General features: G+C 42.9%; 3 protein-coding genes and 4 pseudogenes across 6 annotated transcripts in view; 4 read left to right on the top strand and 3 right to left on the bottom strand.

The window, feature by feature from the left end:
* DNASE1 (deoxyribonuclease 1) overlaps positions 1-24,732 on the top strand; it is a 43,207-nt gene extending 18,475 nt beyond the window's left edge. The window contains exons 3-15 of one of the 2 annotated variants that reach the window (XM_087815685.1): positions 8,038-8,562; positions 10,284-10,449; positions 11,672-11,910; positions 19,532-20,830; positions 20,985-21,070; positions 21,508-21,655; positions 21,951-22,039; positions 22,215-22,298; positions 22,635-22,750; positions 23,050-23,162; positions 23,238-23,392; positions 23,948-24,044; positions 24,290-24,732. In XM_087815685.1, coding sequence (XP_087671811.1) covers positions 20,768-20,830; positions 20,985-21,070; positions 21,508-21,655; positions 21,951-22,039; positions 22,215-22,298; positions 22,635-22,750; positions 23,050-23,162; positions 23,238-23,392; positions 23,948-24,044; positions 24,290-24,343 — 1,005 coding nt within the window. In that variant the 5' untranslated portion in view covers positions 8,038-8,562; positions 10,284-10,449; positions 11,672-11,910; positions 19,532-20,767 and the 3' untranslated portion in view covers positions 24,344-24,732. Of the gene's footprint in view, positions 1-8,037; positions 8,563-10,283; positions 10,450-11,671; positions 11,911-19,531; positions 20,831-20,984; positions 21,071-21,507; positions 21,656-21,950; positions 22,040-22,214; positions 22,299-22,634; positions 22,751-23,049; positions 23,163-23,237; positions 23,393-23,947; positions 24,045-24,289 lie in introns of those variants that run through there. The other variant, XM_087815686.1, reaches the window with a different exon arrangement.
* On the bottom strand, positions 24,680-83,119 carry TRAP1 (TNF receptor associated protein 1). Its single transcript, XM_087815684.1, has 18 exons — positions 83,030-83,119; positions 51,992-52,156; positions 51,042-51,124; positions 49,248-49,388; positions 45,700-45,771; positions 44,147-44,307; positions 42,819-42,928; positions 42,043-42,116; positions 40,970-41,125; positions 39,442-39,562; positions 38,327-38,396; positions 34,713-34,860; positions 31,659-31,844; positions 31,069-31,207; positions 30,503-30,588; positions 28,852-28,997; positions 25,186-25,258; positions 24,680-24,971 (listed from the first exon to the last, which is right to left on the bottom strand). The coding sequence occupies exons 1-18, from the start codon at positions 83,103-83,105 to the stop codon at positions 24,870-24,872; spliced, it is 2,109 nt and encodes a 702-aa protein (XP_087671810.1). The 5' UTR covers positions 83,106-83,119; the 3' UTR covers positions 24,680-24,869.
* On the top strand, positions 72,891-73,427 carry LOC107535818 (ferritin heavy chain pseudogene; annotated as a pseudogene).
* Positions 83,120-93,804: 10,685 nt separating the features above from the next.
* Positions 93,805-227,218, bottom strand: CREBBP (CREB binding lysine acetyltransferase). 3 transcript variants are annotated; one of them, XM_087815683.1, is made up of 31 exons: positions 226,892-227,218; positions 202,275-202,984; positions 167,052-167,228; positions 151,021-151,261; positions 149,598-149,711; positions 141,328-141,570; positions 139,882-139,984; positions 139,419-139,565; positions 138,959-139,076; positions 138,247-138,418; positions 137,875-137,919; positions 136,166-136,290; positions 135,371-135,559; positions 133,346-133,747; positions 131,668-131,847; positions 127,607-127,796; positions 122,873-122,991; positions 121,118-121,357; positions 120,634-120,722; positions 115,167-115,277; positions 113,610-113,666; positions 110,640-110,717; positions 110,255-110,322; positions 106,721-106,871; positions 106,193-106,339; positions 105,385-105,498; positions 103,888-104,053; positions 103,346-103,513; positions 99,306-99,467; positions 98,639-98,920; positions 93,805-97,016 (listed from the first exon to the last, which is right to left on the bottom strand). In XM_087815683.1, exons 1-31 carry the CDS (start codon positions 226,974-226,976, stop codon positions 94,872-94,874), a joined length of 7,338 nt encoding a protein of 2,445 aa, XP_087671809.1. In that variant the 5' UTR covers positions 226,977-227,218; the 3' UTR covers positions 93,805-94,871. The 3 variants fall into 3 exon arrangements, with proteins under 3 accessions (XP_087671809.1, XP_087671808.1, XP_016066836.1); XM_087815682.1 differs by having other exon boundaries at positions 115,167-115,247; positions 226,892-227,046; XM_016211350.2 differs by lacking the exons at positions 149,598-149,711; positions 151,021-151,261; positions 167,052-167,228; positions 202,275-202,984; positions 226,892-227,218 and adding an exon at positions 141,677-141,990.
* Positions 192,323-193,572, top strand: LOC107535782 (tubulin alpha-1C chain pseudogene; annotated as a pseudogene).
* On the bottom strand, positions 204,867-206,033 carry LOC107535824 (large ribosomal subunit protein eL18 pseudogene; annotated as a pseudogene).
* Positions 227,219-269,728: 42,510 nt separating the features above from the next.
* LOC107535823 (tubulin beta chain pseudogene) lies at positions 269,729-271,019 on the top strand (annotated as a pseudogene).
* The last annotated feature ends 17,339 nt before the right edge of the window (positions 271,020-288,358 follow it).

Here is a 288,358-nt window from a genome sequence, read left to right as displayed (position 1 = left end):
CTAATTAACTCAATTTTTCTTTAATTTTTATTAAAGTATAGTTAGCATACAATATAATATCAGTTTCAGATGTACAGTATAGTGGTTCAGCATTTATATATCTTATGATGTATCGCCACAGTAAGTCTAGTAATCATGTGTCATCACACAAAGTTATCACCCCATTTTTTTACTGTATTTATATGTCTGTCTTTATGCTAGTATCACACTGTTTTGATTATTGTAGCTTTGTGTTACATTTTGAAATCAAGAAGTGTGAGACCTCCAACTTTTTCCTTCTTTTTCAAGATTGTTTTTGATGCTTGGGGTTCCCTTGAGATTTCATAAGAGTTAATGACATTCTGATTCCTTTCTCAGTTCCTTTTGTGTATATTCTCTATATTTTCTTTGTGGTTACCATGAAGATTACAGATAACATCCCAAAGCTTAACAATCTAAATTGTGTTGATATCAACTCAACTTCAATAACCCACAAAAACTCTACTTCTATATAGCTCTGTCTCCCTCCCCACTTTGTTATTTACATCACAAATTACATACTTACACATTATGTATCCACTAACATGGATTTATAATTATTTTTATGCATTTGTCTCTTAAATCTTGTAGGATATAAGAAGTGGAGTTATAAACCAAAATTATAATAATATTGGTGTTTACATTTGTCCATGTATTTACCTTTACCTTTAGCTATGTCTTTATAGTGTTTGTTATGTGCGATTGAGATGGCTCAGACTCCTAGTGACCCTAGGAATGAGTGATGTCCACAATGTCCTCTCCTCAGTAGCCCTGCTCAGCTTCTGTAGACTTATGCCTATGGCTTCTTTTATGGAGTAAATCCATCTCATATTTGTTCTTCCTCTCTTCCTGCTGCCTTCTATCTTCTGTCTTCATATAGCTGCAAGTTATTGTCTGGCGTACTTTCCTTTCAACCTGAAGGACTTCCTTTGGCATTTCTTTCAAGGTAGGTCTAGTGTAACAGACTCCATCAGCTTTTGCTTATTTGGGGATGCCTTATTTTCTTCCTCATTTTTGAAGGACAATTTTGCCAGATAAAGAATTCTAAGTTATCAGGTTTTTTTTTCTTTTCTTTCAGCACTTTAAATCTGTCAACGCAGTGCTCTGGCTTCAAACATTTCTATTGAGAAATCAGCTGATTATCTTACTGAGGATCCCTGGTACATGATTAGTCACTTCTCTCTTGTTGCTTCAAGATTCTCTGTCTTTGTCTTTTGACAATTTGACTACACTGAGTCGTAGTGTGGGTCTCTTTGAGTTTATCCTCCTACTGGTTCATTGAGCATCTTGGATTTGCAGATTCATATCTTTCATATTTGGGAAGATTTCAGCAATTATTTCTTCAAATAACCTCTCTTCTCTTCAAATAATCTCTCTTCTCTATTGTTCTCTCTCTTTTTGTGACTATCAGAAGCTGTACATTGGTCTACTTAATGGTGTCCCACAGATCTCTTAGGCTTTGTTCATTTTTCTTTGTTCCTTTTTCTTTCTGATCCTTAGACTTGATGATTTCAGGTGTCTTCAAGTTATCTGATTTTTTCTTCTGCCTGCTCAAATCTGCTAATGAACCTCTCTAGTGAATTTTCTAATTTGGTTATTGTAGTTTTTAGCGCTAGAGTTCTGTTTGTTTCCTTTTTATAATTTCTCTCTTTGTTGATATTCTCATTTTGTTCATATGTCATTGTCCTGATTTGCTTTCATTCTTTGTCCATGTTTTCCTTTAGGTCTTTGAGCATATTTAAAACAGCTGTTTTAAAGTCTTGTCTTGTAATCAGTCTTTGTCAGTGTTTGTGCTTCCTCAGGAATGCTTTTTGCCAACTTATATTGTTCCTTTGAATAGGTCATGTTTTCTTGTTTCTTTGTATGTCTTTTGTTGTTGAAAATTAGGTATTTGAAAAAACAGCTACCTCTCCATGCCCTTGCAGACTGATGTTTTGCCTGGGAAGTCCTTTACTGATTTGCTCTACTTTCTCTGAGCCTATAAATTAGCTCCAGGTGAAAGGTTAAGGTCTTCTCTGTTCTTTTGATTTGATTTGATTTGATTAGTATTAACATGCTATGTATTTATCCAGCCCGTTACTTTTAATCTATCTGTATCTCTATATTTAAAGTGGGTGTTTTGGAGACATTATATAGTTGGATCTTGTTTTTTGATCCACTCTGAAAGTCTCTCTTTTAAATGGTGTACTTAGACCGTTAACATTTAAAGGGATTATTGATACTATTGGATTAATAGCTACCATATTTGTTACTTTTTCTATCCATTGCCCTTTTTCTTTGTTTTTGCTTTGTCCTCCACTCTTTTTCTGGCTTTAATTGAACATTTTCTATGATTACATTTTTCTACTCCCTTAGCATATCATTTTACTTTTAAAAAATCTTTAAATAAGTGTTTGTCCTTGAATTTACAATATACATTTACTTCATAAGCTGTACATTGGTTTACTTGTGTCCCACAAATATCTTAGGCTCTGTTCACATTTCTTTGTTCCTTTGTGTGTGTGTGTGTGTACTTTTAATCCTCACCTGAAGATATTTTTTCTATTGCTTTTCAGAGAGAGTTGAAGAGAGAGAGAGAAACATCGATGTGAAAGAGACACATCGACCGTTTGCCCCCCGCATGACCAGGGTGGGGGCTGAAGCCTGCAACCAAGTGCCCTTGGCCGGAATCAAACCCAGGACCCTTCAGTCCACAGGCTGACGCTGTAACCACTGAGCCAAACAGGCTAGGGCTTCTTTGTTCCTTTTTCTCTCTGATTTTTATCCAAAATTCATTCCCAAGTCCACTTTCACCTAACACTAAACCACTTTATGGGCGGTGCACGTACCTTATAACAGTCTTCACAGTTCTTCCTTCTCATCCCTTATGACATTATGGCCACTCATTTCACTTTTACAGAAGCTATAGTCACCACATATATTGTTGCCATTTTTGTTTTGTTTGTTTGTTTTGCTTAATCCTTTCACCTTTTTCACCCAGCCCCACATTACCACTATTGTTTTGAACACATTTATTAGGTCAATTAATAATAATAAAAAATTTACCTTCATTTATTCCTTCTCTAACACTTCTTTGTATAGATCTATGCTTCTGACCTGTAATATTTTCCTTTTTTCTGAGGAACTTCTAACATTCTTTGCAAGGCAAGTCTACTGGTGACAAATTCAACAAATTTTGTTGGTCTTAGAAAGCCTTTATATGCCCTGGTCAGTGTGCTCTGTTGGTTGACTGTCATCCCATGCACAAAAAGGTTGCTGGTTCAATTCCTGGTCAGGGCACATGCCCGGGTTGCTGGCTTGACCCCCAGTAGGGGGTATGCAGGAGGCTGCTGATCGATGTTGGTCTTTCACATCGATGTTCTTCTCTCTCCTCTCCCTTCCTCTCTCTTTAAAATCAATAAAAAGATTTTTTTAAAGAAAGTCTTTCTCTTTTTATAATTCTAGATTGGTGGAGGGGTTTTTCTTTCAACACTGTAAATATTTCCTCTAGTCCCTTCTTGCTTGAATGGTTTCTGATGAAAAGTCTAATGTATTTCTTATTCTTGCCCCTTTGGTAAGGTGGTTTTTTTTTTAATCCCTCCTCTGGCTTATTTCAGAATTTTCTGTCTTTGATTTTTTGCAGTTTGAATATGATATACCTTAGTGTAGCCTTTTTAGTATTTATCCTGCTTGGTGTACTATGGCTTCCTGTATCTGTGGTTTGGTGTCTACCATTAATTTTAGAAAAGCCTCAGTTATTATTGATTCAAGTATTTCTTCTGTTCTTTTCTCTCTTCTCCTTCTGATATTCCCGTTATCCATATATTATACCATTCTTAATTGTCCCACAGTTCTTAAATACTCTGTTTCAAGAATATCTTCAGACATTTCTTCAAGCTCATTGATTCTTTCCTTGGCTGTGTCTATAGTCTATGAATTTTTTGATTGCTAGACTATAGTCAAAAGTGTTGTCCAGCCCAGCCAGCGTGGCTCAGTGGTTGAACATCAACTTATGATCCAGGAGACTGAGGTTTGATTCCTGGTCAGGGTGCATGCCCAGGTTTCAGGCTCAGTCCCCAACAGGGGTCCTGCAGGAGGCAGCCGATCAAGACTCTCATCATTGATGTTTCTATCTCTCTTTCTCTCCCTCTCCCTTCCTCCCTCTGAAATCAATAAAGATTTTTTTTAAGTGTTCTTCATTTCTATTACAATTTTTGTTTTGTTGCTAGCATTTCCTTTTGGTTCTTAAAGTTTCATCTCTCTGCCCTGGCTGGGTGGCTCAATTGCTTGGAGTGTTGTCCTGTACACCAAAAGGTTGTGGGTTCAGTTCCCAGTTAGGGCACTTGCCTGGGTTGCAGGCTTGATCCCTGGCAGGGGGTGTGCAGGAGGCAGCCTATCAATGACTCTCATTGATGCTTCTCTCACTCTCCCTTCTTCTCTCTGAAATCAATAAAATACATATTTTTTAAAAAGTTTCAACTCTTTTCTTGTATTACTCATCTGATCTTGCATGTTGTCCACTTTTTGCATTAGAGCCCTTGACATAATTATACTTGCTTTAAGTTCCTGGCTTGATAATTATAACATATCTGCTATCTCTGAGTCTGGCTTGATCTGATGTTTACTCTATATATTCAAAGTCTGTGTTTTTTCTTTTAGTATGCTTTGGAATTTTTTGAGTGCTAGACATGATGCACTGGGTAACAGTAACTGAGGAAAGTAGGCCTTTAGTGTGAGGTTTTACGTTTACCTAGCTAGGAGTTAGGCTATATTTGCTGTACTAAAGCTATAGGTGTCAGAGCTAAAATTTCTTCTGGTGTCCTTGTTTTCATCTCCTCAGTTGTCTTTGGGGTTTCCTAGAGATTTTTTTTTTTTTACAGGGATTTTTTTTAAAAGTGTTTTTATTGACTTTAGAGGAAGGGAGAGGGGGAGAGAGAGAGAAACATCAATGAGAGAGAAATACTGATCAGTTGCCTCCACACACCCCAAACCCAGGGATCAAGCCCACACCTGGGCATGTGCCCTGACTGGGAATCGAACTGGTGATCTTTTGGTGTACAGGAAAACACTCAGCCAACTACCACACTGGCCAGGGCAGTAATAATGTTAATTAAATAAAGTATGGCACAGCCCTAGTATGAAATGTAAAAACAAATAATAAGGGTGACATTCCACTGTCCTCTGGTTTAAAGCAGAACTCTCTTTCTTGTCATTCTTATCGTTATTTATCTGTACATAATGTGCTTTTTTATCCTGGCTGCTTTTTTTTCTTCTTCTTAATCCTCACCCAAGGATATTTTTTCTATTGCTTTTTCAGAGAGAATGGAAGTGGAAGGGGGAGAGAGAGAGAGAAACATCAATGTGAGAGAGACACATCAACTGGTTGCCTCCTCACATGCCCTGACCGGGGCAGGGGATGGAGCCTGCAACCGAGATACGTGTGTGCCCTTGGCTGGAATCGAATCCAGGACCCTTTAGTCTGCAGGTTCACACTCTAACCACTGAGCCAAATCGGCTAGGGCCAATTTGCTTTTAAGATTTCTTTTTTAACACTGGTTTTCAACAACTTGATTATGATGTGCCTTTGTGTTTTCTTGAGGCTTATTCTGCTTGAGTTTTATAAATCCTCTTGGGTCTGTGAATGTATAGTTTCCATCATATTTAGCAGCTTTTTCTTATTGTTGTTTCAGATATTGTTTCTGTCTCTTTCTTGCTTTTCTTTTTCTGGGACTGTAGTTCTTTGCACATTGGGTTCCTTGATAATGTCTGGTACCTTTTCTCTCTCTCTCTGTGTGCTTTGTTTGAATAGTTTCATTTTCTATGTCTTTGAGCTCTGATATTTTCCATTGTTTATCTGGTGTTAATCCAATACTGTGTATTTATTCATTTCAGATGCTGTTTATACCATCTCCAGACGTTCCATTTGGGCCTTTTTATATCTTCCATGATCTCCTCATCAAGCTTATGTTTCCCTCTACCTTCCTAAATATATGAAGCATGTTTATAATATCTGTTTTATTGTCCTTGTCTGCTGGTTCCTTTATCTCTGTCATTTTCAGGTCAGTTCCTATTCATCGATTTTTCTTATGGTCATAGGTCATATTTTCTCTTTTTTGCATGTCTGATATAGTACCTATCAATCCACCCTTTATTGCCTGCTTGTAATACTGGAACATTTCTCCCTTGCTAGCTAGCCTGGTGCTAATCTTTGTCAGTGGAGGGTGCTAGAAGAGAAAAGGCCTCTTTTCCTGTGTGCTTTACTTATTCCTGTTCTGTGATGTGTGGGACACATAGGGGTGCCCACGTGAGTTTCCATGGCACCTTCTCTGGTAGCTTCCTAGCTACAAATTCAGCAGCACTCTCACAGATGCCAGCAGTGAGGTTCTCTATATGTTTGAAGAGGGCAGGCACTGCCAGGCAAGTTCCACAGGAATCCTAGCTGGCCTCCTGGTAGCTTTCTGGTAAGGTCTTCAGCACCTCCACCCTGGTGGCATCCTAGCATTCTCTGCAGACAGCTTCCCAGCTAATTTTGTTGGCATCCTCACAGGTGGTTATTAGCTCCCAGCCTTGGTCTGGAGAGCCCCTTGAGCTTCCATCCAGTGGACTGTGACCATCCATCTCCCAGGTCAGAATCGTTTCCTTGGGTACCTCTCACCGTAGGGGATTTGTAGAGTTCGCTTTTGTTCCCTTTAGTTAATTCCGTATAAATAGTTAATAATTCTTTTTTCCCCCCAAAATTTGTATTGATTTCAGAGAGAGGAAGGGAAGGGGAGAGATAGAAACATCAATGATGAGAGAGAATCGTTGATCAGCTGCCTCCTGCATGTCCCCTACCAGGGGTTGAGCCCCCAACCCGGGCATGTGCCCTGACCAGAAATCGAACTGTGACCTCCAGGTTCTTGGGTCATTGTTCAACCACTGAGTCACACTAGCCAAGCTGTTAATAATCCTTTATATTAAACTTCCATTGTTTAAAATACCATGTGGTGCCCGGCCGGGCATGGCCTAGCGGTTGAGTGTTGACCTAGGATCCAGGCGATCAGGGTTCGATTCCTGGTCAGGGCACATGCCCAGGTTGCAGGCTCGATCAATGACTCTCTCATCATTGATGTTTCTCTCTCTCCTTCTCCTTTCCGCTCTTTGAAATCAATAAAGATATATTAAAAAAAAAAAAATACCATGTGGTTTCTGTGGCCTGGCTGGACCCTAACAGGCCATTTTCTTACATGATACTGGACATTGTGAATTTATGTTGTTGGTTGCTGGGTTTTCAAATAGTGTTAATCTTGGTCTGGCATATAGTTAAGTTCCTTGTCATCAGTTGATCTTTACAGGCTTCCTTCTGAGCTTTGTTAGGATAGGCTTAGAGCTGCCTTTGGTCTACAGCTAATTTAGCCCTGTTAAAAAGAATGATGCTCTTCTGAGGATTCTACCCAATATCCTGTGAATTAGGTCTTTCCACATGGCTTATGGGGACACAAAATATTCCCATCCCTGTATGAGCCCTGGGAATTACTCTGTGTGCTCATTTCCAGGGATTCTTGCCCCAGCATCCTTGCATAGTTTCTTTCACACAGGCACAGACCTGTCCTTAGCTGAAGACTCAAGGAACTCTCTATAGATCCTGGATCTCTGCTGTCTTGCAGCCCCGTCCCCAACACTCTGCCTCATACATTCTAGGTGCCTGGGCCTCCATGACCTCCTAACTCTGTCTTCTTCCAGGAGATGGCTGGATCTGTCTGAGTTTCTCCTCCTTGCACTGTAGCCTGGAAACTACCTTGTCCATAGCTGGTACGGTTTCTCAGTTTCCCTTCTCTTGGGGAATTACTGTTCTACACTGGTGTCCAAGGACTAAGAACCATCACATAACTTCTTGTCCAGTTTTGTCATTGTTCAGGGGCCCCTTGTACTCTAAAATGAGTTCATGAACAAATAACCAAAAAATGGAACAGCCTGTCAGGAGTTTGATGTTTCAAAACAGGTGGTACCTTCTGGCTAAGATGAATGACATTAGTAACACTCTCTTTTTTCTTTTATTAGCCAGTCATGGTAGGAATGGGAACAGCAAGATGGCACAGGCTGTTGTGGCAGCCTGGTGTTGGCCCCCACTGCAAACTCATGTTTTACCAGCTTTGATGGCTATCAAGGTGGACTGAGGCACCTGTGAGGATCAGTGCCCCCTCACAGGAGCCCAGCTGAGAAAAGGAGCAGATCACCCATGAACTGGCATAGGCAGAACCCCCCACCCCTGCCACCATGGCCCACCATGACTCCAGCAGTCTTTGGACGATGGGGAGCCAGATCAACAAGGCCACCTACCTCTAGCCATTCTGGCATTGGCCAGAGGACCAGGTTGGAGAGCACTAGGCTGGACTCATTCCTGGACTCCTGTGGCCATCTCTGCTCTGTCTGAGCCTTAGTCCATGGCTGCATCGGGATTGAAGTGGCTGGTGGTGGCCAGTGCTGCCCTGCTACACCTCCACGCTCGGAGAGGGGCACTGACCTCTGACTGGCAGCTGTGCTTCTATGTGGGCTTCCCAGTGTCTGGAAGGTCAGCCTCACAAGGTGAGTGGAGTGTAGAGGTGGGGTGAGAACCAAAGCTATTCCCCAGAGCCCAAAACCTGCAGTTCCCGAGGAGGCCAAAGTCTGCAGCTGCCTTTCCTGATCTTCTCCTGGGGTCACCTTCTTGTTTCCACACCTGGGACTCTGTGCATCTCAGGCCCCTCCCTGGGACAGTGCCAAGACCTTTGGGTGGAAAATGGAGGCAGGGCCCCGTGTCTGCCCACCGTCAGGGGCCCAGCATAGGCAGCCCCTCTAGGAAGCCCCCTCAGCTAGGGCAGGACAAGTGCAGCATCCTTCACTGACAGCAGGCCTGACAAGCCGACTGTTCTGGAGGGCAGTTTGGGGGAAGGCTGAGGCACTGGGGGAGGATGATTCAGTAGGAGCCTTTCTCCTCACACCCCTGAGCCTCCCACAGGCTCTCACTGCGCATGCCCCCTCCCCCAAGAGAAGAATTTAGCTATAGGAATATTATAGCGCATGGCTTCCCATGGTGGTGCAGGGAGAAGTGCCCTGGGGAGCTTGGGTATTGTAGTGTCCTTCCCACTGGTAGGGTCACATCACCTCTGTCCTGCACTCTGAGGTGCAAGAATACTCAGAGCATGGAAGGTGAACAGAGAGAGAGGAATAGTGGACATGGTGACCAAGGGATATGGAGAAGACAGTAGGATCAGCCTTCCTCAGCTGGCCCATCCAGAAAGGAGTGGGCAGAGTTGGAAAAGATGCCCACCTTTGGGTCTCAGGCCTGAGGCTTTGTGATGAGAGGTGTGGTGGCCACTGTGTTGTGGGGTGACACCATCACACAAGTATCAGCCCCTGAGGCCATTTGCCCACATGACAATCCTACTGTGCTTGGGCACGGGCAATTCCCTTCTCTCCATGGAGATAAGCCCATGCCAGCCTGCTTTCGGGTCTGCTCTCCAGCAATCTTCAGCCTTTCTCCAGGGACCTCCATGACAGAGCAAAGTGGTTTTGAGCTCTGCTTTCTGGCCAGACCTTACCTATTGCTCTAAAGGCTCCTCAGTTCATGGAGAGCCTCCCTCCTCTCCCATTAGGAGCTGTAACTTTGGTGCTCTCTTATCTCCCTTGATTACATGCCTCTATCCCGCCACGATTTGGGACATGAAGGCTAAGGAGACTGGCCCAGTAACAGAACCCTGTCCCTTCACTCATTCATCAGAGAGGACCAAGTCAGTTCCCCTTGTGCGAGATGCTCACACTTAAATGGGACAGCCAGTGCAGCTGAAGAGGGTGCAGCTCTTCTCAGAAACCAGCATTACCCATCTGAAACCATCGTTGCCCATTTACCCAAGGGGGCAGGGTCCCCAGAAAGGAAGCAGCCCTGGTGCTGGCAGTCCACAGGCCCCAAGGCTACTTCTCCAGGAGTGAGGTAATAGACCTAAGCTGAGGACAGATGCTCCAGTTCTCTGAGGAGCTATAGAATGAGTTTCTAACATGTAGAATTGCTATGTCTTGGCACTGTGCCAACTTCATTTTTAGGACTGGGCTGATGACAAATACCATAGGGTTCAGATGAGCATACAAAGGTTTTCAGTCCTGGAGACTCTTGGTTGGACAGAGAAGAATGGGCTGTGTCCCTTCTGGCTTTCTCATTGGCTACATACCTCTGCACGGGACCTTTGTAGCTCAGAGATGTCCACACGGCCTATGCTAGTTAGACCAGCTTGCCTAGTTATCAACCTATATCCTTTCCAACTCCATTTCAGTGCTTCATTCCAAGTAATGAAAAGAGACTGCTTCTGGCCATGAAGTAGCTTGCAGTAGACCACTGCCTGCTGAGGACTCAAAGAACTGGCCATAATTCAGAAGGCATCAGCTTGAAGATCTGCAGAATCGCTCCAGCAGCCACGACTCAGAGGGGAGCTCAAGAAGGTAAGCCCTACTCCCTGCACTGGCTTTTCCCCTCAGGGCTGGGCACAGGTGGCTGCTAAGAGGCCGAGAAGCTAGAGGAGCTCCACACAATTTTGCAGGGCTGGGAAGACCAAGCTGGGGTTTGGGCCTGCTGAGGAATCGGGACCTGAGGGCTGAGATTCCTGTAAGGAAGGAGGCCAAAGAGGTGAAGTTGACGGCAGCAGTTTTCTCTTCAGGCATTTGCTAATGACTCTGCTTAGGCAAGAGAAGCAGAAAGTGGCTGAAAAGCAGAATAGGATTTTTGGCAGTTTCATGGTGCTAGGGAATTGTTTAGGGCCTGTCAAGTAGGAATGACCCTAAGAAATATGCCAGACTCTCAGCTGGGACCTTTGGGGGTGGTACTATGGGAGTGAGGGCAAGCCATTGTGGACTTCATAAGGACTGCAGATGAGCTCAGTTTCAGCTGAGTCCCCGACTGGCCTGTGGCAGCCTGTCTCTCTGCTGTTCACCCTGGAGGGAGACATTATCCTGATTCTCCACCATTCTAACACAATGCCTGACAGTCAAGTCACTAGGCATACTAAGAAACAGGACGGGGGGTGGGGGGAGGTAATAGATCCACCGGAGATTAAGATATTGGAGCTATCACACATAGACTTCAGAATATCTGATTAGCATAATAAAGTAAATAAATAAGATGGAGTGTTTCACAGAGAATTGGAATTCATAAAAAATTAAAATTCTAAAATGAAAGTACCATAACTGACACCTTGTTGAGCTCAAAGCTGAGTGAGCTCCAGAGGGGTAAGGAGCAATTCCAGTGTTTGCTGCAGTAACCTCATCAGCCTGCCGCAATGGCAATGCAAGCACCCAAGAGGGCAAACATTCAGCTTCTACCTGAAGTAAATCAGGTTTTATATATAAAACATTTGTCTTATAAAATCACAGCTGAATGAATGTATGATATATTTGGGAAATACAGACCTATTCGTCAAATCAGAATGGGGAACACACCTGAAACTAGGGAAACAGCTCATAGGGTCTATGAAGATGTCCTTTTTTTTTTTTTTAACTCCTCACCCAAGGATATGTTTTTATTGATTTTAGAGAGAAAGGGAGGGAGAAGGTAGAAGGGGGAGGGAGAGAGAGAGGAACATCAATATAAGAGAAACATTAATTGGTTGACTCCTGTCCCTCCCTACTGGTGATCGAACCCACAACCTGAGTATGTGCCCTGACCTAGGATTGAACCCACAATTCTTTGGTGCAGGGAACAATGCTCCAACCAACTGAGCCACACTGGCCAGACCTGAGAAGATGTCTTTGATGCCAAGAATGCTTGTGATCACCTGTCGGGATTCAGTTTGTAAGAACCTCGTGGTTTTGTACTGTCATGCCAAAAGAGCATTTCAGAAGATGGACACAGGAGAAACAGATGAAGCTTCTCAAGGAGAAATATGGCATCAACATAGATCCATCAAAGTAAGTATTTTCTGCATTTTCATTTTGAACTGAAACCCCATAAATCACCACCACTACCCTTTTTAAACTTTCAATTAATAGGAATATTGTGATTTCTTATTTGAGGTTCAAAATGACTTGCTTGAAACTGTGATACATGTTAGAATATATTATTAGTAAACTTGTAGCTTTTTGTAAAACATGTCAGTGTTTTCTCTTGAACTTTCCCATCCTGTTTGATACCAGGAGGGGAAAAACAGAAGTTGAACCATATCAAGAATTCTTTGGTGGTAGGTAGTCCTGGAGCCTGAGCTTCTTGAGAGCAGTGACCTATTTGTATTCTTTTTTTGTTTTTTAAAGTTTATATCTTTCTTTCTTTTTTTATATATATATCTTTATTGATTTCAGAGAGAGGAAAGGAGAGACAGACAGAGAGAAACATCAATGATGAGAGAGTCATTGGAGATCGAGCCCGCAACCCGGGCATGTGCCCTGACCAGGAATCGAACCCCGATTGCCTGGATCCTAGGTCCACGTTCAACCGCTGAGCCACGCCCGGCCGGGCCCTATTTGTATTCTTAATGCATCCAGTGTTGATCCCGTGCTCAGCCTTCAGAGAACTTGTGAGAGGGTTGTCATTTATTGAATATCTATTAATATTGAAATCTTCATAATAATTCAGTGAAGGTAGATATCTCCATTTTGTAGATAAGGAAACCAAAGTGCATTGTGTTGGTTGAATGAATACAATGCTTACATTAAAAAAAAAATAGGTGTGGCATCTTGGCCTCTTTGCACCGTCCAGACACTGCACAGGCTGCCAGCACCATGAAGATCTGGACTTTGAAGCATGTCTTTGACTACCTGTGGGGAACTGTTATAACAGCTGCAATGCAGAAATTCCCAAACCCTATGAATCCAGGCATGGTTGAAGTTGATGTATTGGACAGAAATAGAGATCTTTCTGGAAAGTTACACAGCCATAGACTTCTCAGCACAGAGTGGGGACTGCCTTCCATTGTGAAATCTTTTATTGGTGCAGCAAAACCAAAACATATGTGGAATAATATTCTGTAGTTCATCCTGTAGAGAAAACAATGGAACTTAAATCCACTAATATTCCATTTATAAATATGATTTCAGTAGATGAGAGACTTAAATATAAACCACATCCTCAGGACCCGGAAAAAACTGTTTTGACCCAAGACGCCATAATCACGGTGAAAGTAGTTTTTTCAAAGGGCTGATGGCAAGTACGCTATCTTCAAATGCTAATAACTGCATAGAGTGCCAGGAGAGAGTGGCCGAAGAATTCAGGACCAGATATGACCCAGGAGATTACTGTTTGATTCCTGGTTGGGGCACATGCCTGGGTTGCAGGCTCAATCCTCAGCAGAGGCATGCAGAAGGCAGCCGATCAATGACTCTCTCATCATTGATGTTTCTATCTCTCTCTCCCTGTCCTTCCTTCTCTCTGAAATCAATAAAGATAGATTTTTTTAAAAATAAAATGTAATATGGACATAAAAGGAAAAAAAGGATTTGACCTCACCCTCAAAAGGAGATTACTGTAATCATGAAATAAGTGAAACATCACTGCCATTTAATTGTAGATTCTTTTGAGAACACTTTTTGTATACCAAATCAAAGTCAGTTGATAGATCAAAAAAATAAACTAAAATTCAGTAGGTGGATTTACCAGCAGTGAGAGACAGCTGAAAAGGGGCTCAGTGAACTAGAAGACAGATGAATAGTAAATGTTCCTGCAAGCACCTGTGTGACCAGCTGGCAGTCTGGCCCCTCAGAATCCTGCTCACCCCTTCTGTAGAACCTCAGCCTTCGGTGGAGAGTGGGTGCTGATGAGAAGTCTTTTTATGCTTGGGAGAGACAAAAAGGGTGTTGGAAATTTGGAGAACTTTTTCTATCACAACCTTGTTGGAAACATTACTAGCACATTGGGAGTTCAGTCTAATTTCTGTGATGAATGAAATCTTTAAGGGCCTTGGGTTTATTATAAGGAACACAAGTGTGTTTGTACTCATGGTCTAAAGCTAAAAGTGTGCTAACTTCTGAATGTAGAGTGCAGAAAAGTAGCATTGAGGGGCAGGGTGGTTGGGGAACCAGTAGAGGCTTGTCTGTGATTTGCAGAAGGGGCACATACGTTGTTGTTCAGGCCTCATGTTCTGTGGAACTCGAGTGCTGCCTGTTCCATTGACATGCTGGGCACAGGCATGGCTGGAGGTGAGGAAGCCGGCTGCTGCTGAGCGTGACTGTGAAGCTGTTTTGGATTGTAGCAATTCAGACCTCTCTCCTGAGAAGTTTTCCATCCTGGGTTAATGGTTTCTTTATAATGAACAGAAATAAATTCATGAGGGCTGGTGATTTGTGGCTGGACCAAGGCCAGTGTGCTGAGTTGAGAGATGACTACTGACCCAAACAGGTTGACAGGGATTAAAGCAATGTCACAGCAAAGACATCTGTTTCTCTGTAGTAAAAGATAGAAGTCCCTTTGCCCTCTAAAATGCTATCTGTAGGGTTAATGAACACTACTCCTGAGGGGACAGGAGGAATCATGGGTGGAGCCTGGCTGAAGGGGGGCATGCTTATGGGGCCACAACAGCCATCAGCTCCTGGGAGCTTCTGGTGAGCTTAAGCCAGGTGCCCAGAGGCCACTTGGATGCCCTATAGTGTCCCTTGTGCTTCAGGACAGGAGGCTGTGCTGTGTTCCCTCAGGAGGGTCCATGAGGAAGGGAAGTTCTCTCTATGAGGCCAGGAAGGCTGCCCAAAATGGTGGGGAGCAGGTGGTAAGCACATACATCACTGCATTCAGCTTTTGTCTATGGAGTGCCTCCTGTGTTCCAGGCAATGTTTTAGGCATGAGGCAGTTTCATGGACAAGATGGATAAGGTCCCTGCTCCGTGGGGCTTGTGTTCTATAAGAGGCAGGCCTTAAATGAGTATAAACAAGTAAGAACAAATACATTAAAGAAAAGAAGTGATAAGGGTCATGATAAATGACACTGGGAGCATGTGGATGGGGAGAGAAGAACCTCCCTGAAGAAGTCACATTTGAGCTGAAATGGGAATGACAAGGTGGCTCTGGCCCTCCAGGCCAAGTGGAAGCCCTGAGCTAGAATTGCTTGTGTCTTGGTAGGCACCATCTTTCATCCTAAGGACAATGAGAAACCGATGACAGATTTTAAGCAGGGGAATGACATGATCTAATTACACATTCACAAGATGTGCTAGGTGACCACTGGGAGGCTTTGTGTATATTCAGGGAAGAACCAGTGTGGTGGCTGCAGAACCTGGAGGAGTGCAGACTCAGGGTGCATTTGGGGGCAGGCCTGAGGGAAAGTGGGGACCCAGACAACTATTGGGTATCTAATCATCTGGTTGGAAGCCAGGCCATAGTGGGAGTGCAACCAGAGACTCAGTCTGAAGTCTGGTTTTGCTGCGAGAAGTTTAAAAAGCCTATTGGAGTCGAGTGGAGATATCCCAGCTGTGGCTAGAATCAGGGACGAGGTTCCACCTCAGAAGAGAGTCAGGACTATTTCCTTAGCAGGTAGAAAACCACTGACCCTCAGGATTTGACAGCTTATCATTGTCTATCAACCCACAATTTATGACAATTTGAAATCTTTTCTTACTCTCCACATCCATTTTGCCACCAGTTCTGCAGCTCTCCCCACCTTGCCATCCCTTCTGTTCTTAACTGCCCTTGTCCCTCACCCCAAGCCAACCTGCTCACCTTCCCTCTTCCTAAGCCCAGCCCTGATCCTCACAGTGACCAAAGGCTCTTTCTAATGTGCAGAATTGGGCATTTAAAACATTTTGAGTGATTTCATTTTTAATATTAACTTTTTGTTACCCCATTTTTAAATGATGCACTGTATTCAGTTGCATGGCTTGTAAAATTTTGATTTAATTAAAAATGTCAACATATTCAAAAATAGGGACTAGTATAATGAACCTTCATATACTCACTACCCAGTTTCAGGGCCAATGTTTTGAAGCAAATCCCAGACATTGTATTATTTCATCCTTAAATATTTCAGTGTGACATTGAAATAACCATAATGCTATTACCACATTACCAAACCTAAAAATCTAATAACTTCATTATTTACCAGATCAGTGTTTGAATTTCCCTAATTGCATCTTAAATGATTTGTTTGTTAAGCAATGATTTTTTAAATGGTCAAAGAATTTATTGTTTTACAGGATCCTGATGAGGATCACATTGCATTTAGTGATATATCTCAAGGTTCTTTTCTTTTTTTAAAAAAATATATCTTTATTGATTTCAGAGAGAGGAAAGGGGAGGGAGAGAGAAAGATAGAAACATCAATGATGAGAGAGTCATTGATCGAGCCCACAGCCCGGGCATGTGCCCTGACCAGGAATCGATCCCCGATCGCCTGGATCCTAGGTCGATGCTCAACCGCTGAGCTACGCCTGGCCGGGCAAGGTTCTTTTTAATCTGTTAATTTCTCCTCTTTTCTCTTTTTTTTTTTTTCTTGAAATTTGATGGTGAGATCATCCTTGGTCCTGTAGTTTCCCACAGTCTGGATTGTGCTGTGTCCCCATAATGCTGGTGACCATGAGCCTCTGCCCCTAGAGGCTTGCTCAGATTTATGATGGCCTTGGCAAGCTTCTTCCTAAGTGTTGTTGTGTTCTCTGATCTGGAGGCTGGTTGTAGTCATTGGTAATCCTTGTCTAGGTGAAGGGTTGCAAATTGTTGAGCCTCAAATTCTAGCAGTCCTTCCTTATTGTTTAGCTGGAATACTCCTCCATACAGAGAAATTTGTCTCAGTGGTGCCAGGTACATAGGAAAGGCAGGGCAGGTTCTTAATTCTTTGACTTAGTTTGCCAGTTTGCAGAATAACAAGTTGGCTCCCTTGTATCTATCTCCCAAAGGTGACCGATGAATTTTTTACATCAGTATGAACTCTCATGCATTTAAACATGATTGAGATGTTTAATCTATTCAAGTTTGTAGTTTTGAAATTATTCATCTCATTAGCAGTGTATAGACTTGAAATTTTCTTTGTGGCAGGTATTTAATATGTTGTAAACGATGAAGTCCAGAAGAGAAGGTCTATCAGTATAATAAGATATATGACATAGTAATGCAGGCATACATACCCCTTACGTATGTTAAATTCCAAACAGTCTCAGTTCAGACGCCTCTACTTAACGTTCAGTATTTTAAGGGACCACAGGCCAAAAGAAATATCTAACAGTTTCACTTTTTAGATAAGTCCAAACAACTTAGTAAGTATTTATGTCCTAGCTACTTACAGTGGACATTTGGAAAAGTAATACATATAAATTTAAAGAAAAAATTTTTTCATTTCATTTTTAGGTAGCCACAATTACTTACAAATGGAATGTGTATACCTGTTGGGTTTTTCTTAAATCTTGGAATCAGATTGGACACTGCCACCCTTGTTTCCTGTTCCACAATAATTTTGCACTGTATTTGCTTTTTCGATAACTACCAGAAACCTAGCTTTGCAGAGACATGAAATCAAAGAAAGTGATGTAGCAAAATACGTTGAAACCGTGAGGTGTCAAAAAATGTTGAGAATCACTGTCCCCTCAAAAGTAAAAGTATCCTATGGTGCCAGAGTTCATTGTGGGGTCAAGGGTGCCTCAGCACACTTTTGGGAACCAGAGTTCTGTGCCCCACCCTTTTCTCTCTGCATCTGTAGATGTCCCTCTCCCCTGGGGCATACATTGGTGTGCAGCTCGTCAGTCTCTCTCCCCACAGCTCTCAGGGATGGGTCACAAGGTCTCATGCCCTCTTATTGCTTAAAGCCTGACAACCTGTCCGTCAGGTTTCCCTTGAAGCCATTTGTTCCCAGCCTCAGTGCTTAGAGGATTTTTTCTTTATCCTTTGGTTTCAGCCACATCAGAGATCGAGACTGGCTCCAACTTCATTATGATGTGCTGTTTCCCCTACCTGTATCTGGACCATGTTTAACCAAAGAGGGTGGCAGACTCTTGGGGTTAATGTAAAAATAGCTCACTGTGATCAGAGAAAGTAGTCTGCTGTCAGTGTCCATTTTCCTACTGATGTGACTTTGAAAAATGCCAGAAGCACCCTTTTCTTCCCTGGCACCCCTCTGCATCTCCAGTGTCGGACCCGGTACAGGTGGAGTATACCCCCGACTCCCACCATTGGTATTGGGCTTGGCCCTCTTGCTGGCTAAGACCAAGAAAATATGGGAAAAAATGGCAATGTGCAAATTCCAGGCTGAAGCATTGTGTATTTGTTTACCCCTATGGAAATTTTCCATTCGATGAGCATGCCCTGGGTAGCTGTAGCCCCTTTAGCCTGGCCCTAGAAGTGGTCCAGGGAACAGAGCCCTCCCAGCTGGTCTGTGGCCTATGAGTGAGAAAAAAATGCATATTGTTGTACACATTGAATTTTGGGGTTGCTTGTTACAAAGCAACAGCTGACTGATAGAAAAGAGATCCATGAGAGAAAGAAGAGTAATGGAAAGACACCACGGGAGAGGGTTATTGTTCTTAGGGATGGATGGATTTTTAAGGAGATGTGGAATGATTCTTCTGTGGAGTAATGTTATATCCATTGATCCTTAAGAGGAAAGCAGTGATGGTTTTATCCCCTTTTTATAGATGAAGATATTGAGGCACAAAATGGTTGAAGATTCAGTGGATGAACCTGTTCTGGGCCTCAAATCCCTAACTCCTGGGCTCTTCCCTGGGCTGCGCTGCCTCTCATGCAGGCCCAACTCTGAGGGCAGCCAACATGGCAACAGAGCTTGGCACTTTGTACCAGTGGGGCCAAGGTTGGGACCTTTCTTCTGGCATGTTGGGAAGAGGGCAGGGACAGTGGCTGGGAGCTCCCTCAGAGCAGAAGGGCAGCATTTGGTTCAGAGGAAGGCCCAAGTGCCTACAGACAGGTACCTGAGTCCCATGTACTGAGAACTGGAAGGGCAGGGTACTCGCAGTATGAGCCACGACTGTACTACCTGTGGTCAGTGTTCCATGTCTGGCCAAATACTGGACCAGGCCCCCCTTCTGTGTTTGCTCACATGCTCCCCTCAAAATGTCAGGCAAGTGTGTCCAGGAAAGAAACACATGAAAGAAAGGGATCTAGGCCAGTGTCTTGCTTGGTGGTTGGCATCTGGATTTTGACATGCTTAAAGGTATCCCTGGCCAGTGTGGTTCAATAGATTGGGGCATCATCCTGTACATCAAAAGGTTGTGGGTTCGATTCCTGGTCTGGGCACTTATAGAAGGCACCCAATCGGTTCTCTCTAAGATTGATGTTTCCCTCTCTGTCTCCCCTCTGTCTAAAGTCAATAAGCATATCCTTCAGTGAGGATTTAAAAAAATGAAAGCTATCCCAGTCTTGGGGATTGAAAATGGGAGAATCAGCTGTCAAACCTTTGCAAAAGGCTGCAATGGGGCTCCTGGAAACTTGAGGACCAGGCCACCTGATTTCATCTTACGGATACCTTATGAAGGGACACATGAGCTCATTAGAATTCATGCTGACAGCCAGAGCTGTCTGTCACCATGTTTTCATTTCTTCAGTTGGTTCTAGTCTTGTGAGGTTGATTTACCTAATGAACTGCTTTTAATCCCCTCCGCGTCCCCTGCTGCAGGACCAGCTGGCCTGATCTGTGGCACTTTTGTGACTTAGACCTTGGTCCCTACTGACTGCTGCCCTCAAGCTACCCTTGCTCCTAGACCTGTAGCCCCCTTGCAGCCCTGCACCCACCTTCGTACAGCAAGACCCTTCCAACCCAGGGAGGAACCCGGCTCTCCCCACATGGGGCAGAGCCCCCTTGGATGGGGCGGTGGGCTGCATCATGGCACCCCATGTCCTAATTCCTGGAACCTGTGAACCTGAAACCTGGAATCTGAAACTTAATAGCAAAAAAAGGACTTTGCAGATGTGATTAAGGATCTTGAGATGGGGAGACGGTCCTGGATTATCTGGGAGAACCTTAAATCCAATCACCTATATCTTTATGAGAGGGGGCAGAGGGAGAATTGACACACAGAGGGCAGCATGAAGATGGAGGCAGAGACTGAAGCGATGTAGCCACAAGCCAGAAACCCCAGGAGTCCCAGGAGCTGAAGAGGCAGGAAGGACCCTCCATAGAGCCTCTGGAGAGAGTGTGGCCTCGCACCACCTTGATTTCAGCTCAGTGAAATGGATTTTGGACTCTGCCCTCTAAAACTGTTAGAGAATAAATTTATTGTTTCAAGCCACCAAGTTTGTGGTGACTTATTACAGCAGCCACAAGAAATGAATACAAATGGGAAAGTCAAGGATTCCAGAAAGAAATGACAGGACCCAAGGCCTATCATGAAACCTCATAGTTGCTGCCTGACAGTGTCCTTGTGACTCGGGTCACCTGTGCCTGGAACCCACAGGCTGTCTTCCTGCCTCAGAATGTTCTCTACTGCCTTGCTGGCCTGGCACCCAAGACCTACAGCTCCCAGTGCTGCATCGCACATGTACCCCATAGAGCCCCAGCTTCTAGCCAAGGTACCTGCAGCCTTCACAGCTAATAGATTAAGAAGCAGTGGTTGGGATTGCTAAGAGATCTGGTATGCTCCTGGGCCACAGAGTAGTCACTATGGACTCCATTTGCAACATTCAGTGTGGAACCTTGACCACTGGCTCCAAGGTCATCTCAAGTCCTGCAAACCGGAGTAGAGCCAGGACCCCGCCTCTCCAGAGCACACCTGCTCCCCGTCCCTGGGAGAGCAGCATGTGTGAAGGACACACGAGCTTTTGGCCCAATTATTAGACTTTTTAAAACGAAGTGCAAATATCATCAGGTGCTCTTTTTACAGCACCAGGAATCTGTGCCTGTTAAAACAAACACATGCCAACCACTCACCTGTGTGGGAAAGCCACACAGGCAGCACCACTGTTCTGCGTCCTTCAGGTGATGCCCCTGGAAAGGTCACAGCCACCTAAACCTTTAAAATCCCAGGGGAGACGAGCATTCTATTTGGGGATTCAGTGCTGTAGCAGTTCTGCATGGGCCTCTCAGCTCTGTTTCTTAATAGACTTCCCTTTGCAAATTATTTTTCTTAAAGCAACAAAAGGAGAAAATTGGTATCAGAGTATCAATTCCTGGTTCTTGGCAGAATTCCCATCATCTTTGGTGGAAGTCACGTTTCAGGTGAGTGTGTGTAGTGTTCCAAGAGTTGTGTGACTTGTGGCCAGTGGAGGGTAGGCACCAAGCCTGGGGCCTAGCAGGGTCCCTCTGGGTGACTGGCCAAGCTGGAAAGAGCTCTGGCTAGGTGGGTGCCTCTAGCAGGGAGGGCAGTGAGCCAGGGTCCCACTAGCCCAAGCACCTCCCTAGGCTGGTGACCCTCACAAGGGGCTTGTCTTCTGGTGGGTAGAGAGGTGAGAAGACCCCGGAGTCCTTTCCTTGGTCCTGGTGTCTGGCGCTCTGGGTGCTGGTGAGAGGGCTGAGGCTCACCTGGCTGCTCAGCACTTCACATGAAGAGTTACTCAGCCTTGGGCTCCACCAGCTTCATGTGGCTGGGCCCTGAGGGAAGATGGGGCACTGTCTCTGCTAATTCAGACCCACATGGAATGTCCTTCCTCCTCCAGAATGAAGGGTGCCAGGCTGATGGGGGTGCTGCTCACCCTGGTGGGTGTGCTGCACGTGGCCCTGCCCCTGAGAATAGCAGCCTTCAACATCCAGACTTTTGGGGAGACCAAGATGTCCAATGCCACCCTCTCCAACTACATTGTGCAGGTAGGTCCAGGCCAGCCTATCCCCAAGGAACCCAGGCCCTGGGAACATTGGGCCAATGGTCAGTCCTGAGGTGATCAAATTCTCAGACCTCTGCTCTCAGCCCCCAGTCAGCTGTGGGGACCAGGGCCTTTGTCACTATTGTGGCTGACATCATCAGGCTGCAGGCCAAACTGATGTGAAAGCACCCTGGGAATAGCAGCTTGGCTCCTGCGGGGATTTGGAGTAGGCAGGGCCCAGAAACCCCCATCTCCGCCCAGCCTGTCCCTGCTCAGCACCACTGTGGTCCTGTCCCTAGATCCTGAGTCGCTATGACATTGCCCTGGTCCAAGAAGTCAGAGACAGCCACCTGACAGCCGTGGGGAAGCTGCTGGACAAACTCAATCAGTGCGTGAAGGTGGCAGGGTCCTGGGGAAGCACATGGGGATGGTGACCATCCCTTCATGGCATAGTGCCACTTTGGCTATGCCCCAGGGACACTGATGTGATCAGGAGCCCTGTTGTAGGTTGCAGGATGTCTCCTGTGAGTCCCCTGACTGGTACATTTGTTTTCTCAATTTAGGGATGACCCCAACACCTATCAGTACATAGTCAGTGAGCCACTGGGCCGCAGCAGCTATAAGGAGCGCTACCTCTTCGTGTTCAGGTAAAACCCAGGTGCTGAGACGTGGTTGCCTTCTTCAAGGTCGCTGACAAAAGTGGTGGGGGGATGTCTCATGAGCCTCTCCTCCGGGTGTGGGGGCAAGACCTGGAGGCCAGAGAGCAGAGTCCGAGTTGGGCTACCCACCTCCCCAGGTGCTTGCTATGCCCCAAGGCTTCACCACCTGGGCAGGAGGACATGGATGAGGAGCTCTGGGCTGATGGGTCTGTGTGATTCCCAAACTTAGACTGGGCCCCCCACCCACCGCAACAGGTGTGTTTAGCAAGATGAGGCAGTGCCCCCAGCCCCAGGTTAAGCACCCTCTGGCCTGGCCTTCCACAGGCCTGACCAGGTGTCAGTGTTGGACAGCTACCAGTATGACGATGGCTGCGAGCCTTGTGGGAACGATACCTTCAGCCGAGAGCCAGCTGTTGTCAAGTTCTCTTCCCCATTCACCCGTGAGTGCTGCTGCCACAGAGGCTCCTCTGCCCTCTGCCCTGCCTGGCCAAGAGGGCCCTATGTGACCCTTCCCAGAACACCTTGAAGACCCACATCATATTATGCCCCTGCCATGCACCCTTTTGGGGAGCTTGGTGCCCTCCCCATCCTTAGTGCTTTGGTCTTATTTAAGTTACTTAGGGAAACGTCCACCCTCTACCCTTTGCCCCAGTACTGTCTCGTGTGTCCATCCTCGGACCAGGATTGCCCCCCAACTCTGCCCCCACCTCCTTGCTTAGCATGACCACCTTCTCCACAGAGGTCAAGGAGTTTGCCATCATCCCCCTGCATGCGGCCCCATTGGATGCAGTGTCTGAGATTGACTCTCTCTATGATGTCTACTTGGATGTCCGGCAGAAGTGGGATATAGAGGTGAGGCCCCACACATTGGATTGAGCTCCTAAGGGCCCTGTGTCCCTGGGCCAATCAGCTAGTGTCTCCTGGTAGGACATCATGTTGATGGGTGATTTCAACGCTGGCTGCAGCTATGTGACCCCCTCCCACTGGTCATCCATCCGCCTGCGCACAACCCCCACCTTCCAGTGGCTGATTCCTGACACTAGTGACACCACGGTTACATCCACACACTGTGCCTATGACAGGTGAGCAGGGTCCACGCCCCCAATGGGTTCTGTAGGCCCAGGGTAGGGATGGGGATACCTCCACAAGCAGCCATGATTTCCATCTCAGCCCAGCTTCAGAAATGGTTCCCAAGACCTTTGAGACATTCACCCTCCTGAGCTTTGGACCCCTTATGAAATACAATAAAGCAGCATTCCTTAATTTTAGGAAAAGCACATGTAGGGATAACACGATGCTAGTGTGCTCCTCTGAGCAGCCTCAGGTATATGGATCAGCCAGTGGTGCCCAGTTTGGGCACACCTAGACCTGAGTCTGGCCAGGTACAAGGCTGGTCGGGGGAGGGGGGGCTTTCCTGAGCAGGGACACCCCAGGGCCATGTATAGGAGCTGGCTCCTGCAGGTTCCTCATTTGGAGCTGCAACAGCAAAGGCCTGGGCTGGGTGAGGTGCTCAGGTCCCTCAGCTTGTTGGGGGAAGGCTTGTTGGGATAAGCTGGGGGGACCTGCTGGGATCTGAAGTTTAAGTGCATGGATCCAGACAGTGGGCTGAAGGACTTCTTTCATGTCTGGCGCTGCAGGATTGTGGTTGCCGGAGCTCTGCTCCAACATGCCATCGTTCCCGACTCAGCTGGTCCCTTTGACTTCCAGGCCGCATATGGACTGAGCAACCAGACTGTACGTGATTGTTCTTTACAGGCTATAGCTCTAACGGGCCTAGGACGCAGGGGTGGAGCGAGATCCCGACCCATGGGACTTTTAGCAATCGCTGCTTTTTTCATTGACTTGAAAGAACCACTTGTCCTCACCCCTGGGAGCCTCTTCCCAGCAGATGTGACAGTGCAGTATCTGGGTGCAAGTCCTGGCCCTCGGGGAGTACTGCCACATGGGCAACCCTGTGCTCAATGCATGTTTCTCCACAGGCCCAAGCCATCAGTGACCATTACCCGGTGGAGGTGACGCTGAAGAGAGCCTGACAAGAGCAGGTCCCAAGGCCCTGGCTGGAGACCTCTAGCTTCTGTAGTTTGCCTGTGGCTGTTCCTGGGGACCTGCACAAAGAACTGAAGATGGCGGCTGGTCCTGTTGTCACATTCAGGTTCTGGGGATGGGGTTTAGGAAACCAGTGTGAGTCCCCTGAGCACAGGGCCAGCACCCCCGCTCTGCGCCCCCACCCTCCCCTTCCTACAGTCCCTCTGACCAGCTTGAGGAAGGGGATGGAAAGTAGGCTTTTTCTCACTGTACCTGTGTCCATCGTAAGCATGGAGTTGTTACCAGAGTAACTTACCCTGTCAGTATGCACACAAAGTCCAACATTTAGATTAAGAAATACCTTTTAATTTAAGTAAATAAAGCTCAAAAGGGGGTGTTCTCATTGGTGGCATCCAGTCATTCCTTCTCGGCTCCTCTTCCCACGGCAGAAGCACACAGTTCCATTGTGACCTCCCCTTGAGCCCTAACACTGCAGGGAAGATGTGGGGCTCTCACAGCTGCTGTGCTTCACCATCAGTGTCGCTCCAGGGCCTTGACAAGCAGGCTGTTCAGGCGGCTCACCATGGGTCGGGGGTCATCGACAAGCCCTGCTGCGATCATGGCGTTCTCATAGATCTGAAAAGCAGAGTGGAACCTCGTTAATGGGAGGGGGACCCTGTCCTAGCTCCAACTTGGGGATATTATAATGCAGAGAGAAGAAAGGAAGAGAGCTGCTCTTTCTTAAAAACTGGGTTTTAGAGGAAACTGAGCTGTCCAACCACAAAGGCAGAATGCAGGCTGGCAGAGGTGGCAGCCCTTTGTTCTTTCAGCCAGTCTCCAGGAGACTCACCTGCTCGACAAGCAGCTGGGCCAGGTCAGGCTCGCTCTCTCTCAGCTGGCTGAGCTTCTTGATCAGCGTGTGCCTGCACAACAGAAACCCCCAGAAGTGAGCTCAGCCAGGCTGTGCACCCAGCACAAGGGCCTCTACCTTCTGAGATGTTGGAGTTATCAAAACATTCAAAAAAGTGTAATAGGACAGTCCAGTATAAAAAAATAAAACACATAAAAAGATGTAAATGATCTTTGACAGATAATATGATTAATTATATACCCAGAGAAACAGGAGTTTTGATATTAGAAAATGCAGTAAGTACCAAAATTAATATAAACTAAACACTGAAGGGGAAAAAAATACTTAGAAAGGCATATATGTCAGTGCTTAAAGAGACTGTAAATTAATCCGTACGTATACAATATATATGTGTGTATATTCTTTTATACTTAAAGTTTAATTTTATACCTAAATAATCTAATATAAAATTCATAAATAAAAGTAAATATGGAAGGAAAGAGCCAGAAGCTGGAGGAGAAAGTCCCAGATAACAGTAATTAAACCGTTTAGTTCTGGAAAATGAAAAGGCAACAACTAAGTGCAAAAAAGTCAACAATCTATAGAGTCATACACACATGGGAATTTCATTTGTACCTGATTAAAGATAGCATTTCACAAGAGGGAAAAGACAGGGTAACTGGCCAAAAAACCAATAAGGTTGGATTCCCACCCGATTCTTTAGACCAAAGCAAATTCCAGCAAGATCAAATGTTAAATGTAAAAATTTAGAAGAAAACGGAAGACATGTTTTATAATCTCAGAAGGAAAAGCCTTCCCAAGCAAAGCACAAACCCAGAAGTCAAAAAGAAATTATATAACTGGCAACATAAAAATTGGAAATTTTTTTTCTGCACAGGAAAAAATACCATAAATATAGTGTCTGACCTTACTCATAAGAAATGTACATCAAAATTATAATTTTTCACTTATGAGAATGGCAAAAATTGAGAAGATTGCTAAAACTGAAGGCATTGGGGAAACAAATTTGTCTAACTGCTACAGAGGACAGCTGGAGTCTATAAAAATTAAACATGGATGGTGCTCTGAGACTTAGTACTTCCCTTTCCTCATAGCACTATTTATGAACACTTTTTAAAAAGCAAGTGGCTCAGTTGGTTGAGCATCATGCCATGCACTGAAAGGTCACCAGTCCCATTCCCAGTCAGAGTGCATGCCTAGTTTGGGTTTGGTCCCTGGTCGGGGTGCATATAGGAGACAACTGATCTGTCTCCCTCCCTCCCCCTCTCCCTTCCTCTCTCAAATATCAATAAAAACTTTTTTTTAAAAAAAAGAAAAAGCAAGGTGAGGGCCCCTGTATAGCAAGTTACTGCTTGTGTAACAGAGGAAGCCACAGATGAATCTGCACACACACAGTATCTTTGTATTGGGTACAAAGGTAGGAGGGAAATTTCACTATAAACTTTGATTCTTTTGAATTCTCAGCCATGTGAACTTACTACCAGTGTTAAAAGCAAATAGCCATAAAAAAAAGTCTTGGCAACAGAAACAAGCACTTCTGCACCATTCTTATGGAACTACTTTTGTGCCAGAACTGGTTAAATTGAGTGGGTGTCCAGTTGGCATCAGCATCCATCTTCATCAGGGACTCAGCTGGAAGCCGCATTCCTTCCTGGGGAGGGAGGCACACACATCACGCAAACTGGAACAGCTCTATGGAAAGGTGTTTGACATGCTGCATGACCAGCCACAAGCCAGTTTAACATCTTTCACCCAGTACCATGTCTAGTCATTTGGTTCAGAAAATGTAAAAGGCACTTCCCCCTACTCCCCAGTAGTTTATGAAAAAATTTATGGTTATAAAACAACATGGAAAAATACTTATGATAAAATGATAAATGAAAAAATTTGACATGTACTATAAAAGAACCCACAAAATATGAGATAAAAGTCCAAAAGAAAATATAACAAATCGGCTATAGTGGATTGTGAGGGATAATATTATGGATTTTGTTTAAATTTCTTTAACATTTTTGGTGAATTGTTTAATTTCATTTAAAAATTATTGCTGTATACAAAGTCAATTTAAAAAACAAACAAACCTGTCTTCAATAGTTAGAAAATGAAATTTCCAAATATCCAAGAAATACGACACATCAAAGAGTAACTATAAGAAAATGTATAGGAACTCTACAGAAAACATGTTACCAAAGGACATTAAATAAGACCTAGTAAATATATACTGTGTACATGGGTGGAAAAAACTGATCATAAAGATACTAACTCTTGAAATTATATACAAGTGAGGACCTAGAGTAGCCAAGACATCCTTGAAGGAAAACAAAGGGAGCAATCGCTTACTGAAAGCAGAGGAGTGGGGGAAACGGAGCGCAGTACTGCTCAAGACAGACCAACAGACCGGACGGACCTGTACCCGAGGGACGGAGAAGCCATGTGGGTTGCTGGGGAGGTGGACAAAATACATTCATGGTTCTGGTGAGAGGTTTCTTTTTTTTAATCCTCACCCGGGGATATTTTTTCCATTGCTCTTCAGAGAGAGTGGAAGGGAGGGAGAGAGAGACAGGAACATCCATGTGAAAGAGACATATCGATTGGCTGCCTTCCACATGTGCCCCGACCAGGGCCAGGGATCGAGCCTGCAACTGAGGCACATGCCCTTGGCCAAAATCGAACCCAGGACCCTTTAGTCCACAGGCCTCGCTCTAACCACTGAGAAAACTGGATAGGGCTGGTGATAGGTACTCTAACAAAAGTTTATGAATTTGATTATATTAAAATTGAGAACTTCTCATCAAAAGACACCTTAATACAGGTTAAAAAGAGTGGGAAGAGAGATCTGCAACTGATAAAGTGTATAATAAAACTATAAATCAATTTTTAAAAAAGAACCCAACAGGAAAAAAAATAGTCTTATAAGATGTGTCATGAGAAAGCCAAGGCCAAGGCCTTAAGTAAAAGTAGGGACCTGTGGGTTCTCATGCTCTGCTGAGGGGAGCTGGCACCAGCATGCTGGAAGCAACTGGGCATGACGTAGCCCAGCTAAGCATATGGTAGTTTCACACCTGGGCACACATCTGGTAGAAACTCATATACGCACATGTCAGAGAGAGACAAGAATGTTCAGAGCAACCTGTTCCCCAACAGCTCCAAACAGAAACTACCCGAATGTCGGTCAAAACAGAACAACTAATTGTGCTGAGGCAGATTGAATCCATGAATATTACTCAGCTACAAAAACAAACCACAGCCACCCTCCACAGGGACAGAGGTCTCTCACACTGAGAGAAGAAAGTAAGACTTCACATAAACAGGCAAAACTAAGCTTGTTAAGGGTGCACAGACCATAAAGCAAAGCAATGATTATCACAAAAGTCAGGACTACAGTTACCTGAGAGGGACAAAATTCTAAGGGTAAGAAAATGGAGAGCATCCGAGGGCCATCAAGGTTCCATTTTTTATTTACCTTACATGGGTATAGTTTAAAGTTAAATTGAATAGTTTAATTACATGGGTACTATATTTATAAGCTTTATAAACTTTTCTTGTATGTTATGAATAAAAACACAATTTTAAAGGAGTACCTGGCAGTCAGAAGCAAGCATGCTGTTCCTGGGCATCGAGGGCCCAAGGGGCCGGCAGCCTTACCTGGGGTTGATCTCCAGGGTGGGCTGTAAGAGCTGAGCGCGCTCCTCCTGGGTCTTGGCCAGCTGCTGCATGCGCAGGAAGTGCCGGGCAGCCCCCATCTCCAGCACGGTGACCATGGCAGGGTGGGTGTCCAGTCGAAGAGTCACCTGTAAGCAAGGCCAGAGATCAGGCATGAGCGGGACCCTGGGCTGAGGAATCCTGCAGTGAGGGACCCTGGCTGGCAGTCTTGACCTCCCTCCTAATCATCCACTAATGAGGAGGGAGCCTGAACTGCTGCCCGCACCAAGTTCCTGGAACTGCATCCTGCTTGGGGCACCCTTCTTCTACCCCCGCAAAGCCACCAGTTTCTAATGTGTCAATTACTGTCCAAGGTCCATCTCACCTGGTTAGTTATCTGGACCTCTCTCCTCCACAGGGGCCACTTCCAAGACCTACAGCAACTAAGACCACCTACGCCTGGCTGTTCCATTTCCTCAGGTCCAGCCTCTCCCCACGTCTGTCTGCAGTCCCTTCCCTCAATCCTGTCCCTCTAGATGACTGGAGCCTTCTTCCTGCAGACATCCCTCTCATCTACCCCCTTTCTGTGGCTCCCTATGGCCTGACTTCATAATGAATACATTTTTCCCAGCAAATGGTCACAACCCCCTCTCCCTGACCAGGCCTTCCCCTTAGCCCACCCCACAGGCTTCTGGCCTCCTGACTCACACCAGAGACTCTAAGCCTGCTGGGCCCATGGCGCACCCTTCCTGGCAGCATGGTACTGAGAGGAGCCTGAGCTCCAACTCAAATCCAGCTCCATGACATCCCAGCTGGGGATGTACTCCTGTTCTTCACAGGATGAGCATAATTCTACCTCCCTCATAGTCACCTGAGACTTAAATGAGTCTATTGTAAAGAGTGGACACGTGAGTTGCACAGAGAAATCCCAGCTACATGCCTTGGTTCTCAACGCTTCCTACCAGAAGCTCTCTCAATCTGTGCCCATCCTTTCCCCTCAGAGTCATGCTGTTAACTCCTACAGAGCCACCCAAGCCCATCCTCTTCTGCTCTTGGCCATCCACACCCTGCGCACCCGCCCGTCCCTTGGGTCGACTCCTGGACTGTTCCCGAGCCAGTGAGCCTGCACTGGATACCTGTTCTCTGGTGGCTGGCTTTCTCTGTAGTTCTGAGCTGGACCTGTCTGTTTCTAGCTCTCTGAAGCCCTTCCCCCAGTAAGAACTCCAGCTGGACTGAGCTCCCAAGGGCTGGGGTGGAACCCCTTGTGTCCTATGCCACCACAGCTCCTCTGGAGCCTAGACCAGGATGGCTTTGGGGTGGCCAGCTGGGGACCCCTCTTCTCTGCTTCTGCTTGCCCACCAGGCCACTGGCTGCTCACCTTTCACGCTCTCAGTTCCCACCTGCTCCATAAAGTGGAGGAAACAAGCCAGCCAAGCTTGCCTGTCCTGCCCCATCAACACCTCTGGGCACACGTGGCTATACATGTAAGCTCATACGCAGAAGCAGTAGTGACACGCCTGGTCTCTTGTGTCACGGCTTCAACTGCCACTGGGAGAAGTCCCACCAGGCCAGCAACTCAGAGCCAGCAGGCTAGCCAGCTGTGTGGTCACGAGCCATGGGAGCCGAGCAGTGGCCTGTCTCCAGAAGACCTCACCTTCACATTGGTGACACGCGGCCCCAGTGCATTTCTCATCCAGGCCATCAGGTCCTCCATCTCCTTTTCTGACAGGCGGTCATCAGCTTGAGGAGAGAAGGAAGTGAGTTCAGAGGCCATCTCCACAATTCCCACCTCATTCCCACTAGGGGCCTGAAATGTTGACAAACCAATGCCAAGTTTCCAACAGCCCCACCCCCACCCGTCCCTGGGCGCAGGCGCAAAGAAGCCACCAGAGATGCTTTCCATCTAAAATCCAGCCAATAAAATTGAACTGCAGAAGGACTTTTTTGATTGCCCTGAGCCACATATGGTTTTGTTACAGCTTTAAAAAGATACTTTTGGATTCTCTTAGGAAGCCAACGTGGAAGGGGCACTGGAAACATTTTCTGTTAATCATTAAGGTGTTCCTAGCAGCTGCTTTTGTGCAGGCTGGTAACGCCAGACAGAAGAGAGACAGAAAATCCCTCTAAACCCATGTTGCAGGACAGAAAAGGACTTGCAGCAGAGTGTCAGCCCCTGGACTGTCCCATCCTCACCTGTGCCCAGAAAGGGATAGAACCAACCTGGGGACCTGTCCTCAAACTTCTCCTCCTTGTAGTGATCGACAACAATGTCCGTTTCCACAGATATGAGCTTCTTCTTGTCAAACTCACGAAGGTGAAGCAAGGTCAGCTCATCAAACTGCTCATAGCAGAAGAGAACCTGTGAGGGCCCAAGAACATCTCCATCAGGCTTGGAGAAGACTCCACCCATGACAGAGAGAGGGTCATGGGAGTGAGGGCTGCAGGCTGGGCCCCGAGTCCTTGGAAGAGCCACATCGGATGCTGCTGGGACTTCCTGGGATTACCAGAGGGTGGGAAGGGAGACTCTGGCTGTGTCTTAGTAGTAGAAACAGTGACTACCTATAGAGAGAGCCCCATGTCACCTTCTATAGAGACACACAAACTAGATGGCAGACTTCAGCCTGGACTTCTGTGCCCCTGGATGTTAAATCACACGGCTTGGCTTTCCCAAGTCCTGGGCACATTCAGCCATTTTCCACTAAGCATAGAGACACCCCCCCACCCCCAGCTTGGGTGCTCAGACCCCAACTTCTCCTCTGACCTGGCCCCAGCAGCCTGTAGGGTCGCAGCCTACCCCATTGCTCACCCACCTCTGTGTTTTTCTGCTTCATGGCCTCATAGTAGGGTGAGTGCTCAGCCAGGTGCCGGTTGGGGGCGCACAGGTAGTAGATGTTGCGGGTGCCGGCCTGCATGCGGCTGGCATAGTCCATGAGACTGGTCAGCTGCCCAGAGGGCAGTGCCGAGGACTCATATCGCAACAGCTTCGCAATATCCTCCTGAAAACAAAGGGCAGGTCACTGCTCATTCCAGGTCCTCGCTCCGAAAGCCTCCAGAGCAGCTGGGCAGACTTGGGAAGCCTATAGCTAAAGGGAGGAGAGGCTCTGCTCGCTTCACCCCCTGCTGGTGGGCCTACCAGGTTCTGCAGCTGGGGCAGCTCCCACAGAGGCCTGGCCCAGGGATGGCCTCTGAGCGGCTCAACCCCTAGTGGCCATGGTGGACTCTAGTTAGAGTAAGCTCCACATCAAAAGTTCACAGAACCTCAGAGAACACCTTCCACCCCAGGTTGCCCCGGGCATCATGAAGAGGGGCTTTCTGGGCAAGCTGTGTGCACCCTAGGAGTGGGCAGACCCCCCCATGGCAGAGACTGCTCCTGGACCCAGAATCCTCCTTCCCCTCCTAGTCACACTGGGCATGTGGACATGGGTATAAAGTCCACATTTCCCAGCCTTCCTCCAACCAGGTGACTAGTCCTGGCCAATAGGGGGCAAGTGAAAGTGGGATGTGCAACTTGGAGAATGGGCCCTTAAAGGAGGGGCTTGTGCTTCTCCTTCCTGTTGGCCGAAATGCAATGTAACTACTGGACATGTGTTTTTTTGTTGGTTTTTTTTTTAAATCCTCACCCGAGGATATTTTTCCATTGCTTTTCAGATTGAAGGTGGAGGGAGAGAAAGAGAGACACCAATGTGAGAGAGACACATCGACTGGTTGCCTCTTGTACTTGCCCCAACCAGGGCCACAAATTGAGCCTGCAGCTGAGGTATATGCCCTTGGCTGAAACTGAACCCGGGACCCTTCAGTTCACAGGCCGATACTCTAACCACTGAAAAAACTGGCCAGGGTTGTTGCTTATATTTTTTGGTTGGTTAATCCTCACCTGAGAATATTTTTCCCATTGACTTTTTTTTTTTCAGAGAGTGAAAGAAAAGGAGGGAGAGGAAAAGACAGAAACATCAATGTGAGAGAAAGACATCGACTGATTGTCCCCCCCAACACACGCCCCAATTGGGGCCGGGAACTGACCCTGCAACCCAAGTACGTGTCCCTTGACCAGGCATTGTACCTGGGAGCCTCTGGTGCACAGGCTGATGCTCCATCTACTGCGCCACACCAGCCAGGAAGTCTTGATTCCTGGTGGAGCTGCCTGGTAAGGACAGAGAAGCTACAAGCTGGGGGCCTGGATCCCTGACACCAACAGCCTGGATGTGATACAAACTCTGCCCTCTCTATACCACTGATGCATTGATAAGCACAGCACAACAAGTGTTGGGGACACTGGGAAGAGCTGGGGGGCAGGCATAGGGCTGGGCCCAAATGAAAGAGTGACGTGATAGAGATGAAAGGTGGACAGAAGTTGAAAAACAGGTCAGAACAAGGATGTGGAAACCCGCCTGGCGAGTCATGCTCAAATTCAGATGCTGAGCTTGTGCTTATGTACAAGTTATGGGTCTCCATTAACACAAATATACTGAGTTAGTATTTATGAAGCCTCTGTAGTGACCACTCAGCTGCTGTTAACCAACAAAAACGCTGAGAATGAGGGGAGAGTTTAAACAGGCCCATGCCTGGAGCGGTATGAGTTTGCTGAGCACCAGAAATGAGGAGGGTCCAGGGAGGAAGCAGAGTGGGAACCTCAGACTGCCTGGCGGCACTCCAGTCCCACCCTCCCCTACATCCTGAACAACCCCTTGGGAACCTTCCTTCCATGCTGCTGTTCTGGAGCAAAAGATGAAACCCCAACACTGGAACTGACTACTTAATGGGGATGGGTGTCTTTCTGGGGTGATGAAAATGTTCTGGAACGATGTATCAGTGATGTTTACAACCTTGTGAATGTACCAAGTGTCACTGAATTATTCACTTTAACAGGGTGAATTTTACTATGCAAATTATATCGCAGTTGAAAAATGGTCAGCCCTCACTGTGGCTGGTGTTGCTCAGTGGTTCATGTCCACCTGAATACCAAAGGGTTGCAGGTTCAATCCTTGGCCTTGGTTGGGAAGCATGTGGGAGCCAACCAATCGATGTGTCTCTCTCCATCAATGTTTCTCTCTCCTCTCTCTCTCTCCCTCCACCCTCCCTTCCACTCTGAAAATCAATGGAAAAAAATATCCTCAGATGAGGATTAAGAAATAAATAAAATAGCCCTGGCCAGTGTGGCTCAATTGGTTGGAGTGAGATCCTGTGCACCAAAAGGTGGCAGGTTCAATTCCCGGTCAGGGAACATACCTAGGTTCCAGGTTCAATCCCTGGTCAGGAAGTGCGCGGGAGGCAACCAATCCATGTTTCTCTCTCCCTCCCTCTCTCTCTTTCTCTCTCTCTCAAATCAATAAAAACATATTGAGGATTAAAAAAAAGACCAAAAAATGTTTATCGAATGATCGTATCATTTTTAAGTAATGCTGCCTGATGAACTGAACTGTGGCCCAGTGGCACCATGTTGAAGGAGTTACACCAATCACACAATGAGCATGACCTCACTACACACTGTCTCCGCCCTTCCTCATCCTGGTGGACAGTACCTGGCCCTGGCCCTGTTTTTGTGATCTCCTGAGCCAGCTGAACACTAGTGAGAGGAGACAGAGTACACGCCTACTTCCTTCCCACTTCAGGTGAGGGAACTGAGGGAGGTGAGTCTCATTCCACAGGATGAAGGGTAAGGATACTCCCGCACAATGCTGGGCCTACTGCAACCACTAGCAGAAGTCCTGAGGCCACGTTTTGCGCTTACTGGCCCCTAGGCAGCAGTAGCTGGGATGCTCAGATATGTCACTGTCATATCCTGGGAAGCTCAGGTTTCTGACCTCCACCGGCTTCCTCCACAGCCCAAGGCAGCACAGAGAAAAGTCCGGAAACCTAGACCCTACCTTGACCTCCTGTTCAGCAGTGGTCACAATGCCCTCTCTCATGAACAGGCCATAATCTTCAAAGAACTTGGCATATGTCTCAGCATCTTTTTTACTCTGGTCAACGAAGAATTTTATTAGCCTCTGTTGTAGAACGTCCCGGAGTTTCCTACAGCACAGAAATGCATTTATTATGAACAAGCAATTTTTATGAAATACTAGCAGCCAGAGGCTATGAAAAAAGTGTTCTGTTCCACTAATAAATCAAAGAAGTGTAAACAACATACCATTCTGGCCAAATTTTAAAAAACACAAAAAGAAAGGGTACCCTTTGCAAACACCAGGTAGGAAGACATGCGCCTCCTAGAGGTAGGAATGTGGACTGACAGCCCTTTGTGGAGGGCAACAAACAGCCCAGCCTTGATGGTTCCAACGGTAGAGATTATACCCTGGAAATTATAATGAGTCACCAAGACTGATGGAGCAGAAGTCTCACTACAGCACATCAAAGGGAAAACAATTATGAACAATCTCAGTGTTCAACAGGAGAGAGTAGACTAAAATGAAAGATGGAAAAGTGCAGTCATTAAAAATCACAAACTTGCCCTGGCTGGTGTGGCTCAGTTGGCTGGGTGTCATCCCTACACGAAAGGCTGTTGGCTTGGTCCCCAGTAGGGGGCATGTAGGAGGCAGCCAACTGATGTTCTGCTCTTATATAGATGTTCCCCTCTCTCTAAAAAAAATCAATGAAAACATTTTTTTTAAAAAAAGCACATCCTCTAATGACCCTTAATGACATGAAAAAGGACCTGTGTTAAAAGAAAACCAGAAAAATCTCAATATGGACAAGTCACAGTGTATGTATATGCACACATCTGCAAAACTATGCTACTCTCTATACATCATAGTTTTGCATAATTAGGGTCAATACCACAAATACAATATAGACACTATAGCTACAAACTACAATTTTATAAAATTGGGACTTTGTGGGTCAGGGTGTTAACTGCAGCATTATTTAATGGCATAAAATTATAAGCAACTTGGAATCCTTTCACAATGTATACATACATCAAATCACCATGATGTACACTTTAAATATCTTATAATTTTATGTCAATTATACCTCTAATAAAATTGAAATTTAAAAATGTTAGTAAACAATTATGTTCAATGTAAAAAGTAAAAATAAAGAACCACTTAAAAATTTTTAAAATTATGAGCTACTTTATTAGTGGAATTAATGTATTTTTATTTTCTTCTTAATATTTTGCCTTTCCTTAAAAAAAAACAAACTGAAATTACCATGTATTTCTTTAATAATCCAGGGTAGGGGAGCAGTAATGTTTAACATTCATTTAAGCTTTTCCTCTTTTACTCACATCCTGAATGACTCAGTTCTTCAGCCACAGGGCAGCACCCAAAATTGTGGCAGGGGAGCCACAGCAGCTAGGACAGGACAGGACAGAGGTCCAGGAGAATGTCCCTACAGGGTGGAGGTAGGGGGAGCCTGGCATGGAGTGTCCAGGCCCAAGGACCCCAGAGGAGGGTGTCCAGGCTGGGGGGTAGTGGGCAGTCCCCTGTGTAGAGTTGGAGCCCAAGCAGGTGAAGGGGGTGCCCATGTCAGGGGAGCGCCATGGTGATGGCAGACCTATTACATGGAGAGGGACTGGCCAAAGGTACCACAGGAATGAGAGGCAGACTTCTCATCATCAAAGGGAGCAAACAGGGAAGCAGCAGCCTAGGAAGTCCAGTGGTGCCAGGTGAACTCAGCAGATACAGAAACCAGTAGAGATGCGGACGTACACATACATAAATACACACAAACTCACATTCCTCAGCTCTGTCTACTAGGAAGGCCTGAGAGAAGTGATAGCCCAACAGCAATGGCATCCCCAGGGCCCAGACCTCTTAATACCACTCTCCATTCAAATGAATCCAGGCTCCTTGGAGGAATGAGCAATTCCAGGGCTAGGAAATGATGTGGGCAAAACACAGGTGAGCTTGAAACACCTTGTGCCAGAAGCTAGGAAGTGCTCCAAACGGGGCGGAGACATGAGGAAGAGCTCAGCAGTCGGCCCGAGTGGGCTCCCACTGCCAAATCGGAGACTGTGTGGGCATCAAAATACATGACACTAACAGATTATAACCCAATAAATAAAGCAGGAAATCAGTCCATACAAGCAAATTATGGATATTAGAAAACAGATATAATAAATATACTGAAAATTTGATAAAGCAACATGCTCTTCACAAAGCTGCAAAATACTACCCCGAAATGTGATGTATTGATTACAAAGGCGACAAAGACCCTCACACAGAGGAGACCGGTACCCCCTCATCAGTGTCCACACGTAAATCACCAGTACGGGGCACGTCAAAGTCAGGCTCCACCCGACAGGATGCAGTCATTTCATGCTGTTCCTGCATCGACAACCCACAACAAGGGGCAGTCCACAAAGTCACTGGCCTAAAACCTTCAGAAGCACCCGGGTCACAAAAGTCAGGGAAAGACTGCGGAACTCGGCCAGCCTGAAGGAAGCTAGAGAAACTAAAGGCAGGGTGACTCTGGACTACACCCTCTTGTTCCAAAGAACAACAGGACGACACAAATGGCGGGAAGTGAATGGGTCCGAAGGTCAGAGGGCGGTGCTGCCACACCAGCCAACTCCCTCACTGGAGGCTGTACTGCGGCCAGGGGAGAACGTCCCTGTTCACTGGAAATACACCCTAAGATATTTGGGGAAGATGGGGTATAGGGCAGGCACCTTACTCTCAAAGGGTACAGGGGGGATAATGTCCTTTGTATCATGTTTCCACCTTTTTTGTAAGTTTATGATTCTTTCAAACATTTTATTTATGGCTGATTCTTTTCTTATCAAGGTGAGTCTCAGACTGACAATCTAGCCCTTGAGAACCACAGGCAGCAAAAAGGGGCTGGACACGCCCTGTCTGCAGCCTTGGGTCAGTCCAGCTCCACTGTTGGGGAAAGAGCAATGCCTGTGGACAGAAAACGTGAGTTCAAATACAGGTTCCCTCAGGGACTGGTGTGACCTCTCCGTGACTCAGTTTCCAGTTCTGGGTGAGAATGAACTCTCAGTAACAGTAGCTATTGCTACAATCAGGATGGGGACATGACAACTGCAGCCATCTCAGCCCCCGGGGATTCCAAGAGCAACAACTCCAAAGAAGGGTCTGGTCTGAGGCCCGGCCCTTGCCTTCTTCACAACATCAGTGACCTTCTGGGACCAAGGTCAGATGTATTCCTGGCTCGGTGGTTGTCTTTTGCCTCATCCACACCAGAGACAGACTGCCTGGAATCTCTCCAGCGGTGGCCACCCTGGGTTTGGGTAATGGGAGCTGGTTAAGGGAGGGAACATACCCCAACCCCAGCACAGCCATTATTTTCCTCAGTGGGTCAGGCCCCCAACCCTTTTTATGAAAACATGAAACAAAACATCAGGCAAAGCACCTGTGATCTACATGCATTCTCCAGGCACATGGCCCCTTACCCATGGCCTCAACACAGTAGCTCCTCACTCTGCTCTCACTCCCTCAGCCACTCTGGCCCTCTGGTGGCAAAGGAGAGCCAGTGAGGGCCTCGTCTCAGCAGGTGCCGGCTCCCAGAGTCTTACCTGATTAGAGCGCTTTCCTGGAGGAGCTCCCGGCTGAGGTTCAGGGGGATGTCCTCACTGTCCACCACACCTCAGAGAGAAACAGGCACATCAGGACCCTGACAGTGCCCAAAGCTCTGCCCCCCCCACTGGCCTCCCATTCGGCCCCAAAATTCTCCCTTGAAGCTCACATGACCACGTGAGGGTAAGGTGGAGGCAGGAAGGACAAAGGGAGGAGGCTCAGTAGGGCACCACCACCCCAGTCCCTGAAAGTCCTGACGTCCTGGAATTTATGCAGACAGCCTAGGTCAGGAAGATGTGATCGGAGGAAAAGCAGGCAAGGTTGCGAGCCTTTGCCAGTGAAGTTTCTAACATTTCAGCATCACTTTGACACTCTGAAAACCACTTCCTGGATTTTATGTTTAAAGTCATAAATGCTGTGGGTATTTTGTACCTTTTTATGCTATGATGAACACAAAGGTTTACATGCTGAGTTTATTATTAATCTCACTCAAATGCAAGGCTGCCCTGGCCAGCGTTGCTCAGTGGTTAGAGTGCTGGCCCGCACAAAGAAGGGTCTCGGGTTTGGTACCCAGGCAAGGGCACGTAACTGGGTTGTAGGTTCCCGGTCTCTGTCGGGGTGTGTGAGGAGGCAACCAATCGATGTGTCTCTCCCGCACTGATGTCTCTCTCTCCCTCCTTCCCTTCTACTCTCTCTCTAAAAAAAAAAAAAAAATCAATGGGAACAATATCCTAGAGTGAGGATTAACAAAAATAAATTAAAAAAAATAAAATCAATGGGAAAAAATATCCTCCAGTGCAGATTAACCAAAAACAAAAAAAATCAAGGCAGTTCATGTCTAAATCTAAAGCTCATGTGATATCTTTAAACACTATAACAACTCAATTTAAACATGTCCATCTGTCCCATTCCCCCAAATCAAGACTAGTATCTGGAGGCAGTTAGCTTCCTGGGAGGCACTGTGAGCACGCCCATCTGGCTCACCCAGCCAGCATCTGAGGCTGCCTCCCTGACCCCACACTCATTACAGATGAGCTCCTTCTAACGCAGTCAGCGCCCCAGGCCACAGGCAGGGAGCCACTCCCATTCCCATTCTAGGGCGTGGACCCCATACCTCGAATGAAACGCAGCCACTTTGGCAGGATATCAGTGGCCTTGGTCTGGATGAGGACTTTGCGGCTGTACAAAGAGACGCTGCAGCCCAGCTCCCGGCTCACATCAAACATTGATGGTTTCTGTGGGCAAGGAAAGGGCAGTGTCAGCTGCACACACGGGGGCAGAACCTACAAGGTCATGGGGGAGCCCTGATAACTCTGTGAACCATCCTGCCCAATGCTGGCCCTGGAATGGAAGTCGTGGGGTGGATATGCAGTGATCTAGAAGCAGATAGGCCAGGAGACTACCCACAACTGTCTGTTCAGAATTCCAGCGCCCAGAGAGGATCCCCACACAGCAGCTCTCAGGGGGCCTTCTGTGGGCAGCTGCTGCCTTCCCCAACCCACTCCCGCTGGAGGAATCACATGTCCCCGTGAGCAGAACCAAACCTGCTAGGGGTTAGGGGTCAGCAAACTACAGCCCACAGACCAAATCTGGCTCATCACCTGGTGTAGCCTAGAATGGCTTTTTCATTTTTAAACAGTTGAAAAAAAAGCAAAATAATATTTCACGGTATGTGAAAAATATGTGAGGTATAAATTCCAGTGTCTATAGTTTCCTGGACCATGTCTCTGCTTGTTCCCTTAGGTGCAGTCATGGTGCTTTCTGGCCAGTGGCAGAGCTCTGCGGCTGTGAGTAACCTGCAAAGCCCAAACCAGCCACTGTCTGGCCCTCCACAGAAATGCCTGCCAAGCCCTGCTCTAACCTAGTGCTTCGAAACCTGCAGTCTGTACACCCTTCACACTGCGATCTTATTAAAATAAAGACTGAATCTGGAGGTCCTGGAAGGGCCCAAGATTCTGCATTAATTGTTGCAGGAAGCAGTATAGCTGGTCTACAAAGGACACTCAGTAATGAGGGTCAAGAATAGCTGTTTCCTAAGTGGATAATTGGTGTGGGGCGTTAAGAGGGCTCCAGTCAAATGAAGCCAGGGAGCCCTGAGCAGGCTTCTCTGCTGCAGGCTTTGTCATAGATTTCACCATGCTACTATGAGCCAGAAGTCTTAGGAGTGAAACGGAAGTATGGAGAACGCACAAATTATCTGGGTAGCCCAGAATCCATCCCACTGTGGCGCTCGGGAAGAGCACCCCAGAATCCATCTCACCGCAGAGGTCGGGAACATGCTGCCTGGAGACAGAGGAAGCCCACAGGCTGCTCCACGGGGCATCCCTGCAGGCACCCTGAGCCAGCTCCGTTTACAAAAGCCCAGGCCCTCATGGCCCAACATCTCTGCTCCACCCAAAACCGCCACGTAAAACACTCCCTCCCTTTACAACTCTGTGCTCACCCACCCAGAGGCATAGGTTTTTCTTTTCTCTGATGCTGCCAAGTTAATTTTTGTGCTATGTTTGTGATGGGCTGTAACCATTCAGGAAGTGCTACTGGTGATGGGAAACGCTGTCGCCATGGGTGATGCCCCACTCAGGGAGCTGCAGACAAGCCACATGCAGCCCCAGCATGCTGAGGGCAGCAAGTCAAATGCTCACTGTTTCCGGCACATAGAAGATGCTGCGGATATTGAGAGGGGCGTCTGTCTTGTAGTGCAGAGTGTAGCGGGGCTTGTCATAGGCCTGAGCGATGTAGCGGTAGAATTCCTCGTGCTGCCACTGGCCCACGTCCTTGGGGTCCATCATCCAGATGGCCTGGGAATGGACATTAATGGGGAATATTATGTTTAAGACACTTCCTCACAACAACCACATGGAGCTGAGCTGGTGGAGCTCATGGCACCTGGGTGCTAGTGAGTGCTCCCTCAGGATGAGCAGAGAACCAGCCTCCCGGGACAGACCAGGGTGGTGGCCTCAGGTGCAAGCCCCTCCGTCTGCCTCCAGCCCCACCCACTCCGGCACTGGGGGAAGGGGTGTCCCTGAATGGATTGTGGGTGAGTACAAAAACACACAAAAGGCTCTGAGAACAAGTACCCCCTCCCCCAGTACAGTGTGTCCAGAAGGGCGAACCAGGTGGTAGGATTTAGATGTGCCCACATATCATGAATAGTCGCCATGAGTGGGCAAATGGATAAAGCAGCAGTCTAACCATACAATGGAATATCCAGCCCCAAGAGGACAACACAGATGAACCTATGATAAGAGACCAGACACAAAAACAAAAGGCCCCATCAGGCTTGATTCCATTTATATGAAATGTCCAGAATAGGTGAATCCAGAAACAGAAAGTAGCCTAGTAGTTGCCAGAGATGGGGGGTAGGGGGTGTGGGGACTGACTGCTAATGGGTACAGGGGTGGTTATTTTTGAGTGATGAAAATGTTCTAGAATTGACTGTGGTGACTGTTGTACAACACTGAATACATTAAGAACCACTGACCTGTACACTATAACAGGGTGAAATGTACGGTGTGGGCATTTACAGTTGGTGCACAGGAATGGGGTGTGGAGGGGTAGGACCTCATCTGCATCACAGATCTCGCCTCTCCACAAAGACCACCTTGTCCTGGGATTTTGACAGGATCACCCAGTCCCATCTCTGCCCATTCAGCCCCAAAATGTACCAACTGGCCTCCATAGCTGCCTGAGCCCTTCACACAGCTGAGTGTCTCACCTGCAAGGTATTGATACGTTTTCCATTAAGGTACAAGGGGAAGCTGACGAAATTACTATATTTTGTCACCACATCTAAAAGAGACAAAAGAAAAACAATGACTACAGAAATTTCTAGAAACAAAAGCTCTGAAAGTTGCTACAGGGGTAACTCAGCAGGCTGGGGAGGGCTCATCAGTGCCATGCCCGTGTCACAGGTGGGAAACCAGGACACTGCAGGGACACATCCTGCCTGCACATGCTGAGCAGAACTCACACCACAACCAGATGTCTCCAGGTTCAGGCCACCATGAGATCATGCTGCCTTCTTGGTGACATAAATGCAGTTTTATAAGCTAGTAGTGAACCTTGGAAAGCACTCAGCACCTTCAATAAGCATTTAGTAAGACATGGATAGAGAAAACCACCACAAAGAAGCACCCGCTCTGGTTCTCAGTCAAGCCTGGGCTCAAGCCGGCCAGGTGGGTGGGCCAGTGATATCTGACAAAACAGGCAGTGATGAAAGCACTGTGCGAGACCTCCAAGTGACTGAAGACAAAGTGCTGCCCAAGGGGAGAAAGAGTGAATGGAGCCTGACTGCCAACAGTCAGGAGGCTAAGCCCAGAGCCTGTCCTCAGAGGGCCTAAGTAGCCAACCTGCGGAATGTCCCTATTAGCTCTATCCTGTGTTCCCCACACACCACCACCCTGACAGAATCTCCTAAAACAGGCCAGCAAGAGGTACCTCACTGACCTGGTGCTGTCGCCCACGTGTCCAGAAGCCCAGGCTCCTACTCACCTTGCACTCGGGCCTCACTGGCAAACTCTCTGCAGTCTGACTTGAGGTGGATGATGATTTTGGTCCCAGTTCTAACTCCTGAGGCTTCAGCAATTTCAAATACTCCGGAGCTAAGACACACAAGAGAGGGAAAGCCAGTTCCACATGACTACTGAAAAATCCTATACGTCAAGTCCAGTGACTCTTCCTTGGTTTTCACAAGCAGAGCCCAAGCTGACACACAGAAAGGAAGCCAGAGCACCACCTTTTCTGCACCCAGCCGAGCCCCTAGGCCAACAACTTTCTGTCAGGGACAGTGGCTGCTGTGGTGCAAGGCTCTCCTCCCTTAGGACATCCTCTCTCAGGAGCACAACCTCTCAAGCTTTATGTTCACCTGAGCAGGACTGGGCACTGTGCCAGACACTGGGAGCACACAGCCAGAGGCCTGCAGACTGCCCCTAACTCCATGTTAATTCTGTGCATTTCTGAACCTCTAGCAGAAGCCAGGTGTCTCCTTAAGAGCAGAGAAGCTATTTCAGGAGAAAAGCAGGAGGGGACAAACCCCCAACAAGTCGATGCCTCATTGCTACCTTGAGCACTGCTTTCATGGAATAAAGCAGAAACTTTAATTTTGACTGAGGGAGATGAGCTGTGCTCTGGTCGGGCCTCCTCCTCAATGTGCTACTAAAACCACAGTGGAAGACAAAAGACTGTCAGGAAAACAGGACTCAGAAAGTTTGGGGCCTACTGAACAAATGCTCACATTTGACTAAGATGTCATCCTCCTCAAATACAGACTTGAGATCGTGTTGGAACATGCACCTAACTGAGCTGTAAGACATGGCCCAGTGCATGCTGGAGAGCAAACAAGCATCTTTGAAGGGAAACTCCTGAGGCCTGAGCTGGCAGGAAAGTGGGGCCAGGCCAGTGGGTCAAACCTGGAAATTCATGGGTCAGGGGGTAAGGTAATCAAGAATGAGTTCCCATAAGACAAAGTCCATGGAGGCTAACCAGAACAAGGGGGCACCAGGAGAATGGCCAAACCCTGAACCAAGGAGACTCGCTGGGAACAGTCCACACTCCAGAGCACAGTCACGGAGCCCAAACAGACACCACGGGCCATTGGGATCATAAAGTAGCTGGCTCCCCAAAGTATGAGGTTCAGGCTTCCTGCAAAAGGCCCAGGAAGGCCCGGTGGCGTTTTCCGAGGAGGGTCTAACTTTCCAAACAAAGTGCTAATGCTTCAGCCCAATCCCACTCTGCACATCAAGTGCCCCTTAGCTGCGGTGGTCCCAGGGAAAGGGACACTCCTTGTGCATGACTTGGGGACCCCGCTGTCACTTACTCACCCGTCTGAAAGCCACTGGTAACCAGGGCTGCCTGGGCTGGCTGAGCGGGAATAGACCTCAACTCTGTCGGCCACCATGAAAGCCGAGTAGAAACCCACTCCAAACTGGCCAATGATCTTGCTGCTGGCCTCTGCCTGGTTCTGCAGTGCATCCAGAAAGGCCTGTGGTGGCAAAGGCTGGTCAGAGGGAGGGCATCCCCTTCCCCAGAGAGAACTGACGTTTGTGACTCCCTATGTGCGTTCCTCTAACAAGGGCTAAGATCACATTTAATCCTCAAGACATCCACACTAAATACTTTTTCACCCATTTTACACACAGAACAATGGCACAGAGGGGTAAAGTGACTTGCCCGAAGACCCCAAGCTGGGCAGCAGAGGGTTCTGTATTTGATTCACAGGGCCTGTAACCCAGCCTGTCAGGCCAACGGGTCACACACCCTGGGTGTGAGGAAGTGGCAGTGTGAGTGCACGCGTCCTCTCTGCAAGAAAGAGAGGAGCGACAGCTTCTTTAGGGCAGCCCGAGGTTCCAGAGGTGAAGGGATGTGACACACATGCCCAGATGTGTCTTCTGCATGTCTCCTAGATTCTACACTTCATGGGCTAACAGTACATACCAAGGACATGCTTTGTATGGTACCACCAGCACTTAACTATTATAACTCATGTTAGCAAACTTTCTAAGATTAAAAATCAAGTAAAATGAAGACACTCTGCTATGAATACTGTCCATGAGATAGCACAGACTTTCCTCGATAGGAATATAATAAATGTAATGGGGGGGAGTAAGTTATATAAAGAAGTTTTTTAAAAGTGGAAATTTCTATAAATCGCTTTGGACCAATAATTAGACTATTTTCAAGCACTTAGCGCAAAGTGTCATTTTAGGCACCACTTAGGCCCACAAAACAAACAAAGAACATTTGGTCACCAAGGAGAGGCACAAAGGCAGCTGAGGGCCACCAGCCTGTCTTGGGCTGGCACAAAAGCCACTGGAGGAGGACACCATGATCACTGACACTTGCCTCCCCTCATAGGCTTCAAGATGCACCAGCAGCCAACCACCCCAATGGGCGCTCTGTTCCCACAGAGGTGGGCTCTGAAGAACCATCCTGCCCGTGGACACTGCAGGCCACATTTATTCTTGTGAACCATGGTGTGTGAAAGGAAGAATATTTATTTCTGCCTACCCCCTCTATCTCAAGCCTATGGAGCTCAAGTAATCACTGAGAAATGACTTGGAGAAAAGCTTCAGGAGGCAGAATGGCATATTGCAGACTTACACCAACAGGCTTTGAACCTAGAGCCAGTCAATTTCCACCTATGCATCAAGTACTTATTTCAGCCTTTCATCTATAAAATAACAGGAACTTCCTCAGATGTCCCCCTAACAATAGAATGAAATCATGTCACATGGTGTTTCCATAGAACCAACACAGAGCTCACACCAGAGGACACTCCTACTGAAGCTGGCGTTCAGAGTGGGCTGGCACCTACCCTCTCTGGGAGGGGGCTGCCTTTCAAGGAGAGGAAGGAAGGGGCACTGGGGGGGCTTACCTTAGACCCCGACTTGGCAATCGTTCCCAGGTTGGACACCAACTCTTCTTGTGTCATCCCGATGCCAGTGTCCTAAGGAGAGAGACACGCTAAGTGCCAAAGTGCCAGCACCGGGAGAGGTGGGATGAGGTGTATAGACAGCCCTGGGGCACAAGTGGCATCAATTACTCTTGTCAGGCAGGGCTCAGCAGAGTAATGCTACACGGTCATCAGAAAAGACAAATTCTAGTCATATCAGCCATAGCGCAGGAGAAAACCTCACTAGAGAACAGACATGTAGATCAAAGAGAGAAAACTGATCCAAAAACAGAGCTGCACAGTGTCACTCCATTTTCAACAAAGGTTCCAAGATCATTTGATGGAGAAATGAAAACTGAATTGTGCTTAAACACTGGATAGCCACATGCAAAACTTAATCTCAACCCTGACCTTATACCATACACAAAAATGGATCACAGACCCAAATGTAAGAGCTAAGACACTTCTACAAGAAAACATAGGAAAGTATCTTTATAACTTTGGAACAAGCAGACATTTCTTACTTAGGTCACTAAAAGCATGAAGCATAAAAGAAAAAAGTGATAAACTGGACTTGATTAAAATTAAAAATGTTTGTTTTTCAAAGCCACCCCTAAGAAAATAAAAAGGCAAGTCACAAATTGGGAGAACATATCTACAAAATATGTATCTAAGACTTTTATTAAAATTATTAAAGCCTAGCCGGCATGGCTCAGTGGTTGAGCATCGACCTATGAACCAGGAAGTCAGGGTTCGATTCCAGTCAGGGCACATGCCTGGGTTGCAGGCTCAATTCCCCAGTAGGGGGCATGCAAGCGGCAGCCAATCAAAGGCACTCATCATTGATGTTTCTATCTCTCTCTCCCTCTCCCTTCTCTCTGAAATCAATAAAAAACATATTAAAAGAAAAGAGTATTAAAGAATTCTTACAACTCAATAAAGACAAACTATTAAAAATGAGCAAAAAGAAATCTGACTAGACATTTCACAAAGAAGCTATACAAATGACAAATAAACACATGAAAAGATGGTCAATAGCATCAATCATTAGGGAAATACAAATTAAAAACCACAATGAGACAGCCACTAGGATGCCTAAGATTAAAAGACTGACAATAACAAATGTTTGCAAGGATGTAAAGCAACGGGAATTCTCCAATGATACTAGTAGGAATGCAAAATTGGACATCCAATTTGGAAAAGTTTGGCAGTTTTTTATAAAGTTACACAGATACTCAACTTATGACACAGCAATCCCACTCCTAGGTATGGCCACACAAAGACTTAAACTCAACTGTTCACAGCAGCTTTATTCCTAATATCCGAAACTGGAAACAAATGCTCATCAACTGGTGAGTGGACAAACTGTAATACTACATCCATACGCTGATAAAAAGGAACAAACTACTGACACATGCAACAATAAGGACGAACCTCAGAAGCACTATGCAAAATGAAAGAAATCAGGCTCAAAAGAGTACCTACTGTATAACTCTGTTTCTATGAAATCCTAGAAAATACAAAACTGTACTGACAGAAAGCAGATCAGTGGTTGCGAGGGGCAGGGAAAAGAGAAGGGAATATTGGGATGATAACATCATGATGGTACGGGTGGTTACACAAGTGTACACTGGTCGTCCAGGCCGGGTGCTCAATATGTTAGAGTGTCGCCCCAATACACAAGGTTGCAGGTTCAATCTCTGGTCAGGGCACATACAAGAAGCAACCAATGAGTGCACAACTAAGTGGAGCAGCAAATCAACATTTCTCTCTCTTCTCTCTAAAAAGCAAAAAGTAGGTATGGTTTCTTCCAAATATTAAAAAAGAAAAAAGAAAGTGTACACTGGTCAAAAATCAATGAACTGTATGCTTGAACCTGGTAAATTTACTGTATGTAAATCATACTTTAATGAAGTTTATTAAAACAACAAAGAAAGGCCACACATACGCAAACGAGAGAACAAGCAAGCGAAAGGGCACAGGAGAGGCCTACAGCACGGTCCTGAGCAGGCCAACAGGTGCACCTGGTGGAGGCAGGGGATCTAAAGGAAGTGCCCACTTAGAGCCCAACTGAGGAGCACCCTGCCACCCACCCCCCGCCCCCACCGAGACGCGCACCCCACAATTCTACCGTGACTTTGGGACAACAGCCCTGAAGCAGCTGTCTTGGGAACATCATGTCCCCTTTAGGGTCACTGCCTGATCAACCTCCTTTGCCTTTCTAACTTTTTGACCTTAAAATTTTCAAAAGGTTACAACAGCAACCAAAAGTATTGCTTCATCAAAAGCAAGACTATTAATTCAAAGAGCAGGCTAAGATTAAAAATGGTACTACAGAATATTTAATCATGGGAAAATACGCATTACAAATGAACAAGTAGTTACAAATATGAAGACGCCCTGGCCAGTGTGGCTCAGTTGGTTAGAGCATCATTCTGTGCACTGAAGGGTCTCAGGTTCTATTCCCGGTCAGGGCACATGCCCAGGTTGCAGGTTTGACACATGGTTGGGGCACATACAGGAGGTAACCGATCGATGTTTCTCTTTCACATCGATGTTTCTCTCTCTCTCACTCTCTCTCCCCCTCTCCCTCTGGAATCATTGAAAAACATATCCTCAAGTGAGGATTTAAAAAACATATATATATATATTGCCCGGCCAGGCGTGGCTCAGTGGTTGAGGGTCGACCTAGAATCCAGGCGATCAGGGTTCGATTCCCGGTCAGGGCACATGCCCGGGTTGCGGGCTCGATCAATGACTCTCTCATCGTTGATGTTTCTATCTCTCTCTCTCCCTCTCCTTTCCTCTCTCTGCAATAAATAAAGATATATTTTTAAAAATAAAATAAAATAAAAAAATAAAAATAAAACACATATATATGAAGAGTACTCAATAAAAAATAAGAAAAATCCTACATGATTTTATTAACCAATGTAACCCCCAAGTCAATAAAAATATTTAAAAATATGAAGAGTACCTTAAAAAATAATGTATAGTTTAAAAATATTTAGATGTGTAAATAAATGCATAGACACCAAAAACATAATGGACAGATGCTAATGGACAGATGCTATTGGTGATTTTAAATTTTCTTTTCTACTTATTTGTGTTTTCCAAATTTTCTACATTGAGTGTTATTTTTATCATATATTAAAACAAGAGTTATTATAACTGTAAAGATGGTCAGCACAATGCTTGGGGCCTAAAGACATAATGAAAAGGCAAGTCTATCTCCTGTATCCCAGTGTGTGAAGAGGGTCACTTCCCAGTCACCTCCATGACCAGTGGAGGCATCAGCACAAGAGGCAGGGAGGCGCGCCGCCCATCAGGACACAGGAGGAGGTACCTGGATTTTTTGTTTTGTTTTGTCTTTTAAGTTTCTTTATCTTTATTGTTGAAATTATTACAGATGTCCCCTTTTTATCCCCACTGAATTGATCCCCTCCACCCCGCATCCAGCCCACCCCCAGGCTTTCCCCATACCAATGTCTGTGTCCATAGGTTATACTTATCAGCATATAAGTAGTTACCTGGATTGTGATGGTGCCTTTCTCAGTGTTCGTCTGCAAATGAATCTCCATTTCTGGCAGCGTTTGGCCTTCAGACACCAGCTTGTGACGCAGTTTTTCCAAGGCATCGCTAGCATTGGAGATCAGCTCCCGTATAAACACCTACAGGAATGAAAATAAGATGCTAACACTGCAGGATCTATTTGGTTAGCAGGATTTGCAGCAACTGCTAAAAGGCAGGGGAGAACTGCCACAGAACATTCAGTTTTTAACCATAAAGACTTTCCACTTTACTCAGAGGCAGTTTCTCCAAGGCAGGTCACAAAATGGTTCAAGGCAATTATTTCTCCTTAAGACAGCTTTATACAGTAACCTCTACCTCTACTGTTCCTTCCTGAAAATCAAGCCTAAAGTTAGGTGTCAACCTGTTAACTAAAAATTTAAAAAGAACCCTCTGAGAAGCCCCTTCTTTCCCATCTCTTGCCCAGGCATGACAAAATATTTCCCAAACATCTCTTTCTCCTACTCACTGAAGAAAGACTCTCCGCGCCTTCATTTAATGTGGGATCATCAAAAACCAGACCTACCATGTTCAGGACAAAAAAGGGTAACAGGGCCCAGCCGGCAAGGCTGAGCAGTTGAGCATCGACCTATGATCCAGGAGATCGCAGTTCGTTTCCTGGCCAGGGCACATGCCCAAGTCATGGGCTCAATCCCCAGCAGGGCACGTGCAAGAAGTAGCTGGTTAATGACTCTCTCATCACTGATGTTTTTATCTCTCTCTTTCCCTCTCCCTTCTTCTCTTTGAGATCAATAAAATTAAAAAAAAAAAAAAAAAAAAAAAGCCACAGACCCACTTACCCACCAGCATCTAAAAAGTACCTTTACCTCAAACAGACCTTCCACTTACAGTGAGACCAGCACACACGGGATGGGAGGGAGTGGGCTGATCTGACCCCCAAGACAACAGAAGCTGGACGTAACAAAGATACATGAATATAATATTTAACAGCACAAGACCTGGAAATATTTCCTGAAAAGTCCCTTTTAACTTTGGGGTTTGGTGATTCACCTAACTTCTTCAAAATTCTTCTTTGCAATGTAGTCATGAGCAGGGAAACGACGATTGCCTGTTTGCTCTCTGACCTTCTCATCACCTGTCAGCCCTAGATGAGCTTAAACCCCTCAAAGAGGCCCTCATGGCCCTCCCTGCTCCTCTGCACCGGGGCTCTCCAGCCCACCCCCCTCTAGACTGGGGGCACCAGCTGACAAGAGAAGGGCTTTGAAATCATCGGCAAAATTAATTAATTTCCAGAGTCAATCTGACCCAAAGAACCATCTGGATATATTTACCCAAAGAGACTTTGGTAAAAATATTCTTGCTGGCCCTGGCCAGTGTCACTCAGTGGTTAGAGCTTGGCCCGCACACCAAAAAGTCCTGGGTTTGATTCCCAGTCAAGGGCACGTACCTGGGTTGCAGGTTCCATCCCTGGCCCTGGTAGGGGCACCTGTGGGAGGCACCCAATCGATGCGTTTCTCTCACATCAATGTTTCTCTCTCTCTGTCTCTCTCCCCTCCTCCCTCCCTCTTTCTCTCTCTAAAAATGCAATGGAAAAAATACCCTCTGGTGAGGATTAACAAAGAAACAAAAACAAACAAATAAACCCCTCTTGCTGGTAGCTAAGATCAAGACCTGTCCAAATTTAAGGCATTCTTACAGTTAATGTACTATGTGGCATTTCCCCAGGATAGTATAAAAACAGTTTTGCCAAAAGAAACTTTGCGAGTGCTAGGAGTGATTGACAGGTACTGTACCTCTTTTTCTGAGTACAAGGAGCGGGCAACAATGTCCAGAAGCTTCTTTGTCTCAGCCTGGAACTCATGTTTGGAAACGGAACCTGGTAATGAACCACAGACACAACCAATAAAGTTTAATTTCTATTTTCATGGAAGAATATGCTATGTAACATTCAAAAGAATGTTTAAGGTAATGAGTTTTAAGCATTTTGCTCAAGAGTAATAAAGAAGAAAGAAGTCAGCTCTTTGGGGCTCTACGGCAGGATCTCAGGAGCAGGACAAACCCAGTGGTTCCCCTCTTTCTCAACAGAAAGGGGCAAAGGGGAGCACAACTGTCACCCACCTCCCACCACTGAGGCCTGCATGCCTGGGGTCTAGGCCACCTGAGAGGCTACACAGGCCGGCACTTCCCAAAGTGCCCAATCTTGAGTATCAGACTGGCTCCAACCACCAGACCGTGGATTCTATTCTTCAAAACAGTGGTCTCCAACTTACTTACTTAGAAAGCAAAATAACAAGGAAACCTCACTCTCCTTAACTGAAACATCAAAGATTCTGCTGTCTCATTTGAAAGGCAGAAATGGATCCACTTTGGGACTGGCTTTAGAGAATGCTTCTTTACACTTCTTAGGACTGAAAGGACAACCTAAGCATGTGGTCCTTCGTCGGCGGGGCCAATACTGAGTTTCCTTCCCACTTCCATGATTATTAGCAGATGTGTCATGAATCACTCCTCAGAAAGTACCCTGCCGCAAACCCATGGGTGACCACCAGAGGGGGCAATGTACCAGAATGAAAGTCAGAAGTTCCTAAGGAGGAAGCATTCATTGTTTGGGGAACTCTCCTTCCAACCAAGACCTTCCTGTCTGAAGCCAGTGGGTGGATCCCACTTCTACCTCAAAAAGCTCCCCTCGCTTCCTAGCCAGGAGCTAAGCCTTCCCAGATCCCAACTTGGCTGAACACAGTACCCTGTACAGTCTCTGTGCTGCTGATAATGGAATGTAGGGGCTCCTCCTTCTGGTCCTCAGCAGCTTGCGAGCTGAATGGACGTCCAACGTGGAAGCTCGAAGCCAAGTTTCGCTTGGGGCAACTGGACTGGACTGGGGCCCTCCAAGGATAGAGGACTGGTTTTCCTGAAAAGACAAACATGCACAAAGAAGGAGAATTAATAAGCCTTCGGGCACATATCCTCAAGTACCAGTATCAGAACTTGGGGGCAGGCAGGGGCCATTTGGCACCACTTCCCACATACGTTCCCCAGTGAGATCTTGTATAAAACCCCCCCAAACTCAAACATCCCTCATCCCTCAATGCTCACAGTCCCCACAGGAGCCTGAATAACGACAGGCCATCCTTCCTTACTTTGTAACTGCAATGGAAAAATGAAGAAAACATGTCCCCTTGAGAGGAATCCAAATTTTTAAATGTTAATATTCTGAAACAGTCTCATCTTCAAAAGAATCTTTGTTGATTCCTTTTCTTTTTTGTCCAAAACAGTTTAAATCAGTGTATTTAAAAACTGAAAAGTAGCGAGGGATCTCTTCTACCTATAACCAGGAAGGGACCTCACACTGTCTCTTGAATTTGTTTTCTGTAACCTGCTCAGCACCGTGGACCTAGGAACCACTGCAAGGGAAGATGGGAAACCCATCATTTGACACTGCTGTCCACAGTCTGACTAGTAAATGCATCCTCCGCCTTCAAATGCTACAAACACATGTGGACACCTCCACCATACCTGGCAAGAATCAGTCCTTACTAGCAGCCCCTCAGGACAGTGTCACACACCGACTCCAGGACCACCAGCCTGGGGACTGGCATCAGTCAGTTTGTGTTTCATGGCCAATGTTTTGAAGGATACAGGTCTGACACGCAAGACCCTTGTGTGAAAGTCTAGACCTTACTGAACTGTGCCTGACTGGTATGTACTATACATGTGGGATGGACAGAAAGGAGTGATTCAGAATATCCAGAATAACCTGATGGTTTAAAAATCAACATATTGACTTCCACATGCCTACAAAGGTATAAAAACTTGACTTTTCTTTAGTTTATTCCTGGATTTATAAATAACGTGGCCTTAGCTGTTACCTCTATGCAGAATACCTTAAAAACATCTATCCCAACTCAAAAAATATTCAATTTCAGAGCATTCTAAATATTTAATCCTCTGTACCTAATCCTAGTTTTCACTAAAAAAAAAGGAACCAAAAAGCAAAACAAAACAAAAACCCCGGGGAGTTTCTTCCTTCTGGAATTAAATATTTGGTTAGAGGGTTGCTGTGCACCAGGCCAGGGTACTGAAGTCCCTGAGCTCCCCCCACCAGGGACAGTGCTCTCATGGACACATTTGGAGACATAAGCAGGTTTCCCACCAAAGGTGGGAGCCCTCTGCCTTAAAGCACAGTTGGAATTTAGGGATGAAACCAGTGAGTGAGATAAAGGAGAGATATTTGAGGGACATCAGACTCAAGTTCACCTCGGGACAGGATCTGGATCTGAATTCTACATGAAACACTGTGACTCCAGACAAACTAGCAGGAGTGTAAGTGTTGGAGCCACTAAAATGAGGAGGTAGAGGTGGTCCTCCAGACGAGAAGAGCAGAAAGCTCAGTGATCACAGACTGGTGGGGTTCTTGACTATGTCTCCATGTGAGCAGCCTCTGCAAACACTGAAAGCATTTTAGACATTCTTTCTTCTAATATTCATTCCTCTTACCATCTTCCACCCATCGACCACTCCCTTCTACCTGGCCACAGGGAAGGGCAGAGGTGCAGTCTTCCGGAGTCTTCTAGCAATGACATGCAGGTAGCACTGACCATGGTCCCTGCTCCACCTCCAGCCACGTGGGCCTCCCCTGTCCAGTCCCTTGTCCCTGCATACCTTTGAGCTGGTCTCCTACAATAATGTTCTCTCCAATCCATCTCTTCAGTTTCTACAAACTCACCTTCTGACACCAAATCCATCTTATTTCCCCAGTTTTGGAGGATGTATTCCTGAATGCAACCTTGTCAACTCTAAATGCTTTGGGCTGGTATTCCAGGCCCTCCACCAAACCACCCCACAAACCAACAGAATCCTAACTCCTTCCAGAAGCCCCAGTCCAGCAGGTTTGCTGACATCCTTCATGCTCCTTGTGCCCCTACCAGTATGGTAACCAACAGTGGGGGTGCCTCTGCCCTTCTCTCCCTATCAAGCTCTAGGTCTTGGCACATAGGGAGCGCTTCATAAATTCCTGTTCACATGCCCCAAAAACATTAGATAACACATCACACCCTCAAGAAGAGATGCTGTTTTTCCTCACTGCTGAATACGTTTGAAGTATTCCTGATTCATTCCATTTGCATAAAAGCAGAATTTACTGAATTAATCATTTTTTGTTTTGTTAATCCTCACCTGAGGATAATTTTTCCATTGATTTTTAAAGAGAGTGGAAGAGAGGGAGGGAGGGGGAGAGTGAGAGAGAGAGAGACATCGATGTGGGAGAGAAATATCCATTGGCTGCCTCCATCACATGCCCGACCAGGCCCAGGATAGAACCTGCAACCCAGGTGCATGCCCTTGACTGGGGACTGGACCTTCAACCCTTTGGTGCATGGGCCGACGCTCCAACAACTAAGCAACACTGGCCGGGGCAATCTTGTTGTTTTCCAATCCTCACCCGAGGTCATGCCGAGAGAGAGAGAGAGAGAGAGAGAGAGAGAGAGAGAGAGAGAGAGAGGGAGGGAGGGAGGGAGGGAGGGAGGGAGGGAGGGAGGGAGGGGGGGGGAAGAGGGAGAGAGGGAGGGAGGGAGGGAGGGGGGGGAAGAGGGAGAGAGGGAGGGAGGGAGGGAGGGAGGGAGGGAGGGAGAACACAACATTGATTGGTTGCTTTCTGTATGTGCCCCAGCCGGGGACCAAATCCAGGTATGTAACCTGACCGGAAATAGAACTGACTTTTCAGTGCACAGGATGACCCTCAACCGAGTCACTCCTGCCGAGCTTAATCATTTATCTTCACTTCCTGTCCCACCTTGCTCTGCTAACAGAGTCCTTTCCTTGACATCCGTCTTTTGGTCCTCAGAAAAGAACAAGTTGCATTCCCCCACTGCCTCTCAGCTAAAACCATCCCCACCCCTAAGGAAATCAGAAATTATAGGAAATAGAAAAATTCAGAGGCTAATGGCTCTTAGAATTTTGAGACCCCCATAAACTACTTGTTCTAAATCTGTCCCCAGATTGTGGGGGGAGTAATAGCTTTTTGATTTATGGCTGGCATACTTTTCTTTTTTCCAGTCTTGCATGTATGAATATTTTAATCAAGAACACATCTTAGAGCGTGGCCAGCATGGCTCAGCAAATAAGCATCAATGTAGGATCCAGGAGATTGTGGTTCGATTCCCGGTCAGGGCACATGCCTGGGTTGCAGGCTCAATTCCCAGTAGAGGGTGTGCAGGGGGCAGCCGATCAATGACTCTCTCATCATCGATGTTTCTACCTCTCTCTCCCTTCCTCTCTCTGAAATCAATGAAGATATATTTTTTAAAAAACAAACAAACAAACATATTTTAGAGATCATTCCAAATCAGTACAGAAAGCTGCTTGTTCTTTTTAACAAACACAAAATATTCCACTATAATGGATAAGTATTCAACTAGTGCTGAATTTATGAATGTTTAAACTGCTTCCAGTCTTGCACTGTTAAAAATAATGCTCCAGCCAGGTTGGGGTGTCTCAGTAGTTGAGTAGTTGACCAATGAACCAGGTCATGGTTTGATTTGGGGCTCATGCCTAGGTTTCAGGCTTGATCCCCAGCAGGAGGCGTGCGGGAGGCAGCCGATCAATGACTCTCATCATTGATGTTTCTCTCTCTCTCTCTCCCTTTCCCTCCCTCTCTCTGAAATCAATAAAAACATATTTCAAAAACAAAAACAAAAATAGTGCTCCAATGTGCTAAAGTGTTATCTACTGCATGCTACCCTTCGTGGAAGAAAGACAGGACTACAGGAAAATATCTATGTTTCCACTCATCTGTGCAAAAGAAACACAGGAAGGATAAACTAGAAAATAATGAGATCACGTGCATGCATTTCCTAGGGCTGCTGTAACCAACTTTCACAAACTGGGTAGATGAAAAAAACAGAAATTTATTCTCTCACAGTTGTGGGGGCTAGAAAGCCGAAATAAAGGTTTTGGCAGGGCTGATTCCTTCTGGAAGCTCTGAAGTAGAGTTTGTCCACACTTCTCCCCCAAGCTTCTGGTGTTGTCCACAATCCTTGGTGCTCCTGGCTTGTAGGTGCCTCACTACAATCTCTGCCTCTGTCATCACACAGCCTTCTCTTCCCTGTGTGCACATCCTGTGTCTAAATTTACCTCTTCTTATAAGGACACCAGTTATACTGGATTTGGGGTTCACTCTAACACAATATAATGTCACCTTAACTTACTACATCTACAAAGACGTCATTTCCAAATAAGGTCACATCTACAGGTTCTGGGAGTTAGGGCTTGGACATATCCTTTTGGGGCACACAATTCAAACCATAAGAAATTGGTTGCCTACAAGGTGTGTGTTAGCTGCCTAGAAAAGGTGTGTGTGTTAGTTTCAAAGTACCACAGATTTGGCAGCTTAAACAATAGAAACCTATCATCGCCCAGTTCTGGAGGCTAGAAGTCCAAAATCAAAGTGTCAGCAGGGCTGGTTCCTTCAAGGCTGTGAGGGAGAATCTGTCCAGGCCGCTCTTCCTGCTCAGGTGCTCCTTGGCTTGCGGATGGGTCATCTTCTCCCGATGTCTTCACATAGTTTCCCCTTTGTTTATGTCTGTCTGGTCCAAATTCCCTGTTTTTATAGGATACAGCCACAATGGACTGAGGTCCACCCTAATGACCTCTTCTTAACTTGATCATATGCAAAGACCCTATTTCCAAATACGGTCAAATTCACAGGTGCTGGGGTTACGATTTCAGGATTTTTGTTTTTGACGGGCTCACAAATGAACTCATAACTGGTGTGTGGGAATAGAATGGAAAGAATAAGTAATTAAAAACAAAGTAGGAGAGCTGAGAGGAACGGGACATTTCTGAGGATACCTTTTGAGGATCTCTGACTCTTAAAAACCACGGTAATATTTCACATACACAAAAAGTAAATAATTAAGAGCAACCAGGATTTGCGTGGAACAGCAAATGAAATACAAACAGTAACAAACGTTCAAAGCTACATCACAAACAACCTAACCACACAGGAAGAAGACAAGAATTATCAACCTAAGGAACTTCAGAACATGGTCTCTGACTGTATATTGTAAAGCTAACCTCCAAAGGGACTGCATACATTTATTGTAGCAGAATTGTTAGCAATCCTAATAGTACTTTAGTATATACCAAGATCAAGCAAGAACATGGAGGACTTTGGGTCGGGAGAAAAGAGTTACAAATAAGGAGAGGGGAGGCCAGGAGGAACCCTGTGGTACTACACTGGAACTGGAGGCATCAGCATGAACTCATGAATTTTCAGGCAGATACAGACCTGATGTAGAAATAACGAGTGAGGTGCGTGTATGTGTGCATGAGTATACATACATGTATTTATTTCCTACTCTCAGTATTTTCTCTGCTGAAAGGCTTAGAGGCAATGATGGCCCAGTAGCAATGGGCACACCTGGTATCAGGGAGAACGATCATCCTGGAACTGCCCACTTCAAAGTCACATCTCCCAGGAAGCACCTCTGTCCTGGGCAAACCAAGGTGGATAGTCAGCCTCCCTGGCATCAGATCTTGGTTTGTAAATACCACTGTCCACTAAAAGGAACCAGGACCATTGGAAAACATACAAGATAAGCCTGAATACCTTGTGGCGCCAGAAAGTGATCAAGGACTCAGAAGTGATGGGGCATGCCAAGAAGACACGGGTTCCAACAGGAAGGTAATCCCAAAAGCACAGCCAAGAACGATCTCGGCAACAAAATAATGAAAATAATGGACTGCAAACTGACAAATAAAAGAAGTGCCTATTAGTCCATACTTAAATAATAAATGGGGGGGAGAAAGGACCTCTTCCTTAGAGCAGAAGGGCAATTAATTAATGCATAAGGAATGGCCCTAGCCAGTTTGGCTCAGTGGTTAGAGCATCAGTCCACGGACTGAAGCGTCCTGGGTTCAATTCTGGCCAAGGGCACGTACCTTGGTTGCAGGCTCAATCCCCAGCCCCTGTCGGGGAGCATGCAGAAGACAACCAATCGATGTGTCTCTCTCACATCAATGTTTCTCTCTCTCTCCCTTCCACTCTATCTGAAAAGCAATGGAAAAAGTATCCTCAGGTGAGGATTTTAAATAAATAAATAAATAAATAAATAAATAAATAAATAAATAAATAAAATGTATAAGGAATGATGACACAGATAATTACCATTAAGCAAGCATAGTAATGGTTATGACAGGTATAAGTTATTGACAGATATTTAAAGGTCCACAAGAAACAGAATATTTGCAGTGTCTCAAACTATCTCCCACCAGATACTTATTGATTTTAAAGAGAAAAACAGTAGTTTACCATGGAGAAAGTGGCAAATACCCCTTAACTAAGTGACCACAATTACCATCATCAGGAATGAGATAAGTCAACATCCTGCAACTCCTGGTGTGGTGAGAGGGCACGGCTTCCCTTCTGTCATGTTCTTTCCAAAAATGCATCTCAATCAAATCATAAGAAAACATCAGACAAACCCAAACTGAGGGGCTTCCTATAAAATAACTGGTCGAAGGCATCAAATGTTCTGAAGGACAAAAACAGACTGAGAAACCATCACAGACTGCAGGAAACTCAAGAAACGTAACTAAGTGCAAGGTAGGATCCTGGACCAGAAAAAGGGACATCAATGGGAATACTGGCTAAATTTTAAAAAGATTGGCAGATGACTTAACAGTATTGTGTCAATGTTATTTCAGTTGTCAAAAGTTGTACCATAGCCCTAGCTGGTTTGCTCAGTGGTTAGAGTGTCGGCCCTCAGACTGAAGGGTCTCAGGTTCAATCCTGGTCACGCGCACTTCCTCAGCTGCGGGCTTGATCTCTGGTCCTGGTCAGCGTACGCGCAGGAGGCAACCAATCAATGCGTCTCTCTCACATCTATGTTTCTTTCTCTCTTTCTTTCTCTTTCTCTTTCTCTCTCTCCCCCCCCCGCCCCCATTCTCTCTGAAAAGCAATGGAAAAAATATCCTTGGGTGAGGATTATAAAAAAAAAAAGTTGTGCCACAGCTATGTAAGATATTAACGTTAGGGGAAAATAGGTGAAGGGGGAGGGAATCCTGACACCCTGTCAGGGACACAGGGTGTCCCAAAAACATGTATACACACTTTAGCAGCTGATAATAGCTCAATTGATGTTTCTTTCTTTTCAGCCATACTAAGCTTTGAACAAAGGAAATTCATCCTAAAATGCTACTGGAAGATTGAAAACACATTTGAAGTACAAACACTGCTTTTATAATTATTCAAAGTGCATGTATCTTTTTGGGGGGACACAGCCCCCCCCAAAATGTATACATACTTTAACAGCTGATAACTCACTTAACTTTCTTTCCTTTTCAGGTTTAACTTATTTGAAATAATAGGGGAAGCCAGACTAAGCTTTGAACAAAGAAAATTTATCCACTAGACTTTTTTATGGGGACACATAAAAGATAAAGTTTATGGTACAAAACTGGCAACAGTTGATGAATTGAGGGCAACAAATATCAAACAAAATGATCCTTGATGTTTGCGATTCCATTGCTTCATGTTATCAGCAGTGCCTGGTCCAGAACGGTCATCAGTTTGAAAATAGGCGTTGACAAAAAAAAATGATTCATTTCTGTAGATTCTTTTAAATTTTGAAAATAAACTGTATGTTAATAAACAATGACTTTATAATCATTCAAAGTGTGTATACATTTTTTGGAACACCCTGTATTAAGGAAATTAGTTTTGTTTGTAAAGGCCTTTTTCACTCCAAGATTAAACAATTTTCCCATGTTTTATTTTTTCTATATCTTTTGGGTTTTTCCCACTTAGTATTCAAAATACTTTTTAAAAGATTTAATATGTTGTTTATAATGGGGTAATGTAAGTCCTCATAGTCTGGAAAAAGGGGAAAATAAGCAATCTATATTTCCCACCAGGACTTTTCAACACAATTCCAAGATTACATTAGTCAAGAGCATTATTATGAACAGGTTTGATTTCAGGTTAACTGAACTTTCTACAATGACTTTAAGAATAAACCAATAATGCAACAAATTTGTCTGAACCAGATACAAACACACTTTCTGCACAGTATCTGTCTTCATGTTTCCTCTACACCCTATGGGAAAACCACAAACCTCAGTGTCAGGTTACAATGTCACAATGTTATAATCTATTCGGTGGTTTGGGGTTGCACAAAATGGGAAGCACCAATAATTTGAATCTCACAACACACACACACACACACATACACACACACACAGGCTAGTGTTCATGCTCCCTCCTCTACCTGCAACCACATCCCACCTTTCCACTTGAACCTCTGAAGAAAAATGAGAATACCAGTTACCAACATCAGGAATGAAGGTGGGGTTCTCATTACAAATTCCAAAGACATTAAAAGGACAGTAAGGAAACATTATGGATAAATTTATGCCAAGAAAGTTGACAATTTGCATGAACTATGGGCAAATTCCTTGAAAAAAAACCCTATCCAGAGTGACAGAGGATGAAACAGAAATTCTGAACTGCTTTATATCTAATAAAGAAATTGAATGTTTTCTTTTTGTTTGTTTTTGTTATGAGTTTGAGCCAAAGTGACGACATCTACCAGGGAGCAAGGTCTTAAATGCTCCTGAATGTTTTCAAAAATATACCCACAAATAAAATTCTAGGCCCAGAATTTTTACTAGTGAATTCTATCAAACAGATGAGGGAGAAATAACACCAATCTTTAACTCACAAAATAGAGAGAATATTTCCCTACAAGTTTTATGAGGACAGCACAGCCCTAAGTCAAAACCTGAGAAAGACAGTATACACACAGAATAAAATAGACTAGTATCCCTCACAAACACAGACATGGAGGTTCAGAATAAAATATTAGTAAATCAAATCCAGCAATATGTAAAAATGATACGCTATCATAACCAACCCAGGTTTACCCTAAGGATGCAAGGCTAGTTTAGCACTAGACAATCAATCAATATAATTAACTCTACTATAAAAAAAAATAACAGCAAAAGAAATGGCACTAATGGGCTCAGAATGAAGGAACAAATGAGAGTATGGGTACTACAGCAAATTGCAGAGGGCACGCCCATCTGTAAGAGGCAAGAGCTGCTACTATATTCTCAGAGACTGTCACCATTATCAAATGTAGGCCGAGATTCTCAGAACTTTTAATTTTTCAATAGAAGAAACTCAAATATTTATGTGAAATCTGACTTTAAATGTTTGCAATTACTTCTTTAAATGTTTGGACCAAACAAAATTTGGTTTACAGCCAGTATTAGTGTGTAATTGCTAGTTTGCAACTCTTTCCTAATCTGGCAAATGACCCATGAAAAAGTTTACCAGTAAAAAGGGAAATTTTAATTAAAGCTTCAAAGAAGCAGCTCACAACTCCCGTTTGTTAGAAATGCGTCAGAGAACAGCTTTTATAGAAAAAGTAGATGATCTTTATGACCTTGAAGTAAACATAGGTGGGCAAACTTTTGCTGTAAAAGTTTGGCAGACAGTAAATATTTTAGGCTTTTTGAGCCGTGGTCTCTCTTGCAGCTGCTCATCTCTGCCATATGGCAGGAAAGCAGTCACAAACATGTGAAAGAACAGGCGGGTCTGTATCCCAATAAAACTTTATTCGCAGAAACAGGCCATCAGCTTGATTTGACCCATGGGCCTTAGTTGCAGAACCTTGAGGTAAACCACTAAAGACTGGTACATTTGACTAAATTAAAAATAAAAACTTCTGTTCACCAAAAAAACAAACAAGAAAACCAGACACCAAGATAAGAGTGAAATAGTAAGCCACAAACTGGGAGACTACATTTGCAACAATTATTAATTATTAATTGCAAAGGATTGACTCATAAAAGATTAGTACCCATAAAGAACAACAACCAAAAAAATCAATCAGAAGAAAAAATGGGGGCAAAAGGCATGAATAGGAAGCATGAAAAGGAAACAAATGGCCAATAACCATGAAAAAAATATTCTCTACTTCATTAGTAATCCATTAAAATGCAATTAAAACCACAAGTGAAACATCATTTTATAACAATCAAATTGACAAACGCTTAAAACATCTGGAAATCCTAAGCATCAACAAGAATATGGTACAGTAGGAACTCTCACACAGACTTGGTGGAAAGTAAATCAGGATCCATTTTAAAAAACAAGTCACCCTAAATCCAGCAATTCTACTCTTAGTTACCCTAGAGAAATGCCTGCGTCTGTGAGGCAGGACACATCATTTGTAAAAGCCCCACACTAGAAACAACCCAATGTCTGTGCCTGGGATGGAGAAGTAAGCTGCAGTATATTCATAGAATAAAATATTAGAGAACATGGGTAAGCCTTACAGACAATACTGTTTCATTATAGTTTATGTACTTTCTAATGTATATCTTACAATCAACCATACACAAACACAAAATATCATTTAACACTCACTAGACTTGCAAAGATTAAAAGGTCCAAGAATAACTGCCCAGCCGGCATGGCTCAGAGGTTGAGTATCAACCTATGATCCAGGGGATCTCGGTTTGATTCCCAGTCAGGGCACACGCCCAGGTTGTGGGCTCAATCCCCAGTAGGGGTCCCGCAGGAGGCAGCCGATCAATGACTCACTGTCATCACTGATGTTTCTCTCTCCCTCCCTCTCCCTTTCTCTCTCTGAAATCAATAAAGACATATAAAAAAAAAAAAAAGTCCAAGAATACTACCCTGGTCAGTGTGGCTCAGTTGTTGGAGCGCTGTCCCGTGCACTGAAGTTGCGGGTTCAATTCCCTGCCAGGAAATATACCTAGATTGTGGGTTCAATCCTCTGTCAGGGCAAGTAAAGGAGGCAACCAATCAATGTCTCTCTCTCTCTCTCACATATCCATGTCTCTGTTCTCTCTCCCCCTCCCTCTTGAAAGCCAATTAAAAAAAAAAAGTCCAAGAATATCAAGCACTGGATGTAAGTGTGGAACAAAGAGGTCTTTCATTGTCTGCTGGTGGAGTATACAGTGATACAACTCTTCTTAGAAAATAATTTTGCATTACTTAGTAAGTTGGAACATACCAAATGAGACAATAATTTCACTTCGGTATATGTCAGGAATTATAAAGAAATGATGGCATATTCACGTAGCAGAATAAACAAGGGAAATAATGAACTACACCATTAGCATGGAGAAAGCTAAGACAACATAATGACCCAAGAAAGCAAAGTCCCAGCAGAATATGCACAATAGGATTTCAATGATGTCTGTGTGTGTACATAAGTACAGGGTGGGGCAAAAGTAGGATTACAGTTGTGAGTATGTGAAACAGCTTATTCTTGTATTATTACTTATTATTTATTATTTTCCATATGAACAACTGTAAACCTACTTTTGTCCCACCCTGTATGTACAGCAGTATAAAGAAAAGCAAGGGAATAACAACCAGAAAATTCAGGTCAGTGATTACCTCTGGGAGAGCGAGAAGGGGGTGAACCTGGAAGGAGCACACAGGACCTTCAAGGGACTGGTAATTTCTACTTAAGCTAGGTAAAGAGAATTCATTTTATGCTTCTTTTAAAAACTGTACACACATATTATATGCATTCCTTTTTAAATGAAAAGGAGGGGGGAAATGAAAGACAGTAAAGCTTGGGGGGGAGGGACACTGGCAACCAACTTCAACCCTTCTGTGTCACTTTGAACTTTCAAACAGAGAGATGTACACACATCCTCTCAGAACTTAGCCTGACATAAGCAGAGAAACTCCCTGCAGTGTCACTTGTGGGATATAAGATGGCTGGGGGACTGAATCTCCTTCCAGCCAACCTGGAGTATATGTAAGTCCAAGTTATGGCCAAACCTGCAAGTAGGAAGCACAGGCAAATGCAGGAAGAGGGTAGGGCCTGGCAGGTCCAGCACAACTCAATCAATACTCCCTGATCTCAGGCCCCCTCTTTGGCACTGTGCTTGAGTTCACACCACAGTTAATCTTTACCAGCCAGCTCAGATATAGGGAGACATGCCAACAGAGCTGCACAGAATTCCTTTTAGGAGCAACTTTCAGACAGGACTTTTGATGACCCTGTGGAGAAACCACTCAGGGTGGCCTGAGCCCAATGGAAGGTGATTTGGCTGAATCCATCAAGATTACAAAATGCATATACCTTTTTTAAAAAAAATAATATGTCTTTATTGATTTCAGGGAGAGGGAGGGAGGGGGGGGAGGAAAGGGGGGAGAGAGAGAAACATCAATGATGAGAGTCATTGATCGGCTGCCTCCTGCATGCCCCCTACTAGGGATCAAGCCAGCAACCTGGGCCTGTGCCCTGACCGAGAATTGAACTGCAATCTCCTAGATCATAGGTCGATACTCAATCTCTGAGCCACGCCACCCGGGCCAAAATGCATATACCTTTTAATATGGCGACTTCATTTAAGGACTTTATACTATGGATACACCTGAGCCTGTACTTAAAGACCGAGGTGAAAGACCATATATTTTAACATTGTATATAACAGCAAATGCCTGGAAACCACCTAAATGTCTGTCTACAGAGGCCTAGCAAATAAACCATGGTCCCTCCCAACAAGCAACTACTACTACATCACTATTTTAAAAAAACAACACATGGCCCTGGCCAGTTTGGCTCAATGGTTAGAGCATCGGCCTGTGGACTGAAGGGTCCCAGGTTTGATTCCAGCCAAGGGCACGTACCTCGGTTGCAGGCTCGATCCCCAGCCCCTGTTGTGGCACGTGCAATCGATGTGTCTCTCTCCAAGAACTATTAAGTGAATAACAGAATACAGAAAAACATATATTCTTGTAGAAGATGTATATCTGTACTTACTATGTTCATATAAACACTGACAAGACATATAAGCAAGTAACAACTGTGATGACCTGTGAAGGCTGGGGAGGGAATGGAGGGGAAGGGGACTGAAGTGAAAACATGACTTCTCAATGGATATCTTTTCTAATCAAATAAATACTTAATTATTCAAAACAATGATGAACCTCTTAAAAAAATGGCTGTCAACAAAAGAGCCCCTTCCCTCCAACTATCAATGTCACGGTCATATGAAAGCCTGAACAGACACACCAGAGGAGGATCCAACGTAGGGGTCGCTCAGGGGTCAGGAGTTAATGACCATGCTGAAGGTCATTTATTAATTTATTAGTAAGTAAATTACATACATAAAATGGCATACTCTGAAACAGAAAAAATGAGGCAACTCTGTGTGACATGTCCTGATGCTGAACTATCTCTAAGATATATTAGGGGGAAAAACCTCACTCTGGCCGGTGTGGCTAGGTTGGTTGGGCATCGTCCTGGGCACCAAAATGTTGCTGGTTCAATTCCCAGTCAGGGCACATGCCTGGGTTGGGGCACATGCAGGAGGTAGCCGATCGATGTTTTGCTCTCACGTCACTGTTTCCCCCTCTCTCTCTCTCTAAAAAATCAATAAAAAATTAAAAAGAAAAAAACCTGGTCCAGAACAGTGGTTTGCATTTGCTACTATGGTGTTTAAATATACTATGTGTGTGTACACATACACATAAATTATTCTCATATGCGAAGCATCTCTCTGTGAGAAAACACCCAAGAAAATGGCTAAGGGTATTAGCACAAGAGGGGAATTGGTGTCTGAGGGTAGCAGTGAGATGAGTTCTTCACTGCACACACCTTTGTGTTTTTTGAATTTTGTGCTATGTATAACAATAACCTATTTACAAAACAACCTATTTATAAAAATTACCCAATTACAGAGAGGATCCCACCAAGATGGCAGCACAGGTAAATGTGGTACTTGAATCCTCCCACAACCACATCAAAATTACAACTAAATTACAGAAAAACCATCATTCACAACCATCTGAAATCTAGCTGAACAGAAGTCCTATAACTAAGGATATAAAGAAGCCACATCAAGACTGGTAGGAGGGGTGAAGACGGGGAAGGGGCTGGTACCAAACCCACCTGTGTTGGATAAAAATCGGGAGGGATATCTCGGCTACGGAGGCCCCCCAGAGGAGAGACGGGGTCCAGCCCCACACCAGATCCCCCAGCCCAGGGTTCTAGTGCCAGGAAGAGAAATTACCATAACTGCTGGCTGTAAAAACCAGCGGGGATTGTGGCTGAGACAGTGGGCTGCTGGAGTCCCAGATGTCCCTCTAAAGGGTCTGAGAAGGAATTACTTGGGCTCACTAGCTCTGAGCTCCAGTACTGGGGCAGCAACTCAAAAGGCACCACGAACATATGGGGAGCAACTGTCTGTATGGCATCAGGGCCAGAGTCGGAGGAGCAGCTTTCTCCCAGACAGAAGTGCTGACAGAGGCCATTGTTCCTTTTCTGAGCCAGTAGGCAGGCACCATATCTGAGTCTCCATCAACCTGGCTCACAATGTTCACCAGCCCTGGTAACTCCCTGAGACCCCGCCCCACCCAACTTGCCCACCCTTTCCAGTGGCTTTTCCATACAAAGGGCCTGTCTTGGCTCATGCTTCAGATTCTCCTAAAATCTGTCAAACAAGCATTAGGCCTCGGTGTGCCCCATATCTCTCACTAGCCTTGGTTCGAAGTTTGGCCTCTCCTGGTCACTTCCAAGCCCAACTCCAGAAAAAGCCATCTGCAAATCACTTTGTAGCTCATGCCAGGAGGGCCCAGGCAAGACACAGGCATGGTCACAGAGTCAACTCACCCAGTGGACATCATCAGACCAACTCAAAGCACCACCTGACCACCTCCACAGCAACACATTCAAGAGGCAAATTCAGTGGGCACCAGAGCCCCATTGAAGTTCTGCTCTGTGGGTAGGCCCCTGTACAGCTAATCCTCCATGGTGGTCACAGCCAGTCCTTGCAGCCAGTCCTCGCGGTCTAGGGGTCAATCCCTCCGATTGACATGCCAATAGCCATCACAGCTCAACTACAACAGGAGGGTGAGCAGAGCCCATACAAGGTGGGGTGGAAGGTATACCTGGAGCATCCAGGTATGATGATCAGGGAGGCTCTGCTACTGGACCCTACAGGACACCTACCACTCTACCAAGACCAGGAGATGTAGCAGCTCTATCAAATACATAGAAACACTGGGAGGCGGCCAAAATGAGGAGACAAAGAAACATGTCCCAAATGAAAAAACAGAACAAAACTCCAGAAAAGGAACTAAACAACATGGTAGATTGTACAAGCAATCTACCGGATGCAGAATTCAAAACAGTGGTTATGAGGATGCAGGAGAAAAATAGATGAACTTAGTCAGAACTTCAACAATGAGATAGGAAACAAAAGTACAGAAAGAAAACCAGTCAGAAATGAAGAATACATTAACTGAAATAAGAATACATTACAGGGAATCAACGATGGAGTAGCTGAAGCAGAAGATCAAAAGGGTGGTGCTTGATTTGGAAGTTAAGGAAGTAGAAAACACCCAATCAGGAAAGCAAAAAGAAAAAAGGATCCAAAAAAATGAGGATAGTATAAGGAGCTTCTGGGACAACCTCAAGCATATCAATATTCGCATCATGGGGGTGCCAGAAGGAGAAGAGAGAGAGCAAGAAGTGAAAACCTATGTGAAAAAACAACAGAAAACTTCCCTACTCTGGTGAAGGAAATAGACATACAAGTTCAGAAAGCACAGAGTTCCAAACAAGATGAACCCAAAGAGGCCCACACCAAGACACATAATAATTAAAATACCAAAGGTTAAAGACAAGGAGACTCTTAAAAGTAGCTAAAGAAAAGAAGTTACCTACAAGGGAGCTCCTATAAAACTGTCAACTGATTTCACAACAAACTTTGCAGGCCAGAAGGGATTGGCAAGAAATACGTATTTAAAGTGATGAAAAGCAAAGACCTACAACCAAGATTAACTGACCCAGCAAAGGTGTCATTTAGAATCAAAGGACAGATAAAGAGCTTTCCAGACAAGAAGAAGCTAAAAGAGTTCATCACCACTAAAGCAGTATTACAAGAAACGTTAAAGGGTCTTCTGTTAGAAGAAGAAAAAAAAATTAAAAATATGAATAAAATGGCAATAAATACATATTTATCAACAATTTACTTTAAATACAAATGGATTAAATGTTCCAATTAAGGCTGAACGGATAACAAAACAAGACCCTTATATATGCTGTCTACAAGACTCACTTCAGATTGAAAAAAACAACAACACACACACAGGGCTAGCTTTAGCTCAGTGGTTCCTTCAACACAAGCTTTCGCTTCCCAACCACTCATGTTTGTGAGGGTAGTTCGAGGCCCACAGATGCCCTCCAATCTTTAAAAAAACAAAACAAAAGACACACAGACTGAAAGTAAAGCGATGAAAAAAGATTATTTTGTGAAAAAGAAAACAAACAAACAAAATGCTGGTGTAGCAATACTAATACCAGACAAAACAGACTTTAAAAGAAAGGCTATATTGCCCAGCTGGCGTGGCTCAGCAGTTAAGCATCAACCTATGATCCACAAGATCGCGGTTTGATTCCCAATCAGGGCACGTGTCTGGGTTGCAGGCTGGATCTCCAGTGGGGGGGTGCAGGAGGCAGCCGATCAATGACTCTCTCATTATTGATGTTTCTATCTCTCCCTCCCTCTCTCTGAAATCAAGAAAAGATATATTTTTCAAAAAATAAAAATTTTTAAAAATAAAACAAAGGCTATAAAACAAGAGACAAAGAAGGACCCAACTGCACTTCTGGGTATTTATCTGAAGAAACCCAAAACACTAAATTGAAAAGGCATGAGAGAAACAAGATGGCAGCATAGGTAACAGCTGCACCGCCGCTTCCAGCAACCACATCAAAATTACAACTAAAATACAGAACCACCATCACTCAGAGCCTCCTGAAATCTGGCTGAACAGAAGCCCCACAACCAGGGAACTGACGAAGCACCCAGGCTGGTAGGAGGGGCGGAGACGCGGGTGGATCGGGCTGAGTCGGAGACTCGCCCAGGGCCCACAGCGGGTGCCACGGTTTAAACCCGGGAGGGACATCTCAGCGGTGGGGGTTTCCTGGAGGAGGGAGGGGTCCCAGCCCCACAGCAGGCCCCCAACCCAGGGCTCCAGGGCCGGGAAGAGATGTCCCCACAACTCCGGGCTGTGAAACCAGCGAGGACTGTCGCTGAGGGACACAGAGGCTGTGGGAGCCCCAGACAGCTCCTCTTAAAGGGCCCACGCACGGACTCACTCGAAGGGCGCCCTCTGAGCCCAGTGCCGGGCAGCAGCTTGAAAGGAACCTGGGACATTTGGGGAGGAACTAACCTGCCTGAAATTAGGGCGAGAACTGGAGGGGTGGCTTCCTCCCAGGCAGAAGAGCTGGCAGAGGCCATTGCTCCTTTGGCGAGTCCTCCCCGCACACACCCCGCAGGCAGGCGCCATATTTGAATCGCCAGCACCTGACGCACACCTTTGGCCCCGCCCCGTGATTCCTGGAGGCCCCGCCCCTCCCCACCTGCAGCTCATCCAGGCCATTTCCTGGGGCTTTTCTATGCAAGTGGCCTCTGGAGCCTCATGCTTAGGACTTTCCTAAAAGCTCTCAAACAAGCAGAGGCCCCATACAGCTTGATAAGTGGCCCCAGGCCTGGCACTAGCGGCAGCCTGCCTTGGCTCATAGCTTGGCCTCTCCTGGACAACAACAAGCCCAGCACAAGTAGCAGCCAACTACAGTTTGCTGTATAGCTCATGTTGGGTGGCCCTGGGCAAGGCACTGGCAGAGGCTGACTTTGCACCTCCTGGGAGAACCCAGAGACAGTGCACCTGGTGGTCAGACTCCACCACGCTGGATTGCAACCCCACCCATCCACGAGTGACACTCAAGGGGCGCACTTGGTGAACACCAAAGCTCCACTGAAGTAAATCCTGATCCACAGGGGTGTCTCCAGCACAGCAGCTCTTTGGCTGTAGTTGCAGCTGGTCCTCACAGCTGATTGGCCTGGGGGTCAGTTCCTCCCAGTGACGCCAACAGCAACCAAGGCTCAACTACAACAGGACAGTGCACACAGCCCACACAGGGGAGCACCTAGAAGGCCCAGCTCAGGTGACTGGGGAGGCTGAGCCACTGGACCCTACAGGACACCTACTACACAAAACCACTCTACAAATTCCAGAAGACAAAGCACCTCTACGTAATACATAGAAACAAACACCAGGAAGCAGCCAAAATGTGGAGGCAAAGAAACATGTCATAAAGGAAAGAACAGAAGAAATCTCTAGAAGAGGAACTAAATGAAATAGATCCAAGCAAGCTAACAGATACAGAGTTCAGAATTCCGTTTATAAGGATGTTTAAGCAGACTAATAGGGAAATAACTGAGAAAACTGATAACATAATAAAGTACCAATTAGAAATGAAAGCTATAGGAACTGAAATGAAGAATAATTTACATGGAATCAACAGTAGAGTACAGGACACTGAGAATCAAATCAGCAATTTGGGACATGAGGAAACAGAAAACACCCAACCAGCAGAGCAAAAAGAAAAAAAAAAATCCAGAAATATGAAAATAGTATAAGGATCCTCTGGGACAACTTCAAGAGGCCCCACATTCGTATTATTGGGGTGCCAAAAGGGGAAGAAAGAGACCAAGGAATTGAAAACCTATTTGAAAAAATAATTACAGAAAACTTCCCCTACCTGGGGAAAGAAATTGACTTACAAGTCCAGGAAGCACAGAAGATCCGAAAGAAGAGGAACCCAAAGAGGCTCACAGCAAGACACATCATAATTAAAATGCCAAAGGTTAAAGAAAAAGAGAAAATCTTAAAAGCAGCAAGAGAGAAGCAGTTAGTTACCTACAAGGGAGCACCCATACGATCGTTCAGCTGATTTCTCAACAGAAACTTTGTAGGCCAGAAGGGGAGTGGCAAGAAATATTCAAAGTGATGAAAAACACAGAACTACAACCAAGATTGCTCTACCCAGCAAAGCTATCATTTAGAATTGAAGGTCAAATAAAGAGCTTCACAGATAAGAAAGAGCTGGAGAAGTTCATCACCACCAGACCAGCACTACAGGAAAAGTTAAAGGGTCTTCTTTAAGAAGCAGCTAATGAACAAAAGAATCTGACGAACTAAATAGATCCAGAAACATTGATGCATGCAACAGACGCTCATATTTCAGAGGAAAGAGGGAAGGGGGTTGGAGGGTGGGAAGAGATTAACCAAAGAAGTTATATGCATATGTGCATAACCCATGGACACAGTTAATAATGGGGTGAAGGCCTGGGGAGGGGGTGGGAGCAAAATGGAGGGGGTCAATTTTGGGGAGAAAATGGGACCACTGTAATACTCTCAACAATAAAGGTAAATTATAAATAAATAAATAAATAAATAAATAAATAAATAAATAAATAAATAAATAAATAGAAAAGACATGATCTTACTTATGCGTGGAACTTAATGAACAAAATAAACCGATGAACAAAATAGACCCAGAGACAGAGAAGCATGGAACAGACTGACAAATCTCAGAGAGAAGGTGAGGGAAGAGTGGAGGGGAGGGAGAGATTAACCTAAGAACTTCTATGCATATATGCATAATCCATGAATACAGACAATAGTGTGGTGAAGGCCTGGAGGGTGGGGGGATGTTCAGGGTGGAGGAGATCAATGGAGGAAAAAAGGGACATCTGTAATACTTTCAACAATCACGATAAATTAAAACATAAAAGACATATACATCCATATGTTCATGACAGCATTATTTACAATAGCCAAGACAGGGAAGCAACCTAACTGTCCATCAAAAGATGAATGGATAGCCTGGCCAGCGTGGGTCAGCAGCTGAGCATCAACCTATGATCCAGGAGATCGAGGTTTGACTCCCAGTCAGGGCACATGCCTGGGTTGTGGGCTCAATCCCCAGTAGGGGGTATGCAGAAGGCAGTCAATGACTCTCTCATCACTGAAGTTTCTATCTCTCCCTTTCCCTTCCTCTCTCTCTGAAATCAATAAAGACATATTTTTAAAAAGATATAAAAGATGACTGGATGGAGAAGTGGTGCATATATAAATGAATTATGAAATCTTACCATCTGCAACATGGATGGACAGGGTATTGTGCTGAGTAAAGTCAGGCAAAGGAAGACAAATGCTATATGATTTGACTTATATGTGGAATCTAAAAAACAGAAACGAACAAGCAGAACAGGAACAGACTCATACATATAGAGAGCACTTTGATGGTTGCCAGATGGGAGGAGGGTTGGGGGGACGGGTGAAAAAGGGGAAAGGATTAAGAAGTACAAATGGTCCTGACTGGTGTTGTTCACTGGTTAGAGCGTCAGCCTACCCACAGAAGAGTCGCAGGTTTGATTCCGAGCCCAGGTTGAAGCACATGCAGGAGGCAAGCAATCGATGTGGCTCTCTCATATCGATGTCTCTCTACCCCCTTCCCTCTTTCCGTTCTACTCTCTCTAAAAATCAATGGAAAAAATATCCTCAGGTGAGGATCATCCAAAAAAAGACACCAAGAAGTACAAATGTGACAGTCTTCATGAAGAATCACCCACTTTCCTGTTTCAACAGCGCTTGGACAAATCCTGACGCTCAACAGCCATCCCACCCAGCCGCCCAGATCCACCCTTCCTCCACCTCCTCACAGTGACCTCAGACCACCCCAAGGCCCCCACCACTGCTCCAGCACAGTGCAGCCACTTCTCCTTAGGAATCCACCATGACTATTTTCACCTCTCAGGTACACCAGAACTATCACCTGGATTTGGAGCCCACATCAACTGTCATATCAACCTGGAGCTGTATGCTTCCTGCATATACCTGTCCATGTCTTACTACTTTGACCACAATGATGTGGCTTGGAAGAACTTTGCCAAATATTTTCTTCACCATTCTCATGAGGAGAAGGAACATGCTGAAAAACTGATGAAGCGGCAGAACCAATGAGGTGGCTGAATCAGCCTTAAAGATATCAAGAAACCAGACTGTGACAACTGGGAGGATAAGTTGAATGCACTGGAGTGTTACACTTGGAAAAAGTGTGAATCAGTCCCTACTGGACTTGCACAAACTGGCCAGACAAAAATGACCCTCATCTGAATGACTGCATTGAGACTCACTATCTGAATGAGTAGGTGAAATCCATCAAAGAACTGGTGACCATGTAACCTACTTGGTCAGGTTGGGGGCCCCTGAAACTGGCATGGCAGAGTATCTCTTTGACAAGCACACCCTGGGAGACAGTGATGAAAGCTAAGCCTTAAGCTGGCTTTCCATAGTCAAGGGGGTGACTTCCCTGGTCACCAAAGCAGTACATGGATGTTGGAGTTACCTTTTCTATAAGTTGCACAAAATAATCCACTTTTGTCTTTCTTTTGTAACATTCCTTCAAATAAAGTAATTTGGTAAACACTCCCCTCAAAAAAGGTGTATAAATGTAGTTACTGAATAGTCATGGGGATGTTAAGTACATTTAGTATAAAGAATATAGTCAATAATATGATAATAACTATTATGGTGCCAGGTGGGTACTTGAAATAGTAGGGGAACAGTGTGTAAAGGATATGATTGTCTAACTACTATGCTGTACACCAAAAAAAAAAAAAAAATAGTACAAAATAATACTAAATGTAAACTGTGATTGAAAAATAAAATTTAAAAAAAAAGAAAATATTACCCAATTACAAAACACACTAAAAGAGTTTACTAGACATAAAACACATATATGAAGGAATATAAAAAGCTTGGGGAAATGTCCTTAAATAGAAAAAGTAAATATTGCCTCGCCAGCGTGGCTCAGTGGTTGAGCATTGACCTAGGATCCAGGAGGTCGGGGTTCGATTCCCAGTCAGGGCACATGCAGGGTTGTGGGCTCGATTCCCAGCAGGGGCCGTGCAGGAGGCATCCCATCAATGACTCCTCTCTCGTCACTGATGTTTCTCCCTCTCCCTTCCTCTCTCTGAAATCAATTAAAAAATATATTTTAAAAAAGAAAAAGTAAATATTTAAATATGTCAATTCTCTTAATTAGTCTATATTTTTAACATAATCCCAATGAAAGCTCAAACAGGATTCTTTGAGCTACTCAAGCTAATTCTAAAATTCATATAGAAAAATAAGTACAAATAGCCAAGACATTTTTGAAAAATGTGAGGCAATACCATTATTAAATATTAAAGCACATTAATTTAAAGCTACAGTATGAAAATTAATTTCCTCCCTCACTTATTAAATCAAAACAAATTCCAGAATGACTTAAAGTGAAAATAAAAGCTAAAAGCGCTGAAATAAGAAGAGATAATTTAAAAACAGCTTTGAGATATAATTCACCTATAGTGTACAATCAATGGTTTTTAGTATATTAGCAAAGTTGTATAACCATCAATATCTAGTTTTTTATCAGAACATTTTTATCACCCCTGAAAGTAACTCCATACCCATTAGCAGTCACTCCCCAAACTCCCTGTCCCCACCCCTCAGCTCCTGGCAACTACTATCTGTCTCTATGGATTTGCCTGTTCTGGACATTTTACATAAATGAAATCATACTATACATGGTCTTTTGTGTCTGGCTTTTTTCACTCAACATAATGTTTTCAAGGTGCATCCACATTGGACCATTTAGCATACCCCATTCCTTTTTATGGCTCGATAATAGTCCATTATCTGAATAGACCACATGATGATTATCCATTCATCAGTTGATGGGCAACTGGCGTATTTCTACTTTTTGGCTATTATGAACAATGATGCTATAAATACTGGTGTACAAGTTTCTGTGTGGACATACATTTTAAATTCTCTTGGGTACATACCTAGAAATAGAAGTTCTGGGTCAAATGTAACTGTATGTTTAACTGTCTGAGGAACTGCCAGACTATTTTCTAAAGTGCTGCACCATTTTACATTCCTGCCAGCAGTACACCAGTGTTCCAACTTCCCCACATCCTCACCAACACTGGTTATTGACTATGCTTTTTTCTTGTTTTTTCATTTTTATAGAGACAAGAAAAAAGAGGGAAAGAGAGAGAAACATCAATCAGCTGTCTCCTGCACGCCCCACCACTGGGGACTGAGCATGCAACCCGGGCATGTGCCTTGACCGGGAACTGAACTGGCAACCTTTCAGTGCACAGGACAACACCCAACCAACCGAGCCACACCGGCCAGGGCATGCCTATGTTTTCCAATTATAACCGCCCAAGTGGGTGTGAAGTGTGTCTCACTGTGATTTTGATTTAGATTTCCCTGCCCAACAGCTAATAATGTTGATCATCTTAGAGATCTTTTTCTTTAATGATTTAAGGTAAGGAAATTCTTTCTAAACAAGGCACATAACCCAAGAACCATAAATTTATGGGCCACATGAAAATTTAATAGATTTTATGCCCGGCCAGTGTGGCTCAGTAGCTGAGCGTTGACCCAGGAACCAAGAGGTCACCAGTTCGATTCCCAGTCAGGGCATATACCCCCGAATTGTTGGCTTGATCCCCAGTGGGGGGCATGCAGGAGGCAATCCATCGATAATGTTTCTCTCATCAATGTTTCTCTCTCTTCCCCTCTCCCTTCCTCTCTCTGAAATTAAAAAATATATATTTAAAAAAAAAAAAAAAAAAAAAGAAATAACAAGACCAGGACTTTGAAAAGCAGACCTTGGTGCACATCTGGGTCCTATCCAAACGCACCCAGCCCCAGCAGAGGGAACTACAAATTGTGGAGTGCGGAAAACTTCAAACAGGGTACTCAAGGCCAGTCACAAACAGTGTCTGACATTGGCCTGCATCAGAGACCATCCAAAAGACTGGGAGTCCTAGCAGATCTACCTAATACACAGAAACAAATCAGCCAAAATGAGGAGACAAAAAAACAAGCCCCAAGTGAAAGAACAAAAGAATTCTCCAGAAGAAGAGCTAAATGAAATGGCAATAAGTAATCTATCCAATATAGAGTTCAGAATACTGATCATAAGGATGCTCAACAGCATGAGAAAAGATACGGAAATTATGAAGGAAATTAAGAATGACAGTATAAATAAAAAATACATTGGAAGGAATAAACAGCAGATTAGGGGAAGCTGAGGATTGGATCAGTGAATTAGAAGACAGGGTAGAAAAAAATCACTCAAACAGAGAACCAAAAAGAAGAAAAAATTAAAAAACAGGAGGACAGTTTAAGGGAGCTGTGGGACAACATGAAATGTAACAATATTCACATCATAGGAGTATATACAAAGTAAGCAAGGGTTAGAGAGCCTGTTTGAAGAAATAATGGCAGAAAACTTCCCTAACCTGGTGAAGGAAAAAGTCACACAAGTTCAGGAGGCACAGAGAGTGCCAAGCAAGAAGAACCCATGCCCAGTCACATCATAATTAAAATGCCAAAAAGTCAAGACAGAGAATACTAAAGGAAGCAAGAGAAAAGCAATCTATTATCTACAAAGGAGCTCTTATAAGGCTGTCAGCTGACTTCTCATCAGAAACTCTCCAGGCCAGAAGGGAATGGCATGAAGTAGTAAAGGTAATGCAAAACAACAATCTGAAACCAAGACTACTCTACCCAGCAAGGCTATCATTCAAAAGAGATAGTGAAATAAAGAGCTTCCCAGATCAAAAAAAAAAAAAGGCTAAAAAAGTTTACCATCACCAAACCAGCACTGCAACAAATGTTAGAGAGACTGCTGTAATAAGACGTAGAAATAGAGAAACATAGGCATAAAAAATTAAAATGGTGCCTGGCCGGTGTGGCTCAGCAGTTGAGCGTAAACCTAGGATCCAGGAGATCGTGGTTCAATTCTTGGTCAGGGCACATGCCTGGATTGCAAGCTCTATCCCCAGGCGGGGGCGTGAAGGACACAGCTGATCAATGACTCTCTCTCATCATTGATGTTTCTATCTCTCTCCCTCTCCCTTCCTCTCTCTGAAATTAATAAAGATATATTTAAAAAAAATAAAATGGCAATAGAAGAGTACCTATCAATAACAACTTTAAATGTAAATAGATTAAATGCTCCAATCAAAAGGTACAGGGTAGCCGAATGGATAAGAAAACAAGACCCAAATATATGCTGTTTACAAGAGACCCACCTTAAAACAAAAAACTGACACAAGCTGAAAAAAAATCTTCTGGAGGACATTAAGGGAGAGCTCGACAGCAATATAGTCACAGTAGGAGATTTTAACAACCTATTGACTTTACTGGATAGATCTTCCAGACAAAAAAAAACAAGGAAACAGTAACTCTAAATGACACACTAGATCTGACAGACTTGACATTTACAGATCATTTTACCCCAAAGCTGCAGAATATACATTCTCAAGTGCACATGGGACATTCTCAAAGACAGACCACGTTAGAACACAAAACAAGTCTCTACAAGTTCAAAAAGACTGAAATCATATCAAGCATCTTCTTGGACACTTACACCACGGAATACTATACAGCTGTAAAAAAGCGGGATCCCTCACCCTTTGAGACAGCATGGATGGACCTGGAGAGTATTATGCTAAGCAAAATAAGCCATTCAAAAAAGTATGATCTGAGTGAGAAACAAGATGGCGGCGTAGGTAACAGCTGCACTCTCTGCCTCCCACAACCACATCAAAATTACAACTAAAATACAGAACCACCATCAGTCAGAACCTCCTGAAATCTGGCTGAACAGAAGCCCCACAACCAGGGACCTGAAGAAGCACCTAGAGCAGTAGGAGGCGCCCAGACCCGGCGTCTCGGGGCTGAATCGGAGACATGCCACGGGCCCACACCCGGTGCCGCTGTTGAAACCCGGACAGGAATCTCGGGGGTGGGGGTTTCCTGGAGGAGTGAGGGGTCCCAGCCCCACAGCAGGCCCCCAGCCCAGGGCTCCAGGCCGGGAAGAGACGTCCCCACAACTTCAGGCTGTGAAACCAGCGGGGACTGTCCCAGAGGGTGTGGGAGCCCCAGGCAGCTCCTCTTAAAGGGCCCGCGCACGAACTCAGACGCCCTCCCTCTGAGCCTAGCGCCGGGCAGCAGCTTGAAAGGAAACTGGGACACTTGGGGAGGAACTAACCTGCCTGGTTCTGGGTGAGAGGTGGAGAGGAAGCTTCCTCCCAGGCAGAAGGGCTGGCAGACGCCATTGCTCCTTTGGCGAGTCCTCCCCGCACACACCCCGCAGGCAGGCGCCATATTTGAATCGCCAGCACCTGACGCACACCTTTGGCCCCGCCCTGTGATTCCCGGAGGCCCCGCCCCTCCCCACCTGCAGCTCATCCAGGCCATTTCCTGGGGCTTTTCTATGCAAGTGGCCTCTGGAGCCTCATGCTTAGGACTTTCCTAAAAGCTCTCAAACAAGCAGAGGCCCCATACAGCTTGATAAGTGGCCCCAGGCCTGGCACTAGCGGCAGCCTGCCTTGGCTCATAGCTTGGCCTCTTCTGGACACCTCTAAGCCCAGCACAAGTAGCAGCCAACTACAGTTTGCTGTATAGCTCATGTTGGGTGGCCCTGGGCAAGGCACTGGCAGAGGCTGACTCTGCACCTCCTGGGAGAACCCAGAGACAGTGCACCTGGTGGTCAGACTCCACCACGCTGGATTGCAACCCCACCCATCCACGAGTGACACTCAAGGGGCGCACTTGGTGAACACCAAAGCTCCACTGAAGTAAATCCTGCTCTATAGGGGTGTCTCCAGCACAGCAGCTCTCTGGCTGTAGTTGCAGCTGGTCCTCACAGCTGATTGGCCTGGGGGTCAGTTCCTCCCAGTGACGCCAACAGCAACCAAGGCTCAACTACAACAGGACAGTGCACACAGCCCACACAGGGGAGCACCTAGAAGGCCCAGCTCAGGTGACTGGGGAGGCTGAGCCACTGGACCCTACAGGACACCTACTACACAAAACCACTCTACAAATTCCAGAAGACAAAGCACCTCTATGTAATACATAGAAACAAACACCAGGAAGCAGCCAAAATGTGGAGGCAAAGAAACATGTCATAAAGGAAAGAACAGAAGAAATCTCTAGAAGAGGAACTAAATGAAATAGATCCAAGCAAGCTAACAGATACAGAGTTCAGAATTCCGTTTATAAGGATGTTTAAGCAGACTAATAGGGAAATAACTGAGAAAACTGATAACATAATAAAGTACCAATTTGAAATGAAGGCTACAGGAACTGAAATGAAGAATAATTTACATGGAATCAGCAGTAGAGGAGGCTGAAAATCAAATCAGCAATTTGGAACATGAGGAAACAAAAAAACACGGAACCAGAAGAGCAAAAACAAAAAAGAATCCAGAAATATGAAAATAGTATAAGGATCCTCTGGGACAACTTCAAGAGGCCCCACATTCGTATTATTGGGGTGCCAAAAGGGGAAGAAAGAGACCAAGGAATTGAAAACCTATTTGAAAAAATAATTACAGAAAACTTCCCCTACCTGGGGAAAGAAATTGACTTACAAGTCCAGGAAGCACAGAGGATCCGAAAGAAGAGGAACCCAAAGAGGCCCACAGCAAGACACACTATAATTAAAATGCCAAAGGTTAAAGACAAAGAGAGAATCTTAAAAGCAGCAAGAGAGAAGCAATTAGTTACCTACAAGGGAGCACCCATACGATCGTTCAGCTGATTTCTCAACAGAAACTTTGTAGGCCAGAAGGGGAGTGGCAAGAAATATTCAAAGTGATGAAAAACACAGAACTACAACCAAGATTGCTCTACCCAGCAAAGCTATCATTTAGAATTGAAGGTCAAATAAAGAGCTTCACAGATAAGAAAGAGCTAGAGGAGTTCATCACCACCAGACCAGCACTACAGGAAAAGTTGAAGGGTCTTCTTTAAGAAGCAGCTATTGAACAAAAGAATCTGACGAACTAAATAGGTCCAGAGACATTGATGCATGCAACAGACGCTCATATTTCAGAGGAAAGAGGGAAGGGGGTTGGAGGGTGGGAAGAGATTAACCAAAGTAGTTATATGCATAACCCATGGACACAGTTAATAACGGGGTGAACGCCTGGGGAGGGCGTGGGAGCAAAATGGAGGGTATCAATTGGAGGGGAAAATGGGACACCTGTAATACTCTCAACAATAAAGATAAATTTTAAAAGTAAAAAAAAAAAAAAAAAGAAGTATGATCTTACTCATATGTGGAATCTAATGAACAAAATAAACTGATGAACAAAATAGATCCAGAGACACAGAAGTATGGAACAGACTGATGAATCTCAGAGAGAAGGCAGGGGTGGGTGGCTAGGTGGGGAGAGGTTAACTTAAGAACTTACATGCATGTATGCATAACCCATGGACACAGACAATAGTGTGGTGAAGGCTTAGAGGAGGGGGGCTGCACAGTGGAGGGAATCAATGGGGGAAAAGGAGACATCTGTAATACTTTAAAAAATAAAGATAAATTTAAAAATTAAAAAAAAAATAACAAGGAAAAATGTACCTATGTGAGGTGATGGATGTTAACTAAACTTATTGTGGTGATCATTTTGCAATATATACAAATATCAAATCCTATGTTATATACCTGAAACTAATATAATGTTATATGTCAGTTATATCTCAATAAAAAAATTGAATTTTTTTTTAAATTAAAAAACTAACAATAACCAAAGTACCAAAAAAAATTATGTCAATATGCAAACACACTGGGGGGAAAATCTGAAACGCATGTCAGGAGGCTAGTTTCCTTAATATAGCAAGATTACTTACAGATCTGTAAGAAAAAAGCCAACAGCACAAGAGAAAAATGGCAATTCACAAAAAAGAGGCATAAAGGCTTTGAGTTGTAGAAAAAAATGCTTTACCACATTCATAACTAATAAAATGCATTTGAAAATAAGACAGCATTTTCACTATCAGACTGACCAAAATTTAAAATATTGCTATGCTAGCTAGCACTGGTCAACATGTGAAAAACTGTTGGCAGCGCTGTGGTTTAAAAAAAAAAAAAGCCTGGAAACAACCTAAATGTCCATCAGGAGAGGGTTAAATAAATGAAGGGGTGCTCACACAGTGGAATACTAGCACTCTGTGCCTCAATGTGAAATAAACCCCAAGATATATTACATGAAAATATACAAGTCCTGGCTGGCGTGGCTCAGTTTGCTGAGTGTCATCCCATGCACCAAGAGGTCACCAGTTCAATTTCTAGTCAGGACACATGCCCAGGTTGCGGGCTTGATCCCCAGTGAGGGGTGTGCAGGAGGCAGCCGATCGGTGTTTCTCTCTCTCGTTAATGTTTCCACTCTCTCTCTCTTCCTCTCTCTCTAAAAAATCAATTAAAAAAATATTTTAAAAAGAAACAGAAGATTAAGTCTGGTATGTCCCAGTGTAGTGTAGTATCTCTTCTAAGGGAATGGGGGGTATACACATGTGTTGCTGGAGAGGCTTTTTCTGGCACCGCTGGGGAGTGCACTGAGTATCAGGGTAAAAGATGTTTTCACTGTACCAGTTAGTTTTTAGAAAACAAGACTACTGCCTGCCTGGTATGGCTCAGCTGTTGAGCATCGACCTATGATCCAGGAGATCTTGGTTCAATTCCCAGTCAGGGCACATGGTTAAAGAGACTACACCAAAACTTAAGACTTGGGTAACAGAAAAAAGTGTTAGGAGATATGAAAAGCAAATTCATAGAAGATATACAAATGGAAACATTCTTGCTCACTAGTATCCATGCAAATGTAAATTAGACAAGAAATAACCTATAAACCATTGGTTTGGAAAATATGTAATATCCAGTGTTGGAGAAGATACCTTGTTATAGGAAGTCTCATTTCCTGCTAATGGGAATACAAAATGATAAAGCCTTTTTGGAGAACGATTTGGCAATATCAACTAACATTTCAAATTTGCACAGGCTCTGAACCATCAACTCTAAAACTCTAATTGTGTAATTCTAAAGAAATACCATACATGTGCTCAAAGATTTAAGTAGTGCCCATTCTACACAGTATTGTAACAACAACAAAAAAACTGGAAATAATCTTAATCACTTCCATTAATAGGACAATATTAAGTAAATGATGATTTGTTCATAATATAGGATATATGCAGCCGCTGGAAAGTCGTACACCCGTGCATACTGAGGAAAATATGTGTAAGCCATGCTGGGAGCTTTAAAACAAAAATTCTGTAGCACAATGCATATATGGTTTAGACCTTTTTACGTAAAAATAGTTAGACACGTCTTTTTATATGTGTGTAACTGTGCAGAGCCTGGAAGGAAAGCCAACACGTTCACCAGCGGTTACTTCCGAGTGAGGAGCAGACACTATGGTCATTCTTTATTTCAGCACCTACCAATCAATCCCAGGCCCTCAGGATAGGCGGCCAACAACTCGATCCACCGGCTGCACGAGGGCCCAGGGTGCCGGTTCCGTTTGGTTTGCTGCGTGTGCCGTGGAGGGCCGAGTGGCATTCAGGTTTGTGTCGACTGAACGAGGGAGCAAATGGCTAATGTATTCCATTACTCGCGTATAAAACAATTTTGACGCGGGGAGGAAAAAAGGCGCAACTAAGGGACTTAAATGACCACGCTGGTGAAGTCCGTTTTCCCAGCTCTCGGATTTCACCTCCCGAAGCTGCCAGGAGCGTGCAGCCCAAGGGCCCCTCCGCCTCGCCCCGGCTCAAGGAGAAGTCCCTGCTGTAGTCACACAGGCTGGGGCTCAAAGGCGTTACCGACTGAGGACACCGCGCAGAACGGAGCGGGGCAGAGCCAGGTGGAACCAAAACGCACCGCGCGTTAGGCGAATAAATCTCAGTCCCCCGCGGCGCGCGAGGGGCGCCGTCCTCGCGGCTCCCACAGAAGAGAAACGGACTCGGGGTGTCCGCGCATTCCCGCCCCCGCCCGCCAGACCCCCCCCCCCGGGCCCTCACCTCCCAGGGCGGCCGCCAGCGCCGACGCACGCAGGCGACGTCCCCACAGCAGCACGGCCCGCAGCTCACGCGCCATGTCCGTCCTCCGGAGCGCCCGGTGCGGCGCGCGCCGAGCCGAGCCCAGCCCTCCCCCGGGCGCCGCGTGGTGACGTCACGGTCCTCGCCGGGCTGCCCAGGCGGCTGCCTGCGCTGGCGGGTGGGCCCCGGCTTCCGTGGGACGCGCGAGCCAGTCGGGCTCGGCGGCGGGACCTCCACGGCCTCGCGTGGTGTTGTCCAGGGCGACGGGCCGAGCCCCGAGCGGCCCCGGCATTTCCTAGCCAGCTGGGCCTCAGTTTGCGCCTCCTGAAATGGGGCAGATGTTCGCGCCCGCCAGGGAGGGTTTGGAAGGAGGGCGCCCGGGCAGAAGCCCTTAGCGCCTCTGGAGTCCGCAAGTGCCCGGCGACTTATAAAGTCGGTCTCTTCGAGCCAAGGCAGGCCACACACCTAAAAGGAGAGAAAAGGAGAATTTTAGGCTTGATTTGAATACGCCGAGACGTGAACTCGGGCGCCACCCCTCACCAGCAAAACTGGGCTATTCTTTCATTCCAGTGCTCTCACCCTGCTGGAGGTGAGTCTAGCTGGGGATTCAGGCCGCCTGCCTCTCTCACAAGAGTTCCAAGCCAGGTAAAATACGGATTCTCCGCCCCCGCCTGCAGTGGGGCCCAGGCGGCTCCCCAATGGCTCTGAGGCACACTCAAGACTCACTGCCAATATATTATATACATATATGCACATACACACACACATATATTTTCGTGAAAGAGTAAAATGGCCTTTCTCCTTAGACAGGAGAGAGACTCACTACCACAATAAAATAATTGTACAAAAACGGGGTTACTAGAGATTGACCGGAGCAGCAAAGTACCGCTTCCTCCGTGGGGCTTGAACATAGTTGGATCATTGGAAGGGATGTGTCAGGGAACGCTTCCAGGTGGAAGGAGTCAAGGATAAACCCCCAAATTCCAGGCTTGAGCAACTGAGGAGGTGTAAGAGGTGGACAGATTTGAATGGAAGACCAGGAGGTCCTCTCACCTGAAGACTCCAGCAGTCTCCCAGCTAGCCCCTCCCCACCCCAACCCTCCTTCTCTACACCCAGTGGGATCATACACTTCTCCATCCGGGTCCTCCAGGGGTTTCCCTTCAGACTTAAAATCAATTCCAAACCCCTCCAGGCCCTGCATAGCCTGCCTCCTGCCTCTCTCCCACCCTCACCACACTAGACATACCAAACTGGTCCCAGGCATAGCCATTCCCAGGATGTCACTGCAGCTATTCTGGTGTAATTGAGAGGTCTCAGCCTCACATTTCATTCAGTGTTCACTCCACTCAAAATCACCTTTTGTAAGAGCCAACACACTGGTCTATGGGACAATAGGTCTAGCTTGGGGAGCCTTTTTGTTTCAGGAAGAGGAAGTGGTACTTGGCAAAGGGAAGAAGGAAGCCCAGGCTTCTGTTAAGAATGAGGGGACTTTGCCCAGACAGGCAGGACCCAAGCTCTGTGGAGGGCAAACCTACCATGGTCCAGACACACCAGGGCCTCTGTCCTCTCTTGACCTGTGGCCTTAAGAGACATACCCTCAGCCACAGGTCTTGGTGATACTGTCCTCTGGTAGGTAGCCCAGGGAAATGGCTTTTTAAGGTGACCAGGGATCCAAGTCCAGTCTTAATGGAATCATGGGCAGATTTTAGCCCCTATGTTCACAAGGAAAATGGAAGAAGGGAAAAGTAATTAGATGCAGATATACTTGAATTGATGGAGACTGGAGCCTGGCTTAGGGAGAGCAGAGAGAGAAGCAGAAGAAGAGAGGGGAGGAAGGAGGAGAGCCCTCCTGGGTCTCCTCACCATCACTGTGGCCACTATAAGGCTGCTCATCCTGTCTCTAAAAGTCACTGGCTTCCCCTAGGGTGAGCTGAAGGTCATGAAAAAGTGCCAGCTGCATTATTCACAACAGCCATAAGGTAGAAGCAAACCAAGTGCCCATCATTGGTTTGATGGATAAACAAAACATGGTCTATTCATACTATGGAGTATTATTCAGACTTGGGAGTTCTGACACATGCTTCAACATGAATGAACCTTGAGAACATTATGATCAGTGATATAAGCCAGTCACAAAAACACAATACTGTATGATTCTATTAACATGTAGTAGATAGTCATCAAATTCATAAAGATAGAAAGTAGAAAGGTGGGGGCTGGGGGAGGGGGAAATGGTATTTAGTGTTTAGTGGGGACAAAGTTTCAGTTTTGCAAGATGAAGAGAGTTCTACAGAGAATGGTGGTGATGGTTGCACAACAGTAGGAATGTATTTAATACCGCTGCACTTAAAAACGATTAAGATGGTAAGTTTTATGTATATTTTACCACAATTTTTAAAAAATGCCCACTGCAAAGAAAAAACAAATTCAGCTGCCTCCCTTTTTCATTTATATGTTCAAGGCACCAACTCCTGGACAAACGTCTCCCCTCAGGAGGCAATGTCCTGTGTTTTCCTAGAAGAGGAAAGACTCGTAGCTGAAGAATACTTCTTGGCCTGGAAAGGTCCCAGGAATGATGTGATTCCCTGCCCCCCCCCCCCAATTTCATGGATCCTCTTACAAGGCAGGTTACTTTTTGAAGCTAAAAAGTAGGCATGTTAAGGAGAGAAACTCCCAGACAGTCCTGCAGATACTAGGTGTTATCTGAAAGCTGTTCTATAACTGTCTTAGTGCTCAGGCCTCAGGAACAAGGCTTTCCCCCAGGAGATGCACACCTGTACAGACCTGGTCTGGAAGAAGGGCAGCTGCCGCTTGGAGGCCTTTGGCTGCAGCTTCAGAGGTAGTAACTTTCCCTAGATTTCTGAGGCATCAAAACCTTCAGATCCAGAGAAGCAACTAATGGCCAGGTGGCACCTGCAGGGTTTTACACATTCCTTAAAGTCCTTTTCATCCTCTGCAGGACTTCGACGCCAATTCAGCATGGGTTGGAGCTCAGAAACCTAGTATTTGTCTGATTCGCTTAACTATAGTGTAACTTCGGTTCTCGAACTTAATTCGTTCCAGAAGGCTGTTCAAGCGGTTTGTTCAAAAACTGAATCATTTTTCCCCTATTAGAAATAATGTAAATTGAATTAATCCATTCTAGACCCCCAAATGATTTCCTGTTTTAACCTTTCTTACAGTACATGTCTAATGTACTGTTTGTTTTTTTGCTCATCAGAAGATTGCTTGTATTTTCTAACATGTGCAAAACAAAAGCACCTTTAGTATCAACAGCATCCTTTCCCCTTCAGACTAGCAAGGAGCATTCTGTAAAACTGAAAATCAACGAGAAGAGACATCGCTGGAATTACTGAAATTCAATCAGGACTATGTTTGGCCTCATCCCTACTTTTTTCTTTGGGTCTAAAAAACTTGGATATTCTAATTTAAGTATCCAAATATAGATTATTTCTTTTGGCTAATATACTGTTTAATTTGTAAATAAGCACGTCTTAAATTTATTGAACCACCCTCTACTAGCTTTAAACGAGTCACTTCCAGCACTGGTTCCAGAGGTGTCTTTTAGGAAGTCAGCATGCAGCATCTTTGTTTTACATGTCACTGCCGCAGAACTGCTGTCACCAGCTAACTACTTTTCGTTTATCCAAATGAACAAGTTTTTCTACCGCTTCAATTGCCTGTGATCATTGTTTCTTTCACACCCTTAACAACATTAGCACTCTTTTTATTTATTTATTAATCCTCACCTGAGGATATTTTTTCCATTGATTTTTTTAGAGAGAGTGGAAGGGAGAAGAGACACAGAGAGAAACATTGATGTGAGAGAGACACATCCATTGGTCAAGGGAGGCAACTGAGATACATGTCCTTGACCAGAATTGAACCCTTGACCCTTCAATCCGAGGGCCACTGCTCTAACCACTGAGACAAACGGGCTAGGGCAACATTAGTACTCTTGATGACCTCTTTATGTTTTAAAATTGTGCTAATCATCCATTTTGCCAGCAACAAAAGCCAAACAAAAAAAAAAACCCCACAAAAATATTCACAGCGCAATTTCCTGAGATGTTAACAACTTGAGATTTAGCAGTAAACTGACTAGAATTCTCTCCTTTGTGGCCTGAGAGATGCTTTTTGACATGCTGATGAATCAGCATGAGAGGGTTTTGTTCAAAGACTGATATTTTCCATGAACAACTTGGTCAAGAACAGAATTGTTTGAGATGGGAGACTTCCAGAACCAAGGTTTGACTGTATCTCATTATGTTAGATCAGGGGTGGGGAACCTTTCTTCTGCCAAGGGCCACTTGGATATTTATAACATCATTCACAGGCCATTCAAAATTATCAACTTAAAAATTAGCTATGAAAAAAGATCCTAGACTTATTGAATTTTGAGTCCTGCCTGCAGTTGCCTTGGTAGGGCCAGATCAAATGATTTGGTTGGGCCATATACAGCCTGAGGGCTGGACGTTCCCTACCCGTGTTAGATGAATGTCAGTCCCCTGCCAACTCCAGAGATCTCCCACAGAAGCATAGCTACATCCGGTGGGAACCCAAGCCCTGACCCCCACTTGCACACTTGCCAACAGAGAGATTGGGTCAAAAGCCCAAAAGACCTTTGGCCCTTCGTGGAGGCAGGTGCAGCCACTTAGCAGGACCTGGCCTGGAACTTATTAGAACAATTCTAATTTCACCAGATGACTCCAAACTGCTCATTCTGCTTTGCTAGTGGCCACTTTTAATTCTACCATCAAGGACACTAGGAGTGTCACATGTTGGTTGCACAGGCCCCACATGTTCAGGAGTGAATGGGCCTGAGGCTTTTCTCCCTTTTTATCGTCTACAACAATGGCAGTCTGTCCAGGCCCCTCTAGGGGCTACCTTGGCCACCCACTAGCCAGGTGACCCTTGGCACCCCCTTCTCCTCTTGGGGCTCTTCCACTGTGAACAATGTCTGTGCTCCCTGCAGGGGAGGCAGGAGGGGCTATCCTGGTGGGCTCCCAGCCTCCCTGTCCAGCACGATAAATGGAAGACAGAGCTGAGGTCAGACAACCATGAAATATCACTGGTGGGGCCTTTTTTGAGCAACTCTGGCTCTGGGAAAGGCAGGGTGGAGGAGGCAGCAACCTCTTCCTTGCCTTTATTCCTGGAAGTGTCTGCTGGGGGATACCACTCAGGGAACTGGCCTTGATGCCATGTTTTGAAAGATGCCTTCTGTCCTGGCAAAGAGCTGAGAGCACAATTTTTCCGCAGCTTGTAGAAGAAACATCGAAAGAAAAAATGTCACCCAGCCAGCATGGCTCAGCAGTTGAGCATCAACCTATGATCTAGGAGATCCCAGTTCAATTCCCAGCCAGGGCACATGCCCGGGCTTCGGGCTTGATCCCTGGCAGGGGGTGTGCAGGAGGCAGCTGATCAATGACTTTCTTTTATCATTGATGTTTCTCTCTCGTGCTTCCTCTCCTTGACTCTCTCTGAAATCAACAAAAATATATTTAAAAGAAAAAATGTCCACCAAATCTCATCTATTACTTATGAGAAGACAAGTGAGAATTCATTTAGAGACTCTACAGGAAGAAAAGGCAACTCTGTCCCATGTGCGCTTGCATGCATGTGTATGTGGGTGTTTGGTCCAAGCTGATGGCCCTGTGATTCCTACAGCCACCATTCTTACTCCGACACTTGGAGGGATCAGAGAGGCTGTCTGGGAAGGCCTGGGGAAGGTCTGGCTTGCCAGCTCCTTTCCTTGCTCAGCATGGCTTCCTGGTGGCTTCAGTGCTCCTCTCTCAATGTCTGTGCTGGTGAGGCCCTGCCTCCTTCAAGAACTGACCCTTTGCCTGGGTGCCATGGACCTCCAGCCAGAGGCCCTACCCAGGTGGCATCCTGAGCAGGGCCTTGCATCAGGCCCCAGCAGGTGAGTGGTGTTCACAGAGCTCCCCTTGCCAAGACTGTCTCCTCAGGTGTGAAGATGGTTCCCTCAGTTAGGATTCTCCGGTCCAGGGGAGTATCAGAGGACAGAGTGGAAATGCAGACTGTTGATGTTTTCCCTGAAGGTGCCAATGTCCCCGCCAGCATGGAGCAGTGTGTGCCATGGTCCATTGGCATCAGCCAGGTCTCTTCTGAGTGGTGGGTGCTGTGCCTGCAGTTCAGGAAACAGGAAGGATGGGACTGGCCAGGGCGAGGGTCCCCTCCAGTTTCTTTGGACAAGCAAGCAAGACGTGACTCTTTTCTCCTCACAATCCGCATTGCACTTCACAGTCAGGACAGCTCCCTGCACCTCTGTCCTGGGGCAAACAAAACATAAGACACACTTTCCAGGTAACTCAGGGTTTTAAGCCCTGTGGGGCTGTTTGCAGCCTGGGTCCTGCCTAACTCCTGTCCCGGCCAGAGGACCTCAGGTAGCCCGTGCTCCTGCCACATTCTTATTCAGGGATTTGGGGAAGGCCGGAGGCCCATAAAGACAAAGGGGCAGGAGGTTCCAGCTCAGAACAGATGCTGTGAAGGAGGCCGAAGAACCACTTGACCAAACCCCCTCTCCCTAGACCCACGTTTATCGTGAACATTGAGAATAAGAGGCAGTTTCAAAGTCAAGAAATTTTTTAATCCCTACAATTACCCATACTCAAAAAAGAGAGAAAAACACGAAACAAAAACAAAGTCAAGATTTTTTTTTTTTTCATGATACCCTATAAGCCTTACTCCTCCAAGTGCAGACAGAGCCACAGGGGCAGCTTCAGCTGGGAGCATTTTAGACTTGGAAACTTAGCCTCCCCACTCCCCATACCTACTGAATCAGGATTTTAGCAAGATCCCAGACATATTAGAGCCTGAGCAGCACTGTCCTAGGGAACACATGGCAGTGCTAAGGTGAAGAATGTGTGTGCTTCCTAAACTACGGAGCACTGTGCAATTACTGGCCCTAAGAGACATCTTATTTCCAGCACAAACTGGGTTCTGTGTGCCCTGGCTTTGAGCCCTAACACCATCCAGCACCTTCCTCCAGTAGTTGTCTGTCTCTACGGAGTTCTCCAAGAGTTGTCTCTCAGAGCCTAGAATCTGCTCAGCACATGCTTGCTGAGTGAACAAACTCAGTGCTTCGAGAAAGCTTGCTTGCTTAAGAGGATGGGGAACAAGTGAGGACTGGCCTCCCTCAAAACCCAGAGTGTTCTCCATGTTTCTGCCTGCGGAGCTCTTCCTCTCACTGGTGACACCAGTTCTGGCAGCTGAACCTGTTGACTCTGAATGCCTCCTGTAGGCCCCCCGGCCTACTTCTGTTCACTGCCCCTTTCTCTACATCTCCTAGCTATGGGAGCACCGCCATGGTGGCAGCCTCTGGTCCCCAAGACTCTCCCTTCGTCCGTAGGCCTCCTGCCACTCCCCTTGTGGCAGCACATGAAACCACCTTCCCTCTTCTGCGGCCCCCAACCTGTGCCCAAATGTGAGGGGTGCTGGGTGGGGTCAGAGAGGACAAGGAAGGGTCCTGGAACAGGGAGCCTGGCAGCCTTGCTTGTTCTGGCAGAAGAGGGGAACATGCCCAGGTATAGGAGGCTGGGCACCTCACTTACCGTTCTTTCCAACATCCTCCTCTCTGGACATTTTCCTGAAGGACCCTCTTGAAACATTTTGTAAACATCACTGCCTCCCTTGAGGATCCTTTCTTTTCAACTTCATTGATATGCCTATATACAGTAATTATTATTGTTAAAATAAGTTTGTAAGAGGCTTCCTTGTTGCTGGCCTCACTTAGCCCTCTCCAGGTGTTGGGAGGTGAGTTTAAAGTCATTTACACTGGGAGTTGAAAGCTGTGGACACCACGGCTGACCAACCCTGTCAACATTCCTTTTTCTGTGATGCCAAAATAAACCAGTGGGCGCTAGACACAGGCAGACTGAGTCCCACAGTCCTTTTTAAGGACTTAGTTACCATTTACTGTGATTTTTGAGGGGTTATGATGTAATGTTCTCACTTTGCCAAGGTACCCCCAAAGTGGGTTCAAGGTGAATCTGTGGAATAAGTAGGATGCAGGCATGTAGGGCAGTTTTCAAGGCTGGGGGGGAAGCTCCTTTTGAGCACAGGAACATGGCTTGGCTCATTCCTGCCCTCGCTGCTCCATTCTCCTACCTCATGGCCAGGGCAAAGGAGTTGATAATGCATTTAAACAGCACTTGTTACCCAGTATAATTATCTTCTATTCAGACAAGAAAGCAGTTTAGGGAGCTCACTTAAGGCCTAGCACCCGATTACCACTGTCAGTACTGATTCTCAATCTCTCAGGCTCACAGAAGCCTCAGGCCCAGGCTTCCCTTACTCCAGTAAGGGATCAGGCCTAGATCTCTTTACTCCAGTCTCCTCTGAATCCCTTCAAACATATCTGTACCATTTCCTTGACCAAGGAGTTCTAAGCTGTTAGCACCCTTTGAATTTTTCAGTTTAGTGAAGTAATTTCAGTGATATCATGGTCAATAGATCCTAGTAAATTCTCTCTAGAAAGGTGTGAGCACATTGAAAGCACCATTTGCCTTCATCATCTACCCATCTAAAGTGCCTCAGTCTAGCCTGTTAGCCTGGGTGCTACAGTCACTCCAATTTGGTGTAACTGAATCTCCTCTACGCTTGATTTTGCACAAAGAGTGTACCTGAGTCAAGCAGTGGAATGAATGTGGGACATCCTGGGAAGGTACAATATTGCTTTATGATTCCATGTGGGCTTTGTCGCCATTCCTACATGCTCCTGCACATCCACCTGCTAAAATGACAAGGGTGCAGTGTTTACTCCCAGCACTGTTCTTCGGTGAAGAACTTCCTGTCGGCACAATGGCTACCTCCTAGAACTCAGTTCCTTTAAAGTACTTTCCTTTTTCAGAGTAGCCCATTTCCCCATGGGCTACTTTTAGGACTCAAAGCTCTTTTAGGCCTAAATAAAATCTTTGGTTTCATTTTACAGCAATTAAAAGGAAAAAGTTATGTGTCTTCAGCTTGAGATCTTACAAATAGGAGCCTTTCCAGAGGTTGCATTCAATTCCTGCTTTTAACATGCTTAATACTCAAAATCATAAACACACACACTAGACAAACTCAACCAAGCCCTTTCAGTCTTATCCTGACTAGCTGCTAAACTAATTCTAAGGGTCATTAGCCAACTGGAACCATCTCTGAATCCAAGCAGTTTTACCAGCTTTTATTATAAACACCAGCACATTTCAAGTTTCCTCTTTTTGATCACAAATATAGGACTTTTTTCTTCTCCTCCTAAGTATACAGCATTGAGACACAGCATCCAGGCTTTCCAGCTCTTACAGATATTCCCATACGTCAAGTGCAGGATGGGCACCCAGAGACCACACCCTCAGCCGCATCCTTTGGCATCTGGATTGCAGGGCTATGGGCTCCAAGATGAGGTTGGTACAGTTTTGGATTCCAGGATCACCTGAAAAAGATGCCTCCCACTGGTAAACGGCTGCACATCCAGAGTTTGGGCCTGGAGCTGCTCCTCTAGGGCTCCAAATGGCTTACCCCTTGTCTGAACATGGGGTCACAGTTTTCCAATTGGGGGTGAAAGAGGATCATGGGTGTGAGAAGTGGGCAAGTTGAGCAGGGATGGCCCCCTGGAGAGCCATGTCCTTGATTTCTCATTTGGAAAGGGTGAAGATGGGGGTTGGTTGGTGGTGCTAGATGGTCTTATTCTTTCTTGGCTTAATTAATCTACAAGATTCTAAGTAAAACCCAAGATTCTAAGTAAGCTCTGTGCTAAAACAAATTTCTTAGAAAGTTTCCTCAAATTTAGATTCCCAAATCAAGAATTTTGAAAACATTTCTGTAAATACAAGGCCAAAAGGGAAGCAATTTAGGCCATGATTTCAAAATTTAACACAACTCCTGATCTAGACCACTCTGGTTGGGGGACAAGGGGTAAAAGAGACAATTCAGCTAACCAGTGCTCTGGAAAGGGGCACAGTCTAGAGGACTAGCTTCAACTCCTCCAGTGGTGGTAGTCCCCTCAGATGTGATTTTTACAGCATTCAGGAACTCAAGTGTCACCCTCTCAGTAAGGTCACCTGAAACTGGACGCAGAGGGGAGGGGTGGGACCTAGTGCCTGAGTGCAAGTGTCCCTGGAAGCTGGAGGCCTCTTCTCACCACAGCAGGGCTAGTGGCTAGGGCTCCAGTCATTGCCCCTCAGTAGCCTCCAGGGCAGCACCTCAGTTTCTAGAGGTGGGAAATGAAGGGCCAACGCTCTGTCTGTCCAGCCCAGTCATGGCAGCATCCTCTCCTACTGAACAAAGAAGTTCACGGGGAGGCCAGAATCCGCCTCTAGTCCCCTGGAGCACCCTCTGCATCAATTCTGGGATCTGGATCAGTATACAGGAAGGGGGGAAGGGAGGACTGAAAACAAATGCAGGAACCCTTCCTGGGGTTGCTGCGGGGGCGGTGGCTGAGACTGGGGCAGTGGATAGGAGGGAAAGTACTTTTTCTGACCCATTTGTGTCCCTAACTCTGTGGGTGAAGTTCCCCTGTAAGCATTGAATGTGTACAGCCATCACTGAGCTGATCGTCTCAGTCACTGGAAAGAGAACCTTCCAGATCTCAGCTGAGCCCTGTCGCCATATGTATGACTCCAGGACCTAGACCCCCGCCTCTCTTCTATGGGCAAACAACCAGAACCATGTCTTACAAAGAACAGACTCCAAAAATATATATAAATAAATAAAAACCTTAACATTCTTACAGGGATCTTAAAGAACAGAATACATGTTAAAAACTTCAGTAATTTATATCAATTTTAAGCAGTACTTTATATACAATAGGGAAAAAAACACATGCATAGTCCAAATACAATGTTGAAAACAGCATTTTCATTAACAAAAACCCCGAACACTAAGTGTTAATACCATATACATGAATTCAAGAAGGACCACCCTTTTTGTCTGTTGCACACAGTTTATTTAACAATATGATATAAGAAATGAGTTGGTACTTTACCATCCTATACAGTGATTGAATCTTCTTGAATTTTCTTATTTATAGTAATTATAGCGCTTGCATGATTTACACTAGAATTGCTTTTCCTCATTTCAAGTTTCACATAGAAGAAAGAATGCTCTTCTCTATTAACATTAGCATGGTCTAAGAGAGCGATCATCCCTATTTTTTGTCTAAAACCAGTTTTATCAGAGAAACAAAGCAACAATTTCTACATCTGCAAGACAAGAGTTTGGCTTAAGCCAGTATGTATAGATAGATGTGTGTGGGTGTGTACGTGTGTGCACGCAGGAGCCAATTCCTATCGTCCAGGGGGTAATACTTGGAGAACGCCCACAGAGTTCACAATAGAAAAAATCTTCCCGCAACGTCAGAAAGTTGTCAGGATACATTATAAGCTTGCATTATTTCAGGAATCAGTTTCTGAATATTATTTTTCTTCTCACTTTTAAACATAAATGTTTAAAGTCTTGAAAATACAAATAAAAAATATGGATATAATGAACTTGTTTTTCCCGTTAAAAAAAGGCATGAGTCACCAGCAATGACGACAAAAAAATCCAAACAAACCCCCCTCCCCCCAAAACAAAAAAACAAAAACAAAAATAAAAACAAAAAGAGAGAGAGAGAGAGAGAGAGAGAGAGAGACCAGATATTTAAATCAACTGGTTTTTAACAAAAAAATATATTCTTTGTATTGTTTCTTTAAACAGCAATCTACCCTTCCGTGGCTTGGAAGTAGCAGTTCCATCTAGGAATAAAAAGAGCCTAGATGCTTGGATTTCAGTACAAAAGGTCCAAGAACATGAAAGGAAAAAAAAAGTGATGCTCTCACAATGCTACAAACCCTCCACAAACTTTTCTAGGGTGTCTCCTGTGGTGTCGCCGACCAGGGACAGCTCACTGGACAAAGCACTCCTGTTGGGGGTATTCAGCTGTGGTAGCATTGCACTCTGTTCGGGGTTCCCCAAGTGTCCCTGATCTATGGAGCTGGCCATGGTGACTGCGAGTCCTGGGTGGGGAGAACCAGTCTGGGGTGAGACGTGGTGTGGTGAAGGCTGGGGCTGTATCCGTGGTGATGGGCTGGAATGTGGAGGCTGGGACTGGGGTCGTGGAGACTGGACAGGGGCAGGAGATCGCACCTGGCTACTAAGGGATGTGGCCATCTGCTGGCCAGGGAGGTGCGAGGCCTGTGGCTGTCCTGAGAGCATGTGCTGCTGGGGGCTCATGGGGTTTGGCTGGCCTGGGGACCCAATCTGCTGCTTCATCTGCTGCTGCTGCAGAATCCGCTGCTGTAGAGCTTGCTGGATGTTGGGGGTGTTGTCTGCACCCAGCCCGGGCTGCCCCATCTGGCCGAGCTGTCCCATCTGAGCTGCCATCTGGCCCATGGAGTTGCCCTGCATGGGCAGGTGCTGCTGCATCCGCTGCTGCTGCATGGCCGGGGGATAGCCTCCAGGTCCTTGAGGCTGCTGGAACTGGCCGTGTCCTGCCATGCCTGCGGCCATGCCAGCACTGCCCTGCTGTTGTTGCTGTTGCTGTTGCTGCTGCTGCTGCTGCTGCTGCAGCAGCTGCCTTCGCAGCATCTCTCTGTACTGCGGGTTCATGCTTGCCATGTTGGGGTTGTGCCCTGGGTTCATGATGTTCAGGGCCTGGCCCTGGGGGTTCAGGCCTCCCATTGCTTGCTGCTGTGGAGGGACACCAGGCCGTGGCCCACTGGCTTGCATGGCATTCAGATTCTGCAGGCTGGGCTGCTGGTGAAGGCCAGGTTGGGGCTGCAGGCCAGGCTGGGCCTGGAGGCTGGGCTGGGGCTGCAGGCCGGGCTGACTGGCCACATACTTGGCCGTGCGCTGTTTGATGAAAGCTGCCATCAGCTGAGGGTTTGACTTGAGGATGTTGAGCACCTGCTGCTGCTGCTGTGGGGAGCTGGGAGACTTCAGGGTTCGCAGCAGGTCCTGTAGGGCGCCAGGTGAGATGCTCCGAGGCGGCTGCACATTGGGCATCCGTGGTCCGGCCACAGTTGGCTGGGCCTGCATAGACATCACGGGCCTGGGCATGCCCGGCATCGGCTGTTGCTGGGGAATGGGTGCCTGCTGCCATTGCCCGGGGGGAAGGTTGGGCATGACAGGCCCACTGACCTGGTTGGGTCGGGGCACATTCAGGCCCACGGGAGCCATCTGGCTCACAGGGGTCACCATGCCTGTGCGCCCTGGGGGCATGCCATTGTTGATGTTCACCCGGTACAGGTGCTGCTGCTGCTGGGCCTCACGTTCAATCTGCCGGGCTGCCTCCACAGCTGCGGGTGGGGGCTGGGCTGGGGGCGGTGGGGCTGGCACCTGGTTGGTGGGCTTCCCAGTGGACACTGTGGTGGGGGGCTGAGTTCGGGCCACACTGGAGAAGCTGGCTGGTGACATGCTCACAGGTGAGGGCTGGGGCTGGGTTGGGGGCTGTGGTGTCTGGGGTGTGCTGGGCTGCTGTGTGGGGGTCCCAGGTGGTGCTGAGGTAGGGGAAGGCAGACTCTGCTGAGGCACGTTGCGGGTGTTCATGGTGGCCATCCGTCGACGCATGAGCTGCGCTTGCTGCAGGCGGTGCTGGATCTGTTGCTGGCGAAGCTTGTGTTTGATGTTGAGGCAGAAGGGCACGGGGCATTTGTTTTCTTGGCAGTGTTTGGCATGGTAGCAGCAAAGGGCAATGAGCTGCTTGCACACTGGGCAGCCTCCATTGGTCTTGCGCTTGCAGCCCTTGGTGTGCTGCACAACCCGCTTCATCTTCTGGCAGGACGGCAGCGAGCAGTTGGCGTTGCGGCACTGGCAGGCGTGCACCAGGGACTGGATGCAGCGCTGGATGCTCAGGCGCCGTGACTCCTGAGGGCTCTTGGACTGTGGCTCACCCTGGCTGCCGCCTTCGTCGTCCAGGCCCAGCCCCCACTTCACCATCTTGTGGGTGTGGCTCTTTGTGTTGTAGCAGTTGATGCAAAGGTCGTAGTCCTGCAGACAAGGAAAGGTGACAGGCCAGCATCAGCATGTGGCACAGCATTAACAGACATCCCAGCTGTCCCCTGGAACCTTCACTTCTGGGAACTCCCCCACAGCCCAGAAGGCTCCAGACCACGTGATCCATCTGCTTGCCACTGGCACTTCCCAACCTGCTGTCTCACACTATGTGAGCAGGTGCACAGGCTCACCCACGCATTCGGCGTGTGGCTTGATGTCCACCCAAGGCTTTCACACATATCGGTGGACACTGGTCTCCCTTTCCTTCCTTCCTCTGCACCCCAGGAATCATACCCAGCCATCCTGCCCCTACACCTGGCCTGGAAAGCCTGACAGTGAAGGAATGACTGACACTGTGCCCACTTCCTCCCAAGTGCCCGCCACATGAGCATCTGAAATACCACAAACTTGAGTTCCTAAAGACTGGGTGCTCTCAGTGCATCCCCATAGCTCTGCAGAGCAGTCCAGCAGGGCGTTGGGGTCTTAAGAGGCCTTCACCAAGAGGAAGGCCCTGTGCTCCTCTCCCCAGATTTCTAAAAGCCGCCTACATCTGGAGACTGAGACAACAGGTGCTAGAGCAGAGAATAGAGCCTATGGCCAGGACTGAGAACCTTTTAATGGAAAAGTCATGAAAATCCCAGTAGTAGTAAATGAGAGGGAGAACAAAAGGAGGTTGGAAAAAGCAGGAAATAAAGATGAGGGCATTACAAAGGCTCTACTCTTCCCCCAAGAGATCACAGAGCCACTTCTGCAGGGCCCATGACTGTGGGGACCATCCTGGAGGCCAACACTGGCAGGCAAGGCGAGGACTGGGAGGGAGTCTATGACTGTCTGCAGGGGGGGAGATGGAGGGCCCGAAATAGCCTGACTCACCCCATGTGAGGGACCCATCTGCGTAAGAGACAGAACGCGCCCCTTCACACAGGGGCCAACACCTCTGCTGGGGGAAGCCAGTGTGGTGTGGCCGTGGGGTCCCAACCAGGACAAGGGAGAAGGGTTACTGACCACAGGAACACAGGCTAACAACAGGAAAGGGGAACCAGGCAGAGTTCTGGCAGGACCAAAGCACCGCCAGCACCTCTCCTGTTCTCTCCATACTCCTGCTTTGGCACCACGATGACTGTGGATGTGCCTGACACAGAGCCAGGATTAATGAAAGAGAGGAAATAAAATAACAAGTGCCTGTGATCGTCTCCTCATCTGGACAAGTCCGTGCTCGCTGACTCCCAGGAAGACTAGCCTGTCCTGTCAAGAGGCCAAGTGGGCCCTGGACACATGTTGATGGCCCAACTGTCATGCTCAGTTTGGTCAGGACCAGACCGTGCTCTGCAAGGAGAGTCTGGCTTCTTACTCTGAATGTCTGATGTTGAGCCTAGGCACATAGCAGGAACCCAATCCATAAGAATTAGATCCTCTTATGTGTGAACTCAAACACAACCACCTCACAATCAACAGCACCCTTAGAGGACCAGTGGTTTTTCTCCCCCGAGAAATGCCAACTGCACAGACCAAAGAGGGCTAAGGAGCAGCCAAGGGAACCCCACACTCATGGACCATGCCAGCTCTGCCAGAAGTTCTGCCAGAATGCAGACACAGGGAGGGAGGTACGGGCCTACCTCGCACACAGTGCAGTGCCAGCGTGTCTCCACGTGGTGCTTGCATTCATTGCAGGTGTAGACAAAGCGGTCCTGGCCCTGGGTGTGCAACTCCACCAGCATGCACAGTGTGGACCACTTGGACCGCCTCAAGGAGGAGAATTCCCAGTGCTTGTCCCTTGCGAGGGTGAGGAAGGCATCGCGCCCATCCATGAGGTCGCAACTGAGGAGGGGGTCGGGGTCAACGATAGGGGGCAGCGTATTGATGACAGGCCCAGCATGGAGGTGAATCACAAAGAAGACCTGCAGGAAGAACAGCAGGAGTATGTCAGTCCACAGAGAGCAGTGCTGAGGAGGGCTGGCCCTGCAGGGCCCAGCCTACCCCAGTCTGCAGAACTGAGACTGTGCTGAGCCTGACACCTACTGTCCCAGGTGTGTGTCAAAGGCCCAGCTCCCTGGGGATGAACTTGCTTGGTGATACCTTGTGTGGAATTATGCAACCAGCCAGCTCTGCCTTCTAAGGGCTGGTCCTCCCACACAGTGGAAAGCACCAGACAGAGTGCCACCATGCCTTCTCCCTTCTCTTGGCTAGGGGCAGGGTTGTGACATCTTCAGCAATCCTTCCCCCCCTTCACCTCTGTCCAGAGGGGCACAAATGCTGGGTTCTGCAGCCTGCCCTGCATCTCACCTCTTTATGCTTCTCCATGGTGGCATAGAGTTTCTGGGACAAGTCGTTGGACACATTGGGCATACTGGGTTTCTTCTTGTTGGCCCTGCTGATACTGCTTTTATTCTTGTTAGTTTTCTTGTTGTTCTTTTTCTTAGCATTCTTGCTGTCACCCTGGCTGCCCTGCAACAATATGCAAACTTATCAGACAAGCCCACACTCCTCCTCCAGGTCCAGTATCCAGCAGGGACTCTCAGCTCCAGGCTCTGGACTGTGGATATGCCCAACACAGAGCTGGCGCTAATGAAACATAGGAAACAAAATAACAACTGCCTGCGATCATCTCTTCATCTGGACAAGTCAGCACACACACAAACTCTGCGTGCTGCAAGGAGTGTCACTCCAGAAGTACCACTGGGCAGACCCCTACCTATATGGGCTGTAAACACACTACTGCCTTCAGAGGAAACTGCTGAGGGACAAGTGATGAGGACGGAAGCAGGGCCTGTGTACGCAGCCAAGACCCCAATGGCACAGTGGTGATACATAAACACAGAGCAAGTGTGGCCTGTGCCACAAAGGCCACAGTTCACATTACCTCGAGGAAAGAACACACCTGGGATGCTAATTTGGAATCTAATTATTGAGGGAGAGGAAGTAATTTTACATTGTTCCACATCATTCCACTGGATACCTGCAGCTCCATGACATATCCTGCATACTCAGTGGCTTATTCTTTGCCTTCTGAAAGGCTCTAAACATCCGCCATGTGTGAGAGAGATGGGAAAGGTGCTAACGAAGAAGCTGCTGCACAGATAGGAGCAGGGACTTGAAAGTGGCCCCTCCAGGTCCCAAGCAAGGCCACATGAGGGCAGGACATCTCCTTGACCCTACTCCCATTCCCTAGGCCCACTCAGGCCTGAAACCCAACGCTAGTGCAGCAACTGGCTTAAGTCTAAGGGTGTGCTGCTCAGTTAGAACGCTCCTACTCTGGGAAGAACTCAAGCTTAGCCATTCAGATTTCAAGGTGGGAACATTTATTTGGTCTGGTCCAAAGAGCTTCATTTATAACAAGGGGAGAGGAGCAGAGGGTGGTGAGAAAGAGAGAGACACAGAGACACACAGACAGACACAGACACAGACACACACACACTCATCTCTCTCTCTCTCTCTCTCTCTCTGGGTGCTGAAAGGAGTGTCACTCCAGGGGAAGCTCAGTTGCACTCTGCCACCTCCACCACCTCTACCACCTCCTCCACCACCACCACCGAGGCATGTCTGAGAAAGAGCCAGGAGGGATCGAGGAGTCCTGACAACTGGATATAAGGTGGACCCAGATCAGAAAAGGACATTGGTAAAAACTAAGGACACTGAATGAACTTCAGACTCTGGTAACAATGATGTATCAATATTGGTTCAGCAATTGTAACAAATGCAGCACACCGATTTAAGATGTCAGCAGGAGAAACTGGTACTAGAATACACGCAACTCTCTACCATTTGCTCAAGTTTTCTATAAACCTTTATTCTAAAATATAAAGCCTATATTTTATTATTATTATTTTAAATATATCTTTACTGATTTCAGAGAGGGGAAGAGAGAGAGGGAGACAGAAACATCAATGATGAGAGTCATTGATTGGCTGCCTCCTGCACGCCCCCAACTGGGAATTGAACCCGCAACCCAGGTGTGTGCCCTGACCGGGAATCGAACCTCAATTGCTTGGATTCTAGGTCGACACTCAACTGCTGAGCCATGCCTGGCTGGGCTAAAGCCTATATTTTAAAAGTTATAAAATAAACAGGTTCACTGTACAGTTTAGAAAATAAAGCCAAAAAATAAAAATAATTTTTTGCCACCAAAGCAACAGCAGCCATGCACATTTACTTTGTATTTTTCTTCACAAAGTCGGGGCTACACACACGAGTTGAGGTTGCATTCTGTTTCTTCTCCACTACGACAAGCATGTTCCCATTTCTCCCACTGAAGACCACTTTTAATGACAAAGCAGCATTCCATCACAGTGCTGTCCATAACTAAGCTAACCCTTAGTTATGTGAACTGGACACACAGAATGGAGGCTCCATCCCTCACCTCCTCCTCTCTCCACCACAAGCAAGTCCATGGTTAGCAATGACTGGCTCAGATGCCAGCCCTTGTCTATTTCTACCTCCCAGAAAGCATTACCCCCCACCCCAGCCAGAGGCAGGCATGTCGTCTTTGGACAGGACCCATGGTTGGGGCCTGTGTCACCACCCTCCCCACCAGTCCCTCTCTATGGGATCTCCATCATCAGGGAACAGGCTCTCCTCCCTCTGCTATAACCCTTCCATAGTCCTCTGTCACCCTGGATGTACATTCTGACTCAGGCCACCTCCCATCCAGAGGTGTCTGGCAGTGGCAGACACACAGAGGGACCTTGGGTTCACAGGTTGGCTCTGGTCTCCCACCAACCGGAACTCTGCATTTCTGCTAAAATCCAGCCCACCTTTCCTTTTTTCAGTAATGTTTAAAATGTTCAATTTTTATTTTTTGTTAATCCTCATTGGAGGATATTTTTTCCATTGATTTTTAGAGAGAGTAGGAGGGAGGGAAAGAGAAAGAGAAAAAGAGAGAGAGAGACATCGGTTGAGAGAAACACTGATTGACTGCCTCCCACACGTGCGCCAACTGGGGCTGGGGATCGAATCTGCAACCCAGGTACATGTCCTTGACCAGGAATTGAACTCATGACCCTTCGGTGCAAGGGCTGACGCTCTAACTACTGAGTGACCCTGGCCAGGGCCAGCCCACCCTTCTAAGGTCAGCTGAGTGCTAGACCTCCCAGTGAAGCACACCCTGCCTGGCACATAGCAGCCACTAAGCAAGTCACTCCAAACCCCTGGTTCTGAAAGCCAGCCCCACACATCCCCCAAAGCACACCTGTGAGGGCCCCAGGCTTGCACAGCTCTTCCTGGGTATTTATAGGCATCTCAACATTAACATGTCTGTAGCCAATTCTTGACTTCTTCCCCCAAATATGCTCTCCCCACTCCTCCTTCCTCAGGTAGAGGCAGCAACAGACACAGCAGGCAGCCTTGACCCAGGATTTTCCTCACATGCCACAGAACCACCCCAAATTCTGGGACTGCTGCTCTCAAGGTACACAGCATATTTCTCATAGCTACAAGCCAAACTGAAACAACCACGTCTTACTGGCCACCCCAAAGCATGGTACATTTGCTCACAACTCAGACACCGAAGTTTCTCCTCCTCCTGCTGGAAGCTCCTTCTCTCTGGGATCCTCCAGGTTCCTTCTTACCAGGTCAGTCTCTGCTCAGATGCCTCTGCCCCAGACAAGCTCTCTCCCTTTACCCTGCCCCGAAGCGCCCCAGCCCCCAATCCCTCCTCTTCCCTATGCTTCCTTTTCTCCACAGCTTCCACCACTATCTCATAAGTGTGTCTGCATGTTTTTTTCTTGTTTCTATGAGAACATACACCCCTTGAGGGCAGGGATGGTGTCTTTCTTAGTTCTCACTGCACTGCTCAGGCCCATGCTTACATACACCATAGACTTAGAAAACAGGGTGAGTGCACAAGTATGGTCACCACAGGAAGAGCTGCGGGTTGTATGTGTTTAGTTTGTAAAGTGTCCTTTTAAATCAATTGGTCCCTGACTGTGACGCTTTCATGATACATTGGTCTCTTGTCTCCATTTGTTCTGGGCTCCCTGGCAGGGCGCCCACCTCTCTCAACCTTCTGTGTCTTGGCCCTCTCCGCTCTGCCCAGAGATGCTGAAGCAAGCACCTCCCGTCCCCTTCTACTAGGTGATGTGTCTCCAGTGCCCACATCTCAGCTCACCCAGTGTGGGTTGTGTTCCCAGTCCCCAGACCTGTTGAATGTGGTGACAAGGGGAGATTATGTATGGAAATACTACCACACAAAAAAGGTAGGACACATCCTGTGAACTCAAACAGCACAAGTTCATTCTCCAATCTGCCAGACTTTGTCCTTCAGTGCACATCTGGGGCAGCACCAGGCTTTGTAGGGGGGCAGGGTGGAGGGGACATGGGGGCTTTACCTCTGTAGTCTCACTGGCCGCAGTGCTTTCCTCCTTCTTCCTCTCTTCTTCTTCTTGTTCCAGCTCCTTAATGCTCTCCTCCAACACGTTGGGCCAGAAGTCACCCTCAAAATAGGGCAGTTCCTTGGCACTGGTGAGCCTGTCTTCAGTTGCTTGTTTAAAAATGTCCTGAAGAGTGAACAAAGCACAGCAGTGAGACAAGGGGCCCAAGTGAAGCTCCAGAGGAGGGGGCAGAGCAGGGCCACGACACTGAAAAGGATCTCGGTGCAACATATTTCTGTGGTGAACAATGGGCAAGATCAGCCAATTTAAATAGGCAACCTGACAGCACTGCTTGCAGACTGCCGACTAAAAATCTTGATAGACTGCAGATGAGATGATTCTACACTTTTATTTCAGGCCTTTTTTTGGTTGTTGTTGCTTTGTAATCCTCATAAGTGAATACAATTCTAACATGTGAGTGTGAAAGGAAGATACATGAAGATATGTAAATTAGTGGTGACAAAGCCACCGCAGGCCCTCCTTCAGCAAGCACCAGGTACCTTGTAGTCATGGATGATCCGCTCTGCAAAAGCCTTGTCCAGCATCTTCTTGTACCACTCCTGCAGGCGCTTTGGTTTTGGGATTTTCTGATCAGGGGGGTGGCAATGGAAGATGTAGTCATCTCCTTCACTTGGAGGACAGGCCCAAATGTGTCCTGTCACATACCTGCAGGACACACACATAACTCAGATGAAAGTGCTGAGCAAAACTGTCCCTGCTTTTAAGGCGTAACAGTTGAGGAACAGGAACCAAAGCAAGGCTAGAAAGAACTATAAAGAAAAGAAAGCAAAGAAATAACCACAATGTTTGTGGCAGAATGGATAAGACGCTTAGAGAGGCTCCAAACCAGTGTGCCAGGAGTGGGGGAATGTGTGGGTAAGGCCAAAAATCTCTAGTGTGTGCAAATGCATGCCTGGAAGTCAGCCCTAAGATTCTTCCTTCTCAGGTTGTGCATGTCAGGCAGGGGCCTAGGCATAAGGGAACCTGTGAGCACAGGAGAAAGCATGGGAAGACAGAGACTCATTAGGTTTTATCAAATGGCTTCTACCCAGGGACACACTGAATTTCCTACCTCCTTTCTTCTGCACATAAGAAAGGCAGTTGGGTATTTCCCTCTAAGGGTTAAAGTTAAAATATCTCTTATTCATTCTGTTTAAGACACTTCAATCAAGTACCTTCAACTTTTTCAAATTTCGAAAAGGAATACGACAGATCTAGAACATGACAACAGAGATAGAAAAAGAAGTCAGATGCAAGAGACCGCATCTTGTAGGTTTCCATTCATACAGAACATCTAGAAAAGGCAAATTTATGGGGACAGAAAGTAGATTAGTGGTCACTGGGGGCAGGGGTGGAATAAGGATTAACAGCAAATGGGCACAGGGATCTTACTGGGGAATGACGATGTTTTGAGACTGATTAACAGTGATGGTTACACCACTCCATAAAGTTACTAAGCCAGTGAAGTGTACACCTGAAATAGGTGAGTTTTATAATATATAAAATATACTTCAATAAAAAAATTTTTTTAAATCTTCACCTGAGGATATTTTTTCCATTGCTTTTCGGGGGGGGGGGGGGGGCGGGAGATGATGACATTGATGTGACAGACACACATTCATTGGTTGCTTCCCGCATTTGCCCCAACTGGGGCCAGGGACAGAGCCTGTAACCGAGCAATCTAACTCAGTACCCTTCAGTCTGAGGGCTGACACACTAACCACTGAGCCAAACTGGCTAGGGCTAAATTTCTTTTAAAAAAGAGGCCAGAATGGAAAAATAGTGAAAAGAATGCATAAGCCAGAAAAAAATGCATGCACTGTGTTGCAAAGCCCCGAGAACATCTGGAAGAGCTCTGGAGGTTTTGGAATCCAGCTAAGGACATTAAAGTAAAAACAGATCAAACTTAAAGAAACACTCTCATTATTTCACAAAATATACAGTGAAAATTAAAAATGGAACTTTTATTAGTTCTGAATAATCTGAATGAAACTCACCCCAATTTCTTCACATATTCTAAATATCCAATAAGTATCTCATGGTAAACGGCTGTTCGAAGGCATCGGGGCCGGAAGAAATGAATACTGTCCAAATAAGATATGTACACACGCCTGGGGTTGGGGAGAAAAATTAATTGAAATTTCAGGGTAACCCCCAAACTTGAAAGCAAACACCATCCAAAAAAAAAAAAAAAAAAAGCTACAGATACAAATTTTGTCTTGACAGTATTTACACTGGCCACAAACAGGACATAAAAACAAAAGAAAAATCCCACTGGCAACTGCCGCTGCCAACCAATAAAATGGAATCCAATTTCATCACCAAACTGAGAAGCAAAGGTGTCACTCACCATGGAGAACCATGGAAAGATCAGGGCAAACTAAGAAAGGCCATTTTTCAATTCCCTCTCACCCAGATTCTAGAATGAACATGCAAGAACTCTTCATAGAGGTATTTCACTTTTTTAGGTGCATAAGAGAATGTCCAGGCTCATGGAATGGTTCCCCAGCCCATTCTCTGTGGCTCTACCTGCCCCAGGTAAGACAGGGACAACAGTAAGACAAGAACCAGTACCCACGAGTACTCAAAACACAAAACATGCTTGAAATAATCATAAAAAACCTTCACTTCCCACTGGCTCAGAGAAAACCTAAACTATCTAGTTTGGTTAATCGCGTGAATTATTAAAATTTTTTATTATTTAATTTAAACCCAGTTCTAAAGCACACAGGTTCTCTAAGACGCATAGAGCCTCCGCCTGTTGTAACACAGCATGACACCCCCTGAAAGGAGATAGAGGACTACCTTGTGTTTGGAGGGGGGCAATCAGAGCCATATTCTTGGACATGCATCCCAAAGAAGCACACATCCACTCCATCAATTTCCTCAAAAGCAAAGAGTGCTTTGGTTCGATACGGGAAAGATTCAGACATTTCCCCAGAGTCCACAAACCTGAAATAAAAGTCAGAATCTGATGTTTGCAAGTGTCATTGTTCATAAGGTGCTTTACAACCTAGATCTGCTGCTCTAAACCTCGCTCAGGGCAGAGGAGATAAAGGCCTGTCACTTTTGACTACCAGCCCAGAGTTCTTCCCACTGGTGTGAGCAGCTTGGAGCTGCAATCCCATTCTTTGTGACACTATTTCACTTGACTGGGAATTTTACCTTCTCTGATGAATTTGGGATAGAGAGAAGGGCTTGCTACACACTTGCTGAAAAGCCTTTAAATTATGCAAAAAGCCTTCCCAGAAAGTGGGGCTTTTGTTAACCAGGTGTGGTAAGCACTGGAAAACAGTGCTGTTTTAGAAAATGGCACAATGTCTGCACACAAACCGTGACTTCATCCCAGGTTTGACCTCCACAGTCTTGTCTGAGCTGGCCACCACTCGAACAAAGACCTCCCCGGCTTCAGGATGATTCTGTCGCCGCAAGAACTTGTTGACTCTGTCTTCTAAGTGGTTTCCCAATCGCGTGGTCTGCAGTCCTGTAAAGTTTAGAACGAGCAGGTGAGAGGGCTCTGGAAGGGCTATGGCGAAGGCAACTGAGGCTACAGAATCCACCCTTTTCCTTCAAGGTAGTTTGACATATTTTAAAAGAATTAACATTCTGCCCTGGCTGGGTGGCTCAGTTGGTTGGAGAGTTGTCCTGTACACCAAAAGTTTGTGGGTTCAATTCCCTGTCAGGGCACATACTTAGGTTGTGGGTTCAATGGCCAGTTGCGGTGTGTAGGGAAAGCAACCGATTGTTTCTCACACTGATCTCTCTCTCTCTCTCTCTCTCTCTCTCAAAATCAATAAAAACGTATCCTTGGGTGAGGCTTAAAAAAAAAAGAATTAAGGGACCTAGTCTGTCTTATGAGGTGAGGGTTTTGAGGGAAAGAGGTACTCTGGAAGCTCAGCACTCTACCTTGAAAATTGCCATCAAGTGCCCAGACATTTCCATATTTTTTGAATCATAAGGGGCAGAAGAGCCATGAAGGTGGACCTATATCTGAAAGAAGATGAGCTATGGGGTAAAGTGTGTGTGTGTGTGGGGGGGGGGGGATGATGCGCTGGCATGAGGAGAGCCATGCTGGGCCCACCAGCCTTCTCCCCCCCCCCCCGTGAGGTGGAGATCTGGCCCTGGGTGCTCTCAAGTGGCTGCTCAGAGTTACAGCTGTGCCCCAAGGCCAGAACTCTAATGGAAGCAGGGAGCCTACCACTGCTTTTCCTGGAGTAGGGCAGGGCTGGTGCACATGTGTTTCTTGACCTGCTCTCCTCCTCCTGCCCAGCTTTAAGGAGAGTCCTCAATGCAGAGTCAAGACAGAGTACACAGAACATTCCCTGGCCAACTAAGTTCTGTGAGTGTTTCTATCATGGCAGGAGCATGGACCCAGACTTGCTCTAGTTCCGTTCCTGGGTAGGCTCCTCTTCTCCTCCACAAGCCTCTCTCCGAGGGACCGCCCCAGGCATGGCCACTGTGACAATGGATATAGAGCAAGCTACCCAGAGGCAAAACATTAGTCATAGCATAAAAAACTCCTTGCACATGGGAAAAAAAGATTAGCAGCAAGAGCTGCACAAGGCTCACAATGATATTTATATATAATGGGATTTTAAAGTTTTCTTCTTTATATTGATTTAAAAAATACTTATGACATGAATGAGAAATGTTTTTAAAAAACTATTTGGGATTTTAGAAGATTTGTTACTGAGGACAAGAAATACATGGAAAATTTAAACTAACTTTCTAAGTTCCATTTTTCTGCAATAAACACACCAACGGTGGAGTTCTTTTGATGTATAAGTTATATCTCAAGAAAAATGATTTAAAAAGAAAAAAACCCACAATGGCAATGAGGTAAAAAATACACAGGAAAATAAAAACTTGAAAAGCTATAAAAATGAGGGGGAGTGGACTTGTGATCTATTTCACATGCTGATGAAGATGAACCCTGTACACAGCTGTGTGGTCACGCTCTGGACCCCTTACATTCCTCACGCGCCATGCTCTAAGACATCTATCCTGAGAAATGCAGCATTAGCCAGACCACAGACCATCTCACCTCATCTCGTCTCTGTGACACCCCTGAAGAAAAGTCTCACATTCTTCCCCATGTTCCCCCGTTCCCCTTCCATGATGCTGCTGAGTACATTTTGTTCCCTCATGAGGTTTCCAATCCAGAAGGGAGGACACAGCTAAGAGCCACCATAGTGAGGGAATTCTCCTTCCCTTGTGAAAATATGACCCACACACTATGATTTTCAAATAGCAAACCAAAGGACCTTTAAAATTAGGTCTTTACTTTTTTCTTCAAATCACCTGAATTATCTGCACTAAAAAACCATATATTTAAGCGAGACAATTTATGACAATAAGCACCAAGTTGAGCACTGTGAACATGTAAAGAGGGCTGGAGAGCTGCTCCCTCATGAGAAGACCACAGGTATTACACATAGGAAGGTGCAATGAAAACACGGAGAGCAGACAGCACAAACTCAAGAGATGCAAATACTGGAGATGCAATTTCTCCTTGGGGAAAACAGGGTGATTCTCATCCATGGGATGCACACATAGAGGTGTACTTCAGGTCTCCTGGTGTTTATGCAGCAGCAGGCCCTTCCCCCAGATTGGGGGAAGGGGAGCTTTTCTTTCTCTTTATGTGATCAAATCCTTCTCACTCTGCGTTCTTTTCTTTTTTAAGAAGGTTTTAAAAAAATAACCCAACACAGTAAAAATACTCTTACTGTGACTATGAGTGCATTTGCAGTTGTTTCCTTTTCCCCTTTAATCACCTGAAGCTGAGTTGTGTGGTCTAAGATTAGGGAGGTGGCTTTGGGTGGATGGTCAGTTGTGATTATCATTCACTGACTAGCAGCTGAAAGACATTTCCAATAGTCAGTGCAAATATGAATGAGGCAAACTTTCCTTTTTGATCTACAGAAACAAAGACTATTCAAATCACCTGTCCTGCTGGAAAAAGGTGAAAGCTTAAGGGAGTACTGGGCAGGTGCAGTTTAAGGCTCTGCTGTAGGCGGCTTTCCTACTCAGGTTTGCTATTAACTCAGCAAAAGGACAGCCTGGGAATGCCATGCTGTAGAAGATGGCCCCCAGTACTTGAGAACCAAGTGGACAAAGGTTACTTATTGTACACTTTTGAAAAGAATATCTATAAAAAAAATCAGGACTACCTATGAAAAGTTACTTTCAGTAGCAACAGACTGCTGTCACAAAGACACACGAGCAGCCACTCTAAATAAAGCAGTGACATTCCCAACAAGTCTTTGTGCAGACCAGGCTCCTACCAGTCCTGGGTGGACGGCAGCCTATTACAGAGAACCTGAGAGGGCCACTCGTAGGGATGTGCAAGCAGCTGCCCACACATGGCCAGGGCTGAGCATGTGGCTCAGACAGGAGGGGGAGGGGGAGGGGGAGGGGGAGGGGGAGGGAGAGGGAGAGAGGGAGAGAGGGAGAGAGGGAGAGAGGGAGAGAGGGAGAGAGGGAGAGAGGGAGAGAGGGAGAGAGAGAGAGAGAGAGTGTGTGTGTGTGTGTGTGTGTTGGGGGAGGTCTTATTTCTAAGCTACTTGAGAAGGATCTCCTGACAAATTCTGTCTTCAGAATTTACAAAGTTTACTATATATCTAAGCTTTCTAAACTTTCATCTAAAACATGGATTATAAATCTGACTCTGATATGATCAGGTCAAATGGTTCTCTTTAAGGGGAAGACAAGACAAATACAAAGTATTAGAAAACACACTCACAGATAAAAACATTGGACAAGTGAGCTCTGAAGCCATGTGTTAAGAGGAACCAAAGGAAAACTGGGGTAATTATACAAGTTTCTACAATGTATGGACCAGAAAACAGAAATCCTTCCACAACTTACTCTTAGCACTAAATTTGTTTTCTTTTCGAGTTCTGCCAGTTTTCTTCAAGCAGTTGTCACACACAAAACTGCAAAAACATAATGGGTGTGATGAGATTATATAAAACAGTATATGTTGCCAAACTAGTGGAATGCAGCATTAAAATACTTTGTTGGCAGTTTAAATTACATCATTATACAAAAGTGAAGAGGCAGACCGCTTTGATTCTACAATTCCTAAAGCAGGCAAACACTTAAGACTTAAAATTTAGGACCAACTGCCATCTATCTTAATTGCTGAATTCTTGCTGACAACAATGAATGAAATGCAGCAGCAGCAGGCACCCTCCCCTCCACTTTGTGCAAAACTGCTTTCCTTTTCCCAAGATCATAGGAAATTACTTACCCTGACGGCCAAATGATATCATAGTGTAAAACACAAATCTGATGCATCTTCCGGCCACACTCCTTGCAATCAACAAAACTAGAAGACAAAGAAAGCACACTGGAATGCATAGGGAACTAGAAAACAGAGTGGTCTGTAGGAGCATGTGTAGTGTTCACATCTTGTCCTCTTAATTACTTTGAGCATCTGGTATTAACGCACCTGCTGACTGATTCAGCTATATTTTAAAAATGCATCTGTAGGAAAGCTTTCTCCCCTTTTTTATACAAATGCCTCATTCCTCTCTTCTCTCACTCTCCTTTGCAACCAGGAATGAACTTTTACTTTTAAAAAGTGCTATGGGCCAGTATTTGACAGTACTACACATCTTGGAGACCAACACTTGCTCTAGGTAACTGCACATGCCTAAACTGACTTTAGTAACAGACAACAATACTTTCAGTGTTATAAACATTTATTCTTAGACCCAGGCACAGGAAGAGTCTGCGCTGAGTCAGTCACAAAGGTGGGAAGTCCCACCTTTGACTGATAAATGAAAGTCCTTATTCAAGTAAATACTGGAGAGCAAGGGGACACACTGAGCGATTTGCCCTCTGCTGCAGACTCCGCCCAAGCTCACCTGGAAATCTTAATCGCCAACATACTTGAAGGTCAAAACCTACTTTTCAGCCACTCCCTTAGCACCACAACTTACAGCTGGTGGAAGTCTTAAGCGGTAAGAAAGTACCACATTTCCCCCAAATTCTCTTGTGATCGGGCTCTTCCAATTAGCCTGGATGCTGAGCCCTTTTACCTGACACATGCACTCCCTATTGTCTATCAAGCCCCTGATCTTTCCACTGTCCTTGCTAAGCAAGGCTTCAACCACAAATCAAGCCTAACCCATCTTTTCTGTTCCTGCTCTGTTGGAAGAAAAAGACACACATGCAAAACTGTGCAAAACAGCAGCACCATTAACTGGCAACCCTATGCTGTGTTGCCTCCCTTGCCCTTCTATCTAGTGGCTGTTTTAAACCTTCACTCTCTCAAGTGCTCCATCACTGCCAACCAGCTCCTTCTCTGAAATTTCAGCAGCTGAGCTCATTCCCGGGTTAAGAATTTAAAAGGTCAGCAGGCAATAACTCCATTTCTGTGCCTGCTCCAAAGATACCCCATTCTCAACCGTTCCCTCCTATGTCAGGGAAGAGGAATGTAAAAAAATAGGATATATGTTCTAGATCCCATTCTGTCAATTTTCAATTTCAACTTCTCTCCCCTTCTAACTATATTAACCCATGGGCTGACTCCCCTTCCTTCATTTTTATTCATGCAGTTACCTAAGCCACCACCTAGACTGGCCGTTTCCTTACCCCACAGTGTGGTCTCTTTCACCAGAAGGCTGTTCAGGTCAGCCTTCTACCTCCTGCCTGAGTCTCCTAACTAGTTCCCCTGCAAGCAAAGTCTTTCTCTCTGGTGTATCCACCTCACTGATCCAGGGTGATCTTTCCATAACAGAAACCAATGACGTCCCTCCAAACCTCCTCAGCACCCCTAGGAGGAATCTACATGTCAAAGAGCAGCGTAAGGGGCCCTGCACCTAGTGCCTCTCCTCCACATCTCACAGGGCTCCAGCCACACCCCCTACCTACCAACCACTTGAGCTTACTGGTGGTGCTGTCGAACATCCTATATGTTCTTTCGCCCCTTTGTGTTTAGAATACTCTTCCCCTCCCCTAACACCTGATTCCAGAGGAGTGTCATCTTCTCTGGAACGCCACTATGTCCCGGGACAGGGCCCCTCACCTCTGGACCATCTTACTGCCTCCTGTCTGTGCTATGATCCATCTGTCTCTTGTACTGAAGGACAGAGCCCTCCATGTTGATTCACCTGTGTGCTGCCCACTGCTTAGCACTAAGTATGCCAATGTAATGTATTTCGAAGTTAAAAATGAATATAAATTGTAGTGAAACTGAAAAACTGCAGGAGAGGACATAATGTGAACAGGGAGCTGGAAAATCAGGACAAACAATCCACTGGTCATTAAAGATCTGGGGAGGTGCCTCCTCATGCACCAGGCACTTGGCTCAGGCTAGAGCTCTGGTAGTCAACGTGTACCCAGCCTGGGCACTGCTAGTGGGAGAGACTAAGTAAGCTTCCAACAGTAAAGTTAGGTTTCAAAATGAGGCCTGGATAGAAAGTCTTTATCTTCCATTGTAGCAATAGGCCTCCCTAAAGCTAGGGGTTGGAGCCAAAGGAGGGGAGGACCTGTTCCTCAGTTCTGGATGCACCACAGCCACACTTCCCAAACATCCAATGGTGCCAGAGCCTGCATTCACCAAGCAGTTCTGAAAGTGCATTCACCAGTGACAGAACTGAATGGGCCTCTCCACAAACTGGGGTGCTCTCAGGACTCAGATATGGGGGCCTGAAAGGGGTTGCCACACTGAAGGAGCTCTGAAGCCTCTTTAGGGGCCATCACAGAGCAAACTTTGCAAACACAGCATTCTCACTGAGCACTGGAGGAAAGTCAAATATTTGACAATCGCCTTTGACAATACACCATACCAAAGACAGTGGCAAGAACATACAACAGACTTCCCATTAGAAAGTGGTTTCTAAGAGGTTTTCTTTCTAAAATTTCCCTTTAAATGATACTAGCACTACTCCACCAAAAATTCCTACCTTTGGTTCTAAAGATTCACACTAAATGGCTTCTTAAAAACACCAATGACCAACTTATTGGGGAGATTCTAATAGAAAACATCCATCTAATCTTATCATCGTTAAAATTCAGTAACTCAAGAGCATGTTACAGAGACATACATATTTTGAGTTAAAGAAGAATCCACATCTGAAATAACTTCGCACAATAAAATTCTACTCAGGACAATGTATTTCCAATGTCTTCTCCCACAGCTCAATCATAAGAAGGAACTTCCTTGACCTGAAACTAAAATCTAAAAGTCAGAAAGAAATAGCTATATACTCACGGTTCAGGATCTAAGGTATCGTTTTTCTTCTTTTCAAACTGATCCTTTGAAATTGTCCTTGTTTAAAAAAAATAAAAAATGTTAATTAACTGAATTAATCTGTTGAGTATTAACTATAGTTTCTGGGATATTATTTTGCAATTAGTTCTTCAAACAAAAAATAATGGTCAGCTAAAATCTCAAGTAGATGCAATGATGGCATGGACATATAAAATTCAATTCTACGGAAAACACTACCATTTATTTTTCTCTTTCTCGGAACATTTCCTCCTATCATCAGAACTTATTAAAAGATTTAACTAAGACTAGTCAAAATATAATGGCAAAATTGTGTTGAAATTTAAACTGGTTGATTTTTAATCAAATCTATATGGTGAGTGGCTACTGAATTTAACTGGCTTTTTTTAAAAAGTGATTTTTCGAGAGAGAGGAAGGAAGGGAGGAAGGAAGGGAGGGAGGGAGGGAAGGGGGAAGAGGAAGAGAGAGAGAAACCGATGAGAAACATCAATCAGTTGCCTCCCATACAAACCCTGACCAGGAATCAAACCTGAAACCTTTTTGGTGTACCGGACAATGCTCCAACAAACTGAGCCACCTGGCCAGGGCGTAACCAATTCTTTTAATTAAAATATTCCCTCAACGACACAAGGTCAGATCTACTTGGGGATATTTTACTCTTAAAGGGGCTGAGTATTTGGTTTCTACTGTCTGTATGTCTCACAAGTGGCTATGGTTTGCTTTGTATTTGAATAAAGTAGCCTTGAGTTACAGAGTAAATGTCCTACACTGCTAGAAACTGCTTTATTGGGAAGCCCTGTTGCCTGTGCGGCGACATCACACTAGCAGACTCGCCAGTGTTGTAGAAATCATGGCAGAGTCTGGAGAAAAGAGAGAACCATAGAACACTGGTAGTCCTGGGCAGATATGGTGGCTGGCAAATTCTTAGGTATCTCAAGCATATAAATGAGCTGACCACAGAGGACAGGTATTGGGATGAAAAGGTGGACTCAGTGAAGGAATGAATGAGCCAACTCAGGCCCGTCCGCATTGGACCTAGTGAGCAAGAGTCAAGTCTCCGGCAAGGAAGGAGTCACATTCACACTCTGGGAGCTCATTATCTGTGTTCTAATAGCTTCATAACATAAAGGATGAAGGTAGGTACATGAGACTCATTTTCTACTCCTGTCAGTTCTAGGAATAGGGTTAATGGGTTTCTTAGGTATAACCGAAAATTTGTAATTTCCTAAAATGGAGGATGACAGCCACTAGGAAAAGCCAAGTGTTTTAAAAGAAGGATAAGAGCAAGGTCAAGAAAGACCAATGAACTGCATGGTGGGAGCTATAGCATCACAGCCTTGAATGGAGGAAAGAACATGGAAGTGGCACTGGTATTCAGCTAAAACAGCTCTATGTTAAAGTACGAATGTGAGCATAGTTAATATGAGAAAATACACTACACACACATCAAAACAGCAGTGGTGCTTCCCTTTTACTCATGGACAAGAGACAAAAACAATTAAGAATCACCCCCGAGAAAAATGACAGGATAGTACTTACGTCTGGGGTTGTGAAGGGTCGTCACCCAGGGTAACATTCTCCCCCTGGATCTCTGTGAAACACTTCTCACAAAAATGATACCTGTCAGCAAGAAGGCCATACTTGGGTGAACTGGTCCATCATAACACACAGCCACCCAAGCAACGAAGCCACCAATCAGAGCAGGGCAGATCACCACGACGAAGGGGGGGCGTTGTTGGTTGATTGATGGGTCAGTGAGAACAATGAGAGGAACAGGGGCAGGTAGGGAAGGGCAGGATTAGAGAACAGGGAAGGGAACAAATAGCACAGACATAGAGGTAAGACGCAAACACCAAGACAACACAGAGCAGAAAGCCAAGGCAAAGCATTGATTAGCATTCGGTCTCATTGCACACATCACAGGCCATCATCACTAACAACGACTGGGCTCAGTTCAGCTCCAAGATGCAAATGTTTGCAAGGAGTTGTTAATACTAGAACTGTAAGGAGCTTCAAGTTTAGAAGTTTGAATTTTGTTATTACTTAGAAAAAAAAAATCAAATATAATTTCAGGGTTTGAGATGGAAAAAATTTACTTTGAACGAAACAGTCTAACAAAAGGCCTTAAAAAATCAATTTAAACTGAAAAAGCGTGTATTTCAAAATGGCAAATTTATGCTTGACAGCAATTCAGAGATTTTGTTTCTGGTATTTAAGCCAGAACTTTAAAGGTATAAAATGTTCAGCACCCAAAACTGGTTTTAATTTTTTTTCCTTTTTTTCTCATGTTAATCACTTAATTGGGTTACAATACAAATGAAACCAAATCCATATTCTAGACAAACATTTAACAGAAATGCAATCGGGGTCAAAGACTTTCCAGCCATTTATCAATAAGAATATACAGAGGAAAAAAACTGATATATTGTATAAACAATACAATATATGTAAATCCACAAACAATGTTAAAGACTTTTAAAATTCAATTCTAAGCTTTGATTTAAACTTTTTGGTACTGGGACCAATCATTCATCAATCTGAGATACTCTGATTGACTGCTCTGACTTGGTGACAATCCAAGTTAAGCAAATTTAGAGTTAATCTTTAAAGCACAATCTGCATTTGAGAAATTATCCATAACCCCAATTTCTTGTAAGATAATCCAGAGCCTCAGCTCAAGCTATCCAATAAGAACAATTAAAATAGGAACTATTAAATGTTTGGAAAGGACACAAATGAGAAATCAACAAAAATGCAAGCTGATGCTGCATAAAACAAGATGGGCACACAATACTGTAAAAATAAACAAACTGAATGGAGGTGACTTATACAAGCAAAAAGAATGAGTATAAGGTAGTGACGGCAGCACAATAAAATGCGGTTTTAGTGCTCAAAGCTATGTCTACAAGATGCCAAGAGGATTAGTGTTAAAGACACTATGACGAGACTTGGCGTGCCACACTGAACCAAGAGTACAGAAGGAGATGCGGCAGCTTGTAGCTTCACTCACGCACGCATGTGCGCACACAGACACACGCGCACACACACACAGCTACAAACGACTGAGAGTCAGGCACCACCTGTCCATTTTGTCTTTATTACTAAAATAGGTCCTCCACAAGTTCTAGCTCTGATCTTAATTAAACACATTGAGCATTTTGTCTGCTATGTTTCACTGGCTAAATGCATATAGTAAATTAAAGGCATAAAACTTTAGAGCATGCACACACCCAAGATTATACAATTTTTCAGTTTGTTGATGAGGAACATGACAGATTCCTTGTGGATAACAACTGGATTAATGAAAGTTTCTTGTTGGGACCTGTTTATTTAGGACGAAGTCATTCAATGAATTCTACCAAGATTAAAAACTCTGACCAGAAACAAACAGATTAACACTTCTGCTTTAAAATATATACAGGGGTGGGCAAAAGTAGGTTTAGAGTTGTGAGTCCACAAAACACGTTTATTCTTGTATTATGTATTTACTAATTATTGTATTATTGTTATTTCGTATCCTTACTTATGATTTATCTTTTAGGTAATGATGGCTGGTAATTTAACTTACTTTCGTCCACCTCTGTATATTATTTTTTTTCCTGAAGGAACTATAGAAATATTCTGGCTATTCACTACTTTGTAAATATTCCCATGGAGCCTTAAAATCATGTAGTGAAAGAATTTTCATGTGCAGGAGGACATGATCATCACTTGGCAAGAAAGAATGAAAGTACAGAAACTATAAATCAATTCAGTGACAACCAGAACAATAGGCAAAAAAAATATCCCCTCCATGAAAAATATTTCCTTTTGAAAATAAAACTAGGAATTGAGTGTTCCAATTCATTTTACAATTAAACACACAGCCACTGTGGACTAGCCAGAAAAGTACCTTTGAACACATTTTGAAATGTAATTGCTGCAATAATTACATGTGAGCCTAAATGGTTTTAAAATCCTGGACAAATTCTTAGATTTTGTTCAAGCAGGACATCAAGTAGAGCAACATCCAGGAAACAAGAATAAAAAATCCACTATTTTCCAATGGGGGGGACTGGCCTGGGACAAATCACTGATAGCTGAGTGGCTGCCCATGAAGTGGCTGCAGAAACCTGTATGCTCTGTATGTAACTAACTCCCATCTCTGAAAAACCTCAGGATCGGTAACTGGGAGAAACAGAATTAACGAACACTAGTGCCTGTCCCAAAGCAATGCCAGAGACATTAGAGAATCGAAACTGTTAAGGTTTTAGAGGGGAGGGGGAGGGGGCCCAGGGACTAACTTTAATATCCTTCTGAGAAATGACCACAGCACACAGAAGGGAGCATGGTCACCCATGTAGTCAAACTGGATGCAACGACCCTGGCAATCAGTGGGTGACAATGTTAACGCTAGACTGCCCATATCTTACTACCTAATGCAAACTTTATTCACACTGGAAATACGAAACGATTCAGAAATTCACTTTTCACTGTAAGAGCCTAGTTGACATTCTGCCTTGTGTGAAGGAAGTGGTTTGATGAACATGGAATTATAAAGGAGAAATACTTCACATAATCTGATGGTGATGTACATCTGGGTAACTAAAATCAGCACAATGTAACTGCAGTTTAACTGTAAGGATAATTTAATGTATGGAGTAAATTTTCAAATGCAGATTGTTTTAAGTACCATATCATATATACAAATAACTGGGATATTTATAGATAATATATATCTTACTTATAGAAAATAACTGGAAAATCTATAGAACAGTTTTCCCAATATGAGTTTCTTTCAAATTTTTAAAGTATGGAAACAAGTGAAAATGTAACCATACTCTAGTTTATATATTAGTTTCACTTGTTTAAATGGTCTCTGGGATTTTCTACTGTTTTAGTTTCCAAACAGTTTAGGACTATAAGTGCCAAAACAATGATTCATAAGAACAGCACAGTGTTCATAAATAGTCAAAGTTGAGAATAAAAATGTAAGCAGTTAAAATGTCCAATACAGAATTAGGCCACTGCTTTCTTAGAATTACATGTTAATCTCTTCATGTTCAGTATTCTAGAAATCACATTTTAGGAGATTAAGCTGAGAAGGAGTATGCCTAACTTATAGAATAACTCTTTATTTGTTTCTACTCTTAAGAAAAATACTTTTAAAAATTACTTTGGCCAGTGATAATGAAGCTCTATATAGAAATAAAATTGGACATTTCAGAACTTTCAAAACAATCCTGTTTGCACTCCATCAATAACTTCCTCCAAGGGGTAAGTAGTGTACCCTGATGCTATCAAATTATTGAACTTAATCGCTCTCAGCTTAAATATGGCCAAAATCTGTGCAAATTAGCAAAGGCAGGGCCCCAAAGGACTCAGGCACAATGAAACCAACAATGAAAAGGCCCCGAAACTTCAGAGATGATGGCAAGCAATCTGCTGCTTGCACTTACTTCCATACCCAAACTGGGCACCTAGTAGCAGGGGTGTTTTTCAGGGTATAATTTTAATCTATTCTCTTAAAATTTCATAACTTTATTTTGCTTGGCACATAACAGTTCCCAAGTGAATTCCTATTCATTATTTCATTAAAGACTGACAACTAAGACCACCAGGGAAGGTGTTACTGTGCCCATAACACAAACAAGAAGATTAAGCTTGATACATTACGGGATGTACTAAAGGTTATGAAGCTAAAACTATAAATGTATGGATGAGAACTTCCAGAACACTTGTCACTATGGGAGAGATTCCATTACAAAGGGGCTCTGGTATCATTTCAAACTTTGTCTTAAAACGCTTCTATTGATTGAAGGGCAAGCTAAGACAGAAATTAAATTCCAAAGAGCCAGGCAAGGCTTAGAAACCTTTTCCTAAAACATTTTTAGGTCAAGAGTTTTTTTAAAGTAGAATTTTGATGAAACTTATTAATAATATTGAATATGGTTATATATTTTTTAAAAATTAAAATAATTAAAAAACATAATTGGACGAAAAATGATTTCAAAATTCCAAATTATTCAAGCCTGTGCATGTACCCCTAAATAAATAATAAAAAGCCCTCTACTTATCTTCTTCAAAATATTGAAACATAATTACCCTAATGTTGACATTTAATATTTGAACCTAAAGAAGAGTAGGTTCATGAAGCTTCTTTGTGGTCACATAAAGAATCTAGTTGCTGATTCATAAAACAGAGGCAATGTAACTAAATTTGACCAAGATTTACAACTTGTGCTTATAATCCTTCATGCTATGGCAACATGTGGCCACTTAAAACAATAGATGCAAATAGCTTCATTTTCAAAATAATCCCCAAATATGAAGGCCATCTTTGTGTGGAGAATCAACAACAAAAAATATTTTCATTCTGCCTCTACTTAAGGTAGGAGATATATTCTTTATAAGCCATCAACATTTGAAGAGAATGGCAAATATTTCTCAAGCATACTTACTACTTGAAAACTCTGAAATGGCCATCTTATAGAAGGGAAGTTTTTCTTGACTCAATAAAAACACTGAATCTCATTCTGTATTGTGCTACTAATTAAAAACAAAAAGTCTATGGGTTTTTTTTTGTTAACAAATTAGCATTAACGCAGGTCTTTTCATCAGACTGTCCAGGTCAAATTACTAGGCAAATATTTACAGGGGAATACTAAATACAATGTTTCAACTCTGATAATATCTTGAAAAAGGCAGGTCAATCTTTATTAGAGTTACGCTCAACTCCAGATTCTTTCTTATACGGTTACCTTTTAGAATCTAGACCATGGCTTAAGAAAAAAATGTACCTGATTTAGGTAGTAAAGCAAGCAGTTGTGAACTTAAATTTTTATACTGTAAAAGCATTCCTTAAAATGAAGAGACAGTGAACCTATGAGTGACCAAGAAACGCTGAAATTGTGGCCCCATTCATTGGAACTTCAGGAAAGAAATAATGTACCTGGGCTATAAGCAGACAAACATCCCTTGCCCTAAGACCTTTGTCCTGTAATTCAGGGAGCTGCTCAATGCTTACCTATTCTGATAGCTGTAGTAGGCTGCATCACGAGGAATTGTACACAGCTGCTTCCCATAGCAGCACAAAGTCTGTGGGGAAAACTCATACTGCAAAAACAAAGGAGAAAATACTAAAAGTATATTCTATTTATTGTCGTGTAATGGTTTAGTGTGGAGGATTAGATTCAGCTAATTACTTCTGTTAGTACACTGGATAGTTTTCTAACAATTTTCACAGCTATTACACATTTTTTGATACAGTACAAAAGAATTAGTGTCTAAGAGATTGAATGCACACAAGGGCAGTCAGAAATGCTTAACCCAAGGCCTTCCCCCAAAAGCACCTCTAACTTTGATCATCCATTATGATCGCTTCAAGCAATTGTTTTACTTCATCTGGGTACTTCCCAGCACACATGTGGCCAAAATGTTGAGTCTATCATATCATCATACTGCTGGACTAACCAGGGAAGTTCATTGTCCAGAACAAGTTTAAACTGTACCTTGCGTCCACAGCAATATCCAAGGGACTGCATAACAGGGTCAATTTCTTGTTCAAACACCTCTGCCAGTTTACTGCAAAACTTATAGACCCGGGACGTCTTGCGATTATACAGCCAGGCGTTGTTGAACATCAGCCAGACATCATCCACGTACTGCCAGGGTTCTTGGTACTGCCCTGTGTCCAACTTTCGCTTGATGGTGGAAAGGTCCATGGGGTTCTTCACAATGTCAAAGTAATCCTTAAAAACAAAATGGTCTCAATCTAGTGGATACCCCAAATTCCAAATGCCAGCCTTATCTTAAAATAAAATAGAAAATGCCAGAACTTGTTTCCAACAGTAAGAAATGAGAATTGAAAACAAAATAAACTCTGATTTTCCTCTGATTTTACTATCTAAAATTATAATTAACATTTTCAAATGTGATCAAATTTCATCAAAGGCAAAGTTAAAGAAAAAACACACATTAAAACTGTTTAATAAAAGATGCTGTTTAGCCCTGGCCAGCTGGCTCAGTTGATTGGAGTGTCACCCCATACACCAGAAGGCTGCGGTCAGGGCACATACCTAGGTTGCAGGTTCGATCCACTGTAAGGGCACATACAGAAGGCAACCAATAGATGTTTCTCTCACATCGATGTTTCTCTCTCCATAACAGTCAATAAAAACATGTCCTCAGGTGAGGATTAAAAGAAAAAGAAAAAAATGTGCTGTTTAATATAAGATTTTAAAAATAAGAACTTTTGCCACGGGCATAGCTGAGTGGTGGAGCGTCAATCTATGAAGCAGGAGATCACAGTTCAATTCCTGGTCATGGCATATGCCCGGGTTGTGGGCCTGATCCCCAATAGAGGGTGTGCGGGAGGCAGCCAATTGACTCACTCTCATCATTGATGTTTCTATCTCTCTCCCCCTTTCTGTAAAAAAAAAAAAAAAAAATTCATGCACTGAAATTACAATGGTAAGTAAATTTATCAGACAGTGTGTTTTTCTAGAGATTCACTCTTGGTCCTACCAAGCAAAATGAAATTCCAAGATAAACACAAATACAAAAACAATAACACTGCTTAATACAATCTGTTGGGTCACCATGGCCTTTGCAAAACTACCAAGGGATATCAAATTGAAAGGCCCATGTGTTTTCTGTTTGCTTGTTAATCCTCACCTGAGGATATTTTTTCCATTGATTTTTTAGAGAGAGTGGAAGGGAGGAGAGAGAAACATCGATGTGAGAGAGGCACATCAACTGACTGCCTTTTGCACAAGCCCTAACCAGGGCCAGGGATCAAGCCTGCAACCAAGGTACGTGCCCTTGACAGGAATTGAATCCACAACACTTGAGTCCACAGGCAAACTCTAACCACTGAGCAAACCGGCTAGGGCAAGAGGCCCATGTGTTTTATAATTAATGTTCACCAATTACTTAAATTCATTTTTTAGACAGTCTTACATAAAACCCCAAATATAAAGTGAGTCTCCAGAGCTGTATACCGGAACAAGTGGGTAGTGCACCCAGGGCACACTCCCTCTCACTCACCCTAACCCCTGCATGGACCCTGTGGCTTCATAAACAGGTGGGAAACACACATTTTAATAAGACCAAGGTATATCACTGTTTTGGCAGCGAACTTTTTTTATAGTTGGAGAAAACCCTTCAAAACAAGGTTGTTATTTTGCCCAATTTTAAGAAATAGAACATGGATACTCATCAGTTACACAGGTAAAGTTATATATATATTTACTATATGAACTTACTGGAATTCCTAGGAGCTGGGGATCTACAGGCTGGCGAAAAGGTAAGGACTCTGGATCCTGTCGATAGAGTGCTTCTAGGGTTGGCATAAGAGCTTGGCGCAATTCCTCCGGCTTAAAGACTGCAGTTGGAAAACATGAGGAAACAACAATATTTATATAGACCCCTCCATCGTGACACTTCAAATGAAAGCCTGGGCCATTTCTGAGAGGGGCTGAATCATCTCCCTCCCAGCCTTGAAGCTTCCTAGGGATCTCATTTAGCGGAGTCCATGGACAATCTAAAGCTACAAATCCAGGATTTCCAAAAACATAGTAATATTGGGATTTCTAAAAACTGCATACATGTCATGAGGCCAAATACCACACTAAGTTTGCTTCTTCAGTGAGAGACATTCCAACATTAAAACTGTTTTGGAACAGAAAATAAAGCTCACTCCCAAATCTGCTTCATTGATCAAATGGTGGTAATAAAGTCCTTTCATCGGAAGGGACCTTTCTTCCTCTAATGAAACTTTCCTGTTTTTGGCTAAAGTAAATTCAAACCACCTGAGACAAATGGTTTTATACTACAACCTCACAAATGTGCACAGTAACAGAGCTATAAAAACAAGTATTTTCCCCAAAAGTTCTATATTGTTCCCTTCCACATTTACCAATGCCCATTTCTCCAACCTCTCAGCCATTCCATTTCCTACTACATTTTCTGTTGTCACCAATCCAAGGATAAAAAGTGGCTGCCAAATACATTCAAGACGGTACATTCATATGAAACCCAAATGAGTTCTAATGACATGGGAAAATGTGCACAATAACCTCTGAAGGCAGTGAGTGTGTTTCGACCCCACCTTGCTCACACATATCCTGTGCATAGAAAACTGACCAATAAGAGGCAAATACGGTAGAGGAGTTCTGATGACTTGGGTTGTAAGTGATACCAGATTTCCTCTTTATGTTTTTTGTATTTTGAAAAGACTTTCTATAACAGATATGTGGTAAGCTATAATTTAAAATTCTGATTAAAATACCATAAACACTTAAAGTTCTAGTTGGAAAGTGGCATGCATCGAGTATGCTGAGAGATAAAAACCATAGCCCTGAGAAGTTTCCTGAAGTCTACGGCCAGGGATTGCCCATGTGTCCTGAACGACCTCCTGTGGAAAAGGAACACCTGGCTGCTTTAGACCTGGGACAGCTGCTGGAAATCAGCAAGTATATGGATTATCCTAGCGCAGCGCTCCCCAGTGGACATTCCTATTGGAAACACGTGCATCCTGCTCTCAGCTAACTCCTTTTCTTCTGTTTTTATAGAGATGAAGTATCACTTGGTTTTCTTTGAGTAACTCTTTCTAAGAAAACAATTCTTAAGTTAACCAATAGTTTTTTCATTCTTCTAAACTAGAGGTCAGCAAACTCTGACCCAAAGGCCAAATCTGGCCTGTTGCCAGCTTCTGTAAGCCCATGAGCTAAGAATAATTTTTGTTTTTAATGGTTGGGGGAAAAAAGAAAATAACATACTTCCTGATAAGTGAAAATTATACAACATCAAATTTTAATCTCCAAAAATAAAAACTTGTTGGAACACAACTGTGCTCATTTGCTGAGATATTGTCTGTGGCACTTTTCACCCTACAACGCAGTTGACAGTTGCAACCGAGACTTTATGACACACAAAGCCCAAAATATTTACTGCCTGGCTCTTTACAGTAAAAGTTTGCTGACCCTGCTCCAGACCTCATCATCTCCTTAAAGGTATCAAAATGACATGGTCTCATATATGGCTGATTTTGGTAGATCATTCATTCCTTTATCACACATTTGTTTAACACTTATGCAGAGGAAAATGTATTTTCAGATTCCTGTCTTTACCACACTGATGTAATAAGACTCCACATGAGTGAAAGTAGAAGTCAGAGTTGTATTCAAAATAAGTTCTCTATTACTGATGAGTATGGTGTGCTTTCTCCATACAATCAGCATGGTGCATCACATCAGCAATCCTAGAAGCATGATCCATGGATACCATGGAGAGCCCCATGCTAATACGGTAGCCGCTAGACGTATGTGGCTATTTAAAGCTAAATGAGTATTAAATAAAATTTAAAATTTACTTCGTTGCACTTGCCACATTTTAAGTACTCAGGAGCTGCAGGTGGCTGGTGAACACCACAATGGAGAACACAGAAAGTTCCAGTACTGTTCCAAGGCCCTTTCTAGGGGTCTGTGAAATCAAATTTACTTCCATAATATAAAACAACTTCCATAACAACACTTGCTTTTGTGCTGTGTTAACCTTCGCACAGATGGGGCACAAGGAGGGGGAAGTAAAATTTCTAGCACAGAAGCAGCCTCACCAAACCTGACTGAGCAGTCACTGTGATCTTCGCTGCTACTGTGCACACACGCACAGGAAAATGCCGGCTGCACTTAAGAATATTCTTGATGAAGTAAAAAGTATTACTTTTGTTAAACCTCAACCCTTGGCTACACATCTTTTATGCTGTATGACAAAATGGGAAGTTGGCGTAAGGCACTTCTGCTGCATGCAATGCTTGTCTTAGAGAAAGCACTTGTGCGAGTGTTAAGAGCTAAAGTCACTGCCTTTTTTTTTTTTTTTTTTTTAATGAAACACACAAAACTGGAAAGAATGACCGATAGACAAGATATAGTTATTCAGATATGGGTATGTGGCAGATATTTTCTCAAAAATGAACAAAGTGGAAGTTACTTCAAGGACAAATGACAGTATCTGTTACCAAAGATAAAAAATCTGGACTTTCATCAAAAATCAGAATTTTCAAAAACTTGTATCTACCACATGAGCTTGACATCCTCTCAAACTTTATAAAACTATTTTGAAGAGATTCATAGTGATGTTAATGAACGTGATTTAAAAAATTTTTGTATAGTCAAGTATGCCAACATTTGGAAGATCTGCATAATTCAGTGAACCAAATTTCCAGATGACCAAAGGATCAATTCAAATTAGAAAACAGACAAATGGATTCTAATGCCAGAATATGAAAAATTCAGGGCTAAGGATTCATATTTCACACTGCAATTAATCTTTAAGAAACTTTTACTTGTTGAGTTTTGGCGTAGTATCAAAAAAGAAAATCACAATTATTTGAAAAGGCTTTTTTTCTTCCCTTTACCAACTACCTATCTGGAGTGGCACTGGATTTACTTCATGTACTTTAACCAAACAACACAACAGAGTACAAGCAGGGGCAGATACGAGAATCCAGCTGTGTTCATTCATCTCTTTGAGCCACAAAATTATAAAAAACAATGTTATATACCCACTAATTACTAATTGTTTTGGAAAAGTTATTTTTCATAAAATGTGTTCTTTATGGGTGTTACGTAATAGACTTTATTATTTTTTAAATATATCTTTATTGATTTCAGAGAGAGCAAAGAAGAGGGAGAGAGACAGAAACATCAATGATAAGAGAGTCATTGATTGAGCCCACAACCTAGGCATGTGCCCTGACCAGGAATCGAACCCCGATCGCCTGGATCCCAGGTCAACGCTCAACAGCTGAGTCACGCCTGGCCGGGCTAGACTTTATTTTTAAATGAACTAAATATTAAAAAAATTCCTAATTGAGCCAATAGTGTTAATTTCTAACAGAGTAGATAGCAACAGATAATCCACATAAACAAAAACTCTCTGGGGTCCTCAATTTTTAAGGAGTATAAAGAGGTCTGAGACCAAAAATTTGAGAACTGCTGTACTCCATAATCTCTAGGGTTCCTTCCAGTGACAAAACTATACAACAACAGACTCTAACATTTCTCTGCCATCTTTCCCAAATGTAGCCCCTGCAGGACTTCCTGAGTCCCATCCTCACATTTCCAAGGGTAACCTGACATTTTCCGACACCCTGCCACCTTCCTCACTTTTTAGACACCTCTCAAATGTGATTTTAAAAAATCACATCCAGCCCGGCCGGGCGTCGCTCAGCAGTTGAGTGTCAACCTGGGATCCAGGCGATCAGGGTTCGATTCCCGGACAGGGCACATGCCTGGGTTGTGGGCTCGATCAATGACTCTCTCACCATTGATGTTTCTATCTCTCTCTCCCCCTTTCCTTTCCTCTCTCTGAAATCAATAAAGATATATTTTAAAAAAATAAAATAAAAAAAATCACATCCATTGTGAGACTGGCTCACCCTACACAGCTTGGTACCCAAAGCATTTCTGCTTACCTGCCCCCAGCCCCTCCTGCTGTACGAGGTAACTGGGTCCCACTCCACCCCCCGCTACTTTGGGCACTCAGTTTCCTATCTGCAGTAGCAGAAACCTATAAGCTCCCACACGTGTGCTGCATGGTGATAATTTCCCTAACACCAAGGCTTTTGGTGATCTTCCTGCTTGAATCTGTTAAGTAGTTGTTCATGCCTTGCCGAGTAAAGCCCAAGATCCTTGGCCTGCTCAAGGACTCAGATGCAATTTGAACTCCGGTCCCACAGCCAGGACATCCCAGAAGACAGCCGTGTCCCTAAGGTGCCCCCCTAGAGCTAAGGCTTGTTTCTTATTATGCCATGAATCTGTGGATTCTTAGGCAGGAGTCCAGCTCGGTGTCACCATTTTTACTTGGGGAATGGCAGGCAAAATAGATAAAAGGGGAGATGAAATTCTTTTTCTGCTTTAGCTTTTAATCCACAGTGTGCAATCACAACACAATGGCAAAGCAACACAGTTCAATAAGTTCAAGAAAACACAACCTACTTTTTTTGCGTGGCTGCGAAGGAGATGCTGACTGGGAGGCAGCGCCATTAGCGGTGTTCTCTTCTTCCTCTTTAGCTTCTACTTTTACTTCTGGTTTCTTTTCATCCACTTCCATCGGTTCTGATTTCTGCTCTGTTGTTTCTGATTCTTCTTTAACTTGAGAAGATCCTTGTAGATCCTCCTCCATCATCTTGAAAAAAACAAAAGTTTAGGTAATGATGCATAGATATCAAAACCTTTATTCTAATTCATAGTTATTGGAAGGCTCTTAAAAATCTATGGGTTTGTTAAAACCTTCCCCTAGTCACAGCTGTATTTAGCATTCCTTTTTTCATCCACAAGAAGGAATACAGCATTTGGTGTTAGTTGAGTCACTTTAATGCAGTATCAGTATAACTGTAGTATCAGTATAATTATAGTCCTAATTTTAAATTTTGATATGCTGGAGCGCTTAAAATATTGCATATATACATACCTACCATCACCTGCTCAGTAGTTTTACATATAGATATTTCTAGTTTGAAACAAAAATCTCCTGGAAAACTGGGGCAGGGATCAAAAACCAAATTGCTCAGAGGGCCAAATGAATGCAACAAGGAGGTGAGGTGTGAGATAGCAGGAAGTAGTGGAGACTCTGGCAAACTGGAAAGCCCATGCCCAATTTAAAGGCCCCACTGGTGCTCCGATCCAGACTGCTGCCACAGAGGACTGCAAGAAAAATGTTGACAGAGCTTGTAATTTTCAAGAAAATCCACAAATCTAGAGTTTAATTTATACTATCCCATTTTTTAAAAATTAAAAAAAAAAAATCTTTATTGATTTCAGAGAGAGGAAAGGAGAGGAAGAGAGAGAAACAGAAACATCAATGATGAGAGAGTCATTGATCGGCTGCCTCCTGCACACCCCCGACTGGGGATTGAGCCCGTAACCCGGGCCTGTGTCCTGACCGGGAATCGAAACCCCGATTGCCTGGATCCTAGGTTGACACTCAACCGCTGAGCCACACCCAGCTGGGCTATACTATCCCATTTTAAAAAATATCGTGAGAGCCAAACAAAACACTTTACAGACTGGATTCAGCCTACTGTCTACTAGTTTTCAAGTTCTGCCACAGCTTAATTAGTAAACAAATAAACCCCTTGTGCAATCTAACTCTGTAGAACTATAAATGAATCAAGAACGGCAATGCTGAATGATCCAAATATTTAAAATGAAAGCCTTTTTATCGTTGAGCATATTAACTGTGGGTTTGTCATATATGGTCTTTACAATGTTGAGATATTCCATTTAAATCTACTTTGTTGAAGAGGTTTTATCATAAAAGGATATTGAATTTTGTCAAATGCCTTTTCTGCATCTACTGAGATGATTATAAAGTTTTTAGCCTTTATTTTGTTAGTGTGATGTACCACATTAATTGATTTATGGATGTCAAACGCAGCCTTCTATCCCTGGGATAAATCCCACTTGGTCCTTTTAATGTATTGTTGAATCTGGCTTGCTAATATTTTGTTGAGAATTTTTACATCTCTGTTCAAGGATACTGGCCTGTAATATCCTTCTTTTATAATGTCTTTTTATCTGGTTTTGGTATCAGGGTAATGCTAGCTTTACAGAATGAGTTTGGAAGCATTCCTTCCTCTTCAATTTTTAAAAAAAACAGCTTAAGAAGGATAGGTTTAATTCTTCTTTGAATGTTTGGTAGATGCCATCTGGTCCTGGACTTTTATTTTGTCTAAGATCAGGAACAAGACAAGGAGGTGCATTATCACAACTTCTACTCAATATAGGAAGTTCTAGCCATAGCAATCAGATAAGACAAAGAAATAAAAGGCATCCAAATTGGAAAAGAAGAAATAAAACCCAACTATTAGCACTAATAAATGACTTCAGCAAAGTTGCAGGACACAGAAGCAATATGCAGAAATCTGTTTTTTCTATATACTAATAACAAATGATCAAATGAAGAAATTAAGACAACTATCCCATTTACAAGTGCATCAAAAAGTATAAAACACCACCCTGACAGGGTAGCTGAGTTGGTTAGAGCATTGTCCTAACAGCCTAACAGGCCAAGGTTGAAGGTTCAATCCCTGGTCAGGGCACAAATGCACAGATAAGTGGAGCAACAAATCTATGTCTCTGTTTCTCACTCTCTAAAAATCAGTAATTTTTTTTAAAAGAAAGCATAAAATACCTAGGAATAATAAATTTAACTAAAGAGGTAAAAGACCTGTACTCTGAACATTGTAAGACACCAAAGAAAGAAATTAAGATACAAATAAATGGAAGGATATACCTTGTTCATAGATTAAAATAATATTGTTAAAATGTCCTTACTACCTAAATACACAGATTTAATGCAATCCCTATCAAAATACCAAGGGCATTCTTCTCAGGATAGAACTAATCCTAAAATTTATATGGAACTACAAAGGACGCTTAAAAGCCAAAAAAATCTTGAGAAAGGGTAGGAGGTATTATGCTCCCTAATATCAAACTATACTACAAAGCTACAATAATCAAAACAGTATGGTACTGGCATAAAAACAGGAATATAGAACAGAGAATCTAGAAAAAATTCCTCACTTACATGGTCACTTAATCTATGACAAAGGAGGCAAGGATATAGAATGGGGTAAAGACAGTCTCTTCAATAAGTGGTGTTGAGAAAAGTGTACAGATAAATGCAAAATATGAAATTGGACCACTTTCTTATCTCATATACAAAAATAAACTCAAAATGGGTTAAAGACTTAAAATGTTAGACCTGAACCCATAAAACTCCTAGAAGAAAATACAGGCAGTAAACTCTTTGCGATAGCTCTTAGCAACATCTTTTTGGATATATCTTCTCTAGCAAGGGATACAAAAGAAAAAATAAAGAAAAATAAATGGCACTACATCAAACAAAACATTTTTGCACAGTGAAGGAAACCATCAACAAAACAAAAAAAGTCTACTGAATGGGACAAGATACTGTAAATGAAACATTGATAAATAATTATATACAAAATATATAAAAAACTCATAAAGCTCAACATAAAAAAAACAAATAATCCTATTTAAAAATGGGCAGGGGGCTTGAATGGACATTTCTCTCAAGAGGACATACAGATGGCCAACAGACATGAAAGATGCTCAACCTCACTAATCGCCAGGAAAATGCAAACTAAAAACCACAATGAGATACCACCTCACACCTGTCAGATGGCTAGCATCAATAAATCAACAAATAACAAGTGTTGGTGAGGATGTGGAGAAAAGGGAACCCTTGTACACTTTGGGTGGGATTATAAATTAGTGCAGCCACTATCAGAAACAGTATGGTGATTCTTCAAAAAATTAAAAATAGAGCTGCCATACGATCCAGCAATTCCACCTCTGGGTATTTACCTGAAGAAAATATAAACACTAATTTGAAAAAATATATGCCCCCATATGTTCACTGCAGAATTATTTACAAGAACCAAGATATGGAAGTAACCCAGATGTCATCAACAGATGAATGGATATATATATATATGCACATATACATATACAATGGAATATCATTCAGCCATAAAAAAGAGTATCTTGCCATTTTTGACAACATGGATGGACCGAGAGGGTATTAATGCTAAGCGAAATAAGTCAGACAAAGACAAATTCTGTATGATCTCACTTATACATGAATATAAAAAACAAAATTAACGAACAAATAAAACAAAGAGACTCATAGATATAGGGAACAAGCTGACGGCTGCCAAACGAAAGGGAGTGGAAGGATGGAGGGAAAAAAAGACTCTGTAGAAAAAAATCTTTAAAAGATTGTCATTACAATTTCAGTTTGAAAAACACTAGTTTCCAAAAACAGTGTTCTCTAAGCTTTGTATTTAAAAAAATTAAGTAAAATATAAGCTAGTACTCCTCATTTCTGGCAAAAAACAAAAAAACCCATACCTATATCTAAAAATAAATAACCAATCTGTTTTTGGTTATGAGTTCAAAGTAGCAAATAGATTAAAGAGGATATTAAAAAAAAAAAGCAGGGACATCCATGACGGACCCCTGGCACCTACCGCAGACCCAGGCTCCCCTTTGGGTTCACTGGCATCTGGCTCAATGTCCTCAGTCTTGACCTCAGCCTTCATTTCCAGCATTGGTATTTCGGGTCCTGGCTGCTGGGAGTTAGTTTCAGCACTGGCCACTGAGGATGGAGTGGGTACCCTGTTCTCAATGCTGGCTGCTGCCTGGGAAAGCTGTAAGAAAACCAAAATCATTTATCTGTTAACAAAACAATATAAATGATCTTAAACTCTGTTGCTACTCACCCAATATACAGTTTTGTGTTAAAATTTTCAATACTGACCTAATAAGCATCACTATTTGAGAGAAATAAGGAACAAAAGTTCAAATAGAATTCTAGAAGAAGATAACATCAGGTAGAAACACAACTGATTTCTTGCCAATAATACAGAAATGGAAGAGCAGAGCTTTCTATGTGTGAATATAAAATTATTTTCTACAAGTTTTCTACCTAAGCCATAGGACCTCCTATTTTAAAATTAATTCTTTCCATTGAGATCATTAACATTTATAGTTAAAGGCTGATTTATAAATATATAAGTATATATGTAGAAAAGGGAATAAAGTGCCCATATGAAACAAGAATATATAATTAGCTTGTTAATTGCAGGAACAGTGGAGGGATTGGTGGCAGAGGAATAAACAAACATTAAGGAACCACTTACCCAAAGCAGTTTAAAGTAAACAAAAGATAAGGTAAAATTAGAAAGGTTTCGGAGAAATACAAATAGTAATGTTATCTTGGAACTGTTGTTGGGATTAATTTTGATATTTTATAAATAAATACCTTCAGTCCCCAAGAATAAAGTTAATGTATTTCAGGGGGAGAGAGGTTTCTAAGTTAGACTGGTAAGAAATGGATACTAAGATATCTGTGATAGTAGGTGGAGGTGACAAGAGGGCAGCCTCAGGTCCCTGGGTCAGTAGGTCAGCCCAGCCTAGAAGAGCGTGCAAACTGGGAATCTCTAGCAGGTCCATGGAGGATTGGGCAGATCTGAGCCACAGGAAGTACTAACCTGGGTCTGCCATGTTGTCATAAAAAAGAAAAGGCTTCTAGCCTGAAAACAAGGCCAATAGGCAAGGTCAAAGCATATACAATCAGGAACATGACCACATCCTTATGATGTTAGGAGAAATACCAAAACTCAGAAAACATCAATCTAGGACAGATAATGGGAAACAGACTGCTCCTCTACAGAGGTAGCTTGAAAATTCTACAGAGGACTTGCATATTATTTCTTTATAATTGCTGATTTTTGCAAACTCATTTAATTAGAGATGATAATCCTAAGTCATGTCCTGCCAAACACAGCCTTTGAAGCCAATGTTGGAAACACAACACAGCTCATTATGGTTCTATTAGAGTGCAGTTACATTTTGGGGTAGTACCAAGATTCTGCAGCAACTTCAAGACAGAATTAAATTTTTTTTTAATTGATTTGAGAGAGAGAAAGAGAGAGAGAGAGTAATATAGTGAGAGTGAGAGAGAGACATTGATTTGTTGTTCTACTTATATATTTATTGGTTGTTTCTTGTACATGCCCTAACTGGGGAGCAAACCCACAACCTTGGCATATGGGGACGACACTCTAACCAACTGAGCTACCTGGCCAGGGCCATCATGACAGAAATTTCTGTGGGAAAGCTCTCAAACAAGACAGAGAGGCTCACCGGAGTGCCAGGAGGCTGGGCATGCACAGGCGTTGGCTGCTGCTGCGATGACTGAGGAGTGGCCACAGATGGGGGCTGAACTGGGGTCTGAGGCTGCGGGGTCACCTGGGCTGCTGCCTGGACCGTAGGGGTGCTCTGGGCTTGACTAGCACTGGGCACTGAGCCAGGAGTCGGGGTTGGAGTCTGCCCGGAAGACGACACAGGAGTCGAAGGCTGGGTGGGAGCTGCTGGCTGGGGAGGAGTCATCACAGGTGCTGTTGGATGTTGGAGAGATGGCATGCCAGCAGCTGTGGAAGCAGGAGGTGGCGTCTGGTGCAACGGTGACTGTGTCACTGGTGGGCAAGGCAGCTGGGACCCAAGCATGTTCAAAGGATTAGGAAGAGCAGCACCAGGCACTTGCCCCTATCAGAGGGAACAGAGTATGTTAAAATTACCTCCCCCATTTGAAAATGCAGCAACAGATTTAAAGAATTAAATGTATGAATATCTAATCATGGTTTCTTGAAGAGGTCTGCTGGTTTTAGGGGCATGTTCCACTTGCAAATATTCATCCAGCTGTATACTTATTATAATGTGCACTTTCCAATAAAGTTAATACTACAAATGTTTCTTATCCTTTGACTTATATAACTTAAAACTTCTGGTTTAAACAAACATATCCACTCAGCTTACTAGCTTCATGCTCCATAATATCCACCCATAACTAAGACCACCAGAAAAGGTATTTATTTAAAAAAAAAAAAAAAAAAAAAAGTTGTTGAAATACTGAAATGTTTCAGTGCAGTGGTATCAACAGAGGACAAGCTTCAGAACACCTGCAGACCTTTGAAAAACTGATTCCAAATCACTGGTCTAGAATGAGGGTCTGTAAACTACTGCCCATGGCCAAACCCAGTTAGCTGCCTGTTTCTGTACTAAAGTTTTAATGGAACACAGCACGCTCGATCATTTATGTAGAAATGAATGTGGCTGTGGCTTCTTTTGCCCCACAATGGTGGAGGTGAGTAGTTAAGACAGAGTCTACAAAGTCAAATATATTTACAGGACAAATTTGCTGACCCTGTTCTAGGGCAATGACATGTTATGGAAATTAAGAATTAATGAACAGGCATTTAGAGAGTAAATTTAGTGTAGTCAACTATTTTTATTCAATATTATTTTTCAAATTTTTATTGATGTCAGAGAGAGGAAGGGAGAGGGAGAGAAATAGAAACATCAATGAGTCATTGATCGGTTGCCTCCTGCATGCCCCCTGCTGGGGACGGAGCCCACAACTCGGCATGTGCCCTGACCAGGATTGAATCACGATCTTCTGAATCATAGGTCGATGCTCAATCGTTCAGCCATGCTGGCCGGGCTCAATAATACTTCTTGTTAAAAAATTAAAACATAAACTTCATCTTTTGGGGAAAGATTTGGCCTATTTTAAATATGTGTACATATACATACAGCAACACTAATATACTATTAACAATTAACAAGGGTTTTAAAAAGGCAGTAAAATGAATAGAAAATAGTTCTCTTCAGCTTGAGACTGAATAAGTAAAAATACAATGAATAAGAGGACAACTACTCAACTGACCCAGCTGGCCTGACTTCACCTGAACGGTTCAGAGACAGGCAACAGGATACACAAACCAAAATCATGAGCAGTGAACTCATGGGACCCTTACTCTTTAAAATTCAATGTCTCTCAGGATTGCATATGAAACTTAAAATTTAAAAGACACAAATAAAAAAACAAGAAAAAGACGACAAAAACCCCAAAAGTCAAAATGCAGAAGAGCACAGACCAAAAAAACCACAAATCACTCTACTTTTACATAAAGTTCACCCGAAGATGGGTAAGAGTCATTCCAAACAAAGTAAAAATAACACAACAAAATGAGGAAAAAAATCAAGAGATGCTAAAAGATGAAAATGAAATGTGTAGTCTAGAATTCTAATGTCCACGAAATGAGACAAGCTCAAGTTAGTAGGAAACTGGGGTTATATCAATGTAGGTGGCCCGAAGGCAAATGGTACCTGTGACACGCCTGTCTGGGCCGCTGGCTGCCCCATGCCTACACTGTTCACACTCATTGCCCCGCTGGACGAAGGGAACTGGTTCTGCGGCAGGAACTGGTTCTGCGAGGGTGCCTGGGCCATCATGTTGTTGGCATGTGCACCCATCATGTTCGGAGGCTGAGGCATTCGGGAAGGAGAAATGGCCATCTAAAAGACAATAAGCATCATTGAGATTTCAGAGGACAAAGGCTGAAATATTCAAGATAAACAAGAGACAGAAATCTTCAAATCCTCCCTTCCTCTCAGAAAGAGAAACACCACTCACTAAGACCTTACAGCTCCGAGGCACTCTGCCAGCTTTCTCATGCAAAGTCTCTAATGAGTCGGCTTCAGACTGTCCTCTGGATAGAAATCAATAACATGCTACAATTTAAAGTTCAAAATATGCTTTTATGAGTTCTCTGAAGCATTTAGAAAGCAGCCGCAGGAAAGTAAGCTCTAGGAGTCAACAGACTGACAAGTCCCTCTCGGCCACAAATCTGAGGCTGCCTATTCAATCTACAGAACTCCATCTTCTCAAACAGTAGTAAGTCCCTATGAATTTGGCATTCAAATAAAAATAAACAATGGTCAAATAACTTCCACTATAGTAATGAAGACCAAAAAGAGAGAGATATGAAGGAAATAAAGCATAACCCAAATCCAAAGGAACAGGTACCATAGGATTCTAGACAATCTACAATTTCAGTGCTTAAATAATTTTCCTTGTTTGGGAAAGGCCTTCTCAGCACAGCTAAGGCAAGTAGGACTTACCCCTGGAACGGAGCCCATGTTGTTCATTGGGACAGAATGGTTCATGGGGGATGCTGCGCGTGGTCCCATGGGAGCCTGTGGTAACTGTACATTCCCCAAGGGCATCGGGTTAAATGAATTCATCCCTGTAAATGTACCCACAATCGTTCATTAGGAAAAGCAAAACAGAATTACAACTTGCCCAATAAACTCTAAGCAAAATAAGATGGAACACATACACAACTCATACAACTGGCAGGAAATCACCCAGCTAATCAGATGATTAAGTAACAGAACTTTCATATCCAGGAAGAATGGCACAAATGCTGGCAAGGATGTTATGGTGGGGCTTGGGGTAGGCAGGACAAAATGAGGAGATGAGGGTAGAAAGTTAGGTAAACCACAAAAAAACCCACAAGGCTAAGGAAGCACTGATCAGCATGGCAGCACCCTGAACAAAAAGTGTCAAAGCAACTAAGGAGACAAGGCTACATTGGGAAGGTGCTCCCACCAACTACGGAAGAGGTGTTAACCAAGGCCAGGGCACCAATCTGAGCCAACCTCTCACTAACGCCTTCTGGAGCATCTGGCTTCCATCTTCTCTCCTGCAGGAAACCCGTTCTCATCTCCCCCACCCCCATCCCAGTTTTCTAGCTGTTCAGCTGGGTTTATATTTATTGTTAGAATCTGGGATAAGACTCAAAATATGGTTTTAATTTTGCAAGCAAGTTAAGTGTTTAGAAAACATCCAAGGGTAGCCAGTTCTCAACCTCAGCCTTCTCACTACAGACTAGAAAAATCTCATTTTTGTAGTACCTTTGCCACCCCGGGGCTGTCCACCATCCACAGGAATGTCACACCATGAAAGACACCTCACTAGCCCCTAAGCGTCTCTAGACCACGGCCTCTCATTCTTTGTAATTTCCCACAATCCTCTGTAAACTGTTTCCTCTATAATATCAGTTTATCTACCATGTCTTTTTCAGTATGCAATGAGATTACTGCAACTTAAAAAATGACCTCTTCTCCCCTCCTAAACTACTCTACTAACAGCAGGGCCAAGCCTTGCTTTAGAATCTTTGGATAATGTCACCAACCTTATTTCACAACCTGTAAAAACGCCTTACTGTTTAAGCCTCAATTAGATAAAAACTGTAAAAGGTTTGAAATGCCCCTCGCTCTCAAACTCCCAAACTAAAACGACAGCTCAACCAAGCAAAAACCATAGAATTTCAACCTGAGAAAGGACCTTTAAAAGTTGCTGAGACCAGCTGCCAGCACCCCAGCCTGCCCTGGCTAGGCTTGACCACCTGAGCTCACAGGGCCCAGAGCAGCCATTGCACTTTCCCCACTACACCCCCAGTGCTGATCGTTGCCCCAGGATTGGCCTGATGCTCTCCTTTCACACATTCAGAAATGATTCCTTCCCCGACCTACAATGCTTTTTTGTGAGACTCTTCCTAAAAGTAATGACTTTTCCTGTCCATTTTTTTTAAAAAAAAAAGTCTAAATCCTGCTTTCTGATTTCCTTGGAGATCTGCCTATGATCTCCTAACTTCCAAATACAACTGATATGCACACTGTCTGTGGAAATGAATTCTGCTCATCAGCAAAAAGGAATGGAAGGAAGAGCTATAAAGAAATACAGAGGAAAAGAGGAAAAAAACCAACACTCTCGGTGGCTGTTGAACGGTAAACCAAAATATGATTTACAGCAATAGTTAAAGTACCTTGAGAAACCTGCATGCGATTCACTGGCAGGGGCATGGGCCCATCTATAATGGCAGAAAAAAAAAAAGTTATTTAAAATAACCCTTGATTTAGGAATTTATTTTGAGTACTTCAAACTTAAAGAAAAAAACTGGTCAACAGGTCCCAAAGCACTGTGCATACTGATGCCAGCACACCCTTTAAAGGGCCTCTCCACAAGAGACTCAATGTCTAAACATAGGCCAATGTACAAGGTCATGACCACTATCAGTCTCCAAAATGTGGGCTTCCTGAGAACATAATTCCATATACTTAGAAACACTCCCCAAACACAGAAGGAAAAAAAACAAGTAAACAGACTAAGGGCTGATAGAAGGAAATGAAGTCCTTACTTGGAGGTCTCACAGGTTGTGACTGTGGAATCCCAGGGGGCTGTGCCCCAGGGGCTGGTAAGGCTGGTTGGTTACCCAATATGCCTTGTTTGTGTAAACGTGACCTCCGTTTTTCTTCTAGTTCTTTTTGTATCTTATAGATTTTCTCTGCTAATAAGTGATAGTATTCATCCTACAAAGGAATAACATTTAATATTAGGCAGTCAAAACTACAAAAAAAGAATGATCTGGTTTGTATGTTCTAACAAACTAATGAACCTTTTTATTAAGTACACTGGCAAAGGTAAGTATTCAACACTTCTAATAAACCAAAGGCCCAAATTCTTGTTGAACTCCTAGTTACACTACAGGACTTAATACACAGTAGGTACTAAACACATGTTACATTTCATTCCACCACTGAACCTCTTCTTGGATATTCACTGGTGCTGGCAATAACATGTACAAGCATTACAAATAACACTCACATGGATGTAAACATGATAGCCATGGATAAAATGCAATTTTGTATACTTCATTTACCACTATAGTGGTGATAGTGTAGTAAACTAAGAGAGTTGTTTTATCAGCTAAGTGTCTCTGGTCAGCCTCCTTAAGGTGATATGAGTCTACCCAACTAACATACTCCCCATTTCCAGACAAGTATGCCAGACTGATGCAGTTATATCTAACATAGGTACTGTGCAGGCTGGAACATGTAATGGCAACCTACCCGGCTGTTGGCAGACTCATACATGTCCCCTTCTACTTTCTTAGCGTAGGCCACTAGGTTCTCCATGCGGCGATCCTTCAGGGCTGCAGGGTCAGGTGTTGGGAAGATGGCTTGCACGCTAGAAGGACAAGAGACTCCATCAATCCACTTTCAATACATCAGTATCTTTCCATTTTATATGTGACATGGAAAGAGAAGCTCATCTACCTTTGGGGGTGATACATTGTTGACAGAAATCCCAAATTTGTCTTGCCTAGGATATGAGTACACAAATGCCCAAATTTCCCTCAATTCTCAGGGGTCTCCAGAAATACAATCTTGAGCCATAAAATAAGGCAAAGCTTCTGAGCTAATCCCAGCCCCCTCATGCATCTCAGTGCTCAAAGGACATACTGTCACAATGCCAACAACCACAAAATGTTTCCATCACATGTGAAGAATGGGTGAGATGGGAACGTACAGTTTATGTACTAGATGGCTCCGCAGGTCCTGGGTGACATGTTCATGCCAGCCTTTCCGAACACCAGTGCTGGAAGGAGGTGCTGCTGTCGGTATAGTGCTGAGGGTTCCAATGTTTCCAGAGTTGGAGCCATCATTCATCAGTGGGCTAAGGGAAGAACAAGAACATTTTTTTCATCTACTGAAGTGACTCAAATGTGCTTCATTTAAGTAAGGCCTTCAACCAAAAGAGACTTAAAAAGTTTAAGTTACAAGAGTCAAGTGATGTATATACAACAAAATTGAACCATGTTCTATCTATTATCTGCTCTACATTTATAATTAAAAGAAAAATAGCATGCCTCCATCCAAATTATTTTCTCTGCTGCACATTCAGAAAGAATCACGGCATTTTGAGTGACTCCCAGCCCACTTTCATGTGTGACTGTCACTCACACAGGAGCAGACTGAAACACAGGTCTTACTTTGTGGCCCCAAGGGAAGTTGGAAGAGCTGATTCTGAAATCAAGTTCGGTGGCTGCTGATCTGCTGTTATTCCTCCTGCTGGAATGTTCATTGGGTTATTTCCTTTAAAGACATAAAAGAAATCAACTCCTAAGTTATAATATACTCTTAAGAGTTCAAGTCACCATATGAATAAGTAATTCTTAATGAGCTATAATAATCAGCACTATGGCAGGAACTCTGGGAGTTATATTTTCAATAATGGTGACTGATATGTAAAAATTCAGTTGCAGACTCTTTCCCACTGTACTTTGTAACTAAAATAAGACAGTTTCATGGTGGCTATATGGTATCATAAGTGTACTCTAAGGCTGTGGAAGAAACTAGAAATGATTAATTTCAGCTTCAGATTTTGATTCTGGCTAATATCATGCCCTAAACAAGTGAGCTGATTTGTCACATATGTGTGTCATCTATTTTTTTGCATATCAGAAAATATAACCATAGATACTGAATGAAGGTGAAAAACATAAATGGTCAATTTGTCTACAGTATTCATTTTACAGGATAAGAGAAATTAACAGTTTTATCCCAAATTAAACCATTAATAGGAGTGGATTTAGATTAGAACTCAGGTCTTAGGACTTCAAACCAGTCTCCTGGCCAGTAGGGCAATTGTTTTCCAAAAAGCAACAGATGTTTTCAACTGGTCATTCTTAAGAATCATTTTTAAAGTTAAAATACTCAAAAAAAGAACAAAACTAGCAAAATAACCTTGATTTAACTTGACTGACATAATTGCTTGGCTTAAGCCTAAATTTAAAAGGACTATATCAATTTAAAGAAAAATATTGAGTAAACATTACACAGAGGTGGCAATAATTGTGGAGATGTGTAAACAAAAGACCAAACACTGGCAAACAATGGGTTATGGTTACACTAGGCAATACTAATACACGGAGAAGGCTGAGACAGGAGAGATTTTCTGAGACTCTATTAACCTGTCCAAGTCTGGGCTGGTCACTTCCAGCTGTGGGATAACCCATAACCAAGATGTGCCAGAAGTGGCAGACCATCTATAAGTTATCCATCAAATAAATATCTACTGAGAGTCAATGCAAGTGGTACAACCATAATTCTAACTTGTGAGACTTTGCATTCTGAGCCGTATGCCCTTTATGAAAACTGTCCAGACAGAAGTAGCACAAGCAAGCAACAAAAATGTTGGTTCCCTTGTAAATGCTATTCTGTTAAGCCTGTAACATATTCCGTGCATTGGACAAGTCTGCCTTTTTCTGGAAAAAAATTTTTCCAATCATTTAAAAGATATTGTCACCATAATATATTCATATATTAATTGGAATTTAAGGTAAAAACAATAACTAAAAACAGCCCCTGCTTCCAGAAGACTTGTCATTCCCATGCGGCATTAGGACAAAGTTGTTCTCAAGAGTTCCTTCACCTACCCAGGGCGTTGAGAGTCCTCATCTGCTGGTGAGTTTGAGGCTGTGCTGGTTGCTGGCCAGGAACCTGAGGCTGCAGCTGTGTCTGGGGCTGGTTCAGGTAGGGAAGTCCAAGAGCAGCATAAGCTCGCTGCATAGAGCTGGGGTCTATAGGATTTGGGTTACTTAAAGAAGAAGCATTCTGCTGGCCTGTACCAACAGAACCAATTGTGTTCTGAATTCCACTAGCTGGAGATCCCAGGATGGCTATAACAACAAAGAGACAAACAAAAAAGGTAAGTAAAAGGGAGAAGCCCATAAATTATTTTAAAACTACTGAGACACAAGTAAAAATTTATCAGAAGATTATTACCTATGTCATGAAGCATTAGAACAGGGAAGGTGTGCAGAGAGAAGGATCTTATTCTGTTCATCTACTCTGCATGCCAGTAGCTGAGAAGCAAAAAGCTAAAAATCCAAGCTTCTCTCTTAGAAAGCAACAGACCATAATATCAGAGATCACTTTAAAAAAATTAATATATATCAGCCCAAGCAGATTTTGCTCAGTGGTTAGAGCGCTGGTCTGTGGACTGAAGGTCCCGAGTTTTATTCCAGCCAAAGGCATGTACCTCGGTTGTGGGTTTGATCCCGGACCCCAAATGGGGAAAGTGTGGGAGGCAACCAATCAATGTCTCTCTTGTAACACTGATGTTTCTCTCTCTCTCCCTTCCACTCTCTGAAAAGCAATGGAAAAAAATATCCTTGAATGAGGATTAAAAAATAAAAATAAAATCAAAGTCTAGAGACTTGTAATAAGTCAGTTCTAGGGGAGTGGCAAACGTGATAACGGAAAGTGTTTTGATTCTTTGGGGGATTGTCAGCCATTACTGAGATGAGTTAAGAGGCATCCCTCTCCTGCTGCCACTCGCCCCTCACTGCCCACCTGTACAGGCACAGAAGCATTAATAGAAGCAGCACAGGTGATACCCAGACAACCACTTATTAATAAATCTGATATGATCTTCTAAATAACACAATCATAATTACTCGAAATCTATGTGTACAATGACTACATTAACACCATACCTTTCTTTCCTACTCGTTTCCTATGCAGGAGGGCACCATGCTGAGCTCTATGTATAGTATTTGATTGACTGACTGATCTAGTTGAAATTAACAGATGAAAAGAGGGCTAGCAATTCTGCAAGGATTTTTATTTACCCAGGTGTCACCTCAGCTCCACTGATATTCAGGAACTGGGCTCTGATGCCCACAGCCACCCTTAGCTTCTCTAAAGGAAAATCTGTGGCAACATAAAGAACCCTATTTCCAAGAGCTTCAAAGTTAACTGACATATGACCCCAAACTTGCAAATCCTTGGTCATTTCAAATTCAATACATCAGTCCATCCATCCGTCAGTCTGTCAGTCAGTCCATCCATCCATCCAACTGTTCTTATTTGGTGAGCACTTCCCATATAATAAGTTTTATGGCATACCACTTATTCTTATTAAGAGTTCCCTTCAGTCCAACTTCCCCCAACTTTAGAGTCATATTATAAATAACAGCTGATAAAATTGACACTGTAACATATGATCTTTAATACATAAGACACTATACTAAGGCCTTTTTTCAAAATCAGACCATTATGTGTTTATATCCTCACATTCAACCATCAGTGCAACTATAACATAAACAACTCAAATACTTATCAGAGTAACTTAATTAAACTGAAATGTGTAAAAAAAACTTGGTAATTACACATTCCATACGATTAACTTTTATAATAAGGATATTCAGATCTCAAACTCATTAACAGCTCATTAGTCACAATTACACACACCAAGTATCTCATTATTATGAAATGAACAGCAATTCCCAAGGTACATTTTATGACAAGTGTGTAGCTAAAATAAATCATATACAATATCTTTACTTTTTCTAATAGTTAATATGTCCCAAAACTTTAAACATATGCCCATTGTACTCCTGAAGCCAACATCCTAAATTTTCTAAAAGTACTATGATGTAAAAAGGAAAGTAATAATGGTAGGCTGATTTATTTTTTTATCACCTTGTGGTATAAGAAAGAAGAGACCCAAATTATGTTTGTTACACATAACGATCAATTGTGGAGAGGAATTAAAAAAACAACACAAGGTATGTATATGGCCTTCCATTTCTAGGTGAAGATGCAATACAATAGTTGTGCTTTAGTGACAAGTTCTCCCTATTTTTTTCCACTTTCATCCACATTTCCCCAAATGCCATCTTTTTTATTTTTTGGTTAATCCTCACCCGAGGTTATTTTTTCCAATGATTTTAGAGACAGTGGAAAAGGAGGAGGGAGAGAGAAACAGCGATGTGAGAGAGACACATTGATAGGATGCCTCCCACACGCACCCTGACTGGGGCCCGGGATCGAACCTGCAACCCAGGCACAGGTCCTGGACCAGAAATTTAACCCTTGGCCCTTCAGTGCGCCGGCCGATGCTCTAACCACTGAGCAACACCAGCCAGGTCCCAAATGCTATCCTTTTAGCCAAAATGCCCCCTACCTTAGGGTGAATGCCATTCCCAAGTCCAAGGTCACTTCCAGGGCAGCCAGAGCCTCCTATGGAAGCTGCTGACATGGTCACTGTAATTTGTGTTTGTGTTAAAAAGGATTTATTTCCTATATATAAAACATTATTATATTTTTAAAAAACATATGCCTATTGGAAGACAAGCAAGCATTTGGAACTTGCCATTTCTAACAATCAGAGGCAAGGAGAACAAAGTACAAACAAAAAATGCCTGACATTTCAGCATGACCCAATTTGAGCCCAAATGCAGCTAGTAGTTGACAGACTACTTCAGAGTAAAAGAATAGAGACATTTACTATGGGGGTGATGGTTGACTAAAAAGGGAATTATTAGATAAAAGCAACCATAAACTCTGTTTTGGGAGCTCAAGATGCTACCACCTCTCCATGAATATTTTCCTGATCTCTCTCTTGGGGAGCAGTCATTCTTCCCTGAATTTTCACATCACCTACTGCGGCTCTGCTTCTCTTTGAGCATTTACACTTCGTACATTCACTTGCTCACTCCACCAATTAAGTGAATACAGACTGTATGCTAGGCACTCTGCTTAGGCTTCAGGATACAGCGTAAGTACAAAGTCTGTACTCATGGAGAATAGTCTGTTGGGAGAGACAACAGACTAATCACTTAACAAATGTAAAACTGCAGCTCTGGACCTTGCATCAGGGAAGATCACATTCATCTCATCTTCTCTGTATATTCCCTGAAGGTGAGGCCAATGTTTGACTCATCTTGACTCTGTATGTTGAGGTGCTTATTAATTAGCACAGGGCCTTGTAAAGTTCCCTGAAGAGTTCGAGTGAGCTACAGCAGTCTAGCAGAGTGACTGGCCTTCCTCAGACACCCCCCAACCCCAGCCCTACAGCACTGAGTTCTTCAGGCTGAACAAAAATTAAAGGAGTGCTAAGGACAGCAATGCTTCATCTGTCATCAACGAGGATAAGGCTGTCCACATGAATCAATTTTATACACTACTGATGTTTACCTCCTTAAATGTCATTTTTACATCTCTTCCTTAGAGCTAATGCTCATAGTTTCATACACAATCAACTGTCATGTCACACAGTGTTGTCTTAATTGGCATTCCTGCTACAAGCACAACTTCAAATCACTCTCTGACATCTCCACTGCCTTATCACTTCCCTTTTGTTGCACCTTCATCAGGAGCCCATGGCCTAGGAAATAAAAGGCTATGTTTCGTAGTGGTCTATTTCCAGGACTCACTTTTCATGTAGGTCCAAGGTAGTCCTTCCCCAGTGAGCACAAAAATTGTTCTACTGTAGGTTACATGCAGAATATACCCTACTAACTTACAAATTCAATTCACCAGGAATTTCAGTCCCCAATCATTCTCAATAAAACTGAACTCAATTGGAAATCCAATGAAAATGGACATTAAATTCCAAAGCTTTGTCAAGGTGACATACCACAAAGCAGGCAAAGAAACTACTCTCTAGTTAACACTAAGATTTCTACTGAAAAAGCTGTGCTGGAAATTATTCAGGCCTATACACACATCTCTGAAGAGTTGCTCCCACATAATGCCTTGCAGGTGCCGTGCATGCCAGGCCTGCCTTCCTTTCCACATCTTCTTGTACACGGGACAGGATAAAAGGGAACACCTTAGCCCCAGTTGCCAGGCCTCCTATCAAGCCACCACTAAACAAGAATGTACAAACCTTCCAACAGGTTTTCTTTAGAAGGCAAATGATTTAAGAGAGGGCAACATTATGTTACCCAGAAGAGCAAGGACAACATTGTTCCAATCAAATATATCACCAATGATTGTCTGATACTTAAATGAAGGACAAACGAGTCCACTACTCATTTAGGTTCTACTGCCTCCTCTGCTCCCCACACTTACAACAGTCTATCAAAAGAGGTATCTGAGAATCTCTGAAGAGCTCTCAGGTGGAACAAGAGCCTGTTCAACAAACACTTACTGAATACCTAAGAGGCTACTCTTAATGAGTGGGGATTTTAAGGAGCTTGAGTTGGACTCAGTATCATGAAGGAAGGTGTTTAAAAAAATCAGAGGTGCCAAAATTAGAACAGATGGGCTAGGTATTGAGCCAGTGGAGGTATTCAAGCAATAGGCTGGAGGACGCTGACACACTGTCAATGGACTCATGCTGCATGAGTAAAAGGGTTCAGTTCGGCTCTGGGGCTGACCCTGTACCATCCACTTGACAGTCCTTGTGCATTTCTGGGTTGGGAACCCGCAGTTTCTCCCAGAGAATGACTCAAGTCTCTTCAACAGCTCCACGACAGACCCTTGGCCCCTTCAAGGCACTCAAGGAAGGGCATCTCAGCTGTTCATGCGCAGGCCAATCACCTGGGAATTTATTAAAATGCCAATTCTAGTACAGTCTGGGATGGGGCCCCAATGTCTGCATTTCTTTTCTTTTTTTTAAAAATTGATTTTGAGAGAGAGGAAGGAAGAGGGAGAGAGATTTTAGAGAGAGAGAGGAAAGAAGAGGGAGAGAGAGATTTCAGAGAGAGAGGAAGGAGAGGGAATGAGAATCTGTTGCTTCTCCCACCCACCAGAGATCGAACCTACAATCTGGGCATATGCCCTGACCGGGAACTGGACCGGCAACCTTTCAGTGCACAGGATGACGCCTAACCAACTGAGCCACCCCAGCCAAAGCCCAATGTCTGCATTTTTAACAAGCCACCTGGGAGTACCTGTGTCCCTGGTCTGAGGAAAAAACCTCACTGATGAGGCAACATGAGTTCTAATAGGGAATTTGGTCATGTGTTGACACAGCTCCAGTTCTCCATGGCACCCTATGAAGTGGAATTTACTGGGAGTCAGATGCCAGGACTCACATTAGATATACTCCTTGAAAAGTCCTAATTATTCAATAAAATTTGATTATCCCTGTACGGAATAGATAGCCTGATATCAGTGATTACAGAATCTGTAGAAAACTGAAAAATTAAAATCTTAACATAGGCCAAAAAGGTAATCAATGGTCTGAGTTTCATTTCAAAGAACATCAGGTTAGCTCTACAGGTGATTCCAGCAGGTTCATAGAGACATCAATGGAAGAAGTCAAAAAGTAAAATGTGTGCACCAGGTAAGGCAAGCATCTGTGGGAAACCCTGCCTAGAAAGCACACTGCCTTGGTGGCATGGGGCACATGCTCCACGAGCGGGCAGAGTTGAGTATGAGACAGTCCCCAGTCTCACCACTTCGGTACAAATAGTCCCTCTATTCTTGAATTACCTCATTTGCACAGGAACCACTGAGTCCTGTCAGATACTGCCCTTACAGATATGTAAGCTGTGCTAACAATTGTCTGTGCTATCTAGAATGTTCTTCTATGTTACTTTATTGAAATTGGGCCCCATCAAGCCTCACCCTCCAGCAAACTCAGATCCTCTCTCCTCAAGGATTGCCAATACTCGTGACTTGTCTCTACCTTGTTCCTTCAAGTGATATCAGTGTCACGTCATTTTAAATGTAGATATTCTGAATCTGGAACCTGACTTTAAGGTACCAGAAGGTAGAATCTACATTTCTTCTCTAACACCTAACCCCAGTGGTCACATGTGGTAAGCACAATTTGCTTTAGGAGAATTGAAAAACACCAACAAACATTTACAGAAAAGATAGCGCTGAAACTTGCTCACTCGTGTCAAATTCTTCTGTGCTCAAAAAACTACTGTTAGAACCAAAAGAATACAATACACTCAAAGCTGAGACCTAATTTGAGGAGGATTTAATAATTTTTAAATAGGAGCTTTCATTTCTTTCATGAAAAATTACTAAAACTCTGCACACAGTTAATTCTAAATATTCCCCGCGGCTTTATAAAATTGCCCTAGTAACACCTTACATTATGACTGGTAGAAACACTGTGGTTTACCACTTCAGAGAGCATGCACCGGATTAATTGTCACAACAGCCAGACAGTTATAAGGACGTTTAAACACACACACACACGAAAACCCACATACATTTCTTTAAACAGAAAAAAACACACAAAAAACCACATAAGTGTTTCTTAAAAAGAAATCATAGAAGTTTACAATTGTCATGGTGATACATACTAAAAACAAAAGGTCCCAGAAAAACCACACCCCCAATTAAAAGTTCAGAATGAAGGCTTAACTCATTATTCATAGAATTGATACTGTACAACTATAAACTCAAATGAATATTTTAGCACTTAAAAAGCCTATTACTGAAATGCAACCTAAAACACAAGGAACTGTAACCATCACAATATACTAGTTTAAAAAATGGTTTTATACTGACTTGGAGGAAAAACAGACTGTATTCTACTAAAACTATTGTCCCAAATATCTTGTTCTAGAAGACCCATATTCCTAGACTTTCACTTTATATAAAAGATGTCCTGGAAAATTGTATTAATTCAAATTTTGGAAATCAAAAATTTAACTCATTTTGGAAAATGACTTTGAAAGGAAACTTAGTATGACTCCTTCTGTAGAGAGGGAAGGAAAGTAACAGGCCCATGACCCCAGGATGTCTCTCCTATGTGAGAGGGACACTGCTGAGCAGAGTAAGCTCACTAAACATCCTCTCAGGAGGGAGGTGAGCTGGACTTAAGGGAAAAGCACATGGGTTATCACTGGTGCTCCACTCCCTGACACTTAGGAACAATGTGCTTTTCCATCTTTCCTTGTGCCACTCGCAAATAACCAGAAAGAAAAGCAGCACACACTCTCCAGGTAGCAGTGGGGTCTTGAGGAAGATGATCAAGAAGAATGAGAGAAATGAACATGTAACTACAAACAGGGGAGGGTGGCAAGTTGGCACAGACAAGATGGAGGAAGAGTAGAAGACTGTGCTGTGTTCAAAGTCACAGGGAGCAGCTTGGCCAGAGGGGTGACATGATATCGAAGAGCACGTCCTATCAGTCCAAACTGAGGGACACACCCAAAGACCACAGTTTTACCTCTAACATGACAGGAAGACTTGAAATTGGGAAAAGATGCTCATCTTTTCACTGCTCTCAGGGCTACAGGGAACCCCTGGGGAGCCACACACAAGCCTCCTAAGCAGGGATCACTGCTTAATTGATCAGTCAGTTAAAGGCTACACAGATGACTCCAAAGACGACAAAACAATGGGAATGATCAGAATGCAGCCAGTCTGGGGCAGAGACTCTCAATCTGTGCTGAATAAATCGTAGTTATACAAACAGGACTGGGAACTACAGCTCCAAGGGGGATGGAAACCTCCCAAATATCTACCTGTGGGATTCTATACTGACCCAGCCTACCTGACTCGTCTATGACACAGACCCCTAACTTTAGGGTAAGAGGTTTTCAATTCCAAAACAAGTGTCCCTCTATTTCACCTGTTCCACCCCCAGAGTCACTGCAATTAGTGACACGACATTCAAATCCTCAGATACTGAGTATCTGTCAAGAAACAGGAAGAGTGGTCATGTCAGCAATAATCCTCTCCCACTGCTCCACTGCTGACAATTCTAAAACGGGGATAGAGGTGGCAGGGAATGAAATTCCAAAATGACCACGCCCACTGAGCACGATGAGAATCTGTCAACTCACTAAGCTTTGCTTCATCCTTTGTCACTGTATGTCTCCACTCACTACTATATTTTATGGTTATTAATTTCTGCCCTGCTTTCTACCTATGCTTCTGTATTCTCTTCAGAAATAGCTTATTTTCTCACCTCCAAGCTTCTCTATCCCCAATGCTCACTTACTTTGTTGGTTTCGCTTGTCACTGGCATTTTTCAAAGGGAGGCAAACAGGACAGTCATGTCGTGTGCAGTTCTTCCAATGAGAGATGATTTGTCGTGAAGATGCACAATGGGCAACTATGACCAGAAAAACAACGAGATGTTATTTTTCTATCCAAATCGTCACACTTTCAATTACACCTAAATTATAATGCCAGGTTCCATAAGAAAATGGTAACAAGGATAACCATAACACAGTACAGGCAGTCCTCAACTTACAAACAGGCAGTTTTCCAAAAAGTTTGTAAGGTGACTGTTGAAAATTCCAAATGAAAACTTCCCATAGAAGCAATGTTATGAATGATGGTGATTAAAGTTCAGCCCACAAAACAAAAACAAAACAAAAGCTATTTGACCTGAAGTACTGAACAACTGGAATGAAAGGTAGAATAAATAATTCTGCAATGTCACTATTTAAAATAAAATTATTATGTTTAAGGATGAAGCCATCTAAATACTCTTGTTGAAGAAATACAGATAGAGAAGCAAATGCGAAGTCAGCGGAGATTCTGAAGGGGACCCCCGGGCACTTTTCAAAGTACTTGAAAGAGTAATTAAACCTGGTTATTCTCAGTCTTTACCTTCACTTCCATACTAAGGCATTGTGATTTCTTTCTAAAGGTCTGGCATAACCCTCTTCGGCTTCTCCATCAGGATAAGGGTTATGCTGGGGACTCACAAATGTCACGAAGGGAGAGATGGAGGCCAGGGAGAGATTCTCCCCAAGGTTAGGAGCGTAAGAAAGAAAAGGAAAGAGGATAAAGATCAGAGGAAAGAGTAGCAGTTAGTAAGAAGCACTTTCTTTGGTAGAATCGAGGGATTGCCACAGAAGAAGGGAAACGGGGGGCACAGGATGTGCAAGTCACCACCAGGAATGAGGAGGTGGCAGAGATGAAGCAGTGCGCACAGTTCCCCAGTTGACTGATAGTCACCCAGGACAACTTCCCTGGTATCCTGATTGGCCTCAAGACGAAAGTGTGAAGGAGCAAGGCAGTAGGCCCTGGCAGTCTGAACACATGACAGTTACAAGAAATGTTCTTGGCTGAGAAAAGGATATGTGCATGCATGTGCATGTGCTACACTGCCCAAAAGCAAGCCGTGCTCTAGACATTTATAAGGAAGACTGTGCTTAAGTGACAAATGTCTTCTGTGACAGAAAGGAGGAAAAGAACAAATGCAGGGCACAGTCTCATCCAGAGAAGGTCACAGAGTATTATTATAAAACCAAACAGCCTTTCTCTTCAGCAGTTAAGTATTCCAGTGGCATCTGACTGGATGGTGTTTAAAGACACAGGTTGCGGGAACCTTTGAACAAGAGAGCTGGCTAATAACAAGGACAAATTTCATCCTAAGCTTTGCCAGTAAGATTTCAGAAAATGGCACTTACCTTGACAGGCTTTCCCAGCCTGACAGTGTGTCATGTGATTCAAAACATTTTTCATGGTTCGACAATGTGGGAGAGAGCAGGCCCGAACCTCTCCGTTTGCTTGTTCTCGTCTCTGACATTTATGAGCGTGAAGCAGTAGAACCAGCTGCTGCTGTATCAGTTTGCGTTTTTCAGGATCTGCAGTGGGGCCCGTTGCAATTGCTTGTGTGGGTACAATTCCCACTGATGTTTGCATCTGAGACTAAAATAAAACAAATTAATAAACATTTTAATAAGCTTTTAGAGTTCCAATTCATGTTCATTAATTATTTTTCAAACTAATGTGAAAGCTGATGGATAATACTGGCTACAGAGAGAAGGCAGCTGGTGTGGTTCTTTTGAATTCATCAGAAACTTTAAGGAAGACAAAGCAGCAAAGAAATAAACCAACTGAGAAGCGAGGCTGATTAAAGTTCACTTGTGTATGACTGTCTCAGAGTAAGAAAATGATGCTTATTCGTAACTGTAGTAACCAAAACCCAACTCACTCTACAATACATACAAATGCAGGAAAAGCTGTGTATTATATTAGGTTAAACCATATGAAACTGTTGTTTTTGTAGGCCCAAATGGCCAAACATTGACAATTTCATATGGTTCAACTTAATTGAAAAATATATGATGCAGCAGAAGAATCAGAGCCATCCTCTGGATTTCATTAACTTGTGACCAGAAGGACAATACTTGTAGTATTCATTACCAATCCTAAAAGAATAATACGGCACTTATCCTTAATACGACCATCCAGTACAATTGCTAATGCTTATGAAATGCTTTTCCTTCCATTAAAATTTCCACTCAGACACCTCACAATATTTTCAAAACGTATTTGACGATCTGCTAAAGATACAGAAATAGTTTAGTTGCTTTCACCCTTTAAAAATAACAAGCTAGACTAACTATACCTCTTAACTGCAAAGAAAATGGGATAGATGAGCTATAGCCGTGGCTGATGTGGCTCAATTGGTAGAGCGTCGGCCTGCGAACCCAAGGGTCAGGGATTTGATTCCTGGTCAAAAGCACGTACCTGGGCTGTGGGTTCGCTCCCCACCCCCGGTTGGGGCACGTGTGGGAGGCAACTGGTCAATGTCTCTCTCTCACGTCAGTGTCTGTCTTTTCCTCCCTCCCTCCCACTCTCTGAAAAAGCAATGGAAAAAATATCCTCAAGTGGTGATTAACAAACAACCAACACTCCCCTCCCAACCCCCGGCCCAGAAAAGGTGAGCTATGGAGTCTTCTTGAATTTTTTTACAAACTACCAACACTTTTCTGATGAACTCTAGTGTTCTGACACTAACACTCCCAACTTGATTTTATAACACTCTCTGCCTCCCCTGAAGTACACCACCACTCTGACTTTTCAAATTAAGAATCAAAACCATATTCTTGCAATTAGGAGGGAAAAAAACTATAAAAATATTCCTTAATGAACCAAAGCTCATTTTAAAAAAATTACAGGGTTTTCTGTTTTGGTTCTATTTTTATAAGAACTGAGAAAATAAGAATGTAGAAAAGCGGCATGGCTCCAATCAGTAGCCCCGTCTTGGAAGCCAAACTAAGGTCCGAAGCAAAAGCAAAGTCCTACCTGAGAAGCACGCTACCTGATTAGAGTAGCTAGTACTCAACTCCTAAGACAAACAGCCTCTTTTCTGTATGTTTATTTTTTCCTGCTTATAAAGTAATATATACATGCTCTGGACAATTTATAAAGCAACAGAACTACTAAGGAAATAATTAACACCTGAAATCCCAATATCCAGGGGTACACTATTAAAGTGGTGTTAGGACCCCACCCCAATCAGGTGGCTGTTGGTTTTGAGCACATGAAACAGAGTTTATTCTTTTTTAATATATCTTTATTGATTTCAGAGAGAGGAAAGAAGAGGGAGAGAGAGAGATAGAAACATCAGTGATGACAGAGTCATTGATCGGCTGCCTCCTGCATGCCCCCTACTGGGGATCGAGCCTGCAACCCAGGCATGTGCCCTGACCAGGAATCAAACCCTGATTGCCTGGATCCTAGGTTGACGCTCAACCGTTGAGTCACACCCGGCCGGGCTTCTTTTTTTTAAATCCTCACCCAATGATATGCTTTTGACTTTAGAGAGAGAAACATTCATGTGAGAGCAAAACATCAATCGGTTGCCTTGCATACATGCCCTGATGGGAACGAACCTGCAACCTAGCTATGTGTCCTCACCAATAATTCAATCTGCAACCTTTTTGGGTATACAGGATGATGCTCCAACCAACTGAGCCACCTGGCCAGGGCAGTTTATTCTTGTATTATTTACTATATTTTCTTCCATATGAACAACTGTAAAACTACTTTTGCCCCACCCTGTATGTTGCTGAACTGTTTTTCAGAAAGGTTGTAGCACTTATTATAAAAAATGTTCTGTATCTCAGTGCCAAGAAAACTCAATGGAGAGAAGAACAGCTTTTTCAACTAATGATGAAAAGGACAGAATAACTGGATAGCCACATGTGAAAAAGTGATAGTGAACCCCTTCTTCACATCAAACTCAAAAATTAATTCAAAATGAATAAAAGACCCAAATGTGAGAGCTAAAACTATAAAATGTTTAGAAAAAGATCATAGGAGTAAATCATTATGACTTTGGATTAGGCAACTGCTTCTCAAATATGTCACCAAAAGCACAAACAACAACAACAAAAATAAACTGAACTTCATCAAAATTAAAAATTGTGCCTTGGCCAGTGTGGCTTGGTTGGGCATCGTCCTGTGTACTGAAAGGTCACCGGTTCTATTCCCAGTCATAGCACATGACCAGGTTGTGGGCTTGATCCCCAGTCGGAGTGTGCAGGAGGCAGCTGATGGATGTTTCACTCTCACATGGATGTTCCTCTCTCTCTCCCCCACTCTCCTTTCCTCTTTCTCTGAAAAAATTAATAAAAAAAACTTTTAAAAAATTAAAAAATTGTTATGCTTCAAAGGACACTATGGAGAAAGTGAAAGAATTAGAGAAAGTATTTGCAAATCACAAATGTAATAAGGGACATATCTAAAATATACAAAGAACTCTTACAGCTCAATGATAAAAAGACAATCTAATTTAAAAATGGGCAAAAGATACAAACAGACATTTTCACAGAGAAGATATATAACTGGTCAAGGAGCACATGAAAAGATGCTCAACACCATTAGCCATTAAGGAAATGCAAATCAGAACCACAATGAGATAACCACTTTGTACCCACCAGGATGGCTACAATTAAAAAAATACAGTATCAAGTATTGGTGAGCATGTGAAAAAACGTAAAACTCTTAAACACTACTGGAATGTCAAATTGAGCAGCCACTTTAGAAAACAGTCTGGCAGTTGCCCTGGCCGGTGTGCTCAGTGGTTAGAGTGCCAGCCTGCAGGTGGACCCAAGGGGCTCCGGTTTGCTTCCCGGTCAAGGGCACATACCTTGGTTGCGGGTTTGCTCCCGCTCCCATCAGGGCATGTGCAGGAGACAACCTGTAGATGTGTTTCTCTCACATCGATGCTTCTTTCATTCCCTCCCCCCCCCCCCCTTCCACTCTCTCTGAAAAGCAATGGAAAAAATATCCTCATGTGAGGATTAACCAAACCAAAACAAAACAGAACAGTCTGGCAGTTTATCAAAAGGTTATAACTTGAATTACCATATGACCCAGCAATTACCCTACTAAGTATATATATGTTGACACAAAATTGTGTACACAAATGTTTGTAAGCAGCATTATTCAGAACAGCCAAAAAGTGGAGACATCTCAAATGCCCGACACATGCTACAACATAAACTTTGAAAACATTATGCTAAGTCAGCGATTTTCAATTGATGTGCCATGGCAGGTACACTGGTATGCCTCAAGAATTTTTAAAACATTCACTACCTGACTATTTAGTCAGGGGCACTGCCCTCTTTTCCTTAGATTATAAAAATTAAAAAAAAAAAATCACAACAGCCAACACAACAATAGCTGTCTAGTGTGAATCAATCAAAATTATACTTTTTTTTTTTTTTTTTTTTTGGGTCAGATTGGAAAAAAATATTTTTTGGTGTGTGACAGGATTTTAGTACTTAGGTTATGTGTGCCATGAGATGAGAAAGGTTGAAAAATCACTGTGCTCAGTCAAAATAGCCAGCCACAAAAGAGCACATATTGTATAATTCCATTTCTATAAAATGCCCAGCATAGATAGATAAATGCATAAGGGCAGAAAAGAGATTAGTGGTTGTCTCCAGCTGAGGGATCAGGGGAAATGGGGAGTAACTTAACGGTACAGGGTTTCTTTTTGGCGTGATGAACTGGTCTAAAATTGACTGAGATGATGGTTGCACAATATACTAAATACTAGTAAATCTATACTTTAAAGGGGGGCATTTAAACTGTATAAATATATCTCAAAAAAGCTGTTTTAAAAAGTTCTATCTAATCATTAAAGAAATGAAACTAGAACAAAGGGCATTTTTCACCTATCAATGTGAACAAGATAAAAATATAATAACTGGTATTAATAAGGATATAGAGAAATAGCAATTCTTAGGCACTTTGGTGAAAATGCAATTTAGTATGGCTTTGGAAAGCAACATGTATCAAAAAGAAAAATGTGCATTTCTTTTGATCCAGTAGTTCCACTTCTTATGATTTATTACTAGGAAAGCAGCTATAAACTAGCACATTAAAATGCATGTGCAAAGACAGGCATCACACCTTGATTAAATCATTGAGAACTGGAAAACTCCTCCCCTGGCCAGTGCTGCTCAGTGGTAGAGTGCAGGCCCGTGCATCCAAGGAGTCTTGGGTTTGATTCCTGGTCAAGGGCACATACCTTGGTTGCAGGTTCGATCCTGCTCCCATCAGGGCACATGTGGGAAGCAACCTATTGATGTGTGTATCTCCCCCCCCCCTTCCATTCTCTCTGAAAAGCAATGGAAAAAATATCCTCAGGTGAAAACAAACAAACAAAAAGAACTGGAAAACTCCTAAATGCCTTTCAAAGGTAGACTAATTAAACAAATTACGGAAACAAACCTAATGAAATAATAGGCAGTCATGAAAAATAAGTCAGACCTCAAGATACCCCAAGAACAGTCATGTGGAACAAAAGAATGGCCCAGCTGAGGCCTGCCCAAATTCCTGACTTACAAAAAATTGTGAGACATAATAAAGTGATTGCTATAATAATAATAATAACACATTAGACCATTATACCTTCATGAAAAGCTCTTTCTAACTTACTGAGCTAAAAAAGAAAAAGTTATAGAACAGTACTATAAAGTCATTTATACTTTTCTTTATTAACTTTATATGTTTGTACCCATTCTTAGAAAAACTCTAATATTATCTGGTGGTTATCTTTGGACAGAGATGGGATCATGTACTGTTTGACTATTTTACAAGCATCTACTATTTTTAAAACTAAAAAACATTCTACTTTGGGGGAAAAAGAATTCAGAAGAATCAGTAGAAAATGATAAAGATAAAAAATAAAATTGTAAAGGTACTAGAAGGTAATTAAGATGAATATTTTGTAATACAAAGGTGGTAAAGACCTTCATCAAAAAAATGTAAAGCAGTGGTTCCTAACCAATCCCCAGTAACAACCGCTTCAAATACAGATTCCCCATTCTTCCCTCCCAGAAACTAATTGGAAAATCTAGGGTGGAGCCAGAAGCAGTTCTACTTGTTAAAGTTCCATAGGGGATTCATTACTAATTTTAGCTTTATACTTTTCCCAGATTTTCCAGAATGAACATGCATGTACTTTTACAGCGAGAATAAGACAACATTTAAAGAAAAAGGCCCACAGGTGATCCTGATGCAGTGATTGGCCATGCCATAAAGGGAAGTGCAAGAGGAAAGACTATAGGAGAACTCACACTTCCCTCCAGGACCAAAGCCATGAGAATAAATGTAAAGGCTATCGGCAAACTAGGAAAAAAATACTCAACACACAAGACAAAGCAAATTAATAATACAAGTTATTATTTCTTCTCTTCCTCTTGGGCAGTCTTTATTTCTCAAGTACTTTGTGTCATGCCAAGCTCTGTGTTCAGTGCTCATTTCATACCCAATCTCCAAGGGAGAAACTAACTCAGGGTCAGAACCACCTTACAGGAGAAGCAACTGAGGCCCAGAGGTGTGTACCTTGTCCAGGTGGTAAAGTCAGTGAGATGGAGCAGGTGGTCTAGCAGTAGAGCCCCCACCCTTAACCTCTCTGCCACCCACCTTGACAGAGGCCTGGATCACCTTGCTTTATAAAGTGTTCTAAGAGACTCTAACAGAAAAACTGGCAATGGACAGGAACTAAGTAACTAGAAAAAAAAAAAAGTATGCCTCTAAACATCAAGTACTTTAATTTTAAACAGTAATTTAAAAAATTGCAAATCAGCCCGCCTGCATGGCTCAGTGGTTGGGCGTCGACCTATGAACCAGGAGGGCACAGTTTGATTCCTGGTCAGGGCACATGCCCAGGTTGTTGGCTTAACCCCCAGTAAGGGGAGTGCAGGAGGCAGTTGATCAATGACTCTCTCTCATCATGGATGTTTCTCTCTCTCCCCCTTCCTCTCTCTGAAATCAATAAAAACATAAATATTTTTTAAATTGCAAATCAAAGTAATGAGACACCATCTTTTGCTATCAAAGCCCAGCCTCGTGAGCATCGTGTAATACTGGTGACCTGGTGCATGGCATTTGCTGGAAGGCAATCTAACAGTTTCCATCAAAAGCCTTAAAATATATGCAGTATGCATTTCTGGAACTCAAGTCAGCTCACATGTAATTCCTAATCATGGAAGGAAAAGGCTAGCACAGTGTGGGAGTCACACTGGTTCAACCTTGACTCTCCCTGCATGCTAGCATTTTGAGCCCTAAATAATAGCAGGTGAACACAGATCACAGTGACCCAGTGGCTGTAGGGGTACAGCCCACTCACTCCACTCCCATCTTCACTAGATTTGGTCACAGGCTCTTTGCATGTATCATTTGTCACCACAGCTCAATCATCATTACCCATATTCATCAAACGATCTTGAAAGGCAAATCTTTTATATTTCTGTGGTATTCCTTAACTTTTTAAAGGAATCTAACATGTACTTTTATTAGAATTGCTATTGTTACATAGGTTTGTATAATCAACACCAACCCCATTTTTCCATATGGCCTATATTCCATTATAAGGATATAATCACAGATGTGCACAGGAGTACCTACTGTATAATAGTTTATCCTGGCTCTCTTCCTAGAAAAATAAGTTATTTTCCATTAAGTGTCTAAGAATAGGTTATAATGGCTGCAAAGGACTCCAGTGCAAACAGTAACAAGCACAACTTGACCAAGACAGAATGGGGGATGAAAGTGCTTCTTCCCCACCACACAAACCACTGCCCCAAATCCACATCAGGCTGGAATCCCTACAGACAGACCTTCAGAACAACCTGGCCCCAAATTTCATGTCACTGATGGGATACAGACCCATACTCCCCTGACATCCTCCTCTGGCCCACCTGGAAACTTGGCTTCTCCCCAACCTCCAGTTAAAGTGGAAAATGACACCAAAGTGAACACCAGGTGGGACAAGGGATTGCTCTGCAATATTTGCTTGTTCTGATTCCCTCAGAAGGGCCTTAGAACAGCTGGGTATGCAAAGCTCTGGAGTAATAAAATAAAGAAAATATTTATTATATGCAAACATCTATCAAACTTGGAAGAAGTGATAATCACCTCTAAGATGATAAAGATCAACTGGTAAGAAACATAGCTGCTTTAGATGGACAGAATAATGTGTCTTGTGCTTTCTTTGTTTTTGCTTGGTGTTTATTGATTAAAAAAAAAAAAAAATTACCTTACAATTTAAAATTTAAACTCAATAGGAAAATAACTTAAAATTATTTTAAGTTGGAACAAAATGATTTCTAAATAATTTTCCAAATCAGAACACTGAGATCTTATAGTGTAAAACAAAAGGCTAAGTCAAGAAAGAAAACTTGATGAGCAAGACAAAAGGGCAAAGGTAGGGGGACTGATAAGTGGATAGACACCCCCTCCCCCCAACTCTCTACCCTGCCCCAAGACAATTCCTTTTGAACTGGAGAGTTGGTTCTCCAAGGAGGAGTGAGCGGTTACCAGCTACTGCACAAAGAAACCCTACAAGGTAGAAAAGGGTGCTGGATCAATTCCAATAGCCAATGTGATGGGGCCAACCAGATCAGCAGATCTCAACTGAATTAAGGGTCTTAAAAGGCATCAGGCCCATTGACCAAATGACCAGTTCAGAAGAATTACCAATGTAATAAAAACTTTTAAGGAGCCTTGGCTGGTATGGCTCAGTGGTTAAAGCATCGGCCTGTGCACTGAAGGGTGTTGGGTTTGATTCCTGGTCAAGGGCACATATCTTGGTTGCAGGCTTGCTCCCCGCTCGCTGCCCCCAGTCCAGGCATGTGAGGGAGGCAACCGGTTGATGCGTCTCTCTCGCATCTATGTCCCCCCCCCCCCCCGAAAAGCAATGGAAAAAAATATTCTCATGTGAGGATAAACAAACAAAAAAAAGCAAAAACAGACAAAACTTTTAAGAAATATTCTTCTTGCATACTATCAATATATAAAGACAGATTCTTCAAAAGTATTTATTACAGTTAACTTTTAAAAAACATTTTCATTGATTTTTAGAGAGAGGAAGGAAGAGGGAGGAAGGAAGGGGGGGGGAGAGAGAGAGAAACATCGATGTGAGAGCAAAACCTTCATTGGCTGCCTCCTGCCCACCCCCTACCAGGGATCAAACCACAGCCTGGGTATGTGCCCTGACAGGAAATCGAACCAACTACCTCTTGATATAGCTGCCGCTGCCCAACCAATAGAGCCACACCAGCCAAGGCTATAGTTAAGTTTTTGATCACCTGGCAAATTAACCATTTCACTAACAAATTGGTTTTAGTGACTTGAGCCTTAGGGCCATTTCAGATGATTGTGGAAAAGGTAAAAGTTGGGGTGATTAGGGCCATGAAAAGACTGCCATGGTTCACGACTCTTCAGATACAATAAATTATTATATTTATAACTTTGGTAGCTATGGCTGTCCCCATCCAGATCTATTAAATGTACTATCTACCAAGTTCTTCTAACAGTCACTTCATTTCTCAGAAATGCCTGGTAAACATCCCCAGTATGTGCTTCTAATAGGCAGGCAGAAGTTCTGACATAAGTTGCTTGAAGGTATGCAGCCCAACTTGCTTAGACAAGAGGAACCTTCCTATTGGGTCGGTACATGAAATGAAAGAGCTGAATTATCTCTGGAGATAATTTATGCTTCCACCTAGAAGGTTTCACTGAAGAAAGGGCAATACTAATCACACTCCAGTAAAGACACTGTTGGTTAATGAAAACCCATATAGGAAACAAAGTTAAGTAACCTTAATTGAATTCTTGCAATACCTACGGTTGTGCCTGACATCAAAGGACTTCATTAAATTTTCTCAATTTATAGTTTCCCGATATTTGTAACATATATTTTGTGCTTAGGCTATGTTTCCCAGCCAAAAGGAGATGAGCTTAGGCAGTAGAAAGGATTTATACAGCTACTAGTAAGAATTTAGACTAAAAGTTATTCTTCAAGGGCACCATAAACACATTTTCTCAGGTGAAGGCAAATAAGATGAGTAACAGAAATAAATACCTAAAATTATACAAACACTCGGATTACTAATAATTATTAACAAATGTTTACTTCCCCACCTTTTCCCATGTTTTCCAACTCAATTATTGAGGCACAGTTCATAGTCACAGAATGATTTGCTACAGAAACTGCTCTCATGGTGAAGATCTGACATGACTACTCATTTGTTTCCACAAGGAACAGAAGCACCCTCCTTAGTCCTAGGGTAGAGGGAAATATCAGACCACCAGTGATTTTAAATCCCTGCTTGTGAAGGACAAGGGGCTAGTGTGCAATGTTACGGGAATATGAGCTTCTCTGCAGGGAAGCCCTTGAGTACATAAGGCTTAACCCTGTTTGGTCAGTTCACGCCTTGATCCCTTACTGATCAGAGACTATATACAGGCGACAGAAAATTATGAGAGAATAAGACTAATGAGGGAGGGAGGGGCAGGACTGGGAAGCCTTCTGAAGTGCTACAGTGAACACAAAGACCAACAAAGTAAGCCCACGCCACAGAGGGACAGCTGGGCATCAGGTCACTCACACTGCAGTGAACCAGTGGCTCTGAAAACATTATTCTACATCAGCAATTTTCATCTCATGGCACACATAAACTAATTACTAAAATTCTGCAGCACACACACAAAAAAATTTCTTGCCAATCTGACACAAAAATATAGGTATAATTTTGATTCATTCACACAGGACGGTTATTGCTGTGCTGGCTGCTGTCATTTTTTCACTTGACAATCTAAGGGAAAAGAGGTCAGTGCCCCTGACTAAATAGTCAGGTGGTGCATGTTTAAAAAAATTCTTGTGGCACACAGGTTGAAAATCAGTGTTCTACATCAGTTACTGGAGGAGCTTGTTTAAAACCGCAGATTCTAGTATAAGAGAAAGAACGAGACCATCTATTTGGCAATTATCCTGAACTGCCTTAGAGGGAATTAGGTGACATACACTGGGAAACTGAGAAAGAAAATAACTGAGGCTTCACAATTAATAGTGACCAGAGAAACAGAGTCCCCACCCTTCCTCTAAGACAGCAATTTTCAACCAATGTGCCACAAGAATTTTTAAAACCTCACTGTTTAGTCAGGGGTACTGACCTCTTTTCCCTTAGATTGTCAAACAAAAAAATGACAATACTTGTGTGGTGTGAATGAATCAAAACTACTGTATAACCCTTTTTTTGTCAGATCAACAAAAAAATAGAATATATTTTTTGGTGTGTCGCAGAATTTTAATAATTAGTTTATGTGTTCCATGAAGTGAAACAAGTTGAAAATTGCTGCTCTAAGAGCTTCTGAATCAGGAGGACAGGTGGGGCCCAGGAACCAGTCATTCTGATGCAGGGTGGGTCCACAGACGCGCTTTGAGAAACACAGACAGAATTAACTCTGAGATGCACAGTTACCCCTGCGAAGGTCATGGCTGATGGCTTGCCCCCTACATGCTGCCAGTGGCACTATCCCAGCTATGTTATTCTGGCAGGACACAGAAGAAAATTCTACAATTCTCCCCTGTATGAACAGACTTCCACCAGTCATACTTTTCTTCCATTCAGAAACCTGAATCAGCAGCTGCCTGGGAGCCTGGTCCAAATTTTTCAGGTGAATCCTCTAACACAGGACTAAAACAAATCCTAACACCACTCTCATGAGCAATTTTAAATAAGCAGCCCTCCTGATAAATCTCCTGTGTTACAACTTTAAGAATGGTAAAGTCTCCATCATGTAGTTCCTAGTTCTTCTTAAAAACAAAACAAAAACTTCCTATGAGAAATAATTCTTGTAGAAGACCATACCTGGGCCCAACAGGAGACTCCCTGGGAGAACCTGATGATGAGGCCCCTTTGGATACCAAACTTTCTCAGGTTAGATATAAACCCAAGATATGTCTCACTTCCAAACAATGTTCCTTTTTTTTTTTAATTATTATTATTTTTTTAAATATATCTTTATTGATTTCAGAGAGAGGAAAGGAGAGGGAGACAGAAACATCAATGATGAGAGTCATTGATCGAGCCCACAACCCGGGCATGTGCCCTGACCGGGAATCGAACCCCGATCGCCTGGATCCCAGGTCGACGCTCAACCGCTGAGCCACGCCCAGCTGGGCAAACAATGTTCCTTTAAAACAACCCAGACCACACTGTCATGAAGGTCAGCAATGACCTAATTGACAACTCCAGTCCCACCTGGAGCCTGAGTTTTCTTCCTTCCTGCAACGCTCCCTCACTCTGTGTTAAGACTTTTTCTGATGAAAATGGAAGGACAATGTCACCAGGAATCAGGTGGCCTCACCTTCCAGGCAACTGCCTTGGAACTACTACTCCTCCCACACACTGCTGCACACCCCTCCTTTGAGACAACCGATCAGACCTCAACCCCAGTCCACAGGAAGATGACATAATCTTCCTCCTGCTCCCAAACTTGCTCTTGTTCTTTTGTCAGTAAAATTTAAATACTTTTAAAGTTGTTCTATCCATGTAAACTATCCTAGAAAACTGTACAGTGAATATATTTTTAATAGTTGTATCATTCAATTCAAATTATGAGCAACTTAAAGAGCATACATACCATGTTTTGTAAGATCTAAAATGTGAATGTTTCTAAAACATGGTTTCATATATGCTACAATGTGGAAAAAATGTGCATCTTAGAATTATGACATATAATATGGTGAAATTTCTAACAAACTTCCAAATCTGTAGAAAGGTAAGAAATTACAAATAATATGGCCAATGAGATACATAGGAAATTTTAGGAAAATGTGCTACTTGCTTTTGAACATTGTACTGAGAACATGTACGCCCTCGACAATGACCCTATATGCAATAGGAACTCTGAACCTTGCCTGAGGTTCAGAGCTCCTCCTGCAGCCTATCCCAGAAGATGACAATGAGCACCCTCATCTGTAGGTCTCCACAATTGCAGGTTACATTTAACTCTCAGTAGACAATGGTTTACCCACAGATTTACCTGCACATTCTGGTGATGCTCTCCTGCCCTCATCTTAATCACCTCCACTGCACCATTTCCTTCTGTTCAAACATCCTCCTCTTTCGACTGTAGGAACATCATTCCCTTGCTGTCCCCTTTGTGGCTCCTCCTTGACCTGCCCTCTCTTCTGGTTCTCTCCCCTGCATGATCTTGTTCACTTCACAGCCCTTGCGGCAATATGGTTACCGCAGCTCCCACCTGGACAGTGGCCAGCTTACTTGTACGCCCAACCAGTCTGCCTGACACCCCCACCTGGACATCTCACAAGCATCTCAAAAGGAACACATATGAAGTAGAATTACTGATACCCACCCATTTGTCACCCTTCTCCAAGTCTGTTTTTCCCCAGTTCTGTAAATGGTTCCACCACCCACCAAGTCACCTCACATGGTGACCTCACACATCTGTTCTAGTGGCAAACCTCATCTAATTTCCTGTTCCTACTGTGATCGACCACCTCCAGACCACTGTCTCTTCTAGCCCAGACCACTGCTAGAGGAGTGGTTGCTGCCACATATGGCCCTCCCTGAACTGGCTCCTACCTGGTCTCCAACATCCACTTGCATTGCTCTCCCCTCACTTGAATGTCCCCTTTCCCACTGGACTTCCCATTTCCTACACAAGCCAATGCTCTCCCAGTGCCCTGGGGTCTTTGTAGCTTCTGCTCTCCTTCTGATCTTGCCCTCAAATCTCCTCCGTGGTGCAGTCTTCTCTGATGGCTCCATCTAAGGAGGTTCCTGTGTTATCCTCAACCACTGCATGTTACTCAGACCTGTTAGGGCAGTTTTTACTTTTTCTCTATTACCACCTTCCCCCAATTTCATGAAATAAGGCAAACTCTATGTCACACACATCAGCATTCCCGATGCACCTAAGCCAAAGAGGACATTCAATAAATGTGGCAAATTAAAGGAATGGCCCAATGATGTTGGAATCCTCTAGAAATGAGAAGAGGAGAAAGGTAAGAGCTCCTAATGACCAAGTGGCTTAAATCACTCCGTGAAGACCTCAAAAAGGGCATCAGAATCCTGACCCTAACTGTTTGGTACACTGAATCCAGTTGGGCTTCAAAAGATTACTCCCCACAGCATGAAAAAACACACAAATAAATTCAAGACTTCGTGTGCTTTTTCTCATTAATGAGACTTAGATGTTTGGTAACTGTTTTCCCTCACTGTGCCAAAATCTATGATTCCAAAGGCTCAGATACAATTTAGAAAATTGAAGGAAGACCACAAAACATGTTTGAGGACTGCAAACAAACGATGTAAGCACAGGCTAATGATACACTCCCAGTGGACTCAGAGCTGCTAAAACATGAGACCAAACATAATTAAAAAGAGCTCTACACTTTCCAGACAGGAAGCTATAGAGCCCTGAAACAAACCAAAACTCCTCAGACCCTCAACTTCCTCAACTGTAAAATGGGACACGTAACAATGTCTTTCAAAGGGACTGTTGCAAGAATAAGGTAAACACAGGACATGATGGCACTTAGGTATCAGATGAGCTGTGTGGGCTGGCCATCCTACTTCTCAGACCCCCTCGTTCCTGCCCCTGCACAGCATGAAGGCTGTGATTTTGCTTCACAGACATACACACTGGTCAAGCCCCCTCCCCCCACTCCCGGGTAAAGGTCTGAGGAGCTCACTCAAAGTCTGCCCTCCAAAGGTACCTGCTGCATATCTCTCACAAAGTCCACAAGTGCCCTGGTGGGAAAGTGGCAAGTAGGAAAACAGTGCAGATGCCAGGGAGAATGGGTGGAGAGAGGGAGAAACTGGGAAAAAACTGGTTTTATTTCTGTTAGATGTCACAAAAACAGACAAAAGGATGAGATGCTGTTGCTACTGCCTCCCCTAACCATTCCCCAGAGCAGGGGTTCTCACCTGGGGCATTGTGGGGAGGAAAAAAGGGGAGAGGGGAAGAGTGCTATGAGCATCTAGTGGGTGGAGGTCAGGGATGTTGCTGAACATTCCACAATACACAGGACAGCTCCCACCACAGAGAATGATCCAGGCCTAACTGTCAACACTGCCAAGGGAGAGAGAAGCCCTGCTCCAGACTAAAGGGCCATCCCCACCAGCTCTGGCACAGGTGAAGGCAACCAGAAGCCTCTTCCCAGTCAAGTCTGAACTTGACCCTGATAAATGTACCACTTTCAGAAATTCAGTCCCCTGGATCAGCATAGGAAGGCAGGGGAAGGTGAAGTGCAAGGATTTCACCACCAAGTTGTGGGTAAAGGAGGGAGGATGGGGGAAGTGGGGCTGGAGAAGATTTGAAAAGAGAAAAGAAAGAAAATATTAGGCCCAAGTTTACCAGACTAAAAATACAGGATCGCTGTGAAAAAACAAATGCTCTTACTCTGAAGCCAAAATGTGCTCCAGGTGACTGAACAAGCTCAGGTGATGATTGCCAGCACTGGGGTCCATGCTACTGTTCTCCAGTGAGGAATGGAAAAGGCAAGACAGGTGAGATTAGAGAGAATGTAGGTGCCAGATGTGGACTGCTGCCTCCAGAGCTTGGAAGGGCACGCTAGGGGAGCAGTGGGCTTTGTTTCAGGTTCTGGATGTATATGGCTGGAACCAGACAATCCTGGAAGAGAGGGTTCCCAGCAATAGACCCAGGGAAGAGCAGAGTTGGCTGTTTCCGGCCTTGAATGACCACCAAAGGCACATCAGATATTTAGCAGCTATGTGGTCACAGTGAGGTCCAACCAAAAAAAAACCACTCACCCTTACTGTTTGGAATTAAAAGAGATTCTATTTCGGGGTACAAAAAGAGCTATTTTCCCAAATTAACTTGGTTAGTTAGGCTGAGAGGTTACAAGGATAATCCCTATTTTATAGGTGGGAAATCTCAGGGAGAATGAAGACACGTGAACCCAGCTGTCAAGTCAGATACAACACCCATGTCTCATGGACACAGTACAGTCCTTGAAAGATGATTGTCCTTTGAATGTAACACAAATCAATGGGCTTCTACTGACAGTCGCAACTACTGACAGATAGAAAGTATAAGAAAAAGCCTGCCTCTTGGATTCTCTTGGCTACACTACTGAATCAAGAGGGTGACTCTGAAGAGAAAGGTATAGCGATTCACAGCCATGAACTCTCTCCCCCCAAAAAGGGAGCCTGAGAGGACTGGCTGAATACTTCCACCTAGCCTTCTGACTGCCAGCTCATCATAGAAAATGTAAACACACCGAGAGAGAGCTATTCATAAGAAATATGGGTTATTTTCTTGTGACCTATGACACACTTTTAGTTGCAGATCTTTACTGTCAGCATGATTAAAATCCACACAGCAAAGTACCCACAGCCGAGAGCCAAGGGAAACTTACCATGTTTGGCACGTTGGTGACTGAAGCATTCTTGATGTCTGCAGGAAAGGGAGGCAAACTAGTGACCACATTCTGTTTGCTGGGTAACTGGGGGTTCACTCCAGGGGCTCCCATTGGCTGCCCTCCAGTTTGACTAAAGGGTTGTCCAAATGGACTTGTGTTACCAGTCATTCCCATCTGAAACGAAAAGAGGCAATATCAGCTATTGGGACAATCACATGTACAAGAAAGAGCCTCAGAAATGCTCACTTTGACCCAGGGAAGCAAGAACTGTTATTTCCTATGAAAGCTTCATATCAATTACAAATTACAGGCTCATTCTTAGGGTTCAAAGTTAGAATTATGAACAGAGCAACTTGTTCAAATAGTTACACACTAAGGCAGAAGACTAATAAAGCTGCTCTCAACAGCTATATCTTGTCTCCTCCTCCTAAACATCACCCCGAGAGACAGTGATTTCCAATCCTTACTCTCAGCCATACTTTCACCTAATCTGCCCACCCCAACAGTGGCAACAAAAAAATTATTTGGAAAACAAAACCATCTAAAACCACTAACAAAGGGAAGCTCCTTCACCTTAACCTTACTCTCTAAGTAAATAGTTTCTTTCAGGTTTCCCCATCAGATTGAAACTAAGTTTCCCATTAGTTCAAAACACACAGTAGAAACACTGAAAAAGAAATGATATAATGTCTGAGATTTGCTTTAAAATAACCTAGTGAGGCAAGAGGTATTGACAGGAAAGAAACCTAGATCACAAACTACTGGCCTTATGTTGGTAACTCCCAAATAGGCGACAGGTACATACTTGAGGGATTGTTATATTATCCTCTCTAATATTAAATGAGTTTAAAATTTTCCATTATAAAGTGTTTTTTTAAATTAGTGAAATAATATAAAATGTATACTAGATAAAGGCAAGAACAGGAAGAAGGAACCCGTACCTATGCCTGTAAGGGCCGGCAACCAACACACGTGTCAGGATTCCTTTCCAATCAACACAGTCACCCCTATGGACACCCCAGCTCCAACCTCCACAGGAATGAATTTGGGAAACGTCAAACTGATATCCTGATGCTTACCTGCCTCCTCCGGAGAAACAGAAACCAGTTATTAAAAGACTGGCTTTTCTCACTGCCTGCTTTTGCTCTTTCAGAAAGTTGTAATATCCCACCTGCTGGGTACTGTTCACTCAATTTTTCAGGTGTCTTGGTGTGTTTGATGTTTGAAAATTGGGAGGAAGGGGTCCCCCCAGGGAAAACCTACTAGGGGAAGGTGTACTCATTCAAGAGATCTGTGCTCTAGCCTGTTCTAGCCCATGCATGCTGGGTAACTTACATTCCCTTTCTATAAGCTTCGGTCTTCATCTGTAAGACCAGTGTCTTAAACAAGATGAATTGTATTATTTCTTTCAGCTCTAAAATTCTAGGCTGCAAACAAAGCAATGGTCCACACAGCTGACCCTTTTCTGTTGAAATATCCATATAAAAACACAAAACCAAACTAGTGTAACAAAAATGATCTTGTTCTGTGCATTTTCATATGCACAGGTGGTTTCCATATGTAGTCTTTACAGCTGACATTTCTCACTTTTTTGAAAGTGAATATATTCTAGCGGTCTTTTTTGCCCTATTTGCTTTACTTGAGTAAACAGAAACAAATCCTTCAAAAAGCCTACTAATTAGGCTCAACTTTGAGTTCTGATGACTTAAGGTGAGATGGTAGCTCAGTAAACTTTTAATATGAAGGACATTTCTGATTTTTAACAACTGGTTTTTGCAGTTGTTATCCAAAACTCAGATCTGAAGCAAGAATTTGTATTTTCAAAAAGTATTACATTCACTAAATAAATTCCATGTAACAATTACTTCTCTTAGAATTTCTGTTTTATTGCATAAAATCGAATTGCTGAAACACTTTTCTTAGAGGCTCAAGAATTGGGGGGGAGGGGGGAGGCAGGAACATAGTTATAATTTCTATTTCTTAAATTTCATTTAAAATATCTTTAGTAGGAACATATATTCAGAAGACACATGTATCCATTCACCCTTCCTTGAATCTATCCTTGCAGTTAGACAGTTCAGGCTTCTCTACCAGCTGAAAGTAGAGTTCGTATGAAACCTTCTGTAAGCCAAAATGCCGTAAAGCAAAGAAATTACCATTAATTTATATAGAAAAATTTTTTTAGTGTTCCCAGACCCAAAAAATAACACCAAATAATACATAAAACCTAAAATAACCCTAACATATAAAAGCAGGAATGATATGATAAATACACACCACACTTTGCACCACTCACCAATCCAACTCAAGCAACAAGCTTTCCAATTTATCCATTACTGGACGTTGACTAAAAGAGACCACTTTGCTACTTGCAGAACCAACAGTAATTTGGACAGCTTTCAAGATTCTTGCTCTCAGAATGTGTGCAAATAGTACGAATGGTGGACACAGGCAAGTTCAATGCACACACAATGTGGTTATTTCACCACAATCAAAATGCTTAATTAGCCCTGGTTGTGGGCTCAATCTCTGGTGTGGGGCACGCAGGAGGCAGCTGATTCATGTTTCTTTGCTCTTGCATTGATGTTTCTCTCTCCCTCCCTCTCCCTTCCTCTCTAAAATTCAATAAAAATATTTTTTTAAATGCTTAATTACACCCAGTTTTACAATAAACTCAACACCCTCATGAGCTCTCTTAGGCTTTTCTGATACCTTAGGACATATCTTGTTAACAGATGAAAAACATAAAGAAAAGGCCAGATGCTCATAGACACAGTTCAAAGCTACACTGGCCTAATGCTGAGATGCTAAGTGTGGTTCCTGGGGAAGGAGCTCAGCTGGGCTACCGTTGCTGCTCAGTGTGAGGCGTTTGGCTTGTTGCAGAAAAACTGCTGAATGCTATTTTTACTTTTCATCTTTTTTTTTCATCCTCTTCAAATTTCTTTCAGTTAGTGAAAACAAGTATTAACATAGGTCTTTCATAAAAGCAAAGTGGCATAATGTGAACAAAAAGTGGGGGATACCTGGCCCTGAAGGGTGGCTCAGTTGGTTGGAGCATCGTCCCATTCACCAAAAGGTGGCGGGTTCGATTCCCAGTCAGGGCATGTACCTAGGTTGCTGGTTTGATTCCTTCCCTCCTCTCTCTAAAATCAATAAAAATGTATCTTTGGGCCCGGCTGGGCATGGCTCAGTGGTTGAGCATCAACCTAGGATCCAGGAGATCACAGTTCGGTTCCTGGTCATGGCACATGCCTGGGTTGCGGGCTCGATCCCCAGTCGAGGGTGTGCAGGAGGCAGCCGATCAACAACTCTCTCATCATTGATGTTTCAACTCTTTCCCCCTCTCTCCCTTCCTCTCTCTAAATCAATAAAGATACATTAAAAAATAATAATAAAAAACAAAACAAAAAAACCATACCTTTGGGTGAGGATTAAAAAAGAGTGAGGGATACCTGTATTTTCACCAAGCTTTTGCTGTGAGCCAAGGCTGGTTCTGTGCAGAGGCAATTTTTCCACTTGTCAAGGAGCTCATTTCTTTTTTTTTTCTTTTTTTTAACATATCTTTATTGATTCAGAGAGAGGAAGGGTGAGAGAGAGATAGAAACATCAATGATGAGAGTGTCATTGATAAGCTGCCTCCTGCACGCCCCCGACTGGGGATCGAGCCCACAACCTGGGCATGTGCCCTGACCAGGAATCGAACCTCGATCTCCTGGATCCTAGGTCAATGCTCAACAGCTGAGCCACGCCCGCCCGGCTGGGTGAGCTCATTCCTTATAACCACCAATTTGACAACGAAAATCCAGGTCACTTGGAAGTCTCTAGCATCAACGAACCAAAGCGGATGGCAGCTGAGGGTGAGGAAGGATTGACAATTCGTCCTTCCAGTTACACCAACCATGCAAGGTAGTCACCCCTTCAGTGTAGAGAGGGAAATAAATACCGAGAGACCAAAAAGCTTTCAAAGGGGTCCTGTGGGTCTCAAAGTTCACCCAACATGTTTTGAAAAACCTGTGTCTAAAACATTGTAAATATTTTTGACAACATTTGTACGATCACCTTGCCAGGGTGAAAATGGCGTGGGTGTGTGGTTTGTATGGTCCCTTGACTACTACTTGCTTGGTGAGCTTCTGGGGCAAAGCACTTTCTGTCTGAACCAAAGTGTTTCAGGGTGTTTTGGAACACTCTGATACACTTCATCAGGAATTTTTTTCACCTTTTCTTTATTGGCTATCCAATAGTGAAGAAAATTATCTCAACGTGGTCTTGATCCTCATGGGGCAAGAACCAAGGTAAAATAAAAGTTAAAGATCACAGATAGCAAGTAAGGTACATCCAGCTCATAGGGGATGAACTATACATTTAAAAAATATGAAAAATTCCCCCTCCTCAGCCTAGAACAAACACATTCCACAGAAGAATCAAAGCAAGTCTAGGCTACCTGCTGGAGGGTAAGACTTTAACTAAGGTCGGGCTCAGGTCTCTCAGTCCAGAGGCAATCCCAGCCTCTCTGTAACCAGTAAGAGCTAACAGGGAAACTAAAGGACAGCTCTCCAAAAGACCACTGCTGCCCAGCTCCTAAGTAGGACCCCCACCCCAGAGCCCGAACTATCTCCTGGCAAAGTCTGATAGAACCAGAAGGGTGTTCTCTAGTCCTAGCCTGCAGATTGGGTAAAAGCCATTAGCTTTTAAAGACTTCTAGATTTCTGAATTCCTGTTCTATATCTATTGTCCTTTGATCAGACTGAACATTCCCAAGTCCAGGCTAACACACATATTTTTTTTAGCATCAATAAGCATAACAAAATAGTGAAATCAAGACATAAAAATATTTCTTCTAATTTTCTGACAGTTATTTGATAACAATTTCATAAACTTGGCTTTATTTTCAACTAAAGTTTATCAGGATTTGGTTTAAAGCTGGTTGAGAACCACCATGTAATCTTTTTAATAAAATTCAAAAAGCAGTACAGAAATAAGCAACTGTTAAGTTGATGGTAAAATTTATATACAATATTAACAAATTAAAGCCAATGGAATATTTATATTCTGCCTTATTCAGCAGCAACCCATACATGTTAAAATTTCCTTTTACTCTATTTTTTCCAGAACCTCTTTAAGCATTAATTCAAGTTCAATCTGAGAAAGCAAGAAAATTTAACTTTATTAAGTACCTAAAAAGATAAGCTCTCCTATAATGAAACCTAAATTAAAGAATGCCTTATAGGTCTACCATGTTTTCCCGAGAAAGCATTCTGGTAACCAAGTATATCAATCAATCATTTGAGAACCTACTTTGTAGGCTATCTGTGCCTATCATTTCAACAAGAAAATAAAGACTTTTTTTTTTTTTTTTGAGGGAGAGGGAGGGAGAGGGGGAGAAGGGAGAAGAGGGGAGAGGAGAGAGGGGAGAGGGAGAGGGAAAAAAAGAAACATCCATGAGAGAGGAACACCAAATGGCTGCCTCCTGCATGCACCCTGACATGGGATTGAACCTGTCACCCAGGTATGTGCCTTGACTGGGAATTGAACCTGCCACCCCTTGGTGTACGGGATAACGCTCCAATCAACTGAGCCACACTAGTCCGTGTGTATAAGGAAAGAACAGACTAGGTAAAAAGGAAAAAAATACTAGTTCTAGATCTGGAGGCTATCCACCCTCTCCTCCAAGGATGGGGACTCTAAAGCATGAGACCTGATGAGAAAACCTCTTTATTAGTTGCAAAAGAAACTAAACAAGGCCTACATTAGTTATTATTACCAAAGTAAAGATAGCTCTGGAGCAAATTCTAGTGACACTTGGCCCATTAATCAAAAATTGCTGAAGCCCTGAGCTGTCTGGCAAGTAGGTGAGTGACAGCTACCACAGAAAAGGGAAAGACAATGCTTCTCTTCCTACTCTGGCAAAGATATATACTACAGATATGCTATGGAAAGTATAAAAAACTACGTGACTCTATGGCATCGTCTGCCATACTTATGACAATCCTTCCTTAATCTGTCTTGGACACAAAGCCAGGATAAAACTTACCTTCCTGGAACATATGTCTGTGTCCCTGGGCCCCAGCACATAGTGGGTGCTCAATTAGTATTGGAGAAGAAACCAAATAAATGAACACTTAAAGAGACGAGGTATCAGGCAGTACCTGGGAACAGAAACCCTTACACTGGCCCTGAGTACAGAGGCAACCAAAGAACTGTGGGACAGTCACCCAAGCCAGGCACAAATGAGGGTCACTGTCAGCTGGAGGGGGACTAGGAGAGGCAGGAGTAACAGTATCCTTCCTACCTTCTCAAAGTCTGCCATAATGGTTTCAGCTACTAGTTGGAGTGAACAGGCATGGAGTGGACAGGCATGCGAGTGAACTGCCCATGCTAAAAGGATGAACCTAATATGTCCTTGGAGTTGGTTTTACAGGATGGTGATAGCTTTGTGTCCCATCACAGCATATACGGGAACCCCGTCTGGCTATAAAACATCCTCTGTGCTACAGCCACTGGGCAGCAAACCCTTGGCTTTGGTACAAGGTCCCAGCCAAACCCCAACCCAGAGCTTCCCAACTGGTGTGTTAAAATACTAATTCATCAGCCTCAGTGGTGTCACCTCTGACTGCAAACAGCTTCCTCTGCTGACCTCAGTGTGTGGAACAAATATTTTCATTTTCTACTTGTGTGATGATATGACAGCTATCAATATATTAATAAGAAAACAAGCTCTGGGCTTCCAAAGAAAACAAAGATTCTCTCCACTAACTCAGAGAATATCTCTACTACTCAGCTAACTTACCTCATCAATTAAGGTAGTAACTCTACTACTCAGCTAACTCACCTCATCAATCGAGATCGTAAGCTTAGAAAAATCTAACTTGTCAACTTGCAAACATAAATGGAAAGTTGCTTAAATCATTTACAATGTACCTGTGCTAACTACGTTACTTTTTATAAAGGGAGTGTAAAAAAATAAAATGTAATTTAAAAAGTGAGGTAGTGCACTAAAAACCAAAGAACTAACTAGGGTTTAAGGAGATATAACATTCATATTGAAAAGTTTAGACCCAACTGAAAAGGTATAAAACGGATCATCAAAATGGAAGTTTCTCCCCAGAATAGGTTTCTATAATAGAAGAAGCCAAGTATCCATTTTCTTGCTCCTTTGTAGGAAAAGGGGACAGGGAAATGCTTTCTTTGCAGTTAGGGCCACCATAGGTTGTAGCTCCTCTCCCATTATCAGCAACCCAAACACCCCTGGAGTGACATATGGGCCAGGGATTGTGTGGGAAGTCCATGGTGTATGTATGTGTTCAGGAGGGCAGGTTAAGTGGTAACACCTGTCCAAATTGTGTGATGTGCACTTTTGAGAGAAAAGGTCTATTATTACATTCTCTTTCTTTTTAAATCCTTACCCGAGGATATTTTTTCCATTGCTTTTCAGAGAGAGTGGGAGGGAGGGAGGGATGGGGAGGGAAGAGGGGGGAGAGAGAAAGAGAGGGAAACACTGATGTGAGAGATACATTGATTGGTTGCCTCCTGCACTTGCCCCGACCAACTGGGCCAGGGATCAAGCCTGCAACTGAGGTACATGCCCTTGGCCAGAATCCAACCCAGGACCCTTCAGTCTGAGGGCTGGTGCTCTAACCATTGAGCAAAACCAGTTAGGGCCATTATTACATTTTCAAAGGGGGTCCCTAAGATCCCTAAAGATTAAGAACACCTGCCCCTGGGGAAGGACCCCCCCCCACCACCACCACTCCTCACAGCTCTTAGGGAAGGGCAAGCTCTCCCCAGATCTCCCCACAAACAGGCCTTTTCCAGGAGACAAGTCTCCCATCCAAAGACATCAACCACTCAAACAACTACCATTATAAACGAACTCTCCCCAATATTACTTCTAAACGTCTCTTGAAATACACATTCATGAGAAGGATCAGATCATAACCACTTATGAATGAAAAGCCTGATGGGGGTTACACTGTGTGACCGGAGGAGAGCATCTGGAACAGGAGGGTAAAGGGAGGATGTGTAGGACTGGAGGACAGCCAGAAACAGGCTTCCGCTTCACAACTTGACTTAGTCGGCTGGGCCTTCAGAAATGCTTTAAGAGGCAACGCAACAAATGTGGAGTTTGATGTGGTTTCGATGAGACCACTAAACACACTGTTTTTTTAAAAGCTGAATTCTTCAGTTTTCCTCACACCTTGATAGATACTTGAAACCACACCACAGATCAGAGGAAGTGCTGTGTGAGGGAAGGGGGTGGGGGGGCCCTACTGATGCTGGTCAGAAAACATACAGAAAGCAAACAAAATACAACCTTAGCAATAAGCTTAGTAGAGACAATTAGAGAGACACAACCTTCAGCTGGAAGGGCCTCAAAGAGTATCTGGTTAAAATACATCACTTTGTGGGCCCTGGCCAAGGTAGCAGGTTCAATTCCCAGTCAGGGCACATACAAGAATCAACCAATGAATGTACGGACAGGTGAAGCAACAGGTCTGACTGTCTGTTTCCTTCCCATCCCCCAAGTCAATCAACCAATAAAAAGTGTAAAACAAACAAAATGTATCACATCACGGATGAGGAAAAGGGTGGTCCAGAAAGCTCAGGAACATAGCAAATCAGCTGGAAACTCAGTGAGGCTCTCCCGTCCCCAGTCCAGAGTCTGCCACAAGGCTTGTCACCTCCTTGTGAAGCAGAACCTTGATTCCTCCTCCAGACACACCCTGACTTGAACAGGCATGGCACCTGATACTGCTGGACAGAGATATGCTCAGTCCACAAAGATCAGGCATTAATGCCTGTTTTTGAAAAAACAAAAGTGTTACTGGAACATGGACATAAGATTTCATTCAGAGAGGCAGTAAGTGCTGTGGTTAAGGTATGTAAGGATATTCACATGATCTGAGGGTGGTTCTGCTACTTGCTATATGTGTGACTTTGGTCAATTTACTTAAATTAAACCTTTCTATGCCTTCATTTTATCACCTGTAAACTGGAGATAATAGCACCTCCTCTGAGGGTTGTGTGAGGATTAAACAACTTCACCTACGTAAAGCACCAAGAAGAATAACTGATATACAAGTAAGTGCTATAGGGCTGGTTAGTATGTTGGCTTTGGGAAGAATCACTTTACACTAAATATAATTTCTTTCAAAAGTATGCACAGGGTAATAATAAAATAAATGAATATTTCCAGAGGCAATGTGATGGTGGGGAGTGGTTCAAACAGGTAGGATAAGAGGGAAAGACCATCTGGAATTACTGGCATTTGATTATAAGACATATTCAGAGGAACATGAAATAAATTTATAACAAAAACAATCTTGTGCATTTACTAACTGTAGAAATACTTTTAATCAACAATTATTTTCTAGATCACAAACATTTCCAAGTATTCACTCTAGAGTGTTTTCCAGCTTTAAAAACATTTCAAACAAAATATACTATAAGCAATAACAATATATAATCAAAATACCCTAGCTTAATTTTCCTGGGCTGAAATTTAAACAAAGACATAGAGGAATCAAACAAAAAAGAATATTCCCACAAAAAGAAATGGCTACAACTCCCACTTGTAAATGGCCATGACATAGTAACAAATGTTCCATTTGAGATGTGGCTTCGAACTAACTTGACAAGTTTATTAACCTGAAGTTTTTAGCATCTTTCTTCACAGGTTGGTATACATACAAAACCACAAATTCATATAAGGTGTGTAAAAACAACACAATTTAGTACACCAAGAGCAAAATTTGCCAAATAATTAAAGAGCCAGAAATATTCATTCTTTTCAATGACAAAGAACCAGAACTAACCTAGAATATGGCCATATCATTCATAAAGCCAAAAGCATTTTCTCTTGGCAACCTACCATTGTTGGGAGAAAGCCAAGAAAAGCAGTTTTCATGGAAAGACACATGGCTGTATTCAGTTGTCTGCTATCACCCGCTTGCTCTTGGAATCCTTCCAGTACCTCAACTTGGCAAATAAAGAATAAGTAGAAATACGCAACAGAGCACAATGCCAAAGACATTGCCTGGCTGTCCAGAGTCACCTAGAATAAGAGAACTGGGCTGAAGATCCTGGGCACATGAGCAGCCCATCTCTCACTGGACTCAACTCTTACAATGATGCTAACTTTGAAAGAGTTCCGGGAAATACACAGCTCCGAAATCTGACCATTTCCCCTACTGATAAATCACAACTAGGAGATGGGTAAAAGTACTTAGCAATTCTCATGGTATTTCACTTGGATGATATGTGACCAGAATGTGACTTAGAAAATAGGGTGATAACTCCTAAAGGGAAGGTGACAGGACAGGGGATCACTGTCGGGCCTCATTTGTCTTCACTCCACTGCTCTAGAAACTTCCAGCAACAAAACCACAAAACCAGTTCCCTAACACTGTTGGCAAACTTTGGCAGTCACAATAGTTAAATAAACCAGCTCTCCAGGGTGCAGTCTGCTTTACAGTGGAACTCCGGTTCTCGAACTTAATTCGTTCTGGAAGGTTGTTTGAGAAGTTACTTGTTTGAAAACGAAATCGTTTATTCCCCATTAGAAATAATGCAGCCCAGCCAGGTGCGACTCAGTGGTTCAGCATCGGCCTAGTATCCAGGAAATCGTGGTTTAATTTCTGGTCAAGGCGCATACCCGGGTTGAGGGCTTGATCCCCACCTGGGAGAGTGCAAGAGGCAGCCGATCAATGACGACTCTCTAATCATTGATGTTTCTATCTCTCTCCCTCTCCCTTCCTCTCTCTGAAATTAATAAAGATGTATTTAAAAAAAAAGAAAAAAAGAATGCAAACTGAATTAATCCATTCCAGACCCCTAAATGATTCATTCACTGTTTAACCTTTCTTATATACAGTACGTGTCTAATGTACTGTTTAATCTATAACAAACACTTCTTTTCTTAAATTTATTGAACAACCCCTTACTAGCCTTAAACGAATCACTTTCAGCTTTCATTCCGGGGGTGCAGTATCTTTGCTTTTTTAAAAATCATTGCCTCCAAAATGCTGTCACCAGCTAACTGCTTTTCTTTGTTTTTTAAACATATATCTTTATTGATTTCAGAGAGAGGATGGGAGAGGGAGAGACAGAAACATCAATGATGAGAGAGTCATCGATAAGCTGCCTCCTGCACACCCCCTGCTGGGGATCGAACCCGCAACCTGGGCATGTACCCTGACCGGGAATCGAACCTCAATCTCCTGGATCATAGGTCAATGCTCAACTGCTGAGCCACACTAGCTGGGTTTTAAAAAATATATATATCTCTATTGATGAGCTAACTGCATTTCATTTATCCAAATCAACAACAGGTTTTCTACCTCTTTAAATTGCCTGTGATCCTTGTTTTGTGAGCGCTTTCACACCCCTAACAACATCAGCACACTTGTGGTCTCTTTATGTTTTAAAATTGTGCTAATCATCCACTTTACCAGCAACAAAAGCAAAAAACAAACAAACAAAACCCAAACCAAAAAAAAACACACCCACAAAAATATTCACAGCAAGGTAAACTGACTCACCTTCTCTCCTCTGTGGCCTGAGAGATGCTTTTTGTCATGCTGAGGTATCAGCATTAGAGGGTGGTCAGTTGAAGAGAACTGAAGTGTTGTTTGAAAAGGGAGATATTTTTTCCATGAACAACCTGGTCTGAGAACCAAACTGTTTAAGATGGGAGATGTTCGAGAACAGAGGTTTGACTAATTCACAAGCAAAAGCACCAGGCCAACATCAGTAGGGAAAATGTAATCATGGTTCTGCTGCTAATCAGATGTGTGGCTGGGACAAATCTCTTGTTCCCGTCTAAGTCTTAGTTCTCAGCTGTAAAACATAAAGCACTTAGATGACCACTAGGTGATCTTTAAATTTCTTTCTAATCCTAATGACGTTTTTTATTTTAAACAATCAGTGTTTGAATTGAATGCAGTCTACACTCCTGGAAGGTCCAGCTATTTGCAGTGAGTAACAACTGAGGATTCAGAGTACTCGTGCCAAGAGAGCCAGCCTCTGGAACTGGAAGACTTCACTGTGTGTGTGAAGCCTGTGTGGTGGCCAGGGGCCTGTCCGGGAGACTGAGGGTTTTGGAGGGTACTCCAAAATGCACAGGGCCCAGGCTTTCCACAGCTTTGTATCCTCCACAGCATTTCCCAGAGTATGTTACATACATTACCACTAAGCCATGGCAAAATAATCCAAGGTGATGGTGATAAAACTTAAACGGATTGCTTCTCCTAATTCTTCCAAGTCTTAAAATCTTTTTAGGTAGAAAACAGCCTGTTTAGGATTGAGTACTCCTTTCAAGCGATGCAAAGCCAAGGCAAGCCACAGTGGCCATGGAGAAAGAAAAGATGATAAAAGAATAGAAAAGGGGAAAAGACAAGAAAAACCTTTATAAAGATGAATTTTAATTTACATTGCAGCTCAGCTACAGCAGTGGAATACAAACATTAAAAATAAGTCACTCGATGAACTAAGCCTTTACCCCAAACCCTCTGCAGGGAGAGCTCTCCTGTTCCTCCTCCATGAATTTACCATCCACTAGAAAAGTGATGAAACAGGAGGCAATGAAGGAACAAGGTAACATCCATACAGGTAATACAGGAATTCAGGGGAAGGAGAGGTAGAGATGTGACTAAATATGCAAAGAAGGTTTTGGGGAAGAGAGTCCATGATTATTTTTAGTAAAATTTAAAGGAGAAAGAAAGCTGACATTTCAGAGAATTTTGTTTCTCCTCTACAAAGGAGCAGGAAAACTGAACCAGACAGTTGTCAGCTTCACTGCCAGGGCAGGAGGACCAGTACACGCAGAGATGAGCCCCTTGAACAAGGGTGGGACACCTTTTTTCTGGCAAGGGCAATTTGGATATTTATAACATCATTCGCAGGCCATATAAAATTATCAAATGAGGGCCATATACAGCTTGTGGGCCAGATGTTCCCCACCCATGCCCTAGAAAGTAGATGTGAGAATACAAACTCAGGGGTTCCTGTGGCCTTCTCCTAGCCAATTTCTTGGGCTTCAAAAAGAGGACCAAAGGGAATAAGGTAAGATCCTGCCCACCTTATTAAATGCCATAAATTACAAGCCATAAAACATATTCAAAGACATAATCAGTGTTTCAAACACATGCAGCTCTACTTCTAACCAAAACCTTGAGTTGCATAAAGTCCTAATAAATATACTTGGTACAGTACTGGTCACCCCTATTGGTGAGAAAATGGAACACAGATAAGATTTTGCAGATGCCCAGAACTACCTTAACACTCTATACACTCTACAGCTCATTTCAAAAGATCAAGTTGAAAGCACCTGGAACAGGAAAGTGATGCCAATGTAAAACTGGTGGCGATATTAAAACAGTTCTTTTACTATAAGTCATTCATTACTAATAAGGGGAAAATGTTCCTTGTACATTAAAAAAAAAAAAAAAAAAGGTACAAAGGGTATAATCCCCATAACACATACACACACAGAGCAAGGAAGAGCAAACATCAAAATACATGATAGAATTACCACTCTAGAGGTGATTTTAATTTTTTAAATATTTTCTACATTATTCAAATTCTTTCTACACAATGCATTATTTTAATGTAAGGAGAAAAAGTTGTTTTTTAAAGTCATTCTCTATTCAAACATTCTGACTGCTTGTGATGACAAGATGACCCACTGGCTGCAGAGCTGTATTTAAAATACTAATTTAAGCTGTCAGTGAATAAAATTAGGTAGATCAAATTGATTATGACTGTTAGAGATTACTTCTGGGTGGTAATTTAAATCAAATTCCCCTGGTTATAACATGGTTATAAGTTGTAACATTTTGCTCTAATGTATTATATATGTGACCAGAAAAAAACCTGAACAAGGCTCACCCACTCAGACATCTACTGCCACTATTTGCAAAGTAGGGTGGAGGGAGGAAAACTCGAAGCAAACACAGTCAACCACCAATCAGGATATAAAAAGGTGTATGTTTCTCCAACAGCTATGTTTATCAACTTGAAAACTGCATGGCTGACTCTTGGTACAATAAAGACTCTCTGTACTCTGGCTCACAGTTCAGGCAGTGATGGATACAATTTCACCTGAATCTATCTGGTACCTAAGCTTTAGAGAACAAAAGGCAAGAGAGATCAGATCATGAGGGTTTGCCAGAATGTGTTTAGCTTCCAGATAACAAGGTGTATTTATAATTGGAAAGTACCTATGTAAGGACAGACCTTTCCTAGCAAGAAGACAATCCAGCAGCTCTCATCATTTGCCCAACTCTCACTAAGGCCTATCCTACCCTCCTAGCTTTCTCTCAGCTCTTAGCAATGATGCTCTCATCTTCAGGATGGTGGAAGTTGAAAATGCTGTGAAAATATGCATGCTATCAACCATGAGGGTGATATTTCTTAAGCATCCCCAGGAGGGAGATATTATGTGGTGGTGGAGGCGCATAGCATGCAGGGCCACATCCTCCCAAGTCCAAGGTAAGAGACACACTACAAGGAAACCAAATGTGTGCTATCAGCAGGTGGCACTGATACCAACTGCTAAATGGAGTATGAAAAGGAAGACAAGGGTCCTGGTCCAGAGGGCAGACAAATGTCTCAAGAGGTCAAACCTCAGCTGGGCTTGAGAGGCAGGCTAAACACTAACAGTAACATTCACTGTGGTGGCTGCTGCTCTGCATCCTCCCATGAGAGAGAACACAGTAAGATACCGCAGGAAGAGGCCTGGATATCCACTAGGCCTAGAGAAGTTATTTTTGCAGTTATAAAGTCTATCTTTACTCAAATATTCATAACAATAGGACTTGATGGCCGGGTATCTGGTTGGGAGTTAATTGATAACTTTAAGGTATTAATTAAAATGAACATGGAGAATGAAGACAGCAGGAGTAATAACCAGCATTAGGCTGGTTATTAATGCTGCTGATTACTCTTCAAAGGTAAGCAGAAGAGTATCATTCACATCAACAGACTGGAAGGAAAGCTTCTATGATCTCTCCAATCAGATACTGACAGACTTGATCTGAGAGTCACAGCCTTCAATCTTCCGGCCACTCCTACCACTGCACACTTTTCCTTCAATGAACCCACATGCAGCAGCAGCACACCTAGATGCCCTAAACGCAGCCACACCCTGACAACTATGAAGCAGGTACAACTGCCAAGCAAGCCAGTACCTCTTATTCTATAGTAAATCTCCAAGCAAAACATGCAAGGTTTTCAAGAAAACATGCTCTGTACCCTCCCTTTGGTCTGTCCCTTATCTCTATGCCCCAGTGCCCCCCACACCCCCGTCCCCCTATCAGTACAGCTACTCACTACTGAGATCATACACTCCTGAAAACCTGCGCACAGGGCTGGCTGCTCGGACTTCCTGTTTCTGACTGAAATGGAATAGCACATAGGAAAACACTTTGAAAACCACAAAGCACTGTACAATCTTGAGGTGGCTTTGAGATCTCCTTCCAAAAATAGAGCACAGAAAACCTCTACCATCAGACAGGATTCTCTAAACAGATTTTCTACAATACTGAAAAAAGACAGACATGCATCCTAAATTTAACAATTTACAAAGTCAATTCTAAGGAGATACTTGAAACTGGAATTTCCCAGTATTGTCTATTTCTTGCCTAGTTCTAGAAGGGATTTTAAAAAATAAATTATTTTTAATTTATTGATTTTAGAGAGAGGGAGGAAGGGAGAGAAACATCGATTTGTTGTTCCACTTATTTATAGTTTCACTGGTTGATTCTTGTATGTCCCCTGACAGGGGATGGAACCCACAACCTTGGTGTATTGGGCAGATGCTCTAACTAACTGAGCTGCCTGGCCAGAGCTAGAAAGGATTTAAGATGGCTTGTTTTCCAGTTCAATCTTCATACACTTGGCAGAGAAACATAAAAGGAATAATATGGCTCATTGAGGACATAAAGTTTCCACTTGGTAAATAACAAAGCAACCACTGCAATAATGTTACTTCAGATCATGCACTATTTTTCAAAGGACACAAACCAAAGTGCCACATCCTTATCCTAAAATATAATAATACACACAGATGTATATATACAGAACTACTGCCTTGAATTACCACCCACTGATGAACTATACAATGCATTGCACCTCCTGAGTGAAAAATGTTGACAACGTTGAATTTATTGCTCTGATCAGGTACTATTTAGTGCAGTCTGGACACTGCCTCATTAGAACATTCAGGAAAGGTGCTTACTGCCTCAGCAGACAACCAAAAAAAGGAGGTGGGGTTTGCAGAGGGCATTTTACCAAGCAAATCAAAGATGATCAAAGGAGCTTAGGAAAAACTCCATTTGTGATTCAGTCCATCTTTATTTTTAAAATTACTAAGACAAAACTGTTTCTGAGATTCAACCATACCCACTATTTGAGCCTCTTGTAAGATGCAAAGTTTTCAGAGTTCATGTGTACCTTCAAAAGTATGCACAAATGAGAGAAAACAATTGTAACTGAAAAAAACACACAAAATTTAAAGTCATATGAATAGCCCTGGCTGGGTGGCTCAGTTGGATGGAGCATTGTCCCATACACCAAAAGGCTGCGGGTTTGATTCCTGGTCAGGGCACATACCTAGGTTGTGGGTTTGATATCCAGGTGGAGCTTGTACTGGAGGCAACCAATCGATGTTTCTCTCTCCCTCACTCACGCTCTCTCTCTCTGCACCCACCTCCTCCTCCCTTTCTCTCTCTAAAATCAATAAAAACATAGAAAGTCATATGAGTAGAAGTTATAAATAAATGAATCAAGTCTATATGTGTTTATTTTAATAACACCACATTTTTTAAAAAGCAAGATAATATGTCACCATGTATAAGACACTTAAATTTTTAACCTATTAAATTTAATTTCATTCTTTAAAAAAAACCCAAAAAACTAAGAAAAAGAGACAAATCTCTCATGCAGAAGCATTCCAAATAAATTATGTAGCCACTCTACTACAGGAGGGTAGAGCACAATCCCCATTCTCTAAGTGTGGGCTATGCACAGTGACTTCCTTCCAAAGAGAACAGGATAGAAGGTGGATGAAGAAGGAATGTTATGGCGGAGACACCTAACAGACACCCCCTCAGCCAGGTGATCAAGGGCAACATCAACCATAGTGATAAGTCGTGCTGATAGCATGCACCCTTGATCTGATGTGATAAAAATGACATTTTATGATCTTCCTTCCATAATTCCATTGCCCCAGTCTTAGCATAAGAGAAACATAAGATATATCCCAATAGAGGGGCACTCTAATGATACCTGGCCTCAAAATTGTCAAGGTTATTAAAAACAAGGAAAGTCTGAGAAAATGTCATGGCTAAGAGAAACCTAAAGAGACATGACAATCAAACATAATGTGGTGCCCTGGGTGGGATTCTAAAACAGAGAGGACATTAGAAGAAAATTAAGGAAATCTGTATGGATGTCAGTTAATAATAATGTATCGATATTGGTTCATTAATTTTGACAAATGCAATAATAGAGATAACTATGTGAGGATCCTCTGTAATATCTTCCAATTTTTCTGTAAATCTAAGACTGTTCTAAAAAATGAGTCTACTTTAAAAATGAAGAAAAAAAAAAAAACCCATAAAACTATGAAGAAAATCTGATAAATATCAACATGTGTTAATTCTAATGGAAACATAGGTAGTGATTATATTATTCTTTGTTCTTTTGTGTATTTTGAAAATAAAAAAAACCCCAGAAAGTTACAAGTCAAACCTTTCTTTACTATAGTAGTAGTATTAAAAAATAAAATAAAAAAATGCCCTGGCTGAGTAGCTCAGTTGGTTAGAACATTGCCCAATATGTCAAAGTTGCGGGTTCGATCCCAGTCAGGGCACACACAAGAATAAACCAATGATGCATAAATAAGTGGAACAACAAATCAACGTTTCTCCCCCCCTTCCTCTCTTTCTCTAAAAAACAAAAACAAAAAACTTACTCTTCTTAGTGTAAAAAAAATTTTTTTTAAGGCAAGATCTCTTTTAAAACTCATATTTAAAGAAATTATAATTATGCTAGCCTCCTGTATGTGAGGTAAACACACATTTTCACTAGAAGAATGGACTTCTTTATGGGTCCTGCAAACCTGCTTAGCTGAATTACTATTTCAAACTGAGAGCCACAGCCCAATTACACTAGGGATGATTCAACACTATACATGGGTGTGTTTCTAGAAAGGTGTAAGCAATAAATCCTTTCATATGACAAAAAAATACTCCTAGGATATTAGACCCACTATCCAAGTAATCTATTCCATAAATTTTGTTGATGGGGGTAAAACCTGATCCACACACAGAAAATAAGATATTACGTACTTCCTCACCATATTTTGAATCTTGCTATATATATTACAGACAAAATGGTGCAGTAGAAAAAACACAAACTTTGAAGTCAGATGCGAATGGGTTGTAAGTCAGAGCCTGCCAGGTGTCATTTTGAGATAATTTCCTGGGAGGCAGGAAAGTGGTTCAGAATACTTTATTCCATGTGTAAAACAGATATGGCACCTACCTCACAAGATTATTAAACATGAGATGAAACGAAATCATGTTGCAAAGGACTTAGCACAGCGCCCAGTACAATGGGCACCTGAGAAATGCCATTCCTTGCCTGCCCTACCTCTAACTATAACTCAGGAAGAATAAATACAGTAATTGTTATGGTTGTTCGTTACAGGATCATACTGAAATTTGTTACAGACATTATTTAATTCTGCAAAATGCTAAAAGTATTACATGGGAATCAACATAAAAACCCTAAATGTTTTAACATGGTGACAGATGGATAGCACACTACTGTCTACAGTAAATGTAAATCTTTCCAATATACTGCAGAAACATTTTGCAGAAGTAGATCCTTGAAGTCATGCTTTCGACCCATTTATATAAAGTTTAGCACTTCCCAGCTTTATACACTGAACAATGAAGGAAGTAACAGACATGACTTCCAATCATCAATGGGCACCATTATATACCCCAATGTAAGCACACATCATCAAGACAAATCTCCCAGAGCCTGTAGAGCACAGCCACACCACCAGCTCCTCCCAGAGCTAGTTAGAAAAGCCCCCACATCGCCCCACCCTCAAGACCTCCTAAATCAGAATTTGCATCTTAACAAGATCACCAGGTGAGTTATTAAACTGTAGGAAGCACTGACCTCATCTAAGCTAAAGTCTGAGAGACAGGTTAAATGCTGGGTTTCAAAATGGTTCCTGAAATGTTTGTACTGATGGAAAAGCACCCAAAAGAAATACAAAGAGACTTCAGACAGACCTTGCGTTGTAAGTAGGGGGTAGCCATCCTCCAACTGTGACCCTACGTAAAATATTTGGTTTCTGAGCATCAAACTTTCACTTATTGAGTGAAAAGTCACCTACAGGGTGACTTTAAAGCTTAGGTACAATGTTTCCAAACTTCCTCATTATCAACGGGAAACCTGTCCCTTCAGCCCATCTCTGAATTCAGCTGGCATGCTTGCCATGGTGGGGGCTGGCCTGAGGGTCAGAGCTCTCAGCTAGAACCCCCACCCTTGGAAATACTATTCGTTTGTTTAGATCAGGCAAGTTTCCCAACCAAGAAACCACAGGCAACAAATAACAAAAGGCAGATATCCTCAGGCAACAGAGAGCAAGGGAGAGTGTGAGAACAGACGTAAGAGAACCTGTGGTCAGCTACTACTAAGGAATAGTGCACCAAACAGATTCCAGAGGGGGCACAGTGCTGGACGTTCTGACCAGTCAAAAGTTCAAGATCTTCCTGACATTCCAGGAATTGAATTAAGACCCCCAAAAGACCACATCTAAGAAGCAAGTCTCCTGAAGACCTGCCTTAAGAAAGTTTAAAAACAAGCCTTGAAAGGATCAAACTGATCTGTGAGTCAAACATCTGCCAGAATAAAACCCAAAACTCTGTAAAGGGAGACAAACAAAATCCATATTTAACAACATATTCACAATGTTCACTACACAGTCAAAAATTACTGAACATGCAAAAGGCAGGAAAAGGCAGCAATTTTATATATATATATATATTTTTTAAAACATATTTTTATTGATTTCAGAGAGAGGAAAGGAGGGGGGGGAGATAGAAACATCAATGATAAGAGAGTCATTGATCGGCTGCCTAGCCCGCAACCCGGGTATGTGCCCTGACTGGGAATTGAACCCCGATCTCCTCGATCCTAGGTTGATGCTCAACCACTGAGCCATGCCTGGCTGGGAAGCAATTATATATTTAAACAAGCAGCCGCAAATGAAACAAACACTGAGATGACAGAGATGTTAGGATTAGCCTTCAAAAGGTCAGAAAGAAACAAAACACAGAGGGGACAAATAGAAAACAAGTAGCAAGATGGGAGATCTAAATCCAACTGTATCAACATTCAATGTAAATAAATTAAAATAATAAGATTGAATCCAGGGATCACTTTGTAAAGGACATGACTGTCTAACCACTCTGCAGCACAGTAAAAACAAATTCCAACTATATGCTCTTTACAAGAGAGGCATTTTAAAGACAGACAAGTGGGTAAAAAAGATATATTTGCAAATATTAATCATAAGAAAGTAGAAGTGGCTAGGTTAATGAGTCAAAGTAAATTTCAAGACAAAGAATATTAATAGAAAGAGGAACATTTAAAATGAGAAAGTCTCAATTCAGCAAGAAGACTTAATAATCCAAAATGTATATTCACCTAATGAAAGGGCTTCAAAACACATGAAATGAGTCAGATTTCATTCTGACCAAAGGATAAAATCAACAAAATTTATCATCATAGTTGGATATTTTAACATTCCTCTCTCAGTAACTGATAAAAGAGACCCCAAAAAGTACGGACATGATTTGAACACAACCCACCAACTTACTCTGACATTTACAAAACACTACACCCTACAACTGTAGGATTTACATTCTTTTTGCACGTATGTAGAACATTCATCAAGACAGATCATGTGCTGGACCATAAAACAAATTTCAATAAATTTCCAAAGACAAAAATCATATAGAGCATATTTTCTGACCACATGGAATTAGAAATCTATAATAAAATATTTGCAAAATTCCCAAATATTTGAAAATTAAGCAATACACTTCTACATAAAAACATGAATCAAAGAAATCATAATATATAAAAAAATATTTTGAAGTAAATAAAACCAAAACATATCAAAATTTATGGGATGCAGCATAGAGCAATATTTAGGGTGAAATTTATTGCTCTAATGTTAACAGTGGGAAAGTCTAAAATCAACGATCTAAGCGCCTACCCCAAGAAGCTAGAAAGAGCAAAGAAAACCCAAAGTAAATATAAGAAAATAAAAACAGAATAGATGATATAAAACAGAAGAGAAAATTGACAAATCAAAAGATGGTTGTCTGAAAAAAATCAATAAAGTTGGCAAAGCCCTACCTAGGTTGATCAGGGAAAAACAGATAAATATAAATCATAACTATCATACTAAGAGACAGGGTACTACATTATTACAGATTCTACAGACATTAAAAGAAATTAGGGGACTAATGTATTATGAACATCTTTATGCCAGATAAATTCAAGAATTTGGAAGAAATGGATTAATTCCTTGAAAAAAAAATTACCAAAATTAACATAGAAATGAAATATTTAAATTGCCCATACCTATTAAACAAATTGAATAATAATTTTCCAACAAGGAAAATTCCAGATCCAGGTGGTTTCACTAGTGAATTTCATCGAACATTTAAGGCATAAACAATACTAACCTTAGATAAACTATTTCAGATAAGAAGGGACGAAGGAATAATTCCCAAATAATTTTATGAAGCCAGTATATTCTTGATACCAAAACTAAATGACATTACAAGAAAATATATGACCCAAATCCCTCATGAATACATCAAGAACAAAACCTTAATAAATCAGATCCAGTAATATATAAAAAGTGTGATTAATACATTATGATCAAGTGAGGTTAACCTAGGGATATAAGGTTGGTTGAACATTCAGAAAGATGTACTTCATTCACATTAAGAGAATAAAGACAATCCCTAAGATCATCTCAATAGATGCAAAAAAGATATTTGACAAAATTCAGCAATCATTTATAATCAAAAGACTCAGCAAACTAGGAATAGTAAAGTAAGGGCCTTCCTCAGCCTGATGAAGGGTATCTTTTTAAAATACTACAACACCATACTTAATAAACAACTGAACGCTTTCTTCCACAGATCAAGAACAACACAAGGGCCCTAGCCAGTTTGGCTCAGTGGTTAAAGCGTCAGCCCTCAAACTGAAGGTCCCAGGTTCGATTCCGGTCAAGGGCACGTACTTCGGTTGCGGGCTCAATCCCCGGCACTGGTCAGGACACGTGTGGGAGGCAACCAATCGATGTCTCTCTCTCTCCCTTTCACTCTCTTTGAAAAGCAACGGAAAAAATATCCTCAGATAAGAATTTAAAAAAATACACACAAACATATGCATGTGTACTGGAGATCTCAGGCAGAGCAGTAAAACCAGAAAAATAAAAGGCATGCAGACTAGAAAGGAAGAAGTAAAACTGTCTGTATTCAAAGACGACATGACCCACTCTGGCCAGGGGGCTCAGTGTACACCAAAAGGTGGCAAGTTCGATCCCCTCCTGTCAGGGGACATCTCCCAGTTGCAGGTTCGATCCCATCGGGGTGCATAGGGGGAGGCAATCAATGTTTCTCTCTCTCTCTCCCCCCTGCCCTTCCTCTCTCTAAAATCAATAAAAAACAAATGAAAAACAAAGACAACATGACCTAGAAAATTCTAAGGCATCTACCAAATAGCAGAACTATGTGTATTAAGGTTACAGGATATGTTTAATACAGAAATTAAATTCTATTTCCCCTTATCAGCAAAAAACAAGCCAAACAATAATACAAAATCTAAAAATTAAACAGAAATGAAAATGAGAAACTAAGCAACCTGATTTTAATGCTTATTATATAAAGCTAAAGAAATGAGCAGATAGATCAATGGAACAGTCTAGAAGAGGGGTGATAAACATTTTTCTATAAAAGGCCAGTTAGTAAGTATTTTAGTTTTAGCAGGCAACAACCTATGTTTTCCATCCCTCATTCTTTTTATTTATTTAACCCTCACCCGAGGATATTTTTTCAATTGCTTTATGGGAGGGGGAGGGGGGAATATCGATGTAAGAGACACATCAATTGGCTGCCTCCCGCACACGCCCCGACTGGGACTGGGGATTGAGCCTGCAACCAAGGTACGTGCCCTTGGCCAAAATCGACCCCAGGACCCTTCAGTCTGTGGGCCAATGGTCCAACCACTGAGCCAAACCAGGTAGGGCTGTGTTTCTGTTTTTGTTTTTTAATTTTTTTAAAAAAATCTATCTTTTATTGATTTTAGAGAGAGGGAGGAAGAGGGAGAGATGAAAACATCAACGATAAGAGAGTCAATGGGCTGCCTCCTGTGCACCCCCCACTGGGGATAGAGCCTGCAACCCAGGCATGTGTCCTGACCGGGAATCAAACCTTGATCTCCTGGATAATAGGTCGATGCTCAACCACTGAGCTACACCAGCTGGACTAGGGTTGTTTTTTAAACTATAAATATGACCCTGGCCGAATAGCTCAGTTGGGTGGAGAGTCATCTTGATATGCAAAGGTTACGGGTTCGATCCCAGGTCAGGGCACATATAAGACTCAACCAATGAATACATAAATAAGTGGAACAACAAATGGACCTCTCTCTCTTTCTCCCTACCTTCCCCTCTCTCTAAAAATGATTTAAAAAACACACACACTACAAAAACCATTCTTAGGTTGTGGGCCATAAAAAACAGTCGACACGCCAAATCTGGTCCATGGGCTACATAGCTTGCTAATTCCTAGACTAGAGTCCAGAAACAGACCTCTCTTTATCCAGTAAATTCTATTCCTAGTTATTTCTCCAAGGGAAATGAAAATTTATATGTCCACACAAAGCCTTATACAAAATGTTCACAGAAACTTTATTCTTAATACCTCCAAAATGAAAACCACTACAATGTCCACGAATAGGAGCCTGGATAAACAAATCACGGTATATTCACACAATGAAATACTATTTAGCAATAAAAAGAAATAATGCCTTGGCCAGGTGGCTCAGTTGGTTGGAGCATCGTCCTGTACACCAAAATGTTGTGGATTCAATCCCTGGTCAAGGCGTGTACTGGAGGCAACCAATCCATGTTTTTCTCCTCCCAAATCAGTAAAAACATATCCTCAGGTGAAAATTAAAAAAACACAAAAAATTACTGATTCAGGCAACAACATGGATGAATCTCAAAAACATGCAGAAAGCAAAAACAGCCTTGCACCAGAAAGTACATACTGTATGATTCCATTTATATAAAGTTTGAGAATGGGCAAAACTCATCCATGGTGAAGGAAATCAGTAGTGATTATTGGGACGGGGGTAGGAAGGACAGAAAAAGGGAGAAATAGAATGAAATACCTTGTATCTTGATAGGGTTGTGTGTTACTGGGGCACAAGTTTTGACAAATGCATCAAACTGTAACATTTAAGATCTGTAAATCTCTATGTAAAGTATACCTCCAGTAATAAAATTAAAACAAAATATTTTTAAAATTAATACATGTAGGTCTTTAACTCCAGATCCTAATCGTTGACCTTTAGTTGGAAAGTAACAGGTTGACTGGTTTTTCTTACAAGTAATACTCTTCAAAGTAGTCACCAGGGAGCTTATTAAATCAAATATTCAATGTTGCTATTATGCAAAATATTCGTTCAGTTTGTTAGAGAAAATAATCAGTTATAAAGAACTAGAACAACAACAACACATGACTCCAACTTTGACTTTACAAAGAGATAATTATAGACAAAAGAACTGGTAGGGAAAACATCAAAAAAACGCTGAACTAGATGATAGGATTATGGGCAATGTGTTCCTCTCTAGACTTGCAAATTTTGTATAATAAGCATAAACTATTTTTATTATTAGAAAATATTCATTGAAAACATTAGAAAGTAGTCTCATTATCACTTCAAATATTTTATGGTTATCTCAAATCCTTTATGTAAGAAAGCACCTAGCCAACTAACCAATCTTCTCTAAGTTTTTCGGTAAACCCAGGCACTGTGCTAAGAACTTTACAGATATCTCCCTCGGACTCCTTGGTAGTCTGTTAGTGGGAGGTCTTTGCCGCTGTCCCCTCGCCAACTCCAGAACAACAGAGCCCTACAAGTCTTAGCTGTGTGAGTGCATGCATCTCCATCCACACTGGCCAGGCTGGTTTCCAGATCAGCAATGTCTGGAACACGGCAGCCAGCCCGATGGCCAGATGCCAAGTGACAAGACTATTGGGGGAGGAGATGACTCCTTTAACACCTCCTTTAGTGAGACAGGCACTGGCAAGCATGTGCCCAGGGCAGTGTTTATAGACCTGGAACTCATGGTCATTGATGAAGTTCACACTGATACCTACCACCAGCTCTTCCACTCTGAACAGCTCATCAAAGACAAGGAAGATGCTGCCAATAACTATACCCGCGGATACTACACCATTGGCAAGGAAATCATTGACTTTGTCTTGGACCACATCTGGAAACTGGCCTACCAGTGCACAGATCTTCAGAGCTTCTTGGTTTCCCAGTTTTGGTGGGGGAACTGGTTCTGGGTTCACCTCTCTGCTGATAGAACAGCTCTCTGTTGATTATGACAAGAAGTTCAGGCTGGAGTTCTCCATCTACCTAGCCTCCCAGGTTTCCACAGCCCTGCAACTCCATCCTCACCACCCACATCAGCCTGGAGCACTCTGTGCCTTCACGGTTGACAACGAGGCCATCTACGACATGTCATAAAAACCTTGATACTGAGCACCCAACCTATACAAACCTTAATTGCCTTATTAGCCAGATGGTGTCCTCCACTTTCCTTAGGTTTGGTAAAGCCCTGAATATTACTCTGACCGAATTCCAGGCCAACCTGGTACTCTATCCCCACATCCACTTCCCTCTGGCCACAATACACCCGTCATCTCTGCTGAGAAAGCCTGCCATGAATAGCTTTCTGTAGCAGAAATTAACAATATGTGTTTTGAGCCAAACAACCAGATGGTAAAGTGTGACCCTCGCCATGGTAAATACATGGCTTGCTACCTCTTGTACCATGGCAACATGGTTCCCAAAGATGTCAATGCTGCCATTGCCACCATCAAGACCAAGCATACCATTCAGTTTGCGGACTGGTGCCCCACTGGCTTCAATGTTGGCATTAATTACCAGCCTCCCACTGTGGTACCTGGTGAAAACCTGGTCAGAGTACAAGCAGCTGTGCATGCTGAGCAATACCACAGCTGTTGCTGAGGCCTGGGCTCACCTGGACCACAAGTTTAACCTGATGTATGCCAAGTGTGCCTTTGTTCACTGGTACGTGGGTGAGGTCATAGAGGAAGGAGAGGTCCATGAGGACACGGCTGTCCTTGAGAAGGATTATAAGGAAGTTGGCAGATAGTGCTAAGGGAGCGAGTATTAACCTGTCTGCTGCAATGTTAACACTCCAGTGTCTTGGGACTGTCTTATTTCTGTTCTGTGAAGTTGCCCATTGTGTCCCAAACTTGTTCATGAAAGTATTGTTTTTATTTAAAAAAAAGAAAAAAAAAAGAACTTCATATACACTATTTCATTTAATCAACAATTCTACGAGAAAGATATTATTATTATCCCCTTTTAATCTACACAATTATGAAAGGCAGGCACTACTATCACATCCTCATTAAAAAGAGGGGGGAAACCCAAGACCCAGAATGTTTATGCAATTTTCCCATGGATAATAATTAGTGGAGTCTGGAGTTGATCTGAGGCAGCTTACTCCAGAACCTAAGCTCTGCTTTTACGCCCTTACTTGTACTGCATCTGGGGAAGGCAATCTCTGCTGCTGCTACTTCTACTACTACTAATATTCAGTTATGTATTATTTCACTTTATCTCATATAATCTAATTAAAATGTTTTAAAATGAAATAAATTTATGGATAATTATGTGAAGTTAGGGGCACCCTGAATCACATATTCTAAAGGACAACTATGATCACCTTCCATTAAAATTATGGTAATGAGCTGGTACAAGGCTGCTTAATATTTCTACCAATAACCTGTGCCTATAGGAGCTATATAAATCTTACAGCACACTGTATTAATTCAAAGCTTTCAGTCTTTTCATTCTATAGACAAACCATTTATTTCCACTGTGATCTTTTTTAAAAGTCCAAATTAAGATTTACTTAATATAACATTTTCTTGCTTTCTTTGCATTAGTTTAAGGATCAGATGACATTATATGAAAAAAGAAAAGCATCAGACAAATGTACATTATTTCTTTGTTATTAAATATTAAAAATGTCCAATTATCATTCCAAAATAGAGAAAGTGGATGTCATGCATTCCTTTAATAGCTGACTTGGCTCTACTAATTCTTCACTGTCTATATTCTGGCTAATCCATTCCGTTAGCATACAGGTTTACAGAGCCTGGTCCATGACCAGCATAACCAGGGTCACCAAGAAGCTGGCAAGAAATATAAATTCTCAGGCCACAGCCCAAACCCACTGAATCAGCAACTCTGGGGAGGGGCCCAGAATTCTGAGTTAACAAGCCTACAGTGATTCTTCTGGACACTCAAATCTGAGAACTGCTACTTTATCGTATCTGACCAAATGTTGGTTGACTAGGTCCAGGGGGTCTGGATCTAAATCAAAACCTTTACTCCTTAGGGAGAGCTGCATGCAAAATCAAGCTCTATGTATTCTGACCACTTTCTGAAAAAGAAAGTTTCAAAAACCTTATCACAAAATAAGCACTAATCTAACCCCCTGTGAATAAGGCTTACCATACAAATTATTTTGGTCCCTCTTGAGATTTGTTACTTGTAAGAAAGGACTAAAAGCATTTCTAAGGCTGCAAAGCACATTTTTATCAACCTTAGAAAGATTCTCAACTTGTTGGCCAGATATCACACCAGCTTTTGGCTTCCCTCTGCCACATACTCTGTGAGGAGCAACAGTTCTCAACACCTGTAACCAGGAGAATAACTTGAGTGTTTGTATGGCTAATAAACCCACTTAAATGTATCTTTTTTGCTTTCCTTCTAAAGCACAAGCATGTGGGTTATTTTCAGTAGTAAACTAGAATATACTACAAAAAATATATATATAGATATATAGATAGATAGATGATAGATAGATCTCAGATTTTGCTACTGCTGAAATAGAGAAATCATTTTTTTTTTTAAATTATTGCCATGTTGTTGAATGGCTTATGTTTTCTATTTTAAATATTTTCTTTAAGAGTCACAAAAAATTAGGAATGGGCAAGGGGAAATAATCACAAATATTCAGAAAGTCCGAAAGAGACCCTTAGCTGGACTGTATGAGAGCCAATCCTGGTTCTGCCACTTACTGGCTGTGTGATCATGGGAAGGTTATTCACCTTTCCTCCATTCCGTGTGCTTTCATTTCTTAATATGCAATGTGGGAATAGTAGTACATAGTATCCACTTTATATTTTTAATGAGTAGAACAGTTAAATATTTCCAGCTTTTCTCTAAAAGTAAATTTAGACTTTTCTAAAAGAAAAATATACTGACCCAAAAGATGTAAAGCCTAAATGGGTCAATATTTACAGAAAATAGCAAGAGTGTTGTCAAAGATCTTAAGTCACTCCCTAGGAAAAAAAGCTTCAAGCCTATACAGTTGTACAAGTGAAGTCTCTCAATTCTTCAAGAAAAAGATCATTCAAATGCTAAATCATTCCAGAGAATGGATGTGAAAGGCTTTCAAACTCCTTAACCAAGTTAACATAACACTGATATCAAAACTTAACAACACACAAAAAAACACTATGGATCAACCTCATTATTGGTTATTGAGAAGCAAAACTTCTAAATGAGAGACTAGGAAATAAAATTTTGCAATACAACAAACTTTTAATTTCACAATTACAGAGATGGTTCAATTTGATGTCAGGATACCTACTGAGATACTATGTCACATAAATAAAACAAAAAAGAAAAAAAAAAATCACAGGGTTATCACCACAGATGTCAACGAAAAGGGATGTGATAAAACCCATCTTATAAATGAAGACATATTCCCCAATTTTAAATGACTGCAAACCAAACCTCACATTATACTTAAGTCAGATCCAAGACAGGGATGTCCAAGAGCATAAACACTGGTAGAAATACTGGTAAGGAGAAAATAAAATTATCAATAATTCAAAAGATGACTGTCTACTAGGAAAATCCAAGAGAATCACCTAAAACAGTATTAGAATAAGAGAATTCCATAAAGTGGACAAATTCCCAAAATGACATATATACAAATAACATATATACAGCAATATCTTTTCTATATTAAAACAATAGTAAGTTAGATGATGAAATAGAACTCATTCCCAATAGCAACAATAAATTCATTAATACATCCAGGAAAAAGCTTAATGAGAAAGGTGTTACCTATATAAAGAAAACTATACTATACTTCTAAGCAACTAAGGCTCCATGAAAAGACAAACTTGCATGTATATGATAAGACAATTCAGGAAGCCACGAAATCGATAAAATGTAAAATTCCTCCTTAGGTGATTTATAAAGTTCAATACAATCCCAATCAAATCCCATGAATTTTATTTGTCTGTTTTTAAGGATTTGAAAAACAGTCCTAAAGTTGATCTGAAACAGTAAGTTCTCAGCTGTGGCTGCCATGAAAATCATGAGGAACTACAAACTATATTAATGTTCCTGCCATATCCCAGAGATTCTAACTTAATTGGTCTGCATCACATTTTGATGTGCAAGTAATTTTGATGTGCAGACAGGGTAGAGAACCATACACCTAAAAGAGTATCTTAGAGGAATGGCAAAGAAAATACTGAATTCTTAAAAAAGAATAAAGGGCAACTAGCTCCATTATATATTAAAGTCATTATACAGTTAGGACAATAAGTTTCTAGCACAGAATAAGCAAAGATCAATGAAACAAAGAGTCTCCAATTAGACCCAAATCTTACATATGTGAGAACTAAATAAAATATATCAAAAATGGTGTGTCATATTAATGGGGAAAAAGCTGTATCAGCAATACCTAAATAAATGGTACTGGGATGACTATAAATTGGAAAAAAATTACACAGCTAGATATTTATAACTCACTCAAGCTAAAGTAAAATCTGAGTTAAAGATCCAAGGTATAAGGGGAAAAAATACACAAGAATATTTCATAATTCTATAATAGAGAAAAAGTTTTTAAATATGACATAAAACTTAAAAACCATAAAGGAAAGAAATGGATAAATTTATTTCTATAAAAACCAAAAACATCTACAGTCAAACCTTGGTTCTCGAACGTCTCCATCTTGAAAAATTCCTAATTCGGTTCTCGGCTAAGTTCTTCAAAGAAAAAAATATCTCGGTTGTCGACCAAAACTTCAGTTTTCGACCTGACAACCCTTTCATGCAGATACCTCAGCATGACAAAAAGCTTCTCTCAGGCCACAAACAGAGGAGAGAAAGTGAGTCAGTTTACCTTGCTGTGAATATTTTTCATGTTGTTGTCGTAGTTGTTTGGGTTTTGTTTTTTGCTTTTGTTGCTGGTGAAATGGATGATTTGCACAATTTTAAAACATAAAGAGGCCATCAAGAGTGTTAATGTTGCTAAGAGTGTGAAAGAAACAATGATCACAGGCAACTGAAAAGGTAGAAAAACTTGTGGATTTGGATACACAAAATGCTGGCCTCCAGACAGACACTCCTGGAACTAGTGCTGAAAGTGATTCATTTAAGGTTAGCAGGGGGTGGTTTGATAAATTTAAGAAAAGAAGTGTTTGTTTATAGATTAAACAGTACATTAAATATGTACTGTATATAAGAAAGGTTAAAATGGGATCATTTGGGGGTCTGGAACAGATTAATTCAATTTGCATTATTTCTAATGGGGGAAAAATGATTCGGTTTTCTAACAAATCGCTTCTTGAACAGTCTTCCGGAATGAATTAAGCTAGAGAACCATGGTTCCACTGTCCTTGGTAAAAACACATTTATCGCCAAGAACTATCCCACTGTAAAGCTGTATGGTCATATTCCTAGTAAAACAGACTTTAGCTAATAAAAAAAGGAGGGAAAATTTGCACTTATTAAAAGGCTTAAACCTTTACTATACAAAGAATATTAAGAATCTAAAAGAACAACGAAGAAAAGGGGAAACAATGCATCAGAAAAACAAAGAATGTGATTAATAGCAAAATACAAATGCCCATGAACTTCTGAAGAGATACTTAAGAGACAATTTGCCTAAGAGAATGGCAAATCAGTAAAAAGTGACATCACTGATGGTGAGAACTGACAGGGACTCATCTGCTGCTGGTGAGAGTGTAATTTGCACAATGTTTTTGGAGAGCGGCAATATCTATGCTTATTTAAAATGTCAATATCCTTTAGTCCAGAAATTTTATTCCAAAAAATTTATCCATCAGATATAGTCACTCAGATGTACAAAGATGTAAATACAAATTGAAACTGTAAAAACAGCAAAACACTGGAAACAACCTAAATGTCCAGCCAATGGGGCACTAGTCCTATAAATTATGATATACACAAATCAGAAACTACTACTACATCATATCTAGTAAAAAGGACTGAGCGCTCTATCTAACGTGGAATAACTTCCACCTTACATTGTTAAATTGTGGGAAGGAGGTGCCCCCGCCCCCAAAGATAAAGAGAGGGGGAAAGAGGGAGAGAGAGATTGGTTATACTGCAGTACTCTTTATGCTTAGGAAGAATATCTACACATACACCTCACTATACCTCTATATGCACAGACTACCTCTTGAAGGATAGATAAGAAATAGTCGTCTTTGGTGAAAGAATTTGGGAGAACCAAAGGTCAAGAATTAAGATAGATTAACTTTCTATTCTTATTCTTAATGCTATGTGCATGGGGAGTGGTGGTGGTGGTGTTAAACCATGTATATGATTACTTTCTAAAAACAAAACTTCTAACAAAGTCTTTGTTAACTTCACTTTTCAGAATCTACCCCATGATGCGTGTGGATATGCCTAGACAAGGATATATTCATTGCAGCACTGTTTGAACTAATGGAAAGTCAAAAATACTCCAAATGTTCATCATAGAGGAATAGATAATAAACTATAATGCATCATATAATGAAATACTTTGCTCTCAGTAGGGGGGAAAAATCTGTGTGCACTGCCCGACTGGGCGTGGCTCAGCGTTGAGCGTCGACCTAGGATCCAGGTGATCGGGGTTCAATTCCTGATCAGGGCACATGCCCAGGTTGCGGGCTGCAGCCGATCAATGACCCTCTCATCATTGATGTTTCTATCTCTCTCTCTCTCCCTCTCCTTTCCTCTCTCTGAAATCAATAAAGATAGATTTAAAAAAAAAAGATATATTTAAAAAAAAAAATTTGTGTGCACTGACACTGGATATACGTATATAAGTTACATGTATGCTATTAGGTAAAACAGCAAGGTGCTTAGTCTGGTTCCATTTGGTATTTAAAAAGGGTGTGTGTTAACTACTTCTATGTACATATATTTATTATCTGTAAGGTGTGAGGGGTTGTTCTTTATATTATCTGAGTTATTTTATAGAAAATGTGCACTTCCTGTGTAATAATTTTTAAAACAAAATTATCTTTCAAAAAAGTTTCTTTTCCCGTGTGCTTTTTAAAATCTTACTTGGCTCTGCTATCATGTTATAGAGAAGAATGCCTTAAAATGAACTTGTCTCTTGCTCTTACTATTTGCCCACCACGATTAATTCTTTTGTTCCATCCAAAGGCCATGACAATCTTTCAAAAATGCCGGTCCCGCCAGGCCGGGTGTGGCTCAGCAGGTAACATCAACCTAGGATCATGGTTCAATTCCCAGTCAGGGCACATGCCCAGGTTGTGGGCTTGATCCCCAGTTGAGGGCGTGCAGGGGGCAGCCTATCAATGAGGACTGTCTCATCATTCATGTTTCTGTCTCTCTCTCCCCCTCTCCCTTCCTCTCTGAAATAAAGATATATTTTTAAAAAAAAAATTGCCAGTCCCACCCCTCCTTCACTATCAGCCTCTTCGCAATACCTATAGGCAACAGAGAGGACTACCCTCACAATGCAAATGTAGCTCACTTTCCACATAGTGAACACTTGCAAAGTATTGTTTGAAAGAAAGGTCACTCTGTGTACAAAGGAAAGAACCCCAGGAGAAAATGAAAAACCTAGGTAAACAGAGGAACATTAAGTGAGAAAGATGAAATCAGCAAAGTCCAGACTGCAGGAAACTCCCCAGAACAAAACAAACAACAGAAAAAACACCAGATTCTTCAACAAATAAATTGTAAGGATCTTAGAGATTAATAGATTCTTAAGAGTCCCGTCAATTGACTAAAATACGGGTCATTCAGATTTTTAAAAATAATCTGAAAAAACAAATTATTTCAAAGGAGGCCACTGGAAATTTGAATATTTAGTGGACATTTGACAACGAGAAGAAACTGCTCATGCATTTACATGTGAGAATGGCACTTATGTTTGGGTATGCCAAGTCTAACTTTCAGGAATACATATTATCAATGGCTAAGTATGGTCAGGGGCTCAAAACTGTTTTCATGAAATACTAACACATTTTTTGCTTTTTCACCTTCATTCAAAAGAACACAGAATTGTTTTCCAGAGGCTCTATGACATGTGATGTCACTGTGCTTAATGTCTAATGGAACGTATACTTGTGTTTTAAGTCTCTGTTTTAGTATCCAGTGCAGCAAATATTGATAGATATAATACACATTTTAAAGAAATTTCCTTACGGCCCTCAATAGTTTTTAAGATTATCCAGTAGTCCTAAGACCAAAAAGATTGAGAAGTCTTGCATCATGCTACTATGTCTACTTGTGTATATGATTTAAATTCTCTAAAATAAAAAGGTTTTTGAAACTGGGTAGTATGGAGGGGGATGATGAGTGAATTAATAAGGAACAAACATCAATCTACCCAAGAATCCTAAACCCATCAGAAATCCTTTCTCAAAACAACCCTAAAAGGCCTGTGCATCCACAGACCCCTCTTCAAATGCCAAGGTGAACTAAAATTTAAGTTCACATTCCCCTTTGCTAATGTTTCAAAAGAGATAATGCAATTTTGATGTTGGGAATTACTTCATTTTTGTTTCTTAAATTTTACAGTAGATGCCCTGGGGGCTGTAGTTTAGAAGCCTTTATCTCAGAGCTTCTGCAGGCATTTGTTCCTTCAGTGAGATTCAGCCGGCACGCTTCTTCCCTTGTCAACTCCAATCTTTTCCAGTTGTCTCATCTATCTGGGCATTTGCCTTCCCTGTTCTCCAAGTTTGGTTCCTACTCTCCACACCAGCTGCAAGGCTGGTGGCTACAAATCCCAGCCTAGGCCTTTCCCTACAGCAGAGCTCTCAACCTTGCCTAGGCCTCACAACTACCTGGAGGCTTCTTAAAGCCTTGAGTGCTGGGCACACCCTCAGTTTCTGAGTGAACAGCTCTATACTTATAACTAGCTCCCAGGTGATGTTGATGGGGACCCCACTTTGAAAACCACTGCTCTGAGTTGCCTCTGGGACCCAAGGGCCGGCACTATCCCCTGGCTCTGGCACTTCTTCCCTGTTAACCATGGTAAGTAGCTGACCAGCTTGAAACACAACTTTTTCATTGGTAAAATGAACACCGTGACAAGACACTTTACCAGATGGTTGTAAAAAGGAAAGGGTATATAGAGTGAAAACTCAGCCAGCTGGGTAAAACAGCCTTTACCAGATTCACTGATACAAGTTTATTCTCAGCAGAGGTTGCCTCTTTCAACCATGTGGTCCTATTTCCACACATTTTCCTCAGAGGTTGAAAACTGTCGATCAGTTGAAACACATTACCTATGTTTTCAGCTGCCTGATGAGCATGCTGCTGTACTTTTGCTTTCTTTAAGAATTCCCATTTTAAAAACATGGGGCAGAGATCTTTATCCTGGAAAGAAGAACTCCAGATACCAAATCTGTCTCTTCCAAGTGGGAGAGTCAGGAAAAAAGCCTAAAGGAGGATAGGAAGGTGCCATGTGGCCCCATTTTACCATGTTACTTGGAGGGAGTAGCACCTGGCTAGTAGGAAGCATTCAAAGCATTGATGCTCACTTACCTTGGTCATGCCTCCTGCCTGTGCCGTGTTCAGTCCTGCGTGACTGGAAATTTGTGGCGAAACCTGTGTTAACGTCTCAGCCAGCACACTGCTTGTGGCCCCCTGCATGGCTGGAGCAGGGTATGGCATTCCAGCTCCCCTTCCTCTGCCAGCAGCCCCCAGAGATCCATTCATTACTTGCGCTTGTCCCTGCTGGGCCTGGTTCAATAAACTATGGCCAGAGTTACTATTGAGGAGGCCTGGGTGGGTCTGGTTAAAGTTAGCATTCATGCAGATCCCAGGTCCTGTCTGCGACGTGGCAGGGCTGCTGGTTACCATCCCCACTTGCTTTTGTGCTTGCTGATTCAGTGGTTGGGAAGCAGGGGGAGTGGGCCCAGAGGTGCTGGCTGCCTGCTTGGGCAGGCTGGGGGCTGAAGAATCTCCCTGGTTCAGAGGGCTCTTGCCCATGGTACCCAGATTGGCCATGTTCGCATTGTTCGGCTGCCCTTGAGCCTGGCCACCAAGGCCTTGCTGTACGGGGCTGCTGGCACTCACATTTCCTATTCCTGGGTTGATACTAGAGCCACTGCCTCCACGCAGAAGCTCCGACAGTTGTTTATGTTTGGAAGCAGCATCTGGAACAAGGTTCCCACTGTTTAAAAGGCCTAATTCTCCATTGGGGATCAGCTCATCAGGAAGATCATTTTCCAAGTCAAACAATGGTCCAAAATCTAGAAATTAAACAGAAATGAAAATGAGAAACTAAGTAACTATAATTGCTCTCCAACTGTCATATGCTACTAAGAGCTTAACCTAAAGAGGCATATGTAACACAGAACATTAACCTGTCTTAAGAATAATGTCAAAATGATTTGAAAGTTCATTTGGGAAAATAAAACAAGAAATAATATTTTTCAAATTCTGAAAAAGAAAAAGTTAAAACAGAGAGGAGGGCCAGCCCTATTAGATTTGACCATATATTTTTCAAACAACAATTATATCGTGTGATATGGGTAAAAACGAGATATACAAATTAGAGAAAAACAATGGGGAGTTAAAAACCACACACACTGAATTATAAGATAAAAATGTACTGTGTAAAAAGCAATTGGGCATCAGGTTAGATAAACAGCAAACTGGGAAAATTAAAGTACAGCCTAACCTTAAGTAATTACATATTTAAAAGGTAAATAAATTATCAAAAAACCAGCCCTAACAGAAAATTAGATTTCTCAAAATGTTGAAGCTGTAGAAAATAGTGACATATATAGAAGCCAAAAATAATTTAAAGAAAATAAAACAGGAGCTTAAAATATTTGTATTATATGCAAATACATAATGTCAATCATACATAAATATTCTGAGAGGCCCCCTGACTCCCAAGTATAAATGCACAAAGCACATTTGTAGGTAAGTATCACAAAGAAAGATTAAACAGTAAACAAAATAGATCATCCTTTCTGGTAATCAAACATAAAAATGAAAGTAACTCTTTTTTTCTAGCCCTTCTCAAAGTAACATTTCTCTAACATGCAGTCTAGATATGTCATCTCCAGTCTCTCACTGACCATGCATTCTTCAACCCACAACAACCTGGCTATGCACAAGGACAAGATATGTAGAAATATGTTCATCATAGTATTATCTGTAACATCAAAAGAGATAACAACATCCAGAGGTAGTTCAGCCTGATGGCTACAGACTCTAGACCCAGACTGCCTGCATCTGAACTCCAGCTTTGCTGCTAGCTCCCCATTAATTAGCTGTATGACCTCAGATAAGTTACTTAGAATTGTTGTGAGAACTAAATGAATAAATGTAAAGCACTTAAACAGTGGGTAGTAAGTGCTCAGTAAGTATTAGTCTTTATTATTACTACTGTCCAATAATGGGTTTAATAAGTTGCTAAAAAATGATAAAACATTATACATTAGAATTATGAAGACTGTAAAAATGTAGAAAAATGTTTATATGATATGTAAAAACACATCAATAGAAACGGTATGCAAAATGGCACCTAGAGTAAGATTAGAACTAAAGTATGTACATATGGGCAGTGGCTGGAAAGTAATGTGCCAAAAATAAAGAGTTGTCCTGGTAAAGTGAAGGGGATGAATGCATGTGGCTTTTTTTTTTTTCTTTTTTTTTTTAATTTAACACAGCTACTCCTCTTTCCACCACTCACTCCTAGAAATTTTTTTTCTCTAAGGTGACAAACCCTGATGGCTGCTTACACAACAACTCCCTTTGGCTGGCTGCCTCAGAGGTTCCTCTCAGGAAGGCTAACACCTTTTAGCCACAAGAGGGAGAGTGACTGGAGAAGCAAAACACCACAATCATCTTCCCCTTGCAGGTGACACAATCCTAGCTAAGGGAATTAAAGGCAAGTTGGCCAAGACAATTCTGGAAAAGATTTTCCTTCCTAATAATAAGGGATGCTCAGAAAGAGATTCCCCTTTCACTAGATTTCACTGTGGCAACCCTCTTCAACCAGTAGAGGAGTAGAGGAGACACAACTCACACACTAAGGATGGCTGCAACAAAAAATGCAAACACCTGGGTTCATGAAGCCATCTCTGAGCTGAATTATCCAATCCTGGAACCTCCCTATCTTCAGACTTTTCCCTTCAGCACCTTCCCTCCACCCCCGGGCATCAAAATCTTTTTAATAACAAGGTAGGATCTGGAGTTAGTTTTCTGTAGCCTTGGCTTAGCCTGTTGTCCTCTTGCGCATCTGAACTTCCAGCCCTTGGATCGTACTTAGGATTTGGTGTGGCTGTCAGGGATTCCTGAGGCTTTGCCAAAATGCTTGCAAATCTTGAGGCCCTTGCAAGGACCAAAAAGCAAGACATGGCCACAACCCTTGGGGGAGTGCAGGGCCTGGGCCTGGTGGTCAAAGGTGAAGATCTTGCCCCCTGGCCTTGAAGATGTGGCTCCAGCCCAGGGACAGCTGCTCACACCAAGTGCACACACCTTTCAGTGTGGGCACCTCCTGGACACGCACATCACTGGATATAGTTCCTACAACCACAGTGGTTTTGTCCTCCTGGCCAGGAAACTTCCTCTTCCGGACCATCCAGGAAAGGAACAGAGGCAGCCAGTTGGTGCAACTCATGAACCACCTCTTCAGCACCAATTGGCTGAAGGTGAAGTTGATTTGTCTGGCCAGAAGCCTGTAGAGCTTGACCAACAGCCTTAGGTAGCTGTCCTGGCTCTTGGGCTCCTCGTGCTGAGCCTTTTGTCTTTGTTGTGGCAGATGTCAACTCCCATGATGGTGCCTTCCGCTCCACAAGGTTGGGAAAGAGCCAGAATTTCTTGTGACAGGAGAAAATACATTTCCTATCATTTAAGTCATTCTAGCTGGAGTTTAATGTTAACTTGTAGCTGAAGGCATCTTGATTTTCTCCATCATGTCTATGGACACAGTTCAAACTCCTTCGTAAGGCATACGAGGCCATCAGGATGTGGCCCCTGTCTGCTTCCCAGCCCCTCTTTCCTCCAGCACCTGATGCACCCTACCTTCCAGCCATAACACAATGAGCTCTCACATGCATCAGCAATCTTTCTTCTGGATGCACTCTCACCAGAAATCCCCACCCCCTGCCTTTACTAGGATTAGACACAGTGACTATGAGGACATTTTTCAGGCTACCCCTGCAGAACTGACCAGTCCGTCTTTTCAGGCTCCAAAGTTCTCTGTACAAACATACCTAGTAAACCATCCCTAACACACACATATTTCTTCCTGCCTAACTATAAGGAATTAGACATGGAAGGGTGTACATATGTATGTATATATGTACATATGTATGTATATATGTACACCCTTCCATGTCTAATTCCTTACAGTCAGTGTATATGTATACATATACATACATACATACACACACTCTCTGTTTTTGCAGAACCTGAGAGAGTAAGCTGTAGATAGTACGATCCTTTCCTCTTAAGTACTTCATTCTGCACTCCTAAGAACACCCTTTTACATAAGCAAAGTACATTTACCAACTTCAGGAAATCTAACACTGATACACTACTTAATGTACTGATTGCCCTTAATCACATTTGGCCAGTTGTCCCAATAATGCCCTTCATTACATTTATTTTCCTGATCCAAGACCCAATTCAGGATCCCAGTGGACTTAGTTATCATGTCTTTGTCTTCTCTTTTCATACAGAAAGGTTTCTCAGACTTTGTCTTTCATAACTCTGACATTTTTAAAGAGTACAGACTAGCTGTTTTGTAGGATGTCCCTCAATTTGGGTTTGTTTCCTCATGGTTATGGGATAACAGGAGTTGTCTTATGAGGAGTCAACAGGAGTTGACTTCTGGATACAGCAGACAGCTCTGAGAAAGAATCACTGACCAGGCCTTGTTGCTGGTGATTACCCTGCTTCTGTATCTCAAGATGATTTTGTAGCTTCCATTTCATAGCTTTTATGTTGTTGTGTTGTCCTAAATATGGAGATTCACAAAAGTCTCCAGATACAAAAAGCATATGAAATAAGTAAAAACAAACAAGCCTCCAACATAACTAACATTTTTCTTTGTTGCCTTCCAAGTTTTGTCCACATGCACACACATTTTTACTTCGTACTCATTTAAAAAAATCAGTATGTGCCTTTTAATGCAATGCTCCACCTAAGAACATGAAAATGAAACTTCATCTAAACCAGAAAGCAGGAGCCATTATAACAGAGATTAGGTTTTCTTCCTATTCTGAGAAGAGGGGATGAACAGCTGGTACCTGAAGCTCCCCTGACTGGTTCTTCAAAGTATCCTAAAACATTTTGCCTAGGAAAGAGTGTCCAGGCAGGACAACAGCAGGTAAATCCAAAAGAACAGTTAGAAAAGCATGGCAGTGTCAGCATTAGGGACCCTAGTCCAGTGTAGAAACTGGAAAAAGGAACACTTGGAATTAGAACACACGAGTTCGAATTCTGGATGAATCAATTACCCCTGTGTCCCTGGACAAATTGCTTAACCTCTGAGTCTTAATTCCCTCATCTGTAAAACAGGGACAACAGTATCCCAGGTTACACGATGAAAGCTGGACAGAACACTTGGTGCCAGAGATACAAGTTAGCTTACTCTATCTTGCACAAAAACTTTAAATTTCTTACCTTTAAAAATTCGCCCACCATCCTAGCCCTCTCAAATTTGTGTTTTATGGTTTATTTTAGTTCTAGTCCAAATGTACAGAAACTTTTGCAGTTGTAGCAGGGCTCATGTTTTCGTTCTGGTTTTTGTTGGTCTGCCACATTTTGTCCATCTTGACCACTTTTTTTCATTGTTTCAATCCAGACACATCTCACAACTGTTTGGGTGCAAGAAAGTTTGACTAATTCTACTTATGTCCTCACCTACCAGTCCAAGCACATATGAACATGTATACAACCAAGTATACGAGGTGTGGGTTTTAGAAAGACAAGACAGGTTGTGTAGGCTTTGTGGAAGACACATCCATACCCACACCCACACCATCAGCCTTCTTTTCACTATTATACTGTCACCACTTTTCTCTATTCTCTAGTTCAAAAAACTGACAAAGGAGAGTGAAGGAGGAAAGTCAGGATGTTACAACATAACAAAGCTATGCTTTCTACACACCAAAGTGTCCCAACACCCAGGTTGGGCAACAGCAATCTGAATCATGGGAAATTCCTGTGATTCAAGATTGAGCACTACCATTTCCAATCCTATGTAAATTCCCTTCTCCCTGCAGTCACCAGGGGGACCAGGAGACCAGGAGAGAGTAAAACTGAGGCTAAATGAGATTGGTGGGCACCCTGCTTTCTAGGGGTTCACCCTTAGCAGGAGATTGTCACATAGCAAACAACAAAAAAGCCTGTCACACTTCCACAGCTAGGGAAAGGAATTTTCTCTTTGGGGGCTTCCTAGCTGCCAACCCCAGAGTTGGCCCCTTTCATTAAGCTTGATCTGACAGAAAATAAGCTATTAGCTTTCCAGTCTCTATCACATTCATACAAGACTGGGGCGCCCACAACAGTGACTTAGGAAGGAGAAAGTCACAACCAAACTTGGTCCACTTTGGGAAACAGCAAGTCTTCATCATACATGATCACAAGGTACATTTCACTTCTAGGCTGGACCCGGAAACTTCATTCCAGGTAGCCATCACTTCTGAACACTGAAAGACAAATGGTATTCCACACATGTTCTAAATCCACTTATTCATCAGCATTTCACCTTAAATAAGGAAGGAAAGGAACTACTCTCAGGCACTCTGAAAAAAGCTTTTCATGTTACAGAATCAACCACCAGGTAAGTGGCTGAAGCAATCTGTCCAGAAATAACATTTGATAATAGTTTTGTTTGAAAAACTTTTCAAATGTGTCAGATAAACAAATCATCCACAAAACACATCTTTCTTCAGGTTTTCTAATGTCTCTTCTGTCATAATACCATATATTTTTATTTGAATTGCATTTGAAGGCCCACATTCTCTGTATTGGTATAACTGATTCTTCTATCAAAGCATATACAGACCAGTTTATCACAACTTCTATTAGCCAAAAGTATGAATTCTTGTATATCTATAGACATAGTGAGTCTTAAAATCATACAATCAACTTCCCGTTATAACTCAAGAGGCTTTAAGTGCCATGAAAGCAGGGATCCTAACTATCCAGTGCCTAGCTTAATATGCCTAATTAGGCCCACAACAAACATCCACATGCTGAATGAGTGAATGAGTTACAAAGAGTGCCAGAGTTACAAAGGATACACATTATCAACTTTAAGTTACTTGTCTAGCTAAAGACATAAAGTGATAATGTTAATATTTATTACTACTTACTTAAATCCGAAACAAAGAGAACAAATTTCAAAAATGAATTATCTTGAAATGTTACAATGTTCTACTTTTTTCTTTATACCTCTTCATCTTCTAGGGGACCAGTCAGGTCTATTTCACTCTCCAGCTACACCTCAGCATCAGTGACCCTCTATTCATGGATGATGCAAAGATTAAATGGCATAATGTAGAAATGAGAAATGGTAGTGTGAGAAATAAACTATGTAAGAGTTAAGATGCTGTTCATGTTTCTCTGCTTTCAAGCATGAAAACTCCCCTCCCACGGACCCACTTCTCTCTGCAGTCCTTATCCCACCCCCTTTTAAACTGCTTTCTTGAAATTTTTTCATTTCTTTAGATTTTCTTCAGCATTGCTTGTACTCTGACTACTCCAAATGCTTCTCTTAAATCTTTCAAAAGGTAAGCACTTTTATTCATCCACCCTGAAAAATTTTACAAAAAGAATTTTTAATTCCTAAGTTAAAACTGGATACAAAAAAAAATGATCCAATAAGGGCAATACATCCTGGAAAGGCTCACATCTAAAGAGGAGAAACCCATAGAATGGTAGACACTTCTCACAGGGTTATTGTTCTTAGATGACTAAAAGACCATTCTGAACCTTCACAGAGCATTTATTAATATAGCACCAGTTAGACCCTGACAAAAAAAGTATAGTCTGGGGTAGTGAGAAAAGTGCCCAGCCAGGTCTTGATTCAGCTCCATCTCTGTCACTTACTACTACTGCCTCCCTATGTGTGTCCTCAGCTCTAAAATGGAAGTATTAGTGCCTGCCTCTACAATCATTGATGACAGAATTAAATCATACAATGTGTCTACAACACTTAGCCTGGCAATGCAGTGATGGCTCAATAAATATTAGGCATTATTATTACTGTTACAGCCCCATCTTCCAAGGTTATACATCATAAACCTGGCAGCCCATGCCTGGTACAGGGTTCATGGTCAACGACTGTTATTTATGGTAAAGCCCTAATAACCTGTGACAAATTACAGAATAAAATCTTTGAAAATTCTTGGAGATTGTACAACTAAATAATGAAACAATTCTCCAACAACTGAGAATTAAAATACAAATAATGAAAAGGAAAGGAAAAAAAGCACTGTTTTGTTAGCATTTATGCCATTACAATTTTTATCTAGGCATTTTAACAAGTTCCCAAGACACCTACCCTTTATTTTTTTCCCAATGACTATTAGAAAATAATTAAAGCAAATTCTTTCTAAAATCTTCTGTAATTCAGGCTTCTTTTATGCAGTTATACCACATCCTAATTAGTACAGAATAATGAGGTTTTACTTCATTCTTAACAGTGAGTTTATTTGGAGCAAAAAAACTTGCCCTTCCTCGGAATCACTATCAGCTCAAGTGGGCTTGGCTGGGCAATCTGCCTCCTCCCAGGCCTTCCTACAGTGAGAGTAAATGTACTTCATGGCTACTCTGTATCAGATATCAAGAAACTTTGCTCACTAAATACCTGCGATTTATCTTTCAATTAAAGAACCCAAGACAGTTGAAAGTTTTTTGTCACACTGCACCCTAAAATCATCAACGTTCTGGAACTGTAGTAAGTCTTCTATCTTCATTTTATGCACCTAGAAGTTCCAGGAAAGTGCTATTCCCAAACAGCGAGGATAATTTTATGTTTCCTAAATGTCATTTGTGTGCTGCCTCCCTCAGTCCTGAAAAGTGGAGAAAAGGCTTCATGGGACAAAGATGGAACTAGAGGCGCTGTCACAGCAGTAAACCACAAACAGGCTTACCATAAATCACCCAGCAGGCCCTAAACGGTAACCAGATGTTCTGGAGCAGATGGAGCAGAAAGGGGTTCACTATTCTCCACCACCACAGTTGAAAGGGGCCTGGGTAAGGTGCTATAATCAGCTGCTTATCTACCCTGCAACCCAATTACAAGTCCTGGAAGAGGAATGTGGGGGCTGAGCTAGCATCCAACCTCTGCAGAAGCAACTCCCACCCCAGGTGCTGGGCCACCTCAGGTAAGTATAAGCAAGTAGATGCCAAGAGACTAGGTCTTCTGGCATAAATGCTGGGATCTATAGCTGGCAGGCAGCAACATCAAGTTAGGAGAAGGGGAAAGACCGTATTTTGGATTTACAGGTGCCCGTGTAAAACATATGTGTGGACTACATGAGAGCCCATGACAGGAAATGAATGCATTAAGTCCAAAAAGTACACCAACATCCAAACAATGGAATATTATTCAGCACTAAAAAGAAATGAGCTATCAGGTGATGAAAAGACATGGACGCATCACTAAGTGAAAACAGTCAATCTGAAAAGACTATGTAGAATATCATTCTAATTATAGGGCATTCTGGAAAAGGCAAAGCTATGAAGGCAGTAAAAAGATCAGTGATTGCTAGGAGTTTGGGAGTGTGGGGAATGAACAGGTGGAACACAGGGAATCTTTAAGGCAGTGAAAATACTCTGTATGATACCATACTGGTGGCTACATAGCCTTATACATCTGTCCAAACACATAGAGTGTACACCACCAAAAATGAACTCTAATGCTATGGATTTGGGGTGATTATGCTGTATCAATGTAGGTGCATCAGTTGTAACAGATGTACCATTCTGGTGGGGATGTTAATAATGGGGGAGGCTGTGCATATGTGGGGGCAGGGGGCATGTGGGAAATCTCTGTGCCTTCCTCTCAATTTCGCTGTGAACCTGAAACTGTAAAATAAAAATAATAAAATAAAATAAAATAAAATAAAAAATAAAATAAAATAAAATAAAAATCTTAAAGGAAAAATGAAGCACAACATAAAATTATAGATAAGTCACAAGCAATTGAGACTCACAAAATGATGGCGATCACAAGCTAAAGAATTAATGTATCATCAACTAGACTATATTAATAAATAATATACACAAAATATCTAGTGATGTCTATCCTAGATACAAGGGTGCTGCCTTTTAAAAAATATATATATTTTTTTATTGATTTCAGAGAGAGAGAGGAAGGGAGAGGGGGAGAGAGATAAAAACACCAATGATGAGAGTCATTGATTGGCTGCCTCCTGCATACCCCCTGCTGGGGACCGAGCCCACAATCCCAGCATGTGCCCTGACCAGAACTGAACCTCGATCTCCTGGATCAGAGGTTAATGCTCAACCACTGAGCCACGCCGGCCGGGCAAGTGTGCTGCTTTTAAAGATTTAAGAATCTACCAACATACAAGCTCTTGGAGAACAATTTGATGACATGATCAAAATTTAAAATGCATATTTCTTTTAACCATTCATTCCATTTTTAAGAATCTGTTCTATAGATATACATATAATTGTGCAGAGCTACTCGTTAAAATACTGTTTTAAGATGGTAAAACTGGAAATAACCTAATGTCTGTAAGTGGGGAGCACATTATATCAATTACGGCCCATCTCATATAATGGAACACTAGCAACTACAGAAAGAGACAATGAGGAAGCTCTCCATGTGCTGCTATGTACATATATGCCACAATGTGTATAGAGTGCTACCTTGGGTAAGAAAAAAAGGGCAGGAAGGTGCAAGGGAACTAAGAATAGACAGTGTCTGCTTAAAGAGACAAACTCTGGAGAGGAGCACTATCTACTCACATCTGGGGAATAAGTAGAGGGAGGAAGGCTCTCACTCTACAAATTTGCATCCTTTGATTTTTGAACCATGTGAATGAACTACACATTTAAGTAATTAAAGAAACTGAATTTTTGAAAGCAGTCCCTGGGGTGTCCAGGCCCAGCTGACTAGCTTCAACCCAGGTGATAACACCTGGAATGCTTCCAAGGCGTTCCTGGTTCGTTGGAGTGTTTACTGATTGAGGATGAAATCCAAAATGGGCTCAATTAGTTTAAAATATTATTTGTGTTTAAATGAGCTTAAAAGGCAAGAAAATAAAAAGTATTTTAAAGAAGAACTTTTCAAAAGTACTATTTTTTTTCCTAAAGGAATGTGACAATCTACATTTTGTGCCCAACATAGCAGTAAGATAAATGTTGCTCAAGTCAGGAAAGCTGACCTATTTTAAAATACTCAAAGAAACAATAGTTGGCTGTCAGGTGTTGTAGCTTCCAGTACATCAATGAAGAAACAAACCTCTAATAAAAGGATTCTGTTAAAATCAGAGGTTGTACAAAGAAGTGATGATTGGACATTACACTAAAACACAATCACATTTTCAAATCTTTGGACAGCACCTCTAAGTTCATTTACACTTTGTTCAAATCATTCTTGCTAAATGTCTAAAGGTTTTGCAACAGGAACTAACCAAAACTCCACTTCTCACCATTAAACAGATTCTTCTAGCCACAAATACTAAAGATGTTTTGCTTTGGATTTGATTTACTTTTTAACTAGTTTTTCATGACAAAATTTATGTTTATAGGTGTGTTTTTAAAGCATTCAGAAGAATATAAACTGGAAAGTAGAGAGCCCTCCCAAACCATCCCCAGTCCTTCGCCCCCAAGAAAAACAATTTCTAGAGATTTCCTTCTGGAAATCTATGTACACATTAATAAATATTTTTTTACCCCTAAAAGGGATCTAATTATCATTTTTGTCTCCATCTCTTTTATGTAACGATTCTCAAATTTATCTTTTCTCTTAAGTACCCATCACTTTCCCTCTTCCACATCTGCAATAGCAGGGGGTCTCAGCTACTCCTCTTCTGAAGGACTTTTGGGTCACCTTAATGTTTGGCAATCTCTAGATTAATTAACTAAACGAAGAAGTCTGGAGTTAATATGAATATTCTTAGTAGTCCAACCAAGCAAGAGATTGATTTCTATTTTATCTGTTTGATGTATAAGTTACAGATATTTCTATTATCAACCAATAAGGTAGGTCATAAAAACTACTGGTTTTAAGAATCTTTTCCAGAAACTGGGAAACTAAACAGAACTTTGGTGTGAACTGGTTGCATGATGTGCAACATGACAACAGTAACAGAACCTCTAATATTCTTCGAGATGGCATGGAATTAAATTTTAAACCTCAATTCTTCCGATTTATATAGGATAGTGAAAGACTAAAATAATTTTGTGTTATTTAAGTACAGCACCAAAACATTTTACCATTTAAAAAAGTGGTATTTAGAATGAAGACAGCTCTTTGAATACTAGCATTTCCAACAGCTCTGAGATTTTATGAGTCCAAAATGTACTTAGAGTGCAACAACATGTATAATGAGTCACCTTGGGAAGAAAGAGCAAGTAGAGCATGTGCTTATATATGATGCACAGCATGTCTCTAGAATAATATACGCTGACTGCCTATGGGGAGAACTGGGTGACTCCAGAAACAGACAGAAGAGGGAGGCTTTTCACTAAACATTCTTTTGTGCTCTTTGGAATTCTGAACCCTATGAGTATGTTATCCACTCAAAAAAAGTTTTTTAGCCCAGATGGGCGTGGCTCGGCAGTTGAGCATCGGCCTAGGATCCAGGCGATCAGGGTTCAATTCCCGGTCAGGGCACATGCCCGGGTTGCGGGCTGCAGCAGATCAATGACTCTCTCATCAATGATGTTTCTATCTCTCTCTCTCCCTCTCCCTTCCTCTCTCTGAAATCAATAAAGATATATTTAAAAAAAAAAAGTTTTTTAAACAACTTTCTTAAACTGCTTTTCATGGTGCCCTTTTCCTCCCACAATGGTGTGTGGGAGGGAGAGAGAGAGTTTTCAAACTCTACTTGCAGATAGGAACTTGGATGAAAACACACCTTGGAAAAAGCTTATTCAGACTTCTTTAATTACCCTGGAACCAACAGGTTTCTAAAATTTTGTATTGTTTTTAAAGTCCTAAAAGAATGACCTGGACTCCCTGGTCTGACACTTGGAGGCTCTCCATGACTTTACCTTGCCTTCAGATGCCCAGCCTCATGCCCCCTCATAGTTCATCCTACAAGAGCTCCAGGGTCCTTTCCACTAAGAAGTTTCCTTTACCAGCCCACCTGAAGCATCCAGTTCCTTCCTGTCACAACTCTGACCTCAGTTTGCAATTAGACAGGCATTGGTGAGACTGCTGGACTGCCTGCCTACACCACTATTCTGTGAGTTCTAAGAGGGCAGAGCCACCACTGTTACCACCACAGCCTAGCAGTATCCCACACATAAGAACATATAATTAATTTGAATTTTATAAGCACTTAAATATTTGTTGAAAAAAATAATAAAATGGTAGAATTGAGACTGGAACCCAGGCCCACCCAACTCCCCAGAGCAGGATCACACCAGCAGTCTCCACCTCTCAGAAGCAAGACCATACCGCTTCTAAATGGAAGCCCATTGAATGTAAACCAAAAACAAAACTGATTTTTGCAAAAACTGTTACACACTCAAGAGTTTATACCTCTAGACCTTCACACTTGTTATTTATGCTGTTTCCAAGCCTAGAATAGTATTCCCTCCTCCCAATCTCCCACTCATCCTCAGGTCTCAGTGCTAATGCCACTTCCCCCAAGAGATTTTCCCATACCCAGACCAGACTCTGTCCTGTACCCTAATCATGCATGAACCTCCCCTCCAAGGTACTAGGCCACACCTGACTATAGATGCCTCCCACGAAGGCAGACACTGGACCTGTTGTGTCCCCACAGATCTCCAGGGCTGACACCACAGTGTAACAAGTGAATAACCCTAAATTCAAATCACTGAACATTTCTGAAAGTACCTTCTATCTTTAAAAGATAGTCTCTTTAAAGGAATTTTGTCTTTTAGATCACAAATATCTTAAAGAAAACTCTAGAAAAATGAGATTAAGTAAATGTATTTAGGGTTGTGCTGTACAATACAGAAGCCAGTAGCCACATATGGTTATTTAAGTTTACATTAATAAAAATTAAATAAAATTTAGTTCCTGAGTCACATTAGTAACAGTTCAAGTGCTCAATAACCACAACTGGCTAGTGGTTCCAGTACTCAACAGTGCAGATATAGAATATGTCCATCAACACAGAAAGTTCTACTAGACAGTGCTGACTTAGAGATTATCATGAGACTACTGGCATTTCAAACAAAGAAAAATGTCTAAATCGGTTCTTTCTGTTGGGAAAGAATCAGTTTTCCTTAAATTTTGAGAGATTGAGAAAGTCATCAGTGCATGCTAAAACACTGAATTATCTCTCGATAACTCGAATGATTTCCTCAGAGATTTTTTTTTTTTAAAGAGCAGCTCAACTCTGGGAAGGCTGTGCTCTTCAAACAAAAAACAATCCCACAATCCCAACAGTAGCAGAAGCACAACCAAAACGACACAGAAAATCTATCAACACTTTATGTCTTTTTGTTATTTTCAAGAAAAGAAAAGTCCCACAATACAGCAAGGAGCTGAATCTCTCCCTTTCAAGACCAGTGGTAACTGAACCAAAGAGGAAATTAAATTTCACTGATACTTCCTTCAATCAGTCACCCTTACTAAACTGCATAGTGATCACAAGACCATTTTCTCCACTAACCCTGGTTTTCTAAAAAGAAAAACTATTTTTGCAATTTTGCCATATTCACTTTTCCTTTTTAAATCCTAACCTAAATCAAGCCCTTGTTCTGAAATACTAGAAAAACAGTTCCATTTAGACTTCAATTTCCCAATAAACAACAGCTTTTAACTTCAAATACAGACTGAGTAAAGGGTGTCAAACTATTACCAGTTTTGTAGGATTCCTGAATCTCAGTTTCTAATTCATTCTTCTGCAAGCTGTTACTGGGACTACACTAGCCCTGGTGCTGGAAGCAAAACAGGCAGGGGAGGTTTCTTCTCATTTACTCAGCAAGAAACCTCCAAGGATCTGGTTCTGGGTCAGACCCCTAGCCTACAACATCCCAACCTTCACCAGCCCGAGAGGTAGGTGACATATTTTTCCCACACAATTAAACAGTAATAAGCTGCCACAACCTGCTATATGCAGGGAACCATGGTAGCCCCAATATACAAAGCTATTTAAAGTGAAAAGAAATGGAAAATTCTAGAAGAAGAAAAAATTTTAGAGATGAGACAACTCTACCGCAACCCCACCAAAGCTCAAATATAAAGTCACAGGCCCCAAGTCACAGGGCTGATGAGCCTCCGAAGAGCAAAGATTCAGTGCCCACTCTGAGCAGAGGCCAAGGCTCCCTCCTTACTACCACACTGCCCACATCCCATATAAAAAGCTCTGACATTTCCTTCAACTCTGAGTCATGGTTAGAAGGTTCTACTTTTAATCAGGTGACAAATACTCAAAATATTTTAATCCAAAGGAACTGGGTCAAGCTCTTATAGTCCATAATTGTCAGAGCAAAATCTAATTATTTGATAGATTTCTATAGTTCCTCAGTGTCATTATTCAGTTTGTAATCAAATACCAAATCCACTTTATTTAAATATTGCACAAGCCTCTCTCTAAAGGCTATTATAAAGAATAGCCACTTATTTTGCTATTTCATTGGTTATACTAATTACACAGTTAAAACATGTACAGGTAATACTGTTTTGATAAGAAAACCCTAAAATAGTTAGGGGGTAGTGCAAAGGGAAGCTTTTAAATTATAAAAAGACTCTGCTTTACAACAGAATTGTACAACTCCATTAAATAGCTACAGCTATTAAGAAACACCTACTGTAGCCCTGGCCAGTGTGGCTCAATGGATGGAGCATCATCCCATATATGGAAAGATTGCAGGCTCAATTCCCAGTCAGGGCACATACCTAGGTTGCAGGTTCGATCCCCAGTTGGGGCACTGTACAGAAAGCGACTGATCAATGTTTTTTTTTCTCTCTCTTTCTCTCTCATCAATAAGCATATCCTCAGGTGAGGATAAAAAAAAGAAAGAAAACCTACTGTATAGAGTAAGGCACAGGTGTTATTAGAAAGAATGGCAAATTAAGAGATTTTCAAATAGTAGCAGATGGGACACCTAGAAATAGGAAAGTCAAATTTAATCAAGTGAACTTTTTTGTCACCATTAGATTTTACTATTCTTAGCTATGGTTCAACTAAACATTCTTTTGATTAATGGAAATGAAAGATGGGGGAAAGTGTCACATGAGATGCTATCCAAGTCTTCCTAAGGGTAAGGTTTAAAAAGAAAGGAATTACCTTTTAGACATAGAGTTCAAAAATAGCCTTGCTTCCTAAATTTAGAACCAAAAAACACCTTAAAGACAGTTTTTCAAAGACAGCAACATTCTCAAAATTGTCTAAAGAATTTGGAGGGGGAAAAACTACTTTTGCTTACTTCCATGCCTTTGCTGCACACTCTTCCATGTCCAAAGAGCTCTCCACCAAATCTGAATGATTTCTCTTCCAGTCAAAGCTCTGCTCTGCTCCCACTGGACCCAGTGCATGACTCTATACCAGCCCTCCTGTCAAAGGATCATAGCCCCCATGCAAAGTCAAATATGCAAAGGCCCCCTAACAAGCATTGGCAGAGAGCTTACACTTTGGTATTAGAGATATGCTACAATGTAAGCATGTTCCTCAAAGTTAACACATTGTATGCGGGAAACGTATTTATACGTTTTATGTTCACTGGTAGAGCGCCCGATAAAAACTACCCGCAAACAAAACTGAATTGGGTGTGGAATCCCTTCCCGCAGTTAATGCAGGGGCTGTGGACAAGGACACCATGCTTGAGGAGTCCATTAGCCATGGAATGGAATTCTGAGGAGAGAGGCACCAGTAGGAAAAGGCATCAGAGCAGGCTGAAGGAACAGGTACATGTGTTGAAAACCAGAGGGCATGGCCAGAGAGCTTATGAGTGTTTAGAGAGACTGTCTGGGACAACCAGAGAGGATGGAGATAGATGAGAGCCATGGGGCGATCACACTCACAGAAACAAAACTGCTGTGAGTGACCAGAGTGTCTTTTCCAATAAGGAGGCATGGAAAACCAGCAGGCTCCCCAACTACCTGGCTCCTTGCTCTGGCGCAGCAGGCACCAGAGTCCAGGAGCACAGAGGGCCCACCAGGCTACCCCTCGTGTGTGCTTCTCTTCACCAAGGCCCCTTGCCCATCCCCAAAGTCTAAGGTGCTATCCCTCACTCAAGACACTCAGCCCTGGGCTTCTGCATACAGGGGCATTCAGTAAACAGCAGGGGCATAAATGAAGTTCTCTTTGGGTTTCCCTTTCTGACTCATGCATTTTAGCATTTGATTGCATTTTGTATTCTTTTTCAAGTTTTGCCCCAAGTCTTATCTTGTCAACACAGTTCTAAGCTACTTAAAGGCATCGATCAGAATCCTTTGTACACTGCTACTGCCTGTTAAGTTTCTCAGACTGAACTGCAATATACTCAGTAAAGAGAATCACATATTCATTTACTATTTAAACAGTCCATGAAATATGCTTCAAAATTAGTAAGAATTTTCAGAACATACCACACCACTTAAGTTTTTGCAATTTTAGAACATCGTGGCCATTGTGTTCCTATTAAAATAAACTGAAAATGGAGGAAAAAGTCAATAATATTGATTATGTAATTCTTGACTATATACTCAGAGTGGGCTACACTGCAACAGATCTGTTTGTGGATATGCGTGCAAGGCAACTGTTGGTTCCAGAACCATCGACAAATAAATCTCTAGTCCAATCAGACGAGCACTCCCAGGGAGTTTGGACTACAGGACACATCCACCTTCCCTGGTAAGGACAGTGCCAGCAGCCATGCACTTTTCACATATCATTTCAGTCTACCCTCATAAACAACCTTTGAGATGGGAATGGCTATTATGTCTATTTTACTGATGAGGAAACTGAGGTTCAAAGAGCTAACCTAACCTAGGTCATGATGCTGGGGAAAGGGGGAGACTGCACCCACTTGGCCTGGCTCCAAAGCCAGTGCTTTCATGTCCCATACTGTCCATGGCCTGTGCTGCCACCACCAAGGACCCCCTGGGGCAGCCTGTAGGAGCCCCAAATAGGCCCTGGCCCGAGTACTCCTACAGCCACAGGTGAAAATGCACATAGAGGTGCACATCTGTATCTCAACAGAAATCAGGATTAAGAAAACAGATCCTAAAATTTGTGGCAATTAGCTTAAAAACACAACCTTGTGAGAAAAAAATGAGAACTTTTTGAAAGACAATTATTGCACATTCATTCACTCATTCCCTCAACTATTTCCGGAGGGCCTAGCATGTGCCAGGCACCATTCCCAGCAATGGGAATATGGCTATGAAAAGCTCCCACAAGCTCTTGCAGAGCTGCTCACCTTCAAGCTTCACTGGAAGGTGTGGAATTGGAGAATGGAAGATGACCAAGAAGGAAATACAGTGTGAGCCACTAGAATCAACAAAAAGTAAAATGACAAGCAAAGGAACAAAGTTACCTTAGCTGTTAACTCTGTTTTTGTTAAACTTACCTGATTTTAAATTATGCAATACGTTAAAGTGTTTAAAAGGCCCTGGCTGGTCTAGCTCAGTGGTTAGAGTGTTGGCCTGCGGACCAAAGGGTCTCAGGTTCAATTCCCAGTCAAGGGCACGTACCTCAGTTGTGGGTTCAACCCCCCACCCAGGTTGGGGCGCACGCAGGAGGCAACCAATCGATGTATCTCTCTTACAAAGATGTTTCTCTCTCTCCCCCCTCCCCCCTTCCTCCCTCCCTTCCATGACCTTTCTAAAAATCAATGGAAAAAAATACCCTTGGATGAGGACTTAAAAAAAAAAAAAAAGACAGGGGCTCTATCTGCAGCTCCCCATGTGGCTCACTGGGGCTCAAGAGCTTATTACCCCTACTCTCCATCCTTTAGGTCAGCAGTCAGCACTGCTATAGGTGCTCAAAAAACCTGTGCTGCCGCTCTTCGACTGATCTTGTCCTCGAAGTCTTTAGAGATAGCTAAGACAAGGGCAACCCCGGCAGCCCAGTGCTCCCAAAGGATCCTCAGAGCATTAGTCCCACATTACACGAGGGCCCCACACTGTGGCCGGAGAATCAAATTGTAGTTTTATTGGAACAGCCACCCTCATTCCTGTAGTATTGTCCAGGGCTATTTTCTGGATAAAATGCAGCGTTGAGTGGCTGTAACAGTGACCATAGAGCCCACAAAGCCAAAACTACATCTTCTGGCCCTTTACAGAAAGCTTGCCCACCCATGTATTATATAAAAAAGGTTTGGGCCCTGGCCAGTTTGGATCAGTGGTTAGAGCATCAGCCCCATGACCAAAGGGTCATAGGTTCTATTCCTGGTCAAGGGCACATACCTCGGTTGCAGGCTCGATCCCTGGCCCACTGGGGCACGTGCAGGAGGCAACCAATTGATGTGTCTCTCTCACAAAGATGTTTCTCTCCCTCCCTCTCTCTCTCATTCTCCCCTCCTTCCCCTCCCCTCTCTCTAAGGAAAATCAACAAAAAAAATATCCTTGGTGAGGATTAAAAAAAAAGGTTTGGGGCCCTGGCCCATGCTCAGTGGTTGGAGCACTGGCCTGAGCACCAAAGGGTCATGGGTTCGATTATCAGTCAAGGGCACGTACCTGGGTTGCAGGATCAATCCCCACCCTGGTCAGGGAGCACGTGGGAGGCAACCAATAGATGTGTCTCTTTCACATTGATGCTTCTCTCTCTCTCTGCCCCCACCCCTCCATTCCACTACCTCTGAAAAATCAATAGAAAAACATCCTTGGGCGAGGATTAACAAAAAAAAGTTTGGGAATGGTGCAAACTACAGCCTCTCCCTCTAAAACTCACAGCCCATCAGCACACAAAGGTTCTGGGAGGGCCTGAACTTAAGTTCCTTGGCTATTCCCAACCTCATTGAGAAACACTTCACATGCCCTCTAGTTTCTTTGAATATGCTCAAAGTGCTGGTTTGAATAAGATAAAGGGGTGGTATCTTGCCCTAGCCTGGCTGGGTAGCTCAGTTGGTTAGAGTGCTGTCCTGATATGCCACGGTTGTGGTTTAGATCCCGGCGGTCAGGGCACATACAAGAGTCAACCAATGAATGCACAAGTAAGTAGAACAACAAATGATGTTTCTTTCTCTTTTTCTCTCTCTCTAAAATCAATTAAAAAAAAAAAAGACGAGGTAGTGTCCTGACTAAGGTAAACCAAGCTTTCCTAAACTTGCTTTACACAATAGGTACATTTCATCTTAACAAGGGAAGGCATACTTTGGCAAAATCATTTTTAACTATTTTGTTTTCCCAAGGATATTTTTTCCATATATATATGGAAAAAATAGAGAGAGTGGAAGAGAAGGAGGGAGGGAAAGAGAGAGAGAGGAAGAGAAATGTGAGAGAGAGACATCAATTGGTTGCCTCCCGCACTTGCCCCAACTGGGGTTGGGGATTGAACCCGCAACCCTTCACTCTAACCACTGAGTCACACAGGCCAGGACAACTATTTTGTTTTCAAACACACTAAATAAAATTACAAAGTTGGCATTTATGCAACCCCAAGTAATAGCATACTTTGTTACACAACCACAACTACACAAGTCAGAAGTTGTAAAAACACTGGCTAACAATCTAAGCATCAACTTCTGGCTGTAGGATTAAGCCTCAGTCCCTTTATAACTCATTTTCAATTATGTTTAAGAATTACAGAATCAAATCTGAATGTTAAACAGGAATGATTCTCAACCTTCTGATCAACTGCCAAAGCACCTTGGTGGGATTCATACTTATCCACCATCACCGCTGAAGAACTTCAAATGGAACTACTGTTCTCATCCCTCTAAGTTATTGAAAAGCCCCTACTTTTCTAACAAGTAAAAGCAAAGCAAAGTCATGACAAGCCCTGGCCCTAGAAGCCTCTACAAAACTTACATTTCCTATTTAGCCAGAACTTAGTTAAGAAATGAAATAATTCGACTGGTCCTCAATTATTCACTGCAATAACCACAAAGGTAGGACCACAGAGTGTAGGCCCGGAATAATACCCTGTTGCTGCCAGAACCAGAGGGAAAGGGGAGTCTCTGCCCTCAACCCCGGGCAGGAAGAGCACACCTCTGCTCCCCCAATATTAGTTACAAATTTTCCCCACTGTGATTTAATTCACTTGCAGGAGTTACGCTATTGAAACTTGCCAAGTATTGCAGTCTCCTGGGTTCATGATTCAAGCAAATTCAACTTTTATGGTTGTAGATTTATCAAATGAATATACTGTACAGACCAATTTACTGTAATGATTTAGGTTTTGTTCTGGTTTTGACACTCTATGTTATTTTGGGCAGATTACCCCTCTCAAGTATGGTGCCTCACCTAGAAGAGGCAGGAATAGTATCTCCCCTTCCTACCTCATAGGATGCCTGTGAGGACCAAAGTGAGATGACAGAGAGAAAAGCACTCTGATACATAAAGTACTGCACATACAAAACAGATCATCGTTTTGTTGTAAAAGGTATTTTGGTTGATAGCCGTATTTACCACAAGCTTTCTTTAAATACTGTTTTCTATTGTATTTACAGGGATTCACATCGTAAAATAAAATCACAACTGCTTAGGGACACTTACACATGTGAAATACACCTATTTTCAATTTCTAGAAGGCGGTCTAATTAAACTTTTTAAAATAACGTAATTTTATTTTAAAATATGCTTTTGTTGATTTCAGAGGGAGGCAAGGAGTGGGAGAGAAAAACATCAATGATGAGAGTCAGTATCAGCTGCCTCCTGCATGCCCCCTACTGGAGATCAAGCCCACAACCCAGGCATGTGCTCTGACTAGGAATGGAACCATGATCTTCCGGATCATAGGTAGATGCTCAACCTCTGAGCCACGTGGGCAAGGCTTATTAAACTTTTTATAAAGTCTATTTGTTGTATGTAAATTTGGCCTCAAGCTGACTGAAAAAGTCTACGGCTTGCCTGGATATTTATTTCTCCTACACTATTAAATCATGAATCCCTGCTATTGAAAGACTAATATTTTGTTATAATTTGGACATATTAAATAAAGACGTTTCCAAATAACACAACTAACTATATACTGGTAACACAAAGTTCTACTTCTTATAAAGGGTGCCAAGTAAAAGAAGACTACAGTTGTGAGAAAGCGTTTAAGCTCTCAATGTAAAAGAAAATGCTACTTTAACAACATCTAATACCATCAAATCTGTGCCATTTCAGAGCTGAGGATTGGATGGAGTGAAAAGTACTTTTTCCTTCTTCCCCTTGCTTCCTTCCTTTGGGGTGCATTCCCTATTTCCATATCACCTCTGCATGCTCTCTTGAAAAGACTTTCCTGACCTCTCCTGCCAGCCACTGGTGGCAATGACATTATCACCTAGAGACACTGCCTTATTTCACTGTGGAGTGTTTTATGCACATACACTCACTTCTGGCTGGTAAGCTCCCCAGCAGCAGGGGTTCTGTACTCTTGGCCAACTGCCAGCCCCCAGACTCATCACAGGCCAGTCCCCACAGATATGCACTGCATCGTGACAGTCCAAGTAGCTCTCTTGTTTCTCAGGCCACCAAGGCTTCCTCCCAGTCCTCCTAACCCCTCAGCTCTTCCCATGCACAGAGCTCCCCTCCCTCAAATTTTATCACAGGGGCAGGAAACACACCTTGCTCCAACTGGCCCAATTTTCTCCTAGAAGACTCAACTACACATTCTCTCGCTAAAATAAGACTGAGTCTCTCAAGAATGATATTCCCAGGTCTCTCCCCACTTTCCCATCTCACCAAATGCCTTTACTCCTTTGACTGTATGTAATTCCATTAGTCCTTTATTTCCTTAATCTACGGCCTTAAGATCTGTCTTAGACTACTAGCCACAGGAGACAAGGTTGCATCTTGCTTACTATGCTCGATGATCCCTTCCTTGGCCCCCCACACTAATACACCCTTTCACGAAAACACGATATGATCAATGTGTAGCTTGATGTGATGAATGTGTGAATTTTATTCTTTGGATTTAAATCAGAGCTATTAAAAACTGACCTTTTTGTTCTACATTTGTAAAAGAGCCTCCATACCTTACGAGGATCAAAATTGGAAAGGAAGGGGGAAAGAGTGGGCAAGAGTAGAAAATGTTCTGATTAATTTCGTTATTAGCACCACACTAAATACTTGAGCATCCAAGTAAAAGAACTACCCAAAGGCCATCCTTTGGACTCTATCTTGGAAACAGCTGTATGTATATAGTAGGAAAAGCCTTTTTGTTAAGTCCTATGTTACTAATTTCTTCCTCTGTATAAAACAAAATCTGCAATAACCTCATTCAACAATAGCAAAGCTGCAAAGCCATCCAAAAAGTTATCAGTTTCAGAGAACAAGCTTCAAAGCTGAACTTGCCTGGTATGATCTATGTTTCATATGATTAAAGACTTTTCACTCAAACATGGCAAAATTAATGAAGCAAAGGGGATCTGTTCTGCAGTAAAGGGGCATTTAAATCACAGCTGTTTCCACATTTCTCACTTCAGATTAGTTGACTTTACAAAATTAACATTAAATTCAACTCTTTATCAGTTTTTAAGAGTATTAGAGACTTTATATTCCATGAGTCTTATTTATTCCTCCCCACTGTTTAACAAATTTCATTTTACTTAGACAAGAATCTCATGACAGACTTTTTTAAAAAAGTTGTTTCTCTCACTTCTACATTAACTAACATTCTAGGAATTATATTAGAACCGAATTCATAAAACTTAAGTTTTGTTTCAACAGTTGAAATAGATTTTCAGACCACTAGTAGAAATATGCTAGTGGTCAGTCACAGAAATATCTGCAGAAGCTGAACAGCTGTGTCTACTGCAAATACGAAGGGATTGCTGCAGCAATGTAATTCAATTTGGACCCATTCATTATAAACTGATTTTCAGATGCTGCTACTGCAAGACCGTACTGGAGAAATGCAAGCTACGCGGGAGACAGAACTGTTCCCAAGCATCGACAAGTTTTTACTGCAAAGGAGAGCTCTAAAAGAGGAAATACAACTAGTTCATAATGCTACCATGAACCAGCCCATAAGAATCCAGAATTATTAAATGAATAGAAAACTAAAATACTTCCCTTAGGCAAATGATATGATTACCTAAGAATGTTTTCAGGGAAGCTGTTTAATGAGAAAAAGATGATTTATTCAGTGTCCTGCTAAAATATTTTTTGAAAAACCCTAATTTCTGCATACCTTAACACAATTTTTATACACCTACATTGTAAAAGCAACATGAGCTCAAATGGCGATTGCAGCCCAAATGAATCTGCTATTTAGCTTTCTTTTAAAGTTACATTTCTGTGAAATTAAACACACCACTGCTACTTTTAGGACATCTTGCTAACGAAGTTTGGGGTTGTGAAAAATGGAATGATTTACGTGACCGAACAAGAGTTTTCAAAATACTCCAAGAAACTTCTAAGTTGTAACTCACAGGCTGGCCGCTGCTCTGAGTGTCTTCTGGTCGCAGCGTTGTGAATGTGTCACCAATTCAGAAAACACTCGGGGTCCCCTTTCCGCTGCGCTATTTCCTTCTCTAGCCATCAAACTTACCCTCCGCTGTCACCCATCCAGACAGCCACGCGTGTGTTGACACACGGTGGCAGAGGGAGGCGTACGGAATTACCACGCAAAATAAACACGCTCCACTTTACTTTTTCTCCCTGGAAATACCACTCGGTTTCCACGCGAGGAGGGCTCACCAACTCCGGGAAACCCGAGTGCACCCGGGCACCTGCCCCCCGACTTGGGCCTCACGACAGTCTCCCCACAAACTTCCCCTCTCCGGCGGGGCTCCAGGGAAGGGGATACGCCGGCCTCCACTTTGGGGGACTCCGCAGGCCCGTCGCCAAGTTCGGCTCTCCCGGGGGCACTCACCTTGGGGGGGTCTGACAGCGACCCCCAAGGCCCCCGCCCCCCGCCCGCCCCCCTCCTCACCTGTGCTGTCATTCGCCGGAAAGCCGGGCGAGCTGAGTTTGGCTCGTTTGGGGTTGGGCGGTCCGTCCAGCAAGTTCTCGGCCATTTTCACCTGCTCTCGAAAACAGCCCCGAGAGCGGACGGCGGGGCCGGCGAGGGCTCCGGGGCGGGGGTCGGCACCGGCCCTGGCCGGCTGCGAGGGGAGAGGAGCAAGCACGAGCGGCGAGCCGCGAGCGAGCGCCGAGGGAGAGGGAGGGCGCAGGGCCGGGTGGGGGAGGCGGCGGCCAAATCTCAGCCACAGCAACAGCGCCCCGCAGCGCTCACAGCCCGCCCCTGGCCGCCGCCGCCGCTGCCGCCGGCCGCGGCCCCCTCATCCCCTGCCCGCCTCCCGAGCGCGACACTCCGCGGCGGGGGCGCCCCGGCGGCCCGGCCGCCCCCCCGGGCCCGGCTGGCAGCGACAGCGCCCGGCCGGCCGGCTTAGGCAGTCCCGGGGAACATGGTGCCGCCGCCGCGCCGCCGCCTCGCTACCCCCCCCCCCCTCCCGCGCCCCACTTAATTAATTCGCTCGCGGCCCGACGACCGAGGGGCTCCGGGCTCCGCTCTCCGCCCTCAGCCCGCCGCCGTAAGGAAAAACAATGCGCGAAGCGGAGCCGCCGCCGCCGCCGCCGCGCCCCCCCACCCCCCGTTCCGCCGCCGCCGCCGCCGCTGCCGCCGCCGCCGCCGCCGCGGCTCCGGGAGGCCGAGCCGAGAGGGGAGCGGGGCCGCCGGAGCGGGCGCCGAGGGCCGGGCGGAGCGGGACGGCCGGGCGGAGCGGGGTGCGCGGGCGGTTGTGGGGCCCGGGACCGGCGGGGCCGAGTAGATCGCGCTCGAAGCCCCGGTCGGGTCCGCGACAAGATGGCGGCTGTTGATTCCTCAATTAAAAAAAAAAGAAAGTTTTTTTTCTTCTCTTTCCAGAGCCTGAACGGGGAGGGGGGGCGGGGCACGCCGGTGCGTCACCCCCCCTCGGCGTCACCACGCACGGCCCCCGCTCCGCCCCCTCCACCTGCGCCCGCCCGGCGGAAAGAGCCGAGCACGCTCGGGCGGAAGGCCGAAGGCGCTGCCGCGGTGTATCTGGCGGCCGGGCGGCGGGACCGCGGGACGGCTGGACGGCGGGGCGGCGGCCGGGCCTATGGGACCCCCAGCTCCCGGCCCGGCCGCCACTTTTGTTCCGAACGCGACTGGGCAGTGGGTCCCATCAAGTACCGGGGGCTGATGCCTGGCCGCGGGCCAAACCCCCAGGCGCGGAGTAAGCGCCGGCCCGGCCCATCGGCCCCTGTGCGGAGACTGCCCGGGCGGGACAACTAACTCACTTCCCAGCCCGCGAAGTCTTGGCGACCGGAACCAGGCCTAGTCACTTTCCCTCGCCAGATGCCAGCGATGTGTAGGGGCCTCTGCAGGTTACAGATCCGTCCTCAGGTCCGCCTGCGAGCTTGTGCATATGGGGAAACTGAGGCAGGAAGTGGCAGGACCGGGGTTCGAACAACCCCCACCCTGAAAGTGAGGGGAACGCAAGACTCCTTAGCCCCTATTCCCCAGCCCAAGGCGACGGGGTCCCCAGGGCCGACACCCTCACGTATAAGGGGAGGTGGTGAGCGCTGCCCCACCCTAGGCTGGGGCAAGGCCAGCCTTCGCTTGGCCTAGAAGCCCCCTTACATCGGCGCTGAGGGCCCCAACAGCCACTTGGGAACTCCGAAGGTGCTGCACGCAGCCGTGGAGTCCCAGGGAGACCAGCTCGTGTGGCCGCTCCCCGTGGGACAGTTCCACAAAAATCTAAAAGTGTTCACTTCTCAGTTTTCCCTCCTCCTCAAAACTTGCGGCGCCTCATCCCGAAGTCCTTATCTGAAAGGTATCACCAGCAACCCGGTTTCCTAAGCCAGAAACCTGTGAGTCAGCGCCGACTCCTCCCTCTCTCTCCACCCACCACGAACCCAGTCTCCCCACGGCCTTTACCTGGGGAAACGGCTCTTCCTCCCCATCCCACTGCCCCAGAGTCGTCCAGCATCACCCGGTGGCTACGGTGGCAGCTTAGTACTTAAATGTCTTTTGCGGTCCACATTTCTCCCCACGGAGCACCACAGTTAACTTCCTGGAAAAAGAGGGAAAGAACTCTGTTGAAAACAAATAGAATATATATTCTCCCTTAAAACATATGTACAGTCTGTTTTAAATAATATATATCTGTCAAAAGAGATATTGTCTTCGAGGTTCAAGACTGAGTGATGTTTCTACTTTTCCTATTTATATTGCTCAAAATCCTGTGCTGCCCCCACCCCTTCCTTGCATCTGTCCCTTCCACTTTCCTTCCCTCATTCCATTCCACTGTCACCTCCCCACACCCACTGAGCCACTAGGAAGTTCTTGTCACTCAGGCCTCTATATACTCTTGCAAATGCTGTTCCCTATGCTGAAAACACATAAGACTGGCGAACTCTAATTCCACGACCCAGTTTATTTATTTATTTATTTTTAAAATATATCTTTATTGATTTCAGAGAGAGGAAAGGAGAGGGAGAGAGAGAGAGAGAAACATCAATGATGAGAGAGTCATTGATCGAGCCCGCAACCCGGGCATGTGCCCCGCCGGGAATCGAACCCCGATCGCCTGGATCCTAGGTCGATGCTCAACTGCTGAGCCACGCCCGGCCAGGCCCAAGACCCAGTTTAAATGTCATTCCTGGAAGCCCTCCTACCCACTCAAAGACTCCAACAGCACCCTGGGCATACCTCTGCATCATTGCTTTTATTTATCTATGTTTTTATTTATCCATCAAATATTCCTTGAGAATCTCCTGAGGTCATTGTCATTTTACTAATTTTGGGAGCAAAGAATAAAAAAAGAAATCCCTATATATTCAAGGAGCAAATAGCAAGCCCTGGGAACCATAAACAGAAGTATGCAAGAAGTCCATTCGCACAGCAAGGCAGGAAGTACATGGAGCCAGCAGCACCCTGTATCAGAATATGCCATGTGTGTCCCTCTCACTATGAATCTGTGGGCTCCTTGAGAGCAAGGGCCACATCTTAATTACAGTACAGTGCCCTCTAAGAAATGGGTTTGTAAAATTTGATGAATGAATGAATGAATGAATGAATGAAAGAATTGAATGAATAAACAGTCCGGTCCCCCTGAGTCCTAGAGGTCTCCAGGCCTTTAAGAAGGGTGGGTTCCAGCCCAAGGGAGCTCCAGGCTACTACCCCATAGAGGGTACAACATGTCAGGTCACTGAGGAGCCTCAGCAAGGGCCTGCCTTGGTTCTGCAGGGTCATCATCTGGCCCTGGGGGTCCCTCAATAAATGGTTTGCATAGCCATGTGCACATGAGCTTCCCCCATTCCCCCATCAGTGGGCAGCTATGGCATGGGTCATGCCCCATTTTACAGAGGGGAAAACTGAGGGGACCCACTCCCAATGATTCAGAGGTAAAAACCTGTACATGTCAGGGCCAGACCACAAACACAGGCCTTCAAACTCCAAAACCCAGGCTCCTGTCTAACCATTCTCAACACTAAAACATACCTTCTCTGCAGTGCATTTTTCTATCACATTTGTATTATTTTTATCAATTCCTCTGGTATTTCCTGATATCTGCTTTTTCTTTTCTATTTATTCTCCCCTTAGTCTGACTCTCATCCAAGAACACTGTGTAGACATTGATGGGGGAATATCAAGGAAGGGAGTACGGTTCCTACCTGCATACACTTAGCCAGGGATCAAGGTCAACACAGATGAAATGGATTCAATACTGTTGAGTGCCTTCTCTAGGCCACTCTTCCACATGCTGCACTTGGATCAGCACTTCCCACAATCCTGGAAAGAAATATCATTTATTTTGTAGATGAGGAAATAAGGCCCAGAGGAGGGTGAGTCAGTAATGGGCTCAACTGGGTTGCAAATCTAAGGCTGCCGGCTCCTTCCAAAGACCTCACCCTCCCCAGTCTCAGAGGCTGTAGGACCAAGGAATCCCCACTTACAGAATGCTTAGGGTCCAAGAGAATGATGTGGGGAGGAACAGGAGGCAGAAGTAAATCAGGAAAGATTTCCTTAGAAAAGTTCACTTGAATCCATCAGCTGATGAATGGGTAAACATAATGTGTTATATGCACACAATGGAATATTATTCAGCCATAGAAGGAGTGGAGTACTAATACATGCTATGACATGGATGAACCTTGAAAGGAGCCAGTCACCGAAGACATATATGAAATGTCCCAAGTAGGCAAATCCATAGAAAGTAGAGTAGTGGTTACAGGGCAGGGGTGCTGGGGAGAGGGATGAGATAGTGGATGGTAGCTAAAGGATATAGGGTTTCCGTTTGGGGTGATGAAATGTTATAAAACTAATGGTGATGATAGTTGCCCAACTCTGAACATACTAAAAACCACTGAATTGGCCCGGCCGGGTGTGGCTCAGCAGTTGAGCGTCCACCTAGGATCCGGGCGATCAGGGTTCAATTCCCGGTCAGGGCATATGCCTGGGTTGCGGGCTGCAGTCGATCAATGACTCTCTCATCATTGGTGTTTCTATCTCTCTCTCCCTCTCCTTTCCTCTCTTTGAAATCAATAAAGATATATTTAAAAAAAATAAAAACCACTGAATTGTACATTTTGAATGGGTGAGTTGTATGATATGTAAATTATATCGCAATAAAGCTTATTCTTAACATGTCAATTTAGAAAGAAGGAAGAGAGACCAGAAATGACAGAGGGAGCTCCTGCTTCCCAGCAGAAGGAAACAAGTCAGGGAGAAACAAGGCTGGGAGAGCACACAGGGATCTGCTTGGTGGTACAAAGAGGAAGGGTACAGGAGGGGTGGATTTCCCAACTGGGGGAAGAAAACAGAGACTGAGATTCAAAGGCTGAACTGGAAAGAGAGGAAATTGAGAAGGGAAAGCTCCAATTGCATAACCAGCTGCCTGCTGCCTTGGACCCCAGTGGACACTCAGGGGCCCCAAACAGAGGCCACAACCCTCGCCCCACACCAGCGCTGCCTCACACTCAGTTGCTCCCCATCTCACACACACACACACCCCTTCTCTCTTCTGTGGCCTAGCTTTCCACCACCCCTCTTCTGAACCTTTAATCTCTTCCGCCCTTCCCCCAGTGACTTCTCAATAAACAAAATCTCCACAGTTAACCCTGACACCATCCCATCTTTTCCATTCCCAGTCAAGCTACTTGACCAAGTTGTTCATACTGACCCAACTCGCTTCCTCTTCTCCCATTCATGGTTTTTATTTTTACTCACGAAAATTTTAAACAAGTTGTAAAAAATAATACATAGACACTTGTGTCTACATTACTAGACACAAGTAATGCTAACATTTTGCCACATCGGCTTCAGATCTTTATTTTAGTTATTTAATAAATGACATGCTGTTCTGGACAAGTAGCTCAGTTGGTTAGAGCATTATCCAGATACACTAAGGTTGTGGGTTCGATCCCAGGTCAGGGCACATACAAGAAGCAACCAATGAATCCATAAATAAGTGGAACAATAAATCACTGTTTCTCTCTCTCTCAAGTCAACAAAAACTTTTTTTTAAAAAGAAAATCTTAAAAAAGAAATAACACATCAAAGATAGAACTGAAGCCACCCCCACCCCCATTTCGTGCCTCCCTCCCCCAAAGTTGCCACTTTCCTGAAGTTGATGTGTATCAGTACCATATAAGATGTGGATTTTTGTTAAGTCAAATCATATGAAACTGCCAATACTTGACTATTTTTGATCCTGTCAACCATAACAACCATTGCATATGGATGTTGTATGGACCCTGATTCTAACAAATTAAAATAATGAGACAACTGGAAATTGAAACATTGACTGGTATGGAATGATACTAAGAAATTATTGTTAATTTGACTAGGTGTGACAATGATATTGTCATTATATATTTTTAAATAGTCCTTATATTTTAGAAGCATAGGCTGAGGTACTTATAGATGGGATAATATAATGCCTGGGAGTAGCTGGGGAAACAGATGAAACAAGATTGGCCAGGAATTGATAGTTATGGAAGCTGAGTGATGGACACACAAGGATTCATTATATGATTGGGCATACTTTGTGTATTTTTAAACTTCTCATAATAAAAAGTTTCTAAACCATTGAAATATTGAGTCTTTCCATCCACAAACATGGTATAGCTGTTATTTAAGTTTTCTTCTGTCTTGTAATAAAGTTTTTTCATTTTTTCCATAAGGTTCTGCACATCTTTGGCTGATCCAACAATTTTGCTAAAACTCTTATTAGTTCTAACACCACCAATAATTTTTCTCTAGAATCTCTTGGATTTTCTATGTAGGTCATCAGATCATGTGTTTAAAAATAAAGAAATGAAATTTTTTTTCACCTGTCCAATACTCATAATTTCCATTTCTTTGTCTTGTTATACATTGCTGGCTAGAACCTCCAGAATAGTGACGAATGCATCTATGTCTTTTTGCTGACTTGAGTAAGAAATACGGTTTTTGTAGGTCTAGTCATTCATTCCACAAATATTCATTGAGCACCCATGATGTGCGCCATTTTCTATAGCATCCTGACTTCCACAGGCACTGTACTAGGCACTTAGGATACAACGGTGAGCAAAACAAAGGCCCCTGCCTCACAACCTAACATTCTAGTAGGCAGAGAGAGAGCATGAACATAATGAGTAAATCTGCAGTATGTATGAAAAGGTGATTAGTACCATGCAGAAAAAATACAGTAGGTTAGGGAGGGTGCAGAGTGTCAGTGCAAAGAGAGGCGTAATTTTACATAAGGTGATAGGGCAAGTCTAGCCTCGCTGACAAGATAATATTGGAGCAAAGACTCGAAGGTGGAAGGGAGTGTGTGAATTTCTAAGGAAGAGCACTCCAGGCGCAGGGCTCAGTCAGCTCATGGCCCTGCAGCACTAATGTCCTTGGCTGTTTGGAGACGAGAAAGGAGGCAAGTGAGGCTGGAGTGGCTGGGCAGGCTGAAGGAGAGGGAGATGAGACTGGAGAGGAAACAGATGAAGGTTGGAACTGATGTTGGAGGTGGTGACTCCATTCTTGGATCTCCTCCCATTTTAAAAAATTTTACTTTTTTAAAAATATCATTTTCGATAGCATCCTGACTTCAACAATACTTAGACCCTTTGGAGACCTTCAGTCCACGAATACTGTCCCGTTCCATTGTTGCTCCCCCTCTCTGACTCCCCTTTTCCTGTCTTACCCAGCTTAAATTCCATGGTCGACTGTCACAAACACCGCCCTGCACACATGCTCCCTTTTCCTCTCTCATGTTATTGTGCTTGTTTGGCAAAACCACCACCCGGGGTAACTCCAGCTTCCTGCCCACTCTTCATTTGTACTTGGCTGGAAAAAAGCGCATGACCACGCTGACTGGTGTTGCTTTAATTAATTATCACAATCGTGACTGGGTACTTACTGCCACTGGGCAATCATACTGTGATTCCACTGTTCACTCTCCCACGTTCCTCGCCTCAAAACTCCAACACTTCCTTCCCCATCCTCACTCTCAGCTGATGACTTCTTGCTAGTTTGCTGAGAAAACTTAACCCATCACAATAAAACTTCCACATGCTCCCTGAGACACATTCACCCACAAACCTGCATTAGTGCCTGTATACTATCAGCCTTCCTGCTGGTGCTGATACCTAAAGTCAATCCCTCCACCTCTGAACTCTGGAGATCCACCTTTCTTTTTGCCTGCTCAAGCTCATATTTCCAAGGTCTCTCTCAGACCTATATCACCAATTTCCCCTTCTCTACTAGATCATTCCCTTCTGCATATAAATATGCTATTTTTCCCATTTCAAAAAAAGAAAAAAAGCCCTTCTCTTGACCCCATTTCCCGTCAGTTACCACCCATGTTTCAGCTCCATTTTGCTGCAAAACTCACATTAAGAATTGCACATGCAGTCTCCTATTTTTTTCCTCATTTTTAAAAAAAATTCCATTTACCCATACCCCTTCCTATGTGATTGTCATGTCCTTTACTCCAACATGCATTAATAGACTTCATCTAGCAATGTTTTTATTATTTAAAGTCAACTGTTTTTTAGTGAATTATAGGCATAAACAAGGTCTTTTATGTTTGCCCTCTTATTTACTGGTTCCAGTGCTCTTCATTTCTTCGTGTAGATCTGGGTTTCCATTGAGAATCATTTTCTCTAAGCCTGAAGGATATCCTTTAGCATTTCTTAACATTGCAGGTCTACTGGCAACAAATTCTCTCAGCTCTTGTTTTCTTAATTTTTTTATGCCTCCATATGATTCTATTCTCTTTCTGGGATTCTGTTTATATGGATGTCTAATTGCTTGATATTGTTCCTGACGCTCTGTTCATTTTTCTCCAATCCTTTTCTCTCCCTTCTGCAGAGTGAATAGTTTCTATATGTCTTCAAGTTTACTGACTCTTCTGCCATATCCAATTTACTGTTAAGGCCATCCAGTGATTTTTTTTCACTTCAGCTATTTTATTTTTTCAGTTCTAAAACTTCCATTTAGTTCTCTTTTATATTTTCAATTTCTTTGCTAAAATTCTCTATCGGTTCACTCTTAAAGTCCACATTTTCTTTTAATTCATTGAACTAATTTTTCTTAAAAAATATATACATAATAGCTGCTTTAAAATATTTGTCTGCTAAGTCCATTACCTGGGCCATCATTTGTTCAGTTTCTATTAACCGCTTTTTTCTTGACTTTGGATCATGTTTTCCTGTGCGTGTGTGTGTGTGTGTGTGTGTGTGTGTGTGTGTGTAGTGGTTTTTGATTGAAGAATAGATATTGTTATTAACACATTGTAGAGATAATGGATTCTGAAAAGTGTTGATTCTTCTAGCCGACAGTTCTCCTACTGGCTGATCACTTTGAATTTCAAAGGCTTGTTTTCACACTTATTGCAGATCTGTAGAAACTCAGGGTCTTCTCTAGCCCCTCTGACTTGGTGAGACTCAACCTTCAAACTCTGCCTCTGCTGTGGATCTTTTGGGGGTTGGTGTTGAACTTCGTTAGAATGAGTCTAGAGTATCATCTTATTCTAGGGCAGAGTTTGGGAAACTACAGCCCATGGGCCGAATTCTCCCATCTTCACCAGTTTTTTGTAAAGCAAGTTTTATTGTAACACAGTCATATCCATTCATTACGCAATGTCTGTGGCTGCTTTCACACTTATAACAGCAGAGCTGAGGAGTTGTGGCAGAGATCAGGAAGCCCACAAAGGAAATGTTTAATATCTGCCCCTTTTCAGAAGTTTGCTGACACCTGCTCTAGGGCATGGTTCTTACTGCTAAGGCCTATGTCTCAGCTGGATGCCAGGAGTCTTGATGAGATGTTAATGTGGTCTCTCTACTCTAGAAGGGCCAGAGCTCCAATACTGCCAGCACTGCTCTTCCTCCAGCGTTGCTGAACCTCGTTTGGAACAGCCACCCTCTGGTAAGCCCGGGGGTAGTCTCACCCTGCACATGTACAGCCCAGCCCCCAGTCATGGACTCACTGGGAATCCCGCCCACCCCCGCAAGACTTAAAAGGTCCCCTCTCTCCAGAGCTTCCTCCTCTCCAATGCCTCACTCCACAGACTTCAGCTACTTCAGATCTGCTGAGCCCTAATTTCTGTTTCCTCATTTTCACATGGTCACCATCCTTTTTCAGAATCCAGCTCTTTGACTGGATTGAGAAATGGTCCTGAGGCAGAGAACCTGGCAATTGTGGGGCTCACTCATGAATTTCCCTTCTCTTAGGGCTCATAGTCTTGCACTGCCTGATGTACAATACCTGAAAACAGTTGCTTCATATATTTCTCCAGTTTTATAGTCAGTGATGTTTGCAGGGCTAGTCCAACAAACACTTATTTCGTCATGGCAGGAAGTAGAAGCTCCACATTTTTTCTAAAACCCATTCCAGATAGGCTTTCACACTCACCATTCCACTGTAAACTGCATTTGTCAAGGACATCGGTGACCCCAAAGTTGTCAAATGCGATGGCTAATCCTCAGTTCTCATCTTTCTTGGCCTATTAACAGCATCAGACACAGTCAGTGACTCCCTCTTTCTTGACCTACTGTCTTTACTCAGCCGGCAGGACGCCGCACTCTTCCTTTCCTTGCTACCTTTCCTGGTCTCTCCTTCTCAGCCTCCTTTGCTGGTTCCTCCTCTGCTGCGTTCTCGATGGCATGCCACAGGGCTCAGTCCTCCTTGGATATCTTCTGTATCTTCACTCATTCTTGGTAGTTTTATCTGATCTCATGGCTTTAAATACCATCTAAAGGCCCATGACTTTCATGGGAGGCTCTATCACAGACCTCCCTCTTGAACTCCAGATAGAGATAAAATAGATACCTCAAAATTAACAAAGTCCAAAACTAACCTCCTGATATTCCCTCCACAATACCTGTTTCACCCAGTGTCTTTTCCTTCTTGGTTGACTGCAACTCAGTTTTTCCTGAGGGCAAAAAATGTGGAGTCATTCTTGATATTTCCATTTCTCTCACCCACACCCAACACATTAAAAAGTCCTCTAGGCTCTACCTCAGAAACGTATCCAAATTCAACCCTTCTCCATCACTTCCTGCTGCCTCTCTAGTTCAAGTCACTCCCACCTCTTGCTTAGATTATCATGACACTCTCTTAACTGATCTTCTTGCTCTGCCTTGCCCTTATACTGTCTATAAATCAACACAATGTTCACAATGATTTTTTGAGAATATAAATCAGACCATGACGCCTGCCTCAAAACTATCCATGGTGCTCCCTTTTTTTTACAATCATTCATTCATTCAATTTCAAAATATTTATTGTAAGCCTTCTATGGGTCAGGCACTTTTCTAGAAACTTGTGATACATCAGTGAACAAAACTAAAAAATTCCTATCCTTATACAGAGATTATTGTATAGGGAGACAGCTAAGAAATAATAAACATAACATAAATTCTACACTGTATTAGAAAAGGGTAAATGGCCACTGAGAAAAGGTAAAAACAGGACTGGGAGTGTGAGGCAAGGGAAAGTTTTAAGTAAGATTTTAAAATCATTAAGGAAGTGACATTTGAGCAGAGACTAAGAGGAGGTCGGCTGTGAGGGCTCCTGAAGCAATGGACCTCCAGGCAGAGGCAGCAAATGAACCAAGGTCAAAGGCAACACAGACCAGACATGTTCTAGAAACAGCAAGGAGACAAATGTCTGGGAAGGAGTGAGTGAGAGAGAGAGAGAATGCTGAAAGATCAGGCCAGAGACATGAAGGTGGACCTCGTAGTGTCTTGTAGGGCATTTTAAGGACTTTGGTTTCTACTCTGAGTGAGATGGGAGCCATTGGAAAATTCCAAAGCTGAGGAATGATGTAATCTGAATTAAGTTTTAAAAGGATCCCTTCAGTTGCAAATCATGTATTAGATAAGTGACTTGTATCTGGAATATATAAAGAACTATTACAACTCCATATTAAAAGATAAATAACTCATTTTTAAAATGGGTGAAGGATTTAAACAGACAGTTCTTCAAAGAGCATATACAAATGGTCAATAAGCACATGAAAAGATGCTCAGTATCATTAGCCATCAGGGAAACACAAATCAAACCACAGTGAAATACCACTCCACACCCACTAGGATGGCTATAATCAAAAAGACAGAACATACAAGTGTTGGCAAGATGTGCAGAAATTCAAAATGTAAAATCATGCAGCCACTTTGGAACAGTCTGGCAGTTTTTCAAAAGATTAAACATAGAGTTGCCATTTGACCCAACAATTCCACTTCTAAGTATATCTCCAAGAGAAATGAAAACATTTGTCCACACAAAAACTTGTAGTACATGAATGTTCATAGTAGCATTATTCCAAATAATGGCCCAAAATGCCCACGGACTGAGAATGGATAAACAAAACATGGCATATTCATACAATGCAGTATTCGTCAGCAATAGAAGGAATGAAGCACAGATACAAGCCACAGTAGGAATCGGCCTTGAACACAATGCGCAAGGCGAAAGCCAGTCACATAGGACCACATACTGTATGATTTTATTTATGTGAAGTGTCCAGACTAGGCAAATCTATGGAGACGGAAAGTGTACTTACCTAGGGGTGAGGGGGGTGGGGGGCCATGTGAATTGGTGATTACTGACCTAGGGGTCTGTGATTTCTTTTTAGGTAATGAAAATGTTCTTAAAATGATTGTCATGATAGATGCACAGCTCTGTGAATACCCTAAAGGCCATTGAATTGTATGATTTCAATGAGTGAATTGTACTATAAAGGAATTATATCTCGACAAAGATGTTACAAAAAAAAAAAAAAAAAAGGACCCCTTTGTGTGCTTCACTGAGAGTAAATACGGGCTGGGTCAGGGTGGAGGTGGGCAGAGCCGGGAGCAAGACTTTCAGGGAGGAGGGCAGCGCATTAAGCGAGGGGGCAGTGGCTGCACTAGTGCTGGCCGTGGAGACGGTCTAAGGCGCTGGCCCTTCGTATCAAAGAGTGCTGACGTCTAAAGGACTGTTTTTCAGCATTTAAGATGAACCTGTATATTTTCTCCTTTAATCTGTTAATGCTGTGAAATAACTCTAGTAGGTTACCTAATGTTAAACCTCCATTCTATACCCAGGATAGAGTTTATGTGATCATAATTTGATTGTGAGTTTGTTTATTTATTTTCCTGTTATCATTTTTCATATATTGCTGGATTTGGTTTGTTAATTTTTATAGGGTTTTTACACCTAGTTTCAAAATGAAGTTGGCTTGTGATACCCTTATTCATACTGTCCTTGTTTAGGAATTAGGTGACTTGCTTTCCTTTCTTTCTTTCTTTCTTTCTTTCCTGGAATAGATTGTATGGAGTGGATATGATCATTCATTGCTTCAATGTTAGGTAGAAGTCACCTATAACACAAACTGTGTGTATGGTTGTCTTCAGTTATTTTCCTCCTGCTGATAGAATTTTAACCACTGAATTAAATATTTTATGGTTATAAGTTAATACATGTATTAAGTCATTTTTTCAAAATGCCTATTTGATCTGTTTTTAAAAGTATTAGTAGAAAATTGTTTACAGAACTCTCTTATTTTTAAAACATCTGCTATATCTACAGCTATCTTTGTATTTATATTTTCTCTATCTTTTTGTGTCTATTAGTCTCGCCAGAGTTTTGTCTATTTAATTTTTCTTTTTATAAAACTAACTTTTGTTTTTGTTGATCTACTTTATGGGTTCTTTGTTTTCTATTTCATCAATTCTTGATCCATATTAATAACTATATCAATGTAAATGGACTGAACACCCCAATTAAAAGGAAGAAATTGACATATTGGATAAAAAAGCATGATACAACTATATGCTTTCTGTAAAAAATTTTAATTTATAATTTATTTTTAAAAATCTTTATTAACTTTTAGAGCGAGAGTAAGAGAGAAGGAGAAAGAGAAACATGATTTGAGAGTGAACCATCTATCAGCTGTCTCCTGCACACCTCCTACCAGGAATCAAACCAGCAATCTTTCAGTCCAAGGGACAACACCCAACCAGCTGAGCCACGCTGGCCAGGGCTTAATTTCCAATTTCTAATTACATGTTAGTTCTAAAAACATAGATCATTAAAAATAAAATAAAAAGGTCATTCAAACACTAATCAAAAGGAAGCTAGAGTGAGCATATTAATATCAGATGAAGTAGGTTTCAGAAGCAGGAATATTAAAAGAGAAAAAGAGGAACATTTTATACTGAAATTCAATTAATTAAAAGTATATAATAAAACTAAAAGTATATATACCTAATAGCTGAGTTTCAAAACATACAAAGCAAAAATTGTTAGAACTGGAAAAAATAGAAAAATACACAGGTAGACTTAGAGATTTCAACATTTCTTTCTGAGTCATTGACAGAACAAGTAGACAGAGACTCAATATGGCTATAGACTTGACTAGCATAGCCAACCAATTTGACTAAATTGACATTCATAGAGCCTTACACCTAACAACTATAGAATACACATTGTTTTAAAACACCCTCGAAACACTTACCAACGCAGGCCATATTCAGGGTCACAAAACAAGTTTGAATAAATACCAGAGGATTTACATCATATAAAATATGTCTCCTGGCCATAATGAGAACTGAAAATTAAAAAAAGAAAGCTATCTGGAGAATAACCAGGTACTTGGAAAATAAATAATATGGTTCCAAACAACCAATTGTTCAAAGAAAAAACAACAGGAATATTAGAAAATATTTTGCACTGAAAGAAAATAAAACTATGGCACATCAAAATGTGTGAGATGTACCTAAAGCAGTGCTTAGAAGGAGATTTTTAGTATTAAGTGCTTGAATTAAAAAAAAGAAAAAAGAAAGAAGGTCTCAAATCAATGATCTAAGTTTACATGCTTAATAGCTAGAAACAAAAAAGCAAATTAATACCAAAATAAGTAGAAAAGGGGAAACAAAATGAAGAAAGAAAGACAAAAACAAGAGTGAAAATCAGTGAAAAAAAACAGAAAAAAAAAAATCAATGACATCAAAAGCTGGTTCTTTGAAAACATCAATAAAATGAATAAATTTTTAGGGGGGGGAAAAAAGATTAAAATTTCCAGTATCAGGAATTAAAGAGAAACCATACCTATCCTGGTGGGAGGGGTAATAAGATAATATTATGAATAACTTTATGCCAACAAATCCAAAAACTTAGATGAAATGGATGAATTTCTTGACACAAACTACCAAAATACCTTGATTTCAGACTTCTGACCTCCAGAACTGTAAGAAAATAAAGTTCTATTGTTTTAAGTCACCCAATTTGTGGTAATTTGTTATGGTAGCCTCAGGACACTAATACAGCGGCTAAAAACCCCCACAAAAACCTGTGATTATCCCTTTTGATGCAAACCCCTCCAAATTTGATAAAATGCAAAACCTATTCATGATTTTTTTAAAAGGAAAAAAAAAACACACCCTCTCAGCCAACAGAATAAAAATAGAAGGGGACTTCTTAACCCTGATAAGAAGCATCTACACAAAACCTACAGCTAAGATTACATTTAACAGAGTAAAATTCAATTATTTCCCCTCTGATTAGAAACAAGGCAAAGATTTCCAGTTTCACACATCTTATTTAACATTGTAATGGGCAGGAAATAAAATGGACACGGATAGCAAAGAAAGAAGTAAAAGTATCTTTTTTGTTGATTTGAGAGAGAGAGAAACATAAATTTGTTGCTCCACTTATTTATGCATCACTGGTTGCTTCTTGTATGTGCCCTGACCAGGCACCAAACCTACAATCTTGGTGCGTCAGGATGATGCTCTAACCAACTGAGCTATGCAGCCAGGGCCTAAGTAAAAGTATCTTTATTCACAGGTGACATAATTAAAAAAGAAACTCACAAGCTTACCAAAAAATGTATTTGGAAAAGTCAGGGACCTAGAAGCACCAAATGGTCATTCTGGCTACTGAAGAATGGATTAAAGGGACAAGATCAGAAGTAGGAAGGCAAGTTTATTGCTCAATCACCCAGGCTAGTGATTGGGGCCAAAGTGGCAATGAAGATGGAGAAAAAATGGGTAGTTTTGAGAGAGATTAAGGAGATAAAGACCAAGAAATTCTGAAGATTAAGTGTTGAAGTGGGGGGAATCAAGAACGACTCCCAGCCGGCCGGGTGTGGTTCAGCGGTTGAGAGTTGACCTAGGATCCAGGCGATCAGGGTTCAATTCCTGGTCAGGGCACATGCCCGGGTTGCGGGCTCGATCCCCAGTTGGGGGCGAGCAGGAGGCAGCCAATCAATGACTCTCTCATCATTGATGTTTCTATCTCTCTCTCCCCACCTCTCCTTTCCTCTCTCTGAAATCAATAAAGGTATATTAAAAAAAAAAAGAATGACTCGCAGATTTCTGATATGGGAAACTGGGTGGATAGTGAGGGTAATCATTGTGATAGGGGCCACAAGAAAACTAATTTTGAGAGAAGTAATGATAATATTAATTTAGGACATGATAAGTTAAAAAGGTCCTTTGACATAAGCAAAAGGACATGTCCACCAGGCAGCTGCATTTATAGGAACTGCTCTGGAATAGAGGTGCACATTTAGGAGTTATCAGCAAAGAGATGGCAACTGAAAACAGAAATGGATGAAATATCACAGAGGGTGAGTAAAGTAAGAACAGGGGATCTAAGATCAACCCACTGAAGTGTTCTAAGCATGTGGAGAATGAGCTGAATGGGGATTAGAGTATTAGGAAAAACTGGTTTGGAAGTTATTACTTTAGTTTTATTGCTGCTACGGTGGTTTAGACCAAGGCAGGAGAAGTGAAAATAGAAACATTTGGATTGATTCTAGTGACTTCTTTCTATTCGGATATGGGAAGGAGCTTCATTGAATCAAAACTTCTATTGCTTGCAAATGCAGATTCTGGACCAAACATTAAAAAACAACTACCTAAAAGCCCCGGAGAGCAACCAAAAGCAATACTGGAGGGGCATTAACACTTCAAAGAATGAAGGTGCTTTAGATGTTTCACATTTTTCACGGTTTCTAGCCTGAGGGAAGGCTGTAGTAACTGCCACTCCAGATGGCTAAAACTCCAGTAGAAAATGTATAGCTTTATTGGTCTGAAGAACTAGAGGACATTTTGTGACAAGTATAGCTGCTGGAAAAGAAGGAGGGAAAACCTAGAAAGAACAGAAATAGAAATGGAGTGTTCCAAATTCTGTGTATCAATTTTGCCCAAATCTCTGGTTGACTCATGAACAATGCATGCACATGGCACCAAACTAAGACTAAAAAAACTGACCTGAGGTTTCAGAGGCTACCCATTTTGGCAAATACAGAATTTGTAAACTGAATCCAACCAAGTTAAATGCCTACTAAACACATTGTTTGTGGGTAGTTTTTATCGCTCACTCTACTACCAGTCAACGTAAAACGTATAAATACGTTTCCCGCATACAATGTGTAAAAAAATAATCAACACTCTTGGGAGGAGAATAACAGGATTCATCGTCTCAGAAACATATCGTTCAAAATTCAATTTTACTAGGCATACAAGGACTTATGAAAATGTGTCCTACTTTCAAGAGAAAAGGCAATCAATGGAGACTAACCTTATGATAAACAAGACATTAGAATTGGATTTTAGCCCGGCCGGGCGTGGCTCAGCGGTTGAGCGTCGACCTGGGATCCAGGCGATGGGGTACAATTCCCGGTCAGGGCGCATGCCCGGGTTGTGGGCTCGATCAATGACTCTCTCATCATTGATGTTTCTATCTCTCTCTCTTCCTCTCCTTTCCTCTCTCTGAAATCAATAAAGATATATTTAAAACAAAACAAAAAAAAGAATTGGGTTTTACAGCAGTTACTATAATTTGTATTGGCATCCTAGAGCACCATAACAAAATACCACAGACTGGATAACTTACACTAGAGAAATTTATTTTCTCACAGTTTTGGAGGCTGGAAGTCCATAATCAAGGTGCCAGCAGGGTTGGTTTCTACCAAGGCTTCTCTGTTTGGGTACAGATGGCCACCTTCTCTCCATATCCTCACATGGCCCTTCCTCTGTACAAATGCACATTCCTGGAGTTTCTCTTTTTATAAAGACATTAGTCATGTGCGATTAGGGTCCTACCATTATGATTTCATTTACCTTAATTACCTGTTTAAAGGTCCTAGATATAAACACAGTCACATTGGAGGTTAGGGCTTTAACATATAAATTTGGGGGAGGGTGCACAATTCAGTCATAACATAACTTTTCTCAGGGACATTACATATATGTATTTTATATATTTATATAGCTATAGATACACATATACAAATATTTAGGATATATAATATCTCAGGAAATAAGATAGGAACAGAAACAAATGAAAAGAACTAAAGGGAAATTCTAGAAAAATATATCTTTAATAAAAAATTCATTGGATGGACTTAACAGCAGATTAGACATTGTAGAAGAAAAGATCAGTGAACTAGAAGACAGAACAATAAAACTATCCAAACAGAAGTTTAGAGAGAGAAAAAAAAAGCATAAAAAAAAGAATAGTGTCAATGAGTTTGAGATAAGATTCAGTCATCTAACATATGAGTAACTGGGGTCCTACAAGGAGAGGAGAGAAAGAATGGACAGAAAAAAAATATTTGAAAAAATAATGGATGGAATTTCCCCATGTTTGGTAAAATACACTTACAGAGTCAAGAAACTCAGAAAACTCCAATCTGGACAAACACAAACAAAACTACATCCAAGCACTTCATAGTCAAACTGCTGAAAACCAAAGATAAAGAGACAATCTTGAAGCAGACAAAAGAAAAGTGACATTACAGATACAAGAAAACAAGGATCTGGATTATACTGACTTCTCATCAGAAACAATGAAGGCCACAGCACAATGCAACAACACCTTTAAATTTTTAAGAAGAAAAAAATCTATCAACTCAAAATTTGTATCTAGTGAGAAACCTCCTTCAATATTTAAGGTAAAAAGATATTTTCAGATAAAATTAAGAGTATCTATTGCCAGTAAACCTTTGCTATAGAAATGCAAAAGGAAGTTCTTTTTATAAAGACTGAAGAGAAATTATACTACCTAGAAATTAAATTTTCAAGAAAGAAACAACATTGAAAATGGTAAACATGGGGATGAATATAAAATAATATTTTTCCTTGTTAATTTTGTCAAGATAAATATAATTGTTTAAAGCAAAGTTAAAGAATTGGATTGTAAAGTTTACAATGGATATAGATATTATATGACAATGGGTGTAATATATATCTGACAACTATAATATAAAGGATGGGGTAGGGAATAAATGGATCTGTACAGTTACAAGGTTCCTACATTTCTGGTGCATTGATCCTATGAGAAAAATTAAGGATGTACATTGCAATCCCTAGAACAATAACTAAAGATATATTGCACAGAGGTATTGCTAAAAATATTCAATTAATGCAAATGAAGGCAGGGAAGGAAGAACACTGGAACAAAAGTAGCAAACAGCAACCAAATGGTAAGATGGTAAAATTAAATTCAACCACGGAAATAATTACAGTATATATCAATAAGCTCAGCACTCTGATGAAAAGGCAAAAATTATTAAATTGTTAAAAAAAGCAAAACCCATTGCTATCTAAGAATGATGGACTTTATTTATTTATATATTTTTGTTAATCCTCACCCAAGGATATTTTTTCCATTGATTTTTAGAGAGCATGGAAGGGAGGGAGGAAGGGGAAAAGAGAAAAAGGGAGAGAGATCAATGTGAGAGAGACACATCAATTGGTTGCCTCCCGCATGCGCCCAAACCAGGGCTGAGGATCAAACCTGAAACCCAGATATGTGCCCTTTATCAGGAATCAAACCCGCGACACTTCGGTGTGCAGGCCTACACTCTAACCCCTGAGAAACACAGGTGAGGGAGGACTTCCAGTCAAGATGGTGGTGTAGATAAACAAGGTACTCACATCCTCCCACAACCATATAAAAATTACAACTAAACTACTAAACAACCATCATCCAGAACCTCCTGAAATCTAGCTGAATAATAGTCCTACAACTAGGAATTTAAAGCCACATCAGACTGGTAGGAGCGGGGAGAGTCAGCACAAGTTGGTCCCACACCCATATGTGGCAGCTAAAAATCAGGGCTATATCTTAGCCACAGAGGTCCTCCCTGACAAGCAAGGGGTCCCAGCCCCATACCCAGCCTCCCAGTTCAAGGTTCCAGTGCCAGGAGGAGAAGTCCCCAGAAGCTCTGCCTGTAAAAACCAGCAGGAATTGAGGTTGAGTGAGATGGAGGGCTGCTGGGGTCTAAGGCAGTTCCTCTTAAAGGGCCTGCAGATTTACTTTGACTCATTCCCTCTGAGCTCCAGCACTGGGATAGTAACTCAAAAAGTACCACGGACATATGGGGAGAAACTGAATTGTATGGCATCAGGGTGAGAGCTGAGGGGGCAGCTTTCTCCCAGACAAAAGTGCTGGCAGAGCCATTGTTCCTTTGATGAAACCTTCCAGGTGATTCTCTGAGGCCCCACCCAACCCAATTTGTGGGCCCACCCAAGCTATTTCCAGTGGCTTTTCCATACAAATGGCCTGTTTTGGCTCACACTTCAGACTTTCCTAAAATCTCTCAAACAAACCTGCCGAATACCACTTGCTATGTCATCCCAGGCCTGGCACTAGCAGCAGCCAGTGTGGTTCATAGCTTGGCCTCTCCTGGGCACCTCCAAGCCCAGAAAAAGTAGCAGCCATCTGCAGATTGCTTTGTAGCTCAAGCCAGGTGGCCTCAGGAAGAACAAGCAGAGGTTGACCTTGGCCTGCACTTCTCAGGAGGCCCCAGAGCCAGTGCATCCTGTGGACAGTTTCAGACCATGTTGAAGCACCACCTAACCACCTCCACAACTACACAAAGGGCAGACTCAGTGGGCACCAGAGCCCCACTGAAGTAAGTCCTGCTCTGTGGGGTGGGCCCCTGCACAGCTGATCCTCCACAGTGGCTGTTGGTCACAGCCAGTTCTTACAGCTGATTAGCTTGGGGGTAAATTCCTCCCACTGACATGCCAACAGCAATCAAGGCTCAACTACAACAGCAGGGTGTACAGGGCCCACATGGGGGTAGGGAGGGGCGCACCTGGAGTGTCTAGCTTGGGAGAATGGGGAGGCTGTGACACTGGACCCTACAGGACACCTATTACATGAGGCTACTTTTACCAAGCCCAGGAGATGTAACTGTTCAACTTAATACATAGAAACAAACACAGGGAAGCTGCCAGAATGAGGAGACAAAGAAACAAAGCCCCAAATGAAAGAACAAAACAAAACTCCATAAAAAGAATGAAACAAAATGGAGACAAGCAATCTACTAGATACAAAGTTCAAAACACTGGTTATGAGGATGCTCAATAAATTTAGAGGAAGAGTAATTGAACTTAGAAAGAACTTTAACAGCATAAAAGAAGGATGTAGAAACCATAAAAAGGACATGAAAACCATAAAAAAGAACCAGTGAGAAATGAAGGATACACTAACTGAAATGAAGAATAATTTACAGGGAATCAACAGTAGAGTAGATGAAGTCAAGAATCAAATCAGTGATTTGGCAGATAAAGGAAGCAAAAAACACATAATCAAAACAGCAAAAAGAAAAAAGCATCCAAAAAAATTAGGATAGTGTAAGGAGTCTCGAGGACAACTTCAAGCATACCAACATCTGCATCATAAGGCTACCAGAGAAGAAGAGGGAGAGCAAGAAATTGAAAACCTATATGAAAAAATAATGACAGAAAACTTCCCTAACCTGGTGAAGGAAAGATATACAAAGATATACAAGGATATATAAAGGATAGATATACAAGATCAGGAAACAAGATGAACCCAAAGAGGCCCACACCAAGATGCATTATAATTAAAATGAAAACAGTTAAAGACAAAGAGAGAATCTTAAAAGCAGCAAGAGAAAAATACTTAGTTACGTATAGGACTGTCTGCTGATTTCTCAACAGACACCTTGCAGGCCAGAAGGGATTGGCATGAAATATTCAAAAGCAAGGACTACAACCAAGTTACTCTACCCAGCAAAGCTATCATTTAGAATCGAAGGGCAGATAAAGAGCTTCCCAGACAAGGAAAAGTTAAAGGAGTTCATCACCAGCAAACCAGTACTACATGAAATGTGAAAGTGTCTTTGTTAAGAAGAAAAAGAAGACAAAAGATCAAAAATATGAATAATAAAATGGTAATAAATACATAAATACATATCAAAAAATGAATCTAAAACAACAAAATAAATGAAGAAGCAAAACAGAAACAGACTCATAGATATAGAGAACATTTTGACAGTTGCCAGATGGAGGGGAGTTGGGGGTTGGTGAAAAAGGTAGAAGCATTAAGAAGTACAAACTAGTTGTTACAGGACATTCATGAGGATGTAAAGTACAGCACAGGGAATACAGTCAATAATATTCTAATAACTATGCATGCTGTCAGATGGGTACCAGTTTTATTAGGATGATCACTTAGTAAATTATATAATATCTAATCACTGGGGTATACACCTGAAACTAATATAATATTGCATGTCAACTGTAATTGAAAAATTTTTAAATGACTTAAATTAAAAAAATATATCCGTGTTTCATGGTTTTGGATGCCATCACAAATTGAATTATTAATTTTAATTTTAAGAGTTTTACATATTGTAGTACATACACATGCAATTTATCTTTATTTATTAACCATTTTTTCCCTGCAACCTTGTTAAACTCACTTACTAGTTTTAGCAGCTTTTATAGAGTTCTTAGAATGTTCTCCACACATAAATGTTCACCATCATGTTGTCTGAAAATATAGTTTTACTTCTTCCTTTTCAATTTGTATAACTTTTTCTTTTTAAAAATTGTTTTATTACACTGGTGAGAACCTCTAGTACAATGTTAAATAGAAGGACTGAGAGCATGCATTCTTTCTTTTCCTGATATTTGGAGGAGAGCATTCAGTCTTTTACCACTAAATATGTTAGGCGTAGGTTTTTTTCAAATACACATTGAGAAATTTCCTTTCTATTTGTAGTTTGAAAGGGTACTTTTTATATTTCTTTTTGTATGCTCATGAATTGCAGTAATATTTTTCAATTAAAATGTATACATATGTAATAAAACACTCATACAATAGATGTGTCATTTTTAAATCTTTTAAGGAATAAAAATGTAAAGGAGGAAAAAAAAAGTAAATATATGGAAAAAGACTTGTATCATACAAGTATCTACTGCTTGTATCTACTGCTTGTATCATACAAGCAGTAGACACACGCTGCAGTGGTTATATTAATGTCAGATAAAGTAGACTTTAAGACACAAATTATTACCAGATACAAAATCATTTTGTAATGATTAAAGGTTCATCTCATGCCCTGGCTGGTGTGGCTCCATTGGTTGAGCGCTGTCCTGTGCACCAAAAGGTTGCTGGTTCAGTTTTGGTCAAGGCACAAAGCCAGGGTTCGGGTTTGATCCCTGGTCACCCTGGTAGGGGTGCATATAGGAGGCAACCGATCGATGTTTCTCTCTCTCTCTCCCCCTCTCCTTTCCTCTCTCTCTAAAATCAATAAAAACATATATTTTTAAAATGCTTTAAAAAATGTTTTTAAAAAGGTTCAACTTGCCCAGCCTGGCGTGGCTCAGTGGTTGAGTGTAGGCCTAGGATCCAGGCGATCGGGGTTCGACTCCTGGTCAGGGCACATGCCAGGTTGCAGGCTCGATCCCCAGTCAGGGGCATGCAGGAGGCAGCCAATCAACGACTCTCTCATCATTGATGTTTCTTTCTTTCTCTCCCTCACCCTTCCTCTCTCGGAAATCAATAAAGATTAAAAAAAAAAGAAGAAAAAAAAAAAAGGTTCAACTCATTAGAAAGATATAACAATCATAAATATTTGCATGTCCATTTAAGACTTCTACTTGAAGGTGGCAAATCAAATATATCCATTTAGTTCTACTCCCTCAAAATACCCTACTAAAATGATACTGAAAAGATATATTACAAGAAATTCCAAACCTACAAAAATTGTAATGAATTCTCACTCACCTGTTACCTAGATTTATCACTCATACACATCATGCTATATTTGTTTCTCCTTTCCTCGATGAAATATCTTTAAATAAATTTAATTTTGCCCTGGCTGGGTGGCTCAGTTGGTTGGAGTGTAGTTCTATACACCGGAATGGTTGTGGGTTCGATTCCCAGTCAGGGTACATACCTAGGTTGCAGGTTTGATCTCCAGTTGGGGCATGTATGGGAAGCAACTGATTGATGTTTCTCTCACATCAATGTCTCTCGCTCCCCTCACCCCCTGCTTCCTCTCTTTCTCAAATATATTTTAAAAAAATATATCCTTGGGTGAGGACTAAAATAAATAAATAAATTTAATTTTTAAAAATTTTAAGTGGTGGCATTTCACCCAATAAAGGAATTTTTTTTTAATTAAAAAGGCAGTCTGTCTGGTGTGCTCAGTGGTTTGAGTGTCCACCCATGAACCAGTGGATCACAGTTTCATTCCTGGTTGTAGGCTCAGTCCCCAGGAGGGGGTGTGCAGAAGGCAGCTGATTGATGGTTCTCTCTCATCATTGATGTTTCTATCTCTCTCTTCCTCTCCCTTCCTCCTTCTGAAATCAATAAAAACATTTTTTTAAAAATTAAAAAGGCATAAATTCAATAAAACTTTTAGAAGAAAAATGGGATAAAATCTGTGACCTCTGCTCATTAGTCAAAGAGTTCTTACGTATGACAACAAAAGCATAAAACATAAAAGAAAAAAACTGATCAATTAGACCTCATCAAAATATAAATCTTTTGTTCTTCAAAAGACATCATTAAGGAAACGGAAAAGCAAGAAACATGCTAGGAGAAAATCTTTCCCAAACACATATCTATTAAAGGACTTGTATCTATAATATACAAAGAATTCTTACAACTAAATAAGAAGACAAATAGTCCAATAAAAAAAATAGGGAGCCCTAGCCAGTTTGGCTCAGTGGTTAGAGCATTGGACCGAGGCCTGAGGGTCTTGGGTTCGATTCTCGGCCAAGGGCACGTACCTAAGTTGCAGGCTCAATCCCCAGCCCCGGTCAGGGCACATGCGGTAGACAACCAAGCAATGTGTCTCTCTTACATCGATGTTTCTCTCTTGCTCTCTCTCCCTTCCACTCTCTCTGAAAAACAGTGGAAAAGAAAATTGGGAAAAGATTTGATTAGAACTTCACCTAAGAAAATATATAATTAACAAATGAGTACACGAAAAGATGCTCAAAATCATTAATCATTAGGGAAATGCAAGTTAAAGCCACAATGAGAAATAATTCTTACCCAGTAGAATGACTACAATAAAAAACAAAAACCCTGTCAATAACAAATGTTGGCAAGGATATAGAGAAACAGGACTCATGCATTGCTGATAGGATTATAAAATGGTGCAGCCACTTTGGACAACAGTTTGACAATTTCATAAAAAGTTAAACATTCTTATATATGACACCGGAAGAACAAGTGAAAAAAATAGATAAATTGAACTTCATCAAAACTGAAAATCTATATGCATAAAGAACACTATCAATAGAGTAAAAGGCAACCCACAGAATGGAAGAAAATATTTGCTAATCATTTATCTGTAAATGATTAATATCTAGAATATATAAAGAAATCCTGAGACTCAACAAAAACAAAACAAACAACCTGATTAAGAAATGGACAAAGCACTTGAATAGACATTTTTTCCAAAGAAGATATACAAATAGCCAATAAACACATGAAAAGATGCTCAATATCACCAAGAACTAGGGTAATGCAAATCAAAACCACAGTGAGACACCAGTTCACACTCCTTAGGATGGCATATATATATATCCAAAAGACAAGTAAAAGAAAAACAAAAAGTAACAAGTGTTGGTGAAGATGTGAGAAACTGGAACTCTCATGCAACCTTGCTTATGTGAACTGAACGTAAAATGATGCAGCCATTGTGGAAAACAATATGGTGTTATCTCAAACAATTAAATGGAATTACCATACAATCCAGCAATTCCACTTTTGTGTATATACCCCAAAGAAGTCAAAACAGAGACTCAAATAGATATGTGCACACCCATGTCCATATCAACATTACCCACAACAGCTGAATATGGAAGCAGCCCAAGGAGCCATTGGCAGGCGAATGGAAAAACAAGTTGTAGTGTATATTATTTTTTTAAATTTATTTTTCAATTAAAGTTGACACACAATATTATTATTAGTTTCAGGTGTACTACCAGAGTGACTAGACATTTTTAAATGTGCTATATAGTTTTAGAAAATGTGGTATATATATTCAGTGGAATACTATTCAGCTTTAAAAAGGAAGAAAAATCTGACCCATGCTACAACATAAATGAATCTTGAAAACATTGTGCCAAGTTATATAAGCCAGATGCAAAAGGACTAATACTCTATGTGTCCACTTACATGAGGTAGCTAGAGCATCAAATTCAGAGAGACAGGCATTATCAGGGGCTGGGCAGAGGGGGGAAGGGAGTATAGATTTTTAGTTTTGGATGATGAAAAAGTTCTGGAGATGAATAGTGGTGAAATGAACACATATATCCACACACAGACTTGCACACAGGTGCTTAGCAGCATTATTCACAATAGCTCCAAATTGGAAACGACTTAAAGGACTGGACAAAATGGGGTATATCCATGCAATGGAATACTATTCAGCAATAAAAGGAAATAAACTATTGATAAATGCTATGATAAAAATGAAACTAAAAAATATCATGTTTAAGCTAATGAAATCAGATGCTGGATAGAGTCAAATAGAGGACTTCTGTACTGGGGAACACCAGATGCTGTAAGGGCAAAAGCCAGATACTGAAAACAGAAAGATTAAATGCAATTTTACAAATGAATGCAGAGAATCCCAGCAGCTCTCCCCTGACTCAGATCCTGTGATAGTGGCATTCAGGTCCAGACTCTCCAGGCAGGAGATGGGAAGGTCTTCTCTGAGGCTTCTGACCAGACCAAGATAACGGATCTAAAGGTATTCACAGCTGGGGTTCTGCTTGAATAATTCCAGGCAGATGGACAGCAGTGAATGTGACAAGGCCCTCCTACACCCACAGAGCTAACAGCCTGCCTTTTAGCAGCCCACTCTCAAATAAGAGTGGGTGGTCAAGGATAATCAGACATTTGAGAAACACATCTTATAATTGCAACACCTCCAAAAGAAAATCAAGCAAGCAAACAAACAAAAAATTAAAAAGAACAACCTGGAAGGAATATAGACCATAAAGGGAGAAAATAGCACATTAAATAAAAAGAAGAGATTGTATTTTAAAAAGGAACATTCGAAGGATTTTATTATCATTATTACCATTATTATTATTATTATTATTTTTATTTTAAATCCTCATTGGAGGATTTTTTTTTTTATTGATTTGAGAGAGAGCAAGTGAGCGAGAGAGAGAGAGGGAGAGAGGAACATCAATGTGAGACAGAAACATTGGTGGTTGCCTCCTGTATGTACCCTGACCGGGGGATCAAACCCAAAACCTAGGTATGTGCCCTAACTGGGAATTGAACACACAACCTTTTTGGTAATCAGGATGATGGGCTCAAAAGACTTTAAAAAGCTTTTTGAAATGAAAAATATGATAGCAGAAATGAACAATTTTAAATGGAAAGGTTGGAGGAGGAAAAACAGCCAAAAAAGGAGAGGAAGGGAGGGGAGGGGAGGGGAGGGGAGGGGAGGGGAGGGGAGGGGAGGGGAGGGAGGGAGGGAGGAAGGAAGGAAGGAAGGAAGGAAGGAAGGAAGGAAGGAAGGAAGGAAGGAAGGAAGGAAGGAAGGAAGGAAGGAAGGAAGGAAGGAAGGAAGGAAGGAAGGGGAAATAAGAAAGAAAAGCTAAGAAAATTAGAAAGCCTACATAGAAATTCCAATATACAACTAACCAGAGTTCCAGAAGGAAAGATTAGAGAAAGTGGCAGAGAAGAAGTCATCTAAGAAATAACTCAAGAAAATTTCCCACAATGGATAGACACTAATTTCCAGATGAACGGATATTCACCAGTGCCCAGTGCCAAGCCCACTCCTAATACTTGTAGGGTCTGGGGCAGGAGTATAAATGAAGGCAATATGCTATATGTCTAAAAATTTTAAAGTTATAAATGAAGCTAACAAACTAATAAGTAAAATAGGTTCTATCCTCCTACCTTGACAAATAAACCTTCAGAACTACCTGGAAGGCCAGGTTCTAACATAGAATACTCAGGCTCTTTGGAGTTCTGCTCCAGAAAATGGAAGTGTGGGGGTTGCTGACCCTTGCTGACATACCTTCACCTGCTCCCCTTTTCTTCCAACTCCTGGAATTGTCCCACACCATGAAGGGCCTCATGTGCATGCATATGGACACTCCAAGCTCCATCTCTACCTCCCACAAAGAGCTGTTTCTTGGCCACACCAGAGCATAAGCAAACAACAGTGTATGGTCTGTCTTCAGGACAGATGTAGGGAAGACGACCAAATGGGCCCTGGAGATGGGCTTTGGGCTCTTTGGGCAAGGAATTCCAGGTTTCCAGGTATGTATCTAGGTTACTGTCAGAGTGTGGGCTCCGAGTTGCCCAATAGATTCTTTGTCCTATGGGAAGAAGCATGGCTGGAGCATAACCAGAGAGGGACTCTCTGAAGAATAGGGCCTAGGACAGAAAACCCTTTTGCCCATGTCTCAGGGTGGCTCTTCCCAGCCTGATGATTGAAAAGAGACACACATGAAGGCTCATCGTTGTGTAGTTTCCGAATACTGGGACAAAGAGAAGATTCTAAAAATGTAGGGAGAAAGAGCCAACTATCAGAATGACAATGGACTTCTCAACAGCAACACTAGAAGCTAGAAGACAAGAAGCAATAATTTCAAAATTCTGGAGGAAAATGGTTTCTAACCCAGAAGCTTATATCCAGCTAAACTTTCAATTAAGTGTAAGTATAGAATAAAGGCAATTTTAGGCATGCAAATTTGGTCCCCATGCACCTTTCTTTGGAAGCCACTGGTGGATGTGCCAAACTTAAAACCAGGGAGTAAATCAGAAATGAGACGCTGGATACAGTAAAATGAGACACAGGGTACAGCTATTCAGGAATGAAGTGAAGGGGTCCCCCAGAATGGGTGTATCCATTCTCTGTTGTTGTGTGACAATTACCACAAACTTAGCAACTTAAAATAATGCCCATTGAGCTCCCACTTTCATAGGTCAGAATTCAGGGGAGGGCTTGGCTAGGTTCTCTTTTGGGATCTTTCAAGGCTGAATTCAAGGTCTTAACTGAGCTGCATTCTTACCTGGAGGATCTGGGGAGGAATCCACTTCCAAGGTCATTCAGTTATTGGCAGAATCTGGTCCCTTGTGGTTGTAGGACTGAAGGCCCCATTGTTTTGCTGGCTGTTGTTAGCTCCTAAAGACCACTGTTAAATCCTTGCTCTCTCCATCTCAGCAACAGATAACATCTCTAAAGGGAAACTCTCTCCACTCACACTTCTGACACCAAATGTGTGTTTTCCACATAAAGCAATTCTCCAGTTCTTTATGGACACCAACTGGGTATTTAATTCTGACACTACCCAGAGTTAGCACAGATCCCACAGGCTCAGGGCTTAGTCCCAGAAGACTGCCTCCCTCTTCAGATGCCAATCACAGGTAGTGGGTGCCCAGGTTACCCACACTTTCATCTGATTGGCTACAAATCAAAGGTTCCCATGACCCCCTTTTTGGGTTAGATAAGTTGCTATAATGGCTCACAGAACTCAGGGGAACACTTTACTTACTATTACCAGTTTATTATAAAGAATAGTATAAAGGATACAAATAAAACAGCCAGTTGAAGAGGTACATGATGTGTTACCAACCCAGGACTCTCCAAACCCAGTCATGTAGGGTTTTGTTTTTGTTTTTTTAAATATATCTTTATTGATTTCACAGAGGAAGGGAGATGGAGAGAGTCGTCATTGATTGGCTGCCTCCTGCACACCCCCTGCTGGAGATTGAGCACACAATCGGGGCATGTGCCCTGATCAGGAATCAAACCGAGATCTCCTGGATCCTAGGTTGATGCTCACCCATTCAGCCACGCCCAGGGGGGCTCATTTAGGGTTTTTATGGAGGTTCCATTACATAGGCTGATTGATCAAATGCTGGCAGTTTGTGATTAACTCGACCCCCAGCCCTTATTCCTTCCCCAGAGGTCGCAGGGGTGGGACTGAAAATTCCAACTCTCTAACCACAGGGCTGGTTCCTCTGGCAACCAGCTCCCATCCTGAAACTATCTAGAGGCCCACCTAGAGTCACCTCATTAGCATAAACTCAGGTATGGTTGCAAGAGGCTCATTATGAAACCAACAGATGATCCTCTCACCCCTATCACTCAGGAAATTACAAGAGTTTTAGGAGCTCTGTGCCAGAAACCAGGAAGGCCCAATGTATAATTCTTATTATACTGCAATGTCACAGTCCCTCACATTGAATCCCTCTTGGAATCTCCCTGATTTCCTCTTCTACCACAGGCTCGAGGAAAACTCTTTGCTTGGAAAGAGCTATGTGATTAAGTCAGGCCCACCTGGGAACTCTCCCCTATTAGAAACCTTAATCATACCTGTAACATCCCTTTTGATGTGTAACGTAACATAATCACAGAAGTGACATCTCATCATCATCACAGTTTCTGCCCAGGTTCAAGGGGAGGAGTTTATACAAGGGACAGATTCATTGAGGTCATTCTTAAAATTCTGCTGCCTCAGTGAGGGTGATAGGAGGTCCCAGGGTGGCTGCTATTCAGCCAGTTTAGCCAAAGAAGCCAGTGGACTATGGGGGAGATTTCCTAAAGATGCAAATGACTTTAAAAGTGTGTTTGAACATATTGAGAGGAGATTTTTTCCTACCTGGAAGACAGTTTGCGGTTGTATTACTGATAAAACCAAAGAAAACTGCCCTGGCCCCCAGTACCTTAGTTGGTTAGAACATTGTCCTAATACGCCAAGCTTGTGGGTTTGATCCCTGGTCAGGGCACATACAAGAATCAACCAATAAATGCATAAATAAGTGGAGCCTCTCTCTCTCTCCTCTCTCTCTCTCTCTCTCTCTCTCTCTCTCTCTCAAATCAATAAATTAAAAAAAAAAAAAAAAACAGAAAAAGGAAACTAAGCCAAAACCAAAACCAAACAAATAATAAATGACAAGACAATAACTTTCTTGGATAGAAAATGTTGCTCAGGAAAGAAAAAGTAATCACAGCATCTATGTGGCTCAGAGGTTGATAGTGTGCTACATAGTCATAATAAAGTAAAACCCCAACATTGATCTAACCAACCCCCTCCCCCATATCTAATTTTGGAGGATAAAGGCAAAGGAAGTGTGCATGAGAGAGAACATGTGTTGGAGGAGGTGGGTGAAAGTGAAACGCTCATCTTCCACAATAGAAAGTGTCTCTAACTTAAAAGCTAAGAGGAGGGAATGTAAGCATATTATATGTAGTGACAGGGAAGTAAATAATGGAGGGAAAGCAACTAAAAGTTAAAAGTGAGGTGCGTGGGCAGGGAACAACCGTTTTTGAAACAAATCTTACAGAATTCCTTTACTCTTTATGTTTATGTATATTTTAGATAAAAATAAAAATTTAATTTAAAGAGGGAAAATTTTAGAAAACTGGCATACCCAGGCCTCCGAACTCAGCTCTCCTCTCTTCTTATTATCTAGATAATCTTAACCACCTATGGTTTCAACTCTCACTTATTTGCTGGAGACTCCCAAACTCTCACCTTCCTCCCACAGCCTAGACCTGCGCAAATAAATGCTTATCAGGCATCTCCACCTGGCTGACCCACAACACCTTTAACTTAACTTGACCAGCCTGTCCATTTTCCCTGGCTCCCAACCTGACCCCAGACCTGCACCTGTATTTCCTGGCTCAGTGCATCTACCCAGGTGTTCAAGCCAGAGACACAGGAGGGTCCTAGATTACCCTGCCCCCCTCACCCCACACTGAATCAATTTTCTCTCCAGCCCTGTTGCCGCTATGGAGGATCTCATATCTACTCAGGACCCTTATAACAGTGTCCTCATCTTATTTCTTACTTGTTCCAATTCATCCTATGCACCACTTCCAGAAAGATACTTCAAACAAACAAATAAAAATGTTTAAAAGTCCTTAAACACCTGGTTATTATAATGGTATCACTTCAGACTCTTCTAGTTGCCTGCAAGATAACATCTAAAATCTTAAGTACAGAACACAAGGCCCTGTCTACCTGTCTTTGGATGTTCTTGACAATCGTTGCCCTACATGCTAACTGTGTGGCAGTTGTACCAAACTGCTACAGCCCCCATTTGCTGTCTTCCCCAAACCACAATTACCTCCTCCAGTTTCATCTGCTGCTCTTCTCCCCCACCCCCTAGCCCTCTCCTCTTCCACCTCCCCAACAAATTCCTGCCCTCCACCTCCACTCAAGTTTTAAAAAGGTTTAAGGCGGCATCTGCTTCCATGTGAGGCAAATCCTGCAGGGAGAGTCAGGTGGCCAAGCCTCTGTATCCCACCTTGAGTCTGCTGCCCAAGCTCACTGCAGCCACAACACTGACTGCCCTCATCATGAAGCCAGACAGAAAGTGCTTGCTGAATGAATGAATATTAAACAGGACTATGTTTGAGAGACATTAGGGTTCTTTTCGTTGTAAGCAAGTGAAAACACAGCCAAGCTGTCTTAACCAAAGGGGAGTTATGGGCTCACATAAGCTGTAAAGTCTGGGCAGGACTGGCTTCAGGGGCATGCAGCCTCTACTCAGAGGGCTCCGTGCTTGGAGCAATGGTCTGCTGTCACTGGCAGTTCTTTTTTTCTTTTTTTTGAAAATTAAAAAAAAAAATTGATTTCAGAGAGAAAGGGAGAGGGAGAGAGAAACATCAATGATGAGAGTCATTGATCAGCTGCCTCCTGCACGCCCCCTACTGGGGATCAAGCCCACAAACCAGGCATGTGTCCTGACCAGGAATCCAACAGCAATCAACCACTGAGCCACTCTGGCTGGGCTGGCAATTCTTTTTTAAAAATCCTCAACCAAGAATATGCTTTTACTGATTTTAGAGAGAGAAGGGAGCGAGAAACATCAATTGGTTGCCTCTCGTAAGTGTCCCAGCCAGGGATCAAACCTGCAATCTAGGTATGTGCCCTGACCAGGAATCAAACTCACAACCTTCTGGCATGTGGGACGACACTCCAATCAACCAACCACCCGGCCAGGGCTCACTGGTAATTCTGAATAATGCCTCTGAACCTTGTAAGTGAAGTCCAGTGGGACAACAGAACATGACTGGATAGAGGAAATATGTGTAACACCCCTGTCTGTTGACCCTTACTGCTCACTCACATAAAGCGTGAAGATGTCCCATGAGCACAGAATTCAGGGGACCCACGATGTACAGAATTCCAGCAAGATTCAAAGTGAACAGAAGGTAAGTATTTTATGTCCGTGACTGAGTAACTAGGTGACACTGACACCTCCAAGAGACCATACCTTCATCTGAACGAGAACTTGCTTCAAACGCAGAAAAAAGGCAATGGTGTTCTAAGAAACAGAACAATCAAGGAGCTGTCTCCTACCTTTCATAATTGCGGGTCATATCCTTGCATCTGCCCACCAGCTACGCTGGAAGGGCCGATGGAGGTGGAAAGGGACAGACAGAGCAGCCGTGGCTGCTGCTCCTTCCTATCCTTCCTTGCGAATCAATAAGCTGGAGGCTGGGGGTGTCCATAGGTAGTGCTCCTGTCAAGAAGTGAAATAAGAGAGCTGAGTTAGCTTTTGAGCAGTATTTCTACTGTTCTAGTAAGAACAAAATATATGCATGTGCCAGGCTATGTAATACAAATTGTGTAATTTTGGTAGTTTCACATACAAGTTAAATGTTCATATCTGCGTTTAAAACTGGCATTGTACAATGTAGAGATGAGGGTGAAATTCATGGTAATAATTTACAATTTTAATTTCTTTTGATTTAGAATGACATTTAATAGCAAATTTAAAAAATACCACAAGAAGTTGAGAGAAACCCCAGAAGAAAGAAAAAAGTTTCGTATTTTAGTACTTTTAATGGTACTTTGCTCCTGACTTTGGAACAAGGGGTCCATATTTTTATTTTGTATCAGACCCTGCAAATGATATAGCCAGGCCTGAGTCTGTAAGTAGGTCTGGCTTCAGATGCCTTTGGCTTCAGGATTTCAAATAATACAATCAAAACTTGGCTTCTCTCTGGCCCTGCTTGTGCTGGCTTCATGTGGTAGCAGGACAGAGGCGGTAGTTCCAACGCTAGTAGCTGGAGGCTCTTTCCCAGAAGTCCCAGCAAAAGCCTCCTTGAGTTTCGATGGGCCTTGTGTTGGGAGAGTGTGATACCCAGAAGGGTTTTATCCTGATTCACTTCCTCAGCCTCATCTGAGCAGAGGATGGTGGAGCGACGGGTCTGCAAAGGAAAATCGGGGATCAGTGACCACACATGAGCAAAGGGGTCCAAGTCTGAGGACAGAGCTCTCCTCTACCCCTTTCAGAATGCCCAGTAGCCACACACGCCCTCTCTCCTTACACACCCTCCTTCCTTACAGCTACAAAGATGCATTTATATACGTAAAATGTGTTTATTCTCTCTCCCAGAGCAGACAAGTCAAGAGTTTTATCCAGTCACAGTATCCCACTCTAAGACTGTAATCTCTGGGTGATTTGCTGTCCTTTCTGCTAGGTCTGGGATGCCAGTCCTCATGATCTGGCCACCTGCTGCTGAAGGATGAATTCAACCAACTCCAGCACATGAATAGGGTATTCCAGAAAGAGGTCGGTAAAGCCACCCCAAATAACTCACTCGGAGGACGGAGATTGGGAAAGAGTGGTCACCAGCCCAGCTTAGGGACATCCCGGTGTCCACCCCCACCCGGTTCTGCTCTCTGCAAGGACTTCCCATGGCCCTGTTCTCTAGACCCCTGGTCGTGTGGTCCACTATGGAAACACCTGAGTTGGCCACTGGGGAGAATATCCCTTCTGGAGGCTGCACATCTTCAACAGGCCGCTTCTTATTGGCATGGGAGAGAGCGCAGAATATGAGTAATCATCCACTTTTGTCTGCCAGATTTGGGATTTTTGGCCCGGCTCGGTGTTCTATTTGCTTCCTGCCACTTCCACAGGCTGGAGTAACTGAAGCCAGAGATCTGTCAAGTCAGAGCCTCTGCGAGAAAGGTGGCCTAGGAATTTCTGTTTCCTAGCAACCGGCCTCCATGCTTGGCCCCTGCCCCAGAAGCTTGGGGTCCTGGCAGCGCCGGGCCAGAGCCGCCATCTTGGCCACGCCCACATCCGGTTTCTCTGGGCGGGGTGAGCGGAAGTCGCGGCAGCAGCAGGGGTGGGAGGCGGGGCGTCCGCTCGGCCCGCAGGTCGCGCTGTGTCCATAAAATTAAAGAGAGGCCTCGCGCGGACTGATGCTGAGGTGGAACCGACCACCAAAGAGCGTGAGTCACTCAATACTCTGTGCTTGGGTCAAAAACCAGAGGGGGGGAAAAAAGACAACACAGATTCGTGTTTCACTTGTATAATTTTAGAAAATTAAGTTTTAAAAACTCGTGAGAGAAACTCAATGACCGAAGGAACCAGTGTCAGTTAAGGATTAAAACCTACTGTAGGACCTCATCAGCTTTCAGGAAAGGCCAAAGGAGTCGGCTGGACACCTACTGCAAGGCCTGCAGTGGGCCGAGTCAAGACGTCAAGGTGCTGCTGAGCTCTGCTCAGTCACCGCCGGGGCTCCACCAGGTCCCGCGGAGCCATGTGCAGGGATCTCACCCCACGTTAAGAACAAGTGGCCTCACAACACAGGACGGAGACCAAGCGTGTAGGGGAGCTGAGAGCAAACACGTTTGTAACGAGATTATCCTGACATGTGCTCGGTGCATTGGATAATCCTCGCTGGGCGACACACCATCAGCATCCTTCGCAAGCATACGTAATTGGCGATATTGCTGCCAAGCTGACCAAGACTTTACATGGTCAGCTACAAGAGGGACCAGGCCTGGGGAACAGGATTATGTGCTGAGGCCCCTCTTAAGTCCCCGGGACTATAACTCACTGTGACTCAGGTGGGTCCCCTGGCAGGAGATGTCCATGAACTAGATGATCCTGGAACCTAATGCTGACAGTTGGGCTGGGACTGACACAAAGTGGATGCTGTATTCCAGGCTGCATTGGATCAGGGTGAGGCAGCCCTCTTCCTCCTGAAGTAGGAGAGCCCTCTGCCCATTGTTGCCCAAACAGTGATCAGGGCTGCAGGGATACTTCAATGACTCCCTACCTCCCATCCTTTTCAGGCCTGATGAATCTAGTCCCTCAACTGTGGGAATGCTCTGGGAATTGCCCTTAGCTGAGGAGACTTGCCTCACCCAAGGTCATGTTTCCTTCCTGGGGGTCTTGTGTCCTAGGTGATAGATGCAGGTGTAGAAGGCTTAGCTGCTCACCACAACCCTACTCTGAAGGGCCATCCTGACATCCAGCCTAACTTCTCCCTCTGCCTGGTCCTGCTTCTTTACGTTCCCACAAGAGCACCCAATACACCTCCTGCATGCTCATCTCCATCTCAGAGTCTGCCTCCCTGAGAGCCGAGCCTTCAACAACAGCACTTGGATTTGTTTCCTGGGCCTGCCACACAATTTACCACAAACTGGTTAAAAAAAATAGAAATGTTGGGTTTAACACAACAAAAATTTACTGTCTTGCAGTTCTGGAGGCCAGAAATCTAAAATCAAGGTGTTGCAGGGTCATGCTCTCTCCAGAGGCTCTAACTGAGAAGCCATCCTGACTCTTAGAGCTTCTGGTAGTTCCTGGCTTGCAGCCACATCACTGTAATCCCTGTCTCTGTCTTCAGGTCTTCACACAGCCACTTCCCGTGTATGTCTCAAAATTCTTTTTTCTTGTAAGAACACTTGTCATCGGATTCAGGGCCGTCACGGATAACTCAGAATGATCTCATCTTGAGATCCTTACCCTAATGACATCTGCAGAGATCCTTATTACAAATAAGGTCACATTTTGGGATTCTAAGTGGACATATCTTTTGGGGGGCTCCAACTGAAACCACTGCAGCATCCCAGGCTTCTATTTCTTTTATATATATATTATATCTTTATTGATTTCAGAGAGAGGAAAGGAGAGGGAGAAAGAGAGACAGAAACATCAATGATGAGAGAGTCATTGATCGAGCCCACAACCCAGGCATGTGCCCTGACCGGGAATTGAACCCTGATCGCCTGGATCCTAGGTCGACGCTCAACCTCTGAGCCATGCCCGCCCGGGCCCAGGCTTCTATTTCTATGGCAATAGTAAGAACAAACTCTGAGCTCCTGGAGGGCAGGGATCTCTGTTGCATTGTCTCTAGGCCTCCAGAGGCCCCTCAGAAGGGGCAATGGGATGAATAGCCCCCACCTGCCACTGGCCTGTAGAGCTGGTGCTGAGAGCAACATAGGGTGTATGGGAGGGAAACACAGACCCCATCACCCATGTCAGCCTCCCCCAAACAGCAGCCACTAAGAAAGCTGGCACCCAGTGGGAACTCTATGTAGGACTCCATGAGAGTAGAGATGCCTGCCTTTGTGTCCTGGGGTGGGTGGCCATAGGCTGGCTGCGGAGTGCCCAGGTGGGGATGGGAACCCATGATGGGTGCCTTGGTCATCACCTCACTATGTATTTATGGTTTTTACTCACTTTGAGGCACATGGATGTTTAATGACTTGCCTAAGGCTAGCCCCAGTGAAAACCACAGAGTCCTATCTACTGTAGGGTTCTAAATAAGGCATAGAATCATGTTTGGCCCACATGACTCATGAAACATAGAAGCTCTTAAATGCTGCATATGTGTTTATGTGCATTCATATATCCCTGTACAGGTGCATGGACTCTCTGTTCCACCTCTGAGTTAAACATAAAGACTTAGTGGCAAACAGCAGATGAACAGGAATGCGGACATCTTGTTCTGTGAAGTGGCACAGTAAGCCTCGGCACCCCAAATACAGGCTGGCAGGCTGATTTGTTGGGGGGGTCAGGTGAGAGCAGAGCTGCTTTGTAGAAAATATGCTGAGAGTTACAGGCACTGGGGGTTGACTTCTTCGTAGGAGGTGGAGCTAGGACCAGGGTCCAGAATTTCTGCTTCCTTAGTCACACTCTTGCTAGCTAGTGGCCTCTTCTTTCCCTTTATGAACTTCTCTCTATCCCTCCACAAGGGCCAGCAGGCGTCCAGCCATGAACCTTGATGGGAGCTTTTGTCTTCCGTTTACTACTCAACACTTCCAACCAGCCCACAGGTAAACCATGACATATACGATCTCCCACGATAACAATACTTTACCTACTTATATCGTGAGACACATCTTGGGAGTGTAGAAATGATTCCAGGGCAAATACACATGACTGGCCATGTTGGGATGTTGGTAAGTCTGATGCAGGTGGGCCCTGCTCTCCCCTGACCAGAGGAGGTACTTGTCCTGCCTCCTCCAAGGGCCTTGACTCCCCCTCCCTCCCTCCCTCCACATCCAGGAATCTGACTTGCAGAGGGCAAACTGAAGGCCATTAAAGAGTCAATATTTATGGGATCATGACATTCCTTGATGAGGCAAATAGTAATGAAAAGCAGGCCAGCCCCATAAAAATGTTCCTAGGCCAGCACCAACATAAGAGTATGAAAATGGGCCACTCCGCTGAATGGTGACAATAAGCTCTGACAGCTGATGTCCTCTGAGAACTTACCATGTGCCAAGGCTGAGCCAAGAGCTTTCCACACATTATCTTGTTTAATCCTCTCAACAGCCCTGGGAAGTAGACTCTGTTTTTATTATTCCCCTTTTACAAATGGATCATCCAAAGCTTGGGAGTCAGAGCATTTGTTCCTGTACTGTGGAGAGAGGCAGCTGGCTGTGGAGTCCCCACAGCATCAGTCTATCCTTAATTGCATGGCTGGAAGTGATCAAACAAGTTCTATCACATACCATCACCACATCCCCTTGGCTCTTGCAAGACTCCAAAGCACCTCTGGTAATGGACCAAGAGCAGAGAAAGGAGGCCTCTGGTGCCACCTTCTCAGCCCCACTCCACTGAGAGCCCTGAGATCCACCCTGTCAGTTGGCCCCTCCAGGCCTTGAGCTAGCCCTAACCCAGGCAGCATACTATATGCAGCATCTGGACTCAAGTTTGTGTCTGAGTCCAGTGGGTACCCTGGGCACATACTCTCCTTGGCACCTACTGCACTGTCCCAATTTTCCAGTAGGGGCACCCTAGTTTGGGGCCTAGATTTGGCCTTAAACTGGACCCATGGCTGAAACCTGACATTTTTGGAAATGTAAGTTAAGCTAGTAGGTCTGGAAAATAAGTTACCTGAGGAAGGGAGGAGCCAGGCCCAGCAAGCTGATCTGTAACAGGTGGCTTTGTCAAATGGTCCAGCACCCAGCACTTATGTGGGGTACCCAGAAAATTAGGGGAAAGGGAGAGGTATTTATGTGTGCTATAAATACAAACAAATGGGGCTGGCTGACGCTATAAAACAGGGCACAGGCACTGCTCTGGTAGTTAGAGCGGCTGCCATGCCGAGAGAGAGCAAGCAAGGCCTAGCGAAGCAGCGGCAGTCAAGTTGCACACTCGCAGATACAGACATCATAAAAAGGGGTGAAATGCTGACACATGCTACAGCATGGATGAAGCTTGCAAACATGATGCTCAGTGAAAGAAGCCAGACCCCAAAGGACAAATATTGTATGATTCTATTTATATGAAATGTCCAGAAGTGGCAAATCCATAGAGACAGAAAGTAGATAAGTGGTTGCCTAGAGTGGGAATTGGGGATTGGGAGGATCAGGGAAATTATGATTAAGGGTCTGATGTTTCTTTTTGGGGTAATAAAAATGTCCTAATGTTGATTGTGGTAATGGATGCACAACTTTGTGAATATACTAAGAGCCACTGAACTGCACACTCTTAATGTGAGTGAACTGTATGGTATGTGAATAGTACCTCAATAAAGCCATTTAAAGGAAAAGGATTTTGGTGGGTCAGTGGCTCCCTTCTCAGTTGGGATGAGGGGGATCTCGTTATCCTTCCAGCTACCACTGGGTCTGTGAAAGGACCTGCCTGAGCCAGACAAGGCATACAATAAAGGACTTTCTTATTATAATAAGTGCACAGATAAGGGGTATAGATTCCCCCCTGAGCCACGCATAGGATGTGAGAATTAGAAAAGAAAAAAAATGGCGCCCTGAAAATTTAGAACTAACAAGAATCGGCACATAATGAATGAGTACAGCAATCTACAGCAATGTAACAGAACACTGGTTTATTCTGCAAGAATATCCAGTGGACTTCACCTTCCCAGGAGCCCTCTAGGTTCCCATGTTTCCTGTATTATAGCATCAATGCATGTCCCAGTCTCTGGCTTGTAGATAAGTCAAATGCCAGGTATCTTCCCAAGGATGCTCTAAGCTCCTTTAGGATAAGGATTTCTTCTTTATTTCTCTTTGAATACTTGATGTCTCTAAAATAGTAACTTACAAACAATAGGCACAAAAAAATTTGCTTAAAGAAAAGTGAGGTGGGTACTTCTACTTCCAGTAATGATGATATAGATAATTGGTACCAACCTGGCCAGTAGAACAACTAAAAAAGTTAGACAAAATGTGAAAAACAGCAGAGACCTGGGCCAATATCCAAGAAGGACAAACATCTCCAGAGGTGAGTTCCACATTGTGGATGTTCTCTGTCCAGCAGCATCAGGACTGTTTGCTAATCTGAAGAGAGAGACAAGAATCTGAACTGCATGCTTTCCAGCTTCATGGGGCTATGAAAAAAAGCTGCTGCACGACTGTAGCCTAGCTACATCAAGTAGCCCACACAATACTCAGTCCTGAAGTAGGATTAAGGAGGTCCCACATTGATAATGTCCCCAGGCACCGGAAAAAAATAAAAATAAAAACCCTCTCTGGCATAAAATAGCATCACTGCAGGCACCAGATTATCCTACAAATAATATTTCAAATACAATGGCCAGCACAGAGATAATCGGGCTCATAAGATGACTTTATAGTAATCACAAGAGCCAACAGGAAAACAAACCACAAAAATAGATCCACAGGATTCCCAGATATTAGAATCAGGCACAGACTATAAAAACAATTCTGTTTGCTATATTCAAGATAAAAACAGATCTTGGAAATTTTGGCAGGAAAGTGGGATATTCTGAAAAGTTATGAAAAGTTTTGAAAAAGAAATAGGAATTTTAGATCTAAAAGAATATATCATGATCAAAATGGAAAACTCAACAGAAGAGTCTAACAGGAAATTAAACACAGCTAAAGAGAGAATTAGTACAACGGAAGTTCTGTGTGTGGTATCAAAATTTACGAGGGATGTCTTATTTCCCCCCAAAAGTAAACTTCTTTTGATAGTGTGTTTTTTTGTGTGTGTGTGTTTTGGGTTTTTTTTTAAATATATTTTTATTGATTTCAGAAAGAGGAAAAGAGAGGGAGAGAGAGAGATAGAAACATCAATGATGAGAGAGTCATTGATCGGCTGCCTAGCCCACAACCCGGGCATGTGCCCTGACCCGGAATCGAACCCCGATCGCCTGGATCCTAGGTTGATGCTCCACTGCTAAGCCACGCCTGGCTAGGCTTGACAGTGTGTTTTTACCTCACTTTGTTAAATTGTAAACACCTTGTTCTTACAAAAGATCATAAACATGTTTATGTAAAACTTGTTTTCCAATATGATGTTCTTGAGAAAACTCTTTTAAAAATAAATCAATGTAAAAAAGTGGTTTGCATTTGAGATAGAGCTAAGGAAGAATAAATAAATAAATAAATAAATAAATAAATAAATAAATAAATAAATAAATAAATACTAATATTCCTGGCTAATATAACCTCTAATCCTAGTAGAAATTTTAGCATAAAACCTCAGCTGACTCTAATGCCACTGTACACTGAGCAACCACTTCGCTGCATCTCTCTGGAGATTATTGAACTGGGTATTTTGCAGGCCACAACACACAGACTGTGAGGATACTCCAGCCTCATGGCTACAGGAAGGAAGTATTGCTAGCCAAGGCCACTGATGCACCAGTTGAGAGTCACTAGTGGCTTAAGGAGAAGACTGAGTGATTCTGATAAGGTCCCGTGTGCCTGACTGTTACCTCCACATTCTCCCCACTGACTTGCTCCCTTCTTAGGTGAAGGTGTAAAGATGTGTGTGGTCAGTAACTTCCCTCATAATTGTGTAACCTTTGACATACAGAGCTTAAGTTTTATGGTTAACTTTGAGTTAATACTCTGAATAAAACACTCAAGAGGGAAGTATGAAGAGACAAAAGAACAGAAAATGTAGTAGAATAGCTAAGATAAATTATTCAGAAAGAATGTCTAACATATGTGTAATTGGAGTTTCAGAAAGAGAGGAGAGAAAGAATGAGGCAGAAGCAATATTTGAATAAACAATCTGAGAACTTCCCAAACTTGATGAAACCCATCAATCTACAAATTGAAGGAGCCAAATATATCTCAAGAAGGATAAATAAAAAGAAATCCATACTTAATACAAAAACCCCCAAAGCAAAGATTGTTAAAAGTAGTCAAAGAAAAAACAAACGATGACTTTATAAAATGCAAGGTTTGCTGACTTTTCAGCTATAACAATGGAAGCCAGAAGTAGTAGAATTATATCTTTGATGTGTTGGGAAAAAATTAAGCAACATGGACAACAGTGAACTTGCCAACCTAGACTTGTACCCAGTGAAAAATCTTGCATTAAAGGATATTTTAGGATGTTCTTCAAGTAGAAGAAAAATTGTTCAAGAGAGGAGGTTGGGGATAGAAGAAGAAATGAAATGTTAAATGCAAGGATAAATCCAAATAATATCTTTTGGGGCTTATGATATATAGAGAAAGAAAATTCAAAACAATAAAAGCACCTAATATGGGAGAAATGTAAATATTCTAAATTCCTTGATTTTTCTAGGAGAAGATTAATTTCTATTTGATGGTGATAAGTCAAGGTTGCATATTGTAATTTTAGAACACAGTCACTAAAAAAAAAACTAAAAAAAAACCCCAAATAACTATCAAACTAACAGAGGAACAAAATAAAATATAAAATACTCAACCTTGAAGCTTCCTGTGTGTTTGGACCTAGCTGCTCCAGCCTCCGGGGCATGTCTCATTCTACAAGCCTGTGAGCAGCAGCAAAGAAAAAAATTACATATTTCCTGCCCCGCACACACATTGAGGCAAGCAACACATTTTAATTTGAAGCATGAGGGAAATTGTGCACATCCAGGCTGGCCAGTATGGCAACCAGATTCGTTCCAAGTTCTGGGAGATGACCATGGCATTGACCCCACTGGCACCTACCACACAGACAGCGACCTGCAGCTGGATTGCATCTCCATGTATTACTATGAAGCCACAGGTTGAAAATATGTTCCTTGTGCTATCTTGGTGGATCTAGAACCTGGGACTATGGACTCTGTTTGCTCAGGTCCTTTTGGCCAGATCTTTAAACCAAACAACTTTGTTTTTGGTCAGTCTAGGGCAGGCAACAACTGGGCCAAGGGCCACTATATAAAGTGGGCCAAGCTGGTTGACTCAGTCCTGGATATGGTGCAGAAGGAGGCTAAGAGCTGTGACTGCCTACAGGCTTCCAGCTGATCCACTCGCTGGGCTGGGGCATAGGCTCTGGAATGGGCACCCTGCTCATCAGCAAGATCTGTGAAGAGTATCCTGGCCACATCACGAACATCTTGAGTGTGGTACCTTCACCCAAAATGTCTGACACTGGTTGAGCCCTACAACATCACCCTCTCTGTCCATCAGTTGGTAGAGAATACTGTTGAGACCTAATGCATTGATAATGACGCCCTTTAGGACATCTGCTTCCACACCCTCAAGCTGACCATGCCAACCTATGGCGACCTGAACCACCTTGACTCAGCCACCATGAGTGGTGTCATCACCTGCCTCCACTTCCCTAGTCAGCTCAGTACTGACCTCTGCAAACTAGCAGTCAAAATGGTGCCCTCCCAAGGCCTCCACTTCTTCATGCCTGGCTTTGCCCCTCTAACCAGCTGTGGGAGCCAGCAGTATTGGGCCCTCACTATACCCAGACTCACCCAGCAGGTATTTAATGCCAATAACATGATGGCTGCCTGTGACCCCTGCCATGGCCGGTGCCTCACTGTGGCTGCTGTCTTCTGTAGGCAGATGTCCAGGAAGGAGGTGGATGAGCAGATGCTCAATGTGCGAAACAAGAATAGCAGCCACTTTGTGGAATAGATCCCCAACAATTTCAAGACAGCTGTCTGAGACATCCCGCCCCATGACCTGAAGATGGCAGTCACCTTCACTGGCAACAGCACAGTCATCCAGGAGCTGTTCAAGCACATCTCAGAGCAGCGCACTGCATGTTCTGCCAGAAGGCCTTCCTCCACTGGTACATGGGTGAGGGCCCGGATGAGATGGAGTTCACTGAGGCTAAGAGCAATATGAATGACCTCGTCTCAAAGGGCCAACAGCGCCAGGATGCCACCGCAGAAGAGGAGGTCTAAGGCCACGCCCTGTCACTCAGGCTTCTCAGTTCCCTCAGCTTTCTTCCTCAACTTCCCCTTTTTTCTCCCTCAGAATTTGCATCTTCTGCCTTTTTTTCTTTTAGTGGTGTTCAAAACAGTGCCTGGCACTCAATAAATATTCAGTTTGTTGGGGAAAAAAAAAGAAACTCAACCAAACTAAACCAAGGCAAAAAATAAAGAAACAAAGAGCAAGGGAGATGAATAGAAAGCCCATCACAGCAAGACAGATCAATAATTACATTAAAGGTAAGAGGGTCAACCGCTCCAGCTACAAGACAAAGATTATCACACTGAATAGTAACAAAATCTGATACACACTAAGAACAAGAGACACATCTAAAACATAGGGGTAAATAAAGACCAAAAGGAAAATTATGAAAAATTATATACCATTATAATACTATTAGGACAACTGGTGTAGCAATATTAATATCAAACAAACATACTTTAAAATAAAAAGCTTCACTAGAATAAAGAGGGTCATTGTCAATAATAAAAGATAATTCTAAATTTATATGAACATAATAACATGATATATAGAGCATATGTAGACAGAATTATATGAAGAAATAGACAAGTTCATATTCATAGTGGGATATTATGATGCACTTTCTTTCAGTAATTAGTGGAAGAAGTAGACAGACATCAATAACGCTGTATAAGAGTTGAAGCACTATAATGAACAAATTTATGGACATATGTAGACTAGTGCACCCTACAACTGCAGAGTACATTATTTTCAAGAAGATGCAATCCATTTTATTAAAAAAATTTTTTTTTATTTGTTGACTTTTAGAGAGAGAGAGGTGGGGGGGAGAGAGAAAGAGAAACATCAATTTATTGTTCCACCCATTCATGCATTCATTGGTTGTGCCCTGACTGGGGATCAAATTTGCAACCTTGGCATATAGGGATAATGCTCTAACCAACTAAGCTCCCTGCCCAGGGCTTGAAGATACAATCCATTTTTAATTTGACTATATGCTAGGCCAAAATACCAGTTCCAAAAAACTTCAAAGTATTGGGGCATATATATATATATATATATATATATATATATATATATATATATATATATTTAATATATCTTTATTGATTTCAGAGAGAGGAAAGGGAGAGAGAGAGATAGAAACATCAATGATGAGAGAGTCATTGATTGAGCCCCCAACCCGGGCATGTGCCCTGACCGGGAATCGAACCCTGATTGCCTGGATCCTAGGTCAACGCTCAACCACTGAGCCACACCCGGCCGGGCGGAAATAAAATTAGAAAAAGATATGCAAAGACCTCTACATAGAAAACAAAAAACATTACTGCAAGAAATTGTAAAAAGACCTAAATAAATGGAGAGAGATATATCCATGGATAAGAAGGCTTAATAATGTAAGTACATCAATTAAAAAAAATACCAACTTGACCTACAGATCAACACAATCCTAACCAAAATCTCAAAGGTTTTTAAAAAATAGAACTTGTCCAGCCGGCCGTGGTTCAGCGGTTGAGCGTCGACCTAGGATCCAGGCGATCAGGGTTCGATTCCCGGTCAGGGCACATGCCGGGGTTGTGGGCTGCAGCCAATCAATGACTCTCTCATCATTGATGTTTCTATCTCTCTCTCTCCCTCTCCCTTCCTCTCTCTGAAATCAATAAAGATATATTTTTAAAAATAAAAAAAAAATAAAAAATAGAACTTGATAAACTGAATACAAAAAATAGAAATGATTTGAATGTCTACCAACAATAGAATGGATAAATAAATTGTGGCATATCCAGAGGCTGGAATGAAAATAAGTTAACAACGTGCAACAGTACATGAGTGACTCTTGAGAAGAAGCCAGACACGTGCACACGCGCACACAGCAAAGGATTTAGAAATGCACGTTTTGGTGAGAAATTATAAGTAAACACAAGGAAGTGATTAAAAAGTGGGGTGGGAGTGGAGCCTTGCGACAGGAAAGGGCCCACAGTGCACTCTGCAGTGCTAGCAGTGTTCTGCTGCTTGGACTTGGGTAGTGGCTGTGCAGATACTTGCTTCATGATTAACCATTGGTAGTGCTTTTTTGTTTTGTGCACTCTTCTGTATGGGTGTCATATTTCACAATGGTTTTTGAAAGGTACAGAATATTTGCTTTCCCACACTTAGAATCAGGGTGTCTGAAGTCTTCATCAGAGAGACAAAGCGTAAGAGAATGTAAAAATAAGCAGCTGTTTAATGGACTGTAATGTGACAAAGGCCATAAGGGAAGGTAGTGGCCTGGGCTGAGTTTAGGAGAAAGCCTGCCAGAGGCTAAGAATTCGCTATTGTTTATTCAGCACTAATGGCAGGGGGACACTGTGACTGGAGGATCACCAGCCAGGAACAGGGATGACTCCTTGTTCCGCCTCGGCCTGGACAAAACGAACAGAATTACCCAGGTGCCTGTGCCCTGCCTCTGGGCACGCTAAGAAGCCTTCGCATGACTCATTTGGTTTCTTGAGTACTTAGATCAACACAGCGAGTGGATTCCTTGAATAAAAGGCATGGATATTCAGATTTCAGGAGAGGTATACTTCGGTTATATATTAATAAAATGACACTGATCTACTTTAGTCTCTACAAGCTTATACAGTATGATGCAATTCCCTGGGAAATTATCACCTTTGGGTGATGTGATAAAACTGAGTTCCTGAACCTGTATAGCAGGAGCTCAGACCTTAGTCCCAGCCTTACGCATCAAATATACGTACTGAGAGGCTCAGATGGAACTCCTAGTCAGCTTATCTCATCTCATCAATGCTGGCTGGTTATTACAAAGGGCATATCTGGGAGCAGGGCCCTACCTGGGGAGAATTTTGGATTTGGAAATAATCTCTGTGGGGAAGACTTCCCTAAGCCTCACATTTTATTTAAGGAGGAAGCAGGGCTCTGTAATAAAGACATTATAAAAAAGACATCTACAGACTAATATCCCTCATGAACACTAATACAAAAACCCTCAAGAGAATGATAGCGAAAAAATCTAGAAATATATTCAAAGAATCATGACCACGAGGGGTTTATCCCAGGAATATAAGGCAAGTTCAACATGTGAAAGGCGATTAATGTAATTAATCCATCACAACAGAATTAAAGAGAAAAATAATACAATCATCTCAATACTGCAGATGCAGAGAAAGCATTTGACAAAATTCAACATCCATTCACGAGGAAAACTCTCAGCAAACTAGGAATAGAAGGGAACTTCCCCAGAATGATAAATCCACAATGGTCATCAGATTTAACGGTGAAACACTGAATCTTTTCTTCCCACAATTCGGATCAGGGTGAGGATATTCACTTTACTCCTAGTCAACACTGCACTGGAAGTCCTGGCCACTACAATAGGCATGCAAAATAAATAATGTGAATTGCTAAGCTTATACAGAGAGGTCCTGTATACCTTTTACCATTTCCCCCAATGGTAACAGCTTATATAACATACAAAAACCATGAAACTGACATTGGTGTAATGTTACTAACATTGATTTCTGACAAACGTACCAAGGCAATTCAATGGAGCAATTCATTTGTCTTTTCAACAAATAGTGCTGGGTCACCTGGATATCAGGATGGAAAAAATAAAGTTTACATAAAAATTAATTCAAAATGGATTATAGACATAAACAGAAAAGCTAAAGCTATACAACTTGTAGGAGAAAATCTTCATGACCTTGAGGTTACTAAAGATTTCTTAGGACACAAAAAAGCACTCACCATAAAAGAAAAAAAATGATAAAATAGACTTAAAATTTAAATCTCCTGCTCTTCTGAAAACACCATTAAGAAAATGAAAATGAAAAAGCAAACCATAAACTAGGAGAAAATATTTCCAACACATATATCTGACAGAGGAATAGTTTCCAGAAAACATAAAAACCACTTCAACAGTGGGTAGTTTCTTATAATATTAAACACACCTATCCATGACCAGCAATTCCACTACCAGGTATTTACCCAAGAGAAATGAAAATATGCCTACAAAGAGATTTGTACACAAATGTTCACAACAGCATTATTCATAATAGCTAAAAAGTAGAAACAGCCCCAAAGCCCATCAGCTGAAGAATGGATGAACAAACTGATGTATCCATACAACAGAATTCTACTCAGCAATAAAAAGGAAAGAACAGCTGGTACACAAAAAATATCATTGGATCTCACAGACATTATGTTGAGCAAAAGAAGCCAGACCCAAAAGGGTATGCAATGAATGATTCCAGTTATACAAAGTTCTAGAACAGGCAACAGAAATCAGATCAGCAGTTGCTTGAAGGAGGGATAGGGGTTGGGGAATTAACTATAAAGGAGATGAGGGAACTTTCTGGAGAGATGATGTTCTATGCCCTGATTGTAATGGTGGTTCTGTGGGGGCACATATTTGTCAAAACTCATCATAGTGTAGACTTAAAAATCTATGCATTTTAATATATATCAGTTATACCTCAGCAAACTTAAAACAAATTTAAAAGAGCATGAGATCTGCAAACAAACTCCTGGGGTTGAATCTTTTGTCCTGGCTCCACTGTTTAAAAGCTGAGTGACCTAGGACAAGTTACAAATCCTTTTTAAACCCCAGTCTCCTCATCTGAAGAAAGGGGATGCAGCTCAGATTTGAGAGGGAGGCCACCTGTGTGTCCAGGTGCTGTGTGTGTCTTAAGAACTGCTCTGTGCTGATTATGGGCCAGGCGCTGTGGTGAGAGTTTGCACAAAAGGGCAGCCAACAGGATGGGAAGAAAATCTGTGCACAGTGGGCTCCTGGGCTCCTTTTCGCCCTCAAACTCCAGGAGTGGGGGTGGGGTAGGGAATGTATTTGTTTGGTAGGGCTGCCAAAACAAATTACTGCAGACTGAGTTCCTTAAAACAACAGAAATTTATCTTCTCACAGTTCTGGAGGCTGGAAGTTCAAGGTGAAGGAGCCAGTAGGTTTGATTTTCCCCAAGGCCTCTTCCCTTGGCTCACTCTTGCCGTGTCCTCACACGGTCTTTCTTCTGCTCCAACCTCCCTCTTCTGAGGACTGAAGTCAGGTTGGATTAGGGCCCACCCTAACGGCCTCACTTTAAATTAATCAGTTATTTAAAGACCGTATCTCTAAATGCAGCCACCTTCTGAGGTCCTGGGGGTTAGGACTTCAACATATGAATTTGGGACGGGAAGGGGGGCACACAATTTGGCCCATAACAGGCTGAATCCAGATTCGATCCATCTTGAGTAGGAATGTCTAGGAACAGGGCCTGTCTCCTTGACTAGTAAGTAGAGAGGCAGCTCAGAACAATCGATAGAAAGATCAGATCAGTTGTCTGTTTTGCCATTTTATAGCTGCAGGACCTTGGATGTGGCACTTATCTCTGAACTTGACTACACTGAAAGGGGATATAGTCTTGTCTCATAGGGTTATTTGGAAGGGCACGTGAATGGACACTATTAACGTGGGATTAACTAGATCAGGCCCTGTCTGTGCCAGGGAATAACTGCTGTTGAAATGATGGGTTAATTATCTCAAAATAGAAAGTTTAAAGCAATGATAGCAGACCTGTATTATCTGCTACCAAATATAGTAGACCTCTATATCTGCATATAAAGAAGCTCCAAGATACACAACCGAATTAGCCAAGCAAATTTCAATACAGTATCAGTGGGCCTTGGAACCACTGTGGATTCTAACTGAATTGTTCTAGAGAGAGGTCCTGGCACTGGTATTTGAAAACTAACTGAAAACAAAGAAAGGTTTTTCTCATCTGCAACCCAGGTCTAAGAACAACTGATAATAATAATAAGGGCTATTACATTGTCCTCACTATAGCAGACACTATTCTAAGCACTTGGTGTATATTAATTTACTGAATTCTCACAACCACCCCATTTTACAGATGAGAACAGTGAGTTACAGAGAGGTTAAGAAGCTTGTTCATAATTACACAGCTAATGGATGATAGAAGTGAGATTTGAACTCAGGGTGGTTCCAAAAACCCAGTAGAATTCCATGGGGTAGGGGAAGGAGAAGAGCAGCATTTAGGAATTCTCAATTTGAGTCTGTAGAGGAGGGGACCCGAAATCCAATGATTAGCCAGGTTTGGAAACCTAGAACCTCTGTTCCCAATGACCTCGTTAAAAACCTCCCAAGGAATTCTTTAAATGTAGAGATTCCTGAATATCTTACCTGGAGATTCTGATTCCTGGGTCTGGGGCAGGGCCAGCAACCCTGGGCATGGGGCCTCTGTAGCCACGTAGAACCACAGTTTGGTTCAAAGCTCTGCTGCCGCACTGTACTATTTATAGAACCATCCGGCAAAAGTGCAAAATACTAATCCCCACCCCCCCACCCCCGCCATCCCCGGTTCAACTGGCCTGGGGTGCGGCCCAGATATTTGTAAGAAGTTGCCCTGTGATTCTAATCACCCACCAAGGTTAAGGGGCTGCAGGAGCATCCGGGCGGTTTCCACGGACGCATTAGGGGCTGCAGGTACACTCGCACTTGGGCTCGGACTTTCAGAGCCGAAGTGTCCGTCCCCCTCTCCCCCCTCACGTGCTCAGGGCTGTTCTCACCTGTTGTTACACAAGGGAAAAACGCTCGCGGGAAGATCCAGGCGGGACTAGGACCCTGTCCCCGCTCCCAGTCCAGCCCTTCCCGCCCCAGGGGAAACCCCAGAGGGAGCGCGCCTCGGTGCCCACGGGACTCCGCGCAGGGGGCTGGCGGCGAACCCCACGTGTTTCTCTGCTTTACTTTATCCGGGGACCGGGCCACCTGGGCTCCTGCCTGCAGACTGTGGGGCTGAGCCCCGCGGGGAGGGGCCGACTCCCCGCGCAGCCGACGCTAGGTGGCGCCCGAGAGCTGGACCCGCTGCGCTCCCCGGAACCCGGGGCTGGGGGCGCTGAGGGACCTGGGGGCCTGCCGCTGAGAGTAGCGGAGCATCGCCCCTTGCGTGGCCTCTTTCACAGGGCGGTGGGGGTGTTAGTGCAATAACTTCTCAAGACCTAGCACTTGCGAGTGTGTAACCTTTCTTCCTGCCTTCTCTCACTAGGTAGGCCTGTTCTCCAGGGGAGCTGCATTTCTTCGTGAGCAAATCTGGAAGATTCTTCAAAGTTTTCTTGCTCAATGTGTGTCTCAGAGGACAGTCGATTGGAAAGAAAATCACATATTTTAAGAACAGGAAATTTATCAGAATAAGGTCAAAGAACATATTTTCTACGCTCATGTGATGGGTGAGGAAAGTCACGATGAGGACCCTGAGTCACTATAAAATCCCAGCGGTGTTCAGAGGTATTTCATGTAGAGTGCTTTAAATACTTTATAACAATTCTAGAACGAGGAACCCATCCCTGATGGGTTGCTACTGTTGGCCCTCCCTGCTGCACAGAATGGCACAGAAAGCCCAACAGCCAAGCGCATTTTGAAGTAAGGTGTCATCTTGTACTTCTGAGTACTTAAAGTATTTTCGTTTGAGAAACCTGAGTTAGCTTTTGCAAAATGGTCCTTACCATTGTTACCAATGATTTCTTTTTCTCCCTCCCCATTTTCTTTGAAAGATTTTGTCAACTAACATTTATTTGCCAGTCTCTGAGTCAGACCCTGGAAACATAATATAGTAACAAGAAGAAACTATCCCTACCCCCAGAAAACTCACCATCTATTGGGGAGAAAGGAAGGCATGTAAATAACACCAACACTGTGTGCTCAGGGATTTCATGAAAACCTGTGTGTTCAGGGGGCAATTCATTAAGTTTTTAAACTTTGTATTATGAAATTTCAAATATAAACAAAAGTAAAAGGAATAGTATAATGAATCCGCTCTGCTCGTCCCCCGACTTACACAGTTATTGACATTTTGCCAATCTCATTTCATCTATGCCTCACCATCTTGCTATTTTTTTTAGTGTGCTCAAGTGAAATTACATACCATGAATTTCACCAACTATAAATGTATAACTCAATGATTTTTAGTGAGTTTGTAGTTGTGCAATCACCACAATCCAACTTTTGAACATTTCCTATCCCCGCAATTTTGCCCGTGCCTAGTTGAAGTCGATCTTCATTCTCTACGCAGCCATTGATCTTTCTGTCTCTACTGATTTGCCTTTTATGGACATTTCTTATCACTGGAAATTAATAATATGTACTCTTCTGCATCTGGCCACTTTCACTGAGCATGTTTTCAAGGTTCATCCATATGGGAACATGTATCAGGACTTCATTCCTTTTTATTGCTGAGTAATATTCCACTGTATAAATATACCACATTTTATTTATCTGTTATTAGTTGATGACACATTAGGGTTATTTCCACTTTTTGGCTATTATGAATATCATGTCTATGAATATTCACTTTCACATCTCTTTGGTAGGTATATTGAAGTGAAATTACTTGAGATTTATGGTAAGCTTATGCTTAACATTTTAAGAAACTGCCAATTTTCCCCCCAAAGTAGCTGTTCCATTTTCAGTTTCCTCAGGAAAAGGATTCTAATTTCTCCACATCCTTGCCAGCACTTATTTCTTTTTGATTATAGCCATTCTAACTGGTATGAAGTGGCATCTAATTGTAGTTTTAATTTATATTTTCCTAATGAATGATAATGTTGAGCATCCTTTCCTGTGCTTATTGGCCATTTGTATATCTTTGTTGAAACGTCCATTCAAACCTTTTGTTCATTTTAAAAAATAAACTTTTAATTTTACTATAGTTTCAGATTTACAAAAAAAATGTGAAGAGAATACACTCTCCATATCCCTCTTACCCAGTTTCCCCTGTCATTTACATCTGACAAGAGTGTGGTACATTTGTCACTATGAACTGAAGTCCATACTTTGTTCCAATATCCTTAGTTTTTACCTGAGGCCCCCTTTCTGTTCCAGGATCCCAACCAGGATACATTTCTACTAGTTGTCATGTCTCCTTAGGTTCCGCTTGGCTGTGAGAGTTTCTCAGACTTCATTATTTTTTTTTACCTTGACTTTTGACAACCTTAGCAGTTTTGAGGAGGACTGGTCAGGTATTTTGTAGAATGTCCCTTTATTGGGATTTGTCGGATGTTTTTCTCATGATTGGAATGGGGTTATGGGTTTTTGAGAGGAAGACCTGAGGTAAAGCGCCTGTATTAGTCTGCTTGGGGCTGCCATAACGAACGCCACAGACCACCAGCTTAAACAACAAAAGTCTATTCTCTCACAATCTGGAGGCTGGAAGTCCAAGATCAAGGCGTCAGCAGGGCTGGCTTCTCCTAAGGCCTCTCTCCTTGGTTTGCAGATGGCCGGCCGTCTTTTCTCTGTGTCCTCACATGGTTTTCCCTGTGCCTGCCTGTGTCCTACTCTCCTCTTCTATCAGGACACCAGTCATACTGGATTAGGGCCCAGCCCAGTGACCTCATTTAACCCCAATTACCTCTTTAAACATTCTATCTTCAAATACAGTCACACTCTGAGGCAATGGGAGTTAGGACTCAACATATAAATTGGGGGGGGAGGGCATGATTCAGCCCATCAGAGTTCCATTCTCATCATATCAAGGGTCCATGCTATCAACATAATTTGTCACCATTGATGTTGACCTTGATCACCTGGCAGAGGTGTGTTTGTCAGGTTTCTCCACTGTAAAGTTATTCCTTTCTTTCCCTTTTCCACACTGTGCTCTTTGGAGAGAAATTACGATGTGCAGCCCACACTTAAGGAGTGGAGATTATGTTCCATAAAACTCTTAAAAAATATATAGGGCAAGTCTTCATGATATTAGTTTTTGCAATAGAATCTTAGATATGACACTAAAACACAGCAACAAAAGGAAAAATAGATAAATTGGACTTCATAAAAATTAAAAACTTCTGTTATCATATCAAGAAAATGAAAACATAGCCTGCAGAATGGGAGGAAATATTTGTAAATTATATATCTGATAAGGCTCTGGTATCCAGAATATATAAAGAACACTGACAACTCAACAATAAAATGGCAAAACTTGAGCTTTTACAAATAAGTACTGTAATGAAGAACCCTGTGCAGAAGGCATTTTGCATGTTTGAGCAGATCTGTAGAATAAATTCTCAGAAGGGCACGCACTTTTCTAATTTTGACAGCTATTGCCAAATTGTCCTCCATTGAGGGTGTACGAGTTTAGATTCCTGCCAGGACTTATTTCCAAACCTCCTCTGAAGTATCCCAACACTGACCAGACTGCTCATTGCAGCATTATTCATAATAGCTCCGAACTAGAAACAGCCCACTGATATGCAACAGCAGAATGGATAAATAAAGCATGGTCTCATCTTCCAATGGAATACTACACAGTAATGAAAAAGAACAAAGTTCTGCTCCTCACAATGTGGAGTAACTTCACAGGCATGTCACTGAGTGAAAGAAGCCGGACACAAAACAGGACTCACTGTGGGATTCCAGTGAGATGAATTAATTAGGAAGGTAAAGGAAGATGATATCTATGGTGACAGAGATGAAAACAATGGTTAGCCTTGCAGGGTGTGTGTATTGACTACTTGGGCACAAGACGGGTTCTCAAAATGTCCTGTTCCTTCATCTGGGTGATAGTTACGTAGGTGTATAAATACTTGAATACTCATCGAGCTATGTCTGCTTCATTGATATGTTATAGCTCAATTTCTTTTAAAAAGGGTTTTTGTTTTTGTTGTTTTTAAAGCAAACACTAATGTGCTAACAACATGGTCAGGGCAGCTGACAGTCTCCATAGCTACAAAGGGTCACATGGCCGACTCTGTGTCTCTTTTGTCCAGTCTTAAACCAGCTGTGGATCTCAGTTGTAAGGAAGGGGACCCCAGCTCCCTGCAGGGCTGTCTAGGGTCCTCCTGCCCACTCACAGGTGCACCCAGTTGGGTGCTCTCTTACCACACTCCTCCCCAACACTGCCCCTGCCCAGGCCATTCTCTGCTCCAGCTGTTGAGCAGCTGCCTGATTATTTATAGCCTTGGGGCTCAGCATGAAAGGAGCCTCATTCAGTGGCTCTTTCCTCCTGCAATTGACCCTGCTCCTGAGCCCTTCTCTCCCACCCCCCAAGCTTTCATGTTTCTGGAACATTCCAGGTCCCACTGCTGGGCTATGTGTTTCGGTGATGAGGGGCCTGCCCTGCAGAGCTGATTCCTGGGGCTCATCTGTAGGACTCTCCTTGAAGTGACTTCAACTCTCTGAAGGGCTTCCCGATGAGATGAAAAGGCTAATTTCTCACCAGACTCAGGCCAGGCCCCAGGGTCTTGAGCACTCCTCTGCCTACCCCACCCTGTGGGAGCTTCTGGTTCTGAATCCAAGCCCTCCCCAGTATGGTTTGGCAAGGGGCTAAGCTCTCGTCCCTCATCCCCACCCCCTCTTCCAGTGGGGCAGCTGGTAGCACCCTTTGGGAACCTTGAATTTTTTCTCTACTCTCCCTTGGGCACCAAGTTAGCCTTGTTCCTCATTTCGGAAAAACCAGGACACTCCCACTGCTGCCCCAAATCGAAAGGGTGGTTTGCCAGCCACCTGGCCAGCCATGGAGGGAACAAACCAAATGCCACGCTTTCCATGGTTCGGCTAAAAGCTCTGTGGGGAAGACCACACCCTGGGGACAAGGTACAGAACTTCAGCTCTTCTGTGTTACCAGAGAAAGGGCGCTTATTGCAGGAGACATGTTCTGAGAACACGATCGAGAAATGGATTTTAAAATAAAAAACCTAATGAACAAAATAAACTGATGAACAAAATAGATTCAGTGACATGAAAGCATGGAACAGACTGAGGAACCTCAGAGGGAAGGGGGTTGGGAGAGATTAACCTAGGAACTTCTAAGCATGTATGCATAACCCATGGACATAGACAATAGTGTGGTGGAGGCCTGGGGGGGGGTGCAGGGAGGAGGGGATCAAAGGGTGAAAAAGGGGACATTTATAATACTTTCAACAATAAATTAAAACATAAAAAAATAAAATCCATTTTCAAAGTAGTAAAGGCTTTGCCTGCCTGCCTGCTCCTCCTTCCCTCGGTAAAGGGAAGGATCCCTCTTACTGGGGAAGAGGGTCAGGAAAACCAGGTTTAAATAGATTTCAGGGCATTGGGGTAACGCATGAGGTCCACGCTCTCTGTGCAACAGACAAGCTGAGCGAGTTGACCGCCCCCAGGACGGTGGGGCGGAGGTGGGACAATGAGGCTAGATAGCAACAGGAACACAGAATGTCACTGTACTAGGACCTATCACCTTCTCCGTGGATTGAGGGTTTTCCTTCCTCGGCCCTTGTGCAGCTGACCCGTCAGAATCCCCCCCCGGGGGCTCTGCAGTGCTGCGGCCAAGGAGTTATTGGCAGGAAAACAAGAGCAAAATTAGTTTGCGTCCTTTGAGTCTGTGGCTGCCTGCCAACGTTTCCTTCAAATATGCGCATTCTCATTTCCATTCTGGAAGTTTTTGTCAGGTTTATTGCAAATGAAAGGGTGAGCAGACAGAGACACCTGACATTTGCTGGGCTGGAAGCGCTGCTTCTGAGCCTATTCTCAGGCGCACACCAATGCTTGTGCGCTTTGCTGGGGGACTTTCCTTCATGGGGGTTTAGAACCCAAGCGAGAGGCCGTTGTAGTTCACCATCACTCTTGGGTCTAGATCAGCGGTTTTTCAACCGGTGCTCCACAGCGGGTGGCTTTTCCCTTAGACTGTCCAACAATGACAGCAGCCAACACAACAATAGCTGTTTCGTCTGAGTGAATCAAAATTATATCTATTTTTTGGCAGATCGGCAAACACTGTATCTTCTGGTGTGCTGCAGAATTTTAGTAATTAGTTTATGTGCTGCGAGAGGAGAGAGGTTGAGAATCGCGGGCCCCATGCATGCGCGTTCCCACGTGTGCACAGTAAATAGGCATATGGCCAATGCATGGCGAGGACCATTGTCAGCCACCCCTGGAAACATATGCAAGGCAGATGGGCACTAAATCCACAAGATAATGGGGAACTGTAATGAGTTTCATTGGCATCAAATTTTTATGTTCCTGTAAACTTATGAAAGCCATGAAATTAAACGACTGCCTCACAACAGTACCAGAGCGACTAATTTAATTGGGGGGGGGGGGAGCCCTCCAGAGAAACCAATTGGTAAATCAAAACTGAAACTAATACCCTTTTAAAAATGTACAGTGATATCCCCGAGTTTTAACGTTTGCTCACAGAGCCCTTTGGCTGTAAGAGTTTGTCATACAAGATACTCTCGTTTTTCAAAAGAACGTGATAGCTGGTGTGTCAACAGGAGTCTCTCCAGATGGTATAGAACAAGAACCGCCTTTCCAACCACGGGGCAGGTCCGAGGGCCACCTGGGGTGACCATTCAATCTCAGGAGAGCCATCAGCCTGCAAAAGGGTCCCTTTCAGGGCATGATCCTATTTGAAGAGACGCTTTCAGACTTTCACATAAGCTCGATAACTGGGAAAAGGAGAACTATATTTCCTTTCTGGACAAAACCAAATGCGGCCATCGGGGCACTCATTCATACGCACACCTTACGACCTTTCTCACCTTTCTCCTCGCCATCCCTGTACATCGCTCAAAGGCTAGGAGAGCAAACAAGTCTTCTTTCTTGATAGTTGGGCTGAATTTAAAAAAGGAAAACAGCCCAGTCTCCTCCAACGAGGAGCAGAGCTGCTCTTGATATTGTGTTTGCCAACCAGCTCTGCACACCTGTTTACCTCACACCAGCTAAGAAAGTCAAAGTCCGAGAACCAAACCTGGAACAGTCCTTACAGGAAACATCACCCAGTCACGCGCGGGGTGCGCTCACTCCCAGTGCCTAGGCTTGTCGGCTCGGTGTCAGCATATTCTCACAACCCGGGAGCTGGCAGTCCCATTTCTATCCTAAAAGACTGGGAAACTGAACCAGTGAATAAATACTTATTTTGGATCTGTACTATTGGATTGCCCCAAAAAAAATCTTTGGAAAAAATGAACCCCTTTTCTTCTATTTTTGCTTAGAGCAGTCCAAAGAAAACAAGTTTTGGTTCACTCCTGTCTGTAAGCTCAGCTCAGTGTTGAACCAACTCCAGTGAAATCACAGTGAAAGCTGGCACAGACCTGGGATACAGCAGTGCATCCATCCATGTTCCTTAATGTAGAGGCTTCATTTTCTCTTTCAGCTCCAGGACAGAGACCCCCAAGGACAGGGCGCTTCTTTGCTCTCTGTATTTTCCTGTCTGCATACGTTCCTGCGTGATGAAAGGGGTCCATTGAACCTTCCAATCCCAAGAGAGGCATTCAAGGCCCTGAAAACTTGCAGCTACACCATGTTCTGGACACTTCTATGCAAGCTAGGGGGAAGTGAGGGTGGCCCAGGGGAAGATGGGCTTCATCTAGGGCTGCAGCGCCTTCTCTCTGCAGTGCCTGCATCTGGATTAAGATGCAGCCACCAGCCTGTGACCCCCTTGGACTGCACAATGCACGCACACGGACTGGTTCTATGAATCGGTGTTGCATTAAAAAGAAATTTCTGGTTTCTTGCAGATAAATTAATTTTCTGGTTAATTTATATTGAGCACAATTTTTACTTGAAATTGTGCCAAGCCCAGAATAAACAAACAACAGCATTTGAGTTAATTATACTGTATTTTTGAAATATTTTCCCAGCTTTTCTCAGTCTGTAGCATAAAGTTTTCTCTGATACAGTAAAACATTTTAATATACAATAGATTATAAGTCTGTATTAATGAATTAAAGTTAATGTGCTTTTATCTGCATATAAAGATATGTATTTTGCAGATACAATTCTTCCTGGGTTTGGTTGTTGACAGAACATGAGCAGTTTCTTATTTTTTATTTACAATTAGGCTCCTTCCCTTTAACTGAGAGAAAACTTAGAGCTCCTCTCTCAGCAGTGTTTTTATCTTCTGGAAAATAGAAGATGGAAAAGTGTAGATGAGTAGAAGGTTGGAGGGGAGGAAAGAAACAATCACAAGCAGCGTATAGGAAATACGATGATTAAAAAAGAAAGCCATCCATACTTTGGAATGGAAAGACTATTAAAATGTTCTGTGACTTCTTCCTGTATTTCGATGCCCATGCAAAGGAAGCCTCTGTCAGCCCGTGTGAAAGAATGTCAGTTTTAGGATGTAATATACGACCTTCCACAAGTCAAAAGGCTGCTTGAACAAACCATGTTGCCCCTTCACGGCGATTCAACACCATCAGCAAGGAAGCTTGCTCTGGTAACCGTGGGGGTGAAGCTGGCCGGCGATGTGGCCGTGTCATGTTCCACTGCTGCTGCTGCTTGGGACCTCACAGAATCGGTTTTGGTACGACCATGACTGCGTGGACTGAGACAGTGGAGGTTGCTTGTAATAACTGGATCATCTCAGGGACAGTTAAATCCTATTATAAATCGTGCAACCGACAGGATTTCCGAGAGGATGTTAAGGCTTTGGGTTTTTCACTCGGTGCTCATCTGTGTGCTGTTATTGGAGCTTCAGTTGAATGTCAGCGTGAAGAGGGTGCACCTCGAGGCCCTGCTGGCACACCCCATCTGATGGCACCTGAGGGGCTAGGGGCTGCAGCGCCAGCCCTGCTGCGCTGAGTGTTGAACTGCACTTCCTTGACACCACTTTTCTGGGCGTTCCCAGCTGGTCCTCTGCTCTCTCTCTGCCCTCCCCCAAGTCCAAAGATAGCTTGGGGACCCCAGGACCATTGGTGAGACTGGCTGGGGTCTCTAAGGGTTTCATGCTGGCCTGAGAGTCTGGATCACTGCTGCTGGGCCAGCCCAGGAGCCAAGGGATGAAGATCCTTTCTAAGCCTGAATCGGGCCCAGAATGCCCAGCTCGCCACTCTGGCAGTGCTTGTGGCTGAAACCACAGGGGTGCGCTGACGATTTTCCTAAGGGTGGTGGGTGCCCGGACCTGGTGGCGGTTTATGGTAAGGGGCTTGGAGCATTTCAAGTTGGGCCAGGGCATGAGGTGCAGACCAAGAAGAGTGTTACAAGCAGAACATGAGGTCACCCATTCACCAAGAAGCCAGAGCAGCAGCAGGAGGGTGGCGCCGTGTTGGGGTCAGAGGCTGCTTCCTCGCCCCCAGAGGAACTGGGGGAAGAGCCAGTCTCCTCCACACTGAGACAGTCTCAGCGCACCCTGGACACTCACGCGGCACTGGCAGAGCTCCTGCTCCAAGTCATCCATGGGGCTGTTGTTATGGGCATAGATGCCAGAGGTCTTGTGTTTGTGGTGGTGACAGAAGCCACCTGTTTGGAACACAAACTCTTGGAGTTCTGGAAACGAGTGAATGGCTAGTTCACTGGCTCACACTAGGTTTTCTCTCAAAGCACGCAGGTCTGAGCCTATTGTAATTCTGCCAACAAAATGGACAATTGAAGGAGATGAGGAAATTTGCAAGTAAGATTCTGGAAGGATCAAAGTGGTCCACTGTCCTGGCTACGTAAGAAAAATGAATTGAAGAACCACTATCCATGTGACTCATCCGATACACTCATTCAATAAATTTTGTCCCATTTGAAATATTTTTGGAAAAAGGATGCTTTTACCCTAAATTATGTGGATAACTGCTTCACATCTCTTTTTAAAAATAGTTTCACCTTATTTTCTTAGGCTTTTTTGTATTAAGTTCCTGAAAGTTCATATAAATAACATTCTTCAATATTAAAAAGCATACAAACAAATCTGAACGTTCTCCCAGTGTCATAGTAGATCAGGATCTTGAGAAGTCTATGGAAGTCATTGACTGAAATTCTTGGAAAGTACAACTTGTCATGCAATTAATATAACGGGAGACCAAGGACAATATTCAGCCATATTCTTCGGTGCTAAACGAATATTCTAAATGTAGCTGATACCATCAGAAGACTGTATTCTTGAGGAAGGTATATTATTCTGGCAAACCGAAATCACCAAAGTTCCACCACCACATCCCGTTATAAACTTGCTTCTAAAAAGTAAACTCTTGGCTTTCTCAGTCCTCTGTAAATAGTCAACAGTCCATTTTTTACTCAAGGTCCCCAAATTGATGTGGAAATTACAAATCATGTTCTATGCTATTTCAAGTTAAATGGCCATGCCATTTTTTTCTGTCCCTCTCTCTACTATGTCCCTGAAATATTGGAGATGTACATATATATGTGATAAGGGTGCTTTTAAAATGACCTAATATTATATATAATAAAGTTTATTGTGTAACAAATAATTAGAACAAAACAATTTTGTGTTAAAGGTACATGATCTATTGCTGTTAAACTGGAAGGCAGTACAGGACACCAACATAATCTGTGTTTCACACTAACCTTTCTGAAGGCACCAGCGTGTTGCAAACTCTGCCTCTCTTTCCTGATGGTCTTTGTTAG

The sequence above is a fragment of the Miniopterus natalensis genome, chromosome 3 (genome assembly GCF_054644295.1).
Source record: "Miniopterus natalensis isolate mMinNat1 chromosome 3, mMinNat1.hap1, whole genome shotgun sequence".
NCBI classification, from domain to species: domain Eukaryota; kingdom Metazoa; phylum Chordata; class Mammalia; order Chiroptera; family Miniopteridae; genus Miniopterus; species Miniopterus natalensis.
This window is presented reverse-complemented; position numbering and strand designations above follow the sequence as displayed.

Excerpts from the sequence above, each read along its gene's own strand:
- TRAP1 (XM_087815684.1), bottom strand. The coding sequence starts at position 83,105 with ATGGCGCGTGAGCTGCGGGCCGTGCTGCTGTGGGGACGTCGCCTGCGT. Across the intron at positions 41,126-42,042 it reads AACGTATCAATACCTTGCAG|GCCATCTGGATGATGGACCC; the intron begins GTGAGACACTCA and ends GTCCATTCCCAG. Across the intron at positions 24,972-25,185 it reads CCCAGCTGCTTGTCGAGCAG|ATCTATGAGAACGCCATGAT; the intron begins GTGAGTCTCCTG and ends TCTGCTTTTCAG.
- CREBBP (XM_087815683.1), bottom strand. The coding sequence starts at position 226,976 with ATGGCCGAGAACTTGCTGGACGGACCGCCCAACCCCAAACGAGCCAAA. Across the intron at positions 131,848-133,345 it reads CCCAGCCTCCTGGCACTCCG|CTTTCCCAGGCAGCAGCCAG; the intron begins GTGAGCCTCTCT and ends GTTTTCTTACAG. Across the intron at positions 115,278-120,633 it reads TACTACAGCTATCAGAATAG|TTCACCCAAGTATGGCCTTC; the intron begins GTAAGCATTGAG and ends ATGATGGACCAG.